Source organism: Schistocerca nitens, chromosome 7 (assembly GCF_023898315.1).
Source record: "Schistocerca nitens isolate TAMUIC-IGC-003100 chromosome 7, iqSchNite1.1, whole genome shotgun sequence".
Lineage (NCBI taxonomy): Eukaryota > Metazoa > Arthropoda > Insecta > Orthoptera > Acrididae > Schistocerca > Schistocerca nitens.
In genome coordinates, this window is record NC_064620.1 from 245,893,397 (window position 1) to 246,181,754 (window position 288,358).

Here is a 288,358-nt window from a genome sequence, read left to right on the forward strand (position 1 = left end):
CTGTCAACAAGTAAAAAAGCTTCCAGTGGGCTACGACACACCAACATTATACAGCAGGTGACTGGGGAAGAGTCTTATTGATCGATGTATCCAAGTTAGAAATATTTGGAAGCAAATGACGTCAATTTGTACGCCTTTTACCCCATGAACACTTGTATCCTCAGTACGTGCTTCCAACCAGGAAGCACGGACGGGGCTATGTGATAGTATGGGTATGGAACAAAGTCAGATATTTGGTGAAAGCAGATGGAAAAATGAACGAAAAGGATTATCATGCCAATCTCCAGCGACATGCCAAGACATCTGGTTATGCTTCTGGGTTTGGGAAGGGTTTGTCTTGCAGCTTGACAACGACCCAAAACATACATCTCGCTTGTGTCGGAAATATGTGATGTCTCTAGAGGTTCAGAAAATTATGAAAAAAAATGGAATGGTTTCTCCAATCCCCTGGTTGTAACTTAATCGAGCTACTACAGGATGGGTTGGAGAGGAGTATCCGAAAACGTGCAATTATGGGTGGGGACGCACTTGTGGTAAGTCCTGCAAGAATGAAGATTAATTTCAACTGAAGCCCTCTCAGAACTGACCCGTCACACGCAAGGCAGCGATTAAAGCAAAGAGTGGCTATTTTGAGGTATATAGAATTTAACAGATGCATTTGCCTATGTACAGTGAGCTCAATGAACATATAGACAACAATAAAACGCAGTTTTATAGTATACTTCCTTTTCTGTTTCCATAATCACTTGGTGTTTCCAAACTTATGGGATGGGGAGTGGGCGGGGTGTACTTCTATTCAATACCTTATCATTAGTTAATCTATCCGTTTTCTTCCGTATTCTTCTGATTGCAACGCATTTCAAGAGGCTCTGTTCTCTTCTTGCGTGAACTGCTTACTGTTCACGTTTCATTTCCATATAAAGTGTTAAGGGGAAAAGGTTATAACGGGGCTTGGAGCCAGAGGTGGAACACCAGGATACACCAGAATAAATAAATGTCGTGTGACTAGGCCTCCCGTCGGGTAGACCGTTCGCCGGCTGCAAGTCTTTCGATCTGACGCCACTTCGGCGACTTGCGCGTCGATGGGGATGAAATAATGATGATTAGGACAACACCCAGTCCCTGAACGGAGGAAATCTCCGACCCAGCCGCGAATCGAACCCGGGCCCTCAGGATTGACCTTCTGTCGCGCTGACTACTCAGCTACGTGGGGCGGACACCAGGATGATAATCAGAGCATACAGGGGTCAGCCAAGTGCCACTTCAGAGATCCACGTACTGAATGTACCAACACTTCCTCGTCACACCCTACCACATTACGAAACCAGGTCAATCACCAGGAAGTACTACATCCCGATGCGCTGCCGGTTACGACAGCTGGTCATTGCCTCTACTCCAGATAATTTGCCGTGACACACAAACACCGCCACTGCTGCAGTCAGTGGGGAGAAGCAGTATTTAAGACCTCCTGAACCAGCCCTCAAGCATCAGTAGATCAGTTACGTGACATCGAACGTGTGCTGCTCTGCCGATGACGTAGAGGTATCTACCATTGTCGGGACACGAGCCACTGGCTGCCGCCTAAGCATCTGGGCGCCAGGGCAGTCCCACACTTTTCCGCCATCCTAAGGGTACGGCGTGAGGGTCCAGCCGTTCCTGACCTCGTCGGGGTATCAAAAGAACACCTCTACGCTCTGGGCACTGGAGCGTAACGCAGCAGACGTTCTCGCAACAACCACCATAGGTCACACCTTATCCGACAGGGGAATCCGAGAATCCGGCGACGCAGTGGCAACAGCAGGGCGCACGGTCGGCAGCCAGGGACTGACACACTGGGAAACTCCGTGATAATCACCTGGACCGCAGTTACAAGACAATTATTGTGAACAAGCTGCAATAAAGAAGTGACTATAATTTTTACCTGATCTTCTTCGGCTGTACACCTCAGCCTTCTTCAACAGAGAATCTCATCCAGCAACCAGCTATTCCGCCAGTCCCATTGTAATCAACGGTGGAGGAGCCAACCACGCTTGGCACGACTTTAAAGGCTACACACCAAACAAATACCTTCGAAAATATTTACCCAACACTTTAAAGTACTCAAATATTAACGAATTCCTCTTTGTCAGAAATGTGTTTTGTGCTACAGCCAGTTTGCATATTACATCCTCTTTACATCGGCCAACATGAGCTATATGGATACCCAAATAGCAAAACGTATCTACTTTTAGTGTCTCATTTCCTAATCTAATTCCTTTAGCTTTGCCTGCTTTAATTCGACTACATTCCATAACCTTTGAAACATTGTCCAACCCATTCAACTACTCTTTTAAGTATGATGTCTCTAACAGAACTGTAATACCGTTGGCTAATCTCAAAGTTTCATTTCTCCTGTCTGAACTTTCCCTCCTTGGTTTCCCGTACTGCTCGCTCAATGTACAGAGTGAATAACATTGGATACAGAGAAGAAAAAAAAACCACTGTCCGGACAGGCCTTGAAGGCCTAACGGTACCAACAGTACCGACAGGCCGCCGTGTCATCCTTACCCCTTAGGCATCACCAGATGTGGATACGGAGGCGCATGTGGTCAGCACACTGTTCTCCCTGCCGTTGTCAGTTTTCATGACCGGTCCCGCTACTTCTCAATCAAGTAGCTCCTCAATTAGCCTCACAAGGTCTAAGTGCACCCCGATCGCCAACAGAACTCTGCAGATCTGGACAGCGAACCATCCAAGTGCTAGCCAAGCCCGACAGCGCTTAACTCCGATGATCTGGCGGGAGCCGGTGCACTGTGGCAAAGCCGTTGACAACATTGGGGACAGGCAGCAATCAAATCTCACACCCCTCTGAACCACTGCTTCCCTTTCATGTCCTCTGACTCTTACAACTGCGACCAGGTTTCTCTACAACAGTGGTTCCCAACCTTTCTGTCGCTCAGTACAATCATATATTACCTGGTACCCGTCCATCGCCTCGCCTTACTCCGCCATCACTCATGTTTTCTCTCCACGCCTTTATTTTCTGAAAGGTAAACAGTATTTAGTTTTTGTAGGTATTTTGTTAAACCACGAAGAGCCAAAGAGACAACTGGTACTGTTTATTTCTAACAACCTTTTTTTATAGGATGTTGAAACAGTTCTCAGTTCATGCGCAGTGTTACCTGCAACTCCTCAGAAAAGAAAGCTAACTATCTACATTGATGGTAGACCTTATTACAAACATGCTTCTTCTGCACCATTTCTCACCCTGCCAACACTTGCTTCCTGCAGCATACTTAAAATCAACTAAATTAAAATGCATGCAGTATGCGTAGTTCAGATATATGTAAATAAGCTGATTGGTGGACGCCTTACTTATGAACTGGCTGAAATTGAAACACTTCAGTCTGCCAATGTGTCTGATCACTACCACTAACAATAACTATGCTAATAATAATAAATAATAAAAAGACAGTGTGCGTCCTTCAGCAGTAAAGCAGCCATTAAGTAGTTACCGATGTGTGGTGCTGTCAATTAGTTCATGTATTTTTGCTGAGTGAATCATGAAGCAATTCTGGTCTAATGCAACAACTACCTACAGCTCGGGGAAGACATTTTCATGAAATATTTAAGCATTTCTAACGTATATGTCTTGATTTTACGTCGCTGATGCATTATATAAAGTATGTGTATAGTTGGTGAGCTGTGTGAGGAAGACGTTGGTCATACATTCGTTTCACAAACTATAGCCGGCGCCTCACAGTGTCATGAATTTGGAAAAATGTAGTTATTGAATTATTGGTAACTTGTGTAATCAGTATTATAGTCTTATAAAATAATGCCAATATTAATGATCTTTTAAAAATAATTTAATATCCCGACCGAAAAACAATTAAATCTTTTTGTTTTAACTCTTGAGAAAATTACATTTTACCCTTCAGGATGAGGTGGGGGAGGGGAGTAATGACGCCCTGGTTGGCAATCACTGCTCTACAAGTTGTAAACTACCACTTGTTCCCTGCGTTTTATACCTAATTGACTCAGAATTTCAAAGAGTGTATTCCAATCAACAATGTCATACGCTTCCTCTAAATCTATAAATCCTACAAACGTAGGTTTGTTTTTCCGTAACGTATCTTCTAAGACTAATTGTGGGGTCAGTACTGCCTCGTATGTTCCTACATTTCACTGGAACCAAAATGATATTCCTTGAGGTTGGCTTCTAGGCATTTTCCAATTCTTCTGTTAATAATTAGTGTCAGTATTTTGCAAGCATTACTTATAAAACTTGAAATCGGTCCATCTGAAACGTTCCCGATGGAAAGGGCTCTCGCTGTGACCATTATCTGAAGCTGAGGCTACAAATTATCCTCAAATACTTGCTGGTTGTGTTCCAATCTCTGTCTTCCTCTACAGGTTTTATCCACTACAGCTCCCTCTAGTACTATGGAATTTATTCCCTGATGTCTTAACAGATATCCTGTCATCCTTCTTCTTGTCAGCGTTTTCCATATATTCCTTTCCTCGCCGATTTTGCGGAAAATCTCCTCATTCCATACCTTATCAGTCCACCTAATTTTCAACATTCTTTTGTGGCACCACATCTCAAATGCATCGATTCTCTTCTGCTCGGGTTTCCCACATTCATTGTTCCACTGACATAGAATACTGTGCTCCAAACGTACATTCTCAGAAATTTCTTCCTGATATTAAGGTCTATGTTTGATACTAGCAGACTTCTCTCGGCCAGGAATGCCCTTTTTGCCTGTGCTAGACTGCTTTTTATTCCTCCTTGCTCCGTCTGTCGTGGGTTACTTTGCTGCCTAGGTAGCAGTATTCCTTAACTTTATCTACTTCGTGATCACCAGTCCTGATGTTAAGTTTCTCGCTGTTCTCATTTCAGCTACTTCTCATTACCGTCGTCTTTCTTTAGTTTACTCTCAACTCATTTTCTGCACTCATTAGACTGTTCATTCCATTCAGCAGATCGTGTAATTCTTCCTCATTTTCACTGAAAATAGCAATGTCATCAGCGAATCTTATCATTGGTATCCTTTACCTTGAATTTTAGTTCCACTCTTGAACGTTTCGAAAGACTACATCCCTATTTTACACTCTTTTTAATCCGAGCTCTTCGTTCTTGGTCTCCCATTATTATTGTTTAGGATACAGTCTCTTAAATTGTGAATGACATTTTTGTAAGTGGTTATATAGGGTGCTTCAGAAGTGATGGTCAATACTCAGGGATATGACAGGAATGATCATTCGAAACAAAAGAGTCAAGTAAACATCGGGTCTAAAACGCAAACCTTAAGAGGTAAGAGCAATTCTTGATCTTCAGAACGGTGAAAAAACTCTCTTCTACTGCAAGCTCTTTGCTTCCCACATTTTGGAAAGTTGTAGTATGGACCAAAACAACAAAAAAATGTCCAGCAAACGTGTGGTCTAAAATGCATACCTTAAGAACTATGAGCACTTGTTCATCTTCGCTATTTTGAAACAAAAATCTTCTAATGAACAAGTGCTCTTAACTTTTAAGGTATGCATTTTGGAGTGCATGTTAACTGGACATTTTTCCCGTTATGGTCCATACTACCACTTCCCAAAATATGGAAAGGAAAGATCCTGCAGTAGAAAAGATTTTGTTCACAGTATCGAAGATCAAGAATTGCTCATAGCTCTTAAGCTCATAGCGTTTTAGAGCCTATGCTTACTTGACTTTTTTGTTTCAAATGATCATTTTTGTTATATCCCTGAATACCGACCATCACTCCTGAAACACAATGTATATTCTGTTGCGAGGATAGCGTTAATAATTTAGTGAAACTAGTGTTTCAGATTGGTTAGACTCTTGCATAAAGTGAATGGCCGGTTGCGATGCCACCGAAGAAAAACTTCATCTAAATAACTTTCCGATGTTAAGACACACAAGCAAATTGAGAAGACATTAATATCTATTCTGTATAGGAACAGTTTCTATTAGGAAAGCGCATATTTTTGATGGAACTGGGTGCCGGGTACAGCAGTCCGTTAACCACAATCTTCTGTTGGGAGTAGGTTGCAGGGTTTAGCACAGGCAGCCTCTGTGCAATGTTGTTCCTTCTCTCTCTTCTCTCCTCGTAGTACATGCCCTACGTAACGCTTAGGGATATGTTTGGATGCGTGGAAATTGGAGTTCAAGATGTCGGTTGAGTGTTGTGCCCTTGTAGACGAGGTACACACACTCATTTTGTTGAGTGCTTTGATGTCCCACTGTCAAGTCCAACGAAGTTCCATTATCGCTACACCTCAGTCACCTTCTGCATTATGTCGGAAAGATAAATGTTGTTGTCTTCAATGGTAGCAGTAATCTTAAAGAATAAGATATGATCACACTCTCAGCTCTAGATGTCTGATGAACTGGGCAGCTTAAATAATGGTCAATTTCCCTGCCATAAAAACTGATCTGTACTGAGGGAGGCAGTATGACCGTTTTGCAAGGAGAAGGCACTTCCCACATCATACGATATTGCAGCGCCTGTTCAGGAGTACAATGCAAAGTTCGTCTCAAAATGCATAAAACGTCTCCCCTGTACGTGAATATACATAATGGATGTACGACTGCAGTTTGTAGGCAAATGGTTGACGACATATGGAAACTGGGGTCTGACGGTGCGTCGTGGTCGTATTGCCTAATGGTAAGACCACCACTCGCGATAAGCGTGAAATCCGGGTTCGAGTCTCGGTTCGCACAAATTTTCATTGTCGACATTCCAATGCACAGTTGATGGTTGTCCATATTCACAATTGTGAATACATTTTGTGTACCTCCCACATAAAATCGGTCAGATATGAATATTTTCATCGCATCTGGCCATTGGGTTTGCACAGTTGTCCTGAAGACGTTGTTTATTTTTTATGTATCATATATGGGGGGGGGGGGGGGGAGAGGGTAGACGGTTTTGCAGGAAGAAGGCAATCCAGGGAAAGGAGTTTCGAAGTACTGATTCAACTTGTGAACTGGATAGTAAGGAAGCGGTCTGGTTAAGCAGCAATTAGTATACAGCTGTTCACTTTTTGTTCACTCAGAGAACTGACCATTAATCCGTAGAAGCTGCAATAGGTTTGCTAATTTTTAAATACGTGGGAGCTCCAGATTTTGGGTCCTCCGGAACATAAATTTCTCCTCCACGTACTGAAGTCGAATATGGGGAAACGTTTCCACTACTTCCCAGATCAGAATCGGTGTTGATGCAGATTCTAACGCAGTTACACTGCGTTTTGTCTAATTATGCGTGTGCTAACTTGATGCTATGGTAGTAAAAGACTGTGGGCTAGAATGTAATAAAGGTACGTTAATCACGCATGAACCTGTCTATGGAGAAAATTTATCGCATGTCCTAGCCTCGCAAGAGGCATAACAAGCCGAGAGGCAGAGATTAGTCCAGGAATGTGCCGTCGATGTTACTGTATTCTATGTTCTTCTAACTTCATCTGCGGAGCTAGGTGATGCATACGATTATGATTAAACTCCATTGCTTTGAATTTACGACTTGATATTGCTAATCCATTTTTTAGTCAATGATACGGCTGTCTGATCTAGTATATGGCACACATATCCGGGAGTGGCGCATCCTTTAAGTAGAGGCACACTATATATCGTCTTTATATTACATCAGTTTAACAGTGGTGGTAGAGAAGATTCGATACTGCAGTATATACGCTGCACACTCTTCTGAGGACCTCCCTTTAAAGGAATGGGAGAAGAAGGCTTCCTAGTAGACCCATCTCATTGCTCAAACAGATGTATGCCCATTCAGCAGTCTATAGGTAACTGTGATGAATGTATCTGAAATTCTAAAAGTTCTGTATTAATGTTGGAATTTGTTCTTTATCATGCTCAGCTGAGACTGAGCCGAGAGGCGTTTCTAGAAGCTTGAAGAGTGATGCGCTAATCTGTTGACAATACGATAGCAAGCTCCTTGCAGGTGAAGCTGATTACCGTAATAAGACACGTGATTATCACGCAGGCAGCTGCAAACACCGTTACTAGGCGGCTGACGAGAGATATGTGACACTGGTAATCAGCAGGAGAATTAACGCCATTCCATATTCTGGTGCTGTGTATTTGAGTGATATTGTAACATTACACATAACAGCCCTGGGTTGACCAGGCACATGCTTGACATTAGCAGTCATTCTTCGGTCCCACCAGTCTTCCCTGACATTTCCTTGTCAGGGTATGAGGTATGATCTTTGGTGACTCCAATGACCTTCATTGTGTCCAATGAAAATGTATAAGAAAGCTAAAATCCAACTTCACTGTAGTGCACCGTACGTCCCGGCAGTCAGTCGGGAGTGCCATTTCTTTTGATAGCAGAAATCCTTTGGTTGTCATCGGCGGCACCCACAGCACAGCGGTACCTCCACGATATTTTATGCCCTGTTTTGTTGCCCTTCATGGCGAGCCACCCTGGGCTTACATTTCAGCAAGATAATTCCCGCCCAGAGACGGTGAGAGTTTGTGCTGCTTGTCTTCGTCCTTGTCAAAACCTACCTTGACCAGCAAGGTCACTGAACCTTATCCCAACTAAGAGCGTTTGGAGCATTTAGGAAACGGCCCTCCAACCGGCTCGGGGTTTAGACAATCTAACGTGCCAGTCTGACTCAATTTGACACGCTCTCCCTCAAGAGGACAACGAAGAATTTTGTCAATCAATGTCAAGCCGAACAACTGCTTGCATAAGCGCCACAGGTGGATCAACGCGTTATTGATTTCCTCAATTTATGAAGCTCTTTCTCTTGAAAAAATAATAAAATTTTTCTGAAATTACAATAATTTGTTCGTCTGTAGATATACGTCATATCTACAGATTTCTGTCTCATTCGAGTAATTACTTAGTGGTATGTCTTTTTTTTCCTTAAAGTGTATTTACAAATTACTATTAAAAACAGCCTTGATCACAAGTTATTTATTATAGTTACCGGTTTCGACCACTACCCTGGTCATCTTCAGACCTACCAGTCGTATACAAAGCTTTAATTAGAGGGCGACATACATTGAAGAAAATACGTAAAGTTATAAAGTTATAAAACTATGAATTACCAATGAGTAGGAACCTCCTTCTGCTGGAGAATCACTACTGGAAAAACCAGTGCACGTCTTACTATATACAGGGTGTTACAAAAAGGTACGGCCAAACTTCCACGAATCATTCCTCACACACAAATAAAGAAAAGATGTTGTGTGGACATGTGTCCGGAAACGCTTAATTTCCATGTTAGAGCTCATTTTAGTTTCGTCAGTATGTACTGTACTTCCTCGATTCACCGCCAGTTGGCCCAATTGAAGGAAGGTAATGTTGACTTCGGTGCTTGTGTTGATATGCGACTCATTGCTCTACAGTACTAGCATCAAGCACATCAGTACGTAGCATCAACAGGTTAGTGTTCATCACGAACGTGGTTTTGCAGTCAGTGCAATGTTTACAAATGCGGAGTTGGCAGATGCCCATTTGATGTATGGATTAGCACGGGGCAATAGCCGTGGCGCGGTACGTTTGTATCGAGACAGATTTCCAGAACGAAGGTGTCCCGACAGGAAGACGTTCGAAGCAATTGATCGGCGTCTTAGGGAGCACGGAACATTCCAGCCTATGACTCGCGACTGGGGAAGACCTAGAACGACGAGGACACCTGCAATGGACGAGGCAATTCTTCGTGCAGTTGACGATAACCCTAATGCCAGCGTCAGAGAAGTTGCTGCTGTACAAGGTAACGTTGACCACGTCACTGTATCGAGAGTGCTACGGGAGAACCAGTTGTTTCCGTACCATGTACAGCGTGTGCAGGCACTATCAGCAGCTGATTGGCCTCCACGGGTACACTTCTGCGAATGGTTCATCCAACAATGTGTCAATCCTCATTTCAGTGCAAATGTTCTCTTTACGGATGAGGCTTCATTCCAACGTGATCAAATTGTAAATTTTCACAATCAACATGTGTGGGCTGACGAGAATCCGCACGCAATTGTGCAATCACGTCATCAACAGATTTTCTGTGAACGTTTGGGCAGGCATTGTTGGTGATGTCTCGATTGGGCCCCATGTTCTTCCACCTACGCTCAATGGAGCACGTTATCATGATTTCATACGGGATACTCTACCTGTACTGCTAGTACATGTGCCTTTACAAGTACGACACAACATGTGGTTCATGCACGATGGAGCTCCTGCACATTTCAGTCGAAGTGTTCGTACGCTTCTCAACAACAGATTCGGTGACCGATGGATTGGTAGAGGCGGACCAATTCCATGGCCTCCACGCTCTCCTGACCTCAACCCTCTTGACTTTCATTTATGGGGGCGTTTGAAAGCTCTTGCCTACGCAACCCCTGTACCAAATGTAGAGACTCTTCGTGCTCGTATTGTGGACGGCTGTGATACAATACGCCATTCTCCAGGGCTGCATCAGCGCATCAGGGATTCCATGCGACGGAGGGTGGATGCATGTATCCTTGCTAACGGAGGACATTTTGAACATTTCCTGTAACAAAGTGTTTGAAGTCGCGCTGTTACGTTCTGTTGCTGAGTGTTTCCATTCCATGATTAATGTGATTTGAAAAAGAAGTAATAAAATGATCTCTAACATGGAAAGTAAGCGTTTCCGGACACATATCCACATAACATATTTTCTTTCTTTTTGTGTGAGGAATGTTTCCTGACAGTTTGGCCGTACCTTTTAGTAACACCCTGTATAATGGAGGCTCCGCCCACTTCTGATGGCATGATGTCATTACTAACCAATGAGTTATAAGTCGAATAGCAATGTAAAATTTCTTAGTTAGAAGAACATTGTCAAGAAATAAAAACAAACACACACTAAACCTAGCTTATTTAACAGCTATTGTCAATTAAGAAGCGTTAAAAATATTTAAATATGTTGGATAAATGAACTTCGTTTTTACAGTACATGGGTTGCCCTCTCAAGGCCTGTTAGTGAAACATTTGGAACTACTGGTTGCCATGGTGATGTTGGACGCCGTTCCAAAGATGAGGCAGCAGGCTTCTTTCCACTGAAGTTGTTGTAAAGTCGATAGGCAAACTAGTGGTTGCCATGGTGAGGATAAACGCCAGTGCAAAGATGTGGCAGCAGGCTTCTTTCTAACGAAGTTGTTGTGAAAGTGGAATGGCGAAGACTGTCACGTCCGGCGATGTATTATTGAGCAGCAACATGTCTTTATTTAAATGTGTCGGCTGCAATAATCTGTAGCTGACATGTATAGTACATGCTGCACAAATACGATCAGAAGTAGTTGTCCATATTTATGAAATATTGTCTATGAAGTTCGTATGTAGATCGCAATTTTTTTTGAAATTACATGTCACAATTTTTAAAAAGGCATTGCTGTTACTTAAGTTGCATGCCAGTCTTATAAACAAATAAAAATAATGAAAATGGAAGGAATTTAAAATTATAATACTACGAGCCATAGTGTCAAAAAAAAGGATGTGAATTAGCAATATGCAGTCTAAAAGCATATAAGCAAACATTCTAAAACAGATAGTCAGTCATAAAATAACGCTTCTTAATTGACAATAGCTGTTAAATAAGCTAAGTTTAGTGTGTGTTTGTTTTTATTCCTTGACAATGTTCTTCTAACTAAGAAATTTTACATTGTTATTCGACTTATAACTCATTGGTTAGTAATGACATCATGCCATCAGAAGTGGGCGGAGCCTCCATTATGTATATAGTAAGACGTGCACTGGTTTCTCCAGTAATGATTCTCCAGCAGAAGGAGGTTCCTACTCATGGTAATTCATAGTTTTATAGCTTTATAACTTTATGTATTTTCTTCAACGTATGTAGCCCTCTAATTAAAGCTTTGTATACGACTTGTAGGTCTGAAGATGACCACAGTAGTGGTCGAAACCGGTCACCATAATAAATAAATTGTGATCAAGACTGTTTTTAATAGTAATTGTTTGTAACACAATTGATCACTGTCACTCCCATAATGTATTTGAAAGTAATTAATGTATTTACAAATGCTATGCAAGATACGGCCTCATATCTAATAACAACAGAAAACTTAGAAAATGGTAGAAATGCTTATGGCGGTCTCTAGTGCCTATTCCTTCATGTGATTCTAAAATCAGTCGCTAGACTGAAGTATCAACAAAAAACACTGTCCTCTAGATATAACACTCTCCCCTTCTCTCACTACGATGTGTATGAATCCAAGTTTAATATAAGTAAACTATTACAGCTTTGTGTCTGATGACTCGCTTTGTTTTATTAAAATCTAATGTCTTGTGTCTTTTTTGAAACTGTGTCAACTCGTTCGCATATGATCTGTTATTCCGGCACCTTCTAAAACCAAATCTTAGAGAGAAAATTTTTCTCAGAAATTTCTTTCTGGACTTGACTTCCAGTTCTGTGCAAAAAAATTTGTGAACTTTTCGCAAAGTTAGTATTTCCTTGAGATCTTCAATTGGATGTACTTGGTCCAGTCACATTAATGTGACCACCTATGTTCGACATCAACTCACAGACGGCAGGTGGCAGCACTAGCAGTGGAGGGTTTATTAAGTGTGTCGGGGGGACGCGGCAAACAGTGCAGAGTGTGCGCTGATATGAAATTTCCTGGCACATTAAAACTGTGTGCCGGACCGAGACTCGAACTCGGGACCTTTGCCTTTCGCGGGCAAGTGCTCTACCAACTGAGCTACCCAAGCACGACTCACGCCCCGTCCTCACAGCTTCACTTCTGCCAGTACCCCGTCTCCTACCTTCCAAACTTTACAGAAGCTCTCCTGCGAACCTTGCAGAACTAGCACTCCTGAAAGAAAGGATATTGCGGAGACATGGCTTAGCCACAGCCTGAGGGATGTTTCCAGAATGAGATTTTCACTCTGCAGCGGACTGTGCGCTGATATGAAACTTCCTGGCAGATTAAAACTGTGTGCCGGACCGAGACTCGAACTCGGGACCTTTGCCTTTCGCGGGCAAGTGCTCTACCAACTGAGCTACCCAAGCACGACTCACGCCCCGTCCTCACAGCTTCACTTCTGCCAGTACCCCGTCTCCTACCTTCCAAACTTTACAGAAGCTCTCCTGCGAACCTTGCAGAACTAGCACTCCTGAAAGAAAGGATATTGCGGAGACATGGCTTAGCCACAGCCTGAGGGATGTTTCCAGAATGAGATTTTCACTCTGCAGCGGACTGTGAGCTGATATGAAACTTCCTGGCAGATTAAAACTGTGTGCCGGACCGAGACTCGAACTCGGGACCTTTGCCTTTCGCGGGCAAGTGCTCTACCAACTGAGCTACCCAAGCACGACTCACGCCCCGTCCTCACAGCTTCACTTCTGCCAGTACCCCGTCTCCTACCTTCCAAACTTTACAGAAGCTCTCCTGCGAACCTTGCAGAACTAGCACTCCTGAAAGAAAGGATATTGCGGAGACATGGCTTAGCCACAGCCTGAGGGATGGTTCCAGAATGAGATTTTCACTCTGCAGCGGACTGTGCGCTGATATGAAACTTCCTGGCAGATTAAAACTGTGTGCCGCACCGAGACTCGAACCCGGGACCTTTGCCTTTCGTGGGCAAGTGCTCTGCCAACTGAGCTACCCAAGCACGACTCACGCCCCGTCCTCACAGCTTCACTTCTGCCAGTACCCCGTCTCCTACCTTCCAAACTTTACAGAAGCTCTCCTGCGAACCTTGCAGAACTAGCACTCCTGAAAGAAAGGATATTGCGGAGACATGGCTTAGCCACAGCCTGAGGGATGTTTCCAGAATGAGATTTTCACTCTGCAGCGGACTGTGCGCTGATATGAAACTTCCTGGCAGATTAAAACTGTGTGCCGCACCGAGACTCGAACCCGGGACCTTTGCCTTTCGTGGGCAAGTGCTCTGCCAACTGAGCTACCCAAGCACGACTCACGCCCCGTCCTCACAGCTTCACTTCTGCCAGTACCCCGTCTCCTACCTTCCAAACTTTACAGAAGCTCTCCTGCGAACCTTGCAGAACCTTCTCGGTTCGGCACACAGTTTTAATCTGCCAGGAAGTTTCATATCAGCGCACACTCTGCTGCAGAGTGAAAATCTCATTCTGGAAACATCCCCCAGGCTGTGGATAAGTCATGTTGTTGTTGTTGTGGTCTCCGGTCCAGAGACTCGTTTGATGCAGCTCTCCATGCGAACCATACAGTAAAGCTGCATGCCCTCGGGAAAAATTACGGCTGTAGTTTCCCCTTGCTTTCAGCCGTTCGCAGTACCAGCACAGCAAGGCCGTTTTGGTTAGTGTTACAAAGCCAGAGCAGTCAATCATCCAGACTGTTGCCCCTGCAACTACTGAAAAGGCTGCTGCCCCTCTTCAGGAACCACATGTTTGTCTGGCCCCTCAACAGATACCCCTCCGTTGTGGTTGCCCCTACGGTACGGCTATCTGTATCGTTGAGGCACACAAGCCTCCCCACCAACAGCATGGTCCATGGTTCATGGGGGGATGTCTCCGCAATATCCTTTCTTTCAGGAGTGCTAGTTCTGCAAGGTTCGCAGGAGAGCTTCTGTATAGTTTGGAAGGTAGGATACGAGGTACTGGCAAAAGTGAAGCTGTGAAGAGGGTGCGTGAGTCGTGCTTGGGTAGCTCAGTTAGTAGAGCACTTGCCCGCAAAAGGCAACGGTCCCGAGTTCGAGTCTAGGTCAGGCACACAGTTTTAATCTGCCAGGAAGTTTCATATCAGCGCACACTCCGCTGCAGAGTGAAAATCTCATTCTAGTGCAGTGGTTGTAATACGGAGCGATTTAGCTGACGTCCAAAAAGGCGTGATCATAGGCTTTCAGTCTAACGCTAAAAGCATTGCCGAAAGGGCCAAGTTTGTAAACTGTTCGCGTGCCGCCTCGTTTAAACTGTGCCGAACATGGCAAAACAGTGCTATTCAAAACCAGCGTCGAGGCAACTGTAGTGTACCACGGTTCATAGATGAGAGGGATGAACGACGGCTCCGGAGATGCGTACGGGCGAATAGACGTGCAACTGTTAAGCAACTGACCCAGATGAACCAAGGGGCTATCAATAGTGTCTCCTCAACGACCGTTTGGGAAACGTGCTGACTGCTTTCATCGGCGAAGAACACTGGAATTTGCACGCAATTATGGCAGCTGGATGTCCACTGAGTGGGGGCAGTTGGCTATTATTTATTTTATTTTATTTACACGTCAAGTTCCGTAGTACCAAATTGAGGAGCAAATCTCCAACGTCATGGAACGTGTCACTACATAAAATTACAGCATGAAAGTAATAAAAGATAAAAATAAAATGTTTATGAACCCGAAAAAAGCCAGTCCATAAGTTTAAGTAAACACAATCTACAATACGACAAGAATCAGCTTAATTTTTCAAGGAACTCCTGGACAGAATCGAAGGAGTGACCTATGAGGAAACTCTTCGGTTTCGATTTGAAAGCGCGTGGGTTACTGCTAAGATTTTTGAATTCGAGTGGTAGCTTATTGAAAATGGATGCAACAGTATTCGCCACACCTTTCTGCATAAGAGTTAAGGAAGTCCAATCCAAATGATGGTTTGATTTCTGCCGAGTATTAACTAATATTGTTAACAAGAAATGACAGTATATATCGAGAGGCCAATGTCAAAATACCCAGATTCGTGAACAGGGGTCGACAAGAGGTTTGTGAACTTACACAACTTATTGCCCGAACCGCCCGCTTCTGAGTCAAAAATATCCATTAAGAATCGGAAGAGTTACCCCAAAATATAATACCATATGGCATAACAGAAGGAAAATAGCAAAGTAGACTAGTTTTCGTGTCGAACAATCACTCACTTCAGATACCGTTCGAATAGTAAAAATGGCAGCATCTAGTCTTTGAACACTATACTGAACGTGGGCTATCCACGGCATTTTACTATCTATCTGAAGACCTAGAAATTTGAACTGTTGAGTTTCACAAATCATATGCCCATTCTGTGAAATTAAAATGTCAGGTTTTGTTGAATTGTTTCTCAGAAACTGCAAAAACTTATTCTTACTGTAATTTAGCGTTCGTTTATTTTCTACAAGTCATGAACTTAGGTCATGAACTGCACTATTTGAAACCGAGACAATGTTGCACACAACATCCCTTACTACCAAGCTAGTGTCATCAGCATACAGAAATATGTTAGAGTTACTTGTAATACTATAGGGCATATATTTACATAAGTAAGGAACAGGAATGGCCCCAACGCTGATCCTGCCTCCCCCCCCCCCCCCCCCAATTGACTGTACCCCACTCAGGCCCCTTATCACAGCCATTCTCAACATTGTGAATAATGACCTTTTGCTGTCTGTTGTTAAAGTAAGAGGTGAACCAATTGTGAGCTACTCTCCGTATTCCGTAATGGTCCAACTTCTGGAGCAATATTTTGTGATCAACACAATCAAACGCCTTAGTTAAATCAAAAAATATGCCTAGCTTTCGAAACCTTTTGTTTAACTCAGCCAGTATCTCACAGAGAAAAGAGAATATAGCATTTTGAGTTGTTAAATGACTTCTAAAGCCGAACTGTACATTTGATAGCAAATCGTGTGATATAAAATGATCAATTATCCTTACATACAAAGCATTTTCAATAGCTTTAGTGAACACTGATGGCATAAAAATAGGTCTTCAATTGTCTACATTATCCCGTTCTCCCTATTTATAAAGCGGTTTTACTACTGACCAGGAAACTGACCATTCCTAAAGGAAAAATTACAAATATGGCTAAATACAGGGCTAACATGTGCAGCACAGTACTTAAATATTCTGCTAGGCACTCCATCATATCTGTATCACAGAGGAGTATTTCAGACATCAATCTCGGAAAGGCATTTGCCAAGAAAGTTATATGATTCCCTGTATAAACTAAATTTTTATTTGATTCACCAGCAGTGCTCAGAAAATGATTGTTAAATACTGTACATATATTTGATTTATCAGTAACAGAAATATTTTTACTACGAGCTGTCATTATATCGTTGACCTTGTGCTGCTGACCAGACACTTCACAACTGACCATATGGTTTTAATTTTATTCTGTGAATTAGCTATTCTATTTGCATACCACATACTCTTGGCCTTCCTAATAACTTTTTTAAGCGCCTTACAATACTGTTTGTAATGGGCTACTGTAGCTTGATTGTGACTACTTCTAACATTTTGATATAATTCCCGCTTTGTTCTACATGATATCCTTATCCCACTACTCAGCCACCTGGGCTGCCTATTACTGCTACTACCACGTTTAGAACGTTCTAATGGAAATCAGCTCTCAAAGAGCATGAGAAATGTGTTAAATAAGCATTATATTTATCATCTACGTTATCGGCACTATAAACATCTCTTGTTCCTTGACAATGTTTAAAAAACTCTCTACTGCTCTTGGGTTAACTTTCCTACATAGTTTGTAATTATATGTGACATTTGATTGAGTACAAAAGCCTTTTAGTGTTAAAATTTGCGTATCATGGTCTGAAAAGCCCTTCTACTCACAGAATGCCCTTCTATTAATGAAGAATGAATAAAAATATTGTCTTTGGCTGTGCTGCTGTTACTGTTCCCTTGCACCCTAGTTGGAAAAAACACAGTCTGCATCAGATAGTATAAATTTAGGAGATCTACCAACATCCTTTTTCTTGCACCATCATATACAAAATTTATATTGAAGTCACCACATATAACTAATTTTTGGAACTTCCTATAAAGTGAATCAAGTGCTCTCTCTAGCTTGAGCAGAAATGCTCTGAAGTCGGAGTTGGGGGCCTATAAACAACTACAATTAGAAGTTTAGTTTCACTAAATTCAACTGCCCCTGCACAACATTCAAATACCTGTTCAGTGCAGTGTCGTGATACGTCTATGGACTCAAATGGAATACTGTTTTTTACGTACATAGTCACTCCTCTACCCCGCGAGGAACTCCTTGAAAAATAGCCAGCTAATCTATCTCAGATGACTTACGTTTCATGCTCCATCAGACAGATGACTGTCGGCGTGTACGGCCCAAAACGTTTGAAAGCAAACACCCTGCATCGAGGAGGGAGCGTCAGGTGTGGGGAATATTTTTGCCGCATTCCCTGGGTGATCTCGTGATTCTGGCACAATGGATCAACCCGATTATGCATCCATCCTTGGGGACCACTCTCACGCCTGCATAAAGATTGTTTTTCCTCGGCGTGATGGCATCTACCAGGAGGACAATGCAAGTGTCACACAGCTCGTAGTGTACGTGCATGACTCGAAGAGCACTAGGATGAGTTTATCCTACTCCCCTGGCCACCAGATTTCCCAAATTTAAACCCAATCGGGAATCTGTGAAACCACCACGATCGAGCTGTGCTCACCATGGATCCTCATTAGAGAAACCTAGTGCAACTGGCCACGGCACTGGAGTCGGGTGGCTCGACATCCCTGTCGGTATCTTCCAGAACCTCACTGGTTCTCTTCCTGCAATTCTCGCAGCGATCCGCGCTGCAAAACGTGGTTATTACGTCCAGCCTCTTCAAATATGGGATGTGTAGGAATCCTGCGTACTCGGTTCGCTAGACAACATTCAAACAAATCGTATTAACACTTTGCCGTCCAGCGACACCACAGTGGTGTCGTGCGCGAAGTAGCGGTCAACGGCCAGCGACACCACAGTGGTTTTGTGCGCATAGTATCGCTCAGTGGCTGACGACACTACAGTGGTGTCATGAGCATAGTATCGCACAGTGGCCGGCGACAGCACTTTAGTATCTTTTTCAATCTGTTGGTGTTTTGTTTAGGTAATAATAAATTACACACATCAACAAGTTTTTTGTTTTTATAAGTACTTGTGTACTTTCATCATGGCAGACGAAAGAGACGATTATTTACGATGAATGCGCGGACGTCTTGTCTGACGTTTCGGACGACTTGGCCAATTGGGAAGAAGACATTGAATATTAAAAAAAAAAAAAATAAAGAAAGTCAAGCAGAATCGTCGGAAGATAGTGAAATACGTCCAAGAAGAATTCGGCGGACGCTACGGTTGCCAACTGTTTCGGATGAATCAGACGAAGAAGACAGACTTTAATCAAAATATCCACGGGTGTACTGCCGGTCTACAATGTCCAACGGGCACAATATTTCGGCGATCATACATGTCGCCATCATCAGGTGAACTGACGGACTGAGCTCCTGTGAACGTGCCGGCACGGAGATCCATACATTATGGCTGCTCAGGGGGAACTGGGTTCGGTCGCGGCGGCGGCCGATTTAAATACCCTCCGCCCGCGGCGCGCTCACTCCGCCGTCCGCGCCCCGCGCCACGGTCGCGCGGTGAAGTAAATCGAGAAAATGTATAGTTGTGACGACCACGGCGGACAGAGCCATCACACCGACGTCATCTCAGACGCCGTCGCAATCTGTTCCACCGCGCGACCGTGGCGCGGGGCGCGGACGGCGGAGTGAGCGCGCCGCGGGAGAAGGGTATTTAAATCGCCCGCCGCCGCGACCGAACCCAGTTCCCCCTGAGCAGCCATAGTGTACGGATCTCCGTGCCGGCACGTTCACAGGTGCTCAGTCCGTCAGTTCACCTGATGATGGCGACATGTATGATCGCCGAAATATTGTGCCCGTTGGACACTGTAGACCGGCAGTACACCCGTGGATATTTTGACTATCAAATACGCCGGGAGAAACTCAAGAATCACAAGACAGACCTTTGATTTACTGAGGACCAATAATAAATTTGAAGGATCTCCAGGTTCACATATTTCCCAAAGATACACTGAGCGTCGTGGATATCGTAGAATTATATATTGGGAACGATCCATTTGAATATATTAGCAACGAAACCAACAAGTATTACAGTCAAAATTGCCATAGAAGGAAACTGGATAAAAAAAAATGACAAATTTGTCGCCGTTGCGGGACCCGAACTTTGAAAATGGTTTGGGCTTGCTGTCCTTATGGGAAATGTAAAAAAAGTAAGGATCGATGATTATTGGTCAACGAATCCGTTGATAGACACATCGATATTTCGCAAAACGATGTCCCCCAACCGATTCAGACAAATATTATAATTTTTACATTTTTCCGACAATAATAATAAACAGGTCAATGCCGACCGGCGTTTCGAAGTACAATTCGTAATTGATTATTTTTCCAAAAAGTTTAAAGAAACGTTTATTCTTAGTCAAAACATCTCAGTTCATGAAGGAATGATACTGTGGCGTGCACAGTTAAATTTAAAAGTTCGTCGATAATTACGAAATATGGCATACTCATTCGGATGCTGTGTGATTCAAATACGGGAAACATTTCCTCATTCATGATATATTCCGAAGCTGGACAGCCTTTAACAAAAACAGTGATGGAACTACTGACACCTTCTTGTGGGAAGTGGCATCACCTCTACATGGGTGATTATTATAACAGAGTAGAACTTGTAGAGAAATTACTTAAAAAGAAAATTAGACTTTGTGGAACAATACGGCAAAATGGAGGATTTCCGGAAAAATTAACGCGCGCAAAAGCCAATGTGTTTGAAGCTTGTCATCAACGGAAAGGTGACAAGCGGCCGGTGACAAGCCAAGTAATCCAAGTTAGTGCTGCCGGCGCCAAGTGAATAAATTTGTATGAGACGTGCGGACGGCAAAGTGTTCATGAGTTTTATTACTATAAATAAAGATATAATACTTAACTTTGCAATTACACAGATGTGTCGCAAGCAAACTTCTTCAGTATAAACAATCACAGTTCTGTGCTACATTGACAGTACAAACGAAGTAACTAGCATTCACACAGCTATACAAGTGCCTAGTCTTGAAGCTACTATTCAACTGGGCCGTCACCAGTCGTCGCGGCGCTTATGTCCTCTTCACATCAGGGCCACTGCTGTAGCGTTGTCGTCCTGGAGAAGGGTCGGCCAGCGTGAGATTGGCTGACGTCTTCTCACAGCCATCTTTTCTCTATCGTTCGCGTGTCGGCGCATGACTTTACGCCGTAGGAGTTGTTATTCAGGCTTTTGACAGGTGGTGACATAAATGTGACTGGACAGTATATATTGTATACACTTAATTTGGAATAGATACTTAAATCCCGTTCGGCATGGCATCCCTCCTACAACCAGCGCACGAACGACTTACGCGGCTTTAACATTTCGCTTGCAGGTTCTACCACATTTTCCTGTAGCACTGTCATTTCTTCTCTCCTCACATCAGCAATACATTTAATGACATTGACAGAAAGCCATCGCGGCCGCCACACGGCATTTTTCGTGATCACTTTCCTTTCTTGTACTCACAGGTAACATCGCGCGCTACTTTGAATTCGAAGGCGGCTGCACCTAGTTATGCAACTGGGTTAGACCCCACCATGATCGGGTCTACAATTTGCACTGTCGAGTAATTCACTACCCTACACAGTTTACTTAATAGCTGGCAATCACTTTGACTGTCTTATTTATACAACTCACTAAATGCATAACGTTTTGAAACGTACATTTTTTAATTGACTTGCAGTTCATTATGTTTTCAAGTATAACATCCGTCGTCCAGAGCAACATCTTCTAAAAGCACAGTGCTGAATAAAATAAACAATTCTACTGTTATAGGTGACGAACAGTCTCTATTAAAATAGACAAAATAAATATCTTCCCTGCTAGAATTCAAAAAATCCACAGGCGCTGCATTGCTGTTTTGTAAACTTTTTTAAAATTGCGGCAGACTCCATGACTGTATTGCAAATGACGTAAAACTGCAATTATTGTAAGCATTCATTGTTTTTCAGGCAGGTAGCGAAATTACTGTGTTCGGGAAATTCGGTGCCAACTAAAGATGAAAAAACTAGACGAAACCGGTAATGGCACAACATATTTCTTCATATGAAACTGATTGCCGATAGTAAACAGCGATTGGTGGCAGCAGATGGAGCATTATTTACTGATAGCTTTCATGCGAATTTTACAAATAATGTTCCGTAATGCTGATTATTCACTGTACATTACGGACAAACAAACTCCTTAAGAATGAAAGTAAGTGTCATGATAAGGATGCTATCTTTGGAACTGTGGTCCACTTCCTACTCAAGCGTCAGCATCAGTATTTGAGGAATAGTCCTGTCACCTTGTCGATTTGAAGACGATTTTCTGCAGCCGTTGAGAAGAGTTCTCTGTCGCTTTCAGGTCAGCACCGATGACGAGAGGACAGTGAGAACTAGTGTGGGAGGGGGGAGGATTGCAGTTACAATTGCTCCAACGCTAGGTGTTAGGTCACAGTAAAATACAGTCGTGATCATCGATTTTGACGAAACTTGTCACATCTTAAGGGATAATCCAAGGTTGAAAAACAGCCATGCCCTAATACGCTGCGACAAACAGTATCTTAGTGATGATAACTGCCTCGTACCTTCTCGTAGCATCCATGAAGCTTCCAATGTACGCCCCTACGTCTGTGTTGTTTGGTGGTTACAGAATATGGAAGGACGAAAGAGGCTGAAATCTGGCTGAAACATCTAGCGCACTCCACTTGAAACGCCCTGACCCTAAGGATCCTCTTCAGTCGTATCATAATCTGCTGGGTGATCAAAAAGTCGGTATAAATTTGAAAACTTAATAAACCACGGAATAATATAGAGAGAGAGGTAAACATTGACACACATGCTTAGAATGACATGGGGTTTCACTACAAAAAAAAAAAAAAAAAAAGTTCACAAAATGTCCGACAGATGGCGCTGGACAGCAAAACGTCAGTGACTGCGCATGGCAATCGTGTATAAAAGGAGCTGTAATGAGAGAGAGAGAATCAGATGCGCCAGCAGTCGGAGCATATTGACGTTACCTGAAAAGGCGCTTTTAGTGAAGCTGTATTATCAGAATGGGGAATATGCTAGTTACGATCCTATCGCCATAGAAAGGGGATTCGAACGGGTAAAGGTCCGTTGACAAATGCAGCTGTGGCGAGAATGACTTTGAAGTTCGAAGCCACGGGTTGTTAAGACGATAGACCCCGTAGTGGCCGACCGAGCACAAGGCGTAATGCTGCTGAGACAGTTCAGGAACAAATGGAGACTGTAGCGGGTTCGTCTAGGCACGGGGAAGTCAGCGCTCGTGCAGTCGCATATCGCACCGGCATTCCATACACTACTGTTTGGTTGGCACTGAGGTTTACCCTCCGGTGCTATCCGTACATAATCCATCGGCATCATGAACTGTTGCCTGGCGATTTAGTGAAGCGGAGGGTATTTGCGGTGTGGGCGTTTCAAAAGATGGCGGAAGATGACGATTGGTTGAGTAACGTGTTGTGGACCGACGAAGCTCATTTCACGCTCCGAGGGTCTGTCAACGCCCACAACTCCAGAATTTGGGCTACCAAAAATCCTAGAACTGTCGTAGAAACTCCATTCCACGACGAGAAAGTCACGGTATGGGTTGGATTTACCACATCTATCGTTATCGGACCTTTTTTTCTTCGAGGAAATGCGTGATTCTGGTTTTGTAACTGCTACCGTGACGGGTGAGAGGTACGTCGATATGTTACAGAATCGCATCATCCCCAGCCTGGCTGATAAACACCTGCTGGAACGTACGATGTTTATGCAGGATGGAGCTCCACCCCATATTGCTAGACGCGTGAAAGATCTCTTGCGCGCGTCGTCTGGTGATGATCGTGTGCTCAGCCGCCACTTTCGTCATGCTTCGCCTCCCAGGTCCCCAGACCTCATTCCGTGCGATTATTGGCTTTGAGGTTACCTGAAGTCGCAAGTGTATCATGATCAACCGACATCTCTAAGGATGCTGAAAGACAACATCCGACGCCAATGCCTCACCATAACTCCGGACATGCTTTACAGTGCTGTTCACAACATTATTCCTCGACTACAGCTATTTTTGAGGAATGATGGTGGACATATTGAGCATTTCCTGTAAAGAACATCATCTTTGCTTTGCCTTACTTTGTTATGCTAATTATTGCTATTCTGATCAGATGAAGCGCCATCTGTCGGACATTTTTTAACTTTTCTATTTTTTTGGTTGTAATAAAACCCCATGTCATTCCAAGTATGTGTGTCAATTTGTACTTCTCTATCTACATTATTCCGTGATTTATTCAGTTTTCAAATTTATACTGACTTTTTGATCACCCGGTACCTTCTACTTTCCCTCACTGCACGAGACACTCGATACAATACTGGAATTAGCCCAGTACACTGGCGCACAGCATGACGATCAAGTATACACAACCGAATCTCTTTCTATGATCGACCATATACTTGTGATGAAAATTTCTGCTACCAATTAAATTCGAACTCAATACTTCTTGTTCATAAGAGATATTAGAATGAACCTGAATCCTCCCGAAGACGCAGCTAATTCTCCGAAACGGGTTGTGACAATTAAATGTAAATTTTACTGATTAGTTCCGAATTTTTTTTTCTAAGTGGGCCAAGGTTACTTACATAACCATGTTACTACAGAAGAATGCAGAACTAGTTTCTAATAACGCTATCTCCAGGAGTTTTACGAGAACTGGAAACTATTGAAGTAGAGAACGCCACTCGTAATTGGTCACTGTATGGCGCATGTGAACATGCGAATAAGTATGCAGGCTCTTCTGTGGTTGCGCAGTTATTGGCGAGTTCACACGCCACCTATAGCTCGCAGGTATGACGAATGGTCGATTGTTCAGTACTAACTGCGTCGTTCAGTAACGTACTAGCGCGTGTTTATCGACTAAACAGCAGTAGTGTACCAAAATTTTTATCTTGAAAATAGTAGGCGAAGGCAAGAAGGTAGATTGTTACTTTCAACTAATAAGTGAGATATCATCATACTCAGTATGGTCGGAAATATGAAATTGGTTCATGAAATAGGAACACAGCTCGCTCTGTTCGTCCACGAGACCCAGACAGACGTCGTGTTCTTTTACTTCCAAAAGCCATTCGTCGAGTGGACAAATTACGATCGTATGCAAAGTCAGACCAATTGTGTGACTGGACTGAAGAGTTTCTAGCAAACAGAACACAGCATGTCATTCTGATCTGAGAGAAGTTTTCAGACGTAAATTTAACTTCGGGCGTGCCTCAATGGATTGTTATAGGCTTCTTACTTCTCACAATACACATAAATGACCTAGTAGAAAGTGTCGGAAGTTACATGAGGCATTTCGCGGATGATGCTGTCGTACAGAGAGAAGTTGGACGCTAGAAAATTGTTGCAAAACGCAGGACCGAAAGAGGTGGTGCAGTGGTTAGTACAATGGACTCACTTTCGGGAGGACGGCGCTTAAAACCCGCGTCCGGCCATCCTGATTTAAGTTTTCCTCGATTTTTCTAAATCGCTTCAGGCAAATACCGGAATGCTCAGTATTTACAGCCGAGCTCTTCGCCCTTTATCAGGCCACGGAGTACATCCGGCGGCACAGCCTTTTCAGTCGTGTCCTCTACTCAGACTCACTCAGCGCCCTTCAAATTCTACGTGCGCTGTACACTGCCCATCGCTTAGTGCAGCAGGTCCAGGAAAACTGTCACTTGCTCATTCTTGATGGAGCCAGTGTGCTGTCTGTGGGTTCCTGGTCATCTCGGTGTGCCAGGAAACGAGGCTACTGACGCTGCTGCTACGGCTGCAGTCCTCGTACCTCAGCCCGCTAGTTCCTATATTCCCTCCGATGACCTCGGTGTTGCTGCCAGTCAGGAGGTGGTGTTCCTTTGGCATTGCCAACGGTCTTCCCTTCAAGAGAACAAGCTACGGCTTATTAAGCCTCTCCCAGCGGCTTGGACGACCTCCTCTCGGTCCTCCCGCCGGAACTTCTTTTTAACTCGGCTACGTATTGGGCACTGACTTTTTAGTCATCGTCATTTGCTAAGTGTCGCTACCCCACCACTTGGCACACATTGCGCCCAAGTTTTAAGCGTCTGTCATTTCCTGACGGAATGCCCATTTTTTAACCGTTTACGTTCCCGCTTGGATTTGCCGTCTGAGTTATCGGCCGTTTTAGCAAATGACGCGCGGGCTGTCGATCGCGTTTTACATTTTATCCGCCAAAGCAATATGACGAAGGATATTTAATTTTTAGTTTTGAACCTCCGTTTCTGTATGGTGTCTTTTTTAACCCCTTCTCCAGGTGCCTATTTTTAGCTGTCTTCTCTTACGTCAATTCGGACTGACGTATAGTCGTTTTTTTTTAAACTCCTCTCTGTCTTCGTGTTCTATAGTTTCGACTTGGGCGCGTATGACCCCAGTTGGTTTTTGCGCCCTAAAGCAAAACAAAAGCAAACCTTTGAAAAGGCACCGCCGACTTCCTTCCCCATTCCTCCCTAATCCGATGACCTTGCTGTTTGGTCCCCTCCCCCAAATGAAGCAACCAACCGAGATGCAAGAACACCTGCGGAGGATCAACCCTTAGTGCAGGGAGTGACAATTGACGCTCAACATAGATAAATGTAATGTATTGCGAAGACATGTATAGAAAGACCCATTATTGTATGCTTTAACCGGCCGGAGTGGCCGTGCGGTTCTAGGCGCTACAGTCTGGAACCGCGAGACCGCTACGGTCGCAGGTTCGAATCCTGCCTCGGGCATGGATGTGTGTGATGTCCTTAGGTTAGTTAGGTTTAAGTAGTTCTAAGTTCTAGGGGACCGATGACCTCAGAAGTTGAGTCCCACAGTGCTCAGAGCAATTTGAACCATTGTATGCTTACAAAGTTGTAGAGCAATGACTGGAAGCAGTTAATTCCATAAAATATTTAGAATATGAATACGGAGCGATTTGAAGAGGCACGACCACAAAGAATTAGTCGAATAAGGCAGATGCGAGACAGATTCACTGGAAGAATCCTAGGGAAATGTAGACTGAGACTAGAATGGTCAAGGGAAGGCAGGATTCGGCTACGATTGTGGACGGGGCCGTAATCAGTTACTGTTGGTTGCTTTTTACAGTTATACACATTTATTTTTAAAACAGTAATTCCAGACTCTATTGTTGAATACTACACGTTAATAATGAAGGAATAATAACTACGTAAATAATAGTGTTTTCAGTGCGTTACAATTTACCAAATCACAATATAATACGGATAATGTTAAAAAAAAAAAAACGAGCCACTGTGATCACGGCTGAAGGCCTTATACGCCAAGAATGGCAATAAATTAAGAATGTTTAAGAACTCGCTGCAATTACAACTTACATGTATCGAAATATTAAAAAGTAAGTGGCCACAAACACAGCCGAAGGTATCAGACGCCAGGAATCGCAGTAAATAAGGTTCTAAGGCTTACTGCTAAAATACAAATATCGAATTATTTTTTTAAGCAAATTACCACAATCACGGCTGAAGGACTTACACGCCATGAACGGCAATTATATAAAAAAATTAGAAACCTGCTGTAAAACAGCAAATACAATCAAAGGTTAATTAAAAGAAACAAGCACCTGACCACCAAACAGGTGAAATAAGATGATGGTAACCTTGTAACACATCCCTTACACTGTTAGATTTATTCCAGAAGGCGACCAGAAATATTAACTAGACATACATAACCTTTAATGTAGGCGTTACAAGGTATGGTAACAAATAATACAATAATAAAACACAAGGACCAGTCACAGACGGTGCTCCAGGAGTGACCTCTGAGAAGGTCCGGCAACAAACACTTTCGCGAGCGATGAGATAGGCAGCCAAGAGTTGCATTCACTTCACAAGATGGTAACTCAGACTAGTGGCAGTCTGACGAATGACTAATGATAATCTTGCTGAAGCTACCTGACGTCCAATAAACCAAATACAAGAATGAAACAACAAGCCAAAGCCAGAACCGGCGGACTGCACTACGCCCCCAGAATACTGTGCTTAGAGCGCCCGGAACGAGAAAGGAATCACTACCACCAGAGTAGAAGAATAACAAACGGCCTACAATGAAGAAAGCTGTCAAAACTACACGCCTTACCGGATAGCAGTGGCAAGGCGAGGAAACGTACACTGCTGTTACATACACTAACCCCCAGGGCACGTAACTGGGGCATTAGCAGGCACCAGGCAAATTAACAAATTGTAACAAGCTGAACGCAGTAAATAGTAATGAGAAGTCGAGAAAAGCTAATCAGATCCGCTTTCCCTAAGCACTCCTCTCTCTGCTCTTCGCCTCAGCGACACTACGAGCAGCAACACCAACCCAAGTCACTGGAGAATCGCGAGATGTCACAATGGTGGAGGTTTCTCTACTTGGATTGAAATGCACTCATCTTAAAGCCTGCAGGATCTGGTTTACGACGAGGCCATACACCCTCGTGACCACAGCCCTTCCATCCGGCAGTCCATGCACGCCACCAGCGGTCCCGGCGTGTTCTCGCACTGCACGGACCTGGCTCCTCCTGAGTCCCCAACCGATCTGCCCCACTCACACGACACGGGAAAACAACGACGTCGCCCCAAAGATGGGGCAACAGTTACTACATATCGATAACCGCAGCTGCTGGCACTAGTGGACAGGCAACGCTTGCGAAACCGAGTGGCGCCAGTCAACACGAGAAGAAGACAAACAACCGCAACCATGCCAACTAAACGATACCGTCTGGCCTGCAACAGAGGGCGGAAACTTACAAACAGCACCAACACGAGCCGCAGCACGGCTCATAGACCCTCAATGAAGGAAGTAGCTTAAAAAGCACTCGTGCGACCACTACTTGAATATTGCTCGACAGTATGGGATCCGTACCAGATTGGATTGATAGAGTAAATAGAGAAGAACCAAAGAAGAGCAGCACGTTTCGTTACAGGTGAGCGTGAAAGCGTCACGGATATCCTCAGCCAATACCGGTGGCAGACACTGCAAGAGAGGCGCACAGCATCACGTTATGGTCTACCGTTGAAGTTCGAGAGCATATATTCCTAGAAGAGTCAATCAGTGTGTTGCTTCCTCCTACGCATATCTCGCGAAAAGACCATGAAGATAAAATTAGATGGCTGGCTCTGAGCACTATGGGACTCAACTGCTGAGGTCATTAGTCCCCTAGAACTTAGAACTAGTTAAACCTAACTAACCTAAGGAGATCACAAACATCCATGCCCGAGGCAGGATTCGAACCTGCGACCGGAGCGGTCTTGCGGTTCCAGACTGCAGCGCCTTTAACCGCACGGCCACTTCGGCCGGCATAAAATTAGAGAATTCGAGCCTACATGGAGGCTTACCAGCAATCGTTCTTCTCACAAACCAAACGCGACTGGAACAGGAAAAGGATAAATGACACTGGTACACAAAGTACACTCCGCCACACACCGTAAAGTGACTTGCAGAATATAGATGAAGAATCTTGTACTGGAAGGCGAATGCCACTCATAGGAGCGGAGTATGATGGTTAATGTTATCAAAGTAAATCCTAGACGGTCGTCACCGCTGACTGTTCGCGAACGATGCTGTTGTCTACAGGGAAGAATCGTAGCTGGAGGATTGTAATAAAAAAAAAAAAAGTAGAGCCCACTATTCCACTTTACTGGATGCAGCTCTCTCTAAATATCTTCGCAGAACCAACCAGATAGGATTTAAACTGTTGTTTTTTTATTAGTAGACCGTCATTCGACTGTGTATTATTGTATTTATCTTTGGTACTATCCAGATTTCGGCTTTTATGCCGTTATCAAGTACAATGATAAGGGCTGTTAGACCGTTATTAAGTATGTTAGCCATGTTTATCTCCTTTGGACTGCCTTAACAAGTACGACTTAGTAATTCTCTAACAACCTTTATCACTGTACTTGATATTGGCAGAAAAGCCCAAATCTGTATTGTACAAACGATAAATATAATAATACACAATCAAATGGCGCTCTGCTTTTTTAAAAAGTATTGCACGATTGTGGCTCAACACCACCGAAAAGTATTTTTTTATCGTATAGTTGGTAAATTTCCACTCACCTGTTTTTTGTTTATTTTTTAGGGTCGTGGTGTTTGGGTGCGGGGGGGGGGGAGGGGGTTAGGGGGAGGGGGAAGGTCGCCAGCAGCTGACTGGTTTGATGTGGCCCGCCACGACTTCCTCTCCTGTTCATCTAAGAACATACTGAATTATTAGTTGGATATATTCCTGTCTAAATTCCTCCCTCTAGTACTTTGGAAGTTATTCCATGATGTTTTAACTCATGTCCTGTCATTCTGTCCCTTCTTCTTGTCAGTGTTTTCTACATATTACCCTCCTAGTCGAGTGTGCGGAGGACCTCCGCTTAATTTTCAGTGCCCTTCTGTAAGACCGCATTTGAACAGCTTTCATTTCTCTCTTTCCCGGACTTCCCACTGCTCATGATTCGCTTCCATACAATGCTGTCCTCCAGACACACATTCTCAGAAACTTCTTTTTCAAACTGAAGCCTACGTTTGATACTAGTAGAATTCTTTAAATGCAGAGGGCTTTGTTTGTCTACGGTAATATGTTTTTTATATTCTCCTTGCTCCGTCCACCATGGGTTATTTTGTTTACAAAGTGAGAGAATTCCTTCTCGTTATTTGCTATGTGGGGCCCAGTTTTGATCTTCAGTTCACTGGCAATCTCATTTCTACTACTTCCCGTTACTTTCGTCTCTCTATGGTTTACTCTCAATCCATATTGTATGATCAATGGACTGTTCATTTCACTTAACACCTCCTGTAGTGATGTCATCATCGAATCTTACCACTGATATCCTTTCATCCTTTATTTTAATCCCCCTCCTGATTCTTTATTTTGCTTCCATCAGAGTATCTCGGATGTACATAATGAACAGCAGGAAAAAAGATTGCTTTCTTGCTTTATGACATTTCTTATTTAGGACATTCATATTACTTCTTCAGATGTCCCTACAGCTATTCTGATTACTCGATATCCGCATACGTCTTCCAAACGAAAACCTCATTCAAGAATTTCGTCTCTTTCAATCAGGCAGTCAGTAGAGCTGTAGAGGCCAGGACACAGTTCGTAATAGCGGGCGTATCAGTCGCATGCGGTACCCTTGGAGGTATTCTATATTTGACATTAGTGAATGCTATCTACACTCCTGGAAATTGAAATAAGAACACCGTGAATTCATTGTCCCAGGAAGGGGAAACTTTATTGACACATTCCTGGGGTCAGATACATCACATGATCACACTGACAGAACCACAGGCACATAGACACAGGCAACAGAGCATGCACAATGTCGGCACTAGTACAGTGTATATCCACCTTTCGCAGCAATGCAGGCTGCTATTCTCCCATGGAGACGATCGTAGAGATGCTGGATGTAGTCCTGTGGAACGGCTTGCCATGCCATTTCCACCTGGCGCCTCAGTTGGACCAGCGTTCGTGCTGGACGTGCAGACCGCGTGAGACGACGCTTCATCCAGTCCCAAACATGCTCAATGGGGGACAGATCCGGAGATCTTGCTGGCCAGGGTAGTTGACTTACACCTTCTAGAGCACGTTGGGTGGCACGGGATACATGCGGACGTGCATTGTCCTGTTGGAACAGCAAGTTCCCTTGCCGGTCTAGGAATGGTAGAACGATGGGTTCGATGACGGTTTGGATGTACCGTGCACTATTCAGTGTCCCCTCGACGATCACCAGTCGTGTACGGCCAGTGTAGGAGATCGCTCCCCACACCATGATGCCGGGTGTTGGCCCTGTGTGCCTCGGTCGTATGCAGTCCTGATTGTGGCGCTCACCTGCACGGCGCCAAACACGCATACGACCATCATTGGCACCAAGGCAGAAGCGACTCTCATCGCTGAAGACGACACGTCTCCATTCGTCCCTCCATTCACGCCTGTCGCGAGACCACTGGAGGCGGGCTGCACGATGTTGGGGCGTGAGCGGAAGACGGCCTAACGGTGTGCGGGACCGTAGCCCAGCTTCATGGAGACGGTTGCGAATGGTCCTCGCCGATACCCCAGGAGCAACAGTGTCCCTAATTTGCTGGGAAGTGGCGGTGCGGTCCCCTACGGCACTGCGTAAGATCCTACGGTCTTGGCGTGCATCCGTGCGTCGCTGCGGTCCGGTCCCAGGTCGACGGGCACGTGCACCTTCCGCCGACCACTGGCGACAACATCGATGTACTGTGGAGACCTCACGCCCCACGTGTTGAGCAATTCGGCGGTACGTCCACCCGGCCTCCCGCATGCCCACTATACGCCCTCGCTCAAAGTCCGTCAACTGCACATACGGTTCACGTCCACGCTGTCGCGGCATGCTACCAGTGTTAAAGACTGCGATGGAGCGCCGTATGCCACGGCAAACTGGCTGACACTGACGGCGGCGGTGCACAAATGCTGCGCAGCTAGCGCCATTCGACGGCCAACACCGCGGTTCCTGGTGTGTCCGCTGTGCCGTGCGTGTGATCATTGCTTGTACAGCCGTCTCACAGTGTCCGGAGCAAGTATGGTGGGTCTGACACACCGGTGTCAATGTGTTCTTTTTTCCATTTCCAGGAGTGTACTTTTAGATGACGTCTGTAGACTTAATTACGACAACCATACAGACACCTGAAGAAGGGACTGTTTACTTCCGAAATATATAATGCAATATGATTATTTTAAACAAAGGTAACCTCTTGGTGTACGCCACGTTTAAATATTTAGGGGTAATACAACAAAGCGGTACGAACTCAAACGAACACTTAGAACAAGCGGCAGGGGAGGCGAATGGAAGTGTAGTTCCCTGGTTACGGAGATTGCATCTAAGACTCGAGTGTAGCCTATTCTCGAGTACTGCTTCAGTAGAGTCCTCAATACGTCTGGCGGATGATGTCGAAGGATTTCAAGGCCGCTCTGCTAGGATCGAAACAAGGCGCTATATTCAGTAGGAAAGTTTAACAGAGGAGCTGGACATCGTTGGAAGAGCGACACGCTACTCCTGCAGAACCCTGGTGGACTAACTTGGAGACCAATCTTTCGAGATAGACTGCGCGACTATTCTCCAGCGTACATCGCATATTTCAACTATGGATCACGAAATTAGGGGATTCATACATACAGTCATTTTACGATGTCTCCAAAGAAGAATAGATGTCATGGCTGTTGAAGTTTGTTAATATAAGAGGTCAAATTTTTATTGTAAGAGGTGTCATGGTTGTCAAATTTTATTAATGCAAGAAATGGCTTAGTTGGACGTGAAATAGCTAATGCGTGTACAAAGTACCCTTCGTCATGTACTGCACAGTAGTTCCCAGAAAATCCATTTACGTGTGTGTAGTAAACAACCTTCGAATTTCTAGAAAAATGTTATCATCATGCTACCAAAGAAACGTGAAAACTGTTGGACAGTTACTACCGACAGTTCACGCTTGTAAACTGCTGACCGGAATAACATAGATAGGAATAGAGAGAAAAATTGTAGGAAGACTAAACGAGGATCAGTTTCGTTCCATGAATGGTAAACGTATCAGATATGTAATACTGATATCATGCTTAGTAATGTAAGGCAAACTGAGGAAATATCAGGATACCTCTCTCGCATTTGTAGACCTGGAGAAAGTCTACGACAATGTAAGATGAAATAATTTGTTCCTATTCTTTAGAACATCAAAGCTGAAGTACAGATAGCCGGCCGTAGTGGCCGAGCGGTTCTAGGCGCTTCAGTCTGGAACAGCGCGACCGCTAAGGTCGCACGTTCGAATCCTGCCACGGGCATGGATGTGTGTGATGTCCTTAGGTTAGTTGTTCTAAGTTCTAGGGGACTGATGACCACAGATGTTAAGTCCTATAGTGGAAGTACAGATACAGATGAGTAAACTAAAAGATCTACAAAACCAAAGAGGAAGCAACAAAACTGGAACGTCAAGAAAGATAAATGCTTATAAAGAACGGTTTAATGTAGGATTATTGAAAGAGTTATTCAACTCGTATGTCGCAGAAGTGACATTAAGTTTCAGAAGAGGAATCTAAGTTCAAGAGGGAAAGATATCAATGATAAGTGTCGCCAATAATATATCGCTTCTCGCTGGATAAAAGGAAGACTCAAGAGGCCTCTTGAAAAGAATGGAGAGTATATGTAGCAAGGTACCTCAAAGGTAAACAAAGCAACGACAAATGTGAAGGAAGGTAGTAGAAAGTAGAATAACGACTTGATCAGCATCAAAATTGGAAACGACGCAGCAGTGAAAAATTTGTCGTATCTCGTAAGGTTACGCAGGATGAACGAGGTAAGGAAGTAACAGTAACAGATTTGCACAGACGAGAAAAGCTTTCTTCAGTAAAAAGATCGTTATTGGTATCAGCTACTGCTGAAAGAAGTAACGGAAGTGTAAGTTTGAAGGAGAGCATTGTATGAAAGGGAAACGTGGTCATCTATAACCTGGAAGAAGACGCTGGAAGCATCTCAAATGTGAAGCAATCGAAAAATGTAAAAAAGTAAACAGATAACGACTAAATGAAGAAGTAAGCAAAGAACACGTGAGAAAATTAGCCTATGGAAGACCGCTACCAGAAGAAGGAACAGGTTAGTAGGACCTCTAATACGGCATCCAGAAATAGTTAACTTGGCATTGGAAGTATCAGTAGAGGGGAAAAAGTTAGGAGCAGACAAAGACACAATATGCAAAACAGTTTGTAGATGATGTTGGATGTAGTTACATAGACATCAACACGGAAGTACAACAGTGTTTAAAGGGTTAATGTATTGCGTTAACCGGTTTTCGAATTACAAGGCCATCATTAGAATTTAACTGACTATCGACGTCTAAGATGTTACAATGTTTGCCGTGCGGTTCTAGGCGCTTCAGTCTGGAACCGCGTGACCGCTACGGTCGCAGGTTCGAATCCTGCCTCGGGCATGGATGTGTGTGATGTCCTTAGATTAGTTAGGTTTAAGTAGTTCTAAGTTCTGGGGGACTGATGACCACAGATGTTAAGTTCCATAGTGCTCAGAGCCATTTTTTTTTTTTTTTTGTTACAATGTTTGCAAACAACACTAGAAAAGACGTTACACGTTTACATCGAGGCACGAAGACACAGTAAATGACATCTTTGATAGTGTGGTGGTAAAGCGTTTAAAAGGAATTAGGCTGGCTTAACACGAAAGCAGGGAGTGGTTGCAGAATTGTGATTCCACATCGGCCGAGCTCGCACAGAGTAAGGGCCACAGCTGCCAGCCAGTCCCAAGGCCTTCACTCAACAAGCAAAGGCTGAACGCCGTCTGCTGGAAGCCCTGTAAATCAACAGGCACCTCGCCCACAGCAGTCCTGATCTAACCTTAAATGACCAAACACAACTTAATACTTCCCCTCTTCTAAACTTGACATAATCCTCTGTTTTCCATTACTTCGCACGCTGATTGCTCATTCATATCCCTCTACTTTCCTTTATATATTCATTTCTGTTTTCTTATTGAGGTTGGTTGTGTACTCCATATATTCTGTTGTTACAACTGTTAATTTATTAAATAAAATCTTTTAGGGTAAAACTCTTTTAATGCCTAGACCGCAATTTTCCTATTGCAGTTAAAATACGATAACTAGTTTCGGTTGCTACCTGCAACCATCTTCAGATCGTTGAAAATGTGAAAATGCGGTGAATAAGCACTGGAAAGCTACATTAGCTGAAATCATACTATAACATACATTCGTAGATAGTAAAATTATAACAGAATGTAGTTTAAAATCATCACCACTAGCAGGCCGGGTTGTAGACAGTGACCCTGCAGGAAGACGGTAATACAGGAACATGTCCAGTTGCATAAGTAAAAGTTGGATCAAAAGCTGATTACTTGCAATAGTATAGCAAATAACGACCTTTTGATACAACTTTTACGCATGCAATTGGACATGTTCCTTTATTACAATCATCCTGCGAGACTACGACCCACCTTGCTCACGGTGATGTTTTTAAACTACATTCTGTTATTGTTTTGGTACTTACGAATGCATGTTATTGCATGACCATAGCTAATTATGCTTCCCAGTGCTTATTCGCCGCCTTTTCACATATTCAACGATCTGAAGATGGTTGCAAATAACAACCGGAACTATTTGTCATATTTCAATTGTGATAGGAAAATTGCGGTCTAGGGATTAAAGTTTTTTTTTTTAATTTAATACACTATAATAAGACCGCCGTCTCCTCCCTGACAATGTCAGGCTTCACTAACAGTTGTGTACGCCCCTGTGGAATAAACGATCAACTTGTACGGATAGCTTGTGACGTCCGCCCAGGCCAAACGCAACGAACATTACCGAAAAAAAAATTGATCAGCACGAAAGAATGTCAGTCCCAAGTGCTCGGGTTCGATTTCCGGCTGGGTCGGAGATTTTCTCCGCAGAGGGACTGGGTGTTGTGTTGTCCTAATCATCATCATTTCATCCCCATCGACGCGCAGGTCGCCGAAGTGGCGTCAAATCGAAAGACTTGCACCCAGCGAATGGTCTACCTGATGGGAAGCCCTAGTCACGCGGCATTTACTAACAGTTGTTAATTCTTTCTTTTAATTGGTTTTTGTATCACTGTCCATGTTCAATACCTCTTCAGTTAGCCTTTTCGATCACTAATTTTAGTTTACTGTGTTTGTTTAATGTAAACTATTATGTAGGCACGGTTTTCCAGATTAGTTTTAATGTTTTTCCTGTTTGCTCCATTTATATTTATTTATTGTTCAAGTACTTATCTTTTAAACTGCATTACCACCACTCGGCCAAAGATGTAATTTTCTGTGTCTTTGTGCCTCACTCTAGATGTGTAACATCTAACTTTTTTGCCGACGATATTCAGTTAAAGTCCGATGAAGGCTTTGCAAGCCGAAAACCGGTTAAAGCAATACATTAATTCTCAGGACGTAAGCAGTATAGCCCTTTTCATTCATTAGAATGTTGTTTTACGAAGAACCGATGGAGGAATCAGTTAACATTAGTACAAGGTAGAGAAAGATGGAAGGCAGCATCAAACAAGTCGATAGGCCGATGCCTCGCAGGTTCAAATCCTGCCTCGGGCATGGATGTGTGTGATGTCCTTAGGTTAGTTAGGTTTAATTAGTTCTAAGTTCTAGGCGACTGATGACCTCAGAAGTTAAGTCGCATAGTGCTCAGAGTCATTTGAACCATTGAACTGATGACCTCAGATGTTAAGTCCCATAGTCCTTAGAGCCATCTGAACCATTTTTCGATCATAGTCAAAAATAAAACAACTTAACCTACCTTTATACTTTAGCGCAATGGTTAACGTACAAACTTGCGATGTTGAAGGTTACATGTTGAGAATTTTTGTATTTTTAAATCGAATTAAAAGAGTTTGAGTATCATTTTTATCCAGTTAATTGGTTTAAATGTATTTTTTTTATTTCTAACTCTTTGCCGCGTCAACGATGAGTGCTCATTGATTGGTAACACGGCAGCTCATGTAACCAATGACAGCAAGGAGTTAGTTTGCTTTTAGCGCTGAAACAACATTTAAGTAAAGCGATGGTAATTTTAGTTCTGCCGCAAGCTATTGACCACCCTTTTCTCGGATACTCGCACATCAGTTGGTTAGCTTAGGACATGAATTTTAGTTCAGGGCTATAAAGTGCGTCTCCTGGCGCAGTTCAGTCATTGGTCACTTAAAATTGGCTGTCGATAGAGTATCTCGCATTTCCGACATACCTGATAAGCCAAAACATTGTGACCACTGTCTGCAGCTCGTGGTCTGACCACTGTATCATTCTCGCTTCCCGCGCACGGGTCCCGGGTTCGATTACCGGCGGGGTCGGGGATTTTCTCTGCCTCGTGATGACTGGGTGCTGTTTTTTCTTCATCATCATTGATTCGAAAGTCGCCGAAGTGGCGTCAACTAAAAAGGACTTGCAATACGGCGGCCGAACTTCCCCCATGAGGCCTCCCAGCCAACAATGCCATACGATCATTTCATTTCATTGTGACCACTGCCCACCGCAAGGTTGAATGCGTCCTGGTGGTGTTGCGGGCATCAGACGCAGTAAGGAAAGAATGTTAACGGAAGAGAGACGAATGAGCAGTCATTATAGCGAAGATACGGTCCGCAAATGCGGAAATCCACAGACATACGCGGTGTTGTGACGCCGCGGCTGGAAACGTGAATCTCTGAAACGGCGAAGCTGGTCGCCTGTTAACGTATTACTGTCGTGAGCACCTTTGGAAATTGATTGAAGGTTGGTGAAAGAATCAGCAGACCTTGTGGTATTGGACGAACACGTGTCATCACAAAACGCAGAGGTCGTAGGATCCCCCACTGTCTCCAGAATGAGATTTTCACTCTGCAGCGGAGTGTGCGCTGATATGAAACTTCCTGGCAGATTAAAACTGTGTGCCCGACCGAGACTCGAACTCGGGACCCTTGCCTTTCGCGGGCAAGCGCTCTACCATCTGAGCTACCGAAGCACGACTCACGCCCGGTCTCACAGCTTTACTTCTGCCAGTATCTCGTCTCCTACCTTCTAAACTTTACAGAAGCTCTCCTGCGAACCTTGCAGGACTAGCACTCCTGAAAGAAAGGATATTGCGGAGACATGGCTTAGCCACAGCCTGGGGGATGTTTCCAGAATGAGATTTTCACTCTGCAGCGGAGTGTGCGCTGATATGAAACTTCCTGGCAGATTAAAACTGTGTGCCCGACCGAGGGCTTTACTTCTCCCAGTATCTCGTCTCCTACCTTCCAAAGCTGTGCTGTGAGACCGGGCGTGAGTCGAGCTTCGGTAGCTCAGATGGTAGAGCGCTTGCCCGCGAAAGGCAAGGGTCCCGAGTTCGAGTCTCGGTCAGGCACACAGTTTTAATCTGCCAGGAAGTTTCATCCCCCACTGTGTAATCCAGGATAGGCAACGATCTGTGGCAGATCTGACGACAGGGTATAATGCTGATGCAGGCACAAGTGTTTCGGAGCACACCGTTCAAAAGCCATTGTTGAACATGAAGCTCCACATCAAACGAAAAAATGGTTCAAATGGCTCTGAGCACTATGGGACTTAACATCTATGGTCATCAGTCCCCTAGAACTTAGAACTACTTAAACCTAACTAACCTAAGGACAGCACACAACACCCAGCCATCACGAGGCAGAGAAAATCCCTGACCCCGCCGGGAATCGAACCCGGGAACTCGGGCGTGGGAAGCGAGAACGCTACCGCACGACCACGAGATGCGGGCCCACATCAAACGACCCCTATATGTTTCTGTGTTGACCCAACGACATCGTCTGCTATGGGCACAGCAGTTTTCGCCGTGGATCAATAGAAACGTGTCGCTTGGAGAATGAATAGCATTCCTTGTTACACGAGGTCAATGGTTGGGGCCTTACACGCCGTCATACAGGCGAATGGCTACACGAAACCTGCATCGCGCCACAGAACTAGGCCGGTGAGAGCAGAAGTATGCTATGGGGTACACTGAGTTGGGCTTCCATGGGATCTGTGGTGGTAATCGAAGGCATCACGACAGCAGTGAACTACGTGAACATTATTGCGGACCACCTGCATTGCTTCGTGCTTGAAGTCTTCCCCTAAGACGATGCCATCTTTCAGGAGAATTGTCCTTGTTGCAATGTCAGAATAGTACTACAGTGGCTTGAGTGAAAAGAAATTGATGTCTTGGCCAACAAATGTGCCTGATCTGTAGCCATTGGAACACCTTTCGGTCGCCAGCTGCATGCCTGCAACCCACCATCTCGTAATCTGCGTTAAGGGGGGGTAAGACGTCAAACGGGCCGACTTGGAGGAGGAGAGGCACCACAGGATATTTCAATTTCCACTGTCTATACTTTTACAAATAAATTTATAAAGCTTTGTCTGCAAGACCAGGAAGGATTCAGAATTCACACTCTTAACAGTGGAAGTTATAAAACATAACGAAATAATTTTTTTTACATGTGAAATTTCATCATTTTTTCACTTACTAATGGCAGCATTTGTTGCTATAGGTACACTTTTCTTCATAAATAAGAGAGATTCTTCGATGAATTTTGCACAGCATACAAACCACACTTACAGGTGTATGAAACTCTAGAATATTCCAAATCTATTAAAAACTGTGGTAAAAATTGAGGTAATTAATTACAAAATTTGTGTTTTTCCTAAACATGAAGTTTAAAATACAACAGCTCATTCGTTTTTTCATAAATTAAATAAATTCTAGAGTTTCATGCACCTGTAAGTGTGTTATGTATGCTGTGCAAAATTCATCGAAGAATCTCTCTCTAACTTATGAAGAAAAGTGTACCTATAGCAACAAATGCAGCCATTAGTAAGTGAAAAAATGATGAATTTTCACACGCAAAAAAAATTATTTTGTTATGTTTTCGAATTTCCACTGCAATGAGTGTGAATCCTGAATCCTTCCTGGTGATGCTGACAAAGTTTCATGAATTTATTTGTAAAAGTATAGACACTGGAAATTAAAATGTCCTGTGGTGCCTCTCCTGCTCCAAGTCGGCCCGTTTGACGCCCTATCCCCCTTAATTGCTTGACCTGTGCGTAGACATCGTATGCTACATACTTCTGGAATCCAGTCAAGGACTTACAGAATCCATGCCAAGCAGAATCTCTGTTGTATTGTGTTTGAAAAGTGGAACAAGACGCTATTAAGCAGTTGGTCATAATGGGTTGTTTTTGGGGGAAGAGACCCAACTACGAGGTCATCGGTCTCATCGGATTAGGGAAGGACGGGGGAGGAATTCGGCCGTGCCCTTTCAAAGGAACCATCCCAGCATTTGCCTGGAGCGATTTAGGGAAATCACGGAAAACCTAAATCAGGATGGCCGGACGCGGGATTGAACCGTCGTCCTCCCGAATGCGAGTCCAGTGTGCTAACCACTGCGCCACCTCGCTCGGAGGTCATAATGTTTTGGCTCATCAGTGTACCTGACGGCGGCCACTTCCAACATTGCTTCGCGTTACACATAACATCACTTGTGAAGTGACTTGTGTTTGTGTACGTATTCCCTGTAACCGAGCGGCAGCCGGCTGCCGATGTGACAGACGTCAACCATCAAGTTATTTTAAACGTAGTGCTTGAAAGAGGAAGCCGCCTGATAGAGTTCTGCACAGAGCATAACTTAATCATAGCCAACACTTGTTCAAGTATCATGAAAGAAGGTTGTATACATGGAAGAATCCTGGAGATACTAGAAGGTATCAGATAGATTATATAATGGTAAGACAGAGATTTAGGAACCAGGTTTTAAATTGTAAGACATTTCCAGGGGCAGATGTGGACTCTGACCACAATCTGTTGGTTATGAACTGCAGATTAAAACTGAAGAAACTGCAAAAAGGTGGGAATTTAAGGAGATGGGGCCTGGATAAACTGACTAAACCAGAGGTTGTACAGAGTTTCAGGGAGAGCATAAGGGAACAATTGACAGGAATAGGGGAAAGAAGTACAGTAGAAGAAGAATGGGTAGCTCTGAGGGATGAAGTAGTGAAGGCAGCAGAGGATCAAGTAGGTAAAAAGACGAGCACTAGTAGAAATCCTTGGGTAACAGAAGAAATATTGAATTTCATTGATGAAAGGAGAAAATATAAAAATTCAGTAAATGAAGCAGGCAAAAAGGAATACAAACGTCACAAAAATGATATTGACAGGAAGTGCAAAATGGCTAAGCAGGCATGGCTAGAGGGCAAATGTAAGGATGTAGAGGCTTATCTCAGTAGGGGTAAGATAGATACTGCCTACAGGAAAATTAAAGAGACGTTTGGAGAAAAGAGAACCACTTGTCTGAATATCAAGAGCTCAGATGGAAACCCAGTTCTAAGCAAAGAAGGGAAAGCAGAAAGGAGGAAGGAGTATATAGAGGGACTATACAAGGGCGACGTACTTGAGGACAATATTCTGGAAATGGAAGAGAATGTAAATGAAGACGAAATGGGAGATACAATACTGCGTGAAGAGTTTGACAGAGCACTGAAAGACCTGAGTCGAAACAAGGCCCCGGGAGTAGACAACATTCCATTAGAACTACTGACGGCCTTGGGAGAGCCAGTCCTGACAAAACTCTACCATCTGGTGAGCAAGATGTATGAGACAGGCGAAATACCCTCAGACTTCAAGAAGAATATAATAATTCAAATCCCAAAGAAAGCAGGTGTTGATAGATGTGAAAATTACCGAACTATCAGTTTAATAAGTCACAGCTGCAAAATACTAACACGAATTCTTTACAGACGAATGGAAAAACTGGTAGAAACCGACCTCGGGGAAGATCAGTTTGGATTCCGTAGAAATATTGGAACACGTGAGGCAATACGGACCTTACAACTTATCTTAGAAACTAGATTAAGGAAAGGCAAACCTACGTTCCTAGCATTTGTAGACTTAGAGAAAGCTTTTGACAATGTTGACTGGAATACTCTCTTTCAAAGTCTAAAGGTGGCAGGGGTGAAATACAGGGAGGGAAAGGCTATTTACATTTTATACAGAATCCAGATGGCAGTTATAAGAGTCGAGGGACATGAAGGGGAAGCAGTGGTTGGGAAGGGAGTGAGACAGGGTTGTAGCCTGTCCCCGGTGTTATTCAATCTATATATTGAGCAAGCAGTAAAGGAAACAAAGGAAAAGTGCGGAGTAGGTATTAAAATCCATGGAGAAGAAATAAAAACTTTGAGGTTCGCCGATGACATTGTAATTCTGTCAGAGACAGCAAAGGACTTGGAAGAGCAGCTGAACGGAATGGACAGTGTCTTGAAAGGAGGATATAAGATGATCATCAAAAGCAAAACGAGGATTATGGAATGTAGTCGAATTAAGTCGGGTGATGCTGAGCGAATTAGATTAGGAAATGAGATACTTAAAGTAGTACAGGAGTTTTGCTATTTGGGGAGCAGAATAACTGATGATGGTCGAAGTAGAGAAGATATAAAATGTAGACTGACAATGGCAAGGAAAGCGTTTCTGAAGAAGAGAAATTTGTTAACATCGAGTATAGATTTAAGTGTCAGGAAGTCGTTTATGAAAGTATTTGTATGGAGTGTAGCCGTGTATGGAAGTGACACATGGACGATAAATAGTTTAGACAAGAAGAGAATAGAACTTTCGAAATGTGATGCTACAGAAGAATGCTGAAGATTAGATGGGTAGATCACATAACAAATGATGAATATTGAATAGAATTGGGGAGAAGAGGAGTTTGTGGCACAACTTGACAAAAAGGAGGGACCGGTTAGTAGGACATGTTCTGAGGCATCAAGGGATCACAAATTTAGCATTGGAGGGGAGCGTGGAGGGTAAAAATCGTAGAGGGAGACCAAGAGATGAATACACTAAGCAGATTCAGAAGGATGGAGGTTGCAGTAAGCACTGGGAGATGAAGGAGCTTGTACAGGATAGGGTAGCATGGAGAGCTGCATCAAACCAGTCTCAGGACTGAAGACCACAACAACAACAGTGCTCACTGCGAATTAGTCGACTGGCTCCAAGTTCATGTGTCATGTTGTGAATTTACACAGTCAGGTGATATAGTGCAAAGACCACACTGACGCGTGACGTGTTGTTTTTGCATGACGATCAGATTGGGCACCTGCGGTCACGTGCTAGGACCTCGCGAGAAACGTGACGCAGGGATCCGCCGCGCTGTCCGCTCCTTATCGCGCACCAGCTGTTTGCGCCCGTGGAGCCGGACGCGGACGCCAGCTCGAGTCGCGTGACGTCACGAGGCCGAGGCTGGTAGCAGGCGCTGGCCGCCGCCGCCAACAGCTGACACTCGCCCGGCGCTCGCCGACCAGACCGCACAGCCAGGGGGACCACTCCAGCAGACAAAGCCCGCCACACCAACAGCTCCGCCGCCATGACCAAGTTGCTCCACCTCGCCTCTAGGTAAGCACTGCTTCGCCTACGCCCTGTGACCAGCTGCCACCGCGTGGAAATCTGCGCCGCGCCACGCTCGCTTCGCTGTTTGATACTTTGTTACCTCATTACCAGCTAGTTCAGCGACTGAATGGATACGCGTTGAAGCTACTTTGTACGCTCACAACTGTTAATACCAACGATGCACACAACTGGTTAGGTTCTGTATCATCGACCTGCTGTCGGTTTATTTCCCAGCGTCTGCAAACATGCGGTTCCATGTAAACAAAGGCCGTCACCAACAGTCATAACCTATAAATTTCAGTCTCAGGGTAGAGAACATTGCTCCTTTGTGAATGATTTGCCATCACTGTGTCGACTACCTTGTTCCCATTAATACTTCGAATTTCTTGTACGGAAAACTTGAAGGTTTTACAGCCTACCCAAATCTCGAACTTCCTTTTTTTCTTTGGTTTCTTTTTTTTTATACACTATGGGAAAACATAAACACCATTTATCATAAATTGTTTGGACGAATAATGCCAATGCTGGGGCTCGAAATGACGTTAGTAACTAAGCTGGACGTAAATATAATAGGAGGTGGAACTCGTAAATATAACATTGTTTTGTGCGTAACATTCCAAAAAACGCCGTGTTGTGTAATATTGCCCTTAAAAAGAGTGTCGTAATTATTGAAAGCTACACAGTAATGTCCCAGCTACAGTGTTTTACTTCGTATACAAAACATGCTACAGAAAACTTGGAAGCTTGTGTGTAACGTTTCTATTTACCGGCAGGATTTCCGAAAACTTGCAGGTAATGTGGGTTTATTCAGTGGGCAATAGTGCACGAGGCGGCTTGTAATCGTCAAACTACGATAATTATTAAACTGCTATGCCTTCGTGGTCTGGGAATTTCGACGAACAGTTGAAACAGTGCAATCTAACAAATCTGTTTATGTGACCCGTAGAGTACAGGATGAATAAATAGTTCGTTCAGTCGTAATTAGTTTCAGGTCTAATGACACACGTAGCCAGTGGCAGATATTTCCTTTACAAATTGCATATTGAAGGGGATCGGCTTGTATTATTTTACATATAACGTCTTCACGCTAATCAATGTGTTACTCGCCCTTGAAATGCTTAACACCGCCTGAAGATAGATGCAGGCTCAAAACTAGCTAGCATAAATAATTAGTTAGAGAACATTGCGTCTGTTTAGTGCTATTCTTCCTTCGTTATAATTATTAAGTTATGAAATTTTGTAGCCAAACCCGAAAAAATAATAGGTTTTGCAGTATACCTTCCTGCTTTCATTAAATTTGTCTTGATAATTCCTTTTATGTTATCTAATTTTTCGAACACATTCATTTATGGACATGTTTGAAACGCCATCTCAAACAAGCTACACCCTATCATGGCGGTGGTTAATTCAGTCGACACAATCATCAGAGAAGTTACGGAACTTATCTGGCATTGTTATATTGACACGTTCACATCAAGTTTCGGTACTAATGTCCAGACTCTTGTCTATTGGCACCCGCGTCTTGCCAGTGACTAAAATCGGAGCGAAGCGAAAGCGCACAGCCAGCCTTCGAACGAAACACCTGGCAGATGGTACTGCGGCTCCGGTTAAATATACGCTGCACACAGCTGCAATCGGTATGTGGGGGTATTACGTCTACATACTGATTGCGAAAGATAACGTCTGTCCCCTTCTGGGAACGTCACGCAGTGTTTGGCACGCGCTTCGCGCCCCCGTTCCCGCGGAACGTTTTGAGTGAGGACGGGCGACGACGCGCTGCGCTACCATTGGTCGGCACTGGGCACTGACCTGCGCAACGTGGCCAATGGCGGGCTGCGCTCTGGCACCCCGCAACAGTGGCGCCAGATTACGAAACCTCCCACGGGGCTAGGGGTCCCCCGGCAACCCCGCAAGTTCACCGCATTCGCCTTTTACGTAAGCTTCCCCTTCCTATCGATTTGCCGAAGTCGGATTGCGGAATGTTGTACGGCTTTTGATGAAAATAAACTTAGTTACGCGACGCTAGGTGGTGTATTCAGCTGTCTCGAGCTATTTTCTTCGTGATCTCCAACATTTTGCTTTGGCAATAGTTAAAGCCTGTGTACGGATGCTTGTAGACTACCACAGAAGTACATAAACGCAAATGTCCATGGTCTCGTTAAGTGTCCCAAAGAACATCGATGACGGCCCCACACCGTCTGTTCCAGCAGCCTGGAGCATTTTACAAGTGGCACCTCTGGCTGGTCTAAAATTCTTCTCTCAAAGAACCACGGGTTCACGAAAGAAATTTCGTGGGCACAGATCTCTGTGTATGCGCTATCTTGCACGTGAAAGGGTCAACAGAAAAGTCACACAGTCACAATAGATCTTTTAAAGGCATTAGACTGCATGGCTCGAAACATTTTATTCTTGCAGAATTTTGCACTTTGTAAAAGATATTTTTAACGACTAGCCCCATGTAAATCGTTTAATATTGTTTCATTTATAATGATACATCCTATCTAAACAGAACTCGTAAACAAAAGTTCAGTGTCAGTTGTAATAATATCAATACATAAGTGAGTCTTAGATTTTACTGTTTACATCTATGTCTACTTCGATATTCGGCAAACCATTGTGAACTGCACTACAAACGCTACTGAAAGAGCCTTCAGGGCTGCTGCTCGTTTCATTCACATATGCAGTGCGGAAGCTGGCTGCTTAAACGCCTGTTTGCGAGCTGTAATTAGTCTACTCCTATGGGGTTCTAATATATTCCTAAAGTCATTATTTAAAGCTCGTCCTTGAAACTTTGTAAGAAAGCTTACTCGGGTTACTTTGCGTCTATCTTCAAGTGTCTGCCAGTTCAGTTGCATCATCATATGGGTCACACTACCATGGGCGAAACAAACCTGTTATCATTCGTATTGTTCTTCCCTGTATATGATCAGTATCATGTCTTAGTCCTATTTAGTACGGGTCCCATACACTTGAGCAATATTCTAAGACGGGTCGCAAGAGAAACTTGTAAGCAAATTCCTTTGTAAACTAACTGCATTTTCTTGGTATTCTATCGCTGAACCGAAGACTGCCATCTGCTTTACTATAAATGGAGGCTATGTGATCGTTCCATTTCATATCCCTGTAAAGTGCTATACCCTAGTAATTGTAAGAGTTAACCAATTCAGACTGTGACTCGTTGATATTGTAATCATGAGATACTATGTTTTTCGTTTGTGAAGTGCATAATTTTACATTTCTGGACATTTAAACAAGTTTTCAGTCTTTGCACCACTTTGATACCTTCTCAAGGTCTAACTGAATACATGTGCAGATTTTTTCAGACAGTATTTCATTACAGATAACTGCATCGTCTGTACAGTTCTAGCTTACTATTAATACTGACTGCAAAATTCATTAATATAACATGAGCAGCAAGACTCCCAATACATTTTCCTGTGACACACCTGAAGTATGTCTGTTGATGACTCTCCATCAAAGACAAAGTGCTGCGTCCTTACTGTTGCACAGGCTTATCCAGGCCACTTTAAGTTAATTTTAAATAACTTTGCATACATACAGACTATCTGAAGAAAAAATAAAGTTTACGGTGCTGAAACACATTAAACATTGGATAACTCGAGGAACATACATAGAGATCTTACGCATGTACCTCAGTGAAGGATACAAGCAGAAGTTTAGCTTTTCTCCAAATGAAACCAACATGATTTCGAGGGAACGATGTGGTATTTCTGTTTAGAAGCGCATATAATTCACAGAATAATAATTTATACTCCCATAATTCCGTTTGCGAGGTAATTCATTGGTGGTCGTAGACACGTACTGAAAATATATAGGTCTGTATTATTGTATCCTCTGTTTCTTTCTGAAGACGATGGCAGAGTGATGTGTCGAAAGTTCGAATATTCTAATTTGAAATGGCCGAGTAATTGTTACTATGTCTGAAAATATTGTCTTAAATCGTTCAGTTCCATAAGTATTAAGTTACAACACACTGTGGCATTTTGGACGTATCACCTCTCACACTAATTTCGTTATGGTCACATAAGTCGATGTGAGTGACATATTTTGAGCATAAGAAATTAGCATAAAGTTTTGTTAAATGGTGAACAAGTGTTTCTTCGTAACGATACAAAAACAAAGAACATGAGAAACAGTAGCAGCAGCGTTTTTTAAATTTTTATTTATTTGCGTTTTTTGTAGTTCATAATTTATTAAGAAAAAACATAGTAAAATAAAATTATAGAAGGCATTAGAGCTTACTAAAAGTGAGAAACAAATCAGTGCAATAATTAATGTTTCTGATGTGTCAATTAAAAGCATTCCTGCCTGAAATGGTTTTCTGTCGATTCTTAAAATTTTATTCGTGTATTCTGTGACTCTGGAGTATTCTTGAAGATCCCATAAAAGAGTGCGACTATTTGTCTGTAGGAGCTAAAAAAGAGGCGAAAAACTTCGGAAGCTACGCTATTATTACTAAAGAAACTCCTCGCTGTATTCTGCTGGCATCTTAGAAGCGTTATCAGACCTAACTGTACCCCACTGACACGAAATGAAGAGCTGTCGTCTTGTGGGCCGTTTGTATTGAGTGTAACTTCATACCATTAGGCAAAACAGGTGCCACCACAGGGACTCTCAAATAAGCTGAGCGTGAGTTCCTATTGTGCCTCACTGTTTCTCCCAGAACCTAACAACGAATAAAATTTCATCTTCCGTTGTCTTATAACTGATAAATAATTCGAACACCTTGGTTAAAAATATTGCGAAGTTCTTCCAAACACCTTGTTCATATTTGTCACGTAAAGGCGAACCCCTCTCCCTTTTCTCGATGCCTCTGAGTAACTTCTGCTGATCAGTCTTCCGTTAAACTCAACGAATGTATCATTTCTTTGTTAAAATAAATAAGATATTTCGTATTCTGGTCCCACCACCGGACTACTTCAAAGGGTGAATTTAATTTTCTTTATGAATGAAAAAGAAAACACGCAACACTTGTGTAATGTTCTATTGTAAGATATTACACCACTGCCTGGTGTTTTTTCATTCACAAAGATTAAAATATTCTGCCAAGAAAAGACGGAACAGGCAGTTAATGCTACCAGTTTGCAAAAGTAACACTTGTTAGTACAGAAAATCAGCATTAACTGTACTAACAAGAGTTTGTGCAATTTGGTTAGCATCTAAGACTGATAAGTTTCTCGTATGAATATTCACTACTCATATACAAGAATACTATCATGTTTTGGGCACTGCAGAATGCCATTAATGATGGAGAGAAATAATAATGCATGAATACAAAATAAATTTGTTGACCTACGACAGATGTGATAGCAAAAAAGATCTATTTTTTATTGTTCTTGAACAATGCTTTCCCAACAGCACTGGCAGCGATTCTTTACTTTCTCGCGAAATGAAACGTACGAAAATCCACATCTCTTACAGGGGCAAATGTGGTTCGATGTGACCAGTCTTTTACAGAGTATTTGCTTCTTTCGTCTGGCGATAAACGTCCAAGATGTTGCACTGAGGCAGAGGAGGCAACTAATTTTTAATAGAGTTCCGTGGTACGTGCTGGACATAATCTGGTTTGATAACAAATTTATCAGTTCTGAACTTCTCTAAGAGAAGACGTTGAATACGTATATTACAATAAAATACAGGAAGTTAGCTACATTTATGAAAGAAAAAGTAATCATCCACCATACAGTTAAATGCAGACATTTCCCTCTAGAAAGTTAAACAACGTAGCTTGTCGATGTGCTGGTGAATTCACGCGTCATGTCGACTGAAGAATACTGTCGAACAGTGAGCTACATTGTGAAGATATCGTTGATTCCAGCTGTATTTGGTGTGACTCGCACACACAGAGATGACATTTCCCACGCATCGGAGGTCTGTGGACACAGGATAACGAACTTGTATTGTACAAAATCGTTTATCTGTGTTCAGTTACGTAGTTCCAATCTTAAATGTTTTCAGAAGTATGACCTCTGTCATTGAACTGAATACCTCTAGCAACTAACATCTGTTAAATGATAGCATAGCACATGGAAGGCATTCTGAATTTGGAATTGTAGCTTTTACACCGAAAAAAATTGATAAGCCTTATGAAGTTGTTTAGTAATATGACCGTACAAATTATTCAGTGTGATTTATTGTAGAGGCTCAGTGGCATTACTTTCGTGTGCCAGCTGACTTATTGCTTCTTGTTCTTATAGCCCATGTTCCGTTGATAAACAGCAAGTTGTTACGACAGGAATACTCTTAAAAACTTATGCTTGAGGGTCAGATAAGGCAGATACAAGATAACGTCAGTATTTTTGATTCAGATCATAATTATTATCATGTCAGTTTGTCCATCTTTATCTTAAATGGAACTTCTTGAGTACAAGGATCACAGGTCACCTCAACAGTTCGGTACAGAAGTACACCGTGAAAAAGGGGCAAAATACAGGGCAACATGTGTGTGAGACATTATTACCATGCCGTGAATGTACGCTTTTCAGTAGTACCAGTACCAGATCCCAAAGAATTCTCGACGCGTTGATTTAAATTTGATTATATTGCAACCCTACGAGCGCAGTGGTTGAGTTTTGACAAAAAAGATGGGCACGAATGGGACCTTCTCGGAGAGAGCTAAGCGCCGTATTCAGCTAGAGGCAAAACCTGACGCAAATGGTTGTACAGGAACTGGAACTAGAATCGTCTAAGTTTCTGGAGGGAGGGTGGGAACAAGGAGGCAATAAACGTAATGATCATACGAGTGCAGGGTGTAGACTTGGTTGACTTAGAAAGTGTGGGTGTGCCCGTGAGGAGTGCTTGGATAGCGTAATGGATAGGAGACCGCTCGCGATAAGTGGCAATTCTGGGTTCGAGTCTCGGTCTCGTACACATTTCCACAGTCGTCATTCTATTATATAGCTGATGATTGTCCCTATTCACAACTGCAAATACCTTTCATATAGTTTACACATCAGTCTTTATTATTCTAATGTACAAGAGGACCAGTCGATTAAAAACGGGACAGAACGAGAAAATGTAAGTTAACTGTTTCTTTCAAAAGTATTCGCATTAAATGTTTGTATATATAATCTCCCTCTGTTAGACGAGGCGGTTAATACCTCCATGGAAAAATGTTTGCGGTTACGTACAGAAATGGTTCAAATGGCTCTGAGCACTATGAGACTTAACATCTGAGGCCATCAGTCCCCTAGAACTTAGAACTACTTAAACCTGACTAACCTAAGGACATCACACACATCCATGCCCGAGGCAGGATTCGAACCTGCGACCGTACCAGTCGCGCGGTTCCGGACTGAAGCGCCCAGAACCGCTCGGCCACCGCGGCCGGGTACGTACAGAACCTTGCTTGTACCCAGACATGCATATCTTCGTCCGAAGTAAATCGGGATCCACCAAGCTCTTTCTTCAGGGCTCCAAAAATATCAGGACTGCATGGAGGATGTGTAACGGCTTCCCAGCAGAATTTCTGCATGTTGCCAAGGTTGTTTAGCATACGCTACTGAAGTCTCGCAGGAACGCCCTTACGCATCATGCATGCAGTCCCGGTCCCTCCTTATGCGATTTTAATAATTTTGGAGCCCTGAAGGAGGACGTTAGTGGCCGTAGATTTACTTCGGACGAAGAGGTACACCGAGAGAGGTGGCGCAGTGGTTAGCACACTGGACTCGCATTCGGGAGGTCGACGGTTCAAACCAGCGTCCGGCCATTCTGATTTAATTTTCCGTGATTTCCCTAAATCGCTTCAGGCAAGTGCCGGGATGTTCCTTTGAAAGGGTACGGCCGACTTCCCCAACTTTCAGTAATCCGATTGGACCGATGACCTCGCTGTTTGTGCCCCTCCTCCGAATCAATCAACCAGCCAACGAAGAAGTGCACTCCTGGGTGCAACCAAAGTTCCTTAGGCAACCGCCAACTCTTTCCGTGGAGGCATTGACCGTCTTTTCATGCATTGGGATACATGTATTAACAGTTACGACGATTACTTTTAAATAATAAACAGTCTACTTATTTTGTTTCGTCATTTGACTGACCCTTATATTTGTGTGTCACGAAGTTTGCAGTCATTATGCAAGCGTTCGAATCTTGCAAACACGCTTCAAATAACAGAACATGACGGGCTGTCACTCTATATTATCTACCAAGACGTCGATGAGACACTTCAAGAAATGAAATGGGACCCACAGTAAAATGGGTGTTGAAACAAGTCTGCGTAAAAGAAAATTCACTTCGTTTTCAGGAAACATTATTAAGTAAAAAAAGTAACGCCACAACATTATCATTGAAAGAAACTAATACATATATGTTTTAAATAATGCCTGGTGAGGTTTATAGGTTGAAATGTAGTCACAAATAAAATTTAGCGATCTAGCAGCAAAACGTGACGAATCCCGATTGCTGAAAAGGACATTACTGTTTAGCGAAGCACCTATGTCCGAAAATCAGAAATTGAGGCTAAAGATAGCAGCGAGATACTTTCAAGCCAGCAGTTCACACTAGCCGGCGGCCGTCCGTCCATCTACAGCAAAATCTATACTCTGGAGACCAGTACGAAGTGCATGGCAAAGGATGATACTCACTGTAACGACGCGTATTGTCGCGAATGACTGATAATGCCTACGTGTGCAGTGTAATCACTCTAGTCGTGTCTTTGCGGACACTATGGGAGTGATATTCGCTGGTTGTAGTATATTCCTAGATTCCACACTTAATACTGCTGCGTGAAATTCTGTGAGTAGTCTTTCGCTGAACAGTTGGCTCCTGTGTTCGAACGTCTGCCAACTCTGGTTTTTTCAGTATCTCCGTTACGCTCTCCCATGCGTCAAACACCCGATCATGCGTGCTGTCCCTCCTTACACACATGCAGTATCCCCTGTTAGTCCTATCTGGTACGGGTCCCACGCACTTGTGCAATATTCTAGGATGGATAGCACGTGTGATTTGTAAACAATTTTCTTTGTAAACTGATTGCATTTTCCGCAGTATCCTGCCACCTACTTTAACTACGACAGAGGCTGTCGTCTTTCCATGTCATATTCCTAAAAATCGTTACACCCAAGTGCTTGAGCACATAACAGATAAATGCTTCGTCTGCGAAAAAGTATGAGCTTGCTATTAACGCCGGGTGTTTGAAAAAGAATAACGGGGTTGTAAGGCTTTGTAGCATTTATTACATTCATCTTAAATTTTTATAAAAAATATATCAAATGAAAGAACAACTCAATCTTTCTTACAAGTGTTCAGTGTGAACACTATTCGTCACTTGGCACACATCAAGTCGGTAGGCGAGTTCTCCCCAAATCTTGATCAGTGTGTCTGGAATAACTGTTAAAACCGCTCCAGTCCTGTTTCTTAAATCGGTTAGATCAGCTAGTAGCGGACGCACATACACATGCTTTATGAACCCCCAAAGGTAAAAATCGTATGGCGTCAGGTAGGGTGAACGTGGAGGCCACCCAACCCCATGCAGCCAAACCAGTGTTCGGGTATAACGCCATTTAACCAGTCGCGTATTGAGTTATGCCGAAAGAGGCGCACCACCGTCTAGGAAAGAGCCACCGTGCTAGTGCATTAAGACAAGAAACACCAATTACACTTGCTTCACCGGAAAAGAATGGCTCATAAACTTTCCGCCGAGATATGACACGAAAAACATTCAATTTAGCGGGAAATTGTTGCAGCTGTCCCAAATCGTGGGGATTTGCTGATCCTCCAGATTCGCGCATTATGTGTGTTCACATTTCTACTGGGGCGAAATGTCGATCCATCACCAGAGACGACACTGTCCAGAACATCTTAGTCATGAAGCAATATTTCATTTGCAAAGTTGGCACGTAAGCCATGGCCTGTAGGCTTTAGAGCTCGTGACAGGTTTGCTAACAAAACTCTTGGATTTGTTCTTTCATTTGATGTATTATTTATGATTAGGAAATGAGACACTTGAAGAAGTAGATGAGTTTTGCTATTTGAGCAGTAAAAGAACCGATGACGGCCGAAGTAGAATGATATAAATGTAGACTGGCAATGGCAAGAAAAGCATTTCTAAAGAAGAGAAACTTGTTAACATCGAATGTAGTTTTAAGTGTTAGGAAGTCTTTTCTAAAGGTATTTGTCTGGAGTGTAGCCATGTATGGAAGTGAAACATGGACGATAAACAGTTAAATCAAAAAGAGAATAGATGCTTTCGAAATGCGGTGCTACAGAATGATGCTCAAGATTAAATGGGTCTGTCAAGTAACTAATGAGGAGGTACGAACAGAATTTGGGAGACACTTAATCAAAAGAAGGCATGATAGGACATATTCTGAAACATCAAGGGATCACCAATTTAGTATTGGAGGGAAGTGTGTTTTGTGAATGTGTGTGTGTGTGTGTGTTGAATGCAGAAAACTGAGAATGTTGGTAACACTTAGAAAAACAAATGAAACTCTGTATTAAAAAGATGGCAGTTGCAGTGATGTGTAACGTAAACAGTGAAAAGAAAGTGAACTGTAAGATGTCCACCTGGTTGCCAGATGAGAAAAAACAGTTTGCTTAGATGCAATGAATTAGAAGTTACCTGTAAGTACCTTTCCATTAAGAAAAAAGTTAAGTAACTGTTTTTAAATCTATAACCTAGATATGAAATCATAACGTATGTGTAAAAATGGACAAATCATGTAATATTTCAGGACACCCACTGAAGATGCCATGTAAAAAAAGGCGAAACGCGTCTGGGTGCATAAATAAAAATAATTTCGTTGTGCAGTATGCAAAAAAGCATTTTCTTTGAAACAACTGCAATTCCTATGAAATGATATTTCAAGCCAAAGATTTCCGAATGAAGTATTTATTCAAAAAGACAGAGTAGAATTTCGTGTAATTTTCACACATATATTCCTTTCACCTTTCAATATATACACCATATTCATCCTTGCTGTCCTTTACAATCATCTAACAGACACAATCACAAGTAAACACAACCATACTGAACACGCCCATCACTTTGCACACTTCAACTAAGAATATATCAGACGGCGTAGAGGCAGAGACTGTGCCACAACAAGATCAAAGATTGTTTAACAGTAACATAACTTGCTTTCTCTCTGACGTGCGCATCGATGATATGCCAACCTTACAATACAAAGACTTAAAACCCTGATATTCATTTTTAAACACCCAGCGTTATCTGCCAAATCATTAATATAACATGAGCAGCAAGTAACACAATTGCAAAAGGTACGCCTAAAGTTACTTCTACATGTGTCGATGACTCTCCACCCAAAAAACATGCTGTGTCTTGCTTAGCGACCTAGTGGTACGCCAATGGGTACCAATTTCTTTACACTGGTGGAACAGTCCCGTCGCTTGACCAACGCCTTACGTCGCCGGAGAGAAATCTGGCAGTGGACAACTTGTGTATGATCGCGGTTCAAGGTCGCCTAACGGGACTGGTGTAGCAACAAGAGTGAACAGTCCGGTCCAGGCGTGGCAGCGATTCGCCACACAGCTGTGGGCCACGACGCCGCCTCGCAACTTCTACTGGACCGTTACGGCAGTAGAACACACACAATATTTATAGAGAGCCTATAAGGGTTGAAAATTATGGAAGGTTGCACGGGACACCACAACAAACATTTTTCTCGAATGTCATAATTACCTGTGAGCATTTTTTAAAATTTTGTTTATCCGGTAGAGAGCATAATCGTTCTAAGCACTCGTGGAATTGCGCATAACATGGGGACGAATCAGACAAATGTAAGAAACGTGCTTAATGAGCAAGAATTAATCCATTACACTTACAGCGTATGCACAACCTGGAACCAGACGATTATCCACTCAGAGCAGTTTTCCCAGTGGTACCTGGAGAAGCTTCAGATGAATCCTGCACTTCCGTCCTCTATGCTGTTTACAGATGAAGCAACGTTCGGGTGTAATGGGCTCTTCAACAATTCGCATGTTTTGACCGAGGTTAATCAACATGCTACATTTAGTCGCGCTCAAAAGTGTGGTTCTAAATAAGCTCGTGGACAGGTGTTCTTGGTGACGGTCTAATTGGGCCGTATCTCCTACATAGGCCATTAAATGGCATGCATTATTGCAATTTCCTCGCTTGAGCATTGCCATTCGCTAAAAGAGTGCGCTTGTGGATACAGCAAGACGAAACACCGGTACATTTCACTCGTCCTGTGCATCGATTCTTCATCCGACAGTTTCCACAATAGTGAATTGGGAGTGGTGGTCCTGTACCACGGCCTACTCGATCCTTTGGTTTGACTCCTCTGCACTTTTTTGTAAAAGGAGAGAGATGCAACCTTGTTTACAAAACCCCTGTTGAATCAGAAGAGCATCTGATTGCCCGAACAGCAGCAGTAGCAGAGACAAAAAACGGATCAGAAAACGTGTTCTCATCGTATCACGCAATCTCCCACAGTTTGTTAGCTTAATTAAATGTCATCCAGAGATAAATCTCTCTACCGGTTTAAAAAATCCTCACTAGAAAATGCGACATTAGCGAAAAATATTTATTTCGGTGTCCCGTGCAGCCTTCTACAGTTTGTCGGCTTAAATAATTTTCACCTTCTATATTTGCTCACTCCATTAAGATATGTGCTCGATCGGCATTGCCAGCTTTCCCTCCATACTTTCTTATTAGATAGCAGTCGAGTTCACCATCTCGTCTGCTTTTGTGTACGAAAGCAGATGTGACACGTCGAATTGAACGGCACACCAAATAAAATTCAGCACAGGGACGACAACGCAGAATGGCGAAAATATTGCGGCCTACACTGCGTTCTACGCTCGGCCAAGGTTTGTAGTGGCCTGAACAATTGAATATCGGTCCAAAATGGTACACTGACTTTAAGGGGGGGGGGAGGTTAGGATTTAACTTCCCGCTGACAATGAGATCATTAGAGACGACCCATAAGGTCGGATTAGGGAAGGATGACGCAGGAAATCGGCCGCTCTGTTGTCAAAGGAACAATCCCGACATTTGCCTGGAATGATGTACGAATATCACGGAAGAACTTAACCTGGATGGCCGGATGGGGATTTGAACAGTCGTCCTTCCGAAACCGAGTCCATTGTTGTTAACCACTGCACCACTTCGCTCGGACCTGTCTCGAGACTTTTGCCGATTCTGCTACTCTGCGGTGGCCACGTTTCTCTCCCACTGCTTCCGGTATATACAATTAGGTAGCATTGCAAGGTGAAATAACCACCTATCGGCTAAAACAATAGTTGGATCTCCATCCAAGAAAACATTGTCTTCTCTACCGATCTAGTGGTTTGCCAATATGTACTACATTTCTTCGCGTAGGTAGAACAGTCCCGCCGCTTGACCAACGCCTTGTCGCTGGTGGAAAGAGAACTGCCACACACGTACAATGTGACATACCTAAAAGTCATTTTATGTGCTCGGGCGGGCCCAAATTTATTCATTTAGGAGACCTGTTGATACCGAGTTGAAGACGAGGAGAAATTCCAAAAGCAGATTAAAGCAAACGCCATTCCCATTTGGCTATGTATTTAAAGTTGACAGTAAACGAAGCAGTTTGTTGTTAAGCAGTGTACATGTTCGATGACCGCCACAATTATGAAAAATCAGTCGCGTTATTCAATGTTAGGGAAACTATTTAGAGTAATTTGTTTCATTTCAAAGGAATTAATGCGATTTCTTTCTTCTGCTTTGACATTCATCGTTGAAGCTAGTATCAACTAAATTCTGAAAATCTGTTTCAGCAGCTGAGTCTGCGTGTCTCATTGCGGCTTCAATAACGCGTTGTACTGGGGAAATCCAGGTACAGTTTTCCTGTACTTCTATTACGAATCACTAAAACATAAAAATCCGAATCACTAAAACATAAAAATCTTGATGGGTACATAGCCAAAGGCAACAAAAATATATAGTTAAGAGCTACACATTTAATCATGGTTATGTAAAACTGTCTTATCGACGTTAAATTGCATTTAATTGTTTTGATGTGAGACATGCAATGGTGACGCGAAGCGTACCATATTTCCATTCACAATTAATATACGAAGTAATCGGTACGTGAAGCACTGTAACAATCTAAAACGTTAGCGCTAGCATGACACCAACTGACAGAAACACACGACAGGTAGAAACATCGCATCCGGAGCTCTCAGCCGATCAGGGGCGATATCACCGCTGACCACACTGTCTATATAGGCTGTCTAACACACGCTAATGCCGCTGGGAAAGCGCAATGTGCTATCGCTTGCCTGCTGCTGTCTTTCATAGCGGACTGTCTGCATCCCTTCACGCGTGATGTCTTCCACGACATCGGTGCATCTGTCAGTGAAATTTGCCTCGTGATAATCCTGCCAAATTTGTATTATCGGAATGAATTTGTCATGGATACTAGGAAGCAGACATAACTATCCGTTATTTCCGACAAGACCAAGGCCCTAGCTTCTAGGGGCAAATGGTCTAGAAAATAACATAAGCCAGCAGTAGCTAGGAAACTACTTAATGGTACGATGATACTCATCGTACTCAAAAATAGTGTTCGCATGGTATACGTACATAAACCGTCAAAATATATTTTGCTCTTTGAAACAAACTGCCACGCGCTTATGATGTGACATATCTGAAGGTAATTTACTTTCCTAGAACAAATATGCTCGGGCTGGCCCGATTTTCTTTGTTTAGTAGACCTGTAGAAACAGGACTGAAGATAGGGAGCCAAAGAAAGTTTCGCGTAAGTTTCTGGAAATGACGAAGAATCGTATTTTTCAGAAGTTGATTGCATCAGGCATGGTTGTAGAACCACACGATAAGCGTATGACCCCAAAATCGACGGCATTTTCAACCAGATAGAACAGTAATGAATACAGGTAAATCGTTTGTAGAGTGAAATTACCAACAGCTAACAACCTCCTGTTGTGTACTCCCTCCATAACGGAGCATATTAAATGGAATGTTCATATAGTCGTGTAATTCTCTAATGCTGATATTTCATTTCAAAGTATTGTAGTACATTTATGAGCACTAAAATATTTCTCTGATCTTTTGTTGTCTATTTGTGTTGCCCTGCAGGGAAACTCCACATTATGAAGCTATTTGCAATGTAACTACCATAACAACTGTATCACTGTCATTGTGACAATGATATTGTAACGCTCCCTTTCCGAAGCCCCATGCAAACATATAACATTAGAGTATGCAGCTGATGATTTCCAGCGTGCTTTCCGCTTTCAGCGACACAGTCACACAAATTTCCTGCTGAAGTATTGTATATTGTACAGTTATATACATCATGCACAAAAATTTTACATCACTGTTTCACCATAGTTGGAGTTCCTACAGAATGGAGAGATCGTTCGTTTTTACACTGAAACGAGCAGCAGAGGGCAAATTTGTGATGTTAGACACGTAATAGACTACATATAACAGGTTTTCGATGATGTGGTGTGGAGGCGGTGTCCAGAGCTTGAACGGTTAGCAAGAGAGTAATGACTGATGACAAAAAATGTAGAAGCTCTCCAGATTCTGCAGAATCAAGGATGTCTTGTCTCGCTACGTTGCCACATCGTTGTCCACCTTTCTGACATTGATCAGAACTGTGTATTTGTAGAGGGGGGTGGGGCAAGAAGGTCTTTGCTACAGCTTGTTTTTTTAATATTACTTGCATCAGAAAATGCGAATACTGAGTGATCGAATTTGTGGGATTATTCACTCGCAATCTTATCACTTAAATACTGACGCAAGATCGTTGGTGTTCCGTCGAATAGCAACAAATGGTTCAAAATGGCTCTGAGCACTATGGGACTCAACTGCTGAGGTCATTAGTCCCCTAGAACTTAGAACTAGTTAAACCTAACTAACCTAAGGACATCACAAACATCCATGCCCGAGGCAGGATTCGAACCTGCGACCGTAGCGGTCTCGCGGTTCCAGACTGCAGCGCCTTTAACCGCACGGCCACTTCGGCCGGCTGAATAGCAACAATTTCCCCACTGCTTTTGTGTTCGTTGTCAGCGTTCCACTTGGCCTGATGCAATGTTTTGTTAGGCAAAGATATCGTGCAAGCTTTGTTTTCTGTCATTTCTGTAGTATAATCTTTGTTTACAAAATTTGTTAACACCGTCTATCCATCCACAACACAAAGAGCTTGAACAAGTTTACAGTGGTAATCAACCCAATTAGTACAATTTGACAATGATTTGGGCACCAATCGGACGTAATCACCCCGCTCTCGTAATGTTTTTGAAGTTTTACGGGCGTCTCTATTTGCTGAAAATCTTGCCAGGTTGTTAGGATTTAAGGTCTTGTCGGTTTACGAAGTCTTTGGATGTTTCTGTCCGCCTCTTAATCTCCAAAGAATCATAGCCAGCGGCCGCAGCTGTCGTTCAGGCTGCCCTTGTTTACGTGGCCTTGTGAGCCATTATGGCCGGTCAAAGAACCCTGCTGTTGTTATAGTCGAAATTCTCATACTTCTCCCTACTCTGCGTCAACCACTAATATCTACCAGTAGTAATGTGTGAGACCTCTGGGGGTGCACAGCCCCCAATTTGAACTTTTCTGCCATTGAAGTAGCTGACACTATTCATTCGCATGATGCCTGTGACGTGTGATAAGCCTAAGCTACTGATGATGAAAACTATTGACAAGGTAGATAAAAGCGCCAAGTCCATGGGCTGCCCTGGAAATCCCCTAACATTGCCTCCAAACTCATCGCCGCAATGTATAACTGATCATCACAAACAGTGTCTGATGTCCTTACTACCCATTGCGTTGTTGGGGAGTGGGGATTTAGATATAGAGAAATTGATTTAGACGTCTATAAATACTCGCTGTCCCCACGCCATCGTATGTACGCGGAAATTCAGGTGATTCCCCGACTGGGATTCGACATGAATCCAAAGTCTATAGCTTCACTCTTCTCAGGTTGGTTGGTTGATGTGGGGAAGGGGACCAAACAGCGAGTAGGAAGGAAGAACTGGGAAGGAAATCGGCCGTGCCCTTTCAAAGGAACCATTCCAGCATTTGCCTGAAGCGATTTAAGGAAATCACGGAAAACCTAAGTCAGGATGGCCACACGCGGATTTAAACCGTCGTCCTCCCAAATGCCTCGTCTGAGGGACCTCGCATATGACGACTAGGTATTAATATCGTAGAGGAAAACTGAGACATCGGATTCGTTTCTGATGTTATTGTCTTTACCCCTCAGCTTCTAAGATAATGCCACAGAACATCAGTACAACGGACATAATGTGCTTTTTTGTGACTGGTGAATTACAAATTTCGGAAGAACTGACAATGGACCGGTGGAGGGGGGTGGGGTGAAGTGGGAAGGGGAAATCCATTTCCAGTATTTGCTTCTACAAACTGAGAAGATTGTAGCTTTGTGGTGCGCCACACACAAATATGTTCATGTTTTTGCTTCATACCACTAAAAATACGTATTAAGTTGCTGTGAAATAATTTTGTAAAACAAAATGTTATCCATTATAATAATAGATATTCTCTGAATATTCTCTGCCATTTGGGAGCTTTTAAGAGAATTAATTCAATTAAAACTCGTTAATGTGCTTCTTAAATGTAGTTATCGTTTTCACCTCTAATTTCACAGAAGAAACGTAGGACCTAGATTCAGAAAGTGTACTGAACGGTGTAGTCGGAGAGACAGACAAAAAGGCTTCGTAAAAATACTATTGACCGTTTTCACGAAACAAAACGGACCATTTGTTCATACTTTATGTACATAAAATGTCAAAAAAATGGTTCAAATGGCACTGAGCACTATGGGACTTAACATCTGAGATCATCAGTGCCCTAGAACGTAGAACTACTTAAACGTAACTAACCTATGGACATCGCACACATCCATGCCCGAGGCAGGATTCGAACCTGCGACCGTAGCAGTCCCGCGGTTCCGGACTGCAGCGCCTAGAGCCGCACGGCTACCGCGGCCGGCATTAAATGTCACTGACCCTTACTTTGCAGATAAAACCTTCCTTTGAACCGTACGATTAATGAGCTTTTCAGTCTCTTGACTTATATGATCATTAAGAAAATTCTACTCGACTAACTTCAGCTTAGCTTCCTTCCACAAACGATTAACTTCTTGCTGGCGCATTAGTTTAGATTCGTCGCCATGCCGCTAAAGATACGCATTGTAAAAGTTTTGATGCAAATTTGTTTTGAACACAATAACATCGACTTTATATCCTTTGCAGAATATCACGACTTACTAACTCACTCACTCACTGACACACAGTGATTCCGACTGACGCGGCAGAAAATTACTCGGCCGAAATCTGATAGATCTACGTCTTGCGCGACACTTGTTTCAAATCGGGGAATCCTGGGAACGCACACATGTAAAGCATTCAGTCTAGAGAGGCCGCAAAGACTGGTGGGCACTTTAAGACTTTCTGTGCTCGGGATTAATGCTATAAAACAAAATATTATAATAACGTATGTTCACTGAATTAAAAGCTGACGTGAAATTTTCACCGCCCATGCTTTCCCCCTTCCCCGCCCCCTCCTCCCGTTTCCCCTTAAATGAGAATTCGTGAGATTTTGCCAGACCCTTCACCTAAATTTTGGTGTCGTGTAATTAAAGAACACCACCTAAGCAGTTATAATGCTAGAAGCAGACCAGCGAATTCTCCAGCAAAAAATCACGCTCACATGAAAATGTAAAATCAAGACAAACCACCACGGAAAGTGCTTCAAATAAACTGAGGCTATATTTTATTAATTTGTCCCTGCTGGTAGGAATTTTTCAGACTATTATAGCCTTTACCATAAAAGTCGTTCTAGACTGATAGTTAAATGAAGTTATTTATAAGCTCCATGTCGGTACTTAATACTAGTACAGTTCAAAAAAAATGGTTCAAATGGCTTTGAGCACTATGGGACTTAACATCTGAGGTCATCAGTCCCCTAGAACTTAGAACTACTTGAACCTAACTAACCTAAGGACATCACACACATCCATGCCCGAGGCAGGATTCGAACCTGCGACCGTAGCGGTCGCAAGGTTCCAGACTGTAGCGCGTAGAACCGCTCGGCCACACCGGCCGGCACTAGTACAGTCCTTTCGTTGAAAGAACGTTCGCTGTCATTGTCGGGATCACTTCGGTCACTGCGCATAATTGTGCTTCCTGTTTGACGAAGTAGTTTACATCCCTCCCACCCCGCACCCCTCCCCCGACACACACACTATAGTGATGCAAATTTGGTAGAAACCAAGCTATACCCATCCACGAGTGGCTAGAGGGAATAAAAGTGAGAAATAGCGTGTACATTACCTGCAACTTCTTCGCGTGCTCTGCAGTTGTTAGGTTAACCGTTTTCACTGGCTCATTACCTCTGCACTGATGTAATAGCATTTCTTTCTTACGGTATTGCGCAACGATCCGTAAACAGCGCAGTTGCCGGAGGCGCTGACAGCCCGTCTCTGAGTTTTTGTTTACGGAATCGTTCCAGTAAACGTCTGGAGTGACGCGGCAGATACGGCTCATTCCCATTGTCAGCGGCAGCGGCACCTTGAACTCTTACACACTGTTTGCCAGCCCACTAGACGAGGGCGACGTAGCCTGAGGAAAGACAGTTTCCATGTCGCGTGTCAGAACTTTCTTGACGATCTGCTTCGGTGCACCTGTCGCTGAACCAACGCTTTCACTATAACTATGCCGCTCTCCATTATGTCTTTACTCCCAGTGGAAAGAATGGAGGTTAGTGCTCAGAATCTCAAACACAATGAGATGATTAGGGCCTGAGCAGTAGTTGCGGCAAAGCGGTGTAGGCCTATTGGGTGGAGCAAATGGCCATGGCCTTACCGAAGGAATCTCCGGGATTCGCCTTGACTGATTTGGGAAACCATGAAAAATAGTGAGGGAGGTCTATAGGAAGTTGAACTGCACTCTTCCCGATTCTTCAGATTTTTATACATTGTGAAGAATTGAGTGAAATTTTCACGGTGCAGCGGAGTGTGCGCTGATATGAAACTTCCTACCAGATTAAAACTGTATGCCGGACGGAGACTCGAACTCGGGACCTTTGCCTTTCGTTCTACCGCTGAGCTACCCAAGCACGACTCACGACCCGTCATCACAGCTTCAATTCTGCCAGTACTTCGTGTCGTACGTTCCAAACTTCACAGAAGGTTATCTTTATTGTGAAGACTTACTCGGTTGCTCCAAAAATAACGTTCAACAATGACACTTATTAATTTAATTTTCCGGTATGACGAGGCATTTGTGTTCCGTTTTATAGCGCTTGCTGAAGCGTACGCGGCTGGAATCAGCAGGAGCAACGACGGCTGTGCCTCAAGAAATGGTCAGTGAATCTGACATACGCGCTACAGTTCTGGTGCATTACCAAGTTGTTTGCCTGGAACGTTCACGTTCTAGGGTGCCTATGCTGTTTCTATAAAAGAAAAAAATGTTCAAATGTGTGTGAAGACTTATGGGACTTAACTACTAAGGTCATTAGCCCCAAAGTTACACACTACGTAACGTAAATTATCCGAAGGACAAACACACACACACACATGCCCGAGGGAGGACTCGCACCTCCGCCGGTACCAGCCGCTCTATAAAAGAAAAATCCTCTTTAAGTGACAACAAAGGTACACAGTAATCAGTTACAAACATTTACAAATTTATTAATGGCGTTTATTAAGCACGTTTCTAAATTTATTCAAATGGTTCTGAGCACTATGGGACTTAACAGCTGAGGTCATCAGTTCCCTAGAACTTAGAACTACTTAAACCTAACTAACCTAAGAACATCACACACATCCATGACCGAGGCAGGATTCGAACCTGCGACCGTAGCGGTCGCGCGGTTCCAGACTGTAGCGCCTAGAACCGCTCGGCCACAGCGGCCGGCATAAATTTATTAATCACGACTTGTTTAGGAGTCTTAACTTCATCTTCAGTTGGGAATCGTTATTGGAGCTAAGACTGAAAGACTAATAAATTTTTGTAACTGGTTACAGTGGGCATTTGCTACTTTAACTGTTTAAATACAGCTGTTGACAAAATCATCATATTGGTTATATGTGAAGATGACATATAACGTCTAGAATATCACGGCACACTGATGCTGTTCGAAACGTAGGAAGCTTATGTTGCGTCATAAAACCGCCCAGTTTCAGTAAGAATTTTTTATATTTATTGGGTCTACAACTTTGCTTCCTTTGTTTAGTAATAGATGGCAGTAGCGGCAAATGATGATGTGGGTGCAGGTCGCATGGGTCATACAAGAAGCTTAGGCACTTGTAAACATAACACCATTAAAGTAATAGTCGATTTGTGAGTGCACGAGTCTCGACTGAATACGTCAACTTATGAGCACAAATTTCGTTATTTGCGGGATATTTGAATTTTCAGCTTCAATATGAAGAAATTCGAGGCTGAGGCTCATAATATGATGGGTAAGACCTATGGTGAGACACCTATTAGTGAAAGAACGGGCAGAGAATGGTTTAAACGCTTCAAGAACTTCGGAGACCGGTATGGCAGTGGAAGAGAGAATGTTTTCGAAGCTACTGAAACCGACGGAATCACAAGAGATCGTTATCGAAAGCAACTGATACATGTGAACCGAGCATTGAAAGACAAACGGCTGCAATACAATAGTGATAAACACGAAATTGTGATTTTGAAGCATGACAGTGCTGGACCCTATGTCGCAGAACCCGTCTAAACATACTTTGAAACGTTGCAATGGGAAGTCCTAACCCGCCCGCTGTATTCTCCACACATTGGTACCTATGAATGCCATCTATTTCGATCAGTGGCCATATGAACAAGCGCAAAATTGGATACATTCGTGGATCCCTTCAAAAGACGCCCAGTTCTTCCGCCGCGGGATGCGTATCCTGTCCGAAAGATGGGAGAAAGTACGACCAGCGATGGCCATTACTTTGAATCGTGTATGTCTGTAAGTTTTTCACAATAAAGCGTCGAACTTTGAGAAAAAAACGGCGGAAACAAAGTTGTAGACCTAATAAAAAGAGCAAGTCATACATCGCTGTACATAGCTATAATTTAACAACTGGAGTCGGATGACGAAAATCGAAAGCAATAAACTAGTATCGGGTGAAACGTATCCACCGTGCCGGCTTTGACAAGCTTCTGGTGATACCATGTTCTTTTCTACAGCACTGCTTTTAAAAATTTGTATTCTTGCAAGTCATCTCGGAAGTGCACTTCACAGCCACCTAAAAGTTCACGAGAGAATCCGTTGTGGAAGAGCCAGAATTAGAGAAACGTTTTTCTTTCTTCCATGTTGGCCAAAGGTACGGGGACGTCAGCGGCTCAATATAAAGGAAAGATTTCATTATTTTTTTTCTTCAGATGTATAATCGAAAGCGTGTAAAACTAACACCAATAAACACAACTAAAGGAAAAAGAACAAAATTTTATGTTTAGTCACAGTAAAAACGGTTGGTCTGATTTCTGTGTGTGCGGAGAAGTGAACATTTTGTACGTCGTGGTCAACTCCCGATGGCCTGTCAGACCAGGGAACACCCAACATGCTTAACGGCGAAGATAGTCCTCTCAAGGTCAACAAGCACGTCACGTGATGCGGAGGCTGCTCCGGCCGCTGAAGCCAGGCACGCACACGCACGAAAGCAGAATCACGATCACGACTGCACTGCGTTTCATTTTACCATATACCAGAACGCAGTACTCACTATCTCTGCTACGGAATTAGTAGATAAAGTATTGATAAGCAATCCGTGTCCGAAAACGTTCTGTCTGGTTGTAAAATAAGTTGGACGAAAGGAATCTGCTTTCAAATCTCCCGCTTCATGGCACTTACACAGCGGAGACAAAGAGCTCTGACCTGTGTGCCGTACAGGAGCCGACGGCATGGGCAGTGTTTTGAGTATTCGTCGGCTGGGTTCGCTTCTACGTGACGAAGGACTTTTTCTGCAGAATCTGCGGAGCACCACAGTCAAGCCGCCTGGGCGCTAACGCACCAGTTTCTCGCAGCCGTTGCTGCATTCGGACGAAAATTGTATTTGATGTCGTCAGTACAACAGGGACTAACGACAGCGGCCTCTTCTCGGTTTACCGTGAAGCGGGAGACTTGAAATTGGTCCGATCTTCGAACTTCTTTTATATCCAAACGGTATATTTCCGGATATGGGTTCCTTATTATCTACTAATTCCTCTCTACAGCCCTCAGAAGCCTGTAACACAAATTGTGAAACTCCCTGTATATCTAGCCGGTTTTGAACCTTGTCGAAGACTTCATGATAGACAATGCGGTATCCAGACACAATATCCAAAGAGTCGGACGCTGATATGAAACATCCTGGCAGATTAAAACTGTGTGCCGGACTACTGTCGGAATTAGGGCTGTGAGGACGGGTCGTGAGTTGTGCTTGGGTAGTTCTGATGGTAGAGTACTTGCCCGCGAAAGGCAAAGGTCCCTAATTCGAGTTTCAGTCCGGCGCGCAGTTTTAATCTGCCAAGAAGTTTCGAAGAGTCAGGTGTTACTAGAACTAGACTTACGAGAAACTATTAGTGCGCAATCACAACGTCCGCTAAGTAATGATAGCTTACGAAGGATCCACATTTCTTTGATTGATCATGAAACATAGAATCCGTATACAGAAGGACAACGTGAATGATAACACACTCATTTGTCTAACGCCAGCGCGTCACAGAAATCGTGGGAAGCCTGAATTGTTGTTATACATGCGAAAAAAGACATTCAGTATTCGTGGAAACGTTTTGAAAATCCATACAATGGATGTTCAGGGCGGAATCTTTAAACATCTAGTGTTTCAGTGGCGGATACAAAGAAATAATTAGTGTAATCAGAGCTTTGACCTTTCAATAAGCTGGCGAGCATATTTAAACGGCTGGGGGAACAAAACTTAATGGTACGATGCGAAATAACACCGGTGTCTCATCTTCTGGTGTAGATCTTTTCCATTTGCCTTCACAAATTACCGAATGACATTCCACAGCTCAAGATCTTTTCCAGTAATGAGGTATCTGTCATTCCGTCACTGTAGCCTTTTGTTTGCGCTTGCGCCTTTGTTCTTCGCAGACATCGTTTCTGTGATGTGTCTTGTACTTTTTTTTTCGCCTCTACTTTTCAGCCGGCCAGGGTGGCCAAGCGGTTCTAGGCGCTACAGTCTGGAACTGCGCGACCGCTACGGTCGCAGGTTCGAATCCTGCCTCTGGCATGGATGTGTGTGATGTCCTTAGGTTAGTTAGGTTTAAGTAGTTCTAAGTTCTAGGCGACTGATGACCTCAGAAGTTAAGTCCCATAGTGCTCAGAGCCATTTGAACCATTTTTTGTACTTTTCAGAAGAATGTCCAAAGGCAAATAGAATATCGAATTACGCCCCACAGTACGGAACTCGTCTCTTATGATAAAGTACTTCACCTTGCTTTGCTCTGATAACCGGGTCACCCCATCGGTTAGTCGTTATGCAGAATCCTGCACATTGCGTGATAGAAAATTTTCAAATATTCGAAGTACATCCCGAGAGTAATTTGACAAAGACTCGGAAGTTAGAAGAATCTGTTTAGCAGCGCTTAGCAACGCTCTCTGCCTCATGGTGTGCCATAGACTCCATGAGACATCCTGATCAATGAAAGTTCAACCCCTCACACCTCCTAAAAAAATGACGGAAACTGGTTGAATTAGGATCAGAGGCGCTCACATTAATCTGGATGATATTACAGATTTGTTCAGCACCAACATTTGCACAACTAATTGTATTGGACACGAGACTATGTGAATAACTTCGCAAAGGTGCGTTCCTTCTTCTAGCAACGACATGGCACGCTCAGAGTATACAAAATATTTGTTACGAAAAAAAAGACTTTAGATGTACAGGGTGATTCCAAAACATTTACACACTGACACAGGACGTCGGGGATACCAAAAACACCACTAAACACGTAGGAATTGGAGAGGGGGGGGGGAGGAGGGCACATACGCCGCGAGAGGGCGCTACGCTCACTAGAGGGCGTTGCATTTAATTGGTCCGTTCATTCTCCCGGACCGACTTAAAGCGGTCGCACGTATCTCTTATTTCTGCGAGAGGTTCAGCCGGACATGATGAATGATTTTCCGATGCCTGTTCATCGTCGCTTTCTATTTCAGCACGACAGAGCCCTCCCCCGCGCACTTGAGCAGACAATTGAGGGCACATGGCAGGCAACCTTTCCCGGCCGTTGCATTGGTCATGGTGGACCAGGCATACGGACACCATGAACAACCGGTCTGTGTCAAACTGATTTTTTCCTATGGGGGTATCTGAAGGGCCTTGTGTATGAAACACCAGTTACATCGCTGGAGGACCTAGTGTGTAGGAGTGTTACGGTTAGCAGGATGTCTTAGAGATACACCAGACATCTTTGAGAAGGTGCGTCTCCATTGCTGCGTTTGTTCATGTTAGATGCACTATAGTTTTTTAGTGGTTTGGAGTTGGCCATGAGCCGCGCGGGGTAGCCGCGCGGCGCGCCTATGTGTGTGTGTGTGTGTGTGTGTGTGTGTGTGTGTGGTCCTTAGCGTAAGTTAGTTTAAGTTAGGTTAAGTAGTGTGTAAGCTTAGGGACCGATGACCTCAGCAGTTTGGTTCCATAGGACCTTACCAGCAAAAAAAAAATTGGGCATGTATGTTCTATATTTAACGTAAACCCAACACCGTACTTATCTCCCATCGTCGGGAACACAGTCCTGCTGTCGTTTCTCTGCCAACCTCTCTATCACTAAATCATATTATCCGTTCCCACTGTAATATTAACTAAGCCGGACGCGGTGGTCTCGCGGTTCTAGGCGCGCAGTCCGGAACCGTGCGACTGCTACGGTCGCAGGTTCGAATCCTGCCTCGGGCATGGATGTGTGTGATGTCCTTAGGTTAGTTAGGTTTAAGTAGTTCTAAGTTCTAGGGGACTGATGACCACAGCAGTTGAGTCCCATAGTGCTCAGAGCCATTTGAACCATTTTAATGTTAACTACCTCTCCCTCCCAAACTGTGACATCACCCTGAGATCTACCTACCAGCCAAACCCCGTCTTCCAATCAAAGAAAAAGGCACTATTCGAGCATTTCCCTGCTCAGTATGTTTCCAGTATCTAGCTTCCATCCATTAGGAGTTCCCCATGTATGCATCTAAGATATTTCTTAAAACATTCTGTCAGCTCTCACAACTCCCACCTTGTACTACCATGAGATCATGCAATTATCATCTCTATAGCACAGAAACAACTGAAATCACTACCGTTACGTCATGAGCTGAAGACCATTTCGTTCCGTTAAAACTGATAAAAAGTTACGTCTACTTCTGTTCAGCAAAAGCTGAGAACCAGCAACCTAGCCGCTGCCAACCCGCTCCGTATAGGCGAAATGTAAATGGTGACTACAAAACAATATAAATGGCAATCATTAGGCGAAGAAGTTTGTAAAACACCTCGTTGTTTCATTAAGTAGGATCGTATCGGAGACTAGAACTTTCCCTTCTTCCGAATTCACTGGCTCAGTCAGCCAGTAGCGATGGCTGTGCAGTTTAACGAGGAATCTGCGTTGGGCGCGAAGTTGGGACACAAATATTACCAGATTCAATATAGTCCGTAACAGAGCCAGGAATTTTACCCGATTGCTACATGCATGATGTAACAGAACGTCGAAGATTTAACATAACAGCAAAAGAAACGACCTTTTTATGGCACGCAGCGCAAAACGTGAGCTTATTAAGACCAGAGCGGTACCCTCCGTGCGTCTACATGCGGCGGCATTATCTCCGATAGCAACAAGAAGGCCTGTACACTAACGTATTGGGGCGTGGTGGCACGTAGCCAACGCTTGCGAAACATATCGCACATTCGCCGATTGTCACTGCGCTGTAAACACGGTGACGTCATGGTACCGGTTGCCCGCGTCGGAAAACATCTCCCACGTCGTTGCATTTTCGCAATCACTATCGTCAAGGAACACACACACACACACACACACACACACACACACACACACACACACACACACACACACACACACGGCCATGCACAAGAAGTACGTCTGCCTGGCAACAGCAAACGGTCATCAATCATGCCGATCAAATCCAATTTTTTTGTTAGTTTTATTTTCAGTGCTCCTAAGAGACAATCTGAGCTAAATTTCATTTATCATGCCAAGTAAATATCACTGCTGCGGAGGTTATCAGATGGACGACAATTAACACTAATGTTCAACGAATTAGGTGGATTTTTGGAAGAGGGAATGTTGGGAGAAAACGGGAATATTCATGGCTAAGCCTAATCTGAGCCTGTGCATTTTTCTCATCAGAAACATTAGTGTGGAATAAAACTGCCGTCATCCACACTCTTTTGGAAAGATTAATGTTTATTTTTCCGTAACTAGTTGCGGTCCTAGGCCGATCATCGGCCACCAGCGAGGATATCTCCTGCAAATAACACATTCTGTCCTATACATCTGTCCGCCATATTGTCTTCAGTTTAGAATATGTTTCAGCACACCAATGAAGCAGACGTTTAGGTTGTAATACTCAAAGAAAATTTTGGTCGGTTGATTTGGGGCAGGGGACCAAACTACGAGGTCATCGGTCCCATTGGATTAGGGAAGGATGTAGAAGGAAGTCGGCCGTGCCTCTTCAGAGGAACAATCTCGACATTTCCTGAAGCAATTTAGGGAATTTAGGCAAAACCTAAATCAGGATGGCCAGAAGCGGGTTTTGAACCCTCGTCCTCCCGAATGTGCTAACCACTGCGCCACCTTGCTCGGTAGAAAATGTTGCCTCAACTAAGGGGGCCGTAAAGACTAGCATACTGTGAAAAGCATCTTTAAGCCACAAAACCAATCACACTCTTTCATATTACAGTTCAAAAAGCGAAATTTATACAATAAATTCTAGCTGCCGTCGCATTATGAGGTTAATCCTGAAACTAGTTACGGAGAAATGACTTATTCATTCATTGTGGCTGGTAACAGTTTTATTCCTCACTTAAATTTCTTAAGAGAGAGATGGACGAGCTGAAATTACACTTAGCAAAGATTACTGAATTGAAATGGAAGAGGACAAAGCAGACTAATAACAGCATCGGCTGATGGAGTAAAAATTACAAAGAGCCACACAACGACCAAATTACTAATCTTAAGATTGAAATTAAAGGAACTCTGACTATTGTACGGATTTACATGGACCAAGCTGCTGATCTAATAGAAAGAGAAAAAACGGCAGAGAAAACTCCGGAAATAATTCGGTTATTGACGAAAGAAGAAGATATAGGAATGCAAATGATGACTCAGTTTGCTTGGATGTGAAACTAGCAGGAATTACAAAGAAGAAAAATCTGAATTAACAAGACACACACTCAAAAAAATCAAGGAAGAGACGGTACCAGAAAAATTGAGTTTTGGTATTCTTGTAGTAAAAGTATTTTCGGCAAAGTAAAAAGTAATATTGTTAATCTGGGACAAGCAGGTTAGAACTTCGAAAGGCCCGAAGGGAACGCATATACACTCCCGATATACACCGAAGATCTGTTCAACAGAAATAAGCTGCAGCAGAGTGGGATAGGGAAGAAGATCGAAATATAGGTTTTAGGAGCTGATTTTTTATGCTCAGCATTCGACATGATATTGAACGATAAAATAACTCAGCGGTAAGGACCTGAGAGCCGCGATATGTTGACCGGTTGCCGTGTCATCATCGGCCTTTCTACGGATTAGGATGCGGTTTATGGTCAGTTCACCGCTACCCATGTCGTTGTTAGTGTTCCAAACATTTGAGCCGTTACTTCTTATTCAAGTAACTCCTCAATTGCTTCAAGAGGTTCTGTGAACATCGTTTCTGTCCTCTCTCGAAGAAAAAATCCCTGGCAGTATCCGGAATCGAACCTAGATCCTCCTTATGGCAGTCAAACACGATGACAGCTCAGTTACCGAGGTGAGCTGACATTGAATTATATGCGTTCAAATACGCTAATCGATGAAGTCCTCTTCGGATGTAGTAAAATTAGGAGGGTATAGTCACTAGACTGCTCTGTAGTATAAAAAATGTGAGACAGCAGAACAGCCATCAGCAAAGTGCTATAGTTGTACTAGCGAAGAAGCCCGAGCAGGTAAACATGAAAAATAACGGGCGGCTTGTCTGGCAGCTCTCGCTTATTTATGGCTCAAAAGAATGATACACGTAGGAATAAAATAATTTGTGATGCGCAAGAAGTGGTTCGTGCCATAGAAACATGTTGAATTTGTGGTTAGACATGAAAGGGAGAATGAAGAACATGATTTATTTATCAATTTATTTAATCTGATCTGATTTGGGCTACCAGGCCACCAGCGTTCCACACATACAGTACCTTTTTTACATCATGATTGCCTAAGAAATAAGTTTTAATATGACAAACAGTTCAAATGTTTCTGAGCACTATGGGATTTAACATCTGAGGCCATCAGTCCCCTAGAACTTAGAACTACTTGAACTTAACTAACCTAAGGACATCACACACATCCATGCCCGAGGCAGGATTCGAACCTGCGACCGTAGCGGTCGCACGGTTTCAGACTGAAGCGCCTAGAACCGCTCGGCCACATCGGCCGGCTGACAAATAGTATTAAAATGATTTGAGTGTGTATAGAAACACTGGGACTGAATAATACTAACTAGGAACTAATAAAGTTAATACTGGCACAGTACTTCCACTACTACTACTGCTGCTGCTGCTGCTGCTAATAATAATAATAATAATAATAATAATAAGAGCAGATATAAAAAAAATTATAGGTCTACAAAACAGTTCTTTCCTGTTATAGCGATTTCTGGGAAAGTGATATTTAAGGAGGCTGCACCAGCTAAGAATACTGGGAAATGAGGAAGACCTGGTTCGAAAGAAGGATGTAAGGTGGTAACGAGTGCGTGCAGGGACAATGGTAGTCATTACTGATTCAGAAGATATGTCATTAACTATCTTCTGAAGCTGGAGATGTTATTCAGTTCTCGAATACAACGCGAGAGATTATTTCAGAGTTGGATTCCTGCTAATGAGGAGGACTTCGTGAAAGTGGCTGAAGGATGGACTGGAACAGAAAGTATTTTGCTCTAAAGGGAACGGATGTTTAGGCCATGTTGTTCAGACAAAAGGGCTACGTTCTATGAAGGATATGAGGAACAGAGTAAGTTGATAAAAGAGTAAAGAAGACAGAGGGTAAAGAAATGTCTGCTTGTCTGCACGCAGCCACGGTAGCGATGCATATGATGGTGAACATCACAGATATAACGAACACAGGCGTTCATAAACAGTATCTGACCCAGTGAGCTTTCCTGCGAAAGAATTTGCAGGATAACACCGCTGTAATATGTAACTGGAAGTAAACATGTTTATACAAGTTGCTTCGTTAGGTCAAGAAGGAAGAGATTTTTAATTTTTGTAGTGCACGGAGAGGTGCTGATGTGTTCTTGCACACTGCAGTTACGTGCTCAGCCCAATGAAGATTTTAATCTGTTATTACCTCTAGACATCTTGCTGTTGGACATCTGTTCCACTTAGGATTAAAGTTGACAGGGATTTCAGATGTTTCGAACTAATGAGCCTTGTAGGGCCAACCAGTAGTACCGCTTGGGTGTTGGATGGGTTGAGCTTTAATCCTGTATTGTGTGTGCGCACAGGTCATTATTGGGATTCTCGACAGCTGCCTTCAGGTTTCTTCCTTTTGCACTAAGGCACAACTGGAGGTCATGTCGTTTGTGGACCTACAGGAAGACTTTCAAAATGTAGGATGCTCGAAATTCTGTAAATGCTTAAAATCAAACAGATGAAGGGCAAATAATGAAATTAGACGATTAAGAAAAATAAAGGAGTATCTACACTGAGGAGCCAAACAAACTGGTACACCTGCCTAATATCGTGTAGGGCCCCCGCGAGCACACAGAAGTGCCGCAACACGACGTGGCATGGACTAATGTCTGAAGTAGTGCTGGAGGGAAATTGACTCCATGAAATCTGCAGGCTGCCCATAAATCCGTAGGAATACGACGGGGTGGAGATCTCTTCTGAATAGCACGTTGCAAGGCATCCCAGATAACCTCAATAATGTTCATGTCTGGGGAGTTTGGTGGCCAGCGGAAGTGTTTAAGCTCATACGAGTGTTCCTGGAGCCACTCTGTAGCAATTCCAGACCTGTGGGGTGTCGCATTGTCCTGTAGGAACTGCACAAGTCCGTCTCAGTGCAAAATGGGGATGAATGGATGCAGGTGATCAGACAGGATGCTTTAAGTACGTGTCACCTGTCAGAGTCGTATCTAGACGTATCAGTGGTCCCATATCACTCCAACTGCATACGCTCCACACCATTACAGAGCTTCCACCAGCCTGAACAGTCCTCTGCTGACATGGAGGGTCCGTGGATTCATAAGATTGTCTCCATACCCGTACACGTCCATCCGCTCGATACATTTTCAAACGAGACTCGCCCGACGAGGCAACATGTTTCCAGTTATCAACAGTCCAATGTCGGTGTTGACAGACCCAGGCGAGGCGTAAAGCTTTGTGTCGTGCAGTCATCAAGGGTACACAAGTGGGCCTTCAGCTCCGAAAGCCCATATCGATGATGTTTCGTTGAATGGTTCGCACGTTGGTACTTGATGACCCAGCATTGAAATCTGTAGCAATTTGTGGAAGGGCTGCACCTCTGTCACGTTGAACGATTCTCTTTAGTCGTTGTTGGTCCCGTTCGTGCAGAATCTTTTTCCGGCCGCAGCGATGTCGGAGATTTGATGTTTTATCGGATTCCTGATATTCACGGTACATTCGTGAAATGTTGGTACGGGAAAATCCCCACTTCATCTCTACCTCGGAGATGCTGTGCCCCATCGCTCGTGCGCCACTATAATATCACATTCAAACTCGCTTAAATCTTGATAACGTGCCCTTGCAGCAGCAGTACCCGACGTAACAACTGCGTCAGGCACTTATTGTCTTATATAGACAGTGCCGACCGCAGCACCCTATTCTGCCTGTTTACATACCTCTGTATTTGAATACGCATGCCTAAACCAGTTTCTTTGGCGCTCCAGTGTATAATGGCTGATAGCGTCCTCCTACGATGTACTGCTCAAAGGCGTCCCCTTTGGTACTTTGTAATCTCAATGCTATGAATTTGTTAAAAGGTAGCTGCATCAGCCGGCCGACTGTACGAACCAGAACGGGAGTCTTCCCAGACTCTGAGGTGAAGGGCGTTCCTCACGGGCTTACGTTTCGAGCTGGCGAGTTACGTCAGGCGTCGGGCAGCGAGTGGCTCCGCAGCGATTTCTCCGGTTTCAGGGCATCCGGGTCAGGGCAGCTGGTTCGGCGCTGGAGATAACGTCGGCGTAGAGCGTCTGAGACCCGACCCGCTGTCTGAGGGCACATCCCCGCTCCAAAAAACAGGAGAATTTCCCGAGAAACCGCTGCCGATATCTTCGCGAAATTATCTGCCTCTCTAGATTAGCTGTTTACGTCCGTTGCTCTAACGATTTCTCGCTGAGTAATTATCGTGCTCAACTCTGGGTGATGCGAATTAAAAGCAGCGCGACTTGCGATATTCTAAAATCTTCTACTGAAGTAACTGTTCTTGTGTTTAGATGTTTTAAATTCCGATCAATGGAATCTATTGAAAAGTTAACGCAAGATGATACAATTAAGTATCACACCTGTTGCACATTATTACGAATACCTCTACACAAATGCGGATAGGTCTTAGTTAGAGATACAAAATCCAAAACATTTACAATGGTTAATTTTTGCACATACCTACAAAATACGCTAGCACAGACGTGGGCTTCCGTGATAGAGAATGGGTGAATGAAGACGTGTTTCCGCTGCGACTGTAATTTTACGTAGTATTTTTATTTGCCGTTGGCGAATTTCAACGTAATGGTCATTATGAAGCATTTGTCTATTAACACAAAACGGACAAACACGAACCAAAAATGAAATTTAAAAAGATAAATCCTAGTTGTTAAGTCTCAGGTAATACATTAATAATAACACTAGAAACGTGACCATACTTCTACTGTCTGTAGACCATACGTAACTCAGAAAAATAAAATACTGAAAAGAAAGTCCAGGTATGCTCCAGCCAACATTGTCGAACCTGTTCACAACGCAGTCATGGTCAATGTTTTGACGATTATGAATTACATGCACGTTCAGTTGTAGTACTGCAGTTATAAATCGCATATGATGGCACATCGAAAGGTATTATTGAACATTTGTGCACCTAAGTGCAAAAAGCCTGATAACAGCGTATCGCTGTTAGTTCGCGGGAAGTGATCAAAACGTTGCCCCTAAGGGCTATTCCATTTCAAATCGGAATTTCAAATAGGAATAAATAACGCCGTTACAGGTTTCGAACCGACAGGTTCAACTTCAGATGGCTGTCGACATTAACAGCACAGTGTAATTCAAATATGAACGACCATCTGAACATGAACCTATCGGTTCGAAACCGGTAACGGTGCTACCTGTTAATAAAAATAGCGTTATCAACAGTGGTTGCTTGCTGATTTTACGTTATTTTAAGAATCAATCCGTAATCAAAAAACGTCCGTCGATGAATTTTAGTGATCGGATATTCGCAGAGTATTTTACTTAAGATAGATCCTAAATTGAAAGGAGGATATAAGATGAGCATTAACAAAAGCAAAACAAGGATAATGGAATGCAGTCAAATTAAATCAGCCGCCCGTACTGGCCGAGCGGTTCTAGGCGCTTCAGTCTGGAACCGCGCGACCGCTAATATCGCAGGTTCGAATCCTGCCTCGGGCATTGATGTGTGTGATGTTCTTAGGTTAGTTAGGTTTAAGTAGTTCTAAGTTCTAGGGGACTGATGACCTCAGATGTTAAGTCACATAGTGCTCAGAGCCATTTGAAACATTTTTTGAAATTACATCGGGGGATGCTGAGGGAATTAGATCAGGAAATGAGTCACTTAAAATAGTAAATGACTTTTGCTGTTAGAGAGGATATAAAATGTAGACTGGCTGTGGCAAGGAAAGCGTTTCTGAAGAAGAGAAGTTTGTTAACATAGAGTGCAGATTTAAGTGTCAGGAAGTCTCTTCTGAAAGTATTTGTATGGAGCGTAGCTATGTATGGAAGTGAAACATGGACGATAAGCAGTTTAGACAAGAAGAGAATAGAAGGTTTCGAAATGTGGTGCTACAAAAGAATGCTGAAGATTAGATGGGTAGATCACGTAACTAATGAGGAGGTACTGAAAAGAATTGGGGAGAAGAGGAATTTGTAGCACAACTTGACTAGAAGAAGAGATTGGTAGGTAGGACACGTTCTGAGGCATCAAGGGATTATCAATTTAGTATTGGAGGGAAGGGTAGAGGGTAAAAATCGTAGAGGGAGACCAAGAGATGAATACACTAAGCAGATTCAGAAGAATATAAGTTGCACTAATTATTCGGAGATGAAGAGGCTCTGGACTGAAAACCACAACAGCAGCAGATCCCAAATGGCTGTTTTCGTGAAAAATTTTGCGATTTGAATTCAATGATTCAAGTCGTATTTGAACTTTCTCGTTGAGAGTTGGTATAAAATAAAGAGTACACATTTTAAGCATTTTTTTTTTCATCAGATGCATACAAATAATTGTAAGAAAACTATACGACTATAAGTTACGCAATTAAGATGAAAATTGAAACATGGACTGCATTTTTAATGGAAGGAGGAAGTTCGCCATACTCGTAAGTAACGGGTCTGACTTGCTCCTGTAGTGGAGCTGCACAGACGCCTCATTGCTATCGGCTGCAGGTTACGTTTGTTTTGACTACTGCTATTTCTGTACCTGTTTTAGTATTGCCGCTTTTCTAAGTTGTCTTTCATACTTCGGAAAGTGAAAGTCGTTCATAAAAAGTCTTATTACCGAAAAGAATCTCTAATTCTGGAATTTTATTTCGAGACATTTAATAGCCCTGTAATAAAAAGTACAGATCATGTAAAGAGCTGATAATTGCTATTTGACGTAGGTGGAAGCAGAATAATGGATTGGCCACTGGGTCAAGAGAATTTCAGGAAAAAAGAGCTGACGGTCAAAGCGAATTTTACTGCAGTAGCGTTTCAGAACATAGTCGATCATTCACGGTAGAAATGCAGATATTCTTACGCATTTCTCTTAGTGTTATGTCTGTAACAGTTTCGTCTGCTTATTCGTAATTTTTGAATGATCACTTCCAAGAGTTTAGGCATACACATTAAAGTACTAATCCTTACATATAACTCGAGCCATCAAAATTATTAACAGACAGGTAAGCTCGTTCAAATTGACAGTGAGTGAATGATCGGTTTACGCGGTTTCTCGCGCCTTACGCTTACAGTTGTTGCATTAGGTCAATGTGTATTGCCGAGGCCACGTTTTTACCGTATCTTTGCAATCTAGCATTCCTTATGTCACAGGGTATTGCTTGGGCACGAGCACCAACTACCTGATATTACACAAGTCGTCTGTGTTACGCGAAAGGCTGTTGACCCAGTCTTTAAACGCGCTTTATTCATTCACAGCGATACGGTGTACCGTCGCCTTTCACTTTCGTGAAAATTTTGTTCAGTCGGTTCAGGTTGCTTTAAGGAAGTGGTTTTTAGATGAAATAAAGAGATTCGGCGCATACAATTGAGCGATATACTGATCGATTTTCTTGTAAGACGAAAAATGGAATAAGACCTTACCATTTTCATCTGTTTTCGTTATTCATCTTCTTCCGTTAGTCTTCTAAGGACCACGTTCCAATTGCAGTTCTTAATTCTTCGTTTTCTTTCTCCTCCTCCCAGTTTTCCTTCATTGTCTCACTAACTTCCTTTTCCCTACCTTCACACCACTTTGTGCCAGATCTTTTTTCCTACTTGCTTTGGAGTCATTTCTGTTTTAAATCTTTTTCCCTAAAAATCTGTTTCCAGTACTTCTCTTATGTTATTCCTTTCCAAGCCTTTCCTAACCTCTTGAATCCAGGTGGTTTTTCTTTTCCTAAGATATCTGAAGATCTGCATGGCGGATCTATTGTCGCACATTCTGTAAATATGTCCAAAAACTTTAATCTCCTCATTATTATTGTCTCTGATACGTTTTCTATGCTCTGACGAATTTCATCGTTACTTCTTAATTTCCTAAATGCTTCATTTTGCTGAGGAACTAAAACTTTCCGTATAATTCATCTTTCGAATACTTCTAACTGATCAAGTTTATAATTTAGTACCAGACATCCGCCAGCATATAGGCATTCTGGTTTCACTACTGTGTCGTTGTGCTTCAAGTTTTTTAGGTTCCTCTCGTCTAAACAGATTATAAAAATCTATTGTCTCAAATATTTGAATATTTCTTTACATTCCCTACTTGCCCAGTATCTGTTGTTAAATACTTTTTATATTTGTCGTTAAAAAGTTTTTTTCTGCAAAAATTCTTAAGCGTGTCATGTTGGCTGTGTCTACCAGAAGACTGAGTTTCGTCTCGCATTTGTCAGGCTTTTAGTTATTATTAAAACGATGGCTTAGGAACGAAATGATACACGGTCATAACATCCGTTGTGCGCATTATTTACCAATTGGTAAGAACGTAATCAGCGAATAAGAAATGTCCTGCTGTCTGAATATAATACCTCGCATAATGCACGCAAAGAGTGACTCATAAACTGACGTGAACGATTTTTCAGGAGCGCTTAGATCAAAGTTAGATTTCCAGGTCCTACACACTTGTTTTTATGAATTTAGAAGTTTTGTTTACTTTGTTTATAAAAAATAAATAGAAACGATCAAAGTGCAATTAACTAAAAAAAAGTAAAGGTGGCGTCTGTTTATGGATGAAACTTTAAGCTTTCTTATAAGTAAAAAAATTGTTCATTTAGACTCGTTTTATTGTACTTGACACTAAAAGGAGAATATTGTTCTCCCCACACATGGAAAGTAACATATCACTTGCTAGTTGCCATTTTCAGTAACTTCGGAAGGAAAGCCTGCATACGTAGAATTTCTTTCTATCTTTGGGCCTTGTCCCGCGGCTACGCGGGGTCGGCCGTGTTATTACGGATTTGGCCATGTTAGTTGTAGAGGGCGGCCGGATGGCCTTCCTACCGCCACCCGGAAGCCCCCGGGACGGAAGTAGTGTATCACAGCTGTCTGAGTCTAGTGTAAGCCATGAAATATTGCGAGCATCTGCAAATGTCTGTGAGCCGTGTAACTGAGGCGGAACGTGGGGACCAGCCCGGTATTCACCTAGCGGCAAGTGGAAAACCTCCTAAAAACCACATCCAGGCTGGCTGGCGGACCGGCCCTCGTTGTTAATCCGCTGGGCGGATTCGATCCGGAGCCGGCGCGCCTAGTCGAGTCCAGGAAGTAGCATTAGCGCTCTCGGCTCCCCTAGCGGGTGAGCCTTCACACGTAGAATAAAGCCAGTGTAATTTGACTTGAAAACATGGACTAAATTGCTGTAATATCTTTATTTTGGTATTAACAACTGTATTCATTTAATTTTCGGTTTTCCCGGTGATCGCATATAATTTCTGTTCAGTGTCTGTGCTCAAGACATATAGATTCATGAAGTTCCGTCTCCGTATTGCGCTAAAGGATTCTAAGCATTTTGTTAGAGAGTATTTCCTTTGCTTGTACTAGGCCGCTTTCTGCCTTCACTGCTTTGGACGTCTTCCGTACTTCTGAATATTGTTGACTAGTATTTCTTCACTTCGTTCCTTGTGTCCTTTTCAGTTCTGACATTTAGCAGATTTTGTTTCATTCATTTGTTGTAATCCGTGTTGAGGAGCCTCTCGTGTGATTCCAACATTTGAAGACAACAGTTCGTGGCGTACAGTAATTTGGGCATATACAAGTTTCGTAAAAATAGTTTTCGAAATTCAGTTTTTAACCCAAGCACTGCGAACGATTTTTCTCAATTAGCGCGAATTATCAAAACAAAGTAAAATATTTGCACATCGTTGGTAGCACAAGGTTGACATTTATTCTGGTTAGTCGGAAGTCTTACAAATCTGTACGGATTTTTGACCCCCTCTTGATATACAAGAGATACAAACTGCAACTCTGGAAGGGCTGGTCTATTGAATATATGTAAATTGATAATACATAATTTCTCCAAATCCACTCTTAATATTTTTATTTTTACATGGCCGACTTCGAGATCTCTATCAAATGTCCTATGGCATATTACCGCGGGTGGCCAAAAATTAGCTGCTGAACGCATTTTCTGTGTTCTGTCGTCAACCAGACTCAATATTTTAAAACTAACTGCTTCCCATCGATAAATGTGTCTGTAAAACACACTAAACTGTATAACAATTTGTTTCCTATGCACGCTTCGCGAAAGATAGCGCTGAACGAGAACGTCGTAGTGATTCAGACACTGGACGCGTTCTCGTGTGGACCGTGATTAAAATCCTCCAAAGGGCATTTAGATTTACATATTCCGTTGTCTTCGTCTGCTTCCATAGCTGAGTGGTTAGCATATCTGACTACCAAGCAGAGGATCCAGGTTCAAAAATGGTTCAAATGGCGAGCTGCGGACGAGGATCCAGGTTCGACTCGCGGTAGTGGGAGGGATTTTTCGTTCGTGGGATGTCTTAACAGTGAACACAGCCTCGTGAGGATAACTGAGGAACTGCTTTGACAAAGAAAGTCGGCAGCGATGACGCCATTCGCATAGGATGACACGGGGGGGGGGGGGGGGGGGGGGCGGAAGGAGGTGTTCTGAGTTGCCTTATTACAAACTTTTTCATTGTTGTGAAGTTATTTCCCAATAAATAAAAGTAACGGGATACCAACTGAATAAATCATACTTCCATCACTACTCTGTAACGAGCCACCGAAGAGCACTTAAGCTGCCAACATGAGTAACGTAGAAGTAAATATCCTCGGAGTAGGGAAGCAACTTAAACCACTTAATAAAAGCAAGTCTTCTGGTCCAGACTGTATACCAATTATGTTCCTTTCGGAGTAGGCAGATGCATTAGCTCCATGCTTAACAATCACATTCAACCGTTCGCTCGACGAAAGATCCGTACCCAAAGACTGGAAATGTGCACAGGTCACACCAATATTCAAGAAAGGTAGTAGGAGTAATCCACTAAATTACAGGCCCATATCGTTAACGTCGATATGCAGCAGGATTTTGGAACATATATTGTCTTCGAACATATATTGTGTTCGAACACTATGAATTAACTCGAAGAAAATGGTCTATTGACACACAGTCAACATGGGTTTAGGAAACATCGTTCCTGTGAAACACAACTAACTCTTTATTCAAATGAAGTTTTGAGTGCTGTTGACAAGGGATTTCAGATCGATTCCGTATTTCTATGTTTCCGGAAGGCTTTTGACACTGTACCACACATGCGGCTCCTAGTGAAATCGAGTGCTTATGGATTATCGTCTCAGTTACTGTGATTTCCTATCAGAGAGGTCACAGTTCGTAGTAATTGACGGAAAGTCATCGAGTAAAACAGAAGTGATTTCTGGCGTTCCCCAAGGTAGTGTATAGGCCCTTTGCTGTTCCTTATCTGTATGAACGATTTGGGAGACAATCTGAGCAGCCATCTTCTGTCGTTTGCAGATGGCGCTGTCGTTTATCGACGAATAAAGTCATCAGAAGATCAGAACAAACTGCAAAACGATTTAGAAAAGATATCTAAAGGTGCGAAAAATAGCAGTTGACCCTAAATAAAGAAAAGTGTGAGGTCATCCACATGAGTGCTAAAAGTAACTCGTTAAACATCGGTTACCCGATAAATCAGTCTAATCTAAAAGCCGTAAATTCAACTAAATACCTAGGTATTACAATTACAAACAGCCTAAATTGGAAGGAACACACAGAAAATGTTGTTGGGAAGGCTTAACCAAAGACTGCGTTTTATTGGCAGGACGCTTAGAAAATGTAACAGACCTACTAAGGAGACTGCCTACGCTACGCTTGTCCGTTCTCTTTTCGAATACTATCCTTACTAGATAGGACTGTCGGAGTACATCGAAAAAGTTCAAAGAAAGGTAGCACGTTTTGTATTATCGCGAAATATGGAAGAGAGTGTCACAGAAATCATACAGGATTTGGGCTGGACATCATTAAAAGAAAGGCGTTTTTCGTTGCGACGGAATCTTTTCACGAAATTTCAATCACCAATTGTCTCCTCCGAATGCGAAAATATTTTGTTGACACCGACCTACATAGGGAGGAACGATCATCACAATAAAATAAGGGAAAACAGAGCTCGTACGGAAAGATATAGGTATTCATTCTTTGCGCTCGCTATACGAGATTGGAATAATAGAGAATTGTGAAGGTGGTTCGATGAACCCTCTGCCAGGCACTTAAACAGTTATTTGCAAAATATCGATGTAGATATAGTTGAATGTATGGCCTTTAGATTTGACTAATATATCGTGTAACCGAAGTTTAACGGATTCCTTTCAGCACTCATGTGGATTACCTTAAAATCTTCATTATTTAGGGCCAATTGCTAATTTTCACCCCACAAAGATATCTTACCTAAATCGTTTTGCAATTGGCTTTGATCCTCTGTGACTTTACTAAACTATAAGCGATAGCATCATCTGCAAACAACATCAGACTGCTGCTCAGATTGTCTCCTAAATCGTTTATAAAAATAAGGAGCAGCTGAGGGTCTACCTTGGGAACGCCAGGAATCGCTTGTTTTACCCGATGACTTTCTGTCAATTACTACAAACTGTGACCTCTCTGGCAGGAAATCACGAAATCAGTTGCATAACTGAGACCATAGTATCAAAATGTACACAGCAGAAACTTCTGCCTAATTTGTGACTAGTAAAAAGGAAAGTAAAACGTTAACTTTCATTTCATAATCTCGAACGGCCGGCATGAATGGCCGAGCGGTTCTAGGCGCTTCAATCTGGAACCGCGTGACCGCTACGGTCGCAGGTTCGAATCCTGCCTCGGGCATGGATGTGTGTGATGTCCTTGGGTTAGTTAAGTTTAAGTAGTTCGAAGTTCTAGGGGACTGACTTCAGCTGTTAAGTCCCATAGTGCTCAGATCCATTTGAACCAATCCCGAACTACTGTTCGCGCCCGGGTTCCCGGGTTCGATTCCCGGCGGGGTGAGGGATTTTCTCTGCCTCGTGATGACTGGGTGTTGTGTGTTGTCCTTAGGTTAGTTAGGTTTAAGTAGTTCTAAGTTCTAGGGGCCCGATGACCATAGATGTTAAGTCCCATAATGCTCAGAGCCATTTGAACCGAACTACTGTTACTTGTCATGGCAGCAGATTTTTGGGAGTATATCCACTGTTTTGGTTAGGACTGCGTTAATCTGTTCATATAAACCTATAAGCGTTGACAGAACACATGCAATCAAAAAGGAAAGATAGCCTTCCACGTCCCATTATCGTTTCTGCCATTGCGACAAAGCTCAGGGTCACCTTCGCTGGAGGGTTCGTCGGTATTTTCCGTGGCTGACCGTTAAATGTCAAAGACCCATATATCGAGCCAATAAAAAGCAGCACATTATTCTTGGCCGAATTGCTCAACACAGAGTCTCCGCGGAGGCCGCAGGAATGTTACTATCGATAACCCGGGACCTCCCACGGCTGGTGTCTCGTGGCGGCGTCGCGTCAGCCGCTGATGCAAGAGCCGGGAGGTCGCCGGCGTGACGTCACGTGCGCGGCGAGCCCCCACTGGCCGCTTATTCCCGATGAACTTGGCCGCCGCGCCGCGCCGGGCCGCGACCCGCTCACGTCACAGCTGCGCTCCGTGGGGTTCATTTGTCAGGCCAAAGAAAGCCTGAAGGTCAGCGCAGTATCGTGTCTGGCACAGTGGCGTGACAGGTGCTCCTGACTGGCCTAGATTACGAGGAACTACCTGAGCGGAAAGAAATTATTACGGACAAGTATAGACTCTGCTGATTTTGAAAACATACGAAAAGGTTGGGCCGCGCGGGATTAGCCGAGCGGTCTCAGGCGCTGCAGTCATGTACTGTGCGGCTGGTCCCGGCGGAGGTTTGAGTCCTACCTCGGGCATGGGAGTGTGTGTGTGTGTGTGTGTGTGTGTGTGTGTGTGTGTGTGTGTGTGTCAGTGTGTAAGCTTATGACTGATGACCTTAGCAATTCAGTCCCATAAGATTTCACACACATTTTTTTGAAAAGGTTGGCCTTGTCCGTGACCGCTACAAATAACAATTAAAATAATAGGAGGTTCAACATTGGTCGCTGAAGTAGAAATCTTTGTTTCTGTTGCAAATCGATTTCATTCACTGCTTGACCATCATCAGTACTGTAGATAAAACAAGAATAAAATAATCAGAATGCTCTATAACATACAGCACGTGCCCAACTATGCGAGTAAGAACGTGTAGAAGAGGTCGTTTGCATCAAAATACCTAGTGTTAAAGCCCTCTAGACTCTTGATTACGAGCAGTTAAACTACAATATTTGCACATATCAATGAAGAGTACTTGTTAGACCGAAGGTACAAAATCAACTGGACTAGCTGCATACATGGACTTAAGTAGCTATGCTCATTCCCAATATCGGACGTAACAGTGCCGTCTTTAATGAGCATTATTACAATTTTTTTTATTGATGAAAATAGAACACAAATAGAAATATAGTCTCTAATCCATGCACATATCGGGAATCTGTAAAATTAATAGTAAAATCATGAAAGTGACGGTGTTTACGCCTTCTGGCGTGTGTTGCAGCAACCATGTCCCTACGAACATGATCTAGCATGAACCATACTAGAAGATAGTTCTGCAACCATTGTACGAGGGTTATTCCAAAAGTAAGGTCCGGTTATAAAAAAAAAATCAAAACTAAAATGTTTTTTCAAAACAATTGTTTTATTTACATTCCTTACATCTTTATCTATTTTTCTACATAACTTCCATACGTATTTAAACATTTGTCACGTCGTTCTACAAGCTTTTGAATGCCCATGTTATAGAAATCGGCCGCCTGTGACGATAACCAGTCCTTAACTGCTTCTTTCACTTCATCATCTGTACAATTCTGTACAAAGTTGTTCTACTCACATTCGGAAAATGCATCTCTACGTCTGTAATAGTGAATCGGCGATCTTCACGAATTTTTTTGTCAACCGCATTGACCAAATCGTCTGAAATCACTGATGGTCGGCCACACCGTGGTTCATCGTGCACATTATCCCGTCCTTCATTAAAAGCTCGCACCCACTTGCGCACTTTACTGTCGCTCATTATGTTAGGACCGTACACTTCAGTAATCTGCCGATGGATTTCCGCAGCTGAATTGTTTCTTGCAGACAAAAACCGTATCACTGCCCTTACTTCACAATCGGCGGGCTGATCAATTGTCTTAAACATTGTAAAGTGACACTGTGAACTACACTCAGCAACAGTAACAAAGCGAATGGCGGCGTTTGACGCGCAAGGCTTGCCGGGAGTCGGCGCGCATGCGTGTTTTGTCATTGGCGCCAAATTTCAATAGTTACGGCGAATCGGACCTTACTTTTGGAATAACCCTCGTATTAACGTAACGCTGAAACAATTCCAGCGAAACCAAAAGTATTGGATTACGGTATTATGTCCTTTGACCTTAATTTTTAACCTCATACATTCTTGAATGGCGTATAAAGATCATGTAATTATAAACATGTATGCACCACCACCTTAAGCCTTTTAAAAAACGTTTTAAAACCAGCACAGAAAATTCTCAGTCATATTTAGATAAAGTATTGTTATAAATACGCTCTTGGCGTTTGTCTGAAGAATCATTACTCCCATTTACTGGAAGTGAGATTTGATCAACAACATAACATTACAATTTGCTGTTATGGCTTGGCTCAAAATGGTTCAAATGGCTCTGCGCACTGTGCGACTTAACTTCTGAGGTCATCAGTCGCCTAGAACTTAGAACTAATTAAACCTAATTAACCGAAGGACATCACACACATCCATGCCCGAGGCAGGATTCGAACCTGCGACCGTAGCGGTCGCCCGGCTCCAGACTGCAGCGCCTAGAACCGTACGGCCACTCCGACCGGCTGTTATGACTTGTTTCTGATCTAAACATAAAAGGAAACAAAGTAATTGTGTACAGTCATTCCAAATAGATTTTGTTCTCGCATGGTGTTCTGCTGCAGTGGCATCATATAAAGAGAACAATGCAAATTTTATTGTCTTTATGCTGGACGAACCGCTCTCATTTTTCGTAGCCAGCACCATGCTTGTGACCGACGCCTGCTCGTTTTGCAGCGTACATCTGGCCACATTTTTGCTATTAAATATATCCGTCCCCTCCTGCTGGAGGCCCCGTACGGAAATTATCTCTCCATCAGGCAATTATATGACAATTAGCACTTTCTTCCACAAATTGCCACATGTTTGCCAAAGGCACTATACAGGGTGTTACAAAAAGGCACGGCCAAACTTTCAGGAAACATTCCTCACACACAAAGAAAGAAAATATGTTACCCAGGCATGTGTCCGGAAACGCTCTCTTTCCATGTTAGAGCTCATTTTATTACTTCTCTTCAAATCATATTAATCATGGAATGGAAACACACAGCACCAGAACGTACCAGCGTGACTTCAAACACTTTGTTACAGGAAATGTTAAAAATGTCCTCCGTTAGCGAGGATACATGCATCCACCCTCCGTCGCATGGAATCCCTGATGCGCTGATGCAGCCCTGGAGAATGGCATATTGTATCACAGCCGTCCACAATACGAGCACGAAGAGTCTCTACATTTGGTACCGGGGTTGCGTTGACAAGAGCTTTCAAATGCCCCCATAAATGAAAGTCAAGAGGGTTGAGGTCAGGAGAGCGTGGAGGCCATGGAATTGGTCCGCCTCTAGCAATCCATCGGTCACCGAATCTGTTGTTGAGAAGCGTACGAACACTTCGACTGAAATGTGCAGAAGCTCCATCGTGCATGAACCACATATTGTGTCGTACTTGTAAAGGCACATGTTCTAGCAGCACAGGTAGAGTATCCCGTATGAAATCATGATAACGTGCTCCATTGAGCGTAGGTGGAAGAACATGGGGCCCAATCAAGACATCACCAACAATGCCTGCCAAAACGTTCACAGAAAATCTGGGTTAATGACGTGATTGCACAATTGCGTGCGGATTCTCGTCAGCCCACACATGTTGATTGTGAAAATTTGCAATTTGATCACGTTGGAATGAAGCCTCATCCGTAAAGAGAACATTTGCACTGAAATGAGGATTGACACATTGTTGGATGAACCATTCGCAGAAGTGTACCCGTGGAGGCCAATCAGCTGCTGATAGTGCCTGCACACGCTGTACATGCTACGGAAACAACTGGTTCTCCCGTAGCACTCTCGATACAGTGACGTGGTCAACGTTACCTTGCACAGCAGCAACTTCTCTGACGCTGACATTAGGGTTATCGTCAACTGCACGAAGAATTGCCTCGTCCATTGCAGGTGTCCTCGTCGTTCTAGGTCTTCCCCAGTCGCGAGTCATAGGCTGGAATGTTCCGTGCTCCCTAAGACGCCGATCAATTGCTTCGTACGTCTTCTTGTCGGGACACCTTCGTTCTGGAAATTTGTCTCGATACAAACGTACCGTGACACGGCTATTGCCCCGTGCTAATCCATACATCAAATGGGCATCTGCCAACTCCGCATTTGTAAACATTGCACTGACTGCAAAACCACGTTCGTGATGAACACTAACCTGTTGATGCTACGTAGTGCTGTGCTTGATGCTAGTACTGTAGAGCAATGAGTCGCATATCAACACAAGCACCGAAGTCAACATTACCTTCCTTTAATTGAGCCAACTGGCGGTGAATCGAGGAAGTACAGTACATACTGACGAAACTAAAATGAGCTCTAACATGGAAATTAAGCGTTTCCGGACACATGTCCACATAACATCTTTTCTTTATTTGTGTGTGAGGAATGTTTCCTGAAAGTTTTGCCGTACCTTTTTGTAACACCCTGTATACAAATCCTTCATGCCTTATTGATTGACCAAGGAAGGTAGAGCAGTGGTTAGCACACTGGACTCGCATTCTGGAGAATGAAGGTTAAAATCCCCGCCTGGCCATCCGGATTTACATTTTTCATAGTTATCCCAGGTTGCTTAAGATAACGGCCCTGATAGTTCCATTGGAAAATCACGGCCGATTTCCTTACGATATCCGAGCCTGAGCTCCCTCTCTAATGATGTTAAATTCTAATCTTCCTTCCTTTATACAGGGTACAGCACTTTCTTATTTCCCCTTCTTCTCCCTCCTCATTCTCCTTTAGCCTAGCATGGTTCTGAGGAGAAGGGAACGAATGCGAGAGAGAGAGAAGCCTGGTGTTGTGGATATAGTTCCTTCTGTACGTTTCCCCATTATCTCAAAATTGTACCTCTGCCAAACACATGAGATGTTGCAACACGCATCAGCAAACTGATAGAAACAGGGTAAAAATCTAAATTTATAACACAAGAACTGTGATTAACAAACTCAATAATTTTAGTGGCACACTATCTGATCAAAAGTATCCGGACATTTATTACAGGACATTAATACGGGGTGCGTCCGCTCTTCAGCTTCAAAACGGCTTGAGCTATGCTGGGGACATTTTAAATGACGCGTCTGGGTGTCTGTGGAGGAAGGCAGCCTGTTCTTCCTGAAGAGCCGATAAAAGAAGAAATTGACGTTGGACGTTCGGTTCTGGAACGAACACGACCTTGTACGTCGTCCCAAAGGTGTTCCATTAGGTTCAGGCCGGGACTCTGGGCAGGTCAGTCCATTTCAGGAATGTTACTGTCCACAAACCATTCCCCCATAATGCTGGTTTACGACAGTGTGCAGTATCACGCTGATTCAATCGTTCATCGTTCCCGAACTATTTGTATACTGTACGCAGTACATAATGCTGTAAAAAGTCTTCATCTCCTTCTGCATTTAGCATTTTCTTCAGCTCAATAAGGCTACAAGACCTAAGCACGAAACCACCATCATATCCTAACGCCATCTCATCTGTGCTTCAGCGTTGGCCCTACGCTTGATGGTGGGCAATCTGCAAACCCAGTCCCTTCCTTCGGACTGCGTGACTGATCACGCACGATCACCCGTTTCCAGACGGCCATTTCAAATGGCGTCACTTTTTAAACCATCGTAGCTTAGAATTGACTACAGATATGTGTGGCTTAGGAAGAGCTGTTCGAACATTGTACCCCGTTCTTTTTAACTCCCTAAGGAAAGTCATTGCGCCAGCTAGACTGCTGACAGCATACTGGAAATGAATGATTCCTAACATGTTAGGAGTCATGTTAGGAGTCATGTTTGTTGTCGGACGGCAAAGTACTCCACAAATTGTTGAAGAAGTTATTATTGCCATGGCTAAGAATTCGTGATCCGTCGTTGTTTCGGGCACCAGAAGAGTCTCTAGTGCGGTTCCAGGCTGTCGAGGATGCAGAGTGTAGTCTCTCTGAGCAACGTTTGTAGCCTGGAACGTAAACATGGCACACAACGGTATGCAAAAATGTTACCCTCATGCGTGGAAATTAAAATGTTTCTTTCAGTGGTTTATTTGTCACTTCTCTTTCGCGTGTCCTTACAAATTTTTCCACAAGTTTCCATTACCTTACGATCACTGGTTTGTCATGGGAGCTCTCTCAATTAGCGAAAGTTTAATTATAACCACACTGTTCGTTACTAAACGACTAAGCGGGGACACTGTGCCCTAAGCACTGTTGCAGGTTGCCTATCTAACGGCTTCCAGCGGCGAAATATACGATTTATAGAATTTCATATAATTATTGACCGAATTTAAAAATTTAGAACTCTGTCGTAATGTAATCATTAAGAAGTACAATGTTATGCCAAAAGATTAACATAGTAAGAAAAGTATTACAGTTAGAGACTGTGTACATGTTTTGGTGCAGCGAATTACCCTGAATATAATAGAATATTTGAAAACGAGAGCAGTTAATGACCCCCAACATACTTGCGCATAGTTTCAAACCTTTTCTAAACTCATCCTCGCCGACACGCGGTACAAAATACTGTAAAAAAGTTTGTCGCTTACGACATTTCCCTGTTCATACAGCAGTGCTTAAGCATCAGGCTTGACGTTTTAATTAATTGCTTCTCTACTACTAGCTTTTTCCGTAACAGATTTTACAGACCGTATCGACATGTACCACTGAATGTACCTACACAATTATATCATTGTACGACACACAGTTCAGGACATAGGACGTCATTAACACTGAGATGCTGAAAAACTAGCTTTTGCTTAAAACTAAGCGCAAAACACCCATACTCTGTTCGTACAGTGTTTCAGAATGAGAGCACATAGCGACTTCCAACAAATTTTGATGTAATTTGTTTTGCTTACATGCTTACTGTCAAATATTTAACACATGAACTCATTTGTTAAGCAATCAGATATTTGAAATTGTATGTATGGGCTACAAGGGAGTTAGATTGTTTAAGGAATCGGTGGTTTACTAGCGTAATAGAATGCTGGAAACTTAGATATAGGTATTGATATCTGAGACGTTTATGTTGAGAAGAACTGACGGAAGGCAGTAAATGCTTGTTACTGGGAATACATTGCCGGCCAGAGTGGCCGAGCAGTTCTAGGCGCTACAGCCTGGAACTGCGCGACCGCTACGGTCGCAGGTTAGAATCTTGCCTCGGGCATGGATGTGTGTGATGTCCTTAGGTTAGTTAGGTTTAAGTAGTTCTGAGTTCTAGGGGACTGATGACCTCAGATGTTGAGTCCTATAGTGCTCAGAGCCATTTGAACGATTTGAGAATACATAGTTCGGTAGTTTTGTGTTTTTCAGTGCACTCTTAACGGTGTATGCAATTTCCACCTTTATATGCACTAGAATTCGGGTACGAGTAGTTCCGAAACCGTGTTCCGCTTTGTGCATGCGACAGTAAGTACGTATATGGGCTCGCTAGAGTTGCCTTGATCGATAGGAGCCTCGTTTGAACACGGGCGGAGCTGTTTACCCATTCGCTTCCCGGGCAAGTAAACAGATGACGAAGTGGTGTTGACGCCAGGCGCGAGCGCTCGCTAGTGTGTGTATATGTATTTAAGGACACCTAGAGGAGACGCGGCAGTACACGTTGCTGGGTGCTCACGCAGAGACGATCGAGGCTGAACCACTTCGCGATGGTTGTTTGTTTTCCTTGGAGCTGGAAATGAGCTGTTCATTACGTGTTTTCTGCTGTACTGTTTGTTGCCACCGACCCGCCAAGTTTGTATACTACGCAACTGTCACTATACTGTTGCCGTTGTCTACTGTGCTACGGAAGGTGATTGGAACCATATTCGTCCCACTTGTATATCGAATTCCAGGATAGTGCGTTGCTCATGTCTTCCGCTGTCGTCCAATTTCTGATACCTTGTCCTTGAACAAGGCATTTGAGAGGACCGAAAATGATTTCATTATGATGGTTGAATCTTGAAATTGGAGGCCAGTGATTCGCGGTAAAGACATCAGCGCTCGTTAAAAGTTACTAGTTTAAAATTTTTTCATTGTGATTGACTTTTTCCGATTCACTAATCTCAACATTGACGAATTTAGTGGGGAGTCTCTCGGCCTCTTCCATCCCTAGGAAACGCAAATGGTTATCAAATATAAGAAAACCGATATCACTATAGATTTGTTATCATTATTACTGGTAATTTGCATAATTTTTCGAAACAAGTAAGGTTATTGTGGACTAAATGATAATGCAACGACAGGAATACGTTCCAGTCTATTCAGAAAATGTACGTAACCACTTTTCATCTCCTTGCCAGGTAGGAAAAGCTGATAAATACACGTAGTTTGAGGGAATGTGTCCAGTTACCATCGCCTAAATCAGCCAACACTTCGACGGGTAACCCTCCCGTCATTCTATAGGCAGAAAGTTCAGTGTCATTTGTCAGGACTCTGCATCTCCAATCCACCGTGGGCGGTTGTACCGCCACACATAAAAGGAGAGCATGCAGAAGGACAGATTACACAGTGTGGACTCTAGCGTCACCTGCCAACCATAAATAATCTCAGATAACCTAAATCTGGATGACCGGGAGGGAATTTGAACTGCCTTCGGCCCGATTACGAGAGCAATGGTTTGTCACTCAAGCACCTCGCTACGTAGTAAGGAGTGGCGCTTCTTGATCCCTCTGTTGACTGACAGGTGTGGTGTGTGTGTGTGTGTGTGTGTGTGTGTGTGTGTGTTTTGAGGGGGGGATAGAGGGGGCGGGGCGGGGAGGGAGCGGGTTCCCTCGTCGATTACAAACAATACTATCCATCCAGAATGAGATTTTCACTCTGCAGCGGAGTTTGCGCTGATATGAAACTTCCTGGCAGATTAAAACTATGTGCCCGACCGAGACTCGAACTCGGGACCTTTGCCTTTCGCGGGCCAGTGCTCTACCATCTGAGCTACCGAAGCACGACTCACGGCCGGTACTCACAGCTTTACTTCTGCCAGTATCTCGTCTCCTACCTTCCAAACTTTACAGAAGCTCTTCTGCGAACCTTGCAGAACTAGCACTCCTGAAAGAAAGGATACTGCGGAGACATGGCTTAGCCACAGCCTGGGGGAGACGAGATACTGGCAGAGTAAAGCTGTGAGTACCGGCCGTGAGTCGTGCTTCGGTAGCTCAGATGGTAGAGCACTGGCCCGCGAAAGGCAAAGGTCCCGAGTTCGAGTCTCGGTCGGGCACATAGTTTTAATCTGCCAGGAAGTTTCAATACTATCCATACTTGTTTATAAAGCCTCGATGTAGTGTCTCAACACTTAGGAAAGAAGGAGAAAATCTTTCTACTGCCGTACTACTTGGTGCGTCCAATGTCGATACAATTTCTGGCAATAGAATTGCTTAGCGATTATAAGCGAAAGTTAGCTTACGTTCCGTATACGGTCCTAATTGACCTGTATATACCACGCCACCACTCCAACGGACACAGCTTGCTTGTATAGATCTAAGTTGTCTTTCAGGGACTCTAAAAGTCTTCCTGTTTTCGATGTAGGTTGGTATCAGGGCCGTCCGAGGTTGTGGCGAGATGGACACCACTAGAAGCGTAGGCCCAGGGAGGGTGGCGGGGGAGAGGATGCAAAAACTAAGCGGCAAAAACGAGAAATACAGTTTAAACTTCGCAGTACCAACGCGTTTTGCATAAAGCACATTACCAGGCGGGAGGGGGGGGGGAGGAGTCACTCCTACAGAATCATTTCGTCCATATAAAATCATAAACAAATGGCTACTACCGAAAAGATGCCTGTCGCTAACATGATTAATGTGGCTACAGTGTGCTTCGTTCACACGACTGCCACCTACTCAGATCTCATATATATAACAACGGAGATCTTGGTACTGCTCCGCTGCGGTGTTGTTGGCTCTCAAAGATCGGCGAGCCATTAGACCGACGGTTTCCCGTATCCACTGATTTCTATCGAATGATAACTGGAGCGAGACGCGACGGTGCAGGAAGAAATCAAGAGGTGGTGGGGAATCTATTTTACTTTCCTCTCCAGCCAGCTCTGTTGCTTCCCCCACATTTCCATTGGCACGATATGCTGTGTAAATTAAAGATAGTTCAGGAATTAGCCTTCTGTGGACGATAAATAATATTGTAGGAGTTGTTAGTCGTCGTTATAGACGGCTAAGCTGTGTTCACCTTTGTTGATTCCTCGTGGAAAGCAACGGATGCTCTGCCGTTAGTTAACGACTGCATTATTCAAGCATCTGGCGTCGTAAGACCTCTGAATTATCCAGAAAAATCTTGCAGCAAAATAGTTTTAGAGGGAGGGGACGCAGCTTTGACAATTCTGCCAGTGGCCGGGAACGCCCCGGAAAGGCTCAAATGGCTCTGAGCACTATGGGACTCAACTGCTGTGGTCATAAGTCCCCTAGTACTTAGAACTACTTAAACCTAACTAACCTAAGGACAGCACACAACACCCAGCCATCACGAGGCAGAGAAAATCCCTGACCCCGCCGGGAATCGAACCCGGGCGTGGGAAGCGAGAACGCTACCGCACGACCACGAGATGCGGGCCCCCGGAAAGGCCCTGGTCGGAATACATATGTCGCTTTATATATCCTGCCAGACGCTATAGTGGTAAATCGCGTGCCTGGAAACTGGAAGGTCGCTGGATAGGCTCCCACTCTGTCTTCGGACCTTCGTTGTTTACCTTTAATCCAGCCTTCATCTCTCAACGATATGAAGATTGGCTAGGAAGGGCACGTGGTCCGGATGCCACGTTAAATTGTAGGTTCCTTTTCTCCTAGCGGATTATTGAAGTAGGTTATGGACAAGCAAGGTGGCGAAGTGGCGTCCAATTGAAAGACCTATTATGTGGATTGAAGATGGAGAGCTTGAGGGGAGAGAGAGAGAGAGAGAGGGGGGGGGGGAGGGAGAGAAGAGGGGGGGAGAAGGGAAGGGACTGTTGATTTCAGGTGCATCGGGACTTCATGTGGAGTCAGCGGCGACGAGTAGTGGATTCATTGTCCATCGAGGCGAATCAGTTATATGAACGCGTGGCGTCTGTTATTTCAGACACAGTTGAAGTAAGACTCAACGCATTCATATGAATGATCTGTTTTAGACTGTTGAGCCACACGAAGTTGTTATATTTCATCGATATGCGTTTGACCCCTCAAGAAACCGCTTCCCCAGTAGGGTAGAAAACTACTACGGAGTCGTCTCCTTGTGTTTCCTGGAACACTCGAAGAAAAAGATAGATGTAAATTAGAGAGCGCCTCATAGCACCGTTTCGGTGTGACCCTATGTAATTACTGTTTACAGTCATGTTAATAAGCGGCCGCAAGAAACTTCCACGTACTCAGGCATGAACGTCACGGAATGGGATCCCAGATGGTGTTTCGATCAAAAGCGAGGGAGCGCCGTCGCCGTATAATAAGGAATCCGATGCCGCATCGCCACGCTTGGCTCGCCTGTGGTCGGATACACGGGTGCTGAGAGCCAGCAGAGAGGGAAGTGGGGTGAACGACTGGCTGGCTGCAATTACCGCGCCCCGCTGTGCACAGCCGTGGAACAAAGGCAGGCGGCAGTCCTGCTCGGTGGTGCTCTGTCAGCATTGTCTCGCGCTGATTGAGTCATCGCTGGTATCACACGGCGGTTCTGTACCAGCGACCACAGCGCAACGACGATTAAAATACTGTATTCATTTCATTCATTTACTTTTCATTTGGTATGACCCTTGGTCTGTGGCGCACTGTCATAGAACAAATCATAACATCCTCAGCACTTATAAAAATAAATTAGAATAATAAAACGTCAAAGAAGTTCATCTCTAAAAAATACAGAATTAATCCGCTATACTATAGTGGTAAAACCGGAATATTTACATGGAATGCGAGAGCTTGACACTGAACTGCAAGTCGGATGAGCTGGGGATACTTGTATCACAGATGGTTCAAATGACTCTGAGCACTATGGGACGTAACTGCTCAGGTCATCAGTCCCCTATAACTTAGAACTACTTAAACCTAACGACATCACACACATCCATGTCCGAGGCAGGATTCGAACCTACGACCGTAGCGGTCGCGCGGTTCCACACTGTAGCGCCTAGAACCGCTCGGCCACTCCGGCCGGCCACTTGTATGACAGATTACTAGAAATGTATGGGTGGAATACATACAAAATGGAGCTCGAATGTGAGGACTAATGAAGAATTCCTCCGAAATATTCGTAAAACGTGAGAGGTAATGCCAAAGCGAACATCACTTTTTAAAGAGTTGTAAAACAACTATTTCTGTAAGAATTAACGATAAAAAGTTTTCGATAGTGTTGAGCCACAGTCACGTAATATTTTTTGAAAGAGTAAGTCGCCATTTGACAGTGTATTACTATATTTATCTTCTATAGTATCTAGTTAACGATGGCCTGGATCACATAAATAAGGAAAGATCTACCAAGAAACGATATGAAAGAAACGAAAACAACTTTAACTCCTTTAGAATTACGGTCGTCAATTCATGAGACTGACAAGCAGGAAAAATGCAAAAAGTACGGACAACATATACGGAAGGAAGAAAAAGGCAACATGGAACAGCATGGGCGACTATTGAAAAAAAGGTAAACAAGTAAATGAAGTTTTTACTCGGTACCAGCTGAACAATGTGAAGGTGAAAAAGAAAGTTAAACTATGTAAAACGACTACTGCAACAAGAAAACACGTCCGCTTGCACTGGAAAGGAATTATTATATATTAGTGCGCGAATCTTTTACGAAGTAACCAACGTGGTCTTGCTCTTTGTCGGAATGCAAAACCTGTCTTACAAAAAATGACAGGCACAATGTTCGGAGCAATGGAAGGATGGATTGCAGACGTGTGAAGGGTACAAATGTGTGTTACTTCGAAGATGACTACTGTTTGAACACAGTCTGCATGATTACGCTAGCTGAAACTAGATGAAGAAATATTTTCTTTTATATTAGGTTAAGGATGTATTTTATAGTAATACGTCGCTTTCGGTCACAAAGTTTTATTGCTCTGTTAAAGTCCATCTCATTTAGTCTCTACGCTGAACATGCAGTAAAGGAAACCCAAAACGATTATGAAAATGAATTAATGTTCAAGGAGAAGAAATAAAAACAGGATTTCGATGACATTAACCCTGTTACAGATAACAAAGGACTTGGCATATCGGATGAACTGTATGGATAGTGAGATGAGAGCATGTGCAGTGTGCTACAGTATAGATTATGTGCAGAGAAATGTTCAAACATATCGTATCAGCTGGAAGAAATCTGTACTGTGTGAATGTAGTACATACAGAACAGCAACTTGATCTATCACTAGGACATAAAATGTATGATGTAAGTGTAAATAAAAAAACCATATAGTTGTAAATAAAAATAGATTTAAATAAGCTGCGAAGAAACACAACAGATTTCATACCAAAATATGTATTGTCAAGTTATTTTATTTGCATTATGGGCTGCTGAAGATATTTAGCGTGAATAGCCGAAACATGTTTGGTAAACACAAACTGATACACTTGAAAAAGACAGAACTTTTTTTATGAACGTGATAAAGCATAACTGAAGTAGTGACGGAGAAAAAACGGCTGCAAATATTAGCAGTATTCTTGAATTATTTAAATAAAAAACTTTTTAATGTAATAGAATTTTAAAACTGACTAAAGCTGTAAAATAATTTCTCCTGGTCCCATACAAATTCCTGATTACCATACCGATAGTTCTGAAAATCTGTGCCCGTGACACTTTAATAGCTATGACAACACTATGTACGCGAATACTGAGAAACCATACATGTAAAAAAAACTAAACTTTTTAGGAGATATAAAAAACTTTCCACGTCTTACAATTGTGCTGAAATTCCGGTTTCCTTCGCATTTTTCGCTAAAATGTAGAGAAAAGGATGCCAATGTGCTGTACACAATCGTGAAACGTTTTGCTTTGCGTTCTCATTTATTTAGTAAACATGTGGGATTTTTCAAATTTTGTAAAAGAAAAAAAGACATGTGGGTTCCTCAATATTTCCATTCACTTGTAAACGTTAAATCGAGAAACGTAAAGCACATGTAGTACAAGTAGATAACTGATGTGTAAATAGTTCACTGAAATCGCTAACAATTTTCTTGTACTGCAAATGACATGAACTGTTATGTGATTTTTCTCAACGTTAGATACACTCTTCGTTATTATCTACTGCATGCGCCCTATGCTTACGGTTTTGAGTTTTACAAGTATTGTCATAGCTATTAAAAATTCATGGGGTTGGCAATCCGAGGAGAAACTATTTTATACTTTTTAGTCGATGTTAAAAACTTGTTATATTGAAAAGTTTTTTATTAAATAATTATTTTCGGCTTTTTAGTCTTGCATGTGTGAAATTTTTCAAACATCTTGATCCGATTATTACAGACACGTGGTAAATTTCAGGTTTATTTCAGTTTTTATTCACCTCTGTCAAATATATTGCTTTCTCTTACGTGTATCTCGCGAAGAGACCGTGAAGTCGAATACCATAGAATCGAAAAAAATGGTTCAAATGGCTCTGAGTACTATGGGAGGTTCTCAGTCCCCATAGAATCGAGCTCACACGGAAGCTTACAAGCAATCGTTCTTACAGCGAAACTTTCGCGACTGGAACAGGAAAAGGGAAAATAAAAGTGGTGCACAAAGTACCCATCGCCATACACCAGACAAGAAGACGAGTTAACGTAGCATTGTATCCAGTTCTGGGCTGTGGTGAAAGTTTCAGGTCTCTAGCTCATCGGGAAGTTAGTTTGAAATCAATCGCAAAATTTGTACCGAACAAACAGACAAGAAAGCGGCCTAATAAAAACGTGTTAAAAATTGGCTATAAGATGGTCGTCAACAACCGATGCTATTAGATCGGTAGTAGACGAATTCTGCTATTTGGGCAACAAAATAACTGACGATGTCGTTTTGCATTTTTAATGCAGACTGGAAACAAAATACAATGGTTCAAATGGCTCTGAGCACTATGGGACTCAACATCTGAGGTCATCAGTCCCCTAGAACTCAGAACTACTTAAACCTAAACAACCTAAGGACATCACACACATCCATGCCAGAGGCAGGATTCGAACCTGTGACACAAACTATTAATGAATTGCTTATGCATGTTGGTGAAGGCGGAGCGCTCTCCAATTGTGCCGCCTCCATTTTTCCGTTTGTTTAACAGGGTGTACCAAAGCTCTCATGTACGCACTGATTTTCGACGATGTTACAAGTTGCGCTAGGGACCGCATCTACCTTCTTTAGAAGTTAGCAGGCAACTACGCTGTTATGCTGCGGCTAGTTTCGGCCCATTCAACATCTGTCCTTCAAGTGTAACGAGCGAGTAACGCAGTTTGTTTCATACCTGCCACACCAAATTTGTGTTCGTGGGGTCTCCATTCTAATTCGAACGATTGACTTACACTATACGTATTCGTTTCGTAATATCGTTTCTACGTCTTCCGTTAACTATACGTGGTAAACATTATGAAGACAATTAATAACATTTGTGAAATACAACTATGTTTGCGGAAAACATAATGATGTTCCAAGTCGCCAGTTCTTCCACGACAAACGACTTTCAACAACTTATTATACGCCTAATTGTTGCAACTGATTGTCTGGATTAAAAAAAACAAATACTAAAAAAAGGTTGCATGGCGCGAGATTCGATCCGGCGACCTTCGGATTACGAACCCGAGCTCTTACCGCTGCGCCACGACGCTGTAGAAAACTATTAATCGTAGAGAGTATTTCACCGCAACGGTTTCTTTTAACTGTCGATTTTCTCGACATCGGCTGAGAAGTGCATCTTGGTGCTTTGCCACATTACACCTCTGGCCATGAGCTTTTATTATGCGCAGTATGAATCGAATCTGAATTTCACAATTGGCGGCCTCCCCTTGTGAGAGAAAAGAGTGGCCCTTTGATCGCTTAGATTCCCGGCATACGCACTCTCGTTTTCCGCGTCGCTTTGCGCGCGTTTCTCGCGGTACCTTTCCTTTCCTTTTTTGGCCGTGACGCGACGGCTGCGGGGCCTGCAGACAACATCGCATCGATCTCTGCGTCTGCAGGGCCCCGCCTAGCAACAGCTGCGGCACCCACCCATAGCTCGCTGCCCACTGCGCTAATTGCTCGACTTGCGTCCTTATCGGTCGCCTAGAGACGGCGACCACTTGGTTTGAGGATCCTGCTAATGTAAGGAAACAGATGATTGTTGTTGTTATTGTTGTGGTCTTCAGTCCTGACACTGGTTTGATGCAGCTATCCTGTGCAAGCTTCATCATCTCGCAATACCCACTGCAACCCACATCCTTCTGAATCTGTTTAGTATATTCATCTCTTGGTCTCCCTCTATGATTTTTACCCTCCACGCTGCCCTCCAATACTAAATTGGTGATCCCTTGATGCCTCAGAATATGCCTCACCAACCGATCCCTTCTCCTAGTCAAGTTGTGCCACAAACTAATTTTCTCTCCAATTCTATTCAATACCTCCTCATTAGTTATGTGATCTACCCATCTAATCTTCAGCATTATTCTGTAGCACCACATTTCGAAAGCTTCTAAGAACTTTTTGTCTAAACTATTTATCGTCCACGTTTCACTTCCATACATGGCTACACTCCATACAAATACTTTCAGAAACGACTTCCTGACACTTAAATCTATACTCGATGTTAACAAATTTCTCTTCTTCAGAAACGCTTTCCTTGCCATCGACAGTCTACATTTTATATCCTCTCTACTTCGACCATCATTAGTTATTTTGCTCCTCAAATAGCAAAACTCATTTACTACTTTAAGCCTCTCATTTCCTAATCTAATTCCCTCAGCATCACCCGATTTAATTCGACTACATTCCATTATCCTCGTTTTTCTTCTGTTTATGTTCATCTTATATCCTCCTTTGAAGAGACTGTTCATTCCGTTCGGCTGGTCTTCCAGGTCCTTTGCTGCCTCTGACAGATATAGAATGTCATCAGCGAACCTCAAAGTTTTTGTTTCTTCTCCATGGATTTTAATTTCTACTCCGAATTTTTATTTTGTTTCCTTTACTGCTTGCTCAGTATACAGATTGAATAACATCGGAGCTGGGCTACAACCCTGTCTCACTCCCTTCCCAACCACTGCTTCCCTTTCATGTCCCTCGACTCTTATAACTGCCATCTGGTTTCTGTACAAATTGTAAATAGCCTTTCGCTCCCTGTATTTCACCGCTGCCACTTTCAGAATTTGGAAGAGAGTATTCCAGGCAGATGATTGTATGTTTCTGATACGAACCTTGCTCCTGGGATAGTAAGAAATTATGAGTTAATGTCCAGCCGACGACGAAGTCACGATCGAACACACACTCGGCTTGGGGGAAGAATGGAGAGGCTCACAAAGACCATCCTGCCATCTTCCTCAGGTGATTTAGGAAACCGTCGGAAGCCTAAATCTGGGTGGTCAGATTGGGATTTGAACTGCTTCCCTTCCAAATACAAGTTCAGTGGGCCAACCAATGTGTCACGGTTCACCCTCCAGATCCTCGGGCTTGGTGTGGTGGCTCCTGTACCTTACTACGGATGCTGAGGTCTCACATTCGACTTCTGGTGGATGCCTTCTGTTTTGACCAGGTGAAACTACTTTCGTCCAGCCACAGCTGTGGGATCTTTCATTGCTTGCTGAGGTGCCACATTAAACGAGAACACACGAAACATTAGTTAACTTTATTACACAAATGAATAAAAGATTTGCTTAACTTTGCCACACTTCTTTGCCACAGGAGTGCTGGATAATTTAAATCTGCCATGAACTAACAAAGCAACACTTGGTCCACTAATTAACAATCTGTTCTCTTGAGGTACAGTGTTCAACACTAACAACACTACGTCTGAAACTTCAGCTATCATTGTCCTACTCGATGATGCTGACTGCTGTATCTAGGGTCTCGAACTGGGTTGAGCTCTTGCATGCTCAAAACTATATTGACCTCAGTGTGTGGTCGCTGTTGTTGCTCAGAGGGAGGCGTGGTCTTCTGGAGCGCCTCCTACACACCGTTGCGGATTGCAGCAAGCCCTAGCTAATGCCTGCGGTATCGATTCACGTTGCCAACTTTGCTGTGACACAGCGATTTCTGGATAATACCACACCTCGGAATGTTGAGGGTCGAGAAGGCCTGGAATAGCATCTATACGAGGTGTGGCTAGAAAAAAACCGGACTAGTACTGGTGAAACAATAAAACGAATGCAATAAGGCTGAAAGTCGCGTGGCCTGTCACGTGACTCTCGCTCCGCCTACTGCTCGAGTTTCATCTGCCTCCTGCACTCAGTCTGCCCGTGGCGTCTGTTTTAAGTAGTTGACGTTTTGTCTGTGCGTCGGAAAATGTTGAGTGTACAGAAAGAACAGCGTGTTAACATCAAATTTTGTTTCAAACTAGGAAAATCTGCAAGTGAAACGTTTGTAATGTTACAACAAGTGTACGGCGATGATTGTTTATCGCGAACACAAGTGTTTGAGTGGTTTAAACGATTTCAAGATGGCCGCGAAGACACCAGTGATGACACTCGCACTGGCAGACCATTGTCAGCAAAAACTGATGCAAACATTGAAAAAATCGGTAAACTTGTTCGACAAGATCGCCGTTTAACAATCAGAGCAGTGTCTGAGTTAACAGGAGTTGACAAGGAAAGTGTAACATTACAAACGTTTCACTTGCAGATTTTCCTAGTTTGAAACAAAATTTGATGTTAACACGCTGTTCTTTCTGTACACTCAACATTTTCCGACGCACAGACAAAACGTCAACTACTTAAAACAGACGCCACGGGCAGACTGAGTGCAGGAGGCAGATGAAACTCGAGCAGTAGGCGGAGCGAGAGTCACGTGACAGGCCACGCGACTTTCAGCCTTATTGCATTCGTTTTGTTGTTTCACCAGTACTAGTCCGGTTTTTTTCTAGCCACACCTCGTACAGCCTCACAAAACTTTATTAAACTACTTGTCTGCAAACAGAAGGTGAATGTTAATATACAAGTTGTCAAATTGAATACGTCAAGGAGTTGCGTTTTCCACGTTGGTGTATAAGGAATTGTTTTGAAGTGCCATTCTTTTAACTTCGGGAATTGCATAATGGAGGCACGATACTTCCGACGATGAAATATCGATGGTAGGCAATAAAAACCCCGTACCTCCATCTGTCTGTGAAAACTCTTAATTCCAGTAAATAGTAGCTTCACAGTAAAAACAGATTTTAAAGTGCATGGATTTCTCTAACCTGCCAATAATCATGCTTCTGCTATACAGTTACACATCTAGCATCTTCCTTTCTCACTTAATATTATTTTTTAGGTAGCGGTTCCTGCTTCACTTGCAAAATTTAACAGAATGGATTTAAGAGGTTTTTATTGCCTACCATCGATAAAAAGTGTAATGACCTAGCATCAGAGAATGATGCTGCAGTGGCTCGAAAGTTACTTAAAGGAAAAATAAAACTGTTTTAAAAAAGGCTTTATAAAGCGATTGATCGTTGTATCAATACAAAAAAAAATATTCAGTATTTTAACCGTAATCGCAGGTTCAACGTCCGTAATGCATAATCCTACAGAAAATGAGGAACACTATATGCAGTGTGCAACAGGAAAGGCTATACGTTATGAATTGTGACATACTGTTAGTTGGAAGTGGTAAACCTGTACAATGATTATCTAGTGACTACATAATATCATAAAGAAAAATAATGGAAAAATTACTCAGTGATAAATTACAGCCGTATGTATCTTAAACAGTTGGATAATTTAAATGGGCTGCTAAGAAACTACAGATTTCCTAACAAAATACGCATAACTAAATAATTTTTATTATATTATAGACCACGGATGATTCCTGGTATGAACCAGTAAATCCCGGTTCTTTAAAAAATGGAACATCCACGTATAAAACAGCTTCAAACTTGTGAGTTAATGTGTTACATATTTGACGTTAAGAACGTAAATGACAAAAAGTTTTAAAATGTCTGAAATTTTATTTAAAGTTTTTTTGGAAGTCGTTAGTGCTCTCCTTTTCAAATACTGGGTTAACGTAATCTTTGGATTAATACAATTTGAGTTTGCACTGCTTCAAGAAAAATATACATAAATATATATATAGATAAATATACATAAATATTGTATTATGTTCATAAAGGAGAAATTCTGATCTCTACTGCATTTGGGCAATGAAAGAATTCATTGGCGACAAATGAAAATGTGCACCAACACCAGGATTCGAACTCGCGTCTCCTGCATACTAGGCAGTTGAGTTAGCAATTTAAGCCACATTCGCACAGTGATTAGGCACAGCTGTACGGACTACCCATGCACGCTTACCCCTCAATCTCATTTGCCACACACCACCAGAGTTGCATCCCCTAGCCCTTTATCTTCTGTTTACTCGTTGCATCTCACGAAGTGCCACGCGAGATGGGGTGGAGAGTGCTCTGCAGTGAACGATCATATTAGCCTTCACGGCGCATATATGTCTATATGAGTGGTGTCTGTACTTTCGTACATGGCCAAAAGAACAATTACAATTTATTTCTGTAATAGTTGCCTTACTATGTTAAATCTTTGACGCCAGATTATACCTCTTCATGGGTAGATTGACACCATTTTACATTTTTAAATTTAGTTGATAACTGTATGAAATACTGAAAATCAAATTTTTGTTGTCCCAGGAAGTAGTTAGATAGGCAACTTACAACTGGACGGGGGTGCCGTGCAACAGGTTAGCCGTTTAGTAATAGTGATAGGTGAAACATGTTTGTTTAGAACAAAATTAGCTTTCAGTTGCAAAAGACGGAGTTTTCGTTATCTGCATCATGAACACAATTGAAGCAGCAACTGAGGAAGAAAGGGTCCAATTACTGACAATATTACGAGTAATGCAATAGATACATTTTCTCTACCAATTGCAGTTTAAAAAAATGGTTCAAATGGCTCTGAGCACTATGGGACTCAACTGCTGTGGTCATAAGTCCCCTAGAACTTAGAACTACTTAAACCTAACTAACCTAAGGACAGCACACAACACCCAGCCATCACGAGGCAGAGAAAATCCCTGACCCCGCCGGGAATCGAACCCGGGAACCCGGGCGTGGGAAGCGAGAACGCTACCGCACGACCACGAGATGCGGGCAATTGCAGTTTAAAAATACGGACTTTACTGTAGGACATCGTGGAATATTCCCGGTTCAGTCCCTAAAGTTACATGAAGTTCCGATAGGTGGTAGCGCTGTACGGTCTTCAAAATGACGTCAATAACAGTGGTGCGTTCGAAGCAGAGAGCTGTCATTCCAGATGTTCATAGGCGCTTGCCGGAGGTCTGCTAAGACCTGGCAGTCGACAAAAGCACGGCGATTCGTTGGGCGAGGCATTTTTCATCATCGCGACAAAGTCGCACATACCTGTCCGATCTTCCGCGTGCCGGCCGCATTTAGTTGCGACTCCTGCAATGTTGTAGCGTTCAGACACTCTCAATCGAGGTAACCGACGGATCACGAGCACCTCGCTGCTTAACTGGACCTCTGTGTTGGTGGTGCTGACACACTCGTACACCAGCTGGGGTACTCAAAGGTATGTGCCAGCTGGGTTCCTCGCTGCATAGAAACAGACTAAAATGAGCAGCGAGGGACCATCTGTGCGGAATTGCTTGCGCGTTACGAGGCTGATGGTGACAATTTTTTGTCGAACATCGTCACAGACGGTAAAACATGGGTTCATGACTTCGAACTGGAAACAAAAGAGCACTCTATGGAGTGGCGTAACACCACCTCTCCTCCGAAGAAAAAGAAGCTGAAAAAGTAATGGTGACGGTCTTCCTGAACTCTGAAGGGGTTATTTTGTTTGACATCCTCCCTGTATTGTGCTACCAACATGAAACTTAACAAACGGCTTCAGCGTGTTCGTCACCATAAAAATGAAAACGAACTTCTCGTTCTCCATGACAACGCAATGCCTCACAGAAGCCATAGCACCAGAGAGGAGCTCACAAAACTTCATCGGACCGTCCTTCCCATTCCACCTTACAGCCCTGAGCTCGCACCTTCCAATTTCCATCTGTTTGGCCCAACGAAGGGTGCGCTCCGCGGGAAGCAGTACGTGGATGATAGGGGAGGTTACTGATGCAACAAGTCGTTGGCTCCAGCGTCGACCTGTAGAGTGGTACCACGCGGTTATAAAGGTCCTCCCAGTAAGGTGGCTTAAGGCCATAGCATTGAACTGAAAGTATGCTGAAAAATAAGGTTTTGTAGCCAAAAGATTGGGGAATAATATGGTGTATTGGAATCCAGAAAAGAACCAACCTGATTTCAGATAAAAAATATTGCATTACTTGATATTTCACTATAAAAATACAATGGACAAATTGTTATTGCATTACTTATTGAACGCTCCTCGTTGGTGAATTTTTTTATCTGTTTTAACTGCTGATCACTGTTTATAAGAAGACCTGCGAATTTATCTTTGGAGGGAAAAAGATCAGGACACGTGCAGAAAAATTCCGTAAAAATTACGCCTCTACCTCGACTTCGTATGAAGTTAATTCACTGACTTTGAGTCAAGTTAATAAATCTCACGGCACCTATTTGTGTTACAGGAAAGTGCGCAAGTCAAGGCGTCAAGGCCAACAGCTGGGCGAAGGCAAATCCAGTGACACTGACCGCCGGCATTTAGCAGCTTAAGCCACGGCCCGGAGTCGAAGTATCAGGAAAACTTATTATTGTCCTTGCTTTGATCTCTTGTCCCTGACTTCTGTTCGCCTGCAGGTATGCCCTCCGACTCGCATTTCCGCGTCCATAGAGGCCACGCCTTTGTGAATTTCAGATGATACTAGATTCATTCGAGACTTTCAAAGAAATGTGGCATTGATAACTGCTCACAGTGCAGTTTACTCCATGCAGATGCGGACGCTGAGACCGAAATACTTCCAAAACGAGGAATCCATCCAGGTCGAACAGAAAATTATAACTGTTGATTGCCTAATAGCTCACGAAAGCGAATCCGATTGGGTGGTGTTACAATGGTTTCGACTTTACCCATTAGCAATTATTTATGAAAAAGCGATTAGAACCAAGCCATCAAGATCCAGATGGCTACTTTTTTAATGGTCAAAATACAAAAAAAGTTGCGTCTATGGACTCGTCCTACAAATTGCATTTGTGGTAGCATCAGCAACATGGAAAGGCTCTCCTGTACTAACCTATTAACCCCTGCTCGAATAGGAGCATCTACACACATAAAAAAAATTTTTCGTCACCTCGGTTCCGAGAGTTCCGCAACCTGTACAGAACATTCTAATAGAGATCAACATAAACATCATTTCCGCCCTTTTCATTGCTCATGAAAAACACACATTGCATGTTGTTCCACCATACAGCGAGACCTCCAGAGGTGGTGGTACAGATTGCTGTACACACCGGTACCTCTAATACCCAGTAGCACGTCCTGTTGCATTGCTGCATTCCTGTATTCGTCGTGACATACTATCGACAAGTTCATCAAGGCACTGTTGGTACAAATTCTCTCACTCCTCAACGGCGATTCGGCGTAGATCCCTCAGAGTGGTTGGTGGGTCACGTCGTCCATAAACAGCCCTTTTCAATCTATCTCAGGTATGTTCGGTAGGGTTCATGTATGGAGTACATGCTGGCAGCTCTAGTCGAGGGATGTCATTACCCTGAAGGAAGTCATTCACAAGATGTGCTCGATGGGAGCGTGAATTGTCGTCCATGAAGACGAATGCCTCGCCAGTCTCTCAGGTATGCTCGATAGGGTTCATGTCTGAAAAACATGCTGGCCACTCTATTCGAGTGATGTCGTTATCTTGAAGAAAGTCATTCGCAAGATGTGCACGATCGGAGCACCAATTGTCATCCATGAAGACGAATGCCTCGGCAGTATGCTGCCGATATGGTTGCACTTTCGGACGAAGGATGGCATTCACGTATCGTACAGCCGTTAAGGCGCCTTCCATGACCACCAGCGGCGTTCGTCGGCCCCGCATAATGCCACCCCAAAACAGCAGGGAACCTCCACCTTGCTGCACTTGCTGGACATTGTGTCTAAGGTGTTCAACCTGACCGGGTTGCCTCCAAACACGTCTCCGACGATTGTCTGGTTGAAGGCATATGCGGTACTCATCGGTGAAGAGAACGTGATGCCAATCGTGAGCGGTCCATTCGGCATGTTGTTGGGCCCATCTGTACCGCACTGAATGGTGTTGTGGTTGCAAAGATGGACCTCACCACGAGCGTCGGGAGTGAAGTTACGCACCATGCAGCCTATTGGGCACAGTTTGAGTCGTAACACGACGTCCTATGGCTGCACGAAAAGCATTATTCAACAGTCAGGTTTCCTCCGAACCATAATCCGTAGGTAGCGGTCATCCACTGCAGTAGTTGCCCTTGGGTGGCCTGAGTGAGGCATGTCATTGACAGTTCCTGTCTCTCTGTATCTCCTCCATGTCCGAACAACATCGCTTTAGTTCACTCCGAGACGCCTGGACACTTCCGTCGTTGAGAGCCTTTCTTGGCTGCCCTTCCTGGCACAAAGTAACAATGCGGACGCGATCGAACCGCGGATGGTTGAATCACAGGCAACACGAGCCCTGTGCCTCCTTCCTGGTGTATGACTGGAACTGATCGGTTGTCGGACCCCCTCCGTCTATGACGCGCTACTCATGTATGGTTGTTTACATCTTTGGGCGGGTTTAGTGATATCTCTGAACAGTCAAAGGGACTGTGTCTGTGATACAATACCCACAGTCAACGTCTATCTTCAGTAGTTCTGGGAACCGGGGTGATGCAAAACTTTTTTTGATGTGTGTATAAAGTGATGCCAACAATATGGGAGGTGTTACGAAACACTACTCACGCTACCAATATTCAATTCTGCACTGTTCATTCACTACTATGTTTCCTCAATCTTCTTTTGGTGATAGTACATCATCAGAAAACCACCTAACGCTTTCACAATAAGGTGATGTCTTCAGAATATTAAGTCATATTGTGATGACGTTTTCTGTAACCGAGATAAGAAAAATAGTACTATTATTGATACTCCCGCCTTTAACCAACTGGGACATAGTCACGGATAAAGACTGTGGTCAAGAATGTACAGAAGTTCTTTCTTTAGTTCCAGTCAATGATCACAACCAAATAGTCATAACTCTAGCGATGTCGGTGCATAGTAACCATCGTCAAATCTCTCAGAAGAGGAAAAGCATATACAACTGCTGGGCAGTCTATACCATGTAAAAAGTAAATTAAAGTACTAATTTTATCTATGTATAAAACAGGAGCTTAAAATGTGATTAAATACACCTGATTAACAAAGAATTATTCTTATGTTATTAAAATATGTTTAAGCCAAAGTCGATATAAACAAAATTAACTTGGCATCGTAGAAAATGTATAATAATGAAGTGCAAACCAGGCCACACTGCTGGACGAATCATATTATGAACGCAGTTGCTGCTCATAGCTAATTAGATGAAACTGACACTCGAAAAACACATGTTCAAAAGTCTGTATGCACAGTTATGTGAAAAGAGTACACTTAGGTAAAACCATAGCGTAACTAAAATGTATTTATAGTAAAACACATCAAAGTAGGTAAATAAATTATTTTTTTTTTTTTTTTTTTGGTTATTGAAACGGAATTTGGTGAGTGACAATGTGTGATGCCGAACAACTATGGTGGTAGCTGTAGATGACGATAGTAATATACACATGTGTCAAGTTCAAGTAGCTAACTTTCTCTGTTGTGTTTTAAGCTCCTGTTTTCCACATGTATGAAATTAGTAGTTTTCATTATTTTATAGTTTATAGTTTATTGTTTACAATACGTCCACTGTACAGCAGTGGTATTTGGTTTCGCTTTTCCTCGCAGATCTGATGACGGTCATTGTGGACCGAAAGCAATAATCTGACGACAGTGGTAGTGATCGTTTGCCGAAATTAAAGAAATAAATAATGCTCTTACCATCGTGTTGTCAGTTCGTGCACAGCTGTTAGCCATATTTATTTAAAGTTTAATATTAATTCCTACGTGGAGCTATTTCAAAAAACCGTGAACGAAACAGGCTTAAAGTTATACTTCCAACAATCAAGAAGAATTTGTTGAATGAAATGTGGAGCTTGCGCGTCTTATTCTCATTTGTTTTTTGTCAAGCATTTAAAATTATGTACACTCCGCTTTTCTAGCGCAAGTACAGAATAGTACCACAGTTGAGTCCTGCCCCGTGACAAAAATAAACAGCGTAATGTCAGACCAGAAAGTGTGTTACATGGTGATGAGACTGATGGCCATATGTAGACCACGCTGCCGGGAAGTACTTTCTCTTGTTTTGACACTTGCCAGCTGCGTGATAAGCCAATATAAACATGACAGGTGCAGTTAGCGCACAGAAGTTCATTTGCGAAACACTCGAGTGAGTGGGCTATATTGGCACTTCAACGGATCTATCGTGATAAGCAAGCTGTGTGAACCTGATAACGAAACATCATCAGCTACAGTCCTAAGACTTTCCTGTTTGTGCTGTTGCATCTCTGGTGAATGAGTCGAACGTGTATGAGTACAGTGAGAACAGCCGTTTATGCTCTTGGGACTGCCGTTACTTTACAGTCCTTATAGAAATCATAACCAGTCACAGTCTCTGTGTTCCATAGAGCTGCTTCTCACATCCTCAGACATGGTTTCTATGTAACGTCTCCATCGTTTATGTGATAGCCATCTTGGTTGCCATCGTTTGTGTTATTTACAAATACTATATGCGATATGGAATTGTAGGTTACAGTTTTTTTCGCCCATATGACAAGATTTCAGTATCAACGTTACCGATCAAATGCGTTTATACGTAGAAATGCAAGAACTTGCGCATTACCGAAACCAGCGGGAATGGAAAGATTCACCAAGCACCATTAGAAGGAATTGGGCGCGACCAAGTGGGAGAATTCATCCTACACTTTGCTTTGAAAATTTGTTAAAATCAAAGTAAAGGTAATCAGACTTTTTCTAATGTAGATCTGTGAAAACGCTGTCAAGGCTGTCTTTATTCTCACATGGCAGCTCGTGGGTCTCAAGTCACGTAGCGACATTATCCTATATTCTGCACAGTCTGAAGAGTGTCTCTGTATCATATGCAGGAGATAGCAGAGTGCGTGCCGACTCTTCTGCTTATGACATTCATGTAGTACCTGCATGAACGTCTTAGATCAGAATATCACATGGTAATATCCGCCCTGCTAACCGCTGGCGTTAGCACGTCGTTTCCGGGATTCGGGACGGCGCGCCGGCACCAGGCGAATCCGCACCGTGGATTAAGGACGAAGGCCGGTGTGTCGACCAGCCCAGATGTGGCTTTTAGGCGGTCTCCCACATCCGATTAGGTGAATACTAGGCAGTTACATGACTTGCAAATATTTCGAAAACGTTGCCACACTAGTTGTTGCTGCTGTTGTGATCTTCAGACAGGAGACTGGTTTTATGCAGCTCTCCATGCTACTCTGTCCTGTGCAAGCCTATTCATCTGCAACTCCTCTGAATCTCCTTAGTCTATTCATCTCTTGGTCCCCCTCTACGATTTTTACCCTCCACACTTCCCTCCAATACTAAATTGGTGATCCATTGATGCCTCAGAACGTGTCCTACCAACCGATCCCTTTTGCTAATCACGTTGTGCCACAAAATCCTCTTTTCCCCAATTCTGTTAAGTACCTCCCCGTTAGTTACATGATCTACCCATCTAATCTTCAGCATTCTTCTATGGCACCACACTTCGAAAGCATCTGTTCTCGTCTTGTCTAAATTATTTATCGTTCATGTTTCACTTCCATACATGGCTATACTCCATACAAATACTTTTGAAAGGACTCCCTGACCCTTCAATCTATATTCGATTTTAACATATTTCTCTTCATCAGAAACCCTTTCTTTGCCATAACCAGTCTACATTTTATATCCTCTGTACTTCGACCATCTTCAGTTATTTTGCTTCCAATTAGCAAAACTCATCTACTACTTTAAATGTCTCATTTCCCTGATATAATTCGTTCAGCATCACCTGATTTGATTCGACAACATTCCATCATCCTCGTCTTGCTTTTTTTGGTGTTCATGTCATATCCTCCTCTCAAGACACTGTCCATTCCGTTCAACTGCTCTTCCAAGTCCTTTGCTGTCTCTGACAAAATTACAATGTCATCGGCAAACCTCAAAGTTTTTATTTCCTCTTCGTGAACTTTAATTCCTATTCCGAATTTTTCTTTTGTTTCCTTTTCTGCTTGCTCAATATACAGATTGAAAAACATCGGGGACAGGCTATAACCCTGTCTCACTCGCTTCTCAATCACTGCTTCGCTTTAGTGCCCCTCGACTCTTATGACTGCCATCTGGTTTTTGTACAAATTGTAAATAGCCTTTCGCTCCCTGTATTTTGCCCCTGACACCTTTAGAATTTGAGAGTATTCCAGTCAACATTGTCAAAAGCTTAATCTAAGTCTACAAATGCTCTAAACGTAGGTTTGCCTTACCTTAAACTATGTTCTAAGATAAGTCGTAGGGTCAGTATTGCCTCACGTGTTCCAGTGTTTCTACGGAATCGAAACTAATCTTTCCCGAGGCCGGCTTCTAACCAGTTTTTCCATTCGTCTGCAAAACATTCGAGTTAGTACTTTCAACCGTGACTTATTAAACTGATAGTTCGGTAATTTTCACACCTGTCAACATTTGCTTTCTTTGGGATTCTTGTTATTATATTCTTCTTGAAGTCTGAGGGTATTTCGCCTGTCTCATACATCTTGCTCACCGGGGGCCGAACCGCACAATAACCCTGAAAGTGAAGTGGACTGCGGTAGTCGTCGTGGGGTTGCGGACCACTGCGGCTGCGGCGGCGACGGAGAGAGAGAGAGAGAGAGAGAGAGAGAGAGAGACTAAAGTAAAGTAAGACAAAAGCATGAAATAGAATGGACTTGGAACTTACGCGTTGCCCGAGGCTAAACCGAATATGGAAAATATTGTTAAAAATAAGCAGCACTAACCGTCTCATGACTCAATATTTCTTTGTTTCCTAAAACACTCTAAAACAGTTGTTTTCTTTGTCTGAACGCTAACTACGTCATATTTACAAGAGAAGAGTTGTGTATCCCAGAGAGAGAGAGAGAGAGAGAGAGAGAGAGAGAGAGTTCCGAGAGCGTATTTTCCACCTTAGTTAATGTATCAGTCAAAAAGGGGCAGGGGGACGCTGGGGAGGGGGGGGGGGGAGATGAAACGGTACCAGAAGTACCCTCCACCACGTTTGATAAGGTGATTTGCAGAGTGCAACTGTGTGTGCATTTTTCACCTTTTTAGGAATAGTGGAATTAATTATTTTCCAGTACATATGTGCTTTACTGTGCTGTATGAGAGTATAGTGTGATCTCGTTCACGGGTAATGTTTTAGCTATGTTAGGAACCCCTGCTGCGTGAAGACGACAAATCTTTTGCAGGTTCTACTCTTGCGTGTGCGGAATTTGAGACGGGACGTACTGGCAGCTGTCAGCGCACTGCTTTGCCACACGTTTCACTGTGCCCGTGAAACATTCGCACGCAATCTGCCACATAGACACGCCTCTCAAAGAAATATGTGTGTCTATATTAGTCACTTTATCGTGGACCGTTCTCGTTTACAGCACGCAGTTACACCATTCGTTTTTCAGCCACACAACTGTGTACAGAGGATATCGGGAATGCAGTAAGAGACATTTGAATTCTTCAGATTTCAGCCTCTTTAAAAAAGGAAGTATTTCCAATGGGGTGGATTTATTCACCTTTGAACATTATCCGTGTAACTGGTGTCAGTTTCAATGCAGCTGCAACTACAGTAATACAGCACCTTTATGCCGTACTGTGATCATGTTTGAAATAACTTTGTAACTCACTAGTTTAAATACAACTGAAAACACTATGACTATGATTTCAAAAACCTATGAACTGGGTGACAGTTTTAATGCAATACATTGCGTCATTTATGTCGTCCAATAGTACACACTGCGAAATTAAACTTAGTGCACATTACATACTGATTAGTTTCATATTATACGTTTATGTACTGTACCTATTGACACGTATCGCATTTGCTTTAAATAGATCAACATCTTAAAAGTAGGCCCTTTTGCCTTGAAATTCTTGCCCTGTGTAGTATATAATTCACTTTCAGTCCACTTTCCTATCTTGTTTCTGAATGTTAGCAGACATTGTAGAGGCATTCTGTTGGAGTTCGTTAAAAGCACGACGGAAAGATGTTATGGTGGATCATCCCTAATCTGATGTATGGCATGTACATATGCATTTCTTGTATTATGATAATATACTGACTTTTTAAGGTTTAAGTGTTTCCGATTTTCCTCAGCAGAGACCACGCACCTATAAATATAAACGATATACTGTTATAACATAGAGTTCCTTAAAGTAACTCCTGCAAGTTTCCTGTGCTGAAAGTCCTGCCATATACCAATCGCCTTGATGCAATTTAAATATTGTTTTTGCACCACTGAAATTTTCCCATCCCGTAGGTCAGATGAGAATGGAAAAAAGCGAAGTATGCTTCTGCTGATCTAACCTCTCAGTTCGAGTAAAAGATATTTTACCTGACAGAGTGTTGGATAGTTTGTGTCAATATCTACTGTAAGTCTTTGGTCAGTAGTGGATCCCAGGAATATTGACTTATTGGTCTGTGTCTTTGGGAGGAGGTTACTTAAACTGAGCATATCGTCAGTTTCTGTATATCCGTCGTGCGTCTACTGCTGTTCCTACAGTAAGCTGTAATTATTCTAGGCTGGTATCTTGTGCAATTAATGCACTGTCATCTGCATAGAGGACTGTTTCACAAATCCACACTTTTTTTATAGGTTTTCCCTTTAGCAAAAATAATTCTTTCTTTCTTTTCTACCCAGACATGTTTCGATGAAGTTAAATCGTCATCAGGTGGATTTCTTTGTATTAATAAACAGGAAAAATTGGTTGACCCTATCTGTACATACATAATTTCAAAGTATATTATTCACGAAACTGAAAACAGATAATTTTATGATTACATGTTATGATTCCTATGTCTGTCTTAATGTAGCGTTATAGCTGTTTCTTACAAAGTTGGTCATTTCCAGCTATAGAGTGCGTAATATAGGAAGGTTTACTGGTTGGCTGATTTTAGGGAGGGGACCAAACAGTGAGGTCATCGCTCCCATCGGATTAGGGAAGGATGGGGAAGGAAGTTGGCTGTGTCCTTTCAATGGATCCATCCTGGCATTTGCCTGAAGCTATTGCCTGCTGAAAACCTAAATCAGGCTGGCCGGACGCTGGTTTGAACCGTCGTCCTCCCGAATGCGAGAAGCTTTATTACCTCAAAAATTTACGACTAGTGAGCTTCAACCGCACGATGGGTGTGTCATTCGTATGTATAGTAGATTTACTTTCAGTATTTCAAATCGGCTTCAGATTGCTGTTATAGTGCAGATCGCTGTGGCTGCAGCAGTACGGCCGATTGCGGAAGAATACGTGAGGCAGGACACGCAGTGTGTGCCGACAACCTGTGCGGCGTTGCGGCGGCATCTCGTAGACACAGGGTGATGAAGGGGAACAAAGCGACCCTTGAGGGACTGCGAGGGAGCTCGCCCGGCACTTAGGCGGCAGGGTTGCCACAACACGGACCGCCTTGCCCACCACAGGCGCCGCTCTTTCCTACCCAGAGGTTGCCCTCGACGCTGGCGGACAACAGATAACCCAATATATAGTCCTGCAATGGTCCGCACACAGTTTCATAAAAGTTTTGTTTGCCTTGATCGCACGATACAGTTTTGATTACCAGTTGGGTTAGTTGATCACCTTCAGAACATAAAAGCAACAGTGACATAATGAACACAGCGAAAAAGATTACAGTGTCCCCCAGGAGAAAGCACGGAAATACCGTGTAGCAGCGCCAGTAGCCTTGATAAAGCCCTTAATTGGGCAGGGAAGAGAGTGCACCAGTCTTTTCAGGTATGGCATACCTAGCTGGAAACACCCTTAGAGCAACGAAATACGGTGGTGGAGATTGCTACGCACCACCCAGCTATGCCAAACAGATCCAGATATTTTCTGTGGTAGTAAGGTCGGGTGATTGGCAGGTTAGTCGAGTAGCGATAGGGCGTCAGAGTGTTCCCAAAACCAGGGAAGTACGCTTCCAGCTTAGTGAACACGGCTGTTCTCTCTGGAAAACGGTAGTGTCCACAGCATACTCATCATGAACGTGCAGGAGGAATTTGGAACGCTTGGTCACTGAGAATAGTGAAATAATCATCCTGCTTCATGTTAACGGTAAACTGAACGGGTGGTCGCAAGTCGTGGTACGAAAATCAACCCTAAACGTCACAGAATCGCCTTGGCCTGAACTGCACTCTCCACGCCCTCCGGCTTAAAGGCCCCATTCGGCCGCCGGTGTATTCAACGCCTTGTATCAGTCTAAAAGAGGCGAAATCGCGACTCTGTGAGCCACGCTACAAGTCTCCAGTCAGCTCCTGTCCAGTTTGCGTGTTATTTGGCCCACCGATGATATAGAATATTATCTGGCGCTGCGAGCATTGGTCTTTGCTCGATACCCGACAACTGCATAGTTTCCTTCGCAATGTCCGTTCGGAAACTGGTTGAAATGGACCTGCAATCATTGAAGGCAGCAATTCGTTTCGGTTGGGATCTTTTTACTGTCATTATTCGTATGCCATGACACACGACTGAGTGATATACTATTCCTCGGATACACGTTGGACAGTCTGCATTAATAGGACTACACAAACAAAACATGCGAATTTATCCACAGCGTGGTCAAAACACGATAGCTTCTTTCTGACACTTCTCCATGTCGATCCGTCTTACCGCGCTGATTTCATAAGCAACTGGGGCGCGCGCTGAAATATGTTCTGAGGAAAAACCAAGCAACATATTACTTATTTCCATATAAATTTTACGAAGTGTCCATGTCGGTAAAATCAGATAAATTGGTACTCATACGGAGGCTTTCACGGGGTTTTATCCGTGCACCATTCGCGAGTGTAACAGGAAAGCGGCGAAGTGATGGTGGTACCCGAAATTCCCTGTACTATGAGATGGCTTGCGAAGTATGGATTTCTTGTGAACCCTCATCTATTCTGATGGTAATTTTTTACACACTCAATGATACTCAATTTTGTTAAAAGGGCACGTGACAGTGTATGGGAGGATGCATGCAGGTGCCCTAGAATCTGGAACGTCTGGAGACAGATACATAGGGCCCGAAATGACATTGTGTATGATTTAAAACAGTTATTTGCTTCGGAAAGGAGGAATTTACAAGCGCAGGCGCCTAAATTGCTATATTCGTAGCTGTTTCGAACAATATGAGTAAAATATCTAGCATAGTTTTTTTGCATCTGTTTCTTTTAGCAAGTATATGACCCTCATTCTAAGAAAAACATAATACCACGAATGAGAGATTATGATTGTCACACACATATATGCATGGACAAATCACTAAATAGTGCAACTGGTGATATTTTTTCTTTTAAAATCGTTATTTTTTACGTGTGTCCGTAATAAATTGTCAAATAAATTTGTCCAAGTTCCTTCGTGAAAAAAAATTTGACGTTGTTGTGGAGTACATTTATGACGTCTTTTATTAGAGAGTGGTTTCAGCTTTCGTAAAAGATCTATCAAAGATCTTAGTGAATGTTCGAAGACAAGAACACATTGCTGTGTATGTTGGCATGCTATTATTGGGAGCGTTTCACGAGTTTTGATAATAGGTGTAACAACAGTGTCTTAAATGACAGCCGTTGATGGATTCTAGGCAGAATGGACAATGGGTACCTCATGAAATCCAGAAAAAAACTATTGGCGTGAGCGCAAATGAAGAGTCGGGGCGGAGGCAGCATTCGAGTGGCATGTATTTCGACGTAGTCGTCTGTGTCTGACATGCTTGCTCCGGCCTTGGCATCTGCTTAGCAATCGAGCAGTAAATCCAGTTCAATCTGGTTCTGTGACGGCGGCTATTGACAGAGCTGATCCGGGCAGGGCAAAGATGTTTGCCAATTACCAGACAACTTGAGTTTCTTGCAGGGTCGCACGTTATCTTCTGTCCACGTATTTCTTCTGCTAGCCACAATAAGCATGTCTGTATTCTTCTACAGTGGTAGTTCCTAATCGCTTGTCACGGTCTCTTAATTTTTTACGTGAGGGGCATTTAGAACTAGTCGTTCAACTCTTATTTAGCATTAACTTGGTTTTTATATGTTACTGCATTGTAATGTTCCTTAAAATATATCCTACCTCATTTCATTCCATTACTCATTACATTCGGAGTGCCTGTCTCTATGTGACATTGAAAACTGAATGATGACGTTCATTTCAACTCCGTTTCGGATTCGTAGAGCACTCTGCTACGGATCCGAAGCCACGGTGGCGGTTTTTGAGACCTCTTTCCCTTTATTCGGTTTGTTCATATCCTGGTATCGAACCGTCACCTCCTTTCACGGCACGTCGTCCCGTTCTGCCCTGGGCGCGAATTAGTTGGCTAGTATGTTCTCATTTGGTTGTCCATGAGAAAATTGGAGCTACCGCTGTCAAGAAGACTAATTTGTCCTCAACGCGCAATCCGTCGTAGATGGAATACTGAGAAAAGAAAGCAAACTATACCTAAACGTTCCGTCAATGTCGAGGTCACTACGGATAGTACCCTTCACACGACAACAAGTGGTTAATTGCGAAGTACCGATGTACACTAACTGATGAAAAGTACCAAGGCACCTCTACGTATTACGGAATTGACCACTAGATGTCACTAGAGGCCGACTCTCCAGTGTAAAAGGAGGCGGAGAACGTTGCGTGGTTAGAAGAAATTAACGATTCTGGAATACTCGATACTCAATGTTGTTTATTATACTGCCTTACTGTGAACGCCAACTAAATCTATTTGTATATGTTACTGAGACTATATTGACTGTAATTGACTTGATACGTTATGTTTAATTTCCTACCGCACAGTCTTTTTATTATTGAAGCTGATTTTTAAACAATAAGGTAATTTTTAGAACACAAGTATTCCTAGAATCAAGACATCACAATTTTAGTCTGTTAAAAGTTATTAGTTGAGTGGAAAGCATTTAATAAAATAATATTTAAAATAGGTTAGTACCTTTCGATCTGGCGTACTTATTTAGTAATTTGTTGACTAATCAAAAAGCATTGTCAATGAACTTAAGTTTATGTAAATTTTCGTGTATCATTTGCGTAATGAACACAACCAGCCAAAGAAATTGTTTTCTGATTCTCTAATTTTCAGTATGTATAACTTGTTAAAATTCAGTTGTCTTTTTAGATAACACTTAAGTAACAATACGGGATTATGAATGTGATCGTTAAATTTTTATACAAGCAACACGGCAGAAGTCACATTATCTGTCTTGTTTCAGTTCTTGTAAGTCAGTCTTGTACCAATTTTTGTAGTTCATTCTTGTTCCAATTTAATTCGTGAATATACTGGATGAAATCGATCAAAAATGTGTTGTTTATCATACAATTAGCATACAAAGAAAAAGGGTCTAAGAAGGTGGGATGAAGAATCCCATGAAACAAATTTTATTAAACAATCAGCGGATCAAGCAATGCTTCGCAATTGCCGACTATGTATGGGAACTGTGTATGCGTTATAACTCTTCTCTCCCCCCCCCCCCCCCCCTTCTCTCTCTCTCTCTCTCTCTCTCTCTCTCTCTCTCTCTCTCTCTGTGTGTGTGTGTGTGTGTGTGTGTGTGTGTGTGTGTGTGTGTGTCCATCTCCTCTTTCCCCCTCTGTATGTCAGTTTCCTCTAACTCCCCTTGTACCCTTCTTCTGACCATAAGTCTTGTCTATTGTTATTGGACTTGAGTTAGGGCAGCAGTTCCAGTGGGAGGATTCCACATATCTTCAATCTGCGAATGGGTAGGACTGCAAAGTTTTGGAGGATTCAGATTCGATAGTAACATCATAATCATAAGCCAAAAATACAGCAGTTATTTAAAAAAATATATAGCCTGTCTTATGATGGTGTAATGGGTACTAGTGGAAATATTTTTGTGTGTACCTTAATATGTAGCTACTTACGCTGGTGTGTTTGTTGGTTTTTCTCTTCATCGAACAGCCTTCCCACAAACGCGTCACAAACATCATGACCTGATGTTGAAACTGAAACTTAAATTGAAATTTGTGTTAAGTTCCTATGGGATCAAACTGCTGAGGTCATCGGTCCGTAGGACTACACACTATTTAATATGACGTAAACTAACTTACACTAAGGACAAAAAACACACACACCTATGCTCGAGCGAGGACTCGAATCTCCGACGGAGGGAGCCGTGTTGTGCTGCACCATTAAGTGGATTGCGCCTGTCAGTATAGATTTCCCGTTTTGCGTCCACACTTCTGACCTGCTGCCCAGGCGATAATAAGCTTTAATGTCTTGTTCTGCCGCGCGGGATTAGCCGAGCGGTCTTGGGCGCTACAGGCTTGGACTGTGTGGCTGGTCCCGGCGGAGGTTAGAGTCCTCCCTCGGGCATGGGTGTGTGTGTGTGTGTTTTTGTCCTTAGGATAATTTAGGTCAAGTAGTGTGTAAGCTTAGGGACTGATGACCTTAGCAGTTAAGTCCCATAAGATTTCACACACATTTGAACATTTGTCTTGTTCTTGCGACTTGCTTACCTGTACTTGAAGATACTAACCACCTTAAAAACATACGACTTTTAATGACTATAATTAATTAGTCCGCCGAATGTAAATACTGATATAATCTTGTTCAGTGCACCATCCCTCTGTCACCAATAGAAATATCTGCACTTATATCCATTATATCCTGTATATAAAAAAAGATTTATGGCCTGTGTATGTCTGAATGTTCATTAAAATATCGTGTAAAAATTTGAAGTTAATCGGTCAAGTACAGGGTGTTTCAAAAATGACCGGTATATTTGAAACGGCAATAAAAACTAAACGAGCAGCGATAGAAATACACCGTTTGTTGCAATATGCTTGGGAGAACAGTACATTTTCAGGCGGACAAACTTTCGAAATTACAGTAGTTACAATTTTCAACAACAGATGGCGCTGCAAGTGATGTGAAAGATATAGAAGACAACGCAGTCTGTGGGTGCGCCATTCTGTACGTCGTCTTTCTGCTGTAAGCGTGTGCTGTTCACAACGTGCAAGTGTGCTGTAGACAACATGGTTTATTCCTTAGAAAAGAGGATTTTTCTGGTGTTGGAATTCCACCGCCTAGAACACAGTGTTGTTGCAACAAGACGAAGTTTTTAACGGAGGTTTAATGTAACCAAAGGACCGAAAAGCGATACAATAAAGGATCTGTTTGAAAAATTTCAACGGACTGGGAACGTGACGGATGAACGTGCTGGAAAGGTAGGGCGACCGCGTACGGCAACCACAGAGGGCAACGCGCAGCTAGTGCAGCAGGTGATCCAACAGCGGCCTCGGGTTTCCGTTCGCCGTGTTGCAACTGCGGTCCAAATGACGCCAACGTCCACGTATCGTCTCATGCGCCAGAGTTTACACCTCTATCCATACAAAATTCAAACGCGGCAACCCCTCAGCGCCGCTACCATTGCTGCACGAGAGACATTCGCTAACGATATAGTGCACAGGATTGATGGCGATATGCATGTGGGCAGCATTTGGTTTAATGACGAAGCTTATTTTTACCTGGACGGCTTCGTCAATAAACAGAACTGGCGCATATGGGGAACCGAAAAGCCCCATGTTGCAGTCCCATCGTCCCTGCATCCTCAAAAAGTACTGGTCTGGGCCGCCATGTCTTCCAAAGGAATCATTGGCCCATTTTTCAGATCCGAAACGATTACTGCATCACGCTATCTGGACATTCTTCGTGAATTTGTGGCGGTACAAACTGCCTTAGACGACACTGCGAACACCTCGTGGTTTATGCAAGATGGTGCCCGGTCACATCGCACGGCCGACGTCTTTAATTTCCTGAATGAATATTTCGATGCTCGTGTGATTGCTTTGGGCTATCCGAAACATACAGGAGGCGGCGTGGATTGGCCTCCCTATTCGCCAGACATGAACCCCTGTGACTTTCTGTGGGGACACTTGAAAGACCAGGTGTACCGCCAGAATCCAGAAACAATTGAACAGCTGAAGCAGTACATCTCATCTGCATGTGAAGCCATTCCGCCAGACACGTTGTCAAAGGTTTCGGGTAATTTCATTCAGAGACTACGCCATATTATTGCTACGTATGGTGGATATGTGGAAAATATCGTACTATAGAGTTTCCCAGACCGCAGCGCCATCTGTTGTTGAAAATTGTAACTACTGTAATTTCGAAAGTTTGTCTGCCTGAAAATGTACTGTTGTCCCAAGCATATTGCAACAAACGGTGTATTTCTATCGCTGCTCGTTTAGTTTTTATTGCCTTTTGAAATATACCGGTCATTTTTGAAACACCCTGTACTTTTCGAGATTTTTGGTAACTAATTTAAAAGAAAACTTGTCTCTGTACAGTAGTATAGACTTATGCATTTCGGAGCAGCTGATGTACAACCGCTATTAAAGAGCAAAGTTAAGTAAATATGGTAATGTGTGCGTTCCAACTGGACCAAGGTGGGTGGGTCCCCTTACTAATGTCCGCTAATTTGGATCAGTTAGTGTAGGTGTAGTGGCTCGGATTGGGCAGGTAAGAGGGAATAAACCGACTGTGGCTACTTCAGTGTATTCGCAGGAGCGTGGTTGGATTACGAAACGGCAAGTGTACGGGCGTGTCCGGATAAGAGTGGCCGCTGGCCCCGGCTCGCAGATAGCGGTAACTACGCGGCCAGCCAGACCCCCGCAGCGTTGCATCAGCGGCGGCGCACGTGAGCCGGCGCACGTGTCCTGCCGCCGTCTGGAGAGGCAGGTCGCTACCTCACAGGGCCTGGCCAGCTTTCCTTATGAAACAGTAACTGAATCCAGGACTTCCTTACAATACAACATCGCACACAATCCATAAGTAAAGCTGTCACCAACGCGATGTTGGTTCGAACATCAACAGTACTTTACTGGGCATGGTCCCATTGCAGGTCGTACGCTGTTGCCTTCGTCCGACGTTTAAACTGATTAGCCCAACCAGTTATAGGGAGACTTACACTTTTACGTGGACTCTGAACTACCATGTAACTCGGGATTGGTCACTATAGCAAATATTGCCAGAGGTGAGACAGATAAAAATCGTAGGACTGACCGGTGATCGAACTCGTGACCTTTGGATCCGTAGTACAGCAGTTTAACACTGACTTGGGGAAGGCATGGGGAAGGCCTCAGATACAGCCAACCGACTAGGCTGATATTTTGCAGGTCGCCGATGTACAACCTAAAGTGAAAGACTATAAGATATTTTGACTATCCCCTCCCGTTTTTGAGAAAACCACCTCAAAATTTCGTGACGTGTAATTGACACAAAACTGACGGAATCGATAGATAATTGGAAACTGAGCATTTTCTGTTATCGTATGTCGAGGCCACAAACATGTATTTTCTTAGAAATCGAGGAAAGGAACCGTTATGATTGCCGCTCATATATCCGTAAGGTAAACCACGTTCAACGAAGCGTCGCTCGTATAGCGACCAAGACATTTGGCTGGGGAGCGGACGACCTGTGTTAAGACTCTCAAATGCATTCTGCAATTTTTTTATTTCTATTTTTTCTCGATCGAATTTGGTAGGATTAATAAGGTTATCAATAAGGGTTATAACGAGGTAGCCAAATTTTCTCAGACAACGTATATTAGCAAAGAATTAAAATTTTAAGCCTCGTTGCATGATAACAATTCTGAGTACTACTGCTGCGAATTCGTTACGAGGGACGACAGACAGCCGCTAAATATGAGCTGAATCGGTTGGCCATGTCTGACGCCCTCCTTGTGAATCAGTGAGGACAAAACAAACTCGGCTAGTATAAAGGCAATTTCTAGGGCGTCCCAAGAGAGCGTTGCAGAACTTGTTCACAATATACAGAGCGAATCAGCACAGACTTGCATCCCTTTTATTTTGTGAATCGTTCAAGAGAACCAGACGAGCGTTTCGGCATATGGGAGATAGTATGCAGAGGGGCACACAATTTTGTTGCGTATTTAATCCATTTAACAATTGTATCAATCGAGTAATTGAAGCAAATGCGTCTTTTTTTAATGGCACGTTGTACTTTTTTTAAAGGCATTCGAAAGCACTGAAAAGAAAAGTAATGTGATACATTGCTTGTCAATGATGCCATCGAAACTTCTTGGCAGAAGTATCCGAGAAATGAAAAAAAATCGAAAGTAAAGGCGGGCAGAATCTGCCATGGCGGCGGAAACACCGTCACGTGAGGTCTTGTACCAAGCTCCGTCGTCATACGAGTATGTGACAAAGAAGATAAGCCTACGCTACTGAGAGTAAAGGTAATTACTCTTTGCTACTACTTTGTACAACAAAGATACAAGGTCAGCTACGACTGTTGTAAGCGGTGAAGTATGTGCTGACTTCCACCATATCAGAAGGGATTTGGAAAACTATATCACAAGTATGTACGTACTCAGCTTGTGTGGAAAAAAGGAAACCATCGAAAGGCTTGATACAAGGATGGGACCTAATAATCTTTGATATTGGTTCTGCCATGTGGTGGTAGTCTGTACGCACCACACTGAAAGTGAAACCAGTTTTACTCTCTTTCAAATACTTTTACCTTTTTCCAGCGTTTCGATTTCTCATACGTATAGGACAATCTAGGATGAATCCATTTTTTCTGCTACTCCTATGAAACGTCAGAGTAACTCCATTGCAGTTGCGTTTGAACACCTCTAAACACATTTGAGCAATATAAGCATTTGGTCCATGGTTAACAGACGCAGCTCTCATGAAGCGCGAAGCTTGGGTCACAGCCTATCGAGATCTCTGCAGCGCCAAGAAGCTGCCGTATATTTTACAATCTGCGATCGTTGAGTCTTTTGGAATAGTGTCACAATGACAATGTCACAATCTCATCGGTAAGTTATATTTTGGATGTTGTGAACGCTTATAATCTTCTGTGGATGCAAGATCAAACTTAACTTAAGGGTTCTTAATGGTCGCCAACGATGCTGGGAAGGGGTGAGGAAGGGAGGAAGACTAATTTCGAAATTAACTTGTCTTTCACATTATTTGGAATTAATTCTTTTTAAATAATGTATTTTATTACAATTTTGTAATAACCTTAACATTTTTACGAAGCTCTTACCTCTTGAATGTTTACATCAGATTCAAATGGCTGTAAGCACTATCAGACTTAACATCTGAGGTCATCAGTCCCCTAGACTTAGAACTACTTAAACCTAACGAACCTGAGGACATCACACACATCCATGCCCGAGGCAGGATTCGAACCTGCGACCGCAGCAGCAGCGCGGTTCCGAACTGAAGCGACTAGGACCACCCGGCCACAGCGGCCGGCTGTTTACATCAGGGATGCAGGAATCGCGGCTCACCATTGATCGGATGGTGGCCTGTCCCTCACCGTCCTTGTAAGTTTTTTACTCATCTTTCATTCTCCCCCGGAAAGGAAGGGGAGAGAGCCCTTGCATAACTTAGTTGTTCTGAGCCACGCCACTCTGCCTGGCATCGAGGCAGGGGGATCCCAACTCGGGATAATAAACTTGTCTCATGGCATTTTTTTTTCTCCCCTTGCGGCCCTTACGAACTCAGTGAGGCGTTTGCGGCCTGCGGTACTACCAAGCCTTATATAGTTTACATGGTCGCCTTGAACTAGCAACTAACCACAACTTTGTGCCATCTGCAGCATCATGACTTCCAAAAATTATTGCTTTTTAGACACATTTATGACATTTCTGAGTTAGACCGAGTAATTGTAAACATCCCTCGTATCATTGACGAAAGTCAAGGCACTAACTGGAAACTGAACCCCAATCACGTTTTACGTGATAAAAGCTATGCCACTTTCTCATGCTATTGAATGATAGACTTAATTTTATCCTACTGTCTCGACCTGTACCATCCCCTTAACTCACCACCGTAACCGTGCTGTGGACAACACGTGCTAATGTTATGGTGGTGTTCGACCTGTAGAGAGCCAATACGAGACTTGGTGTTAAACGAAATTTTCATATAATATTTTGTATTAAGTCAGTTTTCACATGGCTGTGCGGCTGCATCATGGATTAAGCCCCAAACTTCCCCGCAATATTTCAGAGAATGAAGGCACATGACGGCGATTCGTCTATCGCATAGGGTTGATGACTCTCCCGGTTCCTGTATCGTATCAATGCCTCCGATCAGTACTTGTGTAGTACAATGTTGTTCAAATCGTTCTTGGAGTAGTCATGCAGTTTCTAACACACTGCATGGACAATATCTCATGACTGCTTGAAGACGTTTCAAATGATAGCTCACAAGTGTGTATGCAATGTCCTGGTGTTTACTTTGAACACCTATCTTCAAATTAAGTTGACAGTCAGATGCGTGATTTGCTCAAATGGTTTACACTGACTGAGTAAATGGCAGTGCTGATAGTTGGCGGCTCGCACTCTGCTAAAATGTAAATCTTTGAACGGTTATACGGGAACTCGATTGACGGGTTACAGAGACAGAGAATACCTGCTGCTTTCCTCTCTTGGATGCCGGTTGGAACCAGTGTCTTAAGAACTGAGGATCCTTACCGCTTCGAAATCAAAGAAACTGTTTTTTTTTTTGTTTTTTTTTTTAAAAGAAACAGTTTACATGAAATTGACAAGTGTGAAGTCGGGAAAATTCTTGTGGGGATGAAAGTGAAAAGTTGGCAAAACTTCTCTTGATAATATCTTTAACAAAGTGCTCACTTTTCATAAAACGATGCGTCAACGCATCTCTGTCGCATTCAAGGTTTAGAAGTGTGGATAAAGCATCTTTGTCCCGAGAGGAAAATTTTTCAGCCTATACACAACTCATTATCGTTTTAGAGTTTTCAGCTCTTTTTGTCTCCGTGTTCCGCATTTACTTCATATAATATTTGAAACATCCACGTGTGTCATGATAGAAACCCGTCTTGACATTGCGATAAATGAATAAATGTATAAAATATTCCTCTAGACATTACACAAAATGATGACTTTAGTGACACGACTATTACCTTGACAAAAACTCGCTGCTCTTAAAAACGTCTCCAGTGGACTTACTTCGATAATTAATATGGCCGATAAAAGCTACCAATAATGTCGAGTAAACTAGTCGAAATTCTCTGTACCCACCGAATTGGTGACCTCGAGCAGTTGGTGTTAAGCGAGTCATCCATTTAGTTGTGAAGTCAGCGACAGACTTACTCAGTGTGAAGACTGCTTTTTGAGATCGTACATGGAATAACCATTTGATATCTTTGGTTCGGTGTCGACAAGCACTATTGATATCTGAAACAAAAATTGCGAGAAAAAATTATGAGCAGTGAAAAGTTACGAAATCAGTGAACTAGTGAAGAGTTTATTAATCTCTTATCGCAAAGATGTTTCAGTCCTGTGCAAAGAACTATATAGAACGAGTTAAAATAAATAAAAACAGGAGATCCAAATAGTTAAGAAATGGCCTACGGATTTCTTTTCTTATTGCTCTCCCCTCGTCAAGGTTACTGACATTCTAATGAGGAGAGCAGTTTTCTGGAAACGTACTGTCTGGTAAACAATAAAATAAATAAAGAAATTACGTCTAAAGGTGAACATATGAGTGCTATCCGGACGATAAGCAACGTATTCCACGTGGTCTCGTAATCTTGGCATACTCTCCGCACACGGACACTGTGGCTCGTAAAACTCCTTAAAAATCATTGTCAGCGTGATCTTTTATTCAGAAAGTAAGCGGCATGGTTGCATACACTGTTCCCCCAACCAGAGAATTGAATGCTACTGTACTACTTCAGTGAAATTCTTTTGATTGTATGGTCACATCATGTGATAAAACTATCAACGTTTAGGTCACTGTTTTCCTGCATTGGTATGCGAAACGTTAGTATTTTTATCACATCATGGCGCCGTTACACACACAGAATTTTGTTGAAATGGACTGCAATGAGCGAAGCCTACGCTCATAGGAAACTATTCGACTACACGGCAGGCGTCAGATGAACGCAAGACGAGCGTTCAATAAGCAGGGCAACATATTTTTTCTAGGCCAGTTTCGGATGAAAAAATGAGGAATTTGTTGTGGGGCATCGTGGAATATTCCCGCTTTAGCCCCTACAGTTTGATGAAGTTCAGATTGGTGGAGGCGCTGTACGTAGCGTTCAAAATGGCGTCTGTTACGGAGGCGCGTTCCAAACACAGAGCTGTCACTGAACATCTTTTGGCAGAAAACAAGAGCATCACAGATATTCATAATCGCTTGCACAATATCTACGGAGACCTGGCAGTGAAAAATGGACGCTGAGATGTCTGTCATCATCGCAACAAGGTCGGGCAAACCTGTCTGAACTCCCCCGTACCGGCCGGTCGCACGATGCCGTGACTCCTGCAATGACTGTACGTGCGGACACTCATTCAAAGTGACCGAGGGATCACAAACACCTCGTTGCTCAGCTGGACATCTCTGTTGGTAGTGCTGACACACTCGTCCAAAATGGTGTTTTGCAGCCAGGAGATTGGGGAGTGATATGGTGTATTGGAATCCTGAACATAACCAACCTACTTCAGTAAAAAATATTGCATTACTTCCTGGAAGCCCCTCGTAGCTATCTGTCTTCTCCCTGCCAGCTAAGAACCAGTTCCCTTGGCTACTGACCTTGGCAACAGAGTAACTGCTGGGATGCATCTCTCGTGAGAGGCTCGCTAAGGTGCTCAGATATGGTGTCCTCTGTCTGGGGCTGGACATCCAACAACTCTAACCCAGGATGAGGAAAGTCGTCACATTTAACTTTACGCAATAAATATACAAGGTGAACAAAAGCTCCACCGATACACTTTCAGAGGTGCTTCGGGAAATGACCCAAAGTCTCTGGTAGCTCGTTGGAGAGTAATAATTACATTATGATTTATTCAGGTTGTTACCCCTCTCACATTTGTTTCTGTGAAAATGCCTTTATATAAATGAAAATAATGTACAATGCAATCATTCTAACACGGAAAGAACCAGTTTCTCGAGGGCCCCGATGTACAGATGCAAAAGTACTGCGATGAAGTTGCTCTCTCTCTCCAGGAACAGCTCAGCCCACGCGCTCTCCGCTCATCCACTGCATTCAGTGAATCGACACGCGAGACCTACGCTTCATCAGTAAATCTGTCTGCTCTGTATCAGTGTTAACATGCAACTAACACTGTCGGAAAAACAAATCCGAGACATAGCGGAGCAGTGCTGAAAGCAAGCTTGAGGACGTAGACTAAAATTCATATTACTGTTGTGGCAGCAAGTGCCATCCGTGAGTGGAAAAACTTTGCTTCAAAGCAAGATGCGCAACACGTACCGTCGACATTTGCACTGTTGTGCGTCATTTTCATATGTCAAAAAGTAAGTGGACTGGTTGCATCTCAAACGCTTCGATTCTCTTCTTTTACGGTTTCCCGTAGCCAGTTCCCTTCTGTACAACACTGAGCTCCAGATCTACCGTTCCAGAAATTTCTTCCCCGAATTGTAGTCTATATTTAATACTAGCAGACTTCCTTTGACGAGGAATGCCCTCTTAGCTTGTGCTCATCTGCTTCTGCCGGCCAGGGTGACCGAGCGGTTCTAGGCGCTACAGTCTGATACCGCGCCACCGCTACGGTCGCAGGTTCGAATCCTGCCTGGAGCATGGATGTGTGTGATGTCCTTAGGTTAGTTAGATTTAAGTAGTTCTAAGTTCTAGGGGACTGATGGCCTCAGAAGTTAAGTCCCATAGTGCTGAGAGCCATTTGAATTTTTGATCTGTTTTCTTGTATTTTCCTTTGTTTCGTCCGCCAGGCTTCATTTTGCTTCCAAGGTAGCATAATTCTTTCACTTCGACCCCAATTTCTATGAGTTTATCGCTAAACTCATGTCTACTACTCCTTATCACTTTCGCCTTTCTTTGACTTACTCTCAATACTTCGGGCACGTTAGACTGTAGTTCTTCCCCACTTCCACTGACTATATCAATGTTACAGGCAAATCTTATTAACAGTATACCTAGCAGTGGGAGCAGCAATGTGACGTGCTGTGCTCACAAGTAAACGTCTATTTGGGGCAAATGAAAAACGGTATACTAACCGTCATCAATTATACCTCGTTTTGCTCTCACGAGAAGGTATACAAACGAACATGAAATTAAGACAGTCTGAATATGACAACTCACGTCGTTCCAAGATTCACCACTATCCTTCCTAGCATACATTTCCGTCGACAGTGCTAGAGCGTTGGTATTTTATATAAATTACGAAGCTATCGTTACGAAAGAGTGAGCTGTATCTATTACATGCAGCTATCCTTTCTTACTCATATCATTCATTGCGAAAATCTGTGACTTCTTAGATGATGTAAATTCACATATTCAACGCAGTAATTTCCAAGAAATTTGGGTCATAAGTCTTTTCTTTCCTTATTTTCTGTTTACACATTACCAACAATATTATCACTTAACTGATTCTGCACATACGTCTACTAATGCCTTCTGTTTCTTCGTAACTGCTTTTTATCGATGAGATATACATCAAGGAGCCAACACCCACTGCGCGTCATTGAATACGATAGAGGAAAAAATAATGCGATACCGCATAGTAAACAACTGCTATCTGCTTCTGTTCTGATTAGAAAATCAGAATCGGATTACTTGGCATAAGGACAATGACGTAAAGGACAGACTGTAACATCCTATCATCAGTGTACAAACGAGGGACGCAGAAGTAAAGAGAATTCCCTTTCTTCGGAAAGGTGGGCGGTAGCCATGTGTCTCGACTACACAGTCATTAGGAGGAGTTGCCCAGCGATCACCCGTACACAATCGTCGTTTATTAGAATGCTTGTTTTCGTACATACTGTTTCACTTGTTCGGCAAATTTTGTCACTTTCTAGATGTCTTCAAGACTCATCCCTTTTGAGTCCATATTCGTTCTGGGGATCAGGGAAAAGCCAGATGGAGCCAGGTTCTTTGAATATAGAGGGTGTGAAACAGTCAAAGCAGTATGACAAGATACTTTGTTGTGGAAGAGAACTTTTTTCCCTCTCCAAAATTTAGGCCTTCTTCCACACTGTGGAGGCTTGTGGAGCCACGGTTTCTAGGTCATACCTGTGATGATTTTTTGACAGAAACTTGATGTTAGCACGTTGTTTTTCATTGTGCAACTGCAAAAGTCCGAAAAATTTACTCGGTAAAATTAACTAAAAAGAGACTACTGTTTTAGCAGCACAAGTCTTGGTTTCTTCGCCGTGACGACACTCCTACCCGTACAGCCTTGTGTATTCATGAGATTTGTGCCACACTCACATGAGATACTTTTCCTTGTTCCCAAATTCAATCAGTGCTTTAGGTTCACCGTTTTGATATCACTGTTGACATAAAGGGTCAGATGGTTGTTGCAAAAGAAGCTTTCGAGGGCTGCATGTCACGGTGGCAACAACGATGATTCTGAAGGAGACAAGGACTAAACATATGTATCTTGAGTAAAAATATTATTATAAAAGGTATTTTTATGAACTAGAGGGCAGTGCATAACGAGACCTGGGTTTATATGTTTACCTTGATTATGGAAGACATTAGATACATGGCCGCACTGCTGCCTAGTGAACAAAATATGAGCTTACTGAATACAGAACCAGCTTTGTGGCTGTATTAAGGACTTCCTAAAAGATAAAATTCTATGAAAATGGGACGAAATAGTAGGAGGTAAAGTATGTATAAAGCATTCTCGGTATTCTTTCTCGAGCTGTCGACGATTACCTCCATCGTCATCGTCATGACCTGACTGTAAAGGTAAAGTAATTTTGGAAATACCCCAAGGAGGCGTAATAGGGTTGTTACTGTCCAAAGTATACATAAATGATCTTGTAGATGACGTCGGTAGCTTCGTGAGAATGTTCGTCGATGACGCCATTGTATGTAGGTAAATTGCAACGCCAGAACACCAGCGAAATGCTGGAAGAGGCTGGGTGCGCGCGCCTGTGTGTGTGTGTGTGTGGGGGGGGGGGGGGGGTAGTAGGGCAGAAACTGACTGTTGATCCTTATCTTAAACATATTGTACATAGGCGGAAGGAGCCACTACTACCCGATTATCAAATTTTCGATAAGCCACTGGAAACAGTAACAATCACAAATTACCTGTAACCGTCTTGAATTACCTTTTGTGCAACGATAGCGAAAAACTGGTTACAGGGAACTGAGACTAACTAGAAGAATTTTAAGGAAAGAAGTCATCTACGAAAGATGTATCTTACAAACTCTTGTTAGAACGATTATTGGGAACTGCACGTTAGTCTGAGACCCTTACAAGGTCACAGCAATACAATAGATAGACAACGTCCAAAGACGAGCGGTGCGTTTCGCCACACGTTCGTATACTAAGAGCGAGACGGGTTTGGAAATGCTAACCAAACTGTAGGGAATGCTCACCAAACTATAGTGGCAGATATTACAAGTAAAGCGTTGTGCATCAAGGAGAAATTCACTGTCATAACGGCGAGCAACGTATGTTCCTTCATCCCATGCACGTATCGCGAACTGAAGAGCAGAGGAAACCGGAGAAATAAGAGCTGAGATCTTAAGGCACCCTACAGACAGGTGTACGTCCCACAACATTCGCAAGGCGAACAGCAAAAAGGGGCAGGAATATAATAGTTATGCCAGAAGTACCTTCCACCACACATCCTGAAAAGTGGTTTTCGGAGTAAAGATGAAGGTGCAAATAAACAACAAATAGTTGACGACGTTCGGTGTAAGTGCTACTCGAATATCAAGAGGCTGTCACAGGAGTGGCAGTCGTGGTGCTGCGCATCACACTAGACAGAAGACTAATCAAGACAAAAAAAAAAGAAAAAGAAATCAACTGGTATGTGCAGGGGGTATGTTGACCAGAGAAGACAAGGCAGTTTCCGATCACTGGTGCAGTCCGTGGGTAGAGAAACGCTGCGCGTGCTGGCGGACACGTCTCCGTCGTCCTGGAACACACCTACCCTTCTCCTCGTGACGTCACGAGCGATACAGCAGGACCGGTTCCGGCACCGCCCCGTAACGACGGCCGTTGGTTACGTCAGCCGAGTCTCAGCTGGTCAGCACGCGATTCGCGGAAGGCGCTTTTCAACCGCTACCTGCTTATACTGTTTTGACGGGACCCCACAATGTAATTCACATTTGCTAGTCCTTCGGTCTTCTTACTTCATCGTTGTTTCACAGATCATATACGTAACTTATTTGAATAACAGGCAACTATAAATGATTCATTCGTAAAAGATCTCTATTTTTCAAAATATTGCCTGTACAAATATGACTGATTGGTGAACAGAACCGTAAACTCAGGAAGTTTTCATTTTACCCTCTACAAATCTTCTACGAGTGCACCTCTGGTCACAAGACATACGTCCAGGAGTATAAGCCCAAAAAGTTAGCGTCAAGAGCATCACTTCTTTTATACTCAGCTTCGTGTTGCAAACTTTAAGTGTTAAATACAGCGATTTTGTAGTTTAAGGGCTTAGCTGAATCCCACATATTACCAAGTGTCATGAACACTGCCAGTTTTAATATGTTAGGAATCTTCAAATCAGTGCACAGTCCACAGCAGAGTGAAAATCTATTCTGGCAAAGTGGCTGTTCTTGGTAAACCTCGATAGAGAAATAAATGGAAATTTAATGAAATGTTTGTGTCTTTTCATAGTGTTTTTACAATGCCAAAGTACATTTCGAAGCACCAGCTTCATCATCAGGTTTTAATTTATTCTGTAAGTACCTTCACTGATACGTCAACACGGCAGAAATGCGTATATTTCGGTTATTTTGTGTGTGATACCACAGTGAAGGCCTCGGACAAGGGGATGCTCTCATATGTGATCTGTTCAATGTCAGCTTAAAGAAATTAAGACGGAAGTATAGGCAGCAGGAATGGGCTGGAGTACTCGTACAGATAGGTGGTAGTTTCAGTTCTCTCGCATATGCAGATGGTATAGTATTGCCAAGCGGATCATTCCATGCGTTGAAAGAAACGTACCAGAAAATGGACAACTACGCACAGAAAGTTGGGCTAAAGGTGAATCAAGATAAAACTAAGTTCTTGCAATTAGGAAGAAAAGAGCAGCAAAAATTTCTTGACAGATGGCATGAGGTTCAAGGAAGATCACCATTTCAAATATTTGGGATCTTGGTTTACCAGCAATAATAACATAAAAATGGACGTTAGGGAAAGAACAGCAGTGGGAATGAAATGCATGTATTCCTCAGGGAAACGCTCAGCTCAAAATCTCTATCAGCGAATACTAAGATGAGAATCTATAAACACAGTGATATGGAGAAGGGGAAGGACTGACGAAATCCACCTCTTGGTGCAACAAGCAACGATACTACAGAAGCTGAAGAGCAAAAAAAAGTCCAGTGGGAAGACCATGTAACCCGACGCCAGAAGAAAGACAGGCGAAGAAAGCATTTGAGGGGAAACTAAACACCAGACGCTCCATAGGACGACCAAGGCAGCGCTGAATGGACGACCCGGCGGAGGATCTGGTACCCCTGGAGACTGCAGACATCTGGAGCAGCCGAGAACAAAATGGAGAGGAATGGCGGCGGTTTCTGGGAGCAGCGTGTGGTGTGTAGGGCCTGTGACTGCTGGAGACGTATGTATATATGTATCACAATGAAGCAGCTGTCACATGCTCAACATACACACTTGTCATCTTTAACCTCTGTGTATACTAAACATGTGGGAGTTGCTTCGTTGTGATGGCAGATACTGAAGAAATCAGAACAACTCGCTCGTTGACATCGTAAGTGAAGGCTTTTACATAGCAATTGAAGCCCTAATAATGAAGCTGTGCCGTTGAAATGTACCGGTTGATCAAAAAGTCAGTATAAATTTGAAAACTTAATAAACCACAGAATAATGTAGATAGAGAGAAAAAAATTGATACACATACTTGGAATGACACGGGGTTTTATTAGAACAAAAAAAAAAAAGTTCACAAAATGTCCGACAGATGGCGCTGGACGGCAAAACTGCTACCGTGACGGGTGAGAGGTACGCCGATATGTTACAGAATCGCATCATCCCCAGCCTGGCTGATAAACACCTGCAGGAACGTACGATGTTTCTGCAGGATGGCGCTCCACCCCATATTACCAGACTCGTGAAAGATCTCTTGCGCGCGTCGTTTGGTAATGTACGTGTGCTCAGCCGCCACTTCCCTCATGCTTGGCCTCCCAGGTCCCCAGACCTCAGTCGGTGCGATTATTGGCTTTGGGGTTACCTGAGCAAGTATATCGTGATCGACCGACATCTCTAGGGATGCTGAAAGACAACATCCGCCGCCAATGCCTCATCGTAACTCCGGACATGCTTTACAGTGCTGTTCACAACATTATTCCTCGATTACAGCTATTGTTGAGGAGTGATGGTGGACATGACAAACTGCCTATTGGCTTCTGTCTCGGGTTCTTCGGCCGACGTTCATCTAATGATTTTTCTGACGTTTCGCCAGCACGAGTGGCTGGCATTGTCAAAGCTTCACCCTCCATTGATACACATACTTGGAACGACATGGGGTTTTATTAGGCAATGGAGGGTGAAGCTTTGACAATGCCAGCCACTCGTGCTGGCGAAACGTCAGAAAAATCATTAGATAAACGTCGGCCGAAGAACCCGAGACAGAAGCCAATAGGCAGTTTGTCAACAAGTGGCCACGAAACCCTTAACAATTTTGTGTGGTGGACATATTGAGCATTTCCTGTAAAGAACATCATCTTTGCTTTTCTTACTTTGATATTCTAATTATTGCTGTTCTGATCAGATGAAGTGCCACCTGTCGGACATTTTTTGAACTTTTGAATTTTTTTTTTTTGTTCTAATAAAATCCCATGTCATTGCAAGCATGTGTGTCAATTTGTACCTCTCTATCTACATTATTCCGTGATTTATTCAGTTTTCAAATTTATACCGACTTTTTGATCACCAGGTACATTAGAGTGATAAAAACACTACGAAAAATTCAAAGACGGATTTTATTATTGAGTCTTCCAATTGTTACTGCATTTTTTATTTTCAAAAAGTGTTCAAGCAATTGTCGATAAGGGCTGTTCTGTCATAATTCGCTGGCTATTAATTGAGTATGCGGGAAAGCTTCTGGCGACGGTGTGTTTACTTTGCACTGCGTAAATTGAAAACAGAGAAAGCTCATGACAATGTGGCCCTGTTCCATCGAATTTCGCAACACTCCTGCGGGGCACACCCGCCTGCCAGGTGGTTAGTTGCCGTCGTGAAAGGGCAAAAATGCCCACAGGGTAATTGCCTCTTGCTGGCTTGCATACCTTGCTCCACACAGCGCCTTTATGGCCACGTGTATGTCCTATTGTCTCCTAGGCCACATCTTGTTAAGCGCGCAGTAACAAAGATGACAATCGTTTCTTTCTCCCCCTCCTCCTACCTGCAGAAAAGTCAAGATGAGCAGGGAAATGCCATTCTACCTCCAGACATCACGGCATGAGAAGTACCAGCACTCAGCTGGTCGACCACTCTGGGTAAGTAACGCTCACTTATCCAACTCCCGGGTGCAAGTTGATCGATTAATTTGTTACATCATTTTACGTAGCTTTAGTGTCTTCATTTCATTTCATATCACTCACGAATAAAGACAGTAGGATAATGCTTCATTTGACTGCTATAATGGTGTTCATTCTTCTGACACAAGTCCACGTAGCCAATGCGGTTACTCAGAAAATAACAATACCAATTAATATCTAAAATACCTTTTTTTTTTAAATTTTATAACTGAGTGTAGCATAGCCGTACTTTCGTTTAGTACTTTGTTTCACATACCTATGATATCCTCGACACTGGGGTCATGTTGAATTTGTTGTTATTCGATTGTCACTTATCCATTATTTTAATGTGCCACGTTACAGACCCTGCCCTTGAATCTAAATGTTTCTCCATCCAATTAACGAAAAGCCTCTTCTTTTGTTAATAGGTACTTTATTAACTCAAAGACCGGTTGCGACCTTTACAGTCAATCCAATTTCAAGCAGATCTGGAACTGCCACTGTTCATCCGTAGTAAGATGGATATGTAAATATTTTACGTAACAGGAGATGGAAAAAAGAAGCTTACATATTTATAGTACAAGTGCAGAAGCAATGTACAACTTACATTACGCTGTTGACAAGTAACGTCAAATGATAAAAAAGTAAAAAGATGGATTTCTATATTCCCAATGATACCGTGAGAGAAATGGACTTGTATGACTACAAAAACGGAGCATTTAGATACATTAAAAGTAAAAAAGTGAAGGTACTTCTTTCCTCAGAATATCATTGGGTAAATAACTTTTTAATCTTTCAGTTTTTTAGCGTTTGATGTTGCTTCTTAAAAGCTCAAGCCTCCCGTACTTAAATACGTAAACTTCATTTTACATCTCGTGTTATGTAAAACATTTAGATATGCATTGTGTTATGCTCTAATAATAGCAGTTTCAGGTCCACTTGAAAATGGCCTGACTGTAAAGTCCGAAATTGGCCATGGACTTAATAAGGAACCCATTAACAAATCAAACAGGCCGTTCATTAGTTAAATACAGTTGCGGAATAACGGCACCTTGTGAACGAGGAATGGCGGTTACCACTCAAACAACCGGTTTTCGGTAATACCGTTTTTATCCTCTCCAGTTTGACTGTCAAAACCTCATAAAATAATCGGTTTCTGAAATAATCGATGTTCAGTTTTTTTATTGCAGTTATTTTAAGTAATAAATGAAGACACCGAATAGACTGAAAAATTCTAAGACTGTCTGACACTTTTGCATTATACAAGATACGCAGAACCAAAATATCAAATAAAATAAGTAAATAACAGGAAACGTAGTCCTTCCATCCTTTGCTGCTTCTCACGAAACGTAATGAGGGATTGAAAACCACAAAAATTACCAGTATTCTCCTGTCATTTGAATCTCTGCGCAAAATTCACTATTTGCACTTAATGCACTATTAGGACATTCCGAATAGCCGGTGTTAAAGCGTGACACTATGGTTACAGAACTCCATTTTTCGTATCTTTTTGTCCGTTTCCGCCGGCCGGAGTGGCCGAGCGGTTCTAGGCGCCACAGTCTGGAACCGCGCAACCGCTACGGTCGCAGGTTCGAATCCTGCCTCGGGCAAGGATGTGTGTGCTGTCCTTAGGTTAGTTAGGTTTCAGTAGTTCTAAGTTCTACGGGACTGATGACCTCAGAAGTTTAGTCGCATAGTGCTCAGAGCCATTTTTGTCCGTTTCCGAAGGCTAGAAGTCCCGTCTAACAGGCCGCGCTACACAGTGACAGGTACAATAATACTGTCTCAGCAATGCTATACTTAATCTTACGTCATATTGTTCTTTTCTAACCATAGGCGTTATCATTATTAAAGTAGCACTGACCGCTTTTCTCATTCTCGATAATAATAGTATATTTCAAAGCAATGGGAAAATAGGAATAAACATTACTCGTTTCTTAAAAAGTTTCATGCAAAAACTAAAAATTTTAGTACCTCTGCAATACCAAACTGATGTCCGGTTTTGTACACTGTTATTATTTTTAAAAAAAGTTGCAACCGCAACCATACAATATCGTAAAAAATGGTTCAAATGGTTCTGAGCACTTTGGGACTTAACATCTGGGGTCATCAGTCCCCTAGACTTAGAACTACTTAAACCTAACTAACCTAAGGACATCACACACATCCATGCCCGAGGCAGGATTCGAACCTGCGGCCGTAGCGGTCGCGCGGTTCCAGACTGTAGCGCCTAGAACCGCTCGGCCACGACGGTCGGCATATCGTAAAATACAGGTTATTTGTAACTAAAATACCGGTATAGAGTTTCACCATTCGGTTTTTTCCCATTCCTGCTCTGAACATGGAGAAACTATTAGTCTTCTCTGTTCGTCGTACGGCGACACCAATTTAGGTGAGATACTGTTAAATCAAAATAGATATTTGCCTGCAGTCACGAACTGACGCAGGGAACGGATATGAGGAAAGAGTAACGTTTACTTTCATCACAGCGAACTAGGTGACACACTGTTTATGTCAGTGGGCACGCACAGGGAAATAACGGTCTTCAAATCCCCGCCCGGGCATACAGATATAGTTTTTTCGTGGTTCCCCGAAGCAGACTAAAACAAAAGACGGGATGGTTCCATTTCAAAAGGACACTGCCAATTTATTTTCCTCCAAACCGATCTTAGGCTCCGTCTCTTTCTTAGTCCCTTATTGCTGAAACTTGGTGTTTGATGGCTTTTAAAGATATAGCAAATTGAATGAAGAGTATCTAACTAACGTTCATTGACAGTAAATCTGCAGTTTCGAGAAGAAATTTACGCCTTTTCAGTCTAATGCTCTAAACGTCAGGAATTTTAATATATACACTCCTGGAAATGGAAAAAAGAACACATTGACACCGGTGTGTGAGACCCACCATACTTGCTCCGGACACTGCGAGAGGGCTGTACAAGCAATGATCACACGCACGGCACAGCGGACACACCAGGACCCGCGGTGTTGGCCGTCGAATGGCGCTAGCTGCGGAGCATTTGTGCACCGCCGCCGTCAGTGTCAGCCAGTTTGCCGTGGCATACGGAGCTCCATCGCAGTCTTTAACACTGGTAGCATGCCGCGACAGTGTGGACGTGAACCGTATGTGCAGTTGACGGACGTTGAGCGAGGGCGTATAGTGGGCATGCGGGAGGCCGGGTGGACGTACCGCCGAATTGCTCAACACGTGGGGCGTGAGGTCTCCACAGTACATCGATGTTGTCGCCAGTGGTCGGCGGAAGGTGCACGTGCCCGTCGACCTGGGACCGGACCGCAGCGACGCACGGATGCACGCCAAGACCGTAGGATCCTACGCAGTGCCGTAGGGGACCGCACCGCCACTTCCCAGCAAATTAGGGACACTGTTGCTCCTGGGGTATCGGCGAGGACCATTCGCAACCGTCTCCATGAAGCTGGGCTACGGTCCCGCACACCGTTAGGCCGTCTTCCGCTCACGCCCCAACATCGTGCAGCCCGCCTCCAGTGGTGTCGCGACAGGCGTGAATGGAGGGACGAATGGAGACGTGTCGTCTTCAGCGATGAGAGTCGCTTCTGCCTTGGTGCCAATGATGGTCGTATGCGTGTTTGGCGCCGTGCAGGTGAGCGCCACAATCAGGACTGCATACGACCGAGGCACACAGGGCCAACACCCGGCATCATGGTGTGGGGAGCGATCTCCTACACTGGCCGTACACCACTGGTGATCGTCGAGGGGACACTGAATAGTGCACGGTACATCCAAACCGTCATCGAACCCATCGTTCTACCATTCCTAGACCGGCAAGGGAACTTTCTGTTCCAACAGGACAATGCACGTCCGCATGTATCCCGTACCACCCAACGTGCTCTAGAAGGTGTAAGTCAACTACCCTGGCCAGCAAGATCTCCGGATCTGTCCCCCATTGAGCATGTTTGGGACTGGATGAAGCGTCGTCTCACGCGGTCTGCACGTCCAGCACGAACACTGGTCCAACTGAGGCGCCAGGTGGAAATGGCATGGCAAGCCGTTCCACAGGACTACATCCAGCATCTCTACGATCGTCTCCATGGGAGAATAGCAGCCTGCATTGCTGCGAAAGGTGGATATACACTGTACTAGTGCCGACATTGTGCATGCTCTGTTGCCTGTGTCTATGTGCCTGTGGTTCTGTCAGTGTGATCATGTGATGTATCTGACCCCAGGAATGTGTCAATAAAGTTTCCCCTTCCTGGGACAATGAATTCACGGTGTTCTTATTTCAATTTCCAGGAGTGTATAATATCTCCCCCTCTCTCCTCCCTCGTGCTTCCCTCCCTTTCTTCCTCTCCTCCCTACCTGACTTTTTTTCCTCGTAGAGGAATTATCGTAATGATCGTAATGATACGGTATTTTCTCAGATGCCATTGTAGCTTAGCTTTTAGGAAGGAATCAATTATTGTGAGTGGCGGAAAGAAGAATTACACCACATGAAGTATCTGACTTGGCGAACCGACATTGTTATTGGCAACAGATTTTTTGTTACATATTTACGGCTGTTAAAGCATAATTCGAAAAATATGCCATCAGACAAAGCAATAAAATCCTAAGAATTTTGCGGCGATCGTCTATGGATACAGAGCAGTTTAAGGTGTCGTCGACGATGGTATAGACACGTAATTGAAAGAAATTTTGGAAGAGTTACACTCCGGTTCTTCTCAAGTGAGATGGAGTGACGGCGAAAACCGAAAGCATGATAACCCGCAGGCAATTCGATACCAGTTGTAACCTAAAAGAACCAATGCCGTAACTGATGCAGCGTGTTGCTTGGTTAGATACTTTGAATGCTTGTTGAGCTTTCGGAATTCAGACGTGTGTTACAGAGTCTATTTTTTAACAGAGAACAGCATCTGCAGAAATTGGTGCCACATGAAAACATTAAACTAATCCCAAATCAGGAAATATTGAGTTTATTATTTTAAGGTAATGCATTTTATGTTAAAATGGCGAGATGCAACTGAGATGGCTAACATCTTTCGTTACATAGATGTTTTGATCTACAGTATGTCGTCTAAAAATGGGCGTGCTAGCCCGAAACAGGTTATGGCACTAAAATAAAACATTTAAGAAGTTTTTGTGGCTGGTTGCGTCATTCACCAACTATCATTAACGGCCGCGGACTTCACAAGATCCAAAATCGATAAAACAACATTATAAAATATTGTTGTGCTTCAAAGACCTTCAGAAATTATTAGACAGTTGACCATGATAATCTGCTCAAGCGGGTTTAATGCAAACTGTAGTGTTTTTTCTATGAAGCATTGTTATTAGGAATGACAATAAACGTGTACACGTGCTGTTGCACGTGGAAGCAAGGACAGGGGCAAGATTGCGAAAGAATCACCAGCAAAACGCGAGTCTCTGGTAACAACAAAGGAAACATTTAGCACTTACATGCAGACGGATTTCTTAATTTTCACATTCCTATTAACAGATTACAAAAGTATTTGCTGAAAGTTTCGGGTAGAAACATATCAACCCCACTCTTTCACATTGCAGCTGATGCTGTTGTTTCACTTGATGTACCGAAAACCAACCATCTTTAACTGTGGATAAATGTAAAATAGTGTCCATGTACAAGAAGAAAAAACTGGACGGTATCTAACTGAATGTTCTCATTTTGAGAAGATCGAAGGAGCGATCTGTTTTACTTGCTAAAAACATTCAACAGCCGAAATCACATAAATATTTCTTTACTTAAAACAACCAGTTTCGACAGACTTTGCTATTATCATAAGGTCTTGACTTGTCAGTTGTACCTTATACGCCGTTCAAAGTGCATTTTTAATTATTAGAAAAAGTCTAGCTTATTTAAACACATGTGCTACTCTATACTGTGTACTGTGATGTAACAAGCATCTGTGTGTGTGTGTGTGTGTGTGTGTGTGTGTGTGTGTGTGTGTGGACGTTTGCGGGAGGTGCTTTATGTTTTTATATATTTTAGTTACATCTTTTATAATGTGTCGATTTTTATCCACATGACAACTTGGCGTGAGGTCCAGCGTAAAATGAACACGTTTCAACAAAACGATTAAGACCTGAAGATGACAGCAAAGTCTGTCGAAACAGATTGTTTGAAATAAATACATATTTATGCGGCCTTAGCTGTTGGTCGTTTTTAGTTTGAAAATATCCGATTACAACAATCGTGGTAAACTTAGTGTCCGTCATACTGTCTATTAACCTGTGTGTCACACTATGGAGCGACGTGAAGAGTAACGAACATGTCCGTAGCAGGAGAGATGGCGACTGGAATATTTGTCTTTTCCGAGCGGATTCAAATAAAGTGTGCAGGAAACCGCATGTGAGACTTTGCTGCTTCCTGTTCTAAGAGTACGTTCCACTGTTCCATCGTTTGGAGTCATTAAACTGCAAAATAAAACAGGATCGAATAAGCTTGACATGGTCCACATGCAAGCGTAACATGTACTCTAGGATCCTAAACAGGAATCTTTCAAAAAAAAAAAAAATCGTTTGCTCTCCAAAAATTATGTCTGTAATTTTAAAGAACTGTAACTGAAGGTAGACAGAGCAACAACTCCACAACATCAGTGTAAATTTCGCGTAGGGGAAATAAGAATAATGTGGAGATTAACGTTCGTGGGGAGGCTTTTACAGCTGCTTTTCCATAGTTCTCCGCGCGAGTGGATCATCGCAGGGAGTGTGAGAACATTGGTGTAAGGCACTCTCCGCCAAGCACTTTATTCTGTGAAGAGTGGAGTATTCTTGGAACCTTGGATTATTAAATGAAGTTCAATGCAGCTCCCCCAGGGAGGTGAGCTTCCCTGCTGGCACCTAGGAAAAGCCGTCCGCAGTGAATCAGTCGGCGCCGTGACGTCGTAGCTGCCTGAGTGGCGCCGCCGTGTCTGCCGGCGGCTAGCCGATGACGTCACACGACGACCGCGTTTCACGTCACACGAAGCAAGCCTGACGAACGGGCTGCATAGCTACAGGCGGACGGCACAGAGGTAGCGCCGCTTCTCACTACCCGTCTCCAGGACTTCGATAATGCGAATAAATGTACAAAACATGTTTTGTAGCACGTGCTCTACAGTTCTTATATATTTACAGAAAATTTATATTACCATCATGAGCTTCTTTTATTGAATAAACCGATGTAAAAATACATTACTAACACCTTGGTTGGGTAAGTTAACACGTAAAATGTCATATCCAAGTTAGCAGTTGCCTTCGTCAATAAAATTCACATCAAAACCTGAGAGTGAATAGTGTTCATTCTAAAGATGTAAACTAAAAGTCGAAGCAATCGATCGACTTCTAATTCACATTTGAAGAACGAGCAGCATTCAGTTTTAAGTTTTGGTGTAAATCTTCCTGACAAAGACAACAGCTAACTTGAATATACATTTTATGTAGTAACCTAGCCTACCAAGATATTTTTATTGTAACTCATTTTTCGTTGATTTGAGAATGGTATTTTTACCGAAGTCGATCGACCATAAAAAGAGACTTACGGTGGTAATATGGATTTCTTAGAATACTTGTTACTTTCTCTTGGCAAAATGTAAAGTGGCACGAGTAGTCTGAATACCAGTGATAATTATTCGCATGTGTAGCTCAAACACTACTCTCTCCACTCCAATAAATGTTTCATGGAAACTACGCTTTCTTTCTCTTTAGAGTTATTGGTACATGTTTCCTGCTCACTACATCATCACACATCTGTACCACATAATGAACGTTACGGTAAAATTAGAGAAAAACCAGGCCTCCAGGACGCTTACGTAAAGTCGCCCTTCCCATACGCCATTCACGAATGGAGCAGGAAGACTTCAAAATGACACTTTTGCAAAATGTGGTGGTTTGCGAAATACTGATGTAGACAGTGTCATAAACTCACAATGTAGCCAGTATGTCATCATGCGCCATTGCGTCAAAGACCGTTGTTTACAGAAAACAAGCGAAGTATTTTCACACACGAATGTGAAGCAACGGGTCAGGTTCGTAGCAAATGACGCGCGAGATAAAGCGAACGGAAAGAAGTGCCATCTGCTCTTGCACAAACTCTTGCGGTGTACTTTAGATAAGTATTCTTTCGATCGACGTTGTCAGATTATCGAAATAGTGTTTACGCTTGTCTCTGTAAACACATCTTTCGATTACACACGACCTCCCACTGGTTGGTAACGGGAGAATTTAAGTGGGGCCAATAGGATTTAATTTGTTTTATTCCAAATTTAGCAGCCTTGGAGGAAGTAGAAGTTTGAAAATAACTTCATGTTTTCTGAAACTTCGAGAACAAGTTATAATTCTACCCTAATCTGTGACGAACAGGAGAACTTAGATGACGTGTGAAAATGTAGGGAAATTGTTGATATAGACTGAAACTGCACATCTTTATGAGACAGGCTGGTATAGGTCGCGTAGAAATAATGGTGACTATTTGGTTTGGCCAGAATGACCATGTTGAATCATGCTCCGCTTGGGTGTACATACTGATGAAAACTTGAACTGGAATAAGCAGGTCACTAAGCTTCCCAAACAATTAAGTGCAGCTATTTTTTTGCTCTTCGCACTATTGATAATTTGGGAAGAAAGTATCAGTCTCCTGACATATTTTGCATGTTTCCACTCACTGTCGTATGGAATAATTTTCTTTAGAAACGTACCACTTAGAAACGAAGTATTGTTTGCACAAAAGCGAGCAGTAAGAATAATATGTGGTGGTTACCCACGACGTCATGTCGGGGTACCTCTTCCAGAGCTATGCATTTTAACTGCGCCATAACAATACATATATGCGTTAATTAAATTCGTCATAATCAATCACAACTCGAAAAGAACATTGATGTACATGCTTGCAGCACTAGAGGGGAAAAGGATCGTTACTACCCATTGTTAAAGCTGTCAGTGGCTCAGAAAGGAGTTGCATATGCAGCAACAAAAATTTTTGATAATTTGCCCAATAACAAAGCTGCCCGACAGGTAGTGAATCAAGTTTAAAATCGTCTCCTGTTCCATTGATAAATTTCTACTTGAAAGCTCGTAGCCATTAAACAAATGTAAGTGTATTTGCATGAAAAGAACTAAAAATGTGTTCATTAATGCAAATACTAATCTTGTTTATATATCCTGTAAACTGACACGTTGCACATCATTTCGATAACAGAATTGTTCAAATACTATCGGAACATGTTACTATCTAAGAGATTGGATTAAAAATTGTCATATGTTGCATTTGGATTATTACCTAACGCAGAAGACGAAGAGGTGGTGCTGATAGCTAATATTGTTCTCTCGCCTGTCGTTTGCTCTCGTCGTAAAAATTTCCACTCGTCTTAAGTGAAAAAAGCTGCAATGATAGATAAATCTCAGGGCAATGGCAACTATGCGCGCATATGGGTTAGTCCCCTCGTTCTGGGTACAGATCGTGTCATCCGTGATTGTACGATGCTATTCCATTCTGCGGGAATATTGAATAAGGGACGCGGTTACATGTTGGTCTTTCCACGGTGCAGAGTCAATCATGATATGCCGGCAGGTGGAAGCATGTAACATAATGGTTCAAATGGCTCTGATCACTATGGGACTTAACATCGGAGGTCATCAGTCCCCTAGTCCTTATTTAACCTAAGGACATCACACACATCCATGCCCGAGGCAGGATTCGAACCTGCGACCGTAGCGGTCGCGCGGTTCCAGACTGAAGCGCCTAGAACCGCACGGCTACATCGGCCGGCCATGTAACATAATGTTTGTGTTTTGTTGCTTGATGAAGTCCTACGGGAGAGAAATTAGTAATCGCTAATGAAATAAAGTTTGTTCCAAACAATAAAAATGAAAAATGTCTATTGTAGGAAAAAAGACTTTCTTCAGGCAAGACGTAGGCGTTAGCTAGGGTAGGGCTCTGACTTTCAGAATTTTCAGACGGTTTTATAATGACTCGTTCCAGCCTGTACGAAATTTTATGAAACTTAAGTTGCTCACTGAAAGTCCCACTCTCTTGGTAGACCTTGTATCACGCTGGTAAAGCTATGCGAGAACACCCCTTCAGTTGTAAAGTGCAGTCGGGACTACCTAGCTCAAGGGTTACTTCCTGAGACCGAAAACTCGGGGTGGGAAAAACCGACCAGTTAAAACCGATATCGGTATTTTAGGGCTGATAATCGATATTTTTGGATATTTGTTTGGTCCCCGTTGTAACAGGTTTTTTTTTAATTTTCTGTTAATAACTAGGTTAAAACATCAGCAAATCAGTTTGCCATAGCAATAGTGTTTAAATTTCTGGTTTTCAAATAAAACTTTTTTTGAAGCGTAATGTTTGTTCGTAAACTTTCCATTTATTTGAATTATTGGGATTATTATAGAAATTGGCAAAAGTGATTAGCACTATTTCGATAACAGCTCGTACAGTTAGAGACCAGTAACAAACAAATGACATAACAATTGGTACAGCGCTGCAAAGACATTGTACCAGTTGCAGTGGTGCCTATTAGACGGTACGCGTGCATGTGCGGTGTGCAAGAGCCTATACGGTGGTTTCTTGCTGTCGTCCTTGGAAATCAGTTGTGTTGCAAAATGTTACCACCCCAAGTTTGGAAATATTTTATGAAGTGCGGTAGCAATGAAGTAGAATGCTCCATTTGCTTTGAAAGATTAAAAACTGGAGGGGACACAACAAACTTCAGACATCAGATAAAACAAATATCGACATCGTTCCTTGCCAGAGAAGGTAAATTTGATTGATGTACCTATAATTTTACTGACTTGCTATAAACTTGGAATAACAACCTATAATTTTGTCGTTGCTTCAGGGTGAAAAACTGATACCATCCGAAAGTGACGATGCCATCGTCTTGTGACCTTTCGCTCTGGCTGTCGCCGCGTCCGTTTCCTTCACCTTCGCAGTCTTTGCTGGAGACAGTGAGACCAATTTCTGCCGCAGCCTCAACGACGTATCGACCGTGATCTCCGACTCCATCACCTTAATTAGAAATTTTCAATCTTTGCTCGAGGTGTACACTTATTAGTAGAAGTAACAGCAATCAGAAACCGAAAATAGATTTTTCAGAAACCGGTAATTTTTAGCAGTTTCAACAGTAAAGTTAAACTGAAGACAAAAAGTACCGGTGTAACTGAAAACCGTTTCTTTCAGCGATAACCACCATCCTTACCGTTAACCTCTGCGCCGTTCAAGCACGAGAGGAAGTGTAATAACGCGTTTTGGCTATTGATATTATTGCAGTTACAAGACCAGTGTTTTCTACAAATACTTTTGATTTCACGATCCAACCCTCGATGTTCGGGGCATAAACGCATGTGCTCTGTTAGAGCTTCAGTGTCACTTGTTTTGAAATCTGTCGATGTTTTCCGTTCACTGTTTTAATGTAAAATTCAATTCATTATCAATATATTACGAATCTAGACTTTCTACTCCCTTTTGAACACAATAATGCATAACCAGAAGATATTTTCTCCGCCACTACAAATATGAAATATTTCACTGCATCTTGGTCCAGAATAAAAAAAGACAATAGGAACTGAAGTTCGTCGTTATTTCTCCGTTTATTTACTTATTTTATTATTATTTACTATTTATTACTAATCACTGTGCGGGTACAATGTCCTCTTGCGAGACGCGCACATTTTAGATGTGTGAATTATTTTTTCATACTTGTGAGCATCTTGCTTAAAAATGTATATTGGCTATTAATCAGCCTTCAGAAAAGAATCTGAAATGCTCCTCTCCTCTTAAAATGCACTGACGCACTTTCAGAAGAACACAATGTACATTTGTAACAGATTTCTTACTACGAGTCTTGGGAACGCAAGCCACACTTTTTCCTTGCGATACAAAATATCATAAAATTCAGAGTTCAGATCATTTGCTTTCACTACCGATCCGATAGCAGCTAGCCAGAAAAAAAGACTAAAAGTACGTAACCACTGGGGAAACATAATTGTATCAGTTCATCAAACAATTCAATGTTTTGCGCGTGATTGAGAAGTTAGGTTGTTTCTCACGACTAAAGTAATTTCACAAATGCCAGTTCCATGAGCCGGCATGTTCCTAAAACAGATGAAGTACCAAAAATGCGGATGTTTACTTCTGCAAGAGAAAAGGTGAATCAATCCCATTTACTTTTGCCTCAGCATTACCTTATGTAATAAGCGTTTTAGTATTAATATGTTATACGAGGGTTGACTGAAAAGCAATGCCTCCACCTTCGTAACTCTCCGACAGTTGGCAGCATTGGCATGAGGCAAGTACTGGCTTGTTCCGTAGCCTCTTCTCTACAGCTCCAGTTGGCGGGAAGCCTTAGCATTGAACGGTTGTGTTGTTACAGTGTGAAGTATGGAACCCTGCACAGACGGTCGGTCAATGCGATTTAAGCAACGTGCAGTCATTGAATTCTTGACACCAGAAGGTGCCACTCCAAAGGAGATTCATCAGAGAATGAAAGCAGCTTATGGTGATTGTGTTGATGTCAGTACTGTGCGTCTTCATTCTCGTAACGCGAGAGGAGTTCATGGCAAATTTAAAGTCTGTGCGCTTTCATTTCAGGAGTCAGCATCCGGAGTACCCACCGTGCCGGGATCTTCAGATAGCCAAGCAAAGCATTAATGTGACCCACACGTTCTTGTGAAATTCCGATTGTGCTTGCAATTTCTGAGTGATACGACGATCGTCCTGAATCAATCTGTCAACATTTTGAAACTTCCTGGCAGATTAAAACTGTGTGCCCGACCGAGACTCGAACTCGGGACCTTTGCCTTTCGCGGGCAAGTGCTCTACCATCTGAGCTACCGAAGCACGACTCACGGCCGGTACTCACATGTTTACTTCTGCCAGTACCTCGTCTCCTACCTTCCAAACTTTACAGAAGCTCTCCTGCGAACCTTGCAGAAGTTTCATATCAGCGCACACTCCGCTGCAGAGTGAAAATCTCATTCTGGAAACATCCCCCAGGCTGTGGCTAAGCCATGTCTCCGCAATATCCTTTCTTTCAGGAGTGCTAGTTCTGCAAGGTTCGCAGGAGAGCTTCTGTGAAGTTTGGAAGGTAGGAGACGAGGTACTGGCAGAAGTAAAGCTGTGAGTACCGGGCGTGAGTCGTGCTTCGGTAGCTCAGATGGTAGAGCACTTGCCCGCGAAAGGCAAAGGTCCCGAGTTCGAGTCTCGGTCGGGCACACAGTTTTAATCTGCCAGGAAGTTTCATATCAGCGCACACTCCGCTGCAGAGTGAAAATCTCATTCTGTCAACATTTTGCTTGTGAAACTCGGTGGTTGCTGTCACAGAACGTCCAACTCGTTGTTCGTCACGCAGGTCTGATGTTGCCGCCTCAACATCTTTAAACTTCCTCGCCCAACGACGCACAATACTCACATCAGTACAGTCACTATAAACTGCTTTCATTCTCTGATGAATCTCCTTTGGGGTGACACCTCCTGTCAAGAATTCAATGACTGCACGTTGCTTAAATCGCATTGACCGACCGACCGTCTGCGCAGGATTCCATGCTTTACACTGTAACAACACAACCGTTCAGTAATAGGCTTCCCGCCAACTGGAGCTGTAGGGAAGTGGATACAGAACAAGCCAGTACCTGCCGCATACCAATGCTGCCAACTGTTGAAGAGTAACAAAGGTGGAGGCATTACTTTTCAGTCAACCCTCATGTATTTTCCGCAAGCTCCTTACGGTCTATATAGTAGTGTGTCTAATTCAGACTAAGTTGCAATGCATTGATCTATTTTTGTACTATTCATGGAAGTACACTTCGACGGCGAACAGATTAACGTAACGTTGGGATTCGAACCCGGATACCTGCTTTTTTTTCAAACTTCGAGATGGCCCACGAAGCATGTAGATTGTTGTGAACTCTCCATGAAAAGCAGACAACATAGCGCATATGTAGAATCTACGTACAACTGCAATGGTATTCCCATATTCCGGATTATAAAACTGACAGTCAATGTAAAGTTTATTCGAGTGTCTGCTTTCCTGAAGCCACTGGGTACTCTCATCTGAGGCAAAACGTCATTTCATTCACTTCGTTCACGAGCGCAGATTAGATAGGTGGTCACTGAGGCGGTGGATGATTCCACGTGTTTCACTTTCCTGGCAACAGAAAACACATCTTTTATCTGGCGATATCAGTCTACAAACATATAAAAAGCTGCTGGCGCCTGGTCTACGTACCAAACACGTGCCCGTGACGTGATAAAATCAATCAGCCGATTTCGGAACGACGTACTACCGACGTAACGGCCATACAGAAAAGTATTGGCGTATTTACCTACAGGAATGCGTCGCACTTCAATAGGTGAAGCTATGACCAAGTTAGACGACTCTATGGTTAATACTTTCGAATAGTTAGGAGAAGCAGGGCCCTGTTTTAGGCTTCCTGTGGTTTCTGTAAATCGTTGAGAGCCAATGTCGAAGTTGTTCCTCTGAATAGTAAACCGTCGATTTTGCTCTCCTTTTGCGATCAGGTCGAGGTTAGATTATCTCTCTGTAATGGCCCCATCGTCGTATTAATATATTTCTTTTTTCAAAGGCTCCCTTGTGGAAAAATCATCGTTACTTTAATAAATTGGTAACCAGCGAAGCTACAAGTAATATACATAAAAGTAATAGCCTTTTATGTACGTTATGAACTGCCTGAAACCTTTCCGGTATTACTTTCTTCGTGCTGAGGGTGCAGATAACGTGGCAGCAACGTACAGCTTGAACTACATGAATGCTAGCAGTACACCACCTCGGCCGCAAATGAAATGTCTTCAATAACGTCATCGGTTTCGGAACGTGTTCATCGTTTCTTCGCAAAATACAATCTGCATACGAGTAAGGGAGCGCTCGCACCTCGCACATCATGCTCATATTTTAGCAGACAGGCTTGCCAGCTCATAAGAGGAACGTCATTGACGTCCGCAATTCCTACACCTAACACTAGTGTCTCTTGCAGTTTTCGTAACGTACTCAAAAGTTTGAGGTTTTCAAAGGCAATTGAGAACACAAAAAAAAGCAAAAATCTAATGTTTCCTGCTTAGACTCTTCCTTGCCATTCCCTTTTGTTTCGTTGTTAATTGCCATTAAAATATTTTTAAGGTCATCGTTTTGTAAAATTTCATTAAGGCTGATGTTTAGAGTGACAGTGACCTATCTAATGCTGAAAGGGCCAATGCAGTAAGAGCTCGAAGAAAGCGTCTGAGATTTCTTAGCTCTTTTGCCAGCAAGTTAGTCCACAAAGGTGATAGCCACCTAGCCCCATGGAACCTCTGACATGGCAAATTCTCGTTTTCTAACACCTTAAAACCAGATCGTTTCAGATAAGAGGAATGAAAAACTAAAGCTAAACTCCGCGCGAAGGCAACACTGGATGCCGATATGGAGAGGCATGTGGTCAGCACACCGCTCTCCCGGCCGTATTTCAGTTTACGAAACCGGAGCCGCTACTTGTCAATCAAGTAGCTCCTTACAAGGGCTGAGTGCACCCTGACAAACTCGGGAAGACCAAAGACGGGAATTCGAACAGTTCAGTAAGCTATCCTTTCCTATGAGTGGATAAAAAAATTAAGCTTCTCACAAGCTTCGAAAGAACACAGAACTCAATTTTGTACATCGTCATGATCCTGATGTTAGTCGATAGCGTGTGCACTAACTGCAGACGATGGATCCTCCAATCTCCTTATTTAATTTTCCATGGTTTCCCTACATGACTTCAAGGAAGTTCCTACGATAAGGCCAACGCAGACTATTTCGCTTTCCCATACTTTTCAAACTAGATCTATAACTATATAAATGCCTCTGTACATAAATTATGTTTTTTGTTCTTAAACTGAAATACCTCAATATGTGCAATATCCTTGCAAATACAAACCACAGATGAATAAAATAACCCTGCTAAATAGTAAATACGACGCGGTACAGTGAACAGCAGAGTCACAAGCTGTAGATAGAAACTCTGATCTTTCCTTGATAGCCCCCTGTTAGTTCCCATCGCTAATACTGGTATCTAAAATGGCGTTAAGAAAGGTTTCAGAAACGTAAGGCAACGTGCAGGTCTTTCCTCGTAGCATCCAGGACCTACGCAGGCAAATCCAGCAACGTCAGTAACTGCTGCTATTGGATAATTTTGTTGTTGGCGAGCGGCGAAGGCATGTCTTGAAACATGGTGTGACTGTGTCGTCACGAAATCACATGCCTCGAACAGTGTCTGTATCGGCCCTTGACCCCAGCAACAGGTCCATCCTTAGCATGACGCGGACAACTTCCAAGTGTCTCACGCAACAAGCACGAGGCTGTTGCTTGCCAACTCTGGTGAAAACACTTGAGACCACGCGACGTCACCTGTAATGGCCCCTGTCACGCCAATCAATATTCATTGCTGGCTAATTAGACCCGTTTCCATGGGCAAGCCATGCATTGTGCGCGTGCCTGTTGGACACGCACGCAGATAAGCGATCACCTGTGCTGCTACCGTAAAATGGAATCGTCCCCAATCGGCTGTTTGTCAGCTGTTAACGTGAAGCCTTCTGGGAAGGTTATTAGCCGAGAACAGAGCATCCTCTCCCAATACGACAGCTGTCTGCTAGAAGCGCCACCGAGAATTCAGCAGAAATCCTCTGTTTATAAGAGGAAAACACACAGTTTTCATTACTCTTTCAAACTGGAAGTTTTACTAACGTGACACACAATATAAATCATACGAAATGGAAAGTAGTATAGAAGAAGATTCTGTAATTAGATGACGCCTACTTTAAGGTGCATTTTAAGCATTGTTCCATTGAGAATCGATTTCAAGAAGAAATTTCTGTTCTGTGTTCCCTTTGTAACGAGGTTCGAGTCAGTAGTTACTGAGTCTTTGAACCTGGATCCTGATTTTGTAGCTGAATGCCCTTTCTGCGCCACTATGATTTTCGGTGCGAAGCGTAGAATACGCCATCTCTCAGCGAGCTACGTGAATTAAGATATGTGTGCTAGTATTTTAACTGTAAGTGCGTTTTGTTTCTGGGGCGTAGAGGTGTAAGTGAGGAGGACAACTCGATAGTCGCCTAAAACTAAAACCACGCTAGTAGATTTACCACAAAACTAAAACCACGCTAGCAGATTTACCACACCAACAGTCGTCAGTTCGATGTGTAGATAAGATTCGGATCTGGATAATGTCTCTTGTCTCTAAAGCTAAGACTCTCCAAAGGGAACAGCTGACGTCACATTATTTATTCAAGAGTGAAGGTTGAGTCATAGATTTAAAAAAAAAATTTTTTTTTCAATGTTAGAATTGAATTAGAAACAGTGTGGATATCGTCACAACAAGATGGGATAGGGTGCAGACCTAATGAAACATACAGTTTTCTTGAATTATATGAATTCATGGTGAAAATAGTTTTAAGGATGTTGCTGAAAATGTTGTCCTTTTACATTGATGCACAAATGGCATCTATGTATTAATGATTGTCCGACACGTTCAAAACAACCAGGTATTTTACGAATAATAGCTACAGCTTCAGCCTAACGGGGAAAAGTCTCCTCTAGAGCGTCAATCAATGTTTCGTACACCAAACTCTTCATCTCGACCACAAAAAAGACACTCATACGAGGTCAGCAACATCTCTAAAACAATATTCATCTCACGGCTGTTTGAACACCGTCCCTGACTGTCACTATCTCCTAATCCTTGGACCAAAATGTTTCTTCCATCTCTTGTGAACACAAATTTATATGCATAGTTTTTTTTTCACACCCAACACAAATGAATGACGCCAAAATTTACAGATAATTTATTTGGCAGACAAAAAACATTGTGGATTGAAAACAATGGAAAAAGCTCGTTTTTGGAAGGAAAGTCATATTTACAAAGAATAAAGGAAGTCGCAGAGTTTATCCGTGACCTAAATAGAAATCTGATGTAATACGGCTCGGCGATCAAGGAGGCAGGCTGTCCACTGATAGTAGGTCAGAAGGACGTCCCCCGACCGCTCCTCCGTACATCAGATTGAAAATATGTGCAGCCGCTAAAACTCTCCAGTGTTGGAGAATAACGCAATGGCCTACTGACGCAACCTTTCCATACTCGCCTCATGCTGTTCAGGGAAATGACACAAACCGATAACAAGACGTATTTTACGTAGAATATAGTCCAAGGGTCCGCTGCTCGTGGTCTCGCGGTAGCGTTCTCGCTTCCCGGGTTCGATTCCCGGCGGGGTCAGGGATTTTTCCTGCCTCGAGATGACTGGTCGGAGGAAGGCAATGGCAAACCACCTCCACTAGGACCTTGCCTAGTACGGCGGTGCGGGTCTACCGCATCGTTCCCCTACGCTCCGCCACGGAGTATGGGATATAATCATCATCATCATCATCATCATCATCATCATCATAGTCCAAGGGGCTATTTTCTTGTCAATTGCAACGTAAAGTGCCAACTTCGGACAATGCATTTTATTACTGAAGTCACTTCCACGTATTAATCGTCCATAGAGCTACCTTCCGTCTCAATAAAGGAAAAAATTTTGGGATAGAGTAGCCGTCTACTTGGGGTGGTTTTCTTCCTCCGTGCACAATGGCACGTTTCTTTCCCGAAGTGTGATTTCTCTCTTAGATATATCAGTTGTGTATCGGTAACTGTAGTGAGTGCGTGCAGTAATTATTGGTGCGCTTGTATTTCAAAGACGGTCATAGAGAGGAGTGAGTGAGTAAACCTCTGGCACCGGACATAGCTTCCACCTCTTGAATAGCGCCAAGAAGGTCAACAAGCCTTGTTACCATACGACGGACGAATCACTTCCAACATTGTCCCACGCTTTCACGCTAAAGGGATGATTGCAGTTTCATCCACGACACTGGCACTAAGTCAAGTGATGAAAAGCTACACACCACCGTAAATACTAGCGGTAAAAATTCCTCCCATGATCAGGAATAGAACTGGCTACCCCCGAGTCGTGGGCCGCCGTAAATGTGTGCATTAACGATCTCAGCTACGGAGGCGGGCATGGTATGTTAAGATTGCGTTATTAAAATGAAACATCGTTCAGTTACTAGTTGCACGTGATCAGGAATAACTGCGTGCTTTTCATACTGGGACAGTTAGGTGACGATGACATAATTTTTAACTCGAAACGCCGGTCGCTGTGGCCGTGCGGTTCTAGGCACTTTAGTCCGGAACCGCACTGCTGCTACGGTCGCAGGTTCGAATCCTGCCTCGGGCATGGCTGTGTGTGATGTCCTTAGGCTAGTGAGGTTTAAGTAGTACTAAGTCTAGGAGACTGATGACCTCAGCTTTTAAGTCCCATAGTGCTTAGAACCATTTGAACCATTTTTAGAGCAGCATCAAACCAGTCTCCGGGCTGAAGATCACAACAACAAAATTCCCTTAAAAAGCAAATGCAGCACCAAAGTTTCTTTCCCAGGTCTGCAACAGCGTCCAAGGAAGGTGGCTGGGAGGCAGTGGTCAAGCACGAGCGGAGTTCACCTCCAGAGCCCTCTCGCTGTGTGATTTATTAGCGCAGAGCGACTTGCTGGTGCTAAGTTTGGACTTTGTTATTTGCGCTGGGCGAATAACTACGCTGCACTACTTAACCACTAGCGTGCTTTAGTTAATAAATTTTATGGGTCTATTTCACTACCTTTTCGTCTCTGTCTATTAAAAACAATTACACATCCTAAAACGTATCGCCGCGCGGGATTATCCGACCGGTCTCAGGCGCTGCAGTCATGGACTGTGCGGCTGGTCCCGGCGGAGGTTCGAGTCCTCCCTTGGGCATGGGTGTGAGTGTGTTTGTCCTTAGGATAATTTAGGTTAAGTAGTGTGTAAGCTTAGGGATTGATGACCTTAGCAGTTAAGTTCCATAAGATTTCACACACATAAAACGTATCGGCTTATGCCATTAACAGAATCGCAATAAATTAATATCTTCACTCTGCGTCACGTCAAAATTCCAAGTACAACTGTTACACGATCATTAGAGCTGTAACAGTCGTTTGAAAACTAATGAATCTATTGGAAAGAAATTGTTATGTTGAGTCCTATCTTATTAGTTTAAATCAGTACATAGTTTCCAGTACACTTCTAACCAGCAACCAGTAAACCACCAGCGTGACTCTGGAATGACGATATAGAAGAAGTCACCTCGTTCCGTGTCTCTCCCCCGCACGAAACGCGCATGATTTACCTCAAAATTTCGCATTAGTACATTTTAAATAAATTTCCAGTGGCTAATTTGCTAGATAGAAGTTACGTTTAAAATTATTAATTCGGCGTGACTGTTCGCGGACTCTCAAACCGTCATCTGTCTTGACTACTGCGCAAACTAGCCCAGAGTAAAAATCGGATTTAAGTTTATACTGGGTAGGGGTGATTGGGTTCCTCAAAGTTAAGGGCAGTAATTCCGTCTATTGCACGGCCAAGTGCTTAGCCGTAGGTAAACAGAGGATAAAATGACGAAACGTGACTTAATACTAGTGTTTCTAAGAATAAAATTGTATCGGTTATACAGCACGTTTTTAGGAGATAGTTAATGTTATTACCGATAGTAGATCCCTGCTTCCAAAGTCGTTTATCTCCAATGGAACGTATGTAGGGGACTGATGACCTCAGAAGTTAAGTCCCATAGAACCATTTTTTTTTAACGGATGTAATATTCGAAGAAAATTTCGTCAATGTTTCCTCACTGTAGTCATCTGAGATTCATTGGGAATGTTATAGGACATTTCGGACTTTCTTCTTTGCCAATGTGAATTAAAATATTGCCATGTTATAAAAAAAAATTAAGGTAGGCCGCCCTAAAACTAGACCGGAAACAACCGTCGTGTGTGAGCTATTGAATCTTATTGCGTAGACAGGCGATCGGTCTGCACCGTCCGTGACCGACGGAACTATTCGCTGGCTCGCCACGATCGGAAATCGAAGTCCGCGTGATATGCAATCACTGCGCCAGTGAGGCGAGGACGGAATGCGAGTGGGTGAAGGCCGGCGCTTTGGCCGCTTATCTTCCTGGACCGGATTTCCCTGTGTTCCTCGCACCAGGTGAAGATCACACGCCACCTTCGTGCGCGTAAACAAGTTGTCTCCGTCCTTTGTACTCTCGAGTATTACCTAAAGGGAAAACAAAGAGGCTGAAGGAGTCTCATCTGACGCTATCCGTGTTGGCGATAGTCGCTTTAAGACCCTAGGCTTCGTTTTCAAGAAAGAACATTTGCTCTCACGAGCTGAGAGCAGATGCGCAACGTTATGCCTATTGCTTGTATATTCAACTGCCAATTGGAAGACTGTCCCGTATTAAAAGTTACTGTGAAGCCTGGAGCCTTGTTTTCTTCCACAGACCCTCCTCCCCCGCACACCTTTCACAGTATTGGCAAATGGTTCCAGCTTTCAAGGATGGTGATAGAAGTTAATATTAGCGTGTCATTCAAGAAGGAATAGATATACTGCGTCATCGATACGGATCCACATACCGTTACCAGATTGCAATAAAAACAAATGGACAATGCTTCGTTACACACATAATGATGAGAAACCATGACACACATACAAGGGTTGCTCAGGAAAAAACGCGCCGCATTCTTTTCTTCAACTATTGTTTATTGACCATAATGAGTTGACACACACGAAAGAGTGGTGTTTTATCTACACGCCCTATTTCTCCACGTAATCTCCATCCCGTTCTATGGCCCTCCTCCAGAACGAAACAAGGGATTCTATGCCATGACGGTACCAATCCTTGTCCTGGTGGCGGAGCCAGTGCTTCACTATGTGAATCACCTCCTCATCGTCCTCAAAATGTCTTCCACGAACGGCATCCTTTAATGGCGAATGACAACGTCAGCTCGCTGTAACATGTCAGGTGTGGCAGCCGTAGATGGTCTCCCCGACCGCTGCAAATCGTGGAGCTCCGCCGAACCGCCTTCTGATGACCTCACCCTCCGTGCCTAGCTACTAACTGTACTTCTGTCGACAGATGCTCCATAGACTTTGCACAAGCGTTTGTGAATATTCCCCAGATTCTTTCTCTGCAGTGAGAAATGAAATGAAATGAAATGTCGTGTGACGAGGGCCTCCCGTCGGATAGACCGTTCGCCTGGTGCAAGTCTTTCGATTTGACGCCACTTCGGCGACTTGCGCGTCGATGGGGATGAAATGATGATGATTAGGACAACACAACACCCAGTCCCTGAGTGGAGAAAATCTCCGACCCAGCCGGGAATCGAACCCGGGCCCTTTTGATTGACAGTCTGTCGCGCTGACCACTCAGCTACCGGGGGGCGGACTCTCTACAGTGAGAAATTCAATGACGGCACGTTTCTTGTAACGTACATCATGTACAGACGCCATTTTGAAACTGTCCTGCAGCTGCTGTCTATCGAAAGTCACGGAAACTGGGCGCACTCACTCAGGAAACTTCAAATAATACATACCTAACGATTCGCATTCGTGGCATTGTTTCCGGTTGAGAATACAAAATGCGGTGCATTACTTTCTGAGCAACCCTCTTAGAAAATTAATAAACTAAAATTTCTGTAGAATCTGGATTTCCTGTTATTTAATCTGGACGACTGTTGTTCTATTAAACAAGAACTTTGATTAGTATTCGTGTACTCTTTTGCAGCGAATTTCTGCAGGGCGCGCTCCAAATAAGATACTCTTAAATGTACAAACTGCGTATCATATAGCGATCTCATATGAATGCATCTGTGGTTCAGACTGAAGTATTTGTTTCCTCACTTCTCAATGGAAACACAACTTTTCAGAACCACCTAATAGTGAATTCCTCCCTCAGTAAATATGAAGGCAACACTTCGGTTTCCGCCATCGAAATTTCTTTTTCACCCTGTCACAACTCATAATTTCTATATTCCTTTACTACAATACATCTCTCCTATTTTCTTGATTATGTTGACAGTTCTTGTACACTGAAGCATGTAATCTGGACACTCAGAATCATTGAACTACTGGAAGTTAATGTCGTGCAGATACACACCTAGCCGAATTCACTGATACTCAAATGAAGTAATTTGACGCAGCGACTGCATTAAGAACAAACAGCGAGACCGCATACTTGAGGGACTCAGAGTATGGGTACTACGGTGAGTGCGAACTGTCAGGAACAAACCTAGTTTGATACAGCGTATCGTGGAAGCGGATATCTGCTTACGTTCTTTACCCGCATTCTTTGTCCGACTTGGTGACGGACTTATGGACTCTGGTAACCAAGAAGGCGGACCGTATCGCTCCACGGACTGAACTATGTACGACCCTCAGACGTAAGTTTCCGCGGACCGAAAAATTCTGGCGATATTACTCGAAACGGAGGGATGAACCTCGGGCGATGAAACAGACTTTCCTATCTAATACGAGTCTTCACATTCGCAGTTTACTTCCTTGATAACATACTTCTGAAAACTTATGCTGCAGCGTTATACATAATCTGCAGAATGTGCAATAGAAGGCAAAACAGGCACAAATTGATTCCAGAGACTACAGCGTAAGACCTAAATGGAGGGCATCTGTAATCCATTGTTTGTTTTACATTTTCATAAGCTCTGTATCATGCATTTCACTGTCTGATAAAGAAACATACGTATTCCAGAAACAGCTTACGCCATGTTGCTATGCTGTTTAGTCACGTTTTGCGTACTTCTTTGACTTCACTGGAATCTTGGAAAATTGTTTTATCGATATGACGCACGTAACAGAAGCAAAACTAACAAGTTTTCCTTATTTGCACATCAGTGGTTGAGTACGTTAGTTACAGGTTTGGACCAACCGTTACAGAAATTAAATTATTGGTAGATCAGTCTGTCCTGTATGCAGCTCTACTGATAAAGTAGTTCTATGACACACGAGGCTAAAGGAAACAGTTTACATCAGAGTGAAGGTGTACATGATTGGAAATTTATTAGCTTCGTGAATCCCATTTTCATAAAAGAAAAAACGATGTTTCAGTTAAAGATCGCCATTAAGATGCATTTTCTAAGTTCCCAACGTAACGCAAGTAATACTTTCTGACAGCGACACCCGTCCGACATTTGTGTTAAGTTTCTCTGATTGATTCGAGAAGTTCCGAATGCATAATGCGAATGTACCGAGCGAGATAGCGACCAGGTTGATATTGGAGCCGTATTGGATAATAGCCGTCTTCACATCCTCATTCGACCATCCTGACATACCATGTCAGTTGTTCACCAGTCAATTCCTTCCAGTACCTTCACGGACGTTTCATTCTGTACGCTTGTCGCGGCCGTGTTGTCCATGGCATGTTGACTTCGTACCCCTGTTTTTGGCTCCTCAGACGCGTGTGTTGCGAAGTATGAGATTTGAAGAACGAACCCGTACAATTTTCGGTTGTATTCCATACTTACTTAGGCGAATATTAGAGGATGGTGTTAAGTTGTAATGCTCCGATCAAAAGAACACGCATCTTGTTTCAGGAAGGCCGAAGCAGCACTGCTCTTTGGCGTACATGCATTCAAAAACATAAACAGTTTCGTGTAAATGACTGTTCTTGAGATAGCCGAACATGTCTCTTTTTGCGTGTTATGTGCGATAACAAGCTCCGACGTCTATGATTGGTGCAAAATAGTAGTTCTCGTTGATAAGAAATATTCTGCCGAAAACGAAAGACAGTGGCAAAATTCGGCAATGAATGTGACCTTTGCAGTGGGTTTCTGATCAAACGCCTCAACTTAAATTGGCTGGTCTGTTCACTGTAAATACGTTGTAAAATTCACGCATAAGTTAAATTTGCTTTTGTGTTAAGTGTAAACACGCTGTTACGCTCGTACTTCAGTAGCTTAGTTACTCTGTTCATAGTCAACATACGTAGAGCTCGGTGTTATGACAGTATGAGTTCATAAAAACAAGTGCCATTGTTTTCTTGTGTTTTCGCCAACGTGCCTGTTAATTGCTTAATGATAGTCACATACCACCACAACTTAAATAACATCAAACTTCAACAGCCGGCCGCGGTGACCGTGCGGTTCTAGGCGCTTCAGTCCGGCACCGAGCGACTGCTACGGTCGCAGGTTCGAATCCTGCCTCGGGCATGGATGTGTGTGATGTCCTTAGGTTAGTTAGGTTTAAGTAGTTCTGAGTTCTAGGGGACTGATGACCTGAGATGTTAAATCCCATAGTGCTCAGAGCCATTTGAATCATTTGAAACTTCAACACGCTTGCAGCATGTTTGACTCACAGAAACGTTTAAACAGAGATCCAGAGGCGTTGTACACAATATGTATATAACAGAAAATGTTCTCCTGACCGTGAGGAGTTCGAAATGCATGGGACCTGTTTTTTGTACCTTTTCGCTTTGTTCAAAATTTTCAGTTTCTTGCATACAAGTAGTGTATTTGTCACTGGTAGAACACTAGCGAGAAAGGAGGAAAAAGATCAGCTGTCTTTCCGTTTAGTTAGGAATATTATGGAAAGTCCTGCTCAGGAGCATAAGGTAGAAATTTAAACCCAGATCTGGCCGTCTATGACTCCAGCTACTTCATCACCACACTTCTTGTCGCTCACTCCGATCCGAACAGCTTCAAATAACTGCAACGGCTCTGCTATTGACGCATTGAATACTTATGTCTTATTTCCTTGCCGGCCGCGGTGGTCTAGCGGTTCTAGGCGCTCAGTCCGGAGCCGCGCGACTGCTACGGTCGCAGGTTCGAATCCTGCCTCGGGCATGGATGTGTGTGATGTCCTTAGGATAGTTAGGTTTAAGTAGTTCTAAGTTCTAGGGGACTTATGACCTCAGCAGTTGAGTCCCATAGTACTCAGAGCCATTTGAACCATTTGAATCTTATTTCCTTCCGTATTGTTCTTCGACATTCCATTCGTCAGTTTTTCGGTTCTATGACTGACACCTGTGGTTTTATCAACAAATGGACGAGCATACTGCATTTGGGGTCATTATGTGAACTATCTCATGATGTAAAACAGAATATGTGAAAGCAGTGGTTAGCAAATAATATGCTTGTGTGTTTAGTACCTCGAAGGACATTACCAACGGGTGATATGAATTTGAAAACGGAATACCTGACTTTACTTGTAGCAGACCAAACGCTTCCAAAACGGGCTTGGAAGAAAAATAAGACATTGGTTACGAAATGGTTTCGAGTTAAACCGGAAATAATGTAATTTCCTTGCTGTGAAATACTGAGACGTCTTTCGTCGCTGTCAGTGACGTCACGTAACTGGAGAGTTAATAGCGTACGAGGAAGGCCACGTGAGAGCAAAGTCTCCAATCGATACACGGGAAAAATGTACAACCAGTAAATGCTGGCAGTAGTCAGTTTACAGGTCTTCCGTTGAGCCTCTGGCCTATCTCAACGCGGACGTCATCTACCGCTCCGCCCCCCCCCCCCCTCTCCTCCTCTACCCAAACTCCATCCATGCCCCCCCCCCCTCTCTTCCCCCACAGTACCACACCGGCCGCGTATAAAACTGCAACGCCGTTGAGCGGTTACAGTCAGGAGTAACTCGAGGGACATCCCTGCCTCTTCTCCAGGACACAGGACCACAGTCCACCATCGGCAGCCACCATGCCAGACTTCATCGTGGACAAGGCCCCTCGCGATCAGTGAGTAGTGTAGACGGTATTTTCTCCTGTGTTTAACGTAGTGTCCAATTAATTATAGGCAGCTAAGTTACTGGAAAATGATTGAAATGAACTGACGATCTTGGCAAGACTCACGTTGTAGTCATTCACTTTACAACGCACTGGCAGGTTTCCCCATTGTCAGTGGTGACTAAAGACTGGCCCATTTGAATGAGGTTTGGCAATGAGATCTAGGATGATCTTGGAAAGGAACGATCCCAGTATTCACTTGAAGTGATTTTCCTAAATCGGTGGAACCCTAAATTATACAGCAGTGCACATTTGGATCCAGTTATTTCGGAATGAGATATATGTATCTTCAGCAGTGGACCAGCTTCTGGGTAACGACGTAGGACGTCGGAAATCAATTGGGTTGGTGCTATCCTCTGGATCTTGATCTTGAACTTGGTCAACGCGAGCAAGTGTACGTTTACGACCTCGCCAATCTGCCTAGCCTCGGTTACGTTTCTGTGATTCTCTTAAGAGAATCGAACGAACACCCTTTTCAACATGATGCAGCTCCACGAACATTGCTGTTAAAAGTGTAACAGAAGCGAGTAGCCAGACTTTCCGCAACAGCGAGAGTGGCTTCCAACAGTACCAACTCTAAGGTGCTGGCTTATCTCTCTAGAATACGTTACTCTTCCTGTTTTCTTTCCGTGAATGACACGTATACGAGGAAACTACTCGGAGACATTTACTTCCAGAAAGACGTACAAATCCTGGCTTCAGTCTTATTACCAACCAGTCGATATTCTCTTCCTGACTTGGACTGCTGTCTTTGTCTTAGTCTTGGGAAAAATTGGTGCAATTCCGGAATTCTTTTCTCTCTCGGCCTTGTGCGTTCATCAGAACAGCGTGAAAGTGAATTCATATGAGTTACTTGTCAAAATACTGATTATGACGATATCACTAGACGTTATAGATCCAAGCAGACGTGACAGTGACTGCGGCTTGTCATCCACGGACTGCATAAATTTACCACAGGCAGTCAGTTGATTGGGAGTGTGGAAAACGTTGACATCTTCTTGTATCTGGCTTGTATGAGAAAAACTGGGAGCGCTTGTAAATTATGTCGCCATCATAATTTAATTTTGATATTCAGGAACGTGGAGTATGACGGGAAGAATGGTGTCTTCTGTGACGCAGTTTATTGTCCGAAAACTGTGAACAATGTGTGAAAGTTCGATACGAGTTACGGAGAAATGGATGCCTGTATGATTTCGCTCCAAATGTCTTTCACTCCCACGATCCGTGAACGAGGTTCAAGGTGGAGGCAGTATAAATGTTCCACGATGTACTTCGCATCCCGGTCCTCATAAACTCACAAATGCTTCCCGACCGGTCGCCCCTCTTCCAGAGGGTTTCGTTTAAATTATCTGAGTATCTACGTTACACTTTTATGTTGGCTGTAGCGACCTCGTACGCGCTGCAGCGTCATCTGAATTCCTTTTTATGGTGTCAGGTCTGTCATGAGGACTCCAATTACTAAAGCAGTATTCCAGAATGGGTCTTACTAGCGCCTTATATGATGATTCCTGGCCGTATGGACTGCCCTTTCCAGAAGGGCTAGAAGAGTGAGTTGTTTCTGCATTGAGAATTGGACGAATGATTACGAATGGGAAGAAGTTCCTTTGTCGATCATACACGTGTTACTGAAAATATAACACAAGCTCGTTGAAGAGAGACGAAGGAAGGACTCACCCGTGACTTTAAGTAATCACCTCAAAATTGCGCTGAAGCTTTTTTAGAGGGGCCACGGCCACGGAAACAAGAGATGAGAATCGGCCAGACGGAAGATCTGCAGCATTCGCTTCCTGCACGAAAGACCGGTGACACAATCACTCTGACATTGCTCGGTAGACGGGTTTTCAGTGGAAACAACAGGAGAGTAAATAATTCTACGAGCTGCCAGAGAAATAGCCTCGAGTAAATTATTGCAAAACCATTGTCCAAGATTCACTGAAGCATTAACTGTACAGACGAACTGTTGTACATGTCACGCGCTAGCATATCTCTTTCATCTACGTATGTTTCTGTGAAATTCCTGGTAAAAAAAATAAAATAAAATAAAAAAAAGTTTGTAGAAGGTCTCTTTTGATATCTAACTGAAATGTTACCATTGCGGGAATTTTAAATTACAGGGCGCAGAACCAGATGACAATTGATGAATTCCCATCAATCTTCACCTACCTGTCTTGCTATTGGCAGAACTGCATATAATCCACAGCCATTATCAGAATCTCTGTATCTAGGCAGTAACCCTTTCGCGTGGATGTTCGATATATTGATAATGTGGCTGATGTAACGAACTGCTCAGTGAAGCAAGTGACTTTATTTACGTGGCCGTTCGATGCTTGTGTTTCGATGCCTTACATTATCATTTCGCGAGAACCAGGTAACCTGCTGCATAATAAGGAAAAATTACGCAGGAAAGGGAATCTGCGCGTATTTCTTTTTTGCGCTCACTTGGAGGTAAAGGCATCCAGAACTACTACAAGCGGTTGTTTGTGGAATTCGAAATATAAGAATTCTCACTACCGCCTTTTAAACTTTTTAGTTGCGCGGCATTTAGCAATTATTTCAATCTGTCTTGAATGGTTCCAAATGTTAACTTTTGCGTCAACTCAGTATAGTTGTTAATGGATGTGTAAAAATAGTCAGTACTGCCTGAAAAGATTCAAATGAACGTTTAGAAGTGTATATTATAGGTGACTCTGCAAAATTGGAAATTTGTGGTATGGTCTTATGGGACCAAACTGCTGAGGTCATCGGTCCCTAAGTTTACACACTACTTAATCTAACTTAAACTAACTTACGCTAAGGACGACACACACACCCATGCCCGAGGAAGGACTCGAACCTCCGACGGGGGAAAGCGCGGACCGTGACAAGACGCCTCAGACCGCTCGGCCCTCTGCAAAATCTCTCACAAGATAGACAAAAGGAAAACTACGAAATTTTATACCGTGTCCGGCCCTGCATATACTACATTCCTTCCCAGTATGAAGCAGTTTGCGTAGAATATTAGAAATAGTGTGCTGCTGATAAAGCGAGGGTATTTTTATATCTCCGAATACTTATTCAGTAACATCTATCACTGGTGCCCAGACTGGCTTTGCCTAAAAACAATTTCTTTCATTTCTGAATTAGTTCCACCAGTGAACAAGACATCACAAAAAATCACCAGATTCTATCATTCAAGACACTGGATTGCACTCAAAGCTTCCCTCAAATTGCAAGAAGACTTTCCAACTACTACTATGTTATTGCAAAACACCGTGTAATGGTTTAGCACTCCAGACTCACATTCTGGAGGAGTGATGGTCAAATCTCTGTCAAGCCATCCATAGCCTTGCTGCTATTTTTCACAGACCAGTTTCAGCGAATGCTAGGGCGACTCGTTCGAAGAAGATATGGTAGGTTTCGTGCACTGTATTTGTCTAATCAGAACTGTAGGCCCTCTCTTAACGATTCGCCAAAACGGCCATGAACCCTAAACTTCTTTTCTGTTTCTGACAGTGTGCGGAGCTTGACGAGAGAAGGTCCTCCAGTATTTGAAACTTACGCATTGACTATATTTCATAGAAATGCAGACACTGTACTGGAAACCAGTCGTTCTCATAATGTTCAGTTATCCACGCAACCTCTGTCTCAAAGCTGATGCCTCTTCGTGGAAGTATCACCAGTCAGGTGAATGACCACTCACGTTCTCCCCAACATCTTAATTTAGAACACAGGAGACGAAGGCGCAAGGAAGACCGCTTAGTGTGTCACGAAAGTGCTAATTACCATACTAACAGCTGTTTTAACATAACGACACGCGCATGAGAATTCAAGAAGCCCACAATTCTGTCCAGCGGCAGTGTATGTAAAGCAGTAGCCGAACAGCATTTTGTTTTAGCTTATCAGCAGATAGCTAAAGTATAATTCATACTGCACCTTTTTAGAAGAGATGTATCAGAATTCGCCGAGCAGCCTAGTACCAAGCAAACGTATATAAAAAATCTAAACACTTCTTAGGATGGTCTCAAATGCCACACCTCTAAATTGAAATATCATTTGCCCCAATTACAGAAAGAAAGGATCTAGTTAAAGATGTCTACATCATCCTGTTCTAGTTACATCGAACACCAGCCATTTTCCCATAGACGAGTGTGGAAAACTCGTCCTTGGAATTACATTCAAATTGCCTACTACGTGCTCAGATGATAAGCCTCCCTTTGTCAACTCTTTTGTTTCGGTTTCAGCTCCTAGGATAAAGTGCTGTTAAACAGTCTTCCCAACGACTTTTTGTAAGGAAAGAAATGTGAAAAACAGCGGCATTATTCCACTGTATCAAGCAAGTCATGGACGTTACTGTTATCTTCATACACAACACACGACACGAATCATTTGTATTTAATGACTGATGCTTTCCTCTGCTCAAAAATCATGTTGTAATCGGCGATCGTATCACAATTTAGACATTACGATTAGACAGTCCTAAAGGCTGAAAATAGGCTGAAGAACTCTGTTTTTCGTGTTAATTTCTCCGTATTTGAGGGCTACAAGCAGATAAAAGCATATCATGTAGACACAGGTAGCAGATCAGGTACTTTCTATTTTTATTGTATACTGTGAATGAACTGTACAATTTGCTACTGTTGCCAAATTTCCTTCCTTTATTATTTTGTAGAAATGACAGATAAATCTCCAGTCTTTTAAAGCAAATGAAGCATTGTAGTTCACTGCCACGTCATTCCGTAAAAACATTTCCAGACTAAGATTGGTGCGTTTCTGCAATACAACGGATGGCCGGGACAGACAGCGAGAAACTACTCTTGAGACCAAGTGGGGACAGGTTTTGTATAAGGCACGTAAGCGCGTGCCTTAGCCACGACACACGTCAAAAGGGGCAGCATTGTCTCAGCAGTGCTGTACCAATTCTTATGCCGTATTTTTCTGCTCTAGTCTGTCGGCATTGTTATTGTAATAGCACTGATCGCTTTTTCCCATTTTCTATAATAACACAGTATTTCAAGTCAATGCAAATTTTACGAATATAAATTACTTTTTTTTAAATGTCATGTTTAAAAAATAAAAATGTTAGCACTGCTACTATGGCTAATTGATATTTCGTTTTTTTTACTCGGTTATTAGTGAAAATAAGAAAATATCTTTTGTAACCGACACCAAACAAATACCGAAAAATATCGGCTTACAACATCCTTATGGGTTTTAACGGGACTTTCCTGTACCTACAGTCGAGTCTGCATCTCTATGGCAACGCCACAGTGTTGTCGCGGGAATATAGACAGCTACTGTATTGCAACCATTATCGCTACGCAAGTAATGGCAACAGCGTTGTTATCAGTTAGGGAGCTACATGTACAGGCTCGATTATAGACTATAAAGCCTCAAAGGAAAGAAACACCGTCTTCCGCACGGCAGTAATGGCACGGTGGAGTTCGTCAAGCTACTTCGTTATTCGTGTGCTGGCTGCAGATTCCAACCGATACTTGCATATGTGCTATAACGGTAAATGGTAAAGAACTGACAAGAGGACTGAATTATTTCCAGACAAACAAAAATAGCTTTGCACCATAGTCTCTGTTTAAATCAGTATACTCAGTCGATTGTTTCTGTTGAGCCTTTGAGCCACACACACACACACACACACGTAACAATTGTTTTCTGAATGATAGATATGGTCAAATCAGGGAACTAGAGCAAAGTTTCTGGAACGAAATTTTACTTAGCTGCAGAATGAAAACAGATGTAAAACTTCCTGGCAGATAAAGATTGGGCCCTGGGCCATGACTCAGTCCCAAACTTTGCCATTCACACACTATGCTGAGGAGTGAAAGATTCATTATGGAAGCAATCCCTGGGCTGTGGCTATTTCAGCATAATTTCTTTCTTCCAGGAGTGCTGGTCGTACAAGGCACACAAGGAGAACTTCTGTGAAGTTTGCAAGGTAGCATAGAGGTACTGGCAGAAGTAAAACTGTGGGGGCAGGTTATGTGTGAGAACTGAATAGCTCAGTCAGTAGAGCAGGTGACTGTGAAAGACAGAAGTTTTGGGATCAGGTTTGTGTTCCAATCTGGCACAAACTTTCAAATTATTGCAATGTTTGACATCTTGAGGTGTCAGGTGTTCTGTCTGATACCAGTGTCATCCATGCACAATATTTTGACAACATGACTCGTCTCCATCGGGTATTACCTGCAGCTCAGCACATGATTAAGACTAGTCATATTGTCAAAATATTGTACATGGACAACACTGACATCCAGCGAAACACCTGTCACATCAAGATGTCAACAAATTGCAGGGAAAGTGAGAAAAATTACATTTAGTGCAATGTTGTTGAAAGACTGAAAGGTTTACTACCCATGCATTTTATATTTACCAGTTTCAGACTGGGTTAGTGTGGGGTGGAGAGAGGAAGCTACAGCCAGCAGTGGTGTGTCAGGGGAAGTGTGATGCTAGGTGGTAAAGTCTGTCTTGCTTATTAAGTGTTGCCAATCATACCCTGTGCTTTCGGATTTGCCTGTAGCACCTACTACAGAGATTCATGCAGGCATAGAAAGTAGATAAACACACAAGTTTTTCGTGTCGATGAAAGAAATCAGTTAAATAAATAAATAAAACGTTCAGAAGTTCAACAATGCTACTGTATTTGCTATTGCTCTAACATACTGTTTAACTATGGAGGTTAGCAATTGTAATTTCTTCTTGATGGTCTTGCCCAGATGTCATATTAGCACACAGGACACAGCCAATTTCTTCTATATCTGGGCAGTTGTCTGGTACTGATGTTTTGCCAAAAGCAATAAGAAATTGAATAAAATCAGTTTTTAGCTGAATATTCAAGGAAATAAAGTTGAAAAATTCCAGAATTTCTTCTGTATCAACTGTAAGTGAGCTTAGAACTCTGTTTGATCCATTGACACCAAGTGCCTCATGTAAAATGCTCTGCACACAATTTAATGAAGTATCACAGAATTATAATATGCACAAAAAATTGCATTATTTTTTGATTCATTTCTTCCATACTCTGTTTCAGATGTACTGCCCTTGTGTCACGATATGCGAAGACACTATCACAACCGAATGTTGGTCTCTTCAACCACCTGAGAGGTGTTAATGTGACAAATGGAGATGTGCATCTGCTGTCACCGAAGGTAAGAAATGTACACAAATTCACTTATAATGGTTATATCTCTGACTGAAAGTCCATTGCAAGGAAATAAACTTACGAGATAATAAAAATATAAAGATGAATTGTACTGTGTGCCACTAGACAATCAAATGAATTTTAAATGGTAAGTTGTGCCAGAAGAGAGCATAAAAGAGTTTCAATTTATCTACTATTAAAGTAACAGTGACAGTAACAGGCATGTAAAACTGTGAAAGAGATACATGGATGTCATGTTCACCTGCCCATTGTCCATGATAAGACAACTAACTCCCTGTGAATACAAGCTTTAATTCCCTCCATTTTTATTTTTCATGGCACTATTACAAAAGAGAAAATAAAGATATTCACATAAAGTAAAACAGCTGTTGAAATATTGGATTTATTTGAATACTACTTTCTAATAACTTATTGATACATTTACATTTTAAATCTAGTGTAAATAGTATGAATTCTGATGTCCCCAGATACTTGTTTTAATTTTCAAGGTAACTTGCCAAAGGTACAAAGTATCTTCATTAAAATACCTCATCACAGTAAGGCTTGTAGTGTCATGGTGTTATTTTCAAAAGCAATAAGTAAGAATGTGGATAAGATGATTGTACCTCTTTGACTTTGCACATTATTACTACTTTGGAAGTGACTAGACATAATTATAAAGAAGGGATGTGCCCACTTGCAGTAAAAAAAATTGTGAAACAAAGTTAAATGGGTCTTAAATTTTTGAGAAGTGTAGCAAAACATACAACTATAAAATGGAAGAAACCAAACAAGAATTCCCCATGCGTGCCCTGCTGTGTGCACATCAACTGGCTATGGTGTTTTGCACAAATTAAATTTTTCGCCATACATATCTGAAAGTGACTGCACAGAGCTAAAAGAAACAATCGTAGTGGAATTTTTGCAATCATTGATAGAAATTAACTATTTTTAAATTAATGACTTTAGATTGCTTTCATATGTGAGCATTAAATTATATAAGCTATCTTCTATAAAACAACTGTAAACAAAATAAAAGGTTATGAGTTTGTGTATATAGTCTGCCACCCAGTGTCAAGTCAAAGTATGCAGTATGCAAGATGATCACTGCCCCAGTATTTCCAAAGTCATGCACATCAGCACAGTATTAGCAAAGTGAACATCTAAGTGCAATGTGTTATGGAGAACTTTTTCCGCCTTCACACAGCAACTGCTATAAAGTGCCGTACCCATTTGCAAGCTGCTATACTGCTTTCAGGTCCATACTGTTATCACTAATTGTTGTCTGTATTATGACAGCAGCAGACAAAAATAGTATGGTTTGGAAGGGGACAATACTGTCACATCCTAACTAGGCACCACAGACAGTAGGACAGCATAAGCACTGTGCTAGAGAGCATTCTGACATTTAGTGTAGCGACTATGGACACAAACGAGGGCCATTCTGTACATGCTACCTACATTTGTAACTACATTAATTGTGTGCTGATGTTTAGTGGTAACTTATTACAATATCAAATTTCCTCATGTTTACTATTGTAGCATTGACAATTCTAATGGAAAAAAGTATTAAATATTATGTAAGTTTCTTTTTAAAACATAGAATATGACACATTGGCTGCTGTCAGAATTTGGCTGCGTGTATAAATGCACAAATTGCCCACCTGCTAGTATCAAGCCTGTACAAGCAAACTGCATTTTTGTAACTTGTTGACTGTGACAGATAACATAATGTAAAGAAATTATGTTAACTTTAAAGGTGCGTGCCTACTTGGAAGAGACGGTGTCCCTGTGTCAACCAGAGAACATCCACATCTGTGATGGCTCTGAAAGGGAGAATGTGCACCTCCTCAACCAAATGCAGAGGCAGGGAACGATACAAAAGCTTCCTAAATATGAGAACTGGTAAGTTTTAATTTGGATTGTATTATTAATCTGTATTTGCAAATCTCAGTAACAATGCTGTCACACCATAAACTTCCTGACAAAGGAAATTAAATTAAACTTTCATTTTAGTTACTATGAAATTTCTTGAATTCTTTGATGGAATGCACATACATTGAATATTTCATTAACTTTAATTCCCCCCACGATTTGCTTTCTCCAGAAAGTAATCTAAAACTTTTCTAAATTTATGTTAAATTATGTCTGACATTGTTATTTTTAGCTTTACAAGCAGTTTTCAATCAAATTAATAATATTTTATCGTTTTAATTTGCATTGCTTACTTACAAAGATCTGAATACAACATTGTTCTTATCTCAAAAACTGAGTTAATTCAGGAATGATTCTCAGACATAATTTTTTTAAAATTTTGGAGTGTACTATGTAGAAGATGTGCATTTTTCTTTAGAACTTTTTAATTTTTCACATTCTAATGTGAATCATCTACATCAGTGTGTTTACTCAACTATACATAATAAAGTGCCTGGCAGAGGGTTCAGTGAACCCCCTTCAAGCTGTCTCTCTACCATACCACTCACAAACGGCGCGCGGGAAAAACGAGCACTTAAATTTTTCTGTGCGAGCCCTGATTTCTCTTATTTTATCATGATGATTATTTCTCCCTATGTAGGTGGATGCCAACAGAATGTTTTCACAATTGGAGAAGAAAATTGGTGATTGAAATTTCGTGAGAAGATCTCGTCGCAACGAAAAACGCCTTTGTTTTAATGATTGCCACTCCATTTCATGTATCATGTCTGTGGCACTCTCCCCCCTATTTTGCGATAGTACAAAACGAGCTGTGCTTCTTTGAACTTTTTTGATGTCATCCGTCAGTCCCACTACACCACACAGCCATACTCCAGAATAGGGCGGACAAGTGTGGTGTATGCAGCCTCTTTAGTAGATCTGTTGCACCTTCTAAGTGCTCCGCCAATGAATCACAGTCTTTGGTTTGCTCTACCCACAATGTTATCTATGTGATCATTCCAATTTAGGTTACTTGTAATTATAATCCCTAAGTATTTAGGTGAATTTACCTTTAGGTCAGTGTGACTTATCGCATAATGGAAATTTAGCCGATTTCTCTTAGTACTCATGTGAATAACTTCACACTTTTCTTTGTTCAGGGTCAATTTCCACTTTTCACACCATACAGATATCTTGTCTAAATCACCTGTTATGTTCTACTTTCAATTAAAGTTTCAACCACAAGTTTCATTACTTTATAGTCATATCTACAGATAAATTTTCTTCACATAGAAACTAAATGTGGAGGAAAAGTCACAAAACTTTGTATGATTAACAAAAGAACATTCACTATTTCTTCCTTTGCTAACATCATTGTCCATCAGTGAGTGGAGCTAGTAAAAGCCTTCAGTAAAAGGAGTGCATTTGGGATTAAAATTTCCTTACATTATAAATTGTTTCACAATGACTTGTTGAAGTTCACTATTATATTTACAATACCAAAAAACATAAATTGTTATTTAAAAAAATGTTTGATTGTCCAGTTGGCTGGCCAGGACGAACCCGGCTGATGTTGCCAGGGTAGAAAGTCGCACCTTTGTCTGCACAACCAACCGATCTGAAACAATTCCTGATGTAGCTCCAGGTGTCAAAGGAGTTTTGGGAAACTGGATGTCACCAGGTCAGATGGAGGAAGCCATTGGTGAAAGATTTCCAGGCTGTATGCGAGGTAAGTGCCTCACATTTGTACCATTTTTAAGTATATACTAACAGAAATGTGATTGAATCTGGTAAAACCAGTTTTCATTTATGCCAAATAATATTTACCTATGTATAGAACAGGGAAGTTCTTCACTGCTTTTCTTCATATTTATCATGTGAACAATAAAGATAAGCTTGTCTTCAGCAAAGATAACTTAAATATGACACTTTTGTGTAAATTATGTGTGCATATCTTTTTTATTGTACTTTCTACCATTTCTTGTCTGCTATGACTTAACTTTCTTTGTAACATATGCAATGTACATTATTAGACTGAACTTTCTCATACCATCATGGTAGATCTTACAAATTTGTCATATTGGTCTTGAGATCAAATGAACAAAGCTCACTTATAAAAGCAATCATTATTCCCATTCCTAATATTTCTACTGCATCTTTAAAAAGCTGATTGTTCTTAACAAATCTGCTTTCATGCTAAAATCTAATGTTTCTCATTTTGCAGGTCGGACTATGTATGTCATTCCTTTCAGTATGGGTCCTATTGGTTCCCCTCTGTCAAAGATTGGTATTGAAGTTACTGACTCACCCTATGTTGTGTCCTCAATGAGAATAATGACACGAATGGGAACTCCTGTGTTGGATCTCTTGGCAGAAGGAGCAGATTTTGTAAAATGCTTGCATTCTGTTGGCAGCCCAGCAAAACCAACAAATGAGTATGCTAGCTGGCCATGTGATCCAGAAAGAACAATTATTCTCCAGAGGTATGATTACTTCTTTTTTGTTGCTTATTTAAAAATTTACTGTTCGAATATTGCAGTACCACTATATAGAAAAATATAACAAGAAAAGAGAAGAAAATAAAAAGTTTAAACAAAATGAGATGGATGTACAGAAACAAAATGACTAATTTTTTGTCAGAATTATAGGCATTTATAAATTTATGAGAGTCACCACTGGGGTAGTTATTTGATATATTCATTATGTTTACTGCATTTGTAATAAATTCATGTAGTGATAATGGAGACCAATAAGCTGTTCACAGAAATAGTAATTGCTATATTTACTATTTAAACATGAGAATGGTAATAAAATATTGTATTTATTGACCTATAAGCATAAATAGGGTTTACAGAAATCAGATGTTCAGTTTGTTTGTCATAGGCCTGACAACAATGAGATAGTGTCTTATGGCAGTGGTTATGGTGGAAATTCTCTTTTGGGCAAGAAGTGCTTCGCCTTGCGTATTGGATCAACCATTGCAAAACGAGAGGGTTGGCTGGCAGAACATATGCTGGTAAGTGTCAACAATACTTTCCAGATGTAAAGAATCTGTTAATTCCATTGTCTGTGTGGCAAATGATGGGATATAGCTTCTCCTGTAACTCTACTGTCTCATTTCAGATACTGGGTATCACAAATCCAGCAGGGAAAAAGCGTTACATAGCAGCAGCTTTTCCCAGTGCATGTGGGAAAACAAACCTTGCTATGATGAATCCAACATTACCAGGATACAAAGTAGAGTGTGTAGGTGATGACATTGCATGGATGAAATTTGATGAAAATGGGCAGCTTCGTGCCATAAACCCAGAAAATGGTTTCTTTGGGGTTGCTCCAGGTACTGTTTTATTTCTCATCTCATTTTTTATACACAGCAGAGGGGTGTGTGTGTGTGTGTGTGTGTGTGTGTGTGTGTGTGTGTGTGTGTGTGTGTGTGTGTGCGTGCGCGCGCGCGCGCGCGGCCCAGTACTCAAGAATATGTACATAAAATATAAAAATATATTTATGTGACACAGAAAACAATTATTATTGCTTATTCTTGTCAAGTTAACACATTTTTATTACTACCAATGCTTCTTTTTTAATAACAGGAACATCAAGTCAGACCAACCCAAATGCAATGAAGACAATATTCAGAAACACCATTTTCACCAATGTCGCTGCCACTAATGATGGAGGAGTATTCTGGGAAGGACTCGAGAAAGAAACAGACCTAACCATGGAGATCACCGACTGGTTGGGCAAACCATGGGACAAAAACAGTGGAAAGCCTGCTGCGCATCCTAATTCAAGGTATAAACTTTACTAAGCGTGGGGGAATGACTGTAGGTGTTTACAGTCAATTACTTACGCATAATATGCCGGGTATCCCCTATAGATTTTTGAACTATGCAATCAGTCATAATGAACTGGTATGGTGGCATTTATATTGAGAGCAATTTCAATGACTACTAATTGTAGTAACTGAAAATTTTTTGAAGTCTTTTCTCTTATAATTTCTGGAGATATTCTTTTTTGCACCAGTTACGGAAAAAAGTGTAGCTTACCTCAGTGAAATATAAAATTGTCCATCATAATTTCAGTAGTCCTATGTTGTGAGCTCTTAATATACGAATGACATTGGGTGGAACAGAGAAGCAAAGATGGCATAAATTCTACAGTAAGTACTAGTGCGCATTATTGTGTAAAGTGGTGAATGAATGGGAATCTTTACAGGCCACTTAATGTATATCAGCTGGGATTTGTCTGAAATGTAAATAGTGTAAAACAAATAAGTTATACATAATGTTACATGGTTGCTTATTCTGAGACATTTCTGGCATAAAATTAATAATATGGCAAAGAAAAGGACATCTAGAATGAATCTGATGTCGAGTTATGGAAGAAAAACTTCTATTTACTTCACGATAGCTAAAATAAACATGCATGACAAATGTCAGACAACTACAGGCTCTTCCATTCTGCTGAATATGGAAACTGACTGAGGAAATAGTCACTCAGGGCCCCAAGTCAATAGAAACATAACAAAACAGAACAATACAGATCATTATATTCAGTTGTGCTTGTAAAGCTTCAATTCCTCTTTCCAAATGAAAGAACTTCCACTTCCAAAATTTAGCAATCTGTGTATGTTTACTCTGAGGTAATCACCGATCCATACACATGAATATCTGTGACACATTTTCTTGCCTTTTTATTTTCGTGAAAAGTAATATCACTACAGATGGCAGGAGTTCTAGTGTGTGGCATATATCTGTCTGGATTATACAGCTTTTTGTATATTGTAAACAGCAGCTGCTGCCTACCACTATATGCATTACCATTATTTCAAATTCATCTACTGGTAACACATTTCTTATTGGACAACTGCTTGTGCCTTTCTTGATGCAAGGTTATTTAATTTTTTTGTGTTTCTTGTTGCTGTCCCCTGGCCCCTGTGGCTCTTTCTAGCCCAGATAAATTCCTGATTAAATAAATGTTTATTTCAAAAGACAAAATTGGTAATTTAGTTCATTTTGGCATCAAAGTAAGATAGTGAAGGATGACTGACAGAAAAATACATCAGTAATGAATCTTAAACTGCAGTAATCTGTTTTTCATTTACAAATGCTAAAAGAAAAGAGAGCGAGAGCTGTAGACACATTGCAAAGATGGTAGTTATAAGGTGTGGACCAGATAAGACACACAATGAGTGAGGTGGTGCAGTGGTCAGGATACTGGACTCACATTTGGGAGGACAATGGTTTAAACCTGTGTCCAGCCATCCTGATTCAGGTTTTCTGTGGTTTCCTAAATCACTTTAGGCAAATGCCAGGATGGACCCTTTGGAAGGGCACGGCTGATTTCCTTCCCTAACCCCAGGGGGCCAATGACTCACTGTTTGGCCCCTTCCCCCAAATCAACCAACCAACCAACCAACCAACCAACCAACCAACCAACCAAGAGAGACACATTTTAGAAAATGAGTTAAAACAAAACTCCTTGTGATCTACAGTAGTCATTTACATTTAAAGCATCTGAATGCTCAAAGATAAGTAATTATAGTCAGATGGGCTGAAAGGTCAAATGAATACAATGACTTAAATGAGAACTATATGGAATTTGGGGATAATAATTATATTTTAATGGCTGTCACCCAGTTATAAGAAAGTTAATGAAATTCTTTTTACCAATTGTTGCAGGTTTTGCTCACCAGCAGACCAGTGTCCCATCATTGATCCTGCTTGGGAAGATCCAGCTGGAGTGCCCATTGATGCCATATTGTTTGGAGGGCGCAGGCCTCAGGGTGTCCCTCTTGTGTATGAAGCATTTAACTGGAAACATGGTGTATTTGTTGGTGCTTCTATGAGATCAGAATCTACAGCAGCAGCTGAACATAAAGTAAGCCCTTGTTATTGATGTTCAGCAGCAATTTTATGCAATACACTACTAAATTCTTATATGCCATCTCAATATGACAATAATCTCAGTACATATGTAATGCTTTCATTTTGATTTTCAATTTGAATTATATCTTGGGAATACTGGAAGAACTTGACAGTAAAGTTTCATTATCTAATGTGATTCACAAAATGCATTTTAAAAATCTTCTTCGCTTAAAGTACCACAGCTACTTCTTATTTATTGGAGATATAATTCAGTCTCACATTTTGGACATTTTTTTTTCTTGCCCCAAATCTTCTCATTCTTCTTTTAGTGGTAAGATAGAATAACTTTTTCACACTTAACAGTTGTCTGTGATTGAAAATAATAATTACTGCCACTTAACAAAAAAATCTGCAAATTACATAAAAGCAAAAAGTATTTGAATGCAAATCCACTAATTTTTAATCATGTTCTCAAGATGTCACTTAATCTCCACCACAGAGCAATAAATTATTTTAAGTTGCTTATTGTTTTAGATTCATATGCAGTGATTCATTTACAGTACTCACATAATCAAAATAGACATGAAAAAGCCAAATATTTGTAATGAAAGATATGGTTGAGTACCATCCAATGTTGCGTTAGGAAGTATCCTTTATTTATTGATGGTGACTAATGAAGAGAGCTCTTCACATTGCTCATTGTAACTTGTCTCCTACATGATAGTACCTGTATTGCCATTTTGATTATTTACTATGCTTGTTCCACACATGCATACATAACTGTACTCCGTCACTTAAAAAGACGGATGGCATGTGAATGGACGCAAGTCCAAAACTAGTCACCATCAATATATAAGGAACATCCTAATGCTACTTACAACAGAGCTCCAATATTTCTTTGATTAAAGCTGTGGTCCCATGTCACCTTCAGTATGCTGGCGATCTCCACATATTTGCAATGGTAAAATGTTCAGTTTGTGACAATTTATGTCATGTGAGTGAAGTTAACTATACATAACAATTAAAGAGGAAATGACACTGTCAATCATTTCTTGCAGGGGAAAGTTGTGATGCATGATCCCTTCGCAATGAGACCATTCTTTGGCTACAACTTTGGGCACTACCTCTCACACTGGCTGAGCATGGATGCACGTAAAGGTGCTAAGTTACCAAAAATATTTCATGTCAACTGGTTTAGGAAAAGCAGTGAGGTGAGTATCATTTCTTCAGTTTATATTGTATTAATCAATGATATTACTCTTGACTAATTCTCTTGATTATTTGCACTTACTGTTAATGCATTGTTCATCATTCATTTTCAAATTTCACTGTGATAAATTATGGAGACCTGTTGGACAGAATGGTTCATAAGTTAATTTTATGGCCATGTGCTAAATAGTGCTTAACTTACACAAACAGTTTTAAATTATTTTTTGGCAATGTCCTGCCTTTTTTTTACTGTGGTTGGTTTACTAAGAATAAGTTAAAAGAAAGAACATGGTGTGTTTTGCTAATGTATCTTGTTCCATAGTCAACAAACTACACAACTTTACAAGAAATAAAATATAATGTATGTCAGAAACGATGATGAGTTCTGTTTGTAGTTAAAGATATGCACTAAAGGATTTGTAAACATTTTATTTACCAGTTTTAATAGTGAAACACACTTATTTTTTGCAGACATGGGGCACACAATTCTTTTTTAAATTTTAAAAAATTTGTTCAATATTACACTCATATGTTTGAATTAAGTATTGTGATGTAATATCACTTATAAAAATAAATATTTCTGGATTTTTGTAGGGCAAATTTCTATGGCCTGGGTTTGGAGAAAATTCTCGTGTACTTGACTGGATTCTGCGTCGCATTGAGAATGAAGATATTGCTGAGCAAACAGCTATTGGCTACATTCCAAAGAGTGGAACACTCAGATTGGATGGACTTTCAGAAAAAGTCAATCTGGAAGAACTGTTTAGGATTCCAAAGGACTTTTGGCTTCAAGAGGTAATGATACTCAACTGCAATAACATTTTTTCATACAAATACACATTAAAATAAGCAGAATACTGTGATTGAAAAGCAATGTTTTTCTCCTCTTGTTGTATGTTCATAACCATATCTCCCAAGTGTTTCCCATTTAATCCCTGTTTAGTCTATTTTCCATCAACTTTTACCCCTCTTTAGCCAAATTAAAGGATTTGTGCTTCCAAATGACTGTGACTGTTCGTCACTTTCCCAATTGCTAAGTAAAATATAATTGTCCATATCTACTTCATTGAATTCGCATTCTTCTTATAAATATTGGTATAAATAATGTTAAGATTTTATGTAGGATGAATGATGTTTCAGGTTCATGATGTTGAAAAATACTTCAGAGAACAAGTTGGAAAAGACCTACCCTCTGCAATTGCTGAAGAACTTAACCGATTGAGGGAAAGAGTACAAACAATGTGATGAAGACTAGGATTTAAAATAAATGCTACATGCTGCCCTATGGAGTGCCAAGTGCCCAAAAGCCTCAGGAGAAATGTTTCCCACTAAACATCCAATCAACTATATTTTTTTATGATGATTGTGTTGTGTGTTTTTATACTGCTACAATGTCCTTTGTAAAATGAAAAAAAGGTTTGTTTGTGTTTGTGTGTGTGTGTGTGTGTGTGTGTGTGTGTGTGTGTGTGTGTGTGTGTGTGTGAAAGAAAATTTTGTGGTAATACCAAACCCCGTAAGCAAGACTGAGTGTTAGCGTGCAAGTGGAAAAACAAGAAGGCATATGAAGATAATGTGTGTGCCCAATGACTCTTGTTATTGTTAATGAAAGTATTTCACTCTGTGAAAAAGATATTTACAGTATTCAGTTACAGTTCGTTTTGTAATAAGAGTTTGAACAATTGTGTTTCGTGTTACATGTGAAACGATCTGAATTTGTCCTTTTATTTGTACCTTGGTTGAGAAAAGTGTATAAATTGTACCAAATGTATAATAAATGTGTTAAAGTCTGGTAAAAGGAATGAGTTTCAGTATTCCTACATTATGTTCCATAGAAGATAAGAATTACAAGCAAATGCACATGACATGACAAAAGGAAGAACAGATTAAAATGTAGTCTGTAAACCTGCATACAGCTCTGTTCAAATTCGAAAATTCCAGACATAAACTGTAGATACTAAGTTTCTCATTGGCAGATTTATAGAGGCTGAAGTACTACTGTGAGTAATTTACAGACAGAATGGAATGTATATAAGCAAATCTTAAGTAAATAGTAATCCATTTCCCTTGCAATAGGCTGTAGGTTGAGTTAAGAACACTGTGGCTCTCGCTATTGGATTGGAACTGCAACACTTGTGCTTCACTAAAGCTTAAAAATGTCATATTTCCTTCTCAGGTTCTTAGGAGTGATAGCACTAAACTGTAATCCAAAGTGGTAATGGACAGTGCATCAGTTGAAAGGCAGCTGCATGAACCAGTAATGGAGTAAACTGTGAAAAGTGTCACTCGTGAAATCATTAATGATCAAGAATTCAGAGAATGGCAGTTACATTAGATATGTGTATGAGTGAGGGGCTTTTCTCACTGAATTGTGTCTCCCTTACAAAGTAATAAAAATCGTATGTTTTAATAAATGTAAATTTACTTTATTTAACTAGCTGCTGCAACTAGTGTCAAGAGTGGCTTTCTGCAGAGGAAGCATGTGGCTCACAAGAGGTCTGGCTGTGTGATGCTACCTTGATTGCTGGGGGCATGTTAATATGTAAAGCCTTACCCTTTCCCAGGCGTCATTGACATCTCGACATGTATCCGCCTGCCTTTCTCATAACGCTGTGGCTGTTTTTTCTTATACTACATGCTCATACTCGGTGTGCTATGGATGCATTCAGGCACAGTACCACACAGATATGTGTGTACCGAGAATTTCTTAAGGCACACAGCTATATTCCTGCCCAGTTCACCTAGCAACTCAAAGATCCAGTTGCTTAGTTTTTGAGAGTGCTGTTTGGGTCTCCTGTTGATGTTTTTGACTTCTCTGTTCATCAGTTTTGGCATTAAAGTTCAGTTCTCTTTGTTATTGTGTTACATACAGGTGGAAAACAATTTAATTTTGCAATGAGAATGCAAGAGGAAGAAATCCCAGAGATTGTGGCTAATAGAGAGGTATTGATTTTTCAGTATCAAAATCCATAACAGTTCTTCTACAGAAGATCAAAGTAACAGGCCTGAATTGTGTATTTAGCAGATACAGAACACCAAATTATTTGACCTACAAAGATGCAATTTATTGTCCAGAATCCAAAGAGTCTGAAATAAGTGAGATGGCTCATATCAAAAGAAACGCTTTAGCATCACCTTTGATTGAGATAAAAAGCAATTTCCATCCTTTTAAACAAGAATTTTCGTGATCAGACTTACATACACAAGTGTCAGCTAGGTAACAGGGTCGTCTTCAAAGATATATCGTATACAATACCAGTGATACAGTACCTAAAGCCAATAAATTTCATTCATAAAACCTATATACAAGAATAAGTTAGTTCTCAACTTGCAAAGTAGAAAGATGTGAAACCTAACACTGATTCATTACTGTTTGTCTCTCTATGGCTCAGGCAAAATATTAGTGACGATTTTTGGTTCAGAGACATATTTTTAATACACCAGTTTTCAATGAAACTATGGCCTAACAGTGTTCTCTGTTTGATTTTCAGAAGGCTTCACTTCAGTGACGACTCTGTTAGTACTGGAAAAGAATGTTTATTCAAAATAAGAACATAAATTTACTGGGGTACCTGTCTGAGTTTTATTAATATTTTCATGTTATAACCACACTAAAGACCAAATCCAAAAGCAGGGTTGTCAATGAAGTACAACACTTAGCACTGAAAGTGCATTTTTAGTGGGACTGAAAGATCCTCACGTTCTAGTCACATTGTTATAGCCTCTTCAACATGAGCAGCAAGAAGGTAGCCCCTCCCATTGAAGCTTTACATTTGTCAAATGTGTCTTTAAGTTTCCTTGTATCTCCCATTTTTGATCTACGCCTCTGGACTGTAGCAGTGCTTCATACGAAGGACATGGATGATGTTTGTGCTCTTTTTTTCTTCTTAATGAAGGGTCACAATTCTCAACTTCATATGTGACATTCAAAAAGTGACAGATATGGTACGGCCCAAATTAGCTCTTTAGTAACTTTTCTGATACCCACTGTTTGTACAGGCATAAAAATTCATACTAAGTTTTCTAGCCTGTATCTCACTGGATGGTGCTTGGTATTATAATGCTCTCATCTTTCTCCTGGGTGTCCAGGATCCGTATGCAAGCCACTTGCCTTACTTCTTTGGTCCTGGTGATTAGGTATTTCACATAGATATCCTATCATCTGGTTGAAACAACAATAGGGTATCCATTGTCATTTCATTCTCGTGACCAAAGAGCAGAAAGAATAGTTGAAGCCTAAGTGTCTTGCTTCACCATGTAGTCTGCAGAACTGGTTGAGGGTCCATACAATCTTGAGGTACTCTCTCACAATTGCAGAGCAGTTCATCACAGACTTGAAGACTATTCAGAAAGCATAAGCTATCATCTTCACAGCACCTTCCTGAATTTGTATTAGAACTGCATCCACTCATACCTCCTAGCATTGGTGTGAAGTTCTGTCTCAGCCTTCTCATTACGCAATGCCAGTACTGGAGTTGCACCTCACTTCAGGAAAATTTGGTGTCTTCCTGCAGTAATTCTTGCAAGGGATTTGCTTGGTTACAGAAGTGTACAGCTATATCTACACAGGTAGTCTGAAAGTCACCATATGTTGCATGGTGCAGGGTACCCTGTACCACTACTAGTCATTTCCTTTCCTGTTCCACTCATAGAATAGAGCAAGGGAACCTAGAATTCTAAAACAAATTGATGTCAAGTATAATATGATTGTAGTTTTGTGGATCACCTCTACTACCCTTCTTGTAGATGGTGTGACCTGAGCTTTTATTCCAAGAACTGGGCACATTTTTTTGTTCAAGGGGTCTACAATAGATTATAGTTAGAAGAGCGGCTAACTCAGCCACAAATTCAGTATACAATCTGACAGGGATTCCATCAAGTTCTGGAGCTTTGTTTAATTTTAATTATCTCAGCTGTTTCTCAACCCCCACTGACACTAACACTTACTTCATTCATCTTTTTAGTTATACAAGGATCAAATTGGGGCAATTTTCTTGAGTTTTCCATTGTAAAGGGACATCTGAAAACAGAGTTAAGCATTTCAGTTTTTGCTTTGGTGCCCTCAATTTCAGTTCCTGTCTCATTTTCTAAGAGCTGGACACTAATTTTGGTGCACTGACAGCCTTTATGTATGACCAGAATGTCTTTGAGCTCTGCAAAAGATCATTGGCAATATTCTGCTATGGTAGTCACTGAAGGCATCACGCATTACTCTCTTGATAGCCAAATGCATTTCATTCAGTATCTCTCTATCTATAGCCCTATGCTTTCTTTTACACTTATTGTGCTATAATATCTGTTTCTTTAGAAGTTTCTTTACAGTGACTATATACCATGGAGGTTCCCTCCCATTGTGGACTGCTGTACCAGTAGACTATCCAGTGTGTGGTCAACTATTCTTTTAGACTTGAGCCTTAGTTCCTCTACAGGCCCCTGTGCTGTACTGAAACTTTCATGTTTCTCTTTGAGATATGACACTATTGATCTTTTTATCTAGTTTATTGAGCATATATATTTTCTGCTTGGTTTAGTTGTCCTTTGTACTTTGGTAATCATTGTTGCCACAACTGCATCATTGTCACTGATATCTGAAACAATGTGGACATCATCAAAGAGGTCAAGTCTATCTGTTGCTATTGGATTCACTACGTTTCCATCATGAGTGGGGTACCTAACTATCTGTTCAATGTAGTTTTCAGAGAAGGCATTTAGTACTGTTTCACAGGATGCCTTATCATGGCCACCACTATCAAAACTGCAATTTTACCAATTAACTGTTGGATGATTAAAGCCTCCACCAATGATTATTGTATGATTGTGGAACTCACATACATGTGAACTGAGATTTTCTCTAAAGCTTTCTGTTACATCAGTAGATGAATCTTGTGGGAGATAGAAGGATCCAATTACAATATGATGCCCAGCCCTGATACTGACTCTTGCTTAATCAGTCTCACATGCAGCTTCAGTTTCTATCTTGCCTGAATTTGAGTTCCTTGTCTACTGTGACAAATACAAGACCTCCATTTGTCATTCTCCTATCCTTTCAATGTACACTTAAATTGTCCCCAAAAATCTCCCTGCTGTCAGTTTCAGGTTTCAACCAGCTTTCTATATCCAGTATCATGTGAGTTTCATTGGTTGTCAGGAGCATCTTTGACATCTCTGGTTCAGTCCTTCCACTCAACTCGGAAACAAAGATTCGCAATAAATTCTGGGGAAAATGCTGCAAATTGTGAGCTCTAATGAAATTCCATGTCAAGGCTGGTCTTCTCAATCTTCTTTGTCAGTCACTGGAACGATCGAAGTATGACCTCAGAGCCAAGGTGAGACCCATCAGGGTACTAACAATCAAAATCTTGAATGTAAAATCAGTAAATTGGAAAATAAAACTGAAAATTAATTATTCATGATTAGCAATAAAGTACCTAGTTAATGTAGAAAAAGCTACAACTAGCAATGTGGATGTATGAAGTAATGTATGCAATGTTTGTAACAGATCAGCTGAAATGGAAGAAAGGTTTGGCACAAACACTTTCAAAAGTAACAGCAGTGGAATGTCAGCCAATGTACCTATTACAAATTTTCCCAGAGGCATATAAACTGCACTCAGTTGATTTTCTACAATACTGTCATAATTTCATAGTGATATAAATGATATGCCTAAAATAAAGTTTGTAAAACAGGTTTCGGATGGTGACACACTCTTATGCTCTTAAGACTTTACAGTTATTTTGAGAAATGGTTCCTGAATAAAGTTTGGTCAGAAACAAAACAAGCTAGAATTAAAAGGGTTTTATTAATGGAACACACTATAGAGAGGTTAGAATTAAAAGGGCTTTATTAATGGAGTACATTATGAAGAAGAAGATGGCAGTATGAAAGGTTTCTGTGAAATGCAACTAAGAAAATTAATACATTTAGTCAAATTGTTTGATAAGCTTACACCAATGAAATTCCATGTCAAGGCTGGTCTTCTCAATCCAGGAAAAGTGCAGTGAGGTTTGGTATATGGACCAGATGACTGTACAGAACAATTCTTAAAATATGTAGACAAACTAGACAGGCATCAGAAAGAAGTTAGAGATATAAATTCAATCAAAATAGATTTAGTGGCATTCAGAATGGGGTTGAAATCAAAGTTATAATCACACTGGCAATTATGGGAGGGTAGAGGGGGAGGAAATTTCAGAAACAGTAATTTCCATGGAAGAATGGAGAGAAGAGAACCACAATGGAATGATAGACATAAAAATCATAATAGGCAACATGACAGTAGAAACAGACCTTTGAAAGGGATAACAGACCATTTAAACAAAACAGATATGCAAACAGGGGTAATAACCTAGTAAACAAAACAGATATGCAAACAGTCCCATTGGGAGCTTGTCAGTCTGGGGTGAAGAGAAATGAATTAAATCAGGCTAACTACCTTAACAGTAACATGGATAGGAATTTGGGAAGGAGAGATAATTTTACCATGTTGGCACCAAAGCAAATATATGAATAAATATAGAATGAATAGACTACCTTATGACTGGGAGGTTATAAATATAGATATGTGTGAAGAAAATCAGAAAAAGCTTACTCATAGTGTGGAAATAGAACCAGATGCAGGCTCTGCAGCAAATCTTTAGAGTATATGAACTCATGAAATTCTAGAGGGAAAGGAAACATTAGTAGTAAGGAGAATGAGGAATATGTCATACAGGATTGTGGTTAGGTTAGTGATGAAGATACAACTGTTACTAGAAACACTGCTTAGTTCATTTCTATTTCCATGGATAATTTTGTTTGATAAATCATAATGGTGTCGAATGAATCATTTTTACATTCACACCCCAAACTGTAATTCGTAAAAATGGCTACATGCTGAAAATTTATAAGGTTTCCTTTATCTTTCTTGAAAAAAAAAAAATTCAGCTTTCTGTTAGTAATTACTACCCACCACCTTTTACTCATTACAGTAACAGAAATTTATTTCTACGGAACAGAAGGAACTGCGGAGAGAAACTTTCTCAGTTTGTTTTCAAATTTTACTTTTCTGTCTGTCAGACATTTTATATCCCTAGGTAAGTGATCAAAATTTTTAATTGCAGCATTGTGCACCCATTTTTCTGCTGAAGACAACCTTCCTGTGGAGTGATGAATGTCATTTTTTCCTCTGGTGTTGTAATTATGTACACTGTCATTCCTTTTGAACTGCAGTGGATTATTTACAACAAGCTTCATGAGTTTATAAAAAAATCATGAAGCAGTAGTCAGAATGCCCAACTCCTTAAACAGATGTCTACACAATAATCGTGGTGAGTGTGTTTTTGAGCAATGAAGGTTTTCTCTCTTCAAGGCGAGTTACCCCACAACGTTATTCTATATGACATTACTGAATGAAAATATACAAGATATGTCAACCTACTGATTTATACATCCCCAAGATTTACAGTGATTCTAAGTGCAAACATGGTTGAACTAAGCTGTTTTAGGAGTTCCAAAATGTGCTTTTTCCAGTTTAAATTCTCATCAGTATGGGAACTTACGAATTTTGAAGTTACCACACTATTTGGTGTTTCCACGACATGTATTACATTAATCATTAGTGTAGCACCCCTAGATGTGCAGAACTGAATATGTTGTGTTTTTCTTAAAATTGAGGGTGAGAATATTCATAGAAAACCAGTCAATGATACTTTTAAGAACAATGCTCCCATCTCTTCTGTTTCTGTATGTATGCTCGGACAGATTAAAATACTAGCGTTGTCTGCGAAAAGAAGTAATTCTGCTTGATGTATATTAGACGGAGGATAATTTACATATATGAGGAACAATAGTCATCTGAAGACAGACTTAGAGAACCTCTACATGACTTCTCCCCAGTCAGAATAATGTCCTCAGACTACATATAGCTGAATACAGCATTCTTCTGCTTAGATACCACATTATCCACTGGTTGGTTATACCATCAGTCCCATAAAACTTCAACTTATCTAGGACAATACTGTTATCACACAGTCAAATTCTTAAGCTAGGTTGCAGAAAATACCAAACACCACTATATTATTTTTTTAATACTTATAAAATTTAGTGAGTAAACATGTAAATGGCTTTCTCAGTAGAGCAGCTCTTCTGAAATCCAAACTGTGATTTGCTGGGGATATTATTGTTGCTTAGATGAGATACAATTCTAGAATACACGATTTTCACAAAAATTTTCGAAAATGATGTCAGCAGTTAAATAAGTTGATAGTTATTGAGATCTTTCCTACAATCTTTCTTAAATAGACATTTGGAAATGACATATTTCAGTTTTTGTGGAAAAATGCTTTGGGATAGTGATGCATTACATAGTTCAGACAAGACTGCATTTATTGTATCAGAACAAATATTTATTATGCTACTGGAAACACCATCAAAGCCAGATGAACTTTTATTCTTTAGAGGATATATAATTTTCTTAATTTCAGAAGAACTGAATTTTGTGAGAGTTACCTTTTCAATGTACTGCTGTAATTTTTCTCTTTAACTGTTTATTACTATAATTTCTACTATATTTAAGAAAGGATTATTAAATATATTTGCCACCTGTGACTCGTCATTTATGAACCTTTCACTCAGTTCAACAGTGATGTTATCCTATTTTGTGGCTGCTTGTCCTGTCTCTCATTTCACTACATTCCATATAGCCATGGGCCTGTTGTAAGAATTACTGATTTCTGACATTATGTGAATGTTCCTTGAATTTTCAATAACCTTCCCTAGTAATGTTGTGTCATTTTTGTAGTGTGCAACTACTGCAGGATTTCTACTCGTTTCTGCCAACAGATACCTTTCCCTTTTCTTTTCATAAGGTACTAGTGATCCATGGCTTTTTACATGGCTGTTTAATGTCCTTTCTGATTAGCTTATGTGAAAATCTATTTTCAAACAATGACATTAATTTATCATGTAACAGATTAAATTTTGTGTTAGTGTTTGGTTCATCATAAATTTCATTCCAGGTTATCTCTTGAAAACTATTCTTACAAACATTTTCCCTAGAGTAATGGCATGACATGTATGTTATTCACCATTGGAAAGCTGAGAAATCAATCTATTTAGCAGTGTTCGACATACTCGATTTCTTTCAATATTTTGTCAGTTGTAAGCAATCACTTTCAGGTTTTGTTAGGTTTGTCGTCCCCAGTGCTGTCAAGGAAACACCCTCCAGAAACTGTATAGCATGCAAAGCAAGGAAGAAGAAAAGCGGTACATGGTATGAGTGTGAGAAATGTCTAGTGGCGCTGCACATGCCTGTATTTTTTTGGATATTTCATTACAACATAAACTTCTAAAACAGTATTATCTTCACTCCTCAGCACTTCAATAAATAGCAAGGATAGATTTATAAAGAACTCCTTTCAAAAATTATATGATTTTGAGAAAAATGTGTAATACAAAATACACTGAGTTTCGAAAATTTAAATAGTAAACAGATATTCTACTATGGATAAAAATATTTGTACATCAATGGGTTAATTTCGAAGTACCTCATTTAATAATTCACAGTGCTCACTCCAAGTGGATGTGGCAATCAGTAAGTCACCAATACATACAGTATTTTTTGGACTCAGCTCTAGTGCCAGTATTTGGTCTAAGGTTCTGACAAAAAAACACACACTAGCGCTCAGCCCAAATGACAATACTTTGAAATAATTATGATTGTGTTGAGCACCACAGGTGAAAAATTTTAATGATTAATGAAAACCGCTTCACCTGTATAATTACACATTTATTGTGCTATAACGTTTTCATGGTGTCAAGTTATGCTAAAGTCAAGATATAAGTAGTCTGGCTGCTGTATGTAATTTTAAACACCACATGCAGAAACAATGATTACAAACATTCTGTCGAGCACCTGGTGGAAGTATAGTGAGCAAACATAGTATGCTACCTACAGTAAACTTAAAAAATATCATGGTACATAGTTTACTGTATGCAGCATGCCATGACTGCTTGCCATATATCTGCCAGGCAGTTGGCAGAATGTTTGTGATCACTGTTTCTGGTAACACAATAAACATGTAACTATGCAGCTGATGTGGTTTGCATTAATCACTGCATCTTGAATTGGTAGGTCTTGTTCCCCTCTCCCCCTGAAAAAAAAAATGCAGTATACTTCCAGTATGCTTCTCCTAATTGTATTTGCCGATAACTTGCAGTAAATTTAGGCTTGTTAAATATTTACAATATAAGGGAAAAGACAGATCACTACTCACCTTAAAGATGGCATGTAGAGATACAGACAGGCACAACAAAAAGATGGTTACACACTTAGCTTCCGGCCAAAGTCGTCATCAGAAAAGGAACACACACACTTCCATTCACACAAGCAAGTACCCTTCATGCACACAACATCCACCACCACCAGCTTGAACTGCAATGCACCTGTCATATGGAATGAAAGCAGCAGTTTGAAAGGAGGCAGGCAAAGGGAAGGGATAGCAGGGTATGGGTGTGGGAGAAAATAACGCTGCCTGATGGAGTGTGCAGGGACTAGATGGAGGCATGACAAGACTGCCATTAGGTGAAAGCTTGGGAAAATGTGGGAGTTGAGGAAGGGGGCGAGGGAGGCACTGGGAGCAGAAAAGGGTAGGAGAAGGGAAGGGGAAAGATGGTCGAGGAAGTTGGCAGAGGGTATCACACAATGATGGTGGCAGGACATGAATTGGGAGGAGGTGATAGGACAGAGGGAGCAGAAACTGTTGGTTGGAGGGTGTGGGTACAGTAGGTTACTGTAGGGAGAGGAAGGGATACTTTCAGGAGTGAAGGACACGTTGTAAGGACAACCTCCACTGGCAGAGTTCAGAGAAGCTGGAGGTGGTGGGGAGGAACCAAATGGCCTGGGCTGTGAAGCAGCCATTGAAACCAAGCATGGTATGTTCAGATGCATGTTGTGTGCCACAGGTGGTCTACTTTGCTCTTAGCCACAGTTTAGTGATAGTCATTCATCCTGGGGGGGGGGGGCAGATGGTTGATAATCACATGAATATAACAAGCTGTTCAATGACTGCAGCAGAAATGGTATTTGGCATGGCTGCTTCCACAGGTTGTCCAGCCTCTGATGGAGTACGATAAGCCTGTAACAGGACTGGAATAGGAAGTGCTGGATGGCTGGATCAGGCAGGTTTTTACATGGGTCTTCCACAGGAATATGATTCCTGTGGTGAGGGGTTGGCACTGGGAGTGACATAGGAATGGACTAGTGGTTGACAAAAATGGTTGTCAAATGAAGTATTCGTATGGCTTGTGGCTATCAATCATTTATTATAGCAACATGGATCTAGCAAGTCACTGCTGAATCCAAAAATGTCAGCTAATGTTAGGAGCTTCTTAAGAGTGTAGTTTTCTCACTCAGTAACAAAAAAAATTGAAGAAACAGTAATATTTTGGCATGTGCTTCATTTCAATTAACATTGGTGGATCCCACTGTGAGCTAGGTCATGCTGGCCACTTCCCTCACAGGCAGGGGTAAAGTAGCATGGCCACTGCAGAGTTTTATTGTTTGTCTTCCAGTACTGACAACTCATGGGAATGCCCAACTCAAACCAATCAGCTGCTATGCTGTAAATTTCAAATGGAAGTAACGTGGATATATGAGTCTGCATTGTAGAGACGGTGATCTTCAAATGTGGTACATATCTGTAACACAGAAATTATGGCTACTGGAATACAATGCAATAAGTAGAAGAGACATGATGTTCAAAACATTTAATAAACATTTGTGACATTATCTCATATAGTGTAGTGCATTTAAATATAAGTACAATTACCACCATTAATCAATTAATTAGCTGTTAATATGGACAAAACAACAATGCTTCATCAGGCAATCACAGAGTCACAACTCTGGGGTCCCTGACGGTGGCAGGAACATGATGCAGACAACAGTCAATACAAAGTGTTCTGAATGAAGCCAGTTTTTAGCGATGAGTACCTGGAGGGCAGCCGCTAACTTATCATGTCCTTACTATAGCTAGCCTACAGGGCACTCATAGCATACTAATTTAAGTGGGCTACCAATTAATAATCAGACCATGTCTCAGTAATAAGGATCATAGGTGCTACTGGTAAGTTGTCGGAAAGTATTAAACAAGAAGTACTGTTGACTGTTGAATTAACAAAACAACAGTTGGAGTGCAAGTTCTTGGTGACACAAAATCTCAGCTTCAATATCACATTCAGGACTAATTTCTTATATAAATAGTGTGTAAATATTGACTTTAAAAAAAAGAATGGCATGTATTTTGAATCGAGAATGATACGTAGAAAGTAGGAGGTTCATTGCTCTGTATTAAATTCATTATGTGGTGATAATGCATTCCCAAACTGGCTGTCAAAATCCTTTTTGTTTCCTGAAACACTCAACCTCTCCTACTATCTTGTCTGTAACTCGTAAGTGGATCAGTAATTTTCTTCAAGTTTTATGTGATACTTTGTGCTGTAACACATTTCAGTAATTTTTTTCAATGTGTTGGATTAGTGATTTTAAGTAATGGACCTGTAAGAGGATTGAAGCAAGGATGATATGCAAGACATCTATGGTATGTGGTAAAACTGATGGCCTGCTGTATTTATTCTGCTTTTAAAAGTGATCATGAGAATTATTTTGTTCCATCATTAGTAGATCTGTCAGGCAAATGATAAGATGAATGGAAATTGAAAAGTGTGTCAGGATATGTGAAAAATGTGCACGTATCTGAAAGTCATTTTTAAGATCTAAAGTAATCAGCTCTTGTGTGGAATGATTAAGAATTGAATCAGCTCATGTGTGGAATGATTAGGAATTTGTGCAGCAGCAGAAGCAACATAGAGAGAACATCTGGAATACGTGGTTTGGTATTATCTGTGGTAACATAAAAGAGTTTGGACTCAGTGCAGTTAGTATTGGTGATAACCATTCTTATGAATCTACAAACATAGTGAATATTTTCTTCTAGACTAGGTATCATTATGCATCCATGTTCATAGGTCTTGTCCTCTGTACTGAAAGTTAACAGTATTTGACATTTTACACACTTGCTTTGCATACCAATTGCTCCTCTTATCTTTACAAATGCAATGGACATTTCCATAAAATTCTTACTATACTGTATCTTGTCTCTAAATTGTTCAGATATACCACAAATTGGACTATCAGTATTAATCAAACAGTTCCCTTCCCACTGATCAATCTTAATCTTAATGTAAGGACATCCAAAATCTGAATCATCATTTCTGTTATCTAAACAAAACAGAATTCAGCACAATCAAGCTCAGCATTTCAGATCATGAGGGACTATGGCTCAGACAATCTCTTAACAGTACAGCAACTGAAACTTCCACAGACTGTGGAAAAATTATATGAAAAATTGACAAATCAAAGCTACACAAGTTGATAAATAAATTTAATTCAATAAAATGGGATAAAATAATAACCAGTGCAGGTACAAATGAATCTACCAACGAATTTCTAAAACTGTCAACTGAAAATTTTGAAGCATGTTGTCCTAAACGCTGCAAAAAAATATCAAAGTAAAATTTTTACACCAAACCACAAAATCTAAAATGCTGGTACACCCAACGCCTAAGCAGAATAAGAATCATAATGCTACTTTATCATGATAGGTCCAAGCACAGTAATGCTGACAAGTAAATGTATATGAAAGTGAAAAAGATTTACAGGTCTGAAATCAAGGCAGCTAAGTGTGAAGCAAATGATACATATATACTGAACTCAGTAAATAAATGCAAAGCTGCATGGGAAATTATTAAAACAGAAACTAACTGTGATGATAAAGTATACCAGACACCAATTCCACCTGATATTCTAAATGTGCATTTTGTCAGTCCTCAATCAGATAACAGCATGATGGAGAACGTGAGCAAGGCAGAGGCACAGCTGCCAGAAATGAACAGTAAGCAGACAGACAGCTTTCACTGGTCTTGTGTAACTGAGTAAATGGTCAATGAATCAGTGGCTAAGCTCAGTATTTCTAGAGCAGAGGATTAGTATGGTCTCTCAAATTATGTTACTGGTATTAAATACATCAGAAATCAAATTGTAACACCACTGACTACAATAATAAACATTTTAAATGAAGGTAATTATCAAGAATGTTTGAAAGTGTCTGTAGTTAAACCAGTACATAAGAAAGGAGATATAGCATCACCAGATAACTATCGACCAATATCATTTATACCCATAATATCAAAAGTAATAGAATACTGCTTGCATAAACAGATGAGTCAATATTTTGAACATAATGATATACTCACCTCCTCACAGTATGGTTTCAGTTCCAGCCTTTCTACAGTCAAAGCAGTTGAGAATATGGTAGCAAAAATACACAATTATTTTGAAAATAAAGATATTATCTGTGCATCACTGTTGGATCTCAGGAAAGGTTTTTATACGGTCTCCCACAATATTCTCATAAAAAACTCTGCCACTATGGAGTGAGAGAGAATGCTCTATGCCTAATGCAGCCATACTTGGACAATAGAAAGCATCATACTTGGACAATAGAAAGCAGTTAGTTAAGGCAAATAATCAAATATAATAATGTCTCCCAGTTGTAATGGGCGAACCTCAAGGATCTGTTCTTGGACCTTTCCTTTTCATAATTTATATAAATGATTTACCTGCAGTTGTATCATGTGATGCAATACTATATGCTGATGAAACTACACTCATCACATGTGATACCAATCTTGAAAATGTGCAACACAGCATGGCAGTGGCAACGGTGAAGTGCACTACCTGGTTTGAGGCAAATGTACTGCAGAAGAATGACAGTAAAACTGAAGCTATTATATTCAATCTCAATGCTTCCAGTTATGATAACAAAACAGTAAACTTATTACAAATACTAAATACAAATTCAAATGTTTTATTCCACTGTTGAGTATATATACATGCAATTGGTTTCTTCGGTGTTAACATCATAACAATAACAATAATAATAATAATAATAATAATATAAACTTAAACATTACAAATGTTATTAACTACAATAAAATAATCCAATATGAATACAATACATATTTGGGCAAATGTCAATAACAACAAGAAATTTCCTAGTAGATCAATTACATGATAAAAGAACTACATAGTTCAGTGAATGGTAAATAAATAATCAAACAGATAATTAACAATAAGTACATGAAACAGTAATAAAATAGTTGCATATGGTGATATATGTATAGTTTGCGGGTAATTTACAGTTCATTCTCATAAGGATTTCATATAGATCAAAAGCTCAGCTGGGATACCCACACAGGGAAGACATGTGGCAAATTGGCTCCTGCCATATATCTGCTGTACAAGCTGAGGAGCAGTGTCAGTAAAGGACTTCTGTTATATGCATATTTTACATTCTTCCATTTGCACCTGAATTAGGGAATACAATTATGGGGAAATTCCATAGGCTCAAAATTAGTGTTTAAATGACAAAAGAAAACCATAAGGTGCAAAGCAGAACTTAGCCCGTATGAATCATGCTGAGAATATTTTAAGAAACTAAATATAATGACAATGCCTGGCCTGTATATTTACAACTGCCTTGTCTTCATGACAGAGAATCTGAGTAAATTTGACTTAAGGAGAACAGTTCATGAATATAACATAAGAATTCGTCATACAATTAATATGCCATATGCTAGGCTTGCAAAGACACATAACAGCTACAAATATCTTGGTCCTGTACACTTTGATAAATTACCTGGAAATGCCTACACAGTGCCAGTAAATAATTTAAAACTAGTCTTTCAAGGTGGATCAAAAGTAAAGTAACTTACTCTGCTCAAGATTTCCTTGAATATTTGACAAATGACCCACTTTCCTTATGAGAATGAACTATAAATGAACTGCAAACTATACATATGCCACACTGTGCAACTATTTTATTACTGTTTCATGTACTTATTGTTAATTATCTGTTTGATTATTTATTTGTCATTTACTGAACTATATAGTTCATTTGTCTTGTAATTGATCTATTAGTAAACTTCTTGTTGTTATTGACATTTGCACAAATATGTATTGTATCCATCTTGGATTATTATATTGTAGTTAATAACATTTGTCATGTTGAAGTTTATATAATTATTACTGTTATTATTATTATGTTAACACTGACGACACCAACTGCATGTAAATATGTTCCATGGTGGAATAAAACACTTGTATTTGTATTTGTTATTAGATACTTCATGTAAAACATCACTTTCAGTTTCAACAAATGCTACATCCATATTACTCTTACAGGGTTTAATGAGGGTCTGTGGAAAAAATTGTTAGTAGGGCAAGTTTGGTACTTTTATGGCTTTAAGTTGGCATCACTTTGTTTATAACCTCAAAAATACATTTCAAGATGGCAAGACCACTTGAAACGTCAACATTAGTTGAACAACATTCTGTTATTTATTCTTTACTTGCTGAAGGCGAGAAACCAGTGAATATATAGGCTACTGTAGAATGTCTAAAGATTGTTATCATTGTCTGACCTTATTTAAGATACCTGCTCATTCATTGCATTAAACTTGGTATTGTTATCTGTTTTTATTTCTGTTAACTGATCATTAACTGCACAAAATTTGCTATTGTTATCTGACTTTATTTCTGGTAACTAATCATTAACTGCACCCAATTTTGCCAAAATCAACTGCATAACATCAGTTTTAACTATTTCTTTGCTGACCACACTTTCACTTGATTCAAACATGTCTAGACTGGGTCCTACAGCTTTCACATCTACATCACTACCCTCATCTCTATTAATATTGAAGAAAAAAGGTTCAAATGGCTCTGAGCACTATGGGACTTAACAGCTGAGGTCATCAGTTCCCTAGAACTTAGAACTGCTTGAACCTCAGTAACCTAAGAACATCACACACATCCATGCCCGAGGCAGGATTTGAACCTGCGACTGTAGTGGTCACGCGGTTCCAGACTGAGGCGCCTAGAACCACTCAGCCTCCTCGGCCGGCTCCACCAAAAAATAATAATAATAATTTCACAGATAGTTTGTACTTATCTTTTCTGATGTCCTTTGTCATATTTGTAAAGTCCACTTTCAAATCATCCAGTCCATCATTATTGATATTATCTCATCACTGTTGATACGACTTTGTTGGGCAGCTTTCAGGTCTTCTTTATTCAAGTGATTCTAATTTCATTTATATGTAAACTGCAAATGACATGAATCCAAAATCCATTCTTCTTCTGTAACAGACAAAATTTTGTTATCAGACAACAGATCCCATCTGATGCCCACACTTGTAATCTTACCCATCCACATATCATTATTAAAATTTTCTGTCTCTGTACAAGTTTTGAAGGCTTCATGGGGCGTAATATATACAAAAGAAAAACTTTCTATTCTTGTTGTTGGCTGCAGTTATTGCAGCTGGGGGTTCACTCTTGAGGCTGAAATTTTGATTTCATAGGTCCTTGTTGGACTGAATACTGATGGAATTCTTTCTGTTGCTATGAATATCTTTTCATTTTATCCCATTCTTCTATACCACACTCACTTCACAATCTCCTTTTTCATGAAATCGCCAATTACATTGTTGTAGCCAAAATTTAAAAATATAAGAATAAAAATAAAAAAATAAATAAAAAAAACACGTGAGCTTCCATCAGAGGCATTCCCACTACTCCTTACATTCTGCGGTACTCACAATATTCCAAAGAGTTTACAAAGCAACAGAGTTTACATACTTTCTTGACAAAAGAAGAATCTTTACTAAGTCACATCATTATTCTATAAATGAATCCAGAAGTAAATTTAATAGTTAGTGTTAGATTGTGCAATTAATAATATGAATTTTAAATATGCCAGATGTTTTGTAATTTCAAATATTTGTAAAAGAAGGGTAATTTTAACTGTACATACATAGTACTAACAAATTAATTTCTTTTTATACTTATTTGCTTGAAACATAGGCATCATAAACAAAATCATATGAAGTTCAAGCAGTTAAACAGCTGATATAATGTTCACCTGTACAAGAATCGATGGTATACATGGTATCAGTTATTTCCAAAAAGAAAGGTGGTGATAGAAGAGGGTGTCCCATTACACAATCCATCTGTGTGGTAATGTCATGATATAGCCTTTCTCAGATTTAGTACTATAGAATACAGTTAAGATACTGTTGCGTACAGTAATGTGTGGAATGAAAAAGAAGGTTTATATGTATAGTGCCCTTCTGGACAGATTATCAAGTAACACAGGGTGTTTCAAAATGAATATATGGGTTTTAAGGCTTTGCAGCACATATTACATTCGCCTTAAAATTATAAATAAAACACCAAATAAAAGAGAAACACAAACAGTTTTTTTACAATTATTCAGTGTGACCATCAATCACACATCGAGTTGATAAGTGCTTTGTTCTGAAACCTTGATCAGTGTGTCAAGAGTAACTGTTGCAATAACTCTGTTTCTAAAGTCGAACAATGGAAAATCCAGGATGGAATGTAACAATACCAGAGCAGGAAAGTTGCTACTCACCATATAGCGGAGATACCGAGTCGTGATAGGCACAACAAAAAGATTCACACAATTATAGCTTTCGGCCATTAAGGCCTTTGTCAGCAGTAGACACACATACACATGCACACACACACACACACACAAACTCACGCAAACGCAACTTGCACACACATCTGCAGTCTCAGAGAGCTGAAACCACACTGCGAGCAGCAGCACCAGTGCATGATGGTTGTGGCGACTGGGTGGAGGTAAAGAGGAAGCTGGGGTGGGGAGGAGGAGGGATAGTTCGTAGGAGTGGTGATCAGTGAATTGTTGCAGTTTAGATGGAGGGCAGGAGAGAAGATGCAGAGGGGGGAGGTGATAAGTAGCGGAAAGGAGAGAAATAAAAAGAAATTAAAGGACTAGGTGTGGCAGTGAAATGACGGCTGTGTTGTGCTGGAATGGGAACAGGGAGGGGGCTGGATGAGTGAGGACAGTGACTAATGAAGGTTGATGCCAGGAGGGTTACAGGAACGCAAGATGTATTGCAGGGAAAGTTCCCACCTGCGCAATTCAGAAAAGCTCATGTTGGTGGGAAGGATCCAAATGGCACAGGCTATGAAGCAGTCATTGAGATGAGGAATATGTTTGACAGCGTGTTCAGCACAAAGGTGGTCCACTTGCTTTTCGGCCACAGTTTGTTGGTGGCCATTCATGCGGATAGACAGCTTGTCGGCTGCCATGCCTACATAGAATGCAGCACTGTGGTTGCAGCTTAGCTTGTAAATCACATGACTGGTTTCACAGGTAGCCCTGCCTTTCATGGGATAGGTGATGTTAGTGACCGGACTGGAGTATCTGGTGGCAGGAGGATGCATGGGACAGGTCTTGCAGCTAGGTCTATTACAGGGGTATGGGCCATGAGGTAAGGTATTGGTAGCAGGGGTTGTGTAAGGATGGATGAGTAAATTGTGTAGGTTCGGTGGATGGCAGAATACCACAGTAGGAGGGGTGGGAAGGATAGTGGGCAGGACATTTCTCATTTCAGGGCATGATGAAAGGTAATCGAAACCCTGGCGGAGAATGTAATTCAGTTGCTCCAGTCCTGGATGGTACTGAGTTACAAGGGGAATGCTCCTCTGTGGCCGGACTGTGGGACTTTGGGAGGTAGTGGGAAACTAGGAAGATAAGGCACGGGAAATTTGTTTTTGTCCACGGATGTGAGAATAATTATGGTCAGTGAAGGCTTCAGTGAGACACTCGGTATATTTTGAGAGGGGCTACTCGTCACTGCAGATACGACGACCACTGGAGGCTAGGCTGTACGGAAGGGACTTCTAGGTATGGAATGGGTGGCAGCTGTTGAAGTGGAGGTATTGCTGGTGGTTAGTAGGTTTGATATGGATGGAGGTACTGATGTAGCCATCTCTGAGGTGAAGGTCAACATCTAGGAGGTGTTGGGTTGAGTAAGACCAGGTGAAGCAAATGGGGGAGAAGCTGTTGAGTTTTTAGAGGATTGTGGATATGGTATCCTCACCCTTGGTCCAGACTGCAAAGATGTTATCAATGAATCTGAACCAGGTGAGGGGTTTAGTATTTGGGTGTTCAGGAAGGTGACTTGTTGGATTGAGTAGGACCAGCTGAAGCAAATGGGAGAGAAGTTGTTGAGGTTCTGGAGGAAAGTGAATAAGGTGTCCCCACCTTCCATCCAGATAGCAAAGACATGCAGTGACAAGCAGTCCCTCTCAAAATATACCGAGTGTCTCACTGAAGACTTCACTGACCGTAATTATCCTCCCATCCTTGTACAAAAACAAATCTCCCGTGCCTTATCTTTCCAGTCTCCCACTACCTCCCAAAGTCCCACATCCAGCCACAGATGAGCATTCCCCTCGTAACTCAGTACCATCCGGGACTGGAGCAACTGAATTACATTCTCCACCAGGGTTTCGATTATCTCTCGTCATGCCCTGAAATGAGAAATGTCCTGCCCGCTATCCTTCCCACCCCTCCTACTGTGGTATTCCACCGTCCACCGAACCTACACAATATACTCAACCATCCATACACAACCCCTGATCCCGATACCTTACCTCATGGCCCATACCCCTGTAATACACCTAGACGCAAGACCTGTCCCATACATCCTCCTACCACCACCTACTCCAGTCCGGTCACCAACATCACCTATCCCATGAAAGGCAGGGCTACCTGTGAAACCAGTCATGTGACTTACAAGCTAAGCTGCAACCACAGTGCTGCATTCTGTGCAGGCATGACAACCAACAAGCTGTCTGTCTGCATGAACGGCCACCAACAAATTGTGGCCAAAAAACAAGTGGACCCTCTGTTGCTGAACACACTGCCAAACATGATATCCCTCATCTCAATGACTGCTTCACAGCCTGTGCCATTTGGATCCTCCCCACCAACACCAGCTTTTCTTAATTGCGCAGGTGGGAACTTGCCCTGCAATACATCCTACATTCCTGTAACCCTCCTGGCCTCAACCTTCATTAGTCACTGTCCCCACTCATCCATCCCCCTCCCTGTTCCCATTCCAGCACAACACAGCCGTCATTTCACTGCCACACCTAGTCTTTTAATTTCTTTTTATTTCTCTCCTTTCTGATACTTACCCCCTCTCCCCTCTGCACCTCCTCTCCTGCCCTCCGTCTAAACTGCAACAATTCACTGTCCACCACTCCCAACATACTGTCCCTCCCCATCCCCACCCCAGCCTCCTCTTTACCCCCACCCAGTTGCCACTCCCATAATGAACTGGTGCTGCTGCTCGCAGTGTGGTTTCAGCTCTCTGAGACTGAAGACATGTGTGCAAGGTGCGTTTGTGTGGGTGAGTGTGTGTGTGCATGTGTGTGTGTCTACTGCTGACAAAGGCAATGGCCGAAAGCTATAATTGTGTGAATCTTTTTGTTGTTCCTATCGCGACTTGGCATCTCCGCTATATGGTGAGTAGTAACTTTCCTTCTCTGGTATTGTTTCTAAAGTCACATAGATTAGCTGTTATCAGAGTAACATACACATGATCGCAACAGATCATGTGTGAATGTGGAGATCATGCATAAAATGCTGTGTCAGCTGGCCCTTCGCACCCACTCAACCAGTCGGATACAACGTCTTTAACTAGGCGCGTACTGAGTTATGCCAGTGATGCAGTGCACCATCTTGCTCCCACATAAAGATGTGTTGTTCAGCTTCTTCCCATTGAGGCATGGGCCATAGCTGTAGCACATCAAGATAAGAAACATCAGTTACGGTTGATTCACCAAAAAAGAATGGCCCACAAACTTTCCATGGGGATATTTCTTGGGGCTAAGCGTGAAAGACTTGCACTCGTTCAACACATTTTTCAGTCACTGTTTGTCATTCCATACCCTTCCCATTGCGCACAGGTATACTAAAAAAACTGTTTGAGTTGCTCTTTCATTTGGTGTATTATATGCAATTGTAAGTTGAACGTAAGAAATGCTACAATGCCTTAAAACCAGTATGTTCATTTTGAAACACTCTGTGTTATGGAATACAGTGAGGTAATGAGTTTTGCAAATGGTGTTTTCTCTGTTATGTAATGAAGGTAAAGTTTACATACAGTATTAGAAATTGTTAACTGTGGAGTGTTGGTCTGTAGATTCATTTTTTGCATTTGAGACGCAAAGCAGCTATTTATTTCTTAGTTAATGCAGTAATGAAGTATAATGATGCATTGATGAAATAATGAAAATTTATGAGAAATGTTCCAGGGTATTAATGGTTATGGAGCCTGTCTTTGCAGTAGTGTAATTTTCTAGACTGCGCTCCCCTAGACAACAAGTTAAGAATAAAAAATAGATGATGGAACTAATGGATATGATAGAGTAATGTAATGGTGAGTGTTCACACGTATGTTTGGTTTGGTTATAGTGAAAATCCTTTTGAGCTAGGCAACATCTGGTAATATTTATGTGTGTAATTCATAACACTGTGACTGGAATATTAGAGCAGTATTTTAGTGAAGTACTGGTTATATACTGCTGCAAATTTGGGTTTTACGTGCTACTGGTAATTCTATTTGTGTTCAAATGGTTCAAATGGCTCTGAGAACTATGGGACTTAACATCTAAGGTCATCAGTCCACTAGAACTTAGAACTACTTAAACCTAACTAACCTAAGGACATCACACACATCCATGCCTGAGGCAGGATTCAAACCTGTGACCGTAGCAGTCACGCGGTTCCGGACTGAAGCGCCTAGAACCACTTGGCCACTGTGGCCGGCTTCTATTTGTGTTCTGGGTAATGATTGGCCTAAGGTAGTGATGATGAATTGAAGAAAATAATTTTGCTACTGATAACAGTAATTCAAAAATAAAGTGAATATTCTGACAATGTTCAACTTTTGTGGTGACATTTTAGGAATTTTATGAGGAATTTTGGTTGAAGACGAAAGCAGTACTCAAATTTGAGTGAAGTAATGTAACAATTTGAAACTTCTTCCATTCCCTTAATTTAATTTACTTAGTAATTATGTAATGTTATTGTGATAAGGATTTTAATATTTTTGATAATGTAATGAATGATGAGTTTATACTGCTGCACACCTTGATTTCTTGCTGGGGGAATGTCTGTTTTTGTGAACATATTAAGTGTTGAAAAAATAAAATTCTATTGATTGAAGTATCAACTGTTGGAATGGATAAACAGAAGTGTTTCACAACCCATATTTGACACTATTGAAAAAAGGTAGTTCAAAGGTGTAATGTTTGGCAATTACAGTTCTTGTCTGAAGTAGATATGTACCAAGCCCATAACCACTATTATCACCTGACATTCAAAATGGTAAGGATAAGTCTGGTCTACATAGTAGGTTACAACTACACAAATCACTTTTTATAACATCAAAAGCTTCCCGACATTCCTTGTCCCAGATCCAAACAGAATTCTTTTTCAATAAGTTACACAAACATGGTGCATTCATTCTCTATCTATTACAGTGCTTTCAATAATATCCTTACCTTACATTCCAAAATTGGATTGCAGTTGTTTTTTTTTTTTTTTTTTTTTTTTTTTTTTTTTTTTTTTTTTTTTTTTTTTTTTTTTTTTTGTATTGGAAACTTGGCAATGATTCTACTTTTGTCAAAATCTGGTAATTTACTTTTCCCAGTAATATTAAGTCTCAAAAATTTCATTTCATTAACCACAAATTTACATTCTTCCAGTTTTAATGTCATCCCACCTAGTCTCAATTTGTGCATCACTTCCTTTCGTAACAATGTTCATCCAAATTCTAATTGCAAAGCAAAATTTCTTCAATATGTATAGTTAATTTAGAAGATAATTCCTGACCTAGAACTTGTTCCAGAACTCTGATGAACTCGGCTACAGATACATTTAAACCAAAAAGTACAACACAATACTGATAGCATTTACCATTATACAAAAATGCTGTGTATTTTGTAGATCCCAGAGCAAGTGGAGCTCACTGAAATCAGGACATTAAATATAAGCTTGTCATCAGTTTAATATTCTCAAACGTATGTAACAGATAGTTTATGTTCTCAGTATGGTTGTTTTCTCTATGTATAAATTTGTTCAAAGGTGAATCTTGGGAATCTGAGGAATCCTATGGAAGATCAGGTAGCCAATCTCAGTGGGAAACAGGATCAGGGCAGATGAGAGCAGTATAAATGCTCCTCTGAAGAATAGTGGGTTGGGCTACAGGTTGGCAACCCATATCTGGAGAAACTCTTATTATGAAAGCTCAAGGATATATAGCTGAAGTGACCCTAAGGCATGGCAAGGTAACAAGGAACATGCAAACTGATTCATGGAAAGTACAGGCATTACATAGAGGCCTGACTGAAATAGTGAAAACATGAAAGGTGGATATCATGGCTTGCAAGAGATAAGATGCACTGGACATACCTTCCAGAGATAACAATAAACTGCACACTACAGTGGCCACAATGGTGAACACGTATTTGGTGTGGGTTTCATAGTCAGTCAGAGCACAGAAAAACTAGTGATAGGATTTAAGGCAATAAGTCTTATGATATGTTGTAGGCAAATAAAGGGTAAATTTTAACTACAATCTCCTAATGCGCCTGCTGAGGAGAAGACTGCAGAACAGAAGGATACCTTCAATGAGGAACTGGAGCAAATTTATAAACAGTTCCAAAAAATGACATAAAGATGGTGATAGGTGATATGAATGCTAAGGCAGCACAGTAGTGGGTATTCTCCTCTATCACTGTTAAATAAAGCTTCCATAAGGAGAGTAATAACAATGGATTCCTCCTGGTAAATTTTACAGCATCACTTAACACGACAGTTTCTAGCAGATGGTTCCAGCATAAGAATACACAGACCTGTTGTACATCTACATCTACATCCATACTCCACAAGCCACCTGACGGTGTGTGGCGGAGGGTACCCTGACTACCTCTATTGGTTCTCCCTTCTATTCCAGTCTCGTATCGTTCGTGGAAAGAAGGATTGTCAGTATGCTTCTGTGTGGGCTCTGTCGCAGGTTACAATCAGACCCTTGCTCTGTTGCTGATGTCATGAGCTTGATGACATGGAACTGAAGTTTTAGTGTGTCTATAATTTGAAATTCGCAGCACTGACATATTTACAGAGTACATTCCTCTATACAATGTCCTAATTCATGGCACCTGTGAAAAAGTTTCAGTTCAGTGATAGATACAACACAATTCAAAGCCTATTCACATCGAAGCACTGTCTTGAAATGTTCAAACCTGACCTCGAGCACACACAGTGCTTCACTAGTGACCCACCAAAATGTGTCCATGTCACACACAAAACTGTCTTAGTTCATCCACACTTGAAAACAGGAAGTAGAGTTTACGGTTTGCCCGATATTAATGACTGTCTTTCTGCATTTCACATCAATATGTTACACATATTAATCTAAATGATTTACCCAGGTCCTCACGTCAGATGTGCCTTCATGTCAACAGCCTCATTCTCATGACCACTTATTAAAAAAAATATTTACATAGGCTCCCTAGAGCCTTTAAACTATGGCTACAGTCACCTTCGACAAATACCTAGGTGTAGCAGTTTATAAGGATACAAGACAGAGAGATTTCATATGCTCGGTGGTAGGTAAAGCAGGTGATATGCTTTGGTTCACTGGTAGGGTACTGGGGAAATGCAATCAATCTACAAAGTAGACTGCTTACAACGCACATATGCAACCCATCCTAGAATATTGCCAAGTGTTTGGAACTCATACCACATAGGACTATTGGTGGTGCTGATTATATATATGGAAGGTCAGTAGTGTGGCCATATCATTGTTTGACTCATGGAAGTGCATCACTGAAATGATGTATAACCTGAACTAGCAGACACTTGAAGATAAATGCCATTGTCCTGAGAAATCCTACTTACTACATTTAAGTGACTAGTATGAAGTGAGGAATTTAGGAATATTCTGGAACCCCTTATGTACTGCTCCCAGAGGAACAGCTAAGACAAGACTGAACTAATTACAGTGATCACAAAGACATAAGTAATCCATTCTTCAAATGCTCCATATCAAAATAGAATGAGGAGAAGCCCTAATAAGTGATACCCTTTGCCATGCATTTCACAGTTGTCTGGGGAGTACAGGTGTGGATTTTTACATTTATGTGCCAATAAATACTCCCTAACATTAATTGTTAGACTTTACAAATGCAATCAAAACAGGGTGAAGCCACTTGCTTTACATCAGCTGTAGACAGCCTGTGGTGCACTGGAGGTTACTCAAAACATAAGAAATCATTTTATTAGCTATGAAATACCATGACAAAAGCTGTGCCTTAAGTGTAATGTTTACACTAATGGTAATTTTTGTGTGCCCTTTAGCAAATAGTACATGGAACTATGTGAAATGTGTTGTATTCATCTTATAACACACAGAACTTCAGAACATAGGTCTCATGTACAGAAGACATATAATACTACTTGCTGAAGAATATACTTATTTAAAATTCATCAAACTTACAATATTACTTATTGAAGAATTTATACAAGGTTCTTTGTAATGCTATTTTAGAATTTGCATCCACTATAACTAGTGCAGCAAGACCTTTATAATCCAGTATGCTCAAGGATCTCTCAATGCCGAATTACCAAACACACCAGATTATCAAATATATCAGATCATCAAGCCTAATTTTATAAATCTGATTTAAAAAAGGATACATTGAAAACCTATAATTTTATCACACAAATTAAAATAAGCACCATTGATTTGAAAAGATCAAGAACAAGCTAATTTATAAAAATTGGTACCAAGAATTTGGTGTAGTTTTTGAAATCAATGTCTTTAGGAGTAGCACTGATAAATGACATTGCCGAAGGTGTAGACTGTTATCTGCTGGTGGTGGTTTAGCTGAAACTTTGTTCTGAGTCCTCTAGAACACTGCAGAAAACCTGACGTATTACATGGGTTGAGATCATTTTTGACAAAAATTATTTAGTATGATGTGCAGATTCATAACTTCAGAAGTGATGCATTTTGGCTACTCTCATCAAATTTTACAAAAGTGTTTAAAGTTTCTGAAGCCTCACCCCAAGAGATGTGGATTTTAGGCATTTCTTCTTCGTCACTCTCAGTCTCTGGTGCCTCCTCTGGTTTGAAAACACATAACAATATCACACCATTATTCACCTCTTCTTCCATAGCTAAATTAATTTTTTTCAACATAGATGTATTTATCAACTTCTTCTACTGAAAACACACTCATTTCATTAGTGGAAGCACAATTTACTATTCATACAATTTCAGAGTGATCAGCTGTTGACTCATAATCCACAGTGCTTTCCACTGCAGTTTCTTTGACCAGTTTAGGGTATAATTTCCTTCAGCCACTGTTCAATGTTGTATTTTTCACAACATTTGTGAAATATTGTATTTAATGTTAAGTTTGCATTTGAACTCTTTGATGCTGCAATCCTGGTTTAATATTTTAGCAGCTGGTTTATCTTGGTGACAATATACTCATTCAGTGAGGATAATTGCTACTGATGAGACATCACACCAAACAGTTTTGATGTTTCTTGAAGGTTTCCATGGTACTACCAACTACACAGAGCCAAAAATATGTGAAAATTTCTGATGTATGTTGGACTACTGGGTCTACTGTATTATCAAGTGCTAGATTATCACGGTCATACCATATAAATTTTTATTTCATTTTAAGGATCCAGCTCAAAGTATCACTTCATCCTTCATGAAATCTTACACTGCGTAGCAGCAGCTTTCAATTAGAAATCATGTAATTTGCTTTTTAAAATATTTAGCTTCATATTCATTATGTCACACCCTTCTATTTTGTTTACAAATTTTTGTGGCCGTATACTGAGGAGTCTGAGCACACAATTTTAAGTAATTGTGGTAGTCACAAAGATTTCTTTATGTATTGTATTGTATGAGTGTTGAAAATGACTTTTTTGGAATACATCGGCTTTGGTGCGTAGGAAATGAATCTACATCTACATCTACATCTACACTTTGCATATCACTGTAAGGTGCATGGTAGAAGGTACGTCGCAATGTACCAGTTATTAGGGTTTGTTCCTGTTCCCTTCACATAAGGAGCACAGGAAGAACAATTGTTTGAATGCCTCTGCAGATGCAGTAATTATTCTAATCACACCATCATGATCCTTGTGTGTGTGATACATAGGGGGTCCTAGTTTATCCCTATAGTAATCACTTAAAGCCAGTTCTTGAAACTTGGTTAACAGCCCTTCTCAGGATAATTTATATCTGTCTTCAAGAGCCTGACACTTCAGCTCCTTCAGTATCTCTGTGACACTCTCCCATGGATTAAACAAATCTCTGAACACATGTGCTGCCCTTCTCTGTAATATATTCAACATCCCCTGTTAATCCTATCTGGTATGGGTCCCACATACTTGAGCAATCTACTAGACTGGGTTGCACGAGTGATTTGTAAGCATTCTCTTTAATGGGCTGATTGCACTTCCCCAGTAATCCATCAATAATTTGAAGTCTACCACCTGCTTTACCCATGACTGAACCTACATGATCATTCCATTCCATATCTCTACAAAGTGTTATACCCAGCTATTTGTATTGAGTTGTCCAATTCCAACAGTGATGCACCAATATTATAGTCATAGGATATTATATTTTTCCATTTTATGAAGTGCACCCTCTTACATCTCTAAACATTCAGAGAAAGTTGCCAATCTTTGCACCATGTTGAAATCTTATAGGTAACTGCACCATCTGCAAAAAAACCTGATTTTACTATTAATATTGCCTGCAAGGTCATGAACACACATCATGAACAGCAAGGGTCCCAACACACTTCCCTGGGGCACACCCGAAGTTACTTCTATATGACAATAACTCTCCATCCAAGATAACAAGCTGTGTCCTCCCTACCAAAAGTCCTCAATCTGGTCACAAATTTCACTTGATATGCCATATGATCATACTTTTGACAATAAGCAAAATCTCTGTTTATTTAGAAGTTTCTTTATGGCGGCTGTATACCATGGAAGTTCCGTCCCGTTATGAACTGTTCTACTAGGTACATATCTATCTGTGTGTGAGACAGAGTTCCCCTATATGGTCACCTCAAAGATGTGGAAAGAGGGGACATTTAATGTTTTTAGGTCCTTAAATAATGGTCGACACAATGCCCTTGGCTGTGTGGTGCACATGTTATGAATGATTCTTTTTCACAGTTTTAAGATTTGTGTAATGCTTCCTGAGTTTCTCCAAAGAATTACGCCGTATCTGAAAATGGATTCAAAATAACTACAGTATGTTACTATCCTGGTGTCCATATAAGTAGCACTGGCTAAAATTTTCTTTATGAATGAAAGGCTGTTTTATTTGTTTGCTAGATATTCTACTTTCCTATCCAAGTTTATTAAGTTCCTCCATTTTTGGTTAATATCACAATACAGATTTCTTCAGTTTTTGACTGTTTGGTTTTAAAACTCATCATGTGGGTTTTTGAAATGTTTAGACCAAAGTAAATTTTCAAGCTACTAAATGTATTCATGACACTCTGTGGCATATTGTCAGCATTTTCATTTTCAATTATGGCAGATGTATCATCCCCAAACAAGGTTAGATGGGTATTTATACTGAGAAGTGAGTCATTTGTACATAACAGGAATAAAATTCTCCCAAGGATTGAATCTTGAGGAACACCTTGTGACACAGTTTTCCACTCTGAGAAGTAATCTGCTCCATTTGAGATGATTATTACCCTGTGCTTCCCTTCCATGAGACAAGATTCAAAACAGTTCAAATAAATATCACTTATTCCATACCAGTTTAGTTTGAAAAACAGCAAGGCATGGTTAAGAGCATCAAATAATTTTGTAAGATCACTTTAGTTTCCTATCTAACAATGAATGTTGCTACCTGTGGCTTTACATGTATGAGCAGCTCATAGTGGCTCGTCTTTCATGTATCCTTTTAAAAATTTTTGTGGCTAAAGCCTTTCTGGCTTGTTTAATTTATACATGACATGTCACTTTAAATATTTAAATTCTGATGAACACACTCTTAGAAGTGTTGAAACCTGGTCAAAAAGACTAAAAATTGTGACTGAGGGCTTATTTAGTTCAAATTTAATTTTTTCAAATATTTTCAATATGATTGGGAGTGTAGAAATGGGGCAATAATTTCCCATACCATCTTCTGAACCTTTTTTAAAAATGGTTTTACTTCTGAATGTTTTAAAAAATCAGGGAAGTAACCTTCTCCAAAAATTTGTTTATTATGAGAGATAGAGGGTAAGCTATTTTGTTGTAAACTTTTTTAATTACTTTGGTGGGGATCCCTTCCCAACCTGCAGAGTCATCTTTTCAACAACTTTTGTTGAGACTGCATTGCATTTTTTAAGACATTCACTGTATTGGGTTTCAATCCAAAACTATTTACTTTTTGCTCATAATTTGTTACATCTAAATCTGATCAAGCACTCAGATATTTGAGCTGGATTTACAACAGATTTTTCCATAAGTTTAATTTTCGAAATGTCTTGCCTGTAATTTTTGACATCTAGTTCAGACTTACCTACAGACCACACTGACATTGTTTTATTTTTTTTTTTTACCTGGAATGAATGTATTATTTTCTATTTATTTTGAAGCTCTCACAACTTTTTAAAAATAGTTTTATAGTTTCTAACATATTTTACAAAATCAGGATCTTTGTTGTACTTCAGTTGATTGTGTAATTTTCTTTTCCTCTAACTGAAAATTTTTATTCCTGGTGTGATCCACTTTATCTTACTTGATGCTTTTCTGCAATATAGTGGTAAAGTTCCATTACATACTTCAAGAATACTATTTGAAAATTTACTAAAGTTTTCATTTGTTAAATCATCCTCAAGAGACCACTTAACTTTCTCAGAGAATATTTCTCCAAACAAACCTCATTGTACATATATTATGCTGGATCACAATCAGCGTCAGTGTAATAGAACGAGACCATAAATAGCCCCTATATATCTCATTCACTGGGACTTGATAGGACACTATGCAGAAGGGTTATAAATATCATTCAGAAGTAAGTCATAATGTGGATGGTCCTCAACCCACACGGGCAATGTAGCAAACAATATAATTTGCGCTCTATAAAACAATAGCTTATGACTATTGATTAAAAACTATCCACATGACAATTAACAGTTTCACTCATTTCTTGAATTAGTACATTAAAAGATACATGTGGAACAGCAGGTTTTATAATTAGGCAGCAAGGAAGGAAAAGTAACAACAAAAATGAATCAAAGCGACAATTCACTTTTCTCACATCTTACTAAAGTCATCTAGGGAAGTTTCAAAAATTGTGTAATTCTTCAGGAAACAAAATCAGTTTTAAGAACTCAGTGGTTTTCCATTGCAGTAACCAGTTTCAGATTAAGTATCAAATTCAGAAATAAATTTTGTATTTAATTTTTACAGTTACAGTATTTAGTTTTTCTTGTCACCGACAAAACTTGAGTGACCAGAGTTGTCACTATTGGTGCAAGTTAGTGACCCAAACACAAAGCCCTCAGCACAGATGGCTGGATTACATGATAATGACTTAGTGCTCAAGAGAGTATGTAGTAACTGTCCCTGTGATAATCACAGTCTTAAATGGCAACTAAAGTGAGATTCAATGTTGAATTTTTGTACTGGTAATGGGAAAGTTTTAGTGACATGCTGTGAATTACTTGTGAAAGAAATGTTGAGTGGGATTGATGCTTGATGAAAATGTAATTGGGGGAGGGGGGTAAACCCTAAGAGGCCTTGAAGTCAGAGGATGGATTAGCCGAAAAATGGTTGAAAATAGCCATCAAAACAAAACAATGGAGGTTCTTGAGAAGACATTCGAGTTTATGCTCACTTATTCCTTTCATAGGTTTCTCTTGGGCCTTCATTCCAGATTTCACTCATGAAATTTAGATTAAACACTGTGGCGACAGTCGACTGCCCGTAAGTTCACTGGCAAAGTGCAGATAAATGGTCTTTGGAGACGATAGATTCTTTGGCGTGCCATCTACGACTTGACTGAGTGATTCGCGTGTAGTGTATTTTTGCATTGTTTTTCTTGTGTTTTCTGTAATTATATGAACCTTAATAAAAGTGTCTTATCGTAATAAGTTGGAGTTTTCTGTGCGTGGTCCATCACTATAGCCAAAAAACCCACATTGGTGACCCCGAGTCATGAAAATACATTGCATTCGCTCGCTATGCATCACCGGTTTTGCACCAATAGACAATTTTGCAGCCTCCAGTTTTTCCGGCAGTGCAGGATGCCGTGACCGCAGAATGTACATTCGATTGTGAAGCACAACGCTTTACCCCATGTGCTACTAATACACCAGGAATGTTTGTAACTCCGGTGGTTGCCTCGCCTGGCCGGACAACTCTAAACTCTGCCGGCATACCACACCAGGTGCTGTACACATCGTTGCGAACACCTTCTACAGCATTCTATGCTCGACAGAATGCTTCTCCAGCACAAGACCCCAGAAACCCCTAGCCCAAGTTCCTACCGCACAACATGGACCATGTTGCTGTCCAGTTTCAGGGTCCACAAGCACGGCCGCCCCGTCCTCAGAGCAGGCCGCCATTTAATGTGTCCCCCTCCGCACCGGTCGAAGGGACACTCGCGCCAACCATGCCGGGCCAGTTATACACCTATCCGTCCTGCCACCCCGTGCACACCTCGGGCGATACACCTGCCATGGTTCCACCCCATCATGCGGCGCTCAGTCACAATCTCGCGCCTCTGCTCGAGATTTCAGCTGCATCGGCGGTTGATCCTTCTGTGCCTGCCGCACCATGCTCGTCGTGTGGCCATACAGATTCCATGCCTACAAGGACTGGATACCATATCTCGCCTACACAGCTAATGGACGTTCAATGCAACACATCGCCCGTCACTGAGGCACAGTTCGCACCAGTGAACACTATGCAGAACCCCTGTATGTTTCGTGCCTTTCCTACAGCCCTGCAAACACTGGCCCCTGGTCGTTTTTCGAAGCTGCCGCCGTTACAACCGGACAACCCGATGACAGCACTCGTTTTGTGTGTTTAGTGAACCACCTGGCGACCACCTTGATCTCATCAGTGACTTGTTGCTGAACCCACCCAAGAGCAACAAATATGCCTCTGCTTGTGCATTACTCATCAAATACCTCTCTCATCCACCAGCCGATACGATTCACAATGTAATTTACGATGAGACTTTAGGCAACAGACACCCTCACAGCTGTGGCAACACTTGTGTGCACAGGTCATTAACGAGATCTTGCCGAACTTAGCGCTCTGGGCATTGTGGTTGGTGAAGCTGCCACAAGAACTACTGTTACATTTGCTTCCACATACCGCAGCATCACTCGAGGATAAACTATGGTTGGCAGACCAGCCATAAGCCATTTATTCGACGCAGCCACCTCCCTCTGCGCAGCACAGTGCCTAATACCTTCGAGGTTGGTAATCCTGTGATTATACTTCCACCATCGGGCAGTAGAGGCTGGGCGCGTGCATATCGTGGACAGCACACGGAACAGCAGCCTTCTAGTGGCCACGACCTGGAACCACCAGCGGGTCAGCAACAGCCTCTTCCCACCCCAACCGGGCTAGCGCCTGCCCGCCCCACCTTCCTCTCGCCTGATGCTTCGGCCGGTGGGACGAGTACAGCTGACTCACACATATGTTGGTTCCACTCCACTTTCAGGAACACCGCTTGCAACTGCCGTCCACCCTGTGCATTCCCAAATGCTGCACGAGGGCCGCAGTAAGCGCCATGCGGGCCACAGTAAGCACCACGGCCCACAGATACACGCAGGGGCGCCCACAGACGTTGCATTCTGTCAGATCCCCCACCTCATGAGGACGTCTGTACGCCTTGGATTTAGGTTCACGCCGGTATTTTCTCATAGATACTGGAGCAGACGTTAGTGTCATACCTACCACATTTTCTGTAAAGGACACAACACCAACCAAACTGTCCCTTCAAGCAGCAAATAAGTCACCACTTCGTGTCGATGGTTTGGCCAAGTTACCTATTGAACTCATACCTGGAAGACAGTTCACTTGGTCCTTCTACGTGGCTGACATTGAAGATCCAGTATTAGGCATTGACATCCTCTTACACTTTGAACTGTCTCCAGATCTTCAGTCAGCAGCATTATTGCACCACACCTCATCCACTCATATTACATGTTCAGTCGCCTCTTCGGCGCCCCCTCCCCCTCAACTTCCTGACGACTTCGACACAGCTCCCATCGAGTGCTCTTCACTGGTGGACAGCCTCACAACTTCCATTGCCCAGCTCCAGCCCGAATGCCCTGCAGTCGATGATCTCCGTGCTCACAATGCCGAACTGAACCGTGCCATATCGTTGGCTACGCAAGCCCTCACTGAGGCATGATGCCTCGTACAATGCCTGTCAATGCCGCCACCATCCAACACTGGAGATTCACCTCGTGGAATTTTGTTGCCACCGATGCAGATAGCTTCCCTGGCACAACAGGTTAGTGACTCTTGTGTGCTACCGATTCCCGTTCACGATGGCCCCTGAGCGAGTTCGCCAGCCGAGCTGAACGCTATCACGTATGGCTCGACACACAAACTTGTCACAACAGATGAGCCACCAGTGCGTCATAAAGCACGCTGACTGCCACCACATAAACTACGCCTTGCTAAAGCCACAGTGGAGGAACTTCTACAGGCAGGTATTGTTCGCCCATCGGACAGTAACTGGTCCTCGCCCATACATTTAGTCCCCAAAAAGGACGGGACAGTGCGCCTCTGCGGAGACTATCATTGCCTCAATGCGCGGATGGTATTAGACAATTATCCGATACCTCACATACAAGACTTTGCGCAAGTACTTAGCGGAGCACGCATCTTCAGTGTCTTGGACTGCCGCAAGGCAGAGTGACATACCAAAGACAGTAGTGATCACACCTTTCGGCCTGTACGACTTTTGTTACATGCCTTATGGTCTCAAAAACGCGGCCCAAATTTCGCAGCGTTTTATAGACTCACTTCTGTTTAACTGCACATATTGCTACACATTCCTCGACAACATACTAATTTTTTCCCCCTCCGACAGGGAACATGAACACCACCTGGCCACGATACAGGACTTATTGACATGTAACGGAGTCGAGATCAGTAATGACAAGACACAACTCCGCTGCACCGCTGTCACTTTTCTGGGGTAGACCGCCTCCTTGGATGGTATATGCCCCTGCAGGAATGGGTTGACTGCATTCGCAATCTACCTCCCCCAGTATCGTTTCGTGAATTACGCCAGTTTTTAGGAACTGTCAGTTTCTACTGTTGTAAACTGCCGATGGCTGCAGCAGTTCAAGCCCCTTTGACTGATGCATTGGCTGGGAAACAAACCTCGGGCAGCTGCCGAGTACAGTGGTCTGACAACATGGTGAGAGCTTTTGAAGACCTTAAATCAGCGTTAGCACATGGTGGCACTCTCGCCCACCCTTTGCCAGATGCCTGCTTCTTTATTACAGTGGATGCAAGTGATTTTGCAATCGGTGCAGTCCTCCAACAGCATGTCAATGACACGACACAACCTCTCCGGGTTTTTTCCAAAAAACTATCTACAACTCAATGTAAATGGTCAGCATTTGACAGAGAATTGCTTGCACTTTATGAAGCTGTAAAATATTTCTGCACAGACATCAAAGGAAGGAATATAACAATTTTCACAGACCATCACCCCCTCACGGAGGCTATCCGTAATACCACTGCTGACCTTCCGCCACATAGGTTTCAGCAAATGGACTTAATTTGCCAATACACAACAGACATCCATTACATTTGAGGTTCAGAAAATGTGGTGGTGGACTACCTATCACATATCACTGCAAATTCATCCCCCATTAATTTTGATGAATTGGCCCACTTACAGGACAGTGACACCGAATTGCACAACCTCCGACAGGACCCAGATACTTCCCTTCAGATCGTTCCGTGCAACCTACCAGGCTCGGCCAGGTCACTGTGGTGTGATACATCCACGGGCACCACCCGGCCTATTGTTTCCCCTGTGCTGCATTGCCAAGTGTTCACTACGTTACATAACCTGGCACATCCTGGTGCTAAGGCTACTATGTGCCTGGTTGCAGAATGCTTTGTGTGGCCAGGTGTGATGAGGGATTGTCATACTTGGACTCGTGCTTGTTTACAGTGCCAGCACAGCAAAGTCGGCAGGCACACACAACCCAGTCTAGGTAAATTCGACATCCTGAAAGGCCGCTTCCGACATGTACATGTGGAACTCGTAGAACCGTTACCCGTGTCTGATGGTTTCAGGTATATCCTGTCTGTCATTGACTGCATTACACGTTGGGTGAAGGCAATACCCCTGCAGAACATCAGAGCAGATTCTGTAGCACGCGCATTCATATCCTCCCCGATAGCCCGATTTGGCTCCCCTACATACATCACCACTGACCAGGGAAGGCAGTTTGAATCCCTGCTGTTTAACAAACTCTGCGTCCTCTGTGGGGTGGATAGCTTCCGCACTATGGCTTACCACCCTAAGAGCAATGGACTGGTTGAGCGGTGGCACAGGACTCTGAAAGCGGCACTCATGTGCTACTGTGGTGAGTGGTGCAATGCCGTTCCCTGGGTTATGCTAGGAATACGCACGGCTTACAAGACAGACCTCCAGGCTCCACTCACATGGCGAGACCCTAGTTCTCCCCACAGAGTTCGTCAATGACGAAGCAATCGCAAACCTATCCGACCTCCCCACGCTAGTTGAGCATGTCCGGACACACATAGCTGATCATGACCACATACCCGTCCTCGGGTATTCCTGCATTCAGCACTGGACTCTTGCGAGGTCGTTATGTTACGGGATGACACAGTCAAACCGGCATTACAGGCACCTTACTCTGGCCTGCATCGAGTAGTGTCTTGCACGGACAATACTATGGACATTCTCATCAGTGGCTGCTGGCAGACAGTTTCCCTCCAACACGTGAAACCAGCCTGGACAATTGAGGAATCTGTACCACAACTCCCCGAGTCGAGTGTTCTTACATCAGATGACGATCCCGTTCTGACACAGACCGCCCACTCCCCTGTGCCCCACCATGATTTTATGTGCACCGAGCCTACATCTGTGGGCAACTCAATAGTTGCGTGTGATGATACTCTACCCTCGTTTCACACAGGCACTGCGTGTGACAATCCACAACCTCAGGCTCACCCACATGTTGCATGTGACATTACCCCATCCAAAGTGTTGGCACATAATACCCCCACAGAGTGTTCCAGTGTTTCTCCTGAACTACGTTACCTTTCCCCCCCACCTGCCCTAGTGACTCCTACATCCACTGTCGATGAAATTTGCATCTCAATCAATGCCTCTGAGTGCCCACACAACGAGCTTTCCTTGCAGCTCCACGAGGGATCCATCTTCATCCTCCACATAGGGGACACTTCACGTGGGTCCATGCCCACATCACATATCACCATCCTGCGCACAGTTCTTATCCCAAATGGGGTGGATACGGCTGCCATAGCTGCACAATCAGCACCGACGAGATGCTCAAGATTCCCATCCCCCTCTCTGCTGGTACTGCAATGACGACATCTTCTGTGCCAGTCCATTTCATGCATGCAGGTCAACCAGTCCCCCCCCCCTCCCCCCAATAGACTGCGGACTATACAAGTGCTAGTCCACCCTGCACAGACAGTATGGGCTCTTGCCAGTGCCAGTGAGCATCCCACCACAACACCACTACACAGGAAGACACGTCCTTCCCCCAGTGCTCCGCACTCCGGGGGGAGGGGGGGGGGCACTCTGTGGCAACAGTCGACCGCCAGTAACTTCATTCACCGGCGAAGTGCAGAGTAAATGGTCTTTGGAGACGCTAGATTCTTTGGCGTGCCGTCTACGACTTGACTGAATGATACCCGTGTGGTGAATTTCTGCATTGTTTTTCTTGTGTTTTCTGTAATTATATGAATCTTAATAAAAGGGTCTTATCGTAATAAGTTGGAGTTTTCTGTGCATGGTGCGTCGCTATAGCCAAAAAACCAACATCACCACTGCTTTTAGATTCAGCATCACTGATTTTAAATACAACCACATTTCACTTGGATGTGAGCTCACGAATTGCCTATAATAATGTCTGTAGTAATATCCTTTTTCTAATCATGACTTGCATTGGTATCTGATCTTATTTCTATGTCTTTACTAATAGCTTCCTTGTCATCCCCTACTACTTTATCACCTACTTCTTGAAAACTAGGTCTCCTCTCTTCTTCACTGATAGTCAATTTGAACAACTGATGTAAACTGTGACAAAAGTGTTTCTCAGTTCCACTACATAGTACTTGACTTCTCCCCTTGCACTAAAACTTCAAGACTTTTGAACATAAAATTCTCAAGTCCTATTACACTCAGTGTCATATATAACATAACAGCTTGACTGACCTATGGTTAAACAATGTAAATCAACTGGAGACCTAATTTCATGTCTACACTAAATGAAATTAAGTGTCTTACAAGGGTACTGTGTAATCAGACATGTTGAAATCTGCCTTGTAAATTTTCATACTGGAAAAATACACAAAAAATACAATGTTGTAATTTTAAGTGCTAAGACACACTGCAAATGTTTTGAAAAAAATGTTGAAATTTGCCAGATTCCTTGCTCACCAGGTGGACAGAGACATCTGAACCCCTCTGTAGCACAGTGAATGCACAACACAGCAGGCACATACACCTGGTTGATCGCACAATGATAAGCAGATAACATGGCACAATGCAATCATAATTTGTAAAGAGAAATTCAGTTCCAATTGGTAGTTTCAATGACACAATTGTTCACAGTTCTATTCGCCTACACTTGCACCTCATGTAATATCCATAATAGTTACTAGTTGCCTCTGCAATGTCACTAATCATTAACAATTGATACAAAACTGAATTAATTTTCTTTCTGTCTATTTGCAGTTTACAGAGTTTCACAGTAATGTGGAATATAATTAATGTTTTCAGCCTTGAAAAGATGAAATAGAAGAACATGGTATGCAATCAATGCAATTGAAATACCCAATTTTCCTGAAAACCTACATATAAGTTATTTATTAGTTAATTCCTTGGACACTGATTCAAATGACACTGACATTTCATTAAAAATTGTGGAAACATTAAATGAAGCAGAAAATGACTTGGGAAATTCCATGAATTGTGGTTTGAATGATGATTATTGTACTAATTACAGTCCCTGACAAAAATAGAGTACCTTCCAAGTCCAAAGAAAACATGTACAGTAACAGCCTTCATTAGATTAGATTAGATTTACTTTCATTCCAATTGATCCGTAGTGAGGAGGTCCTCCAGGATGTGGAACATGTCAGAAAAACAACAATACATGACAAATATTTACAATTAAAACAAATAAGCTAATGTACCATTCCACAGGTCCCAAGTGGAATGATCGTCATTTTTTAATGAACACTAAGAGTAATTTTACAAATACTAATGCACTGAATTTAAAATAAAAAAGTTTTTTATTTATTTATAAGGTAATACAACTACTGTAATACTTATTTACAATGAACACATTACTGCACTGAAATGGTGCAGAAGTTAGATTATACTAACACACACACACACACAAATTTTCAATGAACACATTACTGCACTGAAATTGTGCAGAAGTTATGTTGTACTTATATAAAAATCAGTTGGTTTTACTAAGAAATTCATCAATGGAGTAGAAGGAGTTGGCCACCAATAAATCCTTTAGGCTTCTCTTAAACTGAATTTCATTGGTTGTTAAGATTTTTATGGCTGCTGGCAAGTTATTGAAAATGTGTGTTCCTGAATAATGCACACCTTTTTGTACAAGACTAAGTGACTTTAAATCCTTGTGAAGATTATTCTTATTTCTAGTATTGATTCCATGAATTGAGCTGTTGGTTTGAAAAAGTGATATATTTTTAATGACAAATTTCATTAAGGAATAAATATATTGGGAAGCAGTAGTTAGTATCCCTAGTTCCATAAACAGGCTTCTGCAGGATGTTCTTGAGTTCACACCACATATAACTCTCACTGCACGTTTTTGTGCCCGGAAAACTTTAGCTTGGCTTGATGAATTACCCCAAAAAATAATCCCATATGACATTATGGAATGAAAGTAAGCATAGTACGCCAGCTTTTTCATTTTTATATCCCCTATGTCTGACAAAATTTGCATTGCAAACAGAGATTTGTTAAGACGCTTCAGCAGTTCTGTGGTGTGCTCCTCCCAGTTGAATTTATTATCAAGCTGTAATCCCAAGAATTTAACACTGTCCACTTCTTCTATCTTCTTGTCATCGTATGTTAGACATATACTCTTGGGACACCCCTTACAAGTTCTGAACTGCATGTAGTGTGTTTTTTCAAAGTTTAGTGACAAAGAATTGGCTAGGAACCAGTGATTAATGTCCACAAATATTTTATTGGCTGATCTTTCTAAGACTACATTTGACTTGCTATTTATTGCAATGTTTGTGTCATCGGCAAACAAAACAAACTTGGCATCTGGTAATGCTTCAAATTTTTTTGTTAAATGAAGGAAGGAGAAAATGCTTAAACTTAACCAGTAAGCATTTTTTGGAAAATAATCAGACACTGTAATTTCTGATAACTCTTTGTCATTTTGTGTTTATCAGTGGAACAGTATTGTTAAACTTCACACGTTTCAGCACCATCGGTTTACATCACCACACTTCAGGAATTTGATTGAATATTCCTGGTATGCACCACAATATACAGAACAACGGCCATGAGTATTTCTTACTCCAGTCTAGTCCTGTTTAAATAATATTAATAATTACTGTAAAGTGCGTGACTGAATAATTTTTCTTTTTTTCTTTTCAGGTGTGCCTAGTCTAAGAAAAACATTTGTTTTCATCATCCAATAGACACTTCATATTTTTGTGATGACTACAGGGAATAAACAAGAAACTGTTTCATTGTTAGGAAAATACGCATTATTCAAAACTTATCATAAGAACTGTGCTACATGAATTGTTATAAAATATTTCATGTCAACAAATTAAAGTTCCAACTGATGGAAGTCTTCTGTAATGTAACATCATACACTGTCCTGAGTTTCTATCCTCCGCTAGTCGCTTGCGTAAAAACTACATCTGCAGCAGTTTAGCTACCGATATGAACTGCATGTTATTCAAAACATAAAAAGATCTGAGACATTTTTGGTATGGTTTAAGTGCTTAAAATTCACGTCTTAGCACTTTGGACTTTGAGCAATGTGGCGCTATATTCTCTCATGGTAGCATCTGCTTATTCACCAAATTGCATGCTAGGCAGGTAGGGCTGTACAAACTGCTGTTATAAGCAGTTCTTCATGTGGCAAAAATGAGTGATTTAACATTTTTTTTTTTTTTTTAATAGTTGCAGTGTGCCTTAGCAGCTAAAATTTTGACAGTGCATTTCTTTTGGTGTATTCTTCCTGTGTGTAAAATTTCAAAGCATATTTCATCATGTCTAATTGGACCATTCTCTTGTTAGTTAACAATGATTAATTTCACATTTGAAATTTTGGGGTGAAAACAATTAAATTAAATTTAATGTGCAACTCAAAAGCAATAGCTGTATACTTGCCCTGTATCCTGTACACAAAAAAATCGTACCAAGAAAACTGAATAAAGTAATACTGCATGATGCTGAATAATAAGTGTGCATGGACACAGAAACAAACTTAGTTACTTGAAAAAATACAGACCTGTCTAAACCACAATCAAGTCCAAATCCTAAGGCAGGGTTCTCAAAGTTCAGCACTTAGTATTGGAAACATATTTATTATTGACACAACACATTTATGCAAACATCAAATATTTAGTATTTATACAAACATAAAATATTCCAGAATATATAAACATTACAAACACAAGATATTTAAAGAACCTTCTAGAAATTATAGAAACTACAATACAAATAATTACTGTTGGTCAGGTTTGAACTGGTGACCACAGCACACCAAATAATGACGCTAAACCCTACATCACACTGCTTGCACAACAGCATGCAGCACTGTTCCCTCCCCTGCGGAAACACTAACCCTTTGTTCCAGAAGTTCTCACTGGAGCTGACTACGGCATCCTGTATCCCAATCTTCCTGTGTATGGTGGTTCTGGTGAATTCTCGGGTCATAGTTGTATTGTTACATCCCCTCCTGTCAAACTTTGCGATTGCAAAGTGGGTCTTCAGTTTCCTTGAACAATCCACCATCGATCTGCACCTCTGGACTGCGGTAGATCTTCATACAAGGGGATGGAGGATGTATCTATGTTTACGTCTTCCTCATGAGGGATCAAAATCCTCAATTTCATCAATCACGTCTGACAATGATATGGCCCAGAGTAGCACTTTAATAACTTTCTCAGTAGTTCCACTTTCCTAAACAGGTGTAAAAATCCATACCGAGTCTCACAGGCTGTATCTCACAGAGTGCTGCTTGGCATTATACACTGAGGTGACAAAAGTCGTAAGGTACCTCGTAATATTGAGTCGGATCTCCTTCTGCACAGCATAGCACAACAACTCAACATGGCATGGACTCAAGTCGTTGGAAGTCCCCTGCAGAAATATTGAGCCACACTGCCTCTATAGCCATCCATAATTGTGAAAGTGTTACCGGTGCAAGATTTTGTGCATGAACTGACCTCTCAACTGTCACATAAATGTTCAATGGGAGTCATGACAGGCAATCTGGGTGGCCAAATCATTCATTCGAATTGTCCAAAATATTTTTCAGAACAATCATAAACCATAGGGTATTTGACTGTTTTCTGGAAAGTGTTTTAAATGATTAATTACCGGTATGTGATTTTATGTTCCTAACATGCACATGCATTTGGTACCTATGACATCACTGGCTAGCTTACTGCTCTTTCTGTAATAATGCTAGTTCACAGTTATGTTTTGGAATTTACATTTTGGAAAATGGGTTGCAAATGGTGTGTAGTACCATACTGTACAAATACATCTATAAAAACTCCTGAAAAGTTGCTTTTGTGCATTCTAGAGAATGAGAAGATACATAAAATGTGGTTGCACTGTACTGGCAAATTGGCACCTCATCAATGCGCAAGTTCACTAACTTATTAAAAATGTGTTGCACTGCAAAGTTAATGTTAACTTACCTTTGAAATGTGCTCTCACACTATTACAACAGGATTAGTGTCATTCAACAAAATTGAACTGCTGCTGCAAATTTTCATTTTACCCAGTCGCCTCCCAATTACTCAGCAACACAGTTGTTAGAGTGATAGACCCTCATATTTTATGATGTCCATAGATCACTGGTTTGAACCTAACCTGAAAGAACATTTTAACTTATTTGTAAAATGACTTGACAGCCCTCTCATATGAAAACCAAATCAAAATTACAAAACTTCACCACACCAACCAGAAACAGAATATTATTGTGTGTTCCATGATGTTTAAATGCACTGAATTTCCTAATGATTTCCAAACTGGAATGTTTCATGCATCCAGCTCCAAGTACCATTTCATGTTCAAAGTCTGTTAATTCCTGTCATGAGGTCATAATCATGTTTGAAACCTTTTCACACGAATCACTCGAGTACACAAATGACAGCTCCACCAATGCACTGCCCATTTATACTTTATGCACATGATACTATCACCATATGTACACATGAATATCGCTATCCCATGACTTTTGTCACCTCAGTGTAGTGCTCCTAGCCTTTCTCCGGGGCATCCAGAGTCCGTATGCGTAACAGCTACCTTGTTTCTTCAGCATGGTTATGAGGTATTTCATGTAATCATTGAAACAGAAACGAAGTATCCATTGTAATTCTGACCTCGTGGCCATGGAGCAGAAATGATAGTGTGAAGCCTGCAGTGTCTTGCTTCACTATGTTGTATGTGAATGTCATAAGAGGCAATATTGTATACCAGTCTTTCTGTTTGACATCAAAGCACATTGAGAGCATATCTTACAATGTCTAATTAAAAAGTTTTGTGAGACCATTTGTCTGTTGATGGTAGGCAATTGTCATCCTGTGGGTGATATCCCAGTGCGAAATTACCTCTGATGCTTGTCTTGAATGGAAAACTTTTCCATGAACAGAAATCATCACACAGGTTACTTCATGCTTCCAAATGATGTCTGCTACAAGGAATTTTGCAATTTCCAGAGATTTGGTAGTCAGCACAGTTTTGGTGACAGCATCATAGTCAGTGCACATTATTACCCATTGAGTCCCGTTTGTCGACTATGGGAACTTCCTCAAGAGGTCAATTGGAATTTGATGGAGCAGCACTGCTGAAGACAGGACTGTCACCAGATTTCTTGGAGGTAATTGTACAAAAACAAATTTCCCGTGCCTCATCTTTCCAGTCTCCCACCACCTCCAGAATCCCCACCCTCCAGCCACAGAGGAGTATTCCCCTTGCAACTAAGTACCACCCAAGACTGGAGCAACTTAATTACATTCTCCACCAGGGTTTTGACTACCTCTCATCATCTCCTGAAATGAAAAATGTCCTGCCCACTATCCTTACCACCCCTCCCTCAATGGTATTCTGCCATCCACTGAACCCACACAATATCCTCGTCCATCCCTACACAACCCCTGTCCCAACCCCTTATCTTATTGCTCATGCCCCTTTAATAGACCTAGATGCAAGACCTGTCCTATACATTCTCCCACCACTACCTACTCCAGTCTGGTCATAAACATCACCTATCCCATCAAAGGCAGGGCTATCTGTGAGACCAGTCACGTGATCTACAAGCTAAGCTGCAACCACTGTGCTGCATTCTATGTGGATGTTACGACCAACAAGAAGTCTGTCTGCATGAATTGCCACCAACAAACTGTGACCAAGAAACAAGTGGACCACTTGGTTGCTGAGCACGCTGCCAAACATGACATCCTTCATTTCGATGATTGCTTCACAGCCTGTATCATAAGGATCCTTCCCACCAACACCAGCTTTTCTGAATTACACAGGTGATAACTTTCCCTGCAATATATCCTACATTCTCTTAATCCACCTGGCCTCAATCTTTGTTAGTCATTGTCCTCACCCATCCAGCCTGATTGTTCACATTCCAGCACTACACAGGCCTCATTCTACCATTGGACCCAACCTTTTTACTTCTTTTCTGCTACCCTTGCCCCTCCCCACCTCTCCATTGCCCATCATCTAACCTTCTGGCTGCATATAGCTGCCCTGTCCTCTCTCCATCTTGTCCCTGCGCACTCCCCAGCAGCACTGCTCTGTCCATCACCCTTATCCTACTATTCCTCCTCCTCCCCACCCCAGTGTCCACCTTACCCCCACTCAGTTGCCACTCCCATCATGCACTGGTGCTACTGCTCGCAGTGTGGCTACATTTGCCTGTCAAATGCCTCAGTGGACGAAAGTTTTATTTGTGACAGTCTTTTTGTTGTGCCTATCTGTGACTCAGCATCTCCACTATATGATGAGTGGCAATTTTCCTTTTCATAATATTGTTAAATTTCTCAGGATAGAAGTCACAAGTTGGCAAATAAAGTTAAAATATCTGTGGAGTGTTAGCAAAATCTTTTTGTCATACATGTTTATTAATAGTAGATGTTCACCATCAATCTACACAACTGAACTGCATTAATCTCATAACATTAATACATATTTATACTCTTTAAACCACTATAAAGTGGATGAGTATTTCCCATTGTACCATGTATTATAGTTTCTTCTTGTTCTATTTGCATATGGGATGATGGAGGAATGATTGCTTAGACAACTTGTGCACACTGTTATTAGTCTGTTACTCTCTTTGCAATACCTACAGAGCAATACGGAGAGAGTTGTAGCATATTCCTTACTTAATACTGGTTCTACATTGTACATAGGCTTTTACATGTTGGTTGTAGTTCATCTTCTAGTGAGCCAATTCTGGTTTTTCAGCATCTCCCTGACACTCTCCCGTGAGAAAAATAAATCTGTGAACATTCAGGCCACCCTTCTTGCTGTATACTCAATATATTCTATTTTGTATGGGTTCCACACACATGAGCAATATTCTGGAATGAGTTGCAGGAGTGTTTGGTAAACACTCCCCTTCACACACTCTCCTTCAAGACTGATCACATTTTTCTGACATGCTATAAAATATGTGCCACATGCTTTCTCTACAACTGAGCTTGTCTGGTTACTTCATTTCATATCCATATAAGTTGCTACACTCATGTATTTGTATCAGATTACCGATTTCAATTGTGACACTGATATTATAACGATAGGAGACTATGTTGTTGCATTTTGTGAAGGTCACAATTTTATATATCCAAACATTTAAAACAAATCGTCAATCTTTGTACCACTTCCAGATCTTATGAAGAGCTGACTAGACATTGTGGAGTTTTTTCAGATGATGCTTTGTTACAGATAACTGCCTCATCTGCAAAATGTCTGATGTCAGGTCATTAATATGCAACATGAACCACAAGGGACCCAACACACTTCCTTGTGGAGAAATTAAAGAGATTATCAACTAGAGGCATCAAACACTCAAACGCAAAATCATCCTGGATTGCCCCCCTCCCCCAATATTTGAAGGAAACAACACCAGCAAGACCTCACTCACCAACATCAACAACAACAAACGAAGAAACCAGATGCCTCCAATATTTAGTCACAGCAGAAACAATGAATGCATTCACAGCTCCACCAATTGCAGACCCAGCTCAGCAGCAAAATCATCAACAGTAGCATCAGCAGCAGAATCAACAACTGGAGAAGCTGAACAACTAACAGGGGTGCCAGACACACAAGAAAATTCTGCAGCAGACGATAATAGAAGAATAAGTGCAGTAGGGAAAAGAAAACCAGTACTTCCAGGACACATGAATGATTTTTATTGACAAGATAAAGATAAGTGATCAATTAAATATGCCAAAGTTCAACAAATCTTTTAATTTCATGCTGAGTCATCAAAATGTCCAATCATTGCTAAACAAATTAAGTGAACTTGAAATTTTATTTACTGATGAGCTAAAAAACACTTCTGTAATGTGTATAACTGAACACTGGCTGCCTAAAGATGCAATGCCAGTCATGCCAGTCACAAAACTTGCAGACTTCAAACTTTCATCATAATTCTCTAGAATTACATCCAGTCATGGAGGGTCATGAATATTTGTTAAAACTGGTATTGGATATTGGAACATAAAACCCCAGGGGGTTGCATGTATTTTAACTTGTTCACTAAGTCAACTGAATTTAGGATACCATGGCTAGGTTTGAATTTAGTTTTGATCTTGATCAGGACATTTAACTCCCTGGCTAATTTGTAACATGTAGCTGAGAGTGAAGACTCTACAGGATGGATTGGGATATTATCTGATATGGAGGTTAGGGAATTTACAAAAAAAGTCATGAGGGAATAAATATACTGTGAAGCAGTAGTCACAGTGCACAACTCCTTAAACAGATGTCTACAGGATGATCATGACTGAGCACTACATATTATTCTTACAGCATGTTTTTGAGCACTGGAGACTTTCTTCCTTAAAGATGAGACCCCAGAACCCTGTTCTATATGACATTATGAACTGAAAATATGAAAAACATCTCATCTTCCCAATTTGTCTCTCCCCAAGATTTGCAATGAATCTAAGTACAAATTTAACTGAACTAAATTCCTTTAGGAGCTTCAAATTGTGCTTTTTCCAGTTTAAATTCGCATCAATATGAATACCCAAGAACATTGAAGATTCCACTCTACATATTATTTCCTCGCCATGTGTTACACTTATCACTGGTGTAGTAACCCATGACTTGCATAAATAAATATATTGTGTCTTTTGCATTGAAGGTAAGATCATTCACAGAAAACCAGTCAATAATAACTTTATGAATTTTGTTTACAATTTTTTCTGTTTCTGTATGTATACTTGGATTACAATACTAGTATTATAAGCAAAAAAAAAAAAGCTTGTTTTTGAGTCAGGCTCCAGCTCTCATCTGATATATCATTACAGAGCGGCAAGTTAAGTGTGTATCTTTTTCTGTTTTTCCCTCATAGTATATTTATTAAATTCCATGCTTGTTTTTCTGTTTAAGAGGTTTAATCTCATGTTTTTGTAAATGTAAATTCAGTGAGTCTGCAGTGCAGTAGTTGCTCACCAAACAGCCAGTTACATAGCTCATTAATGCATCAGCACCCATTGGTGCCGCATCAGGAGGATAGCAAGTTGCATATCTAGGATTCTGTCTTCCTTTTATAGTTTACTTCTTCATTTAGTCTTGCTAGGGTGCTTATGATGTGTGCATGCTGTGTGCAGACTCAGGAGGAGATGGTTGCAGTTCGCAAACAGCTGTATGCACTTTTGGCTATGGTCAGTCACCTTCAGGCTGCTGCTTCAGGGTATGGCATTGGTGGAGAATCTGGAGCATTGCATGGGACACCTCAGGTGTTGATTGTTTTGCCCACAGGCTTTGCTTCAGAGGTAGCTCCTGATGCACCTGACGTGATTGAGTCACCCTCACAGTGGGGTGAGTGGCGAGTAGTAATGCATTCGTGTCACTTGAGATGGAGGGCTAACATTAAGACTGGCACCTTGCCTCACCCATTCACCCAGTGAGTGTACAGAATGTCTGCTTCTTCAGCAGGGTCTGAGCAGGCACACGACAGGGAGGCATTTACTAGTTATTGCAAGCTGCAACATTAGGCTCATTATGGAGCCTCTTAGGCAGATAGTGTTCAGGCTGGAAAGAGAGCCAAAGTGCACTTGCTATGTCTGTTGGGAGGTGTCATCTGAGATGTGGAGGCAGCCTGGCTTGCAGCTATCGAGTATGCAGGGTGCAGTTGTCTGCAAGCTGTGGCTCACATTGGCACCAAGGACACCTATAGCGTGGGTTCTGAGGCCATCCCCAGTTTGTACAGGAAACCAGCAGAGGTGGCGAAGACCTGTGGGGTGCAAGTAGAGTTTTAAATTTGCAGCATTGCTCAGAGAGTTGATTGGGGTCCTCTGGTTTGGACCCCAAAGCAGAGTCTCAACCAAAGGCTTCATGGAGTCTGTGACGGTCTGGGCTGCAAGTTTCTAGACTTGCATTATCACATGGGGATTTGTAGGACTTCCCTTGATAGGTCATGGGTGCACTACACAAAGGAAGCAGCTGCTCTGATAGCAGAGTGCTTGTGGAGTGAACATGAGGATTTTTTAGGCTAGGCAGTAGTTTGAGATGCTCTGACAAATACTCGTCAGTCTATATACAGCAAGGGAAGTCAATAAACTGCATTCAGAAAAAAGACACTTTGACTGTCATAATTTTATCAGCAAACTGTAGAAGTATTTGCAATAAAGATCCTGAATTTGCTGTTCTCCAGGAAAGGTCTCACACTCAAACTATTCTTGGGACTGAGAAGTGGCTGAAACCCAAAGCTCTGAGATATTTAGTGAGTCATGGAACATATATTGAAAAGATAGATTAGAGGCCATAGGAGGGGGAGTATTCATTACAGATGAGAAAAATATTGTCTCTATTGAGGTCCAAGTTGAGTGTGACAGTGACGTTATCTGGTCGCATATAACAGGTGTAGATGAAACCAAGCTAATTTTGAATGTTTTAACCTGACACCCAATTCTGCTGTGACAGTTCTAGAGTCATTCAAAGAAAGTCTATGATCAACAGCATGTAAATTTAGATGTGACAGGAAAAAGCACAGGTGATTCCAATATATAAGAAAGGTAAAACAAAGGTGCCAAAAAATTACAGACCAATATCCCTAACTTCGGTTTGCTGCAGAATCCTTGAACATATTCTCAGTTGGAAATTAATAAGCTTTCTTGATGTCTATGAATCACCATGGTTTTATAAAGTATCACTTGTGCAAAACTCAGCTCCCCATTTTCTTGCATGATATACTGTGAACAATGGATGAAGAGCCAGAGGCAGATTTCATATTTCTAGATTTCCGGAAAGAATTTGACACACAGCCACATCGCAGGCTGTTAACCAAGGTATGAGTATATGGACTAAGTTCTCAGATATGTGAGTGGCTCAGTGTGTTGTCCTCGATGGCGAGTGTTCATCAGAGACAAGTGTATCATCAGGAGTGCCCCAGGGAAGTGTGATAGGACAAATGTTCTATAAATACATAAGTGATTTGGCGGACAGGGTGAGCAACAGTCTGCGGTTGTCTGCTGATGATGCTGTGGTGTATCATAAGGTGCTGAAGTTGAGTGACTGTAGGAAGATACAAGGCAACTTACACAAAATTTCCAGTTGGTGTGATGAATGGCAGCTAGCTCTAAATGTGAAAAAACGTAATTTAATGTGGATGAGTAGGAAGAACAAACCTGTGATGTTTGGATGCAATATTACCAGTGTCCTGTTTGACACAGTCAAGTTGTTTAAATGTCTGTGTGTAACATTGCAAAGTGATATGAAATGGAGGGAGCATGTGACACCTGTGGTAGGGAAGGTGAATGGTTAACTTTGGTTTATTGGGAGAATTTAAGAAAGAGTGGTTCACCTGTAAAGGAGTATGCCTATAGGATGCTGGTGTGACCTATTCTTGTGTACTGCTCGAGTGTCTGGGATCCTTACCAGGTCAGACTGAAGGAAGGCATTGAACTATTTCACAGGTGGGTTTGATTTGTTGCCATTAGGTTTGAACAACATGTAAGTGTTACAGAGATGCTTTGGGAACTCAAATGAGAATCCCTGGAGGGAAGGCGACGGTATTTTTGAGAAACACTATTGAGAAAATTTAGGGAACTGGCATTTAAAGCTGACTACCAAACTATTCTACTGTCCCCATTATACATTGCATGTAAGGAGCATGAAGATATGATGCGATAAATAGAACTCATACAGAGGCACATAGACAGTTGTTTTTCCCTTACTTCATTTGTGAGTGGAACATGAAAGAAAGAGGCTATTAATGGTAAAGGGTACCCTCTACCACGCACCATATGGTGCCTTGAAGAGTATCTATGTAGATATGCATGTAGATATTAGACAGAAGATCATTTACATATGTGAAGAAGAACGGTAGACATAAGATTGGGCCTTGAGGAGCCCCGTATGTTATTTCTCCCAAGTTGTAATTACGTCACTAGACTATTGGCTGAATTACAATTTTCTGCAATCTTTTGTTTATATATGATATTATCCTGTGGTTGGCTACAATCCAATAAAACTTCAGTTTATCTAGGAGAATACTGTGATTAATACAGTCAAATGCCTTAGAGATAGGTTGCAGAAAATACCAACTGGATAGCTCAGTCACAAATTCTGTATAGGATCTGATAAGTATTCCTTTGGAGTCTTGCACTTTGTTCGTTTTTTGGGATTTCAGCTATTTCTTAATGCCAGTGACACTGTGGGATAGCGAATGGAGAATTTTTCTATTGTTGCCTTTCTCAACACAGGCTCTCTAACTACAATGTTGGCAACCAGAAAGTGAGTAGCAAAAATGTGATGCCTGTAATTAAATTTCACTGTGCCCACTCTGTTGGAGAAATATAAAGTTATTGATCACTGAAGTTCATTACGCTAAGGATTTAGGATGATGTCTGGGATTCATAGAAAATGCAGTTTACTATAACAATTTTCACTATATTCTGAAAACGATAAAGTGTAAAGTCTCAGATAAATATTTACCTAAGCAATGCTATTATCAGCTATTGTCCACGAACCTACTATGCTGTCATAGTAGGAGGAGAGGTGATACTCCTATGTGGCGTGTCCCAGGTGGCGGATAGGTAAGTCCTCACCGGTTTACTGGCGGACTTGAGTGAAATAAAATAGCTCTCGCGGACCAAACACACCCTCTGTGGTTAACAACAGTAGTTGTAAATCGGAGCTTGCTCCAACTAGGGTTGACAACCTTTGAAAGGCAAAAATGGAAAGGTCTTTTAGGAAAAAAAATCCACCGTCCTCCCAAAAAGGCAGGAAAAGGTTACATCGGATTTGATGGGTAGTCAACTAGAAGACAGCAATGAATCGGAGCGTTTGCAACCATCAAAATGCACACTAAAACACAAAAAGAAGATTAAACATGAGCAAATAAATTATATAGCAACACACAACATAAACTCACTGCTTCAGACCGGAAAACTCAAGGAGCTCACAGATGAACTAAATAAACAAAAAAATTTAATAACAGGGATCCAAGAAATGAGAAACACCACAGAGGACCCATTCGAATCACAAGGATACAGAATTTATAATGGGAAACCAGGATCGAGGGCAATGAAACAATGTCCCCAGTTTGGAAAAGGGTTTTTAGTAAACATAAAAATAATAGATTCAGTAACGGATTTCCAAACAGTATCACCAAGAATTGAGACTCTAAGCTTTAAAACAATGAATAAAACCTATACAATAATAAATGCTCATGCCCCAACAAATGAAAAAAAATTGCCTAACAAAAACAAAGGAAGAGGTAGATAAATTTTGGGACCTTCTAGAACAAACTGTGAACAGAGTAAATAAAAAGAATGTAAAAATCTTATTGGGAGATTTCAATGCTCAGTTGGGAAAAGAAAGGAAATATAAATATATAATTGGAAAATGGAGTCCACATAAATTTATGAACAAAAATGGTCAAAGACTTGTAGAACTCTGCAGAGAACACAACCTTATATCTAAATCAACATACTTTAAGAGGAAGCCAAGTAAACTTAAAACATGGAAACATCCAGACTGGAGGAAGGGCAAGTGGCAGCTAGACCATGTCTCTATGGACAAAAATTTTCATAAGGAGATCCACAATGTTAAAGTACTGAGAGGAGTAGACACAGGCTCAGACCATTAAATGGTTAAAATTAAAATCAAATTCACTTCGTTAAAGAAGAGGACTGGAAAAACTAATAAAATAAAAAGGAGGTTTGACCCACATCAGCTAATTAAAAATAATAAGTACCAACAAATAACACAAACCATCAAATTAACAGATGATCTAGAACAACTAGTGCCTAATCTTAAAAAAGAAGCTGAGAATCTAGCTCCCTTGAACCCACGAAGGAAACATGCATGGTGGACATCAGAATGTGACAAATTCCATGAAGATAGACACCAAGCATGGTTAAAGTTTCAAACACATAAAACTGAAGAAAATGCCATCAACCTAAAAAATGAAAGAACAAAATTCACTCAAAATATTAGAAGAATCAAGAGACAATTTCATAAAGATATTATAAACTCTATAGAAGGTAATTATCATAAAACCAACTCCAGGAACTACTATAAAATCTTTGGGAAACAACTACAGCAATATGAGACCCCTACACTAATACTGAAAGATGAAGATGGAAGAATGACACACAGTAACAAGGAAAATGCAGAAATCATGGCAAAAGCATTTAACAAACTTCTGAATTGCGAGGAACCCAAAGAACCCTTACAAATCAACATAAATACCCCAATAAAAACCAAACCTAACAAACTAGACCCTCCAACTTTCCAATAAGTAGAAAAAATTCTTAAAGAACAAAAAAATTATAAGGCATGTGGAGAAGATCAGGTTTTTGTTGAAATGTGGAAATATGCAAGTGACACAGTCAAGACCTCCTTACACATGGCTCTAACAAAAATTTGGGTAACAGAACGATTTCCCGAACATTGGACCACAGCTATCATCCACCCACTACACAAAAAGGTAGATAAGAGCAACCCAGACAACTACAGAGCAATCTCTCTCCTAGATTGCACATACAAAATTCTATCCAAGATCCTATATGAAAGAATCAAGGAGCAATTAGAACAGGAGTTAGGGGACTATCAGGGAGGTTTCAGACCATGGAGAAGCTGTGCAGAGCAGATAATTAGTTTAAAATTGATTATGGCATACCAGAAGAAACGGAACAAACCTCTGGCAATAACAATTGTAGATTTTAAGAAGGCAGATGACTATCTCCACAGACATTCAGTATTAAAAATTTTAAGAAATCTAGGACACCATCCAAAACTAATTACAATAATACAACTCACTCTAACCAACACCAAATCAAAAGTGAAGTTTAGAGGAGAAATTTTGGAACCATTCCTCATAAAAACAGGCTTAAGACAAGTTGACTGCCTATCACCATTACTGTTCAACTGTGCACTGGAATACATAATGAGAGAATGGTACAAGGACAATCCAAAGAGGGTAAGAATTGGAAGTGCAAAAGATGATGTTAGCTTAAACTGCTTGGGATTTGCTGATGATCTTGCTCTCCTAGCCAACACCGTTCAAGAAGCCAGGCAACAAGTGAAATCACTACAAGAAATAGCAGAGAAAGTAGGCCTTAGAATATCATTTGAAAAAAACGGAGATTATGCTAACTGATCCACCACCTGCAAACAAAATTACAATAGGAGAACAGGAAATCAAAATTGTTGATAAATTTAAATATTTAGGCGAAATAATAACATACAATCTAAATGAGAAGCCATCATGGCAGAATAGAATAAAAAAACTGAACTACGCAAATTACATTACCAAAACTACATACAACAAAAAAAGCCTATCTATAGATGCAAAATTAAAACACTATAAAACAGTTACACAACCAGAAACAACGTATGCAGCTGAAACTATCTTCAAAACAACTAATACAGCAGAAATTGACAGAATACTAAAAATAGAAAGAATAATAATTAGGACATGTATAAATAAACAGTATAAAATAAATGGACATTGGAGAATAGCATCAAATGAAACAGTATATAAGAAAATAGAACCAGACATGAGCACAATCAGGAAGAAACACATCTCATTCTTTGGACATCTGATGAGAACTCCAGAAAACAGAATTAGTAAGAAAATAATACAAAAATTGTGGAATAGCAAGAGTGACATTAAATGGATCACAGAAATTAAGGAAGATATAAAAGAACTTCAAATTACAGTAGATTACCTAAAAAACAAGACAGAGAAAACCAGAATACTGCAAGATCCGCAAACCAGACTACAAATGAAAATAAGTAAAAGGAGTACAGGAAGAGTTGTCTCAGATGAAGAAAGAAAGAAAATATCTGAAAGAATGAAGAAATATTGGGCAGACAAAAGAGCAAAACACCTGTCATATAAGAGTAGACTCTAATAATTATATTACTTAAATATCATATTAAGTTATTGTTGAACCAAATTGTATCCCTGTGTAACATCTTGTTTAGAACTTTGTATTTTTGACTAGAGTGGTCCAATGAAGGCTATAAAATAAATAAATAAATCAGCTATTGTACTATCAGAGCTGTTCAGAGACTATTGCATGGATCCTATTATCCCTAGATAATGAAACTGTTCAATAATCATCATCGATGTAAATGTTCAAAGTGAATGCTTGCCAAAATTTGATGTTAATACTCATCAAATGCCATGCTAGTAATGGTAGAAGGTCTGTCCTGCTGCAACACATGAAAATATGACAAACACAAATTGAGAATAAATCCCTGAAGTCATTCCAAAATTAACACTTTCCCACAATGCTGTTCCTTGCAACTGCACAGATGCGATGCGGCTTCCGACAGAGAGTGCGCGCTGATACGAGTCTAGAAGAGCACTGCAGCTTGACTCTAGCTCGCGGTGCTCTTATTTATATAGCCATGGTGCGGACTGCCAAAGGCACAGCCAACAACATTTGTATTCCTGACTAGCCACTGGGGCTAGCAGAACACCACTTCAAGTTACTAAATAATTAATTGCTTCATTCACTGAAGGCCAATGAATCTCTCAATTTAATTGTGCTATCAGCACATGGGTAAGTATCTGTAATAAAATACTGATGTGGCTAGGTTAAATACTTTTGGCGATAGAATTATTTTAGTTACACTGCACGCAATAGATTAGATCTGAACTTGCCCTTTGAAGAGACGCTACAGGTATAATTTTACAGTTACCCTTTGGAAACTTCTCACCTCTTTGTTATTATACTATATCTCCATTCTACCTAAATCTAAACATCCTAGCTTTATCTAATCACTTACTTAATCTATCTTGCTTCCATACTTTTAGGATACAAAAACAGAAAATCATGAATTTCAACCAAAACATTACTTTGTGAGATCCAGCATGCTGTTTCCATTAAATTAAAATGGAAAGCATTTGAATTCTATATGGCATGAGTAGGCTGCTTCCCTACATCACCCTCTACTTAATTTTTTTGAATGTAAATCAAAAAAAATTAATTACAAAAGGGGAAGCTAGAGTACAGCTAGACTCCTACAAAAGTGGATAAATTGCAATTTAAACATTTAGAAATGTTAAAAGAAAACTTATTACCGACTCCAATTATTTAGATTGCTGGCATGTTCACTGCTTCTTAAGCAAAATTGCAAAACTGATAAGAACATCTATAAAAAACATAAATTGCAAGCCTGTAAAATTCATGGCACTAATGCCTTGCATATTAAATTATTCATGAAACAGGTATTAAAACAGATGACATGATATTGCCTAGAAAATCACTCAAAATTTTAAGTAGTTTAGAAGCTCAATGAAACAATTTGGCATACACATTGCCCAAATACATAAACACATAAACATGTAAAATTATGAAAATGTTTGGCTCAAGTTTCTCTTAATTAGGTGAAAATCTTAACCCTATTAAATTGTCTGTAGATATTTTTACACACATAGGTACAAAGAAAATGACATGATTATTCTTGTTACATAAATAAATAATGAAATGTTGGCAGTCTTTTCTACAACTGAAAGAGAATTTCATTAATCATAACACTTCCACTTTTACATACGTTGTTGTAGCCACTTTGGTATTTCGATTCACAAGGGTAGAGGGGGTAAGTTGCTATAGTGTGCGTCCCTCACATCCACTCTATACTACAATGGAGAAAGGGGAGGGGTCACTGTGATTTGCATCCATGTCACTCCACACTTTCATGCAGCTACCAGGCTGCCATTATCTGGTTTGTCCTGTAGAACAAACAAAAAGAGTGCCTCTGACTCCGTTCACTTAATAACTAAGGGAGGGCCACAATGAAATGGGGATATATACATTTTACCTCTCACTCATTACTGAAACAAAGTTAACAGAATGGTTTTCTATTTCTATCTCATGGTTACTTTACTGTAATTAAATTGGTAAACAGATGGCTCAATATGCTATTAATCATATATTAAAGAAAATTTTATGCCCAAGGCATACAATCATAAAACCTTTAAATCTCAAATTATTATTTCTGGGTTGGAACACTGAACCAATGCTCAGTACAGTCCTGACACATCTGTATTTATTCACAGGCTGACTCATCATCAACTATCTCTTTCTTAGATACGGTATGAGTATACTTAATTATTAGTTGTCATTTTTAGCTTCTCTGTACATTTGAGTAACTTGTGGTAATAGGAGTACAATTTCTGAGTGTTCAAAACACACTATGATTAGTCGATTACTAAATTAACTGACTGGTCCTTCGCTGCTGTGTCAGTTCCACATTTCATTGAAGTTTAATTATGCTGAGCTATTAATAATGTTTCATGTCTGCAGTTATGTTATTCAATTACATTGCTAGTGTATGTACTTATGTAATACTTACTCTATAGTTCAATTCTTTTATCTTGGCGGTTCGCGCATGCCCGCCCAGACGCGGGAGATTGCTGCGTTGCCAGTTGGGATGCCAAGAGAAGCAGCGCCATAGTATATTTCGCAAACTTAACGTTTAGGGGGGAGCGTGCAGTTTATGAAGTAAAGCTACCACGGCCACATTAACCCTTTTGCTGCTACAGAGACGTGCTCCCCGCATTCCGCGATGTGCGTGATTTTGTCATCATTGCACTGCTCGCCTGTGCAGACACATGGTGTTTCGACTGCTTTGACACACTTACCATTCGATTTCACAAAAACTATTTGATTTTTACACATCTTCTTGACTGATACCTTCCCCCCATAAATGACTTAATTTTGTTTCGATGTTCAACGCGGTTATTGTGCAGCATTAGATGTAGTAAACCATTGCACGAAATTTTGAAGAGTTTGCAGAGGTAAAAGTCCATAGCGTATACTTTCCATATGGTTGATTTTAGTTGCCACTAGAAATTTCAAAAAATTTCATTCAAATGAGTAAAATTCATGAAGTAAGACACTTCGATATTGTTTTTCAATAAAGAAAATATTAAGCACCGAGGAAGGTTTGAACTCAGAACCTTTCACTTAGCAGCCATACACTTTAACCATTACACTAACAGAACTCGTCATTCACTATACCTCCCGGAGGACTTTAAAATATGAAGCAAAATACCGACAAACACTGTTGGTATGATTATGAATTACTCACGCTTCGTCGAAGTACAATAGGAAATAAACAATTACCGCTGTTCTTTATTGCGAAAAAGCGATTAGTGAGAATGATACAAACACCTTTCCTTGCTATCGCCTGAATTAGGAGGCTTATTGCTTGTTTGGTTTAATTAATTAATAGAATATGCAGCAATTGGTATAAAGAATGCTTTTTCCAAACTTTCTATAAAAGAAACTCTGCTATCAAGACATTGCTTTTGTTCAATTACTTTATTTATGACTGAACGTTTCTAAAACTGAACACACTCGTCCGTGCTCTGCACTGCAGTCGAGCTCTGGCAACGTCGTTCTCTGTTCATTGGCTGACTGTGTTTTGTGACGTCAGATGCACAGAAAGAACCTAAACTCGGCCGCCGTCATAAATGACGCGCACTTTAGTAACAATTTAAAGCAGAGGATAGCACACTGATTTCATTTCTATGGTGTATTGCCGCTGATCAGTTTGCTCACGTGGCAATCCATTTTCACTTGATCAGATGCTGAAAATACAGGTAGCCTCTCTTGACTTACCTCTAAAGTGCATTAAGTAATCATGGATATGTGTTATGCTAAATTTCTTAAACCTATGGGACACCATGAACTGCTTTGTCTCATCTAACATAAGGGTACCTACGTATTTTCCATTGTTTGATAAGGATACCTATGGTCGCATTCACGCCTCCAACTCATAACCTTAATGTGTGCAGGCATGTCCTAGCACACACTACACCAAAATAATGGCCAGCTCCAACCTTATAAATACTTCAAGGACATGTCCTTCACGTCTCAACCACAAATACTGTTCAATTCCATTATTACTGCCATTCCTTGCTATACAAGGTGAGTTCATCATTACAACTTATATGTATATATTCCATAACACTTGGCAATCTCTTCTACTATTTACTAACTAGCTCTAATGCAGACAATACACTTGTTACTCAGATACATTTATGTCTTCATTACTTCATTCCTCTCTATTGTTTACTTGTCACTATTAGGTTTGTCACATCCAGTAGTTTCTTCACTAATTGGTGTATAGAATGGTTACAGAATTCATGGTTTGTTTCTGGCAATATTTGCAGAATTTGTTATGGGAAGAAGAAATCTAAATCTTGGGGATAGGAAAGATGAAGAATGAGTGAGACCTGAAAAGGGGGGAAGACAATCTCGCACAGCTGGGACTGCACAGCTGCCACACTGCGTAGGTGTTACAGAACAACCTCCTCCCTACAGAATTCATTGGCTTATTACTGGCTTGAGAGCCATATCGGAAAATTTTAGTGTTGGAAAGAAGGGGTCGAAACTTTGGTGGATAGGAAGGATGAAGAAAGAGTGAGACCTGAAATGGGGAAAGAAGCTCTCACACAGCAGGGACTGCACAGCTGCCACACTGTGTAGAGATTACAGAACAACCTCCTCCCTACAGAATTCATTGGCTTATTACTGGCTTGATAGCCATATTGGAAAATTTTAGTATTGGAAAGAGGGGTTGAAACTTTGGTGGATAGGAAGGATGAAGAATGAGTGAGACCTGAAATGGGGAAAGAAGATCTCACACAGCAGGGACTGCACAGCTGCCACACTGTGTAGAGGTTACAGAACAACCTCCTCCCTACAGAATTCATTGGCTTATTACTGGCTTGATAGGCACATCGAAAAATTTTAGTATTGGAAAGAGGGGTTGAAACTTTGGTGGATAGGAAGGATGAAGAATGAGCGAGACCTGAAATGGGGAAGGAAGATCTCACACAGCAGGGACTGCACAGCTGGCACACTGCGTAGGTGTTATAGAACAACCTCCTCCCTAAAGAATTCATTCACTGCTTTTGAATTTCTTTATGTCGATCACCTTTCTGAGACCTAATACTATTTTACTCTTCAGGTAGTCCAGCCTATATGCAATTGCATGCAGTTTTCCTATAATCCTGAAAGGTCCTTGGTATACGAACATGAATTTTTTTGTTTCTCCTTCTGCTGTGTTCAACCTACCTTTACTAACAAGGGAACCTCCCCATCACACCCCCCTCAGATTTAGTTATAAGTTGACACAGTGGATATGCCTTCAAAACTGAACACAGATCAATCGAGAAAACAGGAAGAAGTTGTGTGGAACTATGAAAAAAATAAGCAAAATATACAAACTGAGTAGTCCATGCTCAAGATAGGCAACATCATGGACAGTCTGAGCTCTGCAGTGCCATGGTCCCGTGGTTAGTGTGAGCAGCTGCGGAACAAGAGGTCCTTGGTTCAAGTCTTCCCTCGAGTGAAAAATTTAATTTTTTATTTGCAGACAATTATTATCTGTCCGTCCGTCTGCCCGATGCGAGGTAACTGCGCTGTAGTATGGGGATGCTACACCTAAACAAACATCAAAACACACATTTTTGGGAGTGGTTATCACATCCACAAGAAAACCTAAATCGGGCAAGGTAGAAGAAGCTTTTTACCCATTCGCCAAGTGTACAAGTTAGGTGGGTCGATAACATATTCCTGTCATGTGACGCACATGCCGTCACCAGTGCCGTATAGATTATATCAGACGTGTTTTCCTGTGGAGGAATCGGTTGACCTATGACCTTGTGATCAAATGTTTTCGGTTCCCATTGGAGAGGCACGTCCTTTCGTCTACTAATCGCACGGTTTTGCAGTGTGGTCACAACTCACAGACAATAAACTTATTACAGTGAACAGAGACGTCAATGAACGAACGGACAGATCATAACTTTGCGAAAATAAAGAAAGTAAACTTTTCACTCAAGGGAAGACTTGAACCAAGGACCTCTCGTTTCGCAGCTGCTCACGCTAACCACGGGACCACGGCGCTCCTGAGCTCAGACTATCCTCGACATTGCCTATCTTGCGCATGGACTACTAAGTTTGTATATTTTGCTTATTTTTTTCATAGTTAAACACAACTTCTTCCTGTTTTCTTGATTGATCTGTGTTCAGTTTTTCAAGGCCTATCCAGTGTGCCAACTTATAACTAAATATGAGGGGGGTGCGATGGGAGGTTCCCTTGTAAGATCAATATCTTCATCCCAATACCTTCTATTTTTCAGAACTTGTATAAGCAGCTCTGAAGTCTCATCATTAGTTACTGCATGTTTTTCAATAAATGGTACCATAATTACTCCAGTTATTGGCAAGACCATTTTTAACTGGCTTCTTTCAAAGTCAACATCACCCTGATACGTTGACAAGAAATCTATGCCAATTAGAACCTCAATACTTAGATTGTTTACTATTAAGCATGGATGATCAATTACATTACCATTAATATTAAAGGGCAGCAAAGCTTCTTGCTTTACCGTTTTTGACACCTTGCCAGTAGCATCAATTATTCTCAGTCCTGATACCCTCCTTACTGTAAGCTTATCTTTACTAGGTAATGCATCAAAGAAGGACTGAGACAATGCACTCACCTCACTGCCACTGTCTAAGAGACAATTTACATTGATACCTAATATATTTACTAGTATTATAGGGTGGCTTATTCTAGGTTGTACAGGGGGTTCCTCAAATTCATCCAACAATTCCTTTTTGATTTGTCTCAAGCTAAAGTGATCGACATTTGTCTTCATTACATTCATATCAAGGTGTGTAGGAGTTTCCTGAATCACATTTTCAGCTGCCTTTTCCAGTTGGTCTACTAATTTCAAATCAAAATACCGCACAACTTCATTACATTTAGTTTGCTGAACGTGACCCAAATTATGGTGGTTGGAGTGACTCTGCAACCCCAAACTGGGCACAACACTAGTTGCAGCTAAACCACCTCATTATTATTGTTGGGTTCCTTCTCAAGTGACAACTGGTCACAACCACTGGGTTCATCGACCCACAACAGGCTACCCTCCACATTTTCACATTCTCCTGCCCTAAATCTATCAGCACAGTATCAACAGCCTGCACAGACACTTTAGATATGAGAACATCATTCTCATCATAGATATAAGCGCGAATTTCTTCTGCTTCTTCACCTGACAATTCAGTACTTTGCAGCTCTTCCCTAACACTACGTTGCTGAGCCTTCTCTTGCTCTTCCCAATTAGAAAGTGTGTCTAACATGGTATCAACTAAATACTGTGAGTGGTTTAATATTGCTGCTGTATCATTGGACGCTACCAACTCATTGTCTGAATGCTCAGTTTGAGTATTCTTATCTGTCTTACCAATCGGTGTAATTACTGCTTAGGAAATGTAACCGCCTGGTGGGCACCAATGTCCTCATAGATGGGAACTAGTTTTCCTGCCCCTGACAGCTGCTGTTTCCCTTATTGCCATTATTGTTAACTGGAACAGCATTGCTTTCAATACTGTTGTTTACCTGCACATTTTCGTTACAAACAAAATTACTGTCATCAGGTTGCCATTGTTGGTTATGGTTATTATTTCTCCATTTCCTACCTTTCTTAGGATGGCAAACACCTAATGTTCAGATGTTTACATCGCCATTCTGCTGATTCTTAAAATTACTATTAGTGCTATTACTATTTCTATTATTACGTGCCTGCTCCTCACTGGCAGCAACACATTCTACATGTTTCAAATATTCAATGAAACAGTCAACATTGTCTCTAGCGGAAGATATGATTCTAGTTTGCCAATACCATGGCAATTTAGCTTCAAGACCTAGTATTATGATTTCAGGTTTCAGCTTTTCCGTCAAATGTGATAGACGTGAAATCGAAGATCTGGCAAACTCTTTGATAGATTCCCTGCCTGCATTGAAGTGTTTCCCACTCCAAAATACTCTCAACACCTTATTCTGCTTATGAATAGACCAGTATTCATTAATGAAAGCTGTCTTAAATTCCGCTAATGTGCCACACTTCAACATGACATCAGCTGACCAACGCATGGCATCACCTGCCTTATGACTTCTAATAAATGAAATTTTCTCACGTCCAGACCAAACTGATGGAAACACATCTTCAAAATCGTTCTAGAAATCTAGTGGATGGATATTTTTGTCTGGATCGAACTGTAGGAACTGCCAACACCCAATAAAAGCGGCGTTTGCAGCTACAACTTGTTGTACACTACCATTACCAGAAGCTACTGAAGCTACTTTACTCTCAATTTTAGCAATGTTAGTGCTAATAGTTTCTACTTTCATTTCAACATTACCTACTCTTTGCACAACATGAGGAGTATCAGTCTTAATTGCTTCTACCTCTGCTTGACATAAGTTCACTTTTACATTAACATCTTTAAATCTATCTGAGCACAGTTCAGATTCTGCCTCTATCTTTTTTTTTTTTAACTTTTTCTCCAGTTTCGCATCTTCCTTTTGGAAGTCTTTGCGAATCTCAGCAACTTCAGACTTTACCGTTTCATGCATATCAGATAACTGCTGAGCAACCTTTTCCTTAATGTCAGCATGGTTGAAATCAATCTTACAATTTAAACTCTCCAGATCTGCTTTGAGCTCAGCTTTTAAATCGTCTTTCAACTTATTGCAGCCACCCTTGCAGGTATTGTCCATTACCTCAAACCATTTAGTTTGGCTTGCCTCAATCCTGTTATTTACATCAGTTATATCACATTTTAATTCAGCTGTCATCTTAGCATTATCGGTTGATATTGCCTGCAATATTGCATTTGAATCAATTGCCCCAGTATCTTTGAATCAGTCATTAGCTGGTTTCTTATCACACTCAGGTGATGTACAACTAGACCCAATAACAGAATCATCAAAACTAAATGAAACGTTTGATCGATCTGTTATATCCAACTTCTCCTTTTTAAACATTACCACCTCTGATGACTGTTTCATTTTTAAATCATCAGAGAAACTATCATCCAGTAAATTAACAATCTCTGATTTCTGCTTTACTACAGGGGTTTCTATTATTGAATCATTGCCTCTTTTCACGTTATTGTCAGGAGACAATGGTTCGGATTTCACTTTAACATCACTATTTTCAAGCAGATTTACATTTGAATCATTGTCTGGATTTGCACTTTCTTCATCAGACATTGGTCTAATTTAATTTGAACCTCAGATTCTTTTGGCAGTCCCATCACCAACAGTCTTTTAGTGAAGGTTAGCAAAAAGTCGAACAGCTTTTCACTTAACTTAGTTCCTTCTGCACAACATATGGCGATGCCGGCGCGGCATACCAGGATTACTGATGTGGAGCGGCATGTTGAACTGCAGACGGCACCTCGACAGCTGCTGTGTGTGTGTGTGTGTGTGTGTGTCTAGCCCGCAACAGCAGGCGCTGCTCCGGTCGCACGGATGGACCACTGCAGCGGGGCGAGGCTGGCTTCTTGCGATGCCAGCGGCACAGCTATATTCAGCACCAGCTTCGCCAGTCCAGATGTGTTGTAATCCAAAGTGTCGTTAATCCCATTGTGTCATCAATGTGCGCACATAACATTGTTTATCACTGTTCTATTGTTCAGTTGCCTGTCACATTTCACTTCCAAATACGAATAATTAAAATCACTTTCATTCATTTTAACAGTGGTTTTTCCGGCTGACGCACCATATGTGGGGCGGTGCATGAAGAATTTTTCTATTGTTGCCATTCTCAACACAGGCTCTCTAACTACAATGTTGGCAACCAGAAAGTGATTAGCAAAAACATGATGCCTGTAATTAAAGTTCACTGTGCCCACTCTGATAGAGAAATAAAGTCATTGATCATTGAAGTTCACTGCGCTGAGGATTTAGGATGATGTCTGGGATTCATAGAAAATGCAGTTTACTATAACAATTTTCACTATATTCTGAAAACGATAAAGTGTAAAGTTTCAGACAAATGTTTACCAAAGCAATGCTACTATCAGCTATTGTGCTATCAGAGTCTATTGTACAGATCCTATTATCCTTAGATAACAAAAGTGTTCAATAATCATCATCAATGTAAATGTTCAAAGTGAATGCTCATCAAAATTTGATGTTAATGCTCATCAAATGCCATGTTAGTAATGGTAGAAGGTCTGTCCTGTGGCAACGCGTGAAAATACAACATACGCAAACTGAGAATAAATCACTGAAGTCGTTCCACAATTAACACTTTACCACAATGCAAACTCATTGTTACGTGCATACCGATTTACATAATACGGCATCCAAGGCTGTTCCTTGCAAATGCACAGATGCGACGTGGCTTCCGACACGGAGTGCACGCTGATACGAGTCTAGAAGAGAACTGGGGCCTGACTCTAACTCACAGTGCTCTTATTTATATAGCAGCAGTGTGGATCACCAAAGGCGCAGCCAACAACATTTGTATTCCTGACTAGCCACTGGGGCTAGCAGAACACCACTTCAAGTTACTAAATAATTAATTGCTTCATTCGCTGAAGGCCAATGAAGCTCTCATTTTAATTGTGCTATCAGCACACCGGTAAGTATCTGTAATAAAATTCTGATGTGGCTAGGTTAAATACCTTTGGTGAGAGAATTATTTTAGTTACACTGCACGCAATAGATGAGCTCTGAACTTGCCCTTTGGAGAGATGCTACAGGTATAGTTTTATAGCTACCTTTTGGAAACTTCTCACATATTTGTTATTATACCATATCTCCATTCTACCTAAATCTAAACATCCTAGCTCTATCTAATCACTTACTTAATCTATCTTGCTTCCGTACTTTTAAGACACAAAAACTGAAAATCATGAATTTCAACCAAAATATTACTTTGTGGGATCCAGCATGCTGTTTCCATTAAATTACAACGAAAAAGGAATCTGAATATAAATTTTGAAGTTTCTAGCTCCTTCCTGTTGTGCCGATGAATTCTATATAAAACATCTAAATATAGAAAACGGTTAAAGTTACTAAAATAAAACTTAACACATTATTATTTTAGCATTACTCCTGACATGCTATTAACTTTTCAGATCATTTACTTTACTATTAAGGTATTGTACAACATTTGTGACGTCATAGCTAGTCAGTGCGGACTGGGCTGGAACACAATGGAAAGGATATGAGTTCTGTTGGTGTGAGTAGGCTGCTTCCCTACAGTACTGATATCTATATCACTGATCTTTGCAGTGGAACAAGAATTAAGTTGGGCCATAAGCCCTGATTTTACGAGTGTAAAGGAGCATTCAAGAATAGAGTCCAGTATTACTGATTTTACTTTGCTTCTCTAAGTTCAATTCCTGTGTCACCCACAAGTGTCTGGTCCTTAACAATTGTTCCACTGACAGCCTTTACATAGAATTAGAATTTTTCTGGGTTTTGTGAGAGATCTTTTCATAAGGTTCTGGTACAGCAGTGGCTGAAGGCTTTACACACTCTTCTTTTAATAGCCAAGCGAGTTTCCTTTAATATTTCTTTATCTAAATTCCTATGCTTTGTTCCACACCCATTGTGCAACAGTTGCAGTTTCTTTAAGTAAAACCTGGAAGATCCATCTTACCATGAACAATTCGACTAGGAACATTCTCATCCAGTGCTTGGTCAACTATTATTCTAAACTCTAAAGCTTCTGCCCAGAGCTAAGTGTTTTAGGTTCTTCCTACAAAATTACTGCCTCTTGACCTAATTTACTCAACATTTAAAAGTTTCTGCCTGTTTTAGTAGCCCTTTATACTTTGGTAATCATTCTTGATGCAACCACCTCATGAACACTGATATCTGTAAACATGAAATATTACATTTAATATGTTTTAGATGTTATTCAATTCTTGATCTGAAATACTTGTAACAGTTACTGAAAAAGGAGGAATGTCACATGTATAATCAGGCCACACCAAGTAGCCAAAATCTTGAAATGAATAGATATATGTGAGAGATACTTGTGAAATGAAATAATGTTGTTGGAGGTAGTTATGAAATGGGAATGAGTTGTTATCATGAAAAATAAGATGTTGATGTCAGGATTAAGAAAAATAGTAATGAAACATTGTAGGTCGGGTTTATGTATAAAGTTATTTGTGTGAGAAATAAAAAGTGTAGTCATTGACAAGACAACATGTACTGTGGTAAGTTATTTATTATTTATTTATTTGTACCTGGACCATTCAGTAAAACTGTATTGGGTGTGTCAGATACATTACACACACACACACACACACACACACACACACACACACACACACACACAAAAAAAAAAACAACACTATTCACACTATTCACTATAATAAAACATGAATGAAGTAGGATAGGATTATAGGATTACGTGAAGACAGGCCAGGAAGACAAATCAAAGGGACCAACCCAGCATTCACTGTAGTATCATGAGACTGTATTGACAAATAGTTTAAATACATAGTTCAAAATTATAATATAATAATAACTGTAATTATGTGTGACACTAGAGTAATGATAAATAACTAAAAAGTACGTGATGAAAGAATGTTACTACAGCCCATATTTTGTTGCCAACTGAAGTGATGTAGAAACAAATTTTGAAATACAATAAAAAATGAAAAATTAAGTAAAGGGTGTACAAAAAAGCTGCTTTCTTGATTTAAGTTGTGTAATATGATCATGCATTTTCAGAATAAAATTCAGAAGTTATAAGATTTTGACTTAAGACTGCATGTTACACTTAATTTGAAACAGGAAACGTTTCTGGGAGGTCATCATTCTAATTTTTATTACAGCTGTTTGTAAGCAAACTTTAATTTTAGTTCATTTCTGAACCACTGTGTAAGCCAAATAACATAATATTCATATTCCTGGTAAATAACAATATACAACTGCGTGATATTCAAACACCTCCATTCATACACTAAAACTGATTTTTAGGAGTAACTATTGTATATAGTTATATACAAGAACTTTTCTGTTCATAATAATGGTTATTATTAGTTATATTTTGATATTTACATATGGTATCTTATGTTTAACTTGTATTGCTTTGTATTTTCAACCATATGAAAGTAATGAATTTTCAGCATTTGTTTTTCTCTATGATTTCTGGCTGATAGGATATCATTGATCTTTCGAAATATTTGTTGAGTATATGTATCTATGTTGAACATGTAACTAAGATTAACATTTGATAAAAGCATATGTTTTTTAGGAAATGATAGAGATAATCTGTGAGGTATACAATGGCGATGTTAAGGACACTATGCACTGATAACCCTTAATGATCAGTTAGAAAAATATGCATGAAGAACTGCCTTCTGTAGCCTTGCATTTGTGAAGCAAAATGTTTATCACTGGTAAGTTGTTTCAATTTCATATTGTATCTCCATTCATAACCCCTTTAATTTTGTCATACTTCATTACTCAAGAACTTTTATTCGATCAAAAATTAGAATGAGTGAAACTAAATTTCAAAAAATTTTGATGTTTCTTTGAAATGATATTTTGTCAGACAGAAATTTTAAAAGAAACCTGTCACAGATATTGGTGTTGCCTCTATACTAAAATATTTTAAAGCAAATGTGTAGGTTGCAGACTTCCATCCGTTGTGGAATATGTATAGAATTTGGGGGAGATGAAAGGTGAGGGAGGGGGAAGGGGGAGTGGGGGGGATTTTATACTGTAATAATCATTTAGACTGTGTCAGTAACTATGACATAAAGTTGTTCCAAAAATACTAGAAAAAGCTGCATAAAAGATAATACACATATCTTCATACTTTCCACAGAACTCACAACCCAGGAAAACCTTGTTGACTGCAACCACTTCATGAAAACACTAAAATAAACAAATCTTTCTTACATAAAATAGGTACAGCCATGTATGTGACACCAATAAAAGCCTTAACTGTTATTCTTTATTGTTCATGACGGGCAACTGAGCCTTGAATCATGACAATGATATAAGTAGTTAAGTAGAAACAATCTATTTGATGAAATACTGATAAGTTTAGATTCTGCAAAACTACATGGTCACAAAATTTGTACCCCACTTATAAGTATCTGTGTTATGATTGACAAACCTTATATGAATGGCTTCATTTGCATCCTTGTTTAGACCTCAGGCATGGGTATCAAACTCAGCTCATTCTGCACCAAACGCAGAGATACTAGCCAATTTTTTGTTAGGTAAAGAGAAAGGGTCTTTTAAATTTCTGATAAAAGGGGTGGTGGGGCGCAAAGTGGGTCAGGCTTGGCCAAAAGGTACCATTCTCCCTCTCAGAACTAGGAAGGGTGTATGGCATATGATCCAAGAGGGCCAAAGTGCATCAACAAAAAGGAAAAAGGATTTTTTTATCATCATCAATGTGTTGCATAAGCTTGTGCTATGACATGCCTCATAATATTGAGGGGAAGGTAAATGAAAGCAATCCTCATTGCCTACCAAAAGGAAGGGGAAAAAAAAAAGATCATCTCATTACTATGTAAAGATGCTCCATCTACAACACTCAGCAAAATTAACAATGCATGTCTTCTTTAGCTACATGATCACCATAGGGAGTTCAATCCTAACAAAAAAAGGGTTCATGGTTCAACTTCTCCTGTCATGGATAATCCACCTGCAAGGTAGGTTATGGAACATGCTATTGAGAAAATTTCAGAAATACTGTTGGTACTTGGGGTGCCATAAGATCACACATTGTCATTTGTTTAAGTAGTGTCAAAAATCGAGGATTGTCTTCTCACCATCACTGAACAAGTAACAAACAGCATGGCCTCAGTGTTACAGAATTCATATTTGCTCTCAGAAAATACACTTCATCTGCAAAGAAGAGGTATTTTACAGTTATTCAGTCAATAGTCACACATGTAAAGAAAGCCAACATCTGGCAAACCAAATGACAAACGTCCTTCACTGATCCACAGACATGGTGATGGTCTTGACACATATCCATTACTGCACAGGTGACACAAGACACACAGTCCATGAGGTGAATTTGATATCAGCAGGGCTGTCACATCTGCTTCCTGTTTACTGTTTCATACCAAGTACACTAAAAGACCATGTCAAAAGCACCAGCATTCACTTTATACCTTATAACATGCCACTCCATATAGGAGAATTTCCTTTCACTCACTTTTGGCACACTATTCAGTTGCAAGTTCATTTATATCACCTCAGCTGATTTTAACAGTATGGGCAATAGTGTGGTGCATAAGTAAGTTAGTATAGGGAAGAATTGGCCAATGTAGAAGAAATGTGCTGGGTTGTCCAACAACAGCACCAAGGGAGAGAGAGGTCAGCACTAAGGCCTCCAGCAACAGGCTTGTATGACATGTCAGACAATGCCACCACATCTTTATGTAAGAGCTTACAAATAGGGCCTTCACTCTGTCCTGAACATGAAAAAGACCCAAGTCTCCTCTCATTGTGGATCTTAAACAGCATGCTCATTCCAACAAAGGATCCCAAAGCTGCCAGCACACAGCGGGACAGAGTCAGCAGGATTGGAAGCACCTGTGCAACATGGGGAATGCATGATGCCAAATAGACGTTGGCATATCACATGCATTGCAGGCTGTTTAAGAGTCCTAAGGTGGTGATCAGTTAGCCCAGCTGTGATTTGCTTTAACAGGTGCCTGTCATTGAGAACTATAGTACACCAGAGGTCAGTTGTGAAATCAATGCCTATGTCACCTACTTGTAAGGTTGATGCACCCATCAGACACTCACTTACTTACAGATAGAGCATGCAATTTTTGGACATTGAGACTACTGCTCGAAGATGCACCGTAGGTCGCCAACCATGCCAATGCTGTGCAGACACCATCACTGCCACAGAAGAGGTGTACCAGATTGTCGGCATAGGCAGTGCAGCATAAAGTGACTCCATGAAGTGTCATCTGCACCAGGTATTGTCGGAGGCCACAGAGCAGTGGTTTCAAAGCAAAGGTGTACAATATTGCTGAGAGAGGACAGCCCTGACTCACTGAGCATTGGATCACGATCAACAGCATAAGACAGCAGCTGTAGAGCGCCCTGGATGTTGCACCACAAAGAAGACACATCAGTACCTCTATGATGGCATCTGGGTACCCAATACGTAGAAGTACCACCATCAAAAGAGTGTGGTCAACTCTATCAAGGGCCTGATGTCAAGGGAGACCAAGACTCAAGGCATTTGGTAAGCCAGGCAAGAACAATCATGTCACAATACTGAAAGAGTGCAGTGCAGATGTTATGATTATCTCCCAACGATGCCTGGTTCTGAGAAGTAACATATTGGGCCATCCGCTTGAGACATGCTCCAGCAGTAGAGTAAAACCCTTCATGTTACTTTTGAGTAAGGTCAAGGGGTGATAATGACTGATCCTGGATCTGCATTATGGTTTATGTATGGGTACAATCAGTCCTTCAAGGAAAGCCTCAGGGAGATGCACTCTGGGAAATATTAGATCACAGCAAATGTCCATCCAAGCTGGCGCCAGCAATTGCTGGAAAGCCCAGCAGAACTCCAGAGGGAGGTCGTCAGTTCCTAGCAGCTTATGAGCGGCTCCTGTCTGTATCACTTAAAGGACATCCACCTCCATTACAACTTCAGTTGCATCCGTTGTCACAGCCAGTGCGACCGTGCCAAAGTGAGCTGAGAGCCCTACATGATCACGTTCAGGAGATGGTGATGCTCCAAGTATAGGCCACTATAGTGGATGTAAAAGTGCATTTCCTGCATCATGATGAGTATCTAGGCATTGTCCATCATGACAACAAGGATCAAAGCTCTTCGCCGGCACTGTCTTTCTGCAGTGATATGATATATGGACAGTCCATTCTGAGCCACTCTGTCTTGAGCATGCCCCCTGATTCTTCCCTCAAGCTGGCAGTTGGTGAGGGTGGTGATCTGGGCCTTGGCATGATTCACCATTTTCTGCCGTGTGGGTGAGTGTAGCAGGGAGGAACATTGCAGGAATGTTGTCATAGATTGCTATAACAGATGTCAGTTGAAAGTTGCCTACATGCCGCCACATCTCTACCATAGCCAGTCAGGTCTACCGGAAGGCAGGCTTGATGCAGAGTAACCACCATGAAAAGGCAGACTAGAAGGCCAGCAAATGCAAGAGTCCTACGCATCCTCTATGAATCATTGACATTCAGGAGTAGTGAGGTGTGCCACATTCAAATTTTATGGACCATGGCCATGCCATACCTTCTGAAGGCCATGGATGATTGCACAAATACAGGCCACACAGTCTCATTTTGACCACTCTTGTCCCTCTAAAAATGGAGCATATGATGTAAACCTTAGCAATGCAGCTAGATGATTGGTTAGTGTAGTGCAAATAGCCACACTGGTCACCTTGAATGTGTTCCAATGAATACAAGCTGAAGTTATTGACAACTAGGACAAGTTGTGTGCATGGAGAGTGATGTGGTATCTTATCCTTGGGCATTTGGGTGCAGTTGAAATCTCCTTCCAGTACCATCCCGTGAAGAAGGGCATGACAGTGTCCGCAAAGAATGCACATTGTTCACGACACTGACCCGATCCGAACGGTGCATAGATGTTTATGAGCCTGACTCCTTGAAATAGTAAGATCCATACCTCTGGTGTCAGGGAAATACTTGATGTCTTCAGCAAATACAGCTTCACAGAGGAGGAATGGCATTCCACTACCAGTGGCAGATGCATGTGAGACACAAGCCATGTAGCTAAATGGTCCTGTGAAATCTTCAACATGCACCTCCTGAAGGAGAGCGATGTCAATGTCTGTTGTGTTGTGTGTGTCCTGGAGCAAGGCCAGTTTATGGTATGCATTGTGTTATTAATTGTTGCTAGGTGGTAAGTCTGATAGACACCCCCCCCCCCCTCCCCCCAAATAAGTTATTTGGTACAATGTTTGTGGCCACAAGGGGCAGCCCCATCAAAGCTGCCAGTGCAGCCATGGTTACCGTGGCTGGGTGGTGCTGGACAAAGCTGACGGGGAACCACTGCTCTCGTCACCAATGGGATGCTCTGATTCATCCTTGATGTAGTCCGCCCAGGAGTCAGCAGATGTGACACTTAGTAGTCACTGAAGAGTACTGTCAGTGGAGCACTTGCATGCATGCTCAGCAGTAGAAAGTGGGCTGTTTGTGTAGAATGCAGGTACTGTACTCGCTGCGACATTGTGACAGGACAGAGGGCTGTGGTGGTAGAGAGGGGGTATTGCTACCTGATGCCTGGGTGGTAGAATGCTTTGTGTCATCTGACGGCAGGTCCTTGTCCTGTTCATGCATCAGAAGAAGTCCACCATTCCTTTCATTTTCATGGAGACCATGTTTGTGGATGTGTTGTTTCGTGACAGAGTGTGGGTGACAGTCATCCAATGCTGTCCCCTTTGGGAGGAAGGCAGAAGTCAGGACAACTCCTGGTCTGACATCCATCTTCTCAAGAAGGCCAGCCCTTGGGTGTGAGTGGTTGTTTTCCTTGGGCAGTTTGGCCAGAAACAACGTGGGAGGAGGTGTGTGGTCTGCTGCACTGTCATCGACCATTGACAGCAGTGGGGTGTGTTGATCCTGGGCAAGAATATCTGTTGCTTTTGTAGCCACCATTTAAGTGAGGGGGAGTGCAGTGGGTGTCAAAGGGGGTGCAATGTTACTGACCAGTGTCTGAAGGCAGTCTGCATTGGATACGTGGCTGTTCATCATACATGACGATGGCCCTGCAGCCCTCAATAACTAACTAGGATGGCATATCTTCATCAATTCAGTTTTAATTAGTTTTCATTGCTGCCCACAGTTTAAGATGTGATATGGTAGATGCCAAATCCCCTGTGGTCTGTTGAGACAGCCCTTATATGGCCATCAGAATGCCTAAATTTGAGCTCACAAGCATGTCTGCACATGACATCTGTACACACATGACATCTGTGCACATCTCCTCATTTATCAGTCTGATATAGATGACAGTTCTAGTAACTGGTAAGTGGATCCCAATGATGTCTTGAGGTGTAATATGAAGACCATACTGAAATAAAATGTACAGCCTCATGTGCTTAAGGTCTTCGGTGGTCCACTTGAAAACAGATGTTAATTGTAGCATGGTGGTACAACTGTGCCACGGTGCTCTTGAAAGGCAGACACAATGCACTTGCCACGGTGAGAAGGCAGGAAGAAACACTCACACATGCACTGCACAGCAGGAGGGATGCAATCATCACATCCTCATTTCACTGCTGCCAAAGGCAGACTGCATAGTTTAGTTATGGAGGCATTCTTCTTTTAACCATATGTAATTCGAGAAATACTTTAAATACTTATAAGAATTCCAAGATGTTTGAATATTAAATCAAAATAGTTTCCAAATTTTATTTTTGTTATTTGTCTGCCTTGATTTTTCTGTATCCAAAAATAAATTGTGTTTCTGACAAACATTTTAGTTAATAGAATACTACAACAGCAAAATTTCATTTTCTAGATAAATCTTAGAAGGCTTTAAGAAGAAGTGGGAAAATTTTATAAGCTGAATTTCCACCTATTTCCTTATTTCAGATGTATTTGTTAATTACATAGTAATTATTAGAGACCACAAAATTTTGCATAAAAGATAAAGCCAAATATGCAATTTTTCTGACACAACACAAACAAAGCAGTTTTTGTGAAATGTCACATGAAATTTGTCATTTTTCTCATTCTTGTTTAAAAATGCTGTAAATCTGAGGGCAGTAATATACTAAAGTTGGTAACTGATAGTTATTGAATGCTGAAATTGGGGTCTTCCTTTCAGAAATGAATATAAGTAATCTTAAAATAATAGTTGATTTCCCCAGTTAAGAACTATGGCTCTAGATGTGACTTGAAATGAACTATATTCCAGTAACACTTTTAGTCACAACAAGACATTTCCTGACGCTTCTGTACTACTTTTATACAAAACACATTTTTTAGTGATCTTTAGTGTGATGTAGCAATTAAATGAGATATTTTCATAGTACACAAGTATAAATGTAAAATATAGCGAAAAATCACTTTTTTAAAAAACACATAAATCAATAACACATTTGAACCTTTCAACCTAACCTAGATCCCCACCTAGCATATGGGTTTAGATGTCGTTCCGGAAGACTGACGTGTATCCCTACATTTACCTTACTGATGTATGATGTTTGTGAATCATAAAACAACATAATAATTTAATATTTAGGAGAGCGCAACTGTTGTGTATGTGTTTGGCATGTAGCTGCATGTGGAGATTATCTGGAGGAGACAAATCTTTGTATTGGGATGGTGTCTGCATTATCTACAAAAGTAGCAGTACCTGTGGGTGTGTTTGTGCACATTCTATGCATAATTTCCCCATGCTTGAGAAGCACATCAGCCCTGGAGTAAGTGCCACAAATAATAGTATGAAACATTATTAAAGTGAATAATGGAATTTGAAATATGTACTCATTTTATTGTTGTATTTCAATCTGTTGACTTGACATTTACATTATGTAGTAATCCACTGATTACTGAACCTACCACCCACAGTGGATGTAGCCATACCACTACCGCAAGTGTAATGCATGCCAACATTCAGATGGTGTGTCTGCATCTGACCAAGAATACATTGAGAGTGAGAGTCAAGTAATTATTTTAATATTCCTGAAGAAAGTTCATTATGAAGAAATTGTATAATATTGCAAGAATATATGTCACACTGACTGGAAAAGGATTGTATTTATTTATGCAGCTACATATTATGATAAGTTCTATACTTGCAGCATCTCCTATAGAATCTCTAGTACTCTGAATTTTTTGTATCCATGGCCATGAGGATATAAATCAGTGAGCTAAGTAATATCAAATAATTACAGTTCATATATAAATTAGATATCAACAGTGGGAAAACTACATTCAACAGATCATGTTGTCACAAAAAATTTCATTAACAAAAGAGCAAAAATAATACTGAATAAATATTGGGAAAAAATTGGTCTCCGTGTTCTTTCTTACCATCAGAACCACATCTGCAGCACAATATAACATGTGACCAACTGGCAGTAAAAACAAATTGAGTATGTGTGATACCAATTTACATTTGTGTGTAACATAGTCAGAAGGACATGGAAAATTTGCTATTGGGAGATGCTGAATTATTCTTGGTAATAGCCTAGAGCCTACCAATTGGCCTACCAGAATCTAGATGCACTAATATCTTGTCATTACCCAGGGAAAACACCATACAAAAGGGGCCTAATTAAACCCTCTGATAATCGCTGGGCATAATCCTCTGATAATTGCTGTTTTCAATAATTAATGAGCCTTGAAATATACTAGTACCCAATTGCATGGGATTAAAGTATAGAGATAACAGCTACACACAACTACTAAAATTGCAACTTGTAAAGAATAAATAACCAACACTTCTTTGTAACATTTCTCACACTCAAAAAAATGAAGCTCCTCAATACTAAATTTCAAACACATTATCAAACAAATCTGGCCGAGCACAAAAATGTCTGTGTTATACAAATCTAAACAGGAATGACATATAACAAAATTGTATTGTATCTCATTTCTTCAGCAAATGTAGTGGCACTTCCTGTCTGCCACCATATTATCACATCACTATGGGAGAAAAGGATGCCAATGGCCTGCTACTATAGGTCTGTTGGCCGCATCAGGGAGAGTGTGACTCAAGCAAATGACAGTGTTCTGCAATATTTTCATACATACAAGCACAGATAACATTCCCCATACTAGTTGTCTTTGGACCTGTCAGCAGTATTGTTGCACAGAAGTTCAGATAACTAAACAGTACACTGATGAATTAAAATAAATGTTAATGGCTCCAAAGATGATCCATTACACATCTCCTACCCAGATGAAGCAATGTTAATTTAACTGCTGAGTCGATTCAATGAGCTGCTGGCTGGGTCAATGATGTTAACCTTCATAGCTGCCTTTCTTCCAGAGGTTCATATGTTCTCTTCCTACGTAATTTAAATCACAAATTGGATCTACTTGTTGAACAGTTGTTATGTAGTAATTTTACTTTTCTTCCCAGCTTTGTCAATAATATACTGTAAACATCTTATTTATCAGGTAGTTGGGACAAACATAACATCCCTTCCTTAGTTCCTTCCATACCAACTTACATCTTAAAAACAATCTTAAACTTTAACAGCTCATATAACTCCTTTTTGCATAGGATCCTATTGTTCGGTGTTCTCTCACTTTATCATCTTAACATACAATAATGTGTCTTTCTTTTTCTGTTATATAACTTTCTCTACTAATTCTCTTCTCCTAACTATTCCACACTGATCTGTTTAATCTAAAATAATGCTTAAAATAAAATAATCACATTCATTATATAAGATAATCATAATGGTTCCTCCATTCCATGCCCCACCTGAATATAAATACGCATAAAACTAGTGAGTACAGGTTCACTCGAACACAAAAATTATCAATTTAAAAAAAAATAAAGTAATTAGATGGATAAAAAATTCTACACACCAAGCAGCAGAAGGAGAAAACATATATAAAGGTTAAGCAAATATGCAAGCTTTCAGAGCCAGTGGTTCCTTCTTCTGGCAGAAGGGTTGAAAGAGCAGCAAGAGGGCAGAAGGAAAAAGACTGGTGAGGTTTAGAAGTAGGGAGAGTTCAGAAAAGTGGCCCAGAATCCCTGACTATCCAAAGGGTACTTAGTGTCAGAGAAAGTTTATCCATATTGTGCATGCTACAGGTCACATGCTACCAGTGGTCCTGCAACTGCATGGCCCAGTTTTTTAATGTACAAATAATCATTATCAGTTTTGAATTGAAAATAGTAATGATATGTAGGATTATTGGCACATAATTGCACAGTACTGGAATTAACAGAGCACTGACATAAAATTGTATTTTTTCGAATGTTTGAAGAATAAATTGGTTGGTAATCTACTCTATTTAAACATGATATAAATATTACAAATTGTACAGTAGTTTTATTTATATATTACAAATTTGCATCACAACATCATCAACAGAGATGGTTTATGTTAAGTGTTAAAAAAGCTCCCTTAAAAACAGTTTGTTTACATATCTTCACACCAAATGACACCTCGGCTACTAGAATTCATTTGAATCAAGACTACTGATATTGTGGCTTACACAATTTTCTTTTGGCAATACTTTTTTTATGTCTCTTTCCTTAATTTTAAATTCAGCCAGTGTGCTTTCACGACAGGATGTTTATAAGTTTCAACACATTGCTGTAAAGTGTACATACACACATTACTGTTGAACCTGTGAGAAACACTAGTGTGCTCATATATCTTGGCAAATGTTGCAGTATTATGTTTCCAGCTCCCTCACTAATCATAACATACATTAACTTCTCTTTCAGCCATTGGTTTGCAGCATTTTACTGTGTCATCACAGTTCTGTGGTATCTGTTGTGAAATTTTGTTCTACACAAGGTAATATGGCACACCTTACTTTTAATATGAGCTGCAATTCATTTCAATACAGCCATTACAACTCAGCATCTGAAATAGCTGACAACTGTCAGTTCATTTCATTTCAGTTTTATGACTGAGAACCTTACTGCTCACAAAAGGCAAGATGGTGCTTAACATAAGGAAACAAAATTTTATTAGACACTTGAGATGCCCTGCTAAAGCCGCAGGACAGGACAGGTAGTTTAAATTATGGAAAGGGGTCAAAATAAGTGGCTGTCAGTTACACTTGAACATACAACTTTATTTATTTGACCAAACATTACAAGAGCCAAGAAAATAATAATAATAAAAAAAAAAAAAACAGCATTAATTTTTGGAAATTAATAACCAGCTGAACATGCCATACAATCTCGTGCCTTAAGGGCAAGACCACTTTAAAATCAGCTGAAAGCCAATAACTTAACACTCAAACCAAAATAAATGTTTAAAAGGCCAAAGGCCTTACTTAAAACAGTTCTTTAAATTAGGCTGAAGGCCCAAACAATCTTACACCTTAAGGGCAACATAACCTTAATTTAAAATTCGGCTAGAAGAGATAAAAATACAAACAACAAGAACAAATAAGAAAAGCAGTACACCCAACAGCACTCAGAAGTGTCCAAGGGTTGGCCTGGAATTCAAGCACTAATGCTCGCTTAGGTGAGACAGGCAGTTGGCCCAACCATTCTCAATCCGAAGACAACCCAACCAGCAGACAGTCATCAGACCCACTGACAAGATAACTTCCACTCCATCCGACCAGCACATAAGAGGGAGTTTAATGAAACAATGTAGAAGGTATTGGCGCCCACAACCAATTATACATTGAGCTGTCAAACTACACACCGTGCTGGACAGCGACAACATGATGAGGAAAATACACTGCCTGAATTTACGTCAATGGCCAGGGGAAGTAACCAGAACGTTAACAGCCACAAGGCAGAAGATTCCACTGGTTGCACTTCAATTCAAAATAACCAAGCACTGGCAACCTCCACTGGAGGATGGCTAAAATTTGCCAACTTGGAAACACACGTTGTTGCTCACGGGAATGTCCCAACAGCCAACAACGAAATCCAAATGACACAATGTGGACAGTCATGACTTGCTGGTAGATTAAGTCAAAACTCAACTTTTGTGTCCAGGATCAGTGAGCCACAGACCTCGTAGCAAAGGGAACAGCACCACACTCTCTGACCATGGCAGTGGCCCCGGCCAAACTACACACTGTGGAGATTTCCTCACTGCTCCAAGCCAACCGACCAACTGCTCACACACAGCACAGCCGGGAACTATAAGCACCAGGCCAAAGATAGTACAAGGTGCAAATATTGATACACACTGCTGCTGCCACTCGTGGAGAGAGAGGATAACAGCATAATCGTGATAACCATGGGAGACTGGACACAGAATAGCAACCAAGGTTTAATCCAACACATTACATGAGCCAGTCATGGCTCAATATGATCTTCACATGAGAAAAATAATATGTTTAAAAAATATGAGTACGTATTGCTGAACAGGGGCTCTGCATTTCATCAGTGCTACAGACCTTGCACTACTTTTAAACTGTCCTGTCTAGTGTAGGGATCTGGAGAATAACATAAAAGAGATTAAGGCATGTTTAGAGGCATACAGACAAAAAGTATGACAGAAACAATCAGTTTTGTCCCCACAATATGGTGTCCAACAACACCATCAGCCAATATTGATTTGCAGGTTACAAAATATTTATTGCAGATACGGACAACGCATTTATTAGCAAAGTACAGAGCATGGGATACGGTGACAATGAGCCACTGTTGCTATGCGTAGAGATGGAAGAGGTAGTAACAGTTGCAAAGAAGTAATTAAAAACCCTTTTCTTAAGATAACTTTACAATAATTAATGTCCTACCAGCAAAGGGAAACTGGGAAAACAATTCTATTACGAGAAATGTTAGTATGTGTATATGTTTCCAAAATATCTTCCTCTGTTACACTGCTGGCCACTAAAATTAAACATCATGAAGGCAGGATAGAACAAATGTCAAATTGTTGTAAAGTCTATGTATTGCTTGCTTGGATATACAAATTTCATCACAACTGCACAAAGTATGTAGGAGTAACACCATCTGCATTCAGTTGTATAAGGAAAGCTTATGCATCAGGTTTCTCATTCATCTACATCTACATTTATATCTATATGGCTACTCTGCAAATCAGAGGCAGAGGATTCACCGAACCACCTTCACAATAATTCTCTGTTATTCCACTCTCAAACAGGGTGCAGAAATAACAAACACCTATATTTTTCCTTGTGAGCTCTGATTTCCCTTATTTTATTATGATGATCATTTCTCCCTATGTACAAGGGTTGACTGAAAAGTAATGCCTCCACCTTCGTAACTCTTCAACAGTTGGCAGCATTGGTATGTGGCAGGTACTGGCTTGTTCCATAACCCCTCCTCTACAGCTCCAGTTGGCAGGAAGCCTTAGCATTGAACAGTTGTGTTGTTACAGTGTAAAGTATGGAACCCTGTGCGGACAGTTGGTCAATGTGATTTAATCAATGTGCAGTCATTGAATTCTTGACAGGAGGTGTCACCCCAAAGGAGATTCATCAGAGAATGAAAGCAGTTTATAGTGATTGTGCTGATGTAAGTATTGTGCATCGTTGGGCGAGTAAGTTTAAAGATGTTGAGGTGGCAACATCTGACCCGCATGACAGACAATGAGTTGGACGATCCGTGACAGCAACCACTGAGTTTCACAAACAAAATGTTGACAGATTGATTCAGGATGATCGTCATATCACTCAGAAATTGCAAGCACAATCGGCATTCCACAAGAAAGTGTGGGTCACATTATTGCTTTGCTTGGCTATCGGAAGATCCGGGCACGATGGGTACCCCGGATGCTGACTCCTGAAATGAAAGTGCACAGACTTGAAATTTGCCAGGAACTCCTCTTGTGCTATGAGAATGAAGGTGACACCTTTCTCCAGTCAATTGTGACATGAGACAAAATGTGGGTACACTATTACAACCCAGAGATGAAACATCAGTCTGTGGAATATCGACACAAAGACTCGTTCCAGAAAAAGAAATTCAAGACGCAGCCCTCAGCTGGAAAAATCACAGTCACAGTGTTCTGGGATGCAGATGGTGTTATCCATGTTGATTCCCTTGGTCGTGGAACAACAATAAATTCAGAGCATTACATCACAACGCTGTGAACTTTGAAACAATGGCTGACAAGGGCCCACAAGGAAAAGGGAAATGTTTTCCTGCAGCATGACAATGCCAAACCACACACTTCACGTGCTACCACAGCAGAACTTCAGAGACTGAATCTCACCACCATACGGCATCCTCCATACAGTCCAGATTTAGCACTGTCTGACTTCCATCTGTTCCTGATAATGAAAGACAATCTGTGGGGACATCATTATGATTTTGATGAAGACGTTGAGAGAACTGTGAGTCTGTGGTTGTGGAAACAGAGTATCGACTTTTTCCATGATGGCCACAGAAAACTTGTTCATCATTGGCAGAAATGTATCCAATTGGCTGGTAATTACATGGAAAAGTGAATATTGGTAATTAAAAATCACATTCTAAGAATTATTTCTGCATCTGATTTATTAAAATATTCCCATCCAATCTCAGTTAACAAAGGTGGAGACATTACTTTTCATTCAACCGTTGTAGATAGGTATCAACAAAATATTTTTGTATTCAGAGGAGAAAGTTGCTGATTGAAATTTTGTGAGTAGATACCACCACAATGAGAAATGCCTCTGTTTTAGAATCTCCATTACCCTCCCTCCCCTATTTCTCAATAATACAAAACATGCTGCCCTTCTTTGAATTTTCACAATGTACCCTGTTAATCCTATCTGGTAAGGACTCTTCATCATGCAGCAAGTATTCCAAAAGGTGATGGACAAACTTAGTGTAGGCAGTCTCTTTAGTAGATACGTTGCATCTTCTAAGTGTTCTGCCAATAGAACACAGTCATTGGTTCACCTTCCCCACAACATTTTCTATGTGTTCTTTCCAATTTAAGTTGCTTGTATTTTAATTCATAGGTATTTAGTTGAATTTACAGATTTATCATGTAACTGAAGTTTAATGGTTTCATTTTAGCACTCACATAGGTGACCTCACACTTTTTATTATTTAGGGTCAATCACCAATTTTTGCACCATACAGATTTCTTATCTAAATTGTTTCACAACTGGTTTTGATCTTCTGATGACGTTGCTAATGGTAAACAACAGCATCATCTGCAAACAACCTACAATGGCTGCTCAGGTTGTCTCCTAAATTGGTCATACAGATAAGGAACAACAGATGGTCTACAGCACTACCTTGAGAAATTCCAGAAATTGCATTTGAGTGTTGGTTGTTTGTGAGACCACGTAATGGCTTATGTAAGAATGAGAATTTAACATCAGCAGGATTGTGGCTAATCGTGACTGCAGTTTATCTTTCCTCACTGTTGCTGCATAAGTTGGTAGGGATCCCATGACTGTTACGGGAATATGGAATCATTGGGTTCAAGAGAATCATACTCAATGCCAGGCAAGACCTTAGTGATCCTGCACAACTAAATTCTGAGATGACAGACATATTATTGGCTAGGCCATGTAAGATTCTATAGTAATGTCATGTAGCATGAGTCAGGAAATAGGCTTGTTTGCAGGAAGACAAGGATCCCACTTGGACAGCGTGACAACACCTGGATCACTACACACTATCAGCAACAATTTTTGTAGCTTCCCTTGATGTGTGCAGCAGACATGCATCCAATGACAATTTGGGTACAAGTGCGGCACCATGTTATCTTTTGAGATAGGCCCCAGTTCTGTGTACAACATCATGATGGATTTGTCTGTGTGTGGATGCTCTGATGAGAACAAACATCACCAGACTGCATCGTCATTATCAAACAGATCCAGCATCTGAAGTGATGGTATAGAATGACACTGGCTGCACGCCATGACCACCACTGGTTTGCACAGATGGAAATTTGAATAGCAACCATTACACTTATAAAGTGTTAAGGCTGTTGGTGGTGCTCTATTTTTGAGGCCTCTGAAGCATTATTTTTCAACAAGGTAACATAGAATTGCATAGTGCCTGTATGACCTGATCTACTTTAATAGAGTGAGTGTTCAGCTGCTGTCCTGACCAAAGTGTTCTCCAGATCTTTCACCCACTGAAAACATCGAGTCATAGATATATGAATGTGTAGTGTTTCCTTGCTGAATCCGCAGCTGTCACACATGTTATATAAATTGGAGGTGGAAGGGGAGAAAGAAAAGGGAAGGGAAGGAGCTATTGATGTCAGCTGCATCGGGACTTTAAAGTGGAATCAGTGCCGACAAGTGCAAATGTGTGCTGGCCTGGGACTTCTACCCAGGATATCCTGGTTACTAGACATTTGCATTGATTACAGAACCACTTGGACACAGTGTTTATCACAAATGCACAGACTGTCACTGATTCATATGATTGGTTCACCTCAATGAGCAATGAATCCAGCACCTTCAGTGTGGATGTACAATTGCGTTCGACCACTCTCAGGAAACTCGAAGTACCAAGCATGGAGGACATGGACGAGGACTGCAAACATGTGGCACTAGGTGGGAATGTGGGTCAACTGAAGTGTGTACCGAGATAGTCCACACACCTGAGATTAACACTATGTTTGGGGGGCACAGTGGTTAATGCAATTGCCCGGTAAGCAGGAGAATATCCTGGGTTTAAATCCCCATCCAGCATGCACACTTTCACTCGTTGCCACTGATTCCCCATACAGTCCTGATGTAGCTGATATCAATAGTTCCTTCTCTTTCCTTTCCTCTCCCACCCTCCCCTCTCCACCTTTGGTTTACATAACATATCTGGTCATGATTTGTTGAAAGACAGGCACTCCCACTACTAACCAAGCAATATGATTGATGAATTCTGGCACAGAGTTGAAACAGCAGGTGGGGGTGATTAATATATGTGGATCCTGTGGCATGCACCAAAGCAGTAGGGTCACATGACACTACAGTTCCAAGAAGTTCCAGCGATCGTCTCCTGCAGGGACCGAGTTACACTACTACTTCAGATCAGTCTAATAATTTGAAATTATGAATTTAAATAATGTAAGCTCTTGATAAAACATGGCAAAGTTAATGCCTTTAGTGAATTCCCTAATTTTCATGGACATTTTGATTTCAGCCGTGTGGTAAATCTCCTAATAATGCAAACTGCATTGCAAATTTCTTACCAGGTATTCACCAGTCATCTGTACAGAACTAAAGTAATTCAGAGTACTCTTGAAATTAAGCTCCAAGTGAGCAAATAATAAGTTCTCCAACCACAGAGTCAGACAGCTTTGTGGACATCTACAAAATCCTGTCATATCACCAACAGGAATGATAGCCACTACATCAATACATTTTGAGAAAAGGGAAGAGCTCATAAATACCTGCACTGTTTTAACACAAGTCCAGCATGAAATACATTATTGCAATATATTTCACCACATTTAAATGAAAGTTTTGGCTGTAAATAAGTCTCATCCATCAAAAGAAACAGCATGATTTCATTTGATTTCAAATAATTAATTCTCCTTTTTCAAGTATGAGATACTATGGCTTCATGACTGCTGATTACAAGTATATGGATGTGGTAAAAATATCAGACTGCATGTTCACAAGTCATCATAAGCAAAAAAAGAACATACACACAAGTAGCTAGCTGCTATCATTTGTTTTGTTGACATATTCACATGCTGTTTTCTATTTCCTGTGACACTTTCAATTGCTCCATTATAAATTTTAAAGGTTCATTTTTATCAAAATTGGGCATACTTTCCCAACACTGGATTACAGTCTTACTTATTTTTAACAGTTGGCTCAAATTTCTCTTTTTTCATTTCTGGTAAGCGAGTCTAATGTGTTTACCAAGTTCAGTTGCTTCGTGGTCTCTAACAATGTTGCAACACCATTATTAACTCTTACACTATATGACAAATAACCACTTCTAGTGATAAAGGAAATGACACGACATGTCCCGTTGTCTACTCCTAGGAGAGAAATGTTGGCGATATGTGAACAAAGCATTTTTCTAGTGTGTATAGTTGTGCATAGGATAAACCGTGCCAAGTGCATTAGATCTCTCTGAAATGGTATTCTATGGTTACTGATTGGCAATGAGATGTTGTGACTCGCCGATCATTCAAAGCGCTGCCGCGCAATTACGCGCGTCCTCTACGTGCGGTGCTGTCTGCCAGCCATGCAGCAGCTGCGCCACCTAAGCGGGCAGCCAAGCAGCGGCCGCTAGACTGGGACTCAGTGCTCATTCGAATGCTAACATGTATACATGTCTTGCTTGTCAACTTATACTCTGTGACTTATATGTGTTGTGTCGTTCTGAAATATATTTGTTAAAATTGACATTATAACAATTGGCGACGAGGTAGTGGATTTTTCCTTTACACCGTTGACCCACAGGGTTCCATGGCTACTGTTGAGCAACTATTGCAAAATCTCCTTGAACAGCAAACGCTTCTAACAGCAGAGATTCGCGATTTCATTGCGGCGTCAAATGCGGGGCATTTCTCGTTGTTGGCCTCCTTTTCCGCCTTATGATGAGACGGTGGAAGACTGGTCTGATTATGAAAAACGTCTTCGACAGCACTTCTTGGCATTTCATGTCACGGACGAACAACCATGTAAGTCTCTGTTCCTTTCCTGGATTTCCCCTCAAATGTATCGGTTGTTGTCGCAATTGGCTCCTTTGAAGGATCCTACATCTTTGTCCTTTGCTGAAATGTGCTCACTTCTGTCTGTCTATTTTCAAAAGCAAACGCATGTGGTAGCCTCTTGTGTTGCCTTTTATCGTTGTCAAAAACAGCCACATCAATCCTATCGTGCTTGGGCTGCTGAACTTCACGGCCTCAGCCGAAAGTGTCAATTTGTTACTGACATTCACAAAGAATCCTAAGCAGATTCCATGGTATGGGATGCTACTATCCGGTCGGTGCCCAACAAAGAAGTTCGGCAACGTGCCCTTCAGTTGGCGAATCCGACTCTAGATGAAGTTCTCTCCATTGCACAGTCTTTTGAAATTTCTCGCATCGCTGGGGCACAAATAGAGGTGTGGGGTGATGTCGGGGAAATACAACCTCTGTGCACTGTTGATGACGCGTGCGGCGCGTCCCCGCCGGCCGACGTGGCCGCAGTGCGCTCCCACGCACAGCCTCGGCCTAGCCGTAAACAACCCACTAAGAAACTGCAGCAAAACCCCCGGCAACTTCCTTCATGTCCGCAGTGTTTCACGAAACATTCATGCGATGATTGTCCCCAACGTTGGGCTGTGTGTCACAATTGCAAAAAGAAAGGTCATGTGTCTTCTGTTTGCAAATACGACTGCATACATGGCTCACGGATGCCCAACAAAAGTATTCTCAAATTGAAAAAGAAGCTTTGGCCATTATTTATGCTCTTCATAAGTTTGGTGTTTTTCTCTCTGGCTCAAAATTTCATCTTGTTATGGATCACAAACCACTTGTTTCCTTGTTTCATCCATCAACGTCACTTCCCGACAAGGCTGCACACCGCCTCCAGCGTTAGGCTCTTTACTTGTCTCGTTTCAATTATGAGATTCATTTCTGGCCAACGGCTCAACATGCAAATGCTGATGCTCTGTCCCGCCTTCCCATGGGTCCTGATCAGGCATTCGATAGGGACGAACTTTTGTGTTTCCACCTGTATGTTGTCGAGCAGCGGGTTGTGGACGGGTTCCCCATCACTGGGGACAGACTGGTGGCTGCTGCGAGTTCTGACCCTACCCTCTCCCGGGTTTTACGCTGTATTCAGAAGGGTTGGCCAGATTGCCCGTCCGCTAAGACTTCTGATCCATTGCGGAACTATTACGCTTTGCGCTACCGCATCACGGCTAGGGATGGTGTTATCCTCCTCTCCACTGACAATGCTTTGCTGTGTGATGTGGTACCTGCATCTTTACGTGCTTTGGTATTGCGCCTCCTTCACCAAGGGCACTGGGGTGTGTCTCGCACAAAATCTCTGGCGCGCCGTCATGTGTACTGGCCTGGCATCGACTCTGAAATAGCACACATGGTCACTGCCTGCGGCCCTTGTGCGTCACAGGCCGCTGCCCTGAAGTCATCTTTGTCACCGTGGCCTTCGCCTGAGAAGCCCTGGGAGCGCATTCATGCTGACTTTGCGGGACCCTTTTTAGGTACTTATTGGCTTCTCGTAATTGACGCCTACTCTACCTTTCCTTTTATTGTCCGTTGCACGTCGCCTACCACCGCGGCAACCACCAGTCCTCTCACCCGCATTTTTTCTTTGGAAGGCCTCCCCTCTACTCTTGTTACTGATAATGGTCTGCAATTTGCCTCTTCCGAATTTGCGGATTTTTGTGCTCGTCACGCCGTTATGCGTGTCACGGCCCCGCCGTTCCATCCACAATCCAACGGTGAGGCTGAACGACTGGTCCGCACATTTAAGGCTCAGATGCGGAAACTTCTGACTTCTTCTGCCGCTGATGATGCGCTTCTCCAGTTTCTGGCGTCTTACCGTTTCACCCCCATGGGCGACCACAGCCCGGCTGAGCTCTTACATGGCCGACAGCCCCGCACGCTACTTCATCTTCTGCGGCCTCCCATCTCACGGCCGCGGGTGCCTTCCCTTGGCCAGTTCACCGACGACGACCTCGTCTGGGTACGGGGATATGGCAGGTGGCCAAAATGGAGCCCGGGCCGCATCTTAAGACACCATGGCAGACGCCTGTATGAAATCCAGACAGACATGGGTGTTGCAGTGCGTCATTCGGACCAGCTTCGGCCTCGTGTGCCATCAACGCCTGTTCCGAATGCCGCTACACCACTTTTGGCCCTACCTGACGCTCGGGATCTTGTCATCTCTCAATACTCACAACGCAGCCCTCTCACCATCATCGCGATGCCAGCACAAGAACGGACGCCACCAGGAGACGTGCCCATGCAGGAACCAGATGACCATCCTCTGTCAGAGCAAATCTACTCACCTCCTCCTCCAACAGACGCCGACACATCGCCCATGTCTCCTGTCATATCAACTGGACTTGCCGCAACGGGCAGATTGGTGCAGGGGGCCCCAGCAGATTCGACCCCTACGTCTCGTGTCATCTCAACCCGTTATCATCGGGGACACTTCCGTCCGTACGGGAAGCCTCCTCCTCGAGACTTTACGGCGAGTCAAACAACACCTATGGACGTTAGCCATCTCCAGAACACCTCCATCAAGACCAGTGCAACAATTTCAAAGGGGGGAAAAGTGTTGTGACTCGCCGATCATTCAAAGTGCCGCCACGCAATTATGCACGTCCTCTACGTGCAGCACTGTCTGCCAGCCATGCAGCAGCTGCGCCACCTAAGCGGCCAGCCGAGCAGTGGCCGCTAGACTGGGACTCAGTGCTCATTCGAATGCTAACGTGTACACATGTCTTGCTTGTCAACTTACTCTGTGACTTATATGTGTTGTGTTGTTCTGAAATACATTTGTTAAACTTGACGTTATAACATGAGATACTGTGTGTAGCCTCTTTGTAAACTGTGTTATGTGTAAATAAAAGATAAGTTTTATTTTGTCCATAAAAATTTTTCCATGTCATTTACCTACGATAAGCTAAATAATCCAACAAGTTGTGGGCCCAGCACTGAATTAAAGTAAAATAATAAATTTAATATCAGTACAACACAGATACTGCAAATAGAGGGGCTTGTAGGTCACGAGAATTATGCAACTCGGAAATTTGCCATTGAGGCATATTTGCACTTGGATGACCTGTTGGACATCATGAATGGTACAGTGGAACCTACAGAATCAAATTTTTCTGCTGAGGATTGGAAGGCGAAATCAAAACTAATCGTTTTGAATGTACACATAGAAAATGCTGTGTCTGCAAAGGAGGTATGGGACAAACTGAAAAACGCATTTGAAGATTAAGCTGATAATTACAAGACTGAACAAGTGCAACAACATGAACAAATATAAGTGAATAAAATAATTTTGGTGTCTGAGGAATATTGACTTGAAATTGCAGCTGAATGGGCTGGCACTTTATTGTCAGCTGGACTTCCAGAGAAATATTCACCTATGATAACAAGTTTGAAAATTTTGGGAATACACATTACAGTGGATAGTGTGAAGGTAAAGATTTTGCAGGCTGTGAAGAATGAAGCAGATTCTTATGCTCCAAAGACAGAGATGGCATCAGCTTTACACTCTAAATACAAGAAGAATGTACCAATAAAATGTTTCAGATGTCAGAAGATTGAACATTTTTCATCACAGTGTAACGAAAGTTTGCATATTAAAGAAAATAAGCAGGTTAATTCTCGTAGTGCTGAAAAGAAAACTACCCATAAAGATAAGGCATTTTCTGCTTTTTATTCTTTTAGTGGAGCAAGTGACAAACATGTGGAAGGGTTTCTAGATTAAAGAGCATCTGTGCACATTATTAAAGCTCCAACAGTTTTGTATGATGTTCACTCAGTGACTAACATTGGCATTTCCACAGTTGATGGGTCTAAGTTAAAGTATGAACTTGCAAGAAAAGTTGATCTAAATTTGCTAATCAATAGGAAAAAACAAATTATTACTGCTCATGATGCACATTACACGTGTGAATGGTATAGCAACCTATTTGCTGTTGGTAAGCAAAATAGTAAAGAAAGGTAACAAGGTTATCTTTGATACAGAGGGAGCCAAAATAACTGACTCTTGTGGTGATAAAAGCTACTGCAACTAATGTAAGAGGTATTTAGAAATTAAATATAGTTATAAAGTAATAGAAACTTCATTGTCATGTAACATGTTATACACAATCAGATTCAAGATATTACTGAAACAGGAAATCTCCCTGTTTATGCTGCAAAAGGTTTCCTCAGGCTTAGGAGACTTGGACAGCTGAAGAGAGAAAATATGGCTTTACTGAAGAATATAGCCAGTGGGATGGAAAGTTATGGAAAGAATAATGTGCAATGTGAGGTAAGTTTGCTAGGGAAGCAGGCGAGAAAGCCATTTAAATCAAATCAAAGCAGATCTACGAAAGTCTTGCAACTCATTCATATGGGTCTACATCTACATCTACATATACATGATTACTCTGCTATTCACAATAAAGTGCCTGGCAGAAGGTTCAATGAACCACCTTCATGCTGTCTCTCTACCGTTCCACTCTCCAACGGCAAGTGGGAAAAACGAGCACTTAAATTTTTCCGTGCGAGCCCTGATTTCTCTTATTTTATAGTAATGATAATTTCTCCCTATGTAGGTGGGTGCCAACAGAATGTTTTCGCAACTGGAGGATAAAACTTGTGATTGAAATTTCATGAGAAGATCCCATCGCAACGAAAAACGACTTTGTTTTAATGATTGCCACTCCAATTCACCTATCGTGTCTGTGGCACTATCTCCCCTATTTCATGATAATACAAAACTAGCTGCCCTTCTTTGTACTTTATTGATGTCATCCATCAGTCCCACCTGAATTGGATCCACACCGCATAGCAGTACTCCAGAATAGGACGGACAAGCTTAGTGTAAGCAGTCTCTTTAGTAGACCTGATGCACCTTCTAAGTGTTCTGCCAATGAATCACAGTCTTTGGTCTGCTCTACCCACAATATTATCTATGTGATCATTCTAATTTAGGTTATTTGTAATTGTAATCCCTAAGCATTTAGTTGAATTTACAGTCCTCAGATTTGTGTGATTTATCGTGTAACCGAAATTTAGCTGATTTCTTTCGGTACTCATGTGAATAACTTCACACTTTTCTTTATTCAGGGTCAATTACCACTTTTCACACCATACAGATATCTTATCTAAATTGTTTTACAAGTCGTTTTGATTATTTGATGACTTTACAGGACGGTAAATGACAGCATCATCTGCAAACAATCTAAGACGACTACTCAGATTGTCTCCTATGTCATTAATATAGATCAGGAACAGTAGAGGACCTATAACACTTCCTGGGGAAATGCCGGATATTACTTCTGTTGCCGGCCGCGGTGGTCTAGTGGTTCTGGCGCTGCAGTCCGGAACCACGGGACTGCTACGGTCGCAGGTTCGAATCCTGCCTCGGGCATGGGTGTGTGTGATGTCCTTAGGTTAGTTAGGTTTAAGTAGTTCTAAGTTCTAGGGGACTTATGACCTAAGATGTTGAGTCCCATAGTGCTCAGAGCCATTTGAACCATTTGATTACTTCTGTTTTACTCCATGACTTTCCATCTATTATTACGAACTGTGACCTTTCTGACAGGAAATCACGAATCCAGTCGCACAACTGAGGCGATACTGCATAGGCAAGCAGTTTGATTAGAAGTCGCTTGTGAGTAATGGTGTCAAAAGCCTTCTGGAAATCTAAAAATATGGAATCAATTTGACATCCCCTGTCAATAGCACTTATTACTTCATAAGTATAAAGAGCTAGTTGTGTTTCACAAGAATGATATTTTCTGAATCTGTGCTGACTATATGTCAATAAATTGTTTTCTTTGAGGTACTTCATAATGTTCGAATACAGTATGTTCTAAACTCCTACTGCAAATCGATGTTAGCGGTATAGGCCTGTAATTCAGTGGATTACTCCTACTTCCCTTCTTGGGTATTGGTGTGACTTGAGCAATTTTCCAGTCTCTATGTACGTATCTTTCTGTGAGTGAGTTGTATATAATTGCTAAATATGGAGCTATTTTATCAGCATACTCTGAGAGGAACCTGACTGGTATACAATCTGGATTGGAGGCCTTGCCTTTATTAAGTGATTTAAGCTCCTTTGTTACACTGAGGATATCTACTTCTATGTTTCTCATCTTGGCAGTTGTTCTTGATTGGAATTCAGGAATATTTACTTCATCTTCTTTGGTGAAGGAGTTTTGGAAAACCGTGTTTAATAACTCTGCTTTAGTGGCTCTGTCATCAGTGACTTCACCGTTGTTATCACACAGTGAAGGTACTGATTGTGTCTTGCCACTGGTGTGCTGTATGTATGACCAGAATCTCTTTGGGTTTTCTGCCAGATTTCGAGACAGAATTTCATTGTGGAAATTATGAAAAGCATCTCGTATTGAAGTATGCGCCATATTTCACACTTCTTTAAAACTTTGCTAATCTTGGGGATTTTGCATTCTTTTAAATTTGGCATGCTTTTTTCATTGCTTCTGCAACAACGATCTGACCTGTTTTGTGTACCATGGGGGATCAGTACCATCACTTATTAATTTATGTGGTATATATTTCTCAATCTCTGTTGATACTATCTCTTTGAAAATATTCCACAACTTTTCTACACTTACATGGTCAGATCGGAGGGAGTGAAGACTGTCTCTTAAAAAGGCATTAAGAGCATTTTTATCAGCTTTTTTAAATAGATATATTTTGCGTTTCTTTTTGATGGTTGTGGGTGTTACGGTATTCAGCCTAGCAGCAACTGCCTTGTGGTCGCTAATCCCTGTATTCATCACAACACTCACTATCTGTCCAGGATTATTTGTTGCTAAAAGGTCAAGTATGCCTCCACAACATTTACGCTTCAAGTGGGCTCATGAACTAATTGTTCAAAATAATTTTCTGAGAAAGCATTCAGTACAATTTCGGATAATGTTTTATGCCTGCTGCCAGATTTAAATGTATAATTTTTCCAGCATATCGAGGGTAGATTGAAGTCACCACTGACTATAATTGTATGAGCAGGGCATTTATTTGAAATGATTCTCAAGTTTTCTTTGTACTGTTCAGCAACTATGTCTTCTGAGTCGGGGGGTCGGTAAAACAATCCTATTAATAGTTTAGTCCAATTGTCAGGTATAACCTCTACCCATACTATTTCAGATGAACTATCTACTTCAATTTCGCTACAAGGCAAACTACCTCTGACAGCAATAAATACTCCACCACCAACTGTATTTAATCTATCCTTTCTGAACACTGTTAGATGGTTTGAAAAAATTTCGGCTGAGCTTATTTCCAGCTTTAGACAGCTCCCTGTACCTACAACTATTTGAGCTTCAGTGCTTTCTATTAGGGATTGGAGCTCTGGTTCTTTCCCAACACAGCTACGACAATTTACAACTACAATACCAATCATTTCTACAACTACCTTACTGTGTTTTACCTGCTAACTTTCTGACGGACGCCCCTTCTGTGGTTCCCTGAGACCCTCTAACATAAAAAACCGCCCGGTCCCTTCCACAGAGCCCCTGCTACCCATGTAGCCACCTCCTGCATGTAGTGGACTCCTGACCTATTAAGCGGAACCCGGAAACCCACCACCCAATGGCGCAAGTCAAGGAATCTGCAGCCTACAACGTCACAGAACCGCCTGAGCTTCTGATTCAGACCCTCCACTTGGCTCTGCACCAAAGGACAACAGTCGGTTCTATCAATGATGCTGCAGATGGTGAGCTCTGCCTTAATCTCGGAGGCAAGACTGGCAGTCTTTACCATTTCCACTAGCCGCCAAAACCAGACAGAATCTGCTCTGATGCAAAGCGACACACGTCATTGGTACCGACATGAGCCACCACCTGCAGTTGGCTGCACCCTGTACTCTTCATGGCATCCAGAAGCACCCTTTCCACGTCCGGAATGACTCCCCCCCCCCCCCCCCCGGAATGCACACAGAGTGCACATTGGCTTCCTTCCCCTCCTTGGCAGCCATGTTCCTAGGGGGCCCCATTACATGCCTAATATTGTAGCTCCCAAATACCAGCAAACCCACCCTCTGTGAATGCCCAGACCTTGTGGGCCGATAAGCTTCCTCTGGAACAGGGTGGACGAGTGCATCCTGCTCAGAGACATCATCAGCCAAGAGATAACGCCCAAAACCTGTTCGTCAAACGAACTGGGGAGGCCCTACGATCGGCCCCACAGAAAGTTTTTTGCTGCCTGCCAGACTTTGGAATGATCTCCATCTCGACCACGGGTGAGGGGTCAACCTCAATTCAGGCAGTACCTGGGGAGGTCACAGCAGTGGACCAGTCGGAGGACACATGCAACGTACACGATGTCCCTCGCATCCCCATGTCCGATCCCCCGTAGTGACACCCCTTGGCAGCAGCCTCAAGCAGTGTGACAGAAGCCAACGCAGCCTGAAGCTGTGAGCAACGGGTTGCCAGCTCATCTCGCATCTGTACACGACAACCACAGTTCCTATCCATTACTGCACTCCTCCTGTTTGAAGCTTGTAAAAATATTTAAAAAGCGAACGGTGTACTCACCTTAGTAGTAGCAGAAACTAGCAATGCACTCTCTCTAACGATCTAACTGTGGAACTATGGAGAATAAATCCTTAGAAGGTAACTACGTACTGTTTCCTGACTTTCATAGATTTTTTCTAGGTACATTCATTTTTTTAAGTACCAAGAATCAAGTCAGTGACGTATTTGCTATTTATTGCAAATTGGTTGAAAGACAAAGGAAGGAAAAATTAAAGTTATTACATCAGACAATGTATCAGAATATGTAAACAGACAGTTTACGGAACAGATGACTGACACGGGTATCAGGCATTAGACTACTATTCGCTATAGTCCCTCTCAGAACGGAGTTGCAGAACATGCCAACAGAACTGTTGTAGGGAAGGCAATGCAGTGTTGAGCTTCTAAGTGTTTTTGAGCAGGGGCCGTGTCATACGCATTGTATTTAATTAATAGATTATCTACCAAAGTTGTGAGAAACGAGACACCAATGAAGTATGGATTGGGAAGAAACCTGGTCTAAGGCACTTAAAAGTCTTTGGATGTGAAGCCATGGTTCATATTCTAAAGTCATTAGGAGGTAAATGGGATGCAAAATCTCAGAAATATATTTTTGTTGGATGCTGTGGGGATTCAAAAGAATACGGATTTTGTAATCCTGAGAATTAGATGATAAGCAGCAGAGATGTAGTATTTTTAGAGGATTCTAAACATAAAAAAGGAAAATAGTCAAAATAATACAGCAGTTCAATCAAATACAATATGAGCTTGTGCTGAAAATGTGATGGAAACTAAAATGGTGGAAGATAAGGATAGGGAGCAAACTGATATACTACCTGATAACAAAACTGATGAAGAAGATTCAATAGAGGAAGTCAGTTTAAGGCATTCTACATGTATAGCGAAACAAAAATCCAGAGTATGAAATATATTTTGCTCAAACCTTCAACAATAAACCCATCACAGCCGATGAAGTGTTGGAAAGTACCAGTGCTCCAAGTTGGAAAGAGGCTATTGAAAAAGAATTACAATCATTTTTGGATAACAATACATATGAATGGATTCACATACCTGAAACCTACAACAATGAACCCATTACAGTCAATGAAGTGTTGGAAAGTACCAGTGGTATTGGAAAAGAATTATAATCATTTTTGGATAACGATACATATGTATGGGTTCACATACCTGAAAATAAAAAGCCACTAAGAACAAGATAGGTATTCAATGTAAATATGCTGAGAGTGCAATACCAAAATTCAATCCCAGGTAACTAGTTAAAGGATACTATGAGAAAGAAGGAATAAATTATAAGAAACTTTCTCACTGGTGGTGAAATATTCATCATTAAGATAACTTTTAGCTCTTCCAGTAATGGGAGATATATTAATTCATCAAATGGATGTGAAAACAGCCTATCTGAATCGAAATCTGGAAGGGACATATACGTTGTTATCCCACATGATGAAGTTGAAAGGTCTCATCAAGAAAAACGAAAATTTGGTATTTGAAGAAAGGATCTACATCTACATTTATGTGATTACTCTGCTATTCACAATTAAGTTCCTGGTAGAGGGCACAATGAACCACCTTCAAGCTGTCTCTCTACCGTTCCACTCTCAAATGGCATGCGGGAAAACGAACACTTAAATTTTTCTTTGCGAGCCCTGATTTCTCTCATCTTACCTGGCATGGGTCCAAGATTGAGTGTTCCAAGATGGCGTCGAGTATGCAAGCAGTAGTAAATCGCGCCGTAGAAAATCGTATTACATTTAGTTTAAAGTGCATAGTCTGCCAAAACAGTGTTCATAGAGGTATCCGTTTGTGCTCTTTCTCACATATATGGATCCATCTATCGTGTATGAACAACAGAAAAGTGATAAATCCGAATTGTGTATGTGGCTTTGTTCAGTGCAGTGGTCGAAAAACTGCAGTCAAGATGTATAATGCTGGTACTGAAGAACTCATCTCTGATGTGCTGAAAGAAGAACTCGCAATAGCTAAAAAATATATGAATGACATCGAATCGTTAATTAATTCTTTGAATGTCGATTTTAATACTTTTGTGAAAAATGTACAAAGTGAAAACTACAACACTCTCAAAGAAACCGTTACTGAAATTCAAAGTGCTCCAATATCTGCTATAGTTACAAAAAACTCATTTGCGCCCATTGCACAAGAGAAACACCGACAAATGAAATTATTGAGAGAAGACGAGACAAAACCAAAAATTTATATCTTTGCAGACAGCCATGGACGAGATTTAGCCACTATTCTTACGAATATGCAATCTAAATTTTCCGTTACTGCCACAATAAAACCCGGGGCTCCTTTCCGCAAATAATTAAAGATTTAAGCCCTCAACCAAACGATGTTTGTGTAATTATTGCTGGAGCTAACGATGTTTATAAAAATGAGTCGAAAAATGCAATCACAGCATTGCGAAATGCACTGGAAAGAATATCGCCAAGAAAAACAATCATCGTTAGCATCCCACATAGACATGACCTAATAAACAGTTCATGTGTAAATAATGAAATCAAATTCACAAACAGAATGTTTCAAAAGGTATGCAAAGCATTCAAGGACGTGAAGTTTTTGGACAGTAATTCCGAAGAGAGAAACCAGTTTACTCGACATGGAATGCACAGGAACTGGCTAGGAAAACGTGTACTCGCTAAAGCATTATTAGCAGAAACATTCAAACTATTTGAAAACACCACTCCTCCAATCATTCTAAAAGCACCTGTGCCCATTGAAACTGTACCATTGGAAGAAATACAGACAGTGTCGTCAAAATACTCCTTCAAACCTAATGGAACAGCTGAAGGGAAGACTTCATATGCAGCAGCACCTGTATGTGAATCAACACAAACAGGTCTTTTATACAAAAGCAAGACAGCACCAGCAGTTACAACTCAAGTGGGAAACGATAGTCCACTGCCAACTTGTGAAGCAGCAGCATTTAAGGAGGAAGAACAGTCTTCAATAGCAGAAACAGCAACACCAACCCCCACAGGATCAAGTGTACAAGCTGACAGTGTAGAAACCTCGCCAACAGGAGATCCACCATCTATGGCAAAAAGGAGCACAGTAGTGACTGCAGCTGCTCCACATAGGATGTGCCTGGGATCAAGAAAGTCCTCAGCTGCAAATGGGGATTTTTTATGGTACTGGGGCAGAAGGGGGAAGGTTCCAATCAGAATGTAAGTAATGTAGTTAATAACAACAAATGTGGGTGTTACCAGCACAACAGCTCCCTCCTCCCTGCAGAAAACTGTTCCTGTAATACTGGTATGTCAAAAGAAATAAAACTCAGTCCCAACAATGGCAGCACCACAACCAATCATGTAATTAAAAATAAGCTCAAAATTTTTCACCAAAATATTCAAAGCCTGCTCTGTAAGTTAGACCAATTTATTGTAAATATTGATGAACCAACAGGTGCAAATTGTGCTCATATTCTCTGTCTGACAGAACACCATATCACTTTTGGCATCGAAATGCTCAATATACCAAACTATGTTTTAGCTACCTCATTTTGTAGAAAGCATATGTGTAAAGGTGGGGCAGTTATTTATGTGAAAAACAGCCTGTCCTTTAATACAATAGATGTAGAGAAATATTGTGTAGAGAAAGACTTTGAGGCATGTGTCACAGAAATAGTAGAAGCTAACAAGAAACTGGTAATCGTAGCAGTATACAGGGCTCCATCTGGTAATTTTAAAGTATTCATGAAACAATTAGATTCTGTGCTATTGTATCTAACAAGAAAAAATAGGGACATTATAGTGACTGGAGATTTTAATATAGATTTCCTAGAAAGCTCATCTTCTAAGACAGAGTTTGCAAATTTAATGCATACCTACAACCTCGTCTCCACTGTCAGTTTTCCCACAAGAACTACTGCCACTTCCAGCACTCTAATAGACAATATCTTTGTAGATATGAGTAAAACTAATCACATCAAAGTTGAAAAAGTCATAAATGGTCTCTCTGATCATGATGGGCAAATACTCGATGTAAAATCAATTTATTAAATATTAGCTGCAAATATGTTCCCTTGACCTATCCAATATCGTATGTAAAATCTTACATCTCTTTGATTTGTATTAACTGTTTTGTTGAAGATAGATAATTTCCTTGATACAAAATACTGTAAACATCAATTTGTAAAAATTACTGTAAATAGCTCTCTTGACCTATCCAATATCATATGTACAGCTGTACAATACTATGATTGCCTGGATCAATAAAAATACAATACAATACAATACTCACAATTGACAACTTTAATACAAATCAGAACAAAGCTAGTGCACAGTGGAAAACCATTACAAACATGAATGAGGAAAATATCCAAAAATTCAAATTATGCATTCGGGAGACTGACTGGAGGTATGTTTATCTTGCAAATGATGTTAATACAAAATATAATTTATTTACTGATGAATTATCAGGTATATTTGAAAATGTCTTTCCAAAAAAGGTCTGTAGACTACAGAACAGGCAATCAAGCAAAAAACCATGGCTCACCAAGGGCATAAAAATATCATGCCAGAGAAAAAGGGAACTGTATATAATATCTAGACAATCCAATAATCCCCTGCAGATGAAATATTATAGGATATACTGCAAAATCTTAACTAAAGTCATTAAAAAATCTAAAAGTATGTGCATGCAATCTGAAATTAACTGTTCAAACACTAAAATCAGAACGATTTGGAATGTAATAAAAAGGGAAACAGGTACTGCACCATCTGACAATGAAAAAACTGCTGTCCTAAAAATTAACGATTTGGAAATAACTGATAGTAAACAGATAGCAGACACATTTAACAACCACTTTCTAAGTGTCACCTCTCAAATAGGTTGCAGTGGTGCCCTTGGGGAAGCTTTAGATATTCTGAAACTTAACCTCCCACAATGTTTTAATGATATAAATGTAAAACCCACAACTGTTAATGAAATAAAAAAAATAATTCACTCATTGAAAAGTAAAGGATCTTCAGGTATAGATAACATCTCTAATAAACTGTTGAAAGCCTGCAGTAATGATGTAAGTGTAGTACTTGCTCACATTTGCAACACGTCTCTTTATGAGGGAGTTGTTCCAGAGAGAATGAAATATGCCATTGTGAGACCTCTTTTCAAGTCTGGCGATGCTACAGTTGTAAAAAATTATCGTCCTGTCTCTCTCTTAACAACATTTTCAAAGGTTCTTGAAAAGGCAGTGTATAACAGGATTATGACACATCTAGATAAACTTAATATTATTAACCATACACAGTTTGGTTTTCAAAAAGGCGTTTCCACAGAGCGTGCCATATATTCACTCACAAATGATGTCTTGGAGTCTATTAATAGTAAGAAGTCACCAGTTGGTGTCTTCTGTGACATTTCCAAGGCCTTTGATTGTGTAAACCACAAGATACTCTTGGAGAAGGTCTATCATTACGGAATCAAAGGGCCTATAGGTAACTGGCTAAAATCATATCTTGAAGACAGGAAACAAAAGGTGGTTCTAAATGGCTGCAACAAAGGATCTCCTAATCTAGTGGATTCTGAAAAGGGGCAAAATTCAGCATGGAGTTCCCCAAGGATCTGTCCTTGGACCCTTGCTGTTTTTAATATATGTTAATGATTTACCCCTGTCCATTAGTAAAAATTGTGAATTCACAATGTTTGCTGATGATACAAGCATTGTCGTAGATGGTAAGTCTACTGCTGATCTGGAGATTGATGTTAATGATATACTCAGAGAAGTTACAGCTTGGTTTTCAATTAATTCTCTTTCAGTTAATATTAAAAAAACTAATTTTATACAGTTCCACACAAAAAATAAAACTCTAGAGAATATAGTAATTGCTCATGACAACCAGGAACTAGAACAGGTGCAATCCACTAAATTCCTGGGGGTTCACATTGACAGTAGGCTCAACTGGGAACAGCATGTGTCCCTTACTCTAAAAAGGCTTTCATCAGCAACTTTTGCTCTAAGAATAATTACTCATTTTGGGGACATCAACATTTTAAAATTATCTTACTTTGGGTACTTTCACTCATTAATGAGTTACGGAATAATATTCTGGGGTAATTCACCAGCCTCAAAAAAAATCTTAACTACTCAGAAGAGAGCAGTCAGAATCATGTGTGGGGTTCCTCCACGAACCTCATGTAGAAAACTTTTTCCACAGTTAGGTATTCTGACCACAACATGTCAGTACATATACTCTCTGATGAATGTAGTTAATAAAGACTATGCTCAGTATGAAACCAATTGTTCATATCATAACTACAATACTGGAGGTAAAGATGATCTACATGTTGAACTAAAAAATTTAACACTTGTACAGAAGGGAGTAAAGTATGCTGCTATAAAGACTTTTAATGCATCGCCTAATTATATTAAATGTACAATAGAAAATGAAACGCTGTTCAAAGGTATGTTAAAAAAATACCTGCTCGACCATCCACTGTACTCGTTAGATGAATTATTTTCCAGAAGTAATGCCCTCCCTTAATAATAGATGTATTTAGTCTCTTAGTTATTAGATGGATGATACAATATTATGTTAATCTCATAGTGTTAATGTTATAATTTTATATTGAGAATTGCTATACTAGTTTAATGACAGCTTGTAAATGAGATACTTATAATATCTATATCATTGTATTATATTACTATTCTGTAGCATTAATTGTATTTGTACAATTGTATTGACACATTCCACATCCAGGCGAATCACTCGCATGTACGGATCCATGGAATATGCATACCAAATAAAATAAAAAAAATTATCATGATGATCATTCTCCCTATGTAGGTGGATGCCAACAGAATGTTTTTGCAATTGGAAGAGAAAACTGGTGATCGAAATTTCATGATAAGATCCCATCGCAACAAAAAACGCTTTTGTTTTAATGATTGCCACTCCAAGTCACGTATCATGTCTGTGACACTATCTTCCCTATTTCATGATAATACAAAATGAGCTGCCCTTCTTTGAACTTTTTCAATATCATCCGTCAATCCCACCCGATATGGATCCCACACCACACAGCAATACTACAGAATAGGGCGGACAACTGTAGTGTAAGCAGTCTCTTTAGTAGATCTGTTGCACCTTCTAAGTGTTCTGCGAATGAATCACAGTCTTTGGTTTGCTCTACCCACATTATCTATGTGATCATTCCAATTTAGGTTATTTGTAATTGTAATCCCTAAGCATTTAGTTGAATTTACAGCCTTCAGATTTGTGTGACTTATCGCATAATAAAAATTTAGCGGATATCTTTTAGTACTCATGTGAATAACTTCACACTTTTCTTCATTCAGGGTCAATTACCACTTTTTGCACCACACAGATATCTTACCTAAATCATTTTGCAATTCGTTTTGGTCATCTGATGACTTTACCAGATGGTAAATGACAGCATCATCTGCAAATAATCTAAGAGGGCTACTCATATTGTCTCCTATGTCGTTAATATAGATCATGAACAACAGAGGGCTTATAACACTTCCATGGGGAACGCCAGATATTACTTCTGTTTTACTCAATGACTCTCTGTCTATTACTATGAACTGTGACCTTTCTTACAGGAAATCATGAATCCAGTTGCACAACTGAGGTGATATTCCATAGGCACACAGTTTGATTAGAAGACGTTTGTGAGGAACGGTGTCAAAAGCCTTCTGAAAATCTAAAAGGAGTCAATTTGACATCCCTGTTGATAGCACTCATTACTTCACAAGTATAAAGAGCTAGTTGTGTTCCATAAGAATGATATTTTCTGAATCCATGCTGACTCTGTGTCAGGAAATTGTTTTCTTCAAAGTACTTCATAAAGTTCGAATACAGTATATGTTCCGAAACCCTATTGCACATCGACATTAGTGATATGGGCCTGTAATTCAGCAGATTGCTCCTATTTCCCTTTTTGGGTATTTGTGAGAGTTGAGCAACTTTCCAGTCTTTAGATACGGAACTTTCTGTTAGCGAGCGGTTGTATATAATTGCTAAGTATGGAGCTACTGCATCTGCACAGATTAAAGCAGAGTGGCCATTGCTGGAATAAATATTATGTAAAACTGTGATAAAACTGGGCATGTTATAGTCAAAAGCAGATCCAATTATATATCATAAAAGAAGAAAGGAAGGAATTACAAGTATAGTCACATGGGTAAGTGATTTATTTATTTTGAACAATAGTGAAAATAAAATTAACCTTTTTAAAAAACAGTTATGGTCAGAATTCAATACACATGACTTAGGGGAAGTTAATCAATACTTACACATGAAGATTCAAAGAAGTACCAATAGAGAAGAATCATGGATTGATCATTTTCTGTATACAAGAAAAATCTTAGAAAAGTTCAATATGTAAAACTGTAAGCCTTTTTGTACCCCAATGGAAAATAATGCAAAACTGCTAATAACTGACAAGGACAAGAAATGTAAGGAAAGTGTACCCTATTTGGAAGCTGTAGGAAGTGTACTTAGCACAGACTTCCAGACCAGACACTGCATTTGCCACAAATGTTGTAAACAAGTTTTGCAGTGATCCATGAAAAAACACTGGATGGCAATCAAGGGAATATTCAGATATTTAAAAGAAACTAATGATTATAAACTGAAGTGTTCTAAAAAGGGAAATGTAAATTTGGAAGGTTACAATGATGCAGACTGAGGAAGTGAGCTGTGAAGCAGACATTCCCTCTCTGAAGTTGAACTAAGGGGAAGGTTGTTAACCTGGTCATGTAAGAGAGAGAGAGGACAGTTGCTTTGAGTATTGTGGGAACTGAATATATGGTCTTATCTTCCACTATCCAGGAATCTCTGTGGGTGAAACAGTATCTCTTAGAAAAATAAAAACAACTGTGATATTTTGTCATAATATGGGAGTTACTAAACTTGCCAACAATAATGTCACCAGTCTGAGATCCAGACATATTGACATAAAGCATAATTTATAAGACATCACTCAGAGCAATTATCTATGTACAGAAGAAATGTTATCAGATCTTCTAATCAAGCTTCTTAATAAGGGAATATTTCAGAAGCTGGTGAAACATTGTGGTCTAAGGCAAGATGGCGGCTAGTGTTGATATGCATAGTGTTCATGCGGAAAAAAGTGAAAATTACACCGATAAAAACAGCGTGTGCACGAATTGTAGTGATGAAATCAGAAAGTTAAATGATCGTTTAAGTAGTCTGCAACTAACCATTAATACTCTGATGAGCGAACTAAAAAAACTTATGTCTGGAAAGTGTGAACCTGCATCAAACTTGCCTCACAGTAACCACGAAATTCCAGGCAAAATGAAAAACAAAGTGCCTCATTCTCAACAAAGGTTATTGTATGATTCTAATACCGTGTTTACAAGCAGGTTTAGTGTGCAATCAACCTTGCAAGGTAAGAAACATTGTGCATGTGATAAAACTAACTTCCGAGCTGAATATGAAACTACAAATACGCGAAGTGATACATCCAAAAGAATACCTAACAACTCAACTACTGTTATGAAAGGAAATGAAACTGAAAGACCTGAACACTTGCGTGACCCAAATATCAAGTATTTGTCCAGTGCTGATACTAAATTGTTTGGCCATAACGACGGTGGACCTTCTAAACAGGCAGAGAAACCTAAACGAAGAAAAGTAGTTTTGATGGCAGACAGTCATGGTCATGGATTTGCTCGCCTTCTGAGCAGTCAGTCCAGTTTACAAACAATCGCTTACATAAAGCCTGGTGCTTCTATGTTGGAAGTTTGCAATCATGTACGATCCACAGACGTTGCTGACTTATCCTCTGAAGACTTTGTTGTGCTAGTTGGTGGGTCAAATGACGTATTTAAAAACGAAACCCACAAAGCAAAACAAGAACTAAAAAGGTGCTTAGGACAGTTGACACGCACGAATGTTTCAGTGCTGAACATTCCACATCGGCATGACTTACCGTCTTGGTCATGCGTAAATAAAGAAATAATCAATGCCAACCAACAAATTTCATTACTTTGCAACATTTCAGAAATGTAGAACTCGTAAATGTTAATAATACTGGGTGCAGATTCCACACATTACATGGATTGCACGTTAACAACATGGGGAAAAAACTGCTCATCGGAAAAATTGAAGAAATTATCACCAAGAGGCATCAAACACTCAAAAGTAAAATCATCCTGGATGGCCCCCCAAATATTCGAAGGAAAAAACACCAGCAAGACTTCACTCACCAACATCAACAACAAAAGAAGGAACTAGGTGCCTCCAATATTCAGGCACAATGAACGCAGTAACAGCTCTACCAATTGCAGACCCAGCTCTAACACCAGCAGCAAAATTATCAACAGTAGGAGCAGCAGCTGAACAACTACCAAGGGAGCGAGACACAGAAGAAAATTCTGCTGCAGATGATAATAGAAGAATAGGTGCAGTCGGGAAAAGAAAACCAGTACTTCCAACACACCTGAATGATTTTTTATTGACAAGGTAAAGGTAAGTGATCAATTAAATATGCCAAAGTCTAACAATATGCCAAAGCCTAACAAACTCTTTAATTTCATGCTGATTCATCAAAATGTCCAATCATTGCTAAAAAAATTATGTGAAGTTGAAATTTTATGTACTGATGAGCTAAAAAACGTTTCTGTAGTGTTTATAACTGAACACTGGCTGCCTAAAGACGCAATGTCAGTCACAAAACTTGCAGACTTCAATCTTTCTTCATCATTTTCTATAATTACATCCAGTCATGGAGGGTCATGTATATTTGTTAAATGTGGCATTGATTATTGTAACATAAAACCCATTGAACTGTTAGCTGAAGAGAAAATTTTTGAAGTATCCACAGTTGAACTCTCTGCATTAAAATTAATAATCATCTGTGTATATAGGAGCCCTGTTGGGAACTTAAATGATTTCTGTCACCAACTAGAAGCAGCTTTAAATACTATAAAAAACTTCAACAAAACAGTGATCATACGTGGAGATTTTAATATAGATTTTCAAGAACTCTTAAAAGACCAGAAAAGCTTGATGACCCTACTGGAAACATATAACATGAAAGCCACCATAGACTCTCCTACAAGAGTTACACCAACAACTAGCTCAACAATTGATCAGATATTAATAAACACAATTTCTGTGCCGGAAATCTTAATACTGGCTTCAGTGATCACTATGCACAGTTTATTGCTTTGCACACCCCAAGTGAAACAACTGAGAAAGAGGAACTTGTAAAAGAAGCAATGAAATTCACTAACAAACAAATAAACCTTTTTGTACAGAGAATAAGTGAAGAAACTTGGTATGAAGTGTATACTTGTGAAAATACTAACAAAAAGTTTGAAAAATTCATGGAAATTTTCATGTCATACTTTGAAGCTGCATTTCCATTAAAAAAGCAAAAATGTCAACCTAACTTCAAAAAGAACAAATGGATTACAACAGGTATTAGAATATCTTGTGCAGAGAAAAGAAGATTACACACTATAGCAAAGACACAGAACATGCCTCATGAATTTCATTTGTACCTGAAGAATTACAAGATGATTCTCAAAAATGTTTTAAGGAAAGCTAAAACAATGGCAAATGACAAATACATTGAAAATTCAAAAAACAAATCTAAAGGTATATGGGAAGTTATAAAAAATCAAACAAGTGAAACTAAACAATAGAAAAATATGAACTTATGTTATGAAGGACAAATGATTTCTTGTCCAACAGAAATTGCAGGGACCTTCAACAAATATTTTGCAAATGTAAGTGAACAGTTGGTGAGTGGAATGGGAGAACACAACAAAATATCACCTCCATCATGCAATAGTGTGAGAAATGTGTCTACATCTTTGTTCCTTTCACCCACAAATTCTGAAGAAATTTTATCAGTTATAAAAACCTTGAA

General features: G+C 41.2%; 1 protein-coding gene across 2 annotated transcripts; it reads left to right on the forward strand.

The window, feature by feature from the left end:
• The first annotated feature begins 43,564 nt into the window (after positions 1–43,564).
• On the forward strand, positions 43,565–182,431 carry LOC126194983 (phosphoenolpyruvate carboxykinase [GTP]-like). Of its 2 annotated transcripts, none has more exons than XM_049933399.1 (12): positions 43,565–43,719; positions 171,536–171,653; positions 173,406–173,551; positions 175,105–175,289; positions 175,785–176,043; positions 176,444–176,576; positions 176,684–176,897; positions 177,151–177,352; positions 179,242–179,440; positions 180,486–180,638; positions 181,231–181,431; positions 181,777–182,431. In XM_049933399.1, the coding sequence occupies exons 1-12, from the start codon at positions 43,691–43,693 to the stop codon at positions 181,879–181,881; spliced, it is 1,944 nt and encodes a 647-aa protein (XP_049789356.1). In that variant the 5' UTR covers positions 43,565–43,690; the 3' UTR covers positions 181,882–182,431. The 2 variants fall into 2 exon arrangements, with proteins under 2 accessions (XP_049789356.1, XP_049789355.1); XM_049933398.1 differs by lacking the exon at positions 43,565–43,719 and adding an exon at positions 164,367–164,466.
• Positions 182,432–288,358: the final 105,927 nt, after the last annotated feature.

Coding starts and splice junctions, on each gene's coding strand:
- LOC126194983 (XM_049933398.1), top strand. CDS start 164,429: ATGCCAGACTTCATCGTGGACAAGGCCCCTCGCGATCA. Junction 171,654..173,405: donor TGCATCTGCTGTCACCGAAG/GTAAGAAATGTA, acceptor TTAACTTTAAAG/GTGCGTGCCTACTTGGAAGA. Junction 176,577..176,683: donor GGCTGGCAGAACATATGCTG/GTAAGTGTCAAC, acceptor GTCTCATTTCAG/ATACTGGGTATCACAAATCC.